General features: G+C 35.5%; 1 protein-coding gene across 1 annotated transcript; it reads left to right on the top strand.

Moving 5' to 3' along the window:
• Positions 1-94,539: 94,539 nt before the first annotated feature.
• Znf804a (zinc finger protein 804A) lies at positions 94,540-274,921 on the top strand. The gene is made up of 4 exons (XM_057755309.1): positions 94,540-95,330; positions 250,600-250,743; positions 268,727-268,857; positions 271,312-274,921. The coding sequence occupies exons 1-4, from the start codon at positions 95,220-95,222 to the stop codon at positions 274,508-274,510; spliced, it is 3,585 nt and encodes a 1,194-aa protein (XP_057611292.1). The 5' UTR covers positions 94,540-95,219; the 3' UTR covers positions 274,511-274,921.
• Positions 274,922-288,358: the final 13,437 nt, after the last annotated feature.

Genomic DNA, 288,358 nt, shown 5'->3' with positions numbered 1-288,358 from the left:
GGGATAGGCAGATGACAAGTCTAGTAAATGTCTTTTCATATTGGATTCTCGATTCCCAGAACTCATAAAATATGAGATAGGATTGATAGCCCACTTGTATTTAGAATGAAGAGACAAGAGATATTCTAAGAAAGATGGCAAGCTAGACAAGCAAATTTGGATTCATCTAAGAACCTCTATCTTAGTGAATAAGGTGGAGAGAAATGAAGGAAGACTCCTGACAAGAGTTTTCATATATATATATATCAAACAAACAAACACACACACACACACATACACACACCAAAAAGACACATATAAAAGATTGCTAAAAGAATTCAATTTTAGACCATTTACCTCAAGTTCATACCTATGATCTGTTGGGGCTTGGTCTTGGATTACCATCTGCAAGTGCAGGAAACAATCTGCATTTGATTTGAAAGTGAGTGCACTTGCTCTCTGGGGGCAAGATAAAAAGTAATAGCCTTCATATTACAGAAGCTCTGAAAGGCAGTGTCCAGCGGGGAGAAAAGTTGTAGAGCCAGGAGTTGGTGGGGGATGAATATGATCTAAACATGCCCTATGCTGTTTTCAACATGTTTACACTTTTTTATACTTTTAACATGTTTTAAAAATACTAGTAATTTTCTTTTGTTCTAAAAGGGACTAACAGCAAGAAATCTGTTGTTTATAAGATTCTCTCTGTTGTACCTTTTTAAGAAAAAGATACTTCTCTGGGTTTATAGAATTAGTAGCCTCCTGATTTTGTGTGGAGAATTTGATGTGTGTGACTTGGATAACAGGTTGGCTTAGGCATTGGATCTGGCTTTCAAATCTCAGAAGCGGGCAACTTGACTGACCAAGAGCTCCAGCTAAGGTGCGTTAGAAGTGATTAGCTTCCCGTAGTAGCCGAGGCAGCTCCCTAGAAAAGACTGACAGCAAAGGAAAATGGAGAATCCATCACAGGGTTGTTTCTTCTCACAAGTGTCTTGAATCAAAAATCCCAAATAACCCTCTTAATCCTCCCTTAAACTATCACATAATTCTAGCCATTAACCTATGAATACTACAAAAAGTCTTCATTTTCTTAAAGGATCTTTCTAAAACACGTAGCTGGAGGTGTCACTACTGAAACTTCCTCTTAGAACGTCAGATAATATATGTTTAATATAAATTGGCTAAATTAATGCCTCTCAAAAATAATATAGATCTTTATGTTAGCCGAATAAAGGTAAGTCTGAGCCCAGGATGATTAAACCACACATCTATGCTTAATATACACAGGGAGCACAATATAAACAACGCGTTAGGTACTTGTCGGTAGATCTGCTCTGTATCAGGAGCACATAGGTCACATCCTCATGAAGCAAACAAAATTAGATGCTTCAGAAAGATGTCAGAAAGCACGAGCCAAGCGTTTTAATTTTTAGATTGCATATTTTAATTTGCATAGAAACATCTGACCTGAATAAATCAATAAGTCCACCAGTTTTTACTGATTCAACACTCACAAAGTTCAGAGAAATGTCCTTGTTATGAAATCATGCTGACATGGCCACAAGCAATTAATTAGCCATAGATGATGTGAATTTTTAGTAGCGTGGCTAAATTTGATTCTACGTATTATAGTTCTAATGCCTTTGCAGGTCATACAACATTCCAATTTTCGAAGCTCAGACTTAGAAGATTACAGTATCGAAATCAGTGTGGGGATCTAGAAAATTCATAATATAGGAGGGTATGAAAAGCTAGACTCCCACAAGTCTGTCATGCTGGCTAGGAGCTGGAGGACTCTAGGATTCAGGAGGAACTCCTTCAAATTCAATTAATTGAAGGTTTTATTTTAATTAGTGATCTGAAAAACTTGTTGCAGGAAGGTAAAATTCAGTGTTTTTTTCTAAAATGAGAAATGTCTAAGGCAGTGTGTGGTCATTCATGGCCATTATATTAAGTAAATTGTCATAGGAAACAGAACATACTTATTAAGCAAATTATGTATATAGCAAAAGTTTATAATAGTATTTTTCTTTTTATCATGTATTTTACTACTTAGGACATTTTTAATTATAAATATGTTTGATCATTTTTTTTACTTCTCCCAACTTCTTCCAGATCCTCACACTCTGTATAATTACCCAACTCTGAGTTCTTTCTCAAAGAAACAAAAACCTAATATAGCCAAAACACTCCCCAAAACCAAGAAAACAAAATACCCCCCTCCCTACATAAAGAAACCAAACCAAAAGAACCCAGATTGTAACAGAACACAAGCACAGACACAAAATGTGGAGTCCATTGTATGTCATCTGCTCACTTGTGAGCTTGAGGCCTGACCTGGAGAGGTTAATATACCCAGTATTACTCTACTGGAGAAAACTGATTTTCTCTCTCCCAGCAGGTAAAAGTGACAGTTGTTAACCTTTACTCTAATGGTGGGGTTGTCATTCATTCATTCATTCATCCATCCATTCATTTGTTCATTCATTCAAAAATATAACAAAATAAATTACAATAAGATAAAACAAAAGCTATGTCATCAGAAGTCCTTTTATCCCCTCCCTCCCTCCCTCCCTTACAACTCACTCTTTTGGTTGCTTGAAGTGTATCTTTCAACTCCCTTCCTAGGTGGCCTCTGCCTTGCCACTCCTGCCATGATAGACTACAATCATCCACCGAAACTGTGAGCCGAAAGACACCTTCTTCCTTGTGTTGTTTATAGTTATGATGTTTTATTAGAGCAACAGGAAATAAAATAATAGAGCATTCATATTTGCATTTGTAGAGTTACATTTGTTATAAAATATTAATAACCTATACGCTATAAATGCCCCAATGCTAATAGCTTTTCTAAATTTAAAAATAAAATAGCAAATTTTATTTGAAAAATAGACATGTCATACAAATACAAAAAAATTCAAGGATCCCAGAAAATTACAGAGGTTTATGTATATCAATAACAAAAAGCTTAGAGTGTACATATTGGATATAATTTATGAAATAATTTAATTACTTACATAATAAAGATAATAATAAGAAAATATCACATCTAATCACACCTTAATGGATCATATTATGTCATATCTGCAGCTACTTAATGTTGAGATATTAAAACATTATAACTCAAAATTATGCTATGATGCATTTAAAATACACATGTAATTGTAATAGTCAAAATTGTTGAAACTAAGCATTGATTGGTATTTGTACTCTCATGTGTTCAAGATTATTTCTGCAAATTTGGTTGTAAGTTCCTTTTATGAAAGCAAAGATAGAGAAACACTTCGTTTTTATTATTGAGTAGGAGAAAAATATCATATCCTGAAAAATCTGATCCTCTATTTTAATGCTTAGAAAATTGTCAGGAAGTTGATTTTCCATTATTACGGCAGAGAAAAACACTAGTTAGCATCTATTCAGTTGGGCACTTTGGGAGAAATCATAGATAAATCTTTTTCTACTTACTATCAAAACAAGTTTCAGTGTATACAATTTTCTAAGACAATTCACAAATAAAATATAGAAAAAAACAAGCTTTATATGTTCTTCAAGCTGTCTGCAATAAACATGTAATTTTTGGCCATTGCCTTTGTTTTTTTTAAAGGTAAAATATTAAGGTTATTGAGGACTTCAAGTCATAGCATCATCTCCGCACGTATAGAATATCTAATAATGTGAGCATTTGTTTTGGAATTTCAACATTATATTAAATTTAGAAATCTAGCTAAAGCATGTTTACTGTTGGTTCACTAAAATATTTTTACGTGGTTTTGGCATTTTAAATTTCAAAATACAAAATAGAAGGCGTTTAATTTGTCACAACATCAGTTGGATGTCTTCAGGATTAGAACAGATATTTCCTCAAGTAAGGACACTAGGTAGGAGATTTTACCATGTAATATCAGGATGGTCAGATGGTGGATGACTTCCACAGCATCCTCTGTGGATTTCCTAGAGACCTGTAGAAATACTGTTGTGCTTAGCTTATTCCTGGGATTGGGATCTTTAATTTCAATGGAACCTCAAGAAGAATGACATAAAGTTCAGGTGAGCATAATATTTGAAGTTGAATGCTTACATAAATATAGATACACTGTGGAATGTAACTGTTTATATATACTAACAAAAGTATGCATATCCATGTGTGTAGGTATATTTATTAATTCTATTTTTGTGGTCTAATAGTTTTGGAATCAATGATATATACATATTTATTTCAAGTAGCTGTCCAACCTCACTTCCCCATAAGATCATTATCCCTTATAATCTCCACAAGTGTACTGTGATTACACACACACACACAGACACACACACACACACTTACATATATATGCATATATGCATACAGGCATATTCACCTGTGGAAACATCTATGGATTTCATAGGATGATATCAGAAAGCCTTCTCTAAATAGTTATCCATCATTGTTTATGAGACAGGGTTCATCCTGAATGTGTAGCATATTATTTCCGACAGGTAGACTGATGAATGGACATCCTCATATGCCTGTTTCCTTGCTCTAGTGCTTGAGTTCCAGGCACATGCTACCATACCACTGATGTTAAGTAGACTTATATTAGTTGAATCCTATGCCAGATCATGTTAGACATTAGCAGATTATATTATTCCAGGCTAGATTAATCATTTTAACGTTGTATTTAATGATTCATTGTGGGGTGTCTCTCCTCCTCATGGTCTGTTGGCCAACAGGCCGGGGAGCAGAGGTAGCATGCATGGCTTTGTCTGGCATGTGAGCACATGGAAAAAGCTTCCAGGAGATAGTTTCCGTGTTAGAGCTGAGCTTATTCCAGAGTGAGGGAAGAGATAAAGGATGGGGACCGTGGCTGGGGCGTCACCTAATTTGTAGTTGACGGCACAATCTTCTCATAAGGCTGGAACACAGTGTCTAGTTATCATCTGCGGCAGCACAGCCCCACCATATAGCTAGGGCACAACACCCTATTGACAGCAGGAAGAGAGCATTTGCATGGGACTGTGTCAAAGATCTCCACTAAGATAAGTCCCACATCTACACTCAGGCAGAGAGTAGAAAGCCCATGCTGAGGGGAAGGGAGTCTTCCATCTTGTGCTGAGCTCAGAGAGAACTGTCCAGACATGGTAGAGTACAACCTTTAACCAGTCGGGCCTCCCAAAAATTTCATAATTTAGTTCTCAGATGTTTTTCATTAAAGATATTTTCCACATAATATATTTTATTACACTTATTCATATTATGTGGGATTTTTACAAAAGTGGAAAAAACAATTCTGATATAATTTTTGCACTGTAATTATTTTGTAATTTGGAAATTTCATCAACTACATTTAAAATCAAAGGCTGGTGTATACTAAAATATTTAAGAAAATGTCACAAATGATAAATTATGATTCAATATTTTAAAAGTAGTGAAGAAAACCATAAAATCACTTAAATACAAAAACTAATAAAATGTAATTTAAAAAGTCACAGATAACTCATGAAACATTATTTCAGTACCAATTCCTTAACCCAAAATTTCTAAAATGCTTACTCTGCAGCAAATACAACCGTTGCTCCCATGGGAACCATGTCTTTAAATATAAAGAAAACATTTTTTCCTCTGTAGAAGCATTTTAATTTCCTGTAGTGCCCATTTATCAATTTTTAGAGCTTTTTCCTGTGCTATTGGGGATTTACTCAAAATGTGTTGTCAATTTCTATATCCTGAAGTGTTTCTCTCTTATCCTTTAGATGTTTATAGTTTTAAATAAAGTAACCTGATAGTTTTAATTGATTTTTTGTGAAGAGTGAAATGAACCTAGTCTCTTTTTCCAGGAAGATATCTGGTTTTGCTAGCACCACTTGTTTTAAAGGTTCCCTCCCCCATCCAGTGTATGTTTTTTGATGTGTCTGTATAGCTGTGCAAATTCATTCTTGGTCTTCTATTATGTTCCATTGATCTCCATGTCTGCCTTTGCACCAGTTTGATGGTATCTACATCCCTGTGGCTCTGAAGTATACTTTGAAGTCAGACAACATAATTCCTCTGGTTATGTTCTTCTTGATTAGAATTGTTTTGAATATCTGTGTTCTTTTGTGTTTCCATGTTAATGTTAGATTTTTTTGTTTTTCATTTCTATGAAGACTTTCATTGGAATAATGGTGATGTTTACATTGAACCTACAGACTGTTTTCTGTCATTTAGCCCTTGAAAAAGCTCCCTATAGACACATGTATTTGAATTCTTGGTGCCTACTGAATTGTTTGGGAAGTATTAGGAGTCATGGTTTTGTTAGAATAGATGTGTTACTAGGAATGAACTTTGAAGTTTCAAAATCCCATACCATTACCAGTTAGTTCTCTCTCTCTCTCTCTCTCTCTCTCTCTCTCTCTCTCTCTCTCTCTCTCTCCTTGTTTATGAATTGGCATGTAAGGTCTCAGCTACTGTTCTAGCACCAAGTTTGACTGCCCGTTGCCATGTTCTTATCCATGAGAGTTATGGTTTCTACCTGTTTGAAAGAGTAAGCCCCAATAAAATCTGTCTTATCATGGTTACCTTAGCCATAGTATATTTTCTTGCTTTGGCTTAGTGTATGGCTTCTGATTTTTGTGGTTCTTTCTAGAAATTCAACTTCTAAAACCAATTATACTTCTATTATCAGCAATTGTTAGCCTAGGAAGAGTCCACTGTCAGAGCAACTCTAGCACACAAACTTCTTTTCTATGTTATTTCCTATATGTGTCTGGAATGTTTAATGTGCCAATCACCAGCTTTCTGATCTGACCTTATATCAGATCCAACTCTGCACACGTCTCACAGCAGGAACTCTCTTGTTTCTTGAAACTGCTCAACTATTGATTTTTTTTTTCCTTTTTAATGTTTTATTGTTTACTAAGTCATCATGGATGCTACTATGCCCAATAGCTAATAGTTGGCTTTGTAAAAATTAGAGGGTTTGCATGACTACTTAGTATCAACCAGAATTTCTTGTCCATGCTGTTTTCATCTCTACATTTTACTTCATTTGTTGTTTTGGTCTAGTTGTAGTTTTTAATTAATTTATTTTTTAAAAAATTAACATTTTCCCATTGGAGGGAGTATACTCCCCCACTGAAATTGAATATTGATTATCAGTGTCTTTGAACTGTTCCTTCAAAACAAATCAAGACCAGCAATGCCTATACCTGTCACTGAAGGTAAGCCCTTATCACCTGGCATCATCCATCTGTCTGCTTAGGTGTGTAATATTCTCTTCATATACCTTTGTCCCTCTTTTGTAATTCTACTTGAAAACATAAAACAAAATGAAAGTTGGGTAGAAAATCCTATATTTCCATTCCCAGTCTTAACACTGGGAAGGCCAACTTAGATTCTACATAAATTAGGTTGTTACTTTAAAATTTGAACAAGAGTTTATTTTGAGGCATTATTGTAGCTTAAATCATTGCTATATTCTTAGTTGAACATCTGCATTAAGTTGTTTATAACCCACTTGCTCTTCTCATAATTTGATTGCAGTTGAATTAACAACTCTATTCAGGTCACACACCAGAAGTAAATAGTTTTATTTTGATTTAATCACACTTCTTAAATTGAGAAAGTGATTTAAGCTTCCTTTTCACATTGAATAAAAGTTACCCCTGTTGCTGGTTCCAATGTAAAGACTCCTTTTTCACACAGTTACGCACAATGAATTGTGTGGATTATATCGTTAGTAGGTTTGATAATGTTTGAGTTTATGACTTTGGGTTTATGACTTCATACATTGAGAGCATTTATTTTGATTAAAAATAGGTTTTAACAATATGTAATAGGAAAAGTAGATGTGGATATGTATAAGAATGAAACAAAAATTTTATCTCTCACACTTACAAATTTCAACTAAAAATGTCTCAAAAGCTTAACATAAGCTTGGGTATTCTAGAGGAAATATAGGAGGAGTACTTCAAGATATAAGCTTAGGTGATGGCTTTCTGAGTAAGAATCCGGTAGCTCTGACAATAATATAGAGCATCGACAAGTAGGGTTGCATTGAATTTTAAAGTTTCTGCATAGGAAAAACAAATACACACGAAGAGATAGCATACAGAATGGAGACCTTCTTTGCCAGCTGATCATCTGGCCCAGGATTATGATCTAGACTACATAAAGAGCTTAAAATTAAGTACACTAAATTAAAATTAAGCCAAAAGCAAGTAATCCAACAAGTAAATTGGCAAATTTTTTAATCAGTTTACAAAATAAGAAGTGCAGCTAGAAAATAACTACAAGAAAATAATAATCAAAATATCCAGCCAGTGAGGAAATGTAATAGAAAATACACTAAGATTTTTGCTTTGCTTCAGTAAAATGGCTTTAGCCAAAGAAAAACAAACAAATCACCAATTATAGTAAGCACAGGGCACAAAGTTGTTGTAACTAATCCAGACGCTTTGATTAACCATAAGCGAATACCTCAAAAAGTTCATTACTATGCTATGATTCAAATATAATATTTTACTATATACCTGAAGAAATGAAAGCCCACTTATAAAAACACTACATAGTCATGTTTGTTCTAGCACTGCTCACAGTAGACATGGTACACTTCACTGTCCAAGAGTGAATGAATGAAGGAAGGAAAGGTGCTATGTGTGCATGGAAGCTTTATTCCATCTTCAAGAATGAAGTTCTACGATTGTCTCTAGGCTTAGTGGGCATGTAATCCGACAAACTGCTGTTGAAGCTAATTTAGTAAGATAACCTTGCCCCTGTTTCTATTTGACTAAAGTGCTATAGGATATTCCCGTTTTAATCTTTTCAGCAGTATACATTGGTGGTATATTTAATAAATCTATTTATCTAATAAACAAAAATGGTTTCTTCATAACCATTAAAATTCCTTTCCAAACAATCTTCATTTTTATAGATCCCTTAATACACATTTACATATATTCAATTTGATATAGCTCATTAGTATATAACATACTCGTCTGATTACTTAGCTAAATTTTATATTGCAGGAAGTCATGATTTTATTGAGTGTAAATGACATTTGAGTTATAGCTTAGGAACACTGTAGACTCAGTATTGCAATTTAAATTACTTTCCATTCATGCAAATTGTCCCAGTTCTTCAAATAATGCTGTTTGGAGGTTTTCACAGAATGCTTTAAAACTACTCCAATATTTTAATATTTTCTCATTTACAATTAATGAGAACTCAACATCTCACATCTTTCAAACTCTCATCTAGCTATATTTCATTTGTAATCTATCTATCGATCATCCATCATCTATCATCCATTTATCTTTATATTTTTATATCAGCTATTTGCTATCTACCTATATATCATCTATCTATCTATCTATCTATCTATCTATCTATCTATCTATCTATCTATCTATCTATCTATCTATCTATCATCTATCATTAATCACATCTACCAAGTCTAAAACCTACAAGTACCAAGAAAAATTGTTACCCATTAATTCTTAGTATAATTCAAATTAAATTCATCCCAATTCAATTTTCTCTGATGAATTTCTATTTAATTAGATAAATGTAATAGACATATAATACATACCAGTATACAATGAAAATCATTGTTTTAAATAAACGCAGCTTTGCATTTTTATTTGACATTTTGATATAGGAAAAGAGGTTTTTTATTTTTTAGATTTATTTATTTATTATGAATACAGTGTTCTGCCTGCATGTAAGCCTGAATGCCAGAAGAGAGCATCAGAACTCATTATTGATGGTTATGAGCCACCATGTGGTTGCTGGGAATTGAACTCAGGACTTCTGGAAGAACAACCAGTGCTCTGAGCCATCTCTCCAGCCCCAGGGGAAGAGGTTTTAATTAACAGTCGCATGTTATTTTCAAAATTAAATAAATTAAATATTCAAACTTTTGATGTTACATTTGCTGTGATACCTTGAAGTAGTTTTAGTTATCATATTCCAAAGCAACATTGACTCACGTGACACTAGAGTTTTAGAAAGACTGTCATTATTCTACTTTCTATTGTGCCTATCCAGTCAAAACCGTACCAGAGACATCATTGGTTGAATTTTGAAATAAAGTTTGATTAAAAAAATTAATTCTACAAAAAAATATGTTTGTATATCCAACCATCTTATTTTAGAGCAATACTCTTGGAAAGTTGTTTATTCATTTTATTCAAAGCTTTTTTTTTTCTGTAGTTAGCATTCACCTCTTTTTGACAAGGGTTTTTCAGTCTTTATTTTAAAAGTAAATAAAATCTGAAGATAGCTATATGCATCAGAAAAGGTATCTGACAAAATATTTTATATAATGTGTTCATAAAGCTATTTTTTCTTCAGGAATGTTTGAAATGGAAATAATGTCATTAGTTTGATATAGATATGACTTTGAAAGATATATTGCAGAATCTAATATGGAATACACATATATAAAATTAACTAAGAGATGACTTAAGTTTGCTGAGATTAGGCCATCATATTTTCTGTGTATGGTAAAACTCAATATCAGGTAAAATAAGTTGCTGAAATAAGAAAAGAATCATCCATGTTTTTGACTGCTTGAGATTTATAATACACAGCCTCTAATATATTTCTATTCTTTCATTGTTAAATTAAATATATCATTACAAATAAATAAGCTGTCCAATTTTTAAAAGGTAAAACCAGAACATTATATAAATATTTAAATAAATTGTGGACTCTCTTTATATATTACCTCAACGTGGCAAACATAAATGCTTCCTAGGGTCAGTAAAACTGATATTTAATGTGAGGTAGTTTGCATTATTTTCATAAAGGATTCCTCTTTAGTATTTTGAAATATTAGTGTATATTTTGCATATGGTTTGTTCATTTTAATCTTAACTAATATATTTTTTCATAACTTATGATTTATTATTATTACTTTTTTGACATTTTATAGAAGCTACATGAACAGAATATAAGGCTCTTTTGTGTATATGTGATACTAAAGATCAAGCCATGCCTTATTGCATAGACTAGACAAGATATCTGGTGCTAATCGACATCTCAACCTATATTTATTCTTTCAAGAAATTAAAAATTATTATTTTTTGTGTGTATTCTGTTTGCTTATATATGTGCATAGGTTAGTTAAATGCTAAAAGGCATTAGACCTCATGGATCTACCATGTTAGCCACCATGTGGGTGTTGGGAATCAAATCCAGTCCTTTGTAAAAGAAGCTAGTATAAAAGGAGACTACTTTTTGGTTTCCTGGCTGCCCAGACCCAAATAATCACACAAAACCTATATTAATTATAACACTGTTTGATTAATTGCTCAAGTGTATTTCTAGATAGCTCTTATATCATAAATGTATCCATTTTGAATATTTTATATTTTCCCATGAGGATTGCGGTTTGTTACCTGTTATTTCTTGGACAACTGCATGGTGTCTCCCTGACTCTACCTTTTTTCCTCCTTTATCTCTGCTTGGATTTCCTGCCTTGCTATGCTCTTCTCTGCCGTAGTCTAAATCTGCTTCTTTAATAACAAATGATAATAAAATCATATTAACAGCAGACAGAGGGAAATCTTGTATCATTCCATGAGAGACTATGGATTCTAGGTTAAGAAAAATAAGGTTTGGTTGAGGAAGATCCTCTGAAAAATCTCCAATGGGAATGGATGATGGTCCAGATGATTCAATGTTTCAGAGTACCTTTGTTGTAGTTTCCTCTGAGTTCTACATCAAGAACAGCTTCAAAACTGTTGGCTGAGATGATCAAGTCACACAGAATACTTATTCAGGACTTAATCTTAAATTTTCTTTGGGTCCCCACAGGATTATCAGTGCCACCAATCAGCAGAAAATAGCCTAGAAAACTATTCCCATATTTCCAAAAATGGATTATAGTTGTTTGTCTTTGTTTAGAGTGTTGGTTACAAGTTGTTATAAATAATGGTTAGGAAAAAAAAAAGCTAGGCAAAGAGATTAGATTCAGAGTTCTTTCTTTGAAAAGAAAAAGGAGAACTGCTATGGGATAATGCTCTTATACCCTGTAAATATTTGTCAGTCATATTGGTTTAATAAAACACTGATCAGCCAGTAGTTAGGCAGTAAGTGTAGGCAGGACAACCAAACAGAGAGAATTCCAGAAAAAGGGAAGGCAGAGAGTCTGTTGCCAACCAGATGCAAAAGAAGCAAGGTAGAATGCCTCACTGAGAAAAGTTACCAAGCCATGTGACTAACATAAACAAGAATTATGGGTTAATTTAAGTGGTCATAGCTAGTTAATAATAAGCCTGAACTAATAGGGCAAGCACAGTATAATCAGTACAAGCTTCTGTGTGTTTTTGGTACTAAACAGCTATGGAATTAGAGCTGACGAGAGGCCAAGGACAATGGCACAGGGTTTTGATCCTACTTCATGTTCTGGCTTTGCGGAAGCCTAGACAGTTTGGATGTTCAACTTCCTAGACCTGGATGGAGGGGGGGAGGACCTTGGACTTTCCACAGGGCAGGGAACCCTGACTGCTCCTGGGACTGGAGAGGGAGGAGAAGAGGAGTGAGGGGAGGGGGAGAGGGGCGGGAGGAGGGGGAGGGAAAGGGGAGGCGGGGAGGAAGCAGAAATTTTTTTTTTCAATAAAAAAATAAAGTAAAAATAAATAAATTAATTAAAAAAAACTCAATCTACAAGCCAATATTCATAACCATTGCCTGCCCCATTATATTTAATCTAAAGGAAAGTCAAAACAATACTTTCTTTAATATTTACATTAATATATTAGATATGGATGCCTGTATATAATAAAATACAGTACTGAACTCTGATAAGCACAGGTCAGCTATTCATGGTCTCTTTAAGTATCCAAAATATTGATAAATTAAACATGTCTCTCAGAAAGTATTAATGTAGAACTTTAAAGTCTCACAAGAGATAATTTAAGCCTAACCTTGTGATAATGGTATTGTGTGTTTGTATTATGAAGGAAGGAGAATAATTATAGAGGGAATGATTCAAAGTTATCTATATTGTACATTATATATGGAATTATCACAAAGTGATATTTTTCCTGATAGACTTCCATAATGTTTTCCTAGAATCAAATGCATTTTTAAATTGAAAATTTCTATTTAATTTAATTTTAAAATTTCTTTTATTTAAATGTAGGGATATAATTTCTTTCTATACAGCCATGTCTCCTTCTAATATATGTTAAGGAGAAAGATTGCATTTAGGCCATTTATAAATAGTAAGAGTCAATCAACATGCTAAACATTCATATAGCAATTATTGCAAATTAACCACTTGGATCTTAATCATTTCTGTTTGTGCTTTTTTTTTCTCGTGTTGATTTCTGAGGTCTTTGAAGATGGTAACTTTATTATCCTTATAGGATGCCAACTTTTTGAGTCATCAACATTGATTAAAAATAAAGGGAATCACCTTGAGCTCCAGAAATGCAAATCAACTGGAAAAACACCAGCTGGCCTTAATCTTTCACCATTGCAGTTTTGTCTGCCTCCTGTCAGCGGGCTAGCAGGTGTGCTTTTTATAGAAACAGGACTTAGCAGATGTAGCTGCTGTTTTCTTCTCGTCAACAGTGAAATTCTCCTTCTCAGCCCCTCTGACACACACAGACTCCAATCGAACACAAATATGCATTCAGAAAACAGTAGGATGTTAGTGGAAATTTCTATCTATCTTTAGAGGTATTATGTTTAAAACCTATTCCTATGGTATGTCCTAAAATCATCTTTGAAGGCCAATGTAAAAAGAACTGATTTGATATTCTGAAATTATTTGACAACCTGAGATTTGATCCTTTTTGTTTAATTATCATGAGAAAATATTAAAGTAAGATGTAAACAAATAGCGATTAAAATAATATAGATGTTAATAGATATAAAGTCTACGGAAAGGTCAGAAGCATCACCCAGAGGTTATGTTCCTGTTTAAAGATACCCAGAAATTCATTCTGGTAAAATCTCAGAGTGTGCTGATTTTCCCTGGTTGTTCTCTTGTGCCCTGATTTCTAAGGCACATAATTTACTGTCTCCCTTTCTTTGTGACTTTGTTCCAAAAATGATGAAGAGGTAATATATGCCACCCAAAATAACTGCATCTGATAACAAGATTAAGACCATTTCCACACTGACTCACAGAGTCTTGACGTGCTAGATATCTCAGGTCTCTGAACGTATCCGCACCAAAGCCAAGGAAAATCGCATGAGCTCATGTGTTCTCACCTAAAACAAACCCTCTTTAGTTTAGTGTTTTTTTTTTTTTTTTCCTATGAAACCATTCGAAACTGAACATTGTATAAACAGGAAACGGCTTCTCTTTTCCTGTATGTTCTTCGAATTTGTTGTACCCAATACCTCTCTCTTTCCATGGTTCATACTTGTGTTAAGGAAGAGCTTCATTCGGAGAAAACCATCGCTGCCCACTTTCTTCTACTGCTACTAATCCATAGATCCTTCTTTTTTCTCAATAACAATGAACACGAACTGAAATTCTGACTGTGGATGCTTAAAATTTTTAATTTATAAGAAGATAGTGTTTCTTTGACAATGTGGATTTCTCATAAGCTATATGATTCATAGCTCCTCAGACAATCGTAAGTACTAATTCATTTATAGAAGCCCATACGTGTACCAGACACTGTTGTTAGTGTCAAGAAAACCACTGAGAATGTAGGCCAGCTGTTGTTGAGCTCGCCAGAGATGATGCATTAAATTTCTATTAATGTGTCTACTCACTCTATGAGAAAAGCCTGCTCATACTTCTTCAAGCCTATGAGTTAAGAGAAACTGGCATATCTGAGTCACATCTGTCCATATTAATAAACCAGTTTTATATAAAATAGAAGAAATTAAAAAGATAAAAACTATAATAGTAAACATCAGATTATTATAGATCATGGACTAAAAACTACCACAAATAAACATGCCACATATGAAAATATAATGTGTAGTATTTTCACTATATTTTAAATGTATTATAATCTAATTAATGTAATTATATTACGTTGTATATAAGGTATAATTTTGAAATATATCAAATGAGAAAATCCATTTAAAGGAGATGAATCTACTCATTATGCATTTAAAGTAAATTGATGTTTTCCATATGTCTTTGATCTTTCTGTATAAAAACATACAATTATTACTATACTCAGTCTTTATCAAAATTTTTCATCTTGGATTTATGTTCTTACAAGAAACAAATGATAAATGTTGTTCTGCTAGCTTTTAAAGTTCTCTTATAAAAATATATATTCATAGTTATCTGAAAATAATTCAAAATTACTCTACAATGTCACAGATAATGATAACAAATGAGTCTTTTTTAGCTCAATGGTTTATCAATTATTTTGCAATTTGTGTCTTTTTATGTCTCCATTTCGGTAATTGTAAAAGAATTGCTTTATATTCCAAGTGTAAGAAAGCCACAGTTTAGTTTCTCATTTTGTAATTATAATTTACTTCCATTTAATTCCAAAAAATATTGCAAGAAACATTTTGATTGTTTTGTTTGATTATATGTAAAGAATATTTAAAATGTGGGTAGTAAGTCTGGGTTGTGAAATAGAAACATCTTCAAATTTGCCAGATGTTGTCACACTTACTCTTACCACTGTCTGTCCCAAATTGCCTCCCACCGACATGCACAAGTAATTCTCCACAAACCCGCAACACTTGATTTTCTAGGACTTTGTAAACATTAGTTAATTACACGTTAATTGCTGAGAAGCCATCTCTCATTTTATTTTAATGGCATTTCTCTAATTTCCAGTGGTTATATAGTAGCTTTGGTTTATTGGACTTCAAATAACTTCTTGCATAAACTAACTGATAATATCATTGCCAAATTTCCTATTAGTATGTTTCTCCTTTACTATGTTGTAGAAGCCATGTGATACTCAAATACCAAATTTTTGAAAGGGGCATTGATGACAGGATTTTCTGTACAAGGTGTGGATGTTCAACACATGAGATCATTGTAGCTGTGAGTTATCCTTTCAAGAATGGTTTGTCACCACTTCATTATACATATGGGAGGACGTGTGAGGCCCATCATTGAGTGTGGTCAATAAGCAGTTAGTAAAGTCTCAGAGTAGAGTTATTATATTTCAACAGTTAAAAAAGAATACTAATGTTGTGTTAGTTTCTGTGATCTAGTATATATACCAAGAAGCAGCTACTAAATACAGTTTCCCCTGATTACAAAGCAGATGGTATGAATTCCCATTCCATTAATTTAGCAAACATGCTAAAAGCTAATAGAAAGCACCAGTAAGGTATTGACATGTGGATGAAAGAATACTTGATCTCAGTAAGTCAGAGTCTTAAAAAAAAAATTTGTAAAATTTCAATTCGGTTCTTGGTTTAACAACTTAAGAAAAGAAGACAGGCAAATTGTCTGAGTTCTCAGACCTTCAGTTCTTTAACCGAATGATAAGATCATAAAATCTGTTATGCAGTTCATGGCGGGTAGAGTAGATTATATGTAATCATTTAAGTCAAAGCTGTCACAAGAAAGAGAGGGCTGTGCAAGGAACAAGTTCAACAAGCAGCAACAGTGAGGATAAATGCAGTTTGTACATAATTCCTGGTAGTGAATATGTGCCAACAAAAAATATACACATGTGTATCATAGATACAGAGAGAGAGACAGACAGACAGAGACAGAGAGGGGGGAGAAAATGCCAACAACATTCACATGCTAAAAATTAATTTAAAATTAAGTGATTTAGTGTAGCTCATGGCTTTTTTTTTAAATGAAAGGTCTTCCACAAATTTATCTATAGAGAGACTAACTGAGAGCACACTCATTAGTTGCACTGTAGAGCAAGTTTGAAGCTTAGTCTTTAGATTGAGGTTTTCTTCACCTGGGATATATCTGCAGGAATTTGTTTTCAAGTGATTACTTGAAAATAATAAGGCGGTATATGAATAAGTAGCAAAACTAATTCACGTTAACCTTAAACTTTTACTCGGAAGGATCGGCTCAGTTTTCATAGTTACTGTATCTATACCCTGAGTTTCCACCCTTCACACAGGTTCCACTCAAAATACAATCTCCAGGAAAGACATAAAGATTTTAAACCTCCTCACTTTTCAAATTAAATTAGATATCCTTCATTCACATCTGAAACAGTGGAGTGCTGTTTAAATACAGCCCTTCTGAGTGAACGCTCAGTAAGTATTTGGCGTTCATCAAGCCCTATGACTGAAAAACTGTGATTTTCCTGTCTACAGTAGCAACGAACCAAAAACTATCACAGGCAGTATTTGACTCTCATTGCTGTATCTATCATGTTGCATTAATGGAGAGTATGTAGTCAATAAATTATGCTTATTTTCTGAATGAAAAGTGCTGGATATATCACCAGAACTATTTTTCATTTGTCAAAATGATGCAATGTGATTACTCTCCCAAATGACTATTTTTTTACTTAATATATTAACTTTTGTATACTACTAAATAGATGGACAAAAATTTAATCAATACTTTTACAATAGGGGTTGTATGAATTATTAAAATACTTTAATAATTTCTTTAACTCTACATGTCTGGGCACACTTATATATTGGCTATATAATTCATAGTATGCATTATGATATTAAAAATAAAAAAATTAAGTTTAATTATCTCTATATAACTATTTTTCTTATATTTTCGGTTGTAAGCCTAGCTGTTAATGGGTGAGCCAGCTATTCAACCCTTGCATAACTATTTCTCTATCTTAGAATCTTCAGGTAAAGGTTAATACAAAGTAGAGAAAACATTACATATTACATATACCAACTCTACAAGTGCTGGTACTTATAAATGCTACCCATTATATTATATATATATGTGTGTGCATTGTGTGTGTCTAAATGTATATAATCAGTTCTAGTTCTAGATAGAATACATATATTAATACTGAATTTTAATGTATTTAATACTTTGTAAACAAAGGATGTTGCTTTTTTAAAAAGAAAACATGTTTCTCAGCTAATTTCTCTGCTAGTGTCCATTTTGTGTTCTGAAGATGGCCATATAAAGCCAATACAATAGAAAAACCCTTTCTGGATTAAGTTGCATGACCTGTAACTTTAAGTTATTTTACTTTTTTATGCAAATAACTTAAAATAACAAAGTGAAAATAATTAAAGACTAGTATGTTATATAAATGCAGAATTATTTATAAATATGATATTTCTCAAATTTTCCATACTATTCAAATATAGTTCAATAATTTATTTTATCTTATTTTTTATTTTATGTTCCAATTTTTCTGTATTTTTCATAATTCTCTTCCCATTTTTTATTCTAGTGTGGCATATTATTCATATTTCACAGATGAGGACCTAATAGTTTTGATATAATTTTCTATAATTTTGTTAATATTATGATGTTTATGTATTACTTTAAAAAACATTGCACCATTTGTAAAAGTCGTATTGGTTTTGGGGATATAGAAGGAAATTCTTTTGTGGTTTTTCTTCTGCTGGATACAGTTTTATTTGCCAATTTGAGCTGACAGATTTCGCCTCACAATGATATTAGGATGCCGTGGCTACCTTTCAATTTCTCCTATTTCTCAGACACTGGACAGCAGTTGCACGTGGATCTTTCCACTCTTCAAAGTGGCATGCTGCCACCACCGTATATATTTTTTTCAATACCCCTCCAATGAGTTTTCAATGCTATTGTATACATTTTCAAGTACAAAGATATTTCTGTCTTAAACTATCATCTATATGCTAATGAATCTCTACTCTGTACCTTGCTCTCTCCTACCTACAATACATTTCTGAGCATAGCTATTCAGAGTCTATACCTTATCACTAACTCAAAATCTAACAAGATTGAAATTTAAAGCGGCATCAGTGTCTTTGATCCTGCTTCTTACCCTGTCATTCTTTGCCTAGAGTCAGTGTCTGCTCCAGCCTTTGTGTCTTCCTCCTGTTTATTCTGTTACACAGCCAATCTTGGTGAGTGGCTTTATTCACCTTGTCTCTCAAGTCAGACACTGGGAGGCAATCTCTGATCATTTCCTTTCTCATCCATATCTAATTCCGGATGCTTCTTCTCATTTCTACTTCCAAGTTCCCCCACGCCCTGTTGGCAAGCATTGGGAACCAAGATGTAAGTCTTAATTTTGCCTGACATTACTTCTGTAATCTTTTCAGTTCCCCTTTGAGCAGGGGTTTGAATTCTTTTCTATCCTTCCAATTCTGCAAGAACACATCTCTGGAATTCTAACTTGAGCAAGCACTTTCCTTGGCCTTGAAGTCATTTAATAAGTCCCTCAATATTGACACTGAATTATTTATTTTAGGCATTGTTACTGTGTGTCCTCTGCACACATATTTATTATAATTAAATCTGTAGATCTTGAAATTCTTCAACTACCCAAAATCTCTGATTTGGATTTTTTTTGTGCATAGTTGATGATACTGAAAATATCTGATTTAACCCCTCTCATTCATCCAGTCCATCCTAATAGTATCTGTAGAATTTTGAATATGAACAAAAAATAGTTCATTAGTGAATTGCTATGCTTGGAAAAATAGCAATCTAGATGAAAATTTTAGAAGAGACAGAATACAATACAAACAATTCATATTTTTGCTTACTGATATAAAAATTTGCCACATGATAAACTTTTCAGTCTAAGTTATCTTTTTATGATTTTAGTATCATTTTAGTGTTCACAATTTAAAACTGATATATCACTTTGTATTGTTATTTGGTGTTTCAATTAAATAAAATCTGTAACATACTGTTAATTAAGGAAATCAGAAAAAAATACTGTTTTTATTTATTGGAAAAAAAGATATATGTCTACTATTCTCTTGGAAAAGCAGTGGTCCTTATTGAATTGGTCCATTTTCAACTCTTTGATTATATTATATATACATGGATTAATGAGTTCTTCAAATTTTAGTTAAACCTGTATTTCCTTTCTTTTGGATGACACAATATATTCTGTTTTTAAAGATTATTTTCATTTTGTTGAATTAAAAACTCTGAATTTGATTCTCAATTATCAAAGCTTTTCTAACAAATAATGTGTGTCTTATAGTCAAAATAAGTCTCTGCCTCTGCAATGATTATGCAACTATGAAAATAATGTCTGTCCTCTCAATGTGCATTCACAGGTTATTTATATCAAACTCCTTAATGATAGGCTCACAGAAGAACCGGGTAGCTAGTGGACATTGTCAGTTCTTTGGGGACTTATTGTTTTTCCCATAAGAATTTAGGACTAATGGACTGAATCCAGCTAAAGAAGGGAAAAGAAGTTAGAATCGGAGGAATAGCGGGATTTCAACATCGTCTAAGTGGTAGAGAGTGTAAACCTTTATCTTAATACACATTATCTAATAGTGCCCTAGAATTAGATTCAATGAATTAGAATTAGACAGTGAATTCAATAGATTTTGTTTTGCTATTAAAAGTCTCTATAAATGTAATACTGCAATCTTACTGAAACTGTGGTAGCAATGCATTTTGCACAATAAACATTTTTCAGGTTAATTTAGTTGTTTTAGCAGCAACTTTAGGTTTATAGGTGTATTTATCAGAAAGCATTGAGAATGCTTACATTGATGGAAATTAGAGCAGTGACTGAGAGGGTGAGACAATGACTGACAATACACACTCTGTCTTTTGAAACGACAGGAAGATTTTAAAAGCTAGTTCTTCAATTCCGTGATTAAAGATTATTTAAGTGATGAGATGTTTTCTCTGCGAATTATTTCTTAATAAATCCAGGCCGTAGGGAAAGAATTAAAAACAGGCTCAGATTCACCATCAATAACTTCTACTGTTGCTTTGTGAGCTACACCTTGTGCTTGCACAGTGATGTCAACCTTTTACACAACATTTTACAACATCTACAGCTTACAAAACACGTTTTCATGCCATAGAACAGTATATACAGTTTTCAATATTCAATGAATATTAGTTCTAAAAATATGCCTAAATAGATATTTAAATCAGCTGTTAGCTTTTAATTGTTACATATTTTAGCCAAGTACATAATTTTGATCCATGTAGTTTTGGGACATATTGAATGAAGTCACTGGAATATTTTAATAAACATAGCTATTACAAAAAATGATAGGAATAATTTAAGGGCAAATTCTGAAATTTGTGAATGATTATATTTATTTATACTTCAGCAAATATCTTCAATTCAAAACTGTGTCTAACCTATATTTTATTTTTGTCAATTCAAAAATATACACATCTACAGCTTTATTATGCTTTGATGATAAATAAATGTCAAATCTCAAATGTAAATGCAAGTGACATCTTTTATTAGTTTGTTCTTTGTGTTTCCTGTATGTTTTATTTGGATAGTGTAATACTTGTCTCAAGAGAAGCAGTGCTATATGTGTTCTTTGTACACATTCTTAACTTTTGAGTCTCTAGAAGTTTTAAATCATTAATTGTGCAAGAATGTGATATTTAGCATTGCCCAAAGTATCCACATGTCAGTAAAGGTAGCATATATATATATATATATATTTAAATAAATTTAGAGCTGCGGTTAATAGTACTGTTGAAACACCTACAAATGTGCAAATTATTTTCAGCCAGATAAACTTTTGGTCTAAATGACTCATTTGATTACTGTACATAGAAACTTCACTGGGCCTGAGATTCACTAAACGGCTAGACAATGAACATACCTGTGAGGGACTGTCACGGTCAGATTCTGTGAAAGGGGGAGATCCAGCCTAATTATGTTAACACCGTTTGGTGGCAGTCCAGTTAAGAAGCTTCAGAAAAAAGGAGTTTGTTCTTAGCCTGTTTGTCTCCCCTCTTTGCGGAAGGTCAGCTAACCTGTTAATTAATTCTTATGAGAACCAGCTTCATTGGCCTTCCAACAGTGGCTGAAGAGCAGCAACTCTCCAAGAATCCTCTTCCATGCCTAAAATGCTACAGTGGTACTACTAAGATAGTCAGCCTCATGGATCAAACAGTAACCAAACTATCACCTTCTCTCATGTGATTTTTGCTGTTTTTGGACTATCTAGATAGTATCATGTAAGCCAATACAAAAAAAAAATCCCTTTATAATATGCATTCATTCCATTGGTGCCCTTCCTCTAGATAACCCTGATACAACATACAAAGAAGAATAACCAGCTGATTCTAGTGTATTTATGTTTGATTGCGTCATTACGTAGCAACTGTGGACAGTGTAATGGGGTTGACTAACCACGCATTCTGTGTAAATACCCGCAATGTGTTTCTACAGTTTATAATAGAGGAGCACATGTCTCCTCCACGACTACATCTGTATTCGAATCGGGTGCTTCAAATATATGTTTTCATCTCAACCACTAAGATAAGCTCTTTGGAATATAATTAGATGTGTCAATGAATATAATACTTATCTTTCAGTTCCAGAAATTCTTTCCAGTAGAAAATTAAAACTTTCTGCTCTTAGAAGCAAGTATGGTTTACATTTTATAAAGAAAATATAATTAACCAGCATACGTTCTTTTCTTTACCTTGATGCTGGCTTTTTGTATTCCCTGCTATATTTCATTTTTCCTATCACTCTACAATGTCTTTTCTACACATTTTATCTTTGCAATATCCAATTCTAATATTCCCAAATATTATTTTTAATATATTTGTTCCCATTTTCACAGTCATCTGTAAGCTATCATTTATAACTAAGGCCTTATCAATACAGACAATATTTTAACAATTGTATACATATTTTTATATATATTTTCTAAATCATTCATCTTCTTAAACTACCAAAACACTAAAAAAAGCAGCAGACATTTTTGCATTTAAGATGTAGAAAGTTTAGAAATTGCTTTATAACTCTATATTAGTTACAGTAACAAGTTGTGAAAGTTAATGCCTTTTCTTAGACTCATGAGAGAAATACGATGTTAAGACATATGACTCACAAATTCAAAATTAGATAGACAAGAAAATTAGGCTGTTGGCTATGTAGAGCAGAAGCAACATGAACTATGAAGTTATGGCAATACTTTTACTTGGGGATTCTGGTGAATTTATATAACCTGAGTAGAGGTCAGTGATTTAGAGTCTCTTTGACGGGATTTGCATCAGTCACTTCCACCAGGTAACTCCAGTTAGAATCTAATTTAATCTCCCTGTTAATTCTGGCATAGGGAGAATAATAGTGGTTAATGGATATATAACCACCAACCTCTTCAAAAACATACATTCCAGGAAAAATGGGTTTACCAGAGCAACACTATGATCCCTTGTTAGTGGTTCAGAAACAACCCTTTCCAATTCATCCTTCTCTCTTCTGTTACCTTTAGATGAGGTTGGTATTATCAACAGGCCCCAGCTTTTAAGAAAAATGCATTAAAATTTTGGTTACAAACAGATAGAGATGAGGGGAAAGGATGTATACAACAGAAGGCACTTATAAAGGCCACAGCTCCACAACACAGGCCTGCTGAAATATTACATTCATTCAGAAGATTCGAGTATACCCTGGCACCCTGTCTCTTTCCCACCTGAAAATCGGCCTCTAGTATTATAGCAAAGTAATGCATTAGAGACTACACTGTTACAATACACAGAGCAGTCCAAGGGAACCTATAGAGAAATACAAAGTCAAATGGAGGGAAAAACTGTAGACACAAAAGGAATTAAAATCTCTGGAAACTCTGTCTACAACAAACATCAAACTAAATAAAAATCAATATTGTCTCACTAAAATTCTACTTAACACAGTCTCTAATATTCAAAACACGATACCTCTCATCTACCAATAAAATTATGAAGCATTTCAAAAATTGTTTTAAAAAATAATATGCCAAAAAAACAAAACAAACACTGAACCAGATGGACTTTTTCATCTGGACTGTCAACTTCCCGATACTGACATGGAGACTATTATTGATTATGAAAGGTTTATCTATAGCTTAGGTTTGTCCCGCTAGCTCTTTTAACATAAATGAACCCATTTCTAGTCATCTACATGCTGCCACATGACTTGTTTCACCTCTCCTCCTGCATGTCTTGTTCTCCCTGCTTCCCGATTGAGATACCGCCTTTCTTCTTCATAGAGCTCTCTGTCCTCAGAAGTCCTGCCTCACCTTCCTCTCCTAGTTAATGCCTGTTCACCCCTTTATTAAAGCAGTTGCAGTACATATCTTTACACAATGTAGGGGAATATTCTACAATAAGGACCCAGAAATTCAACATTCAAGCTGGTGAAACCCAAAGACAAAGAAGAATCTTGAAATGAAAGTCAGAGCCTTGAATCCTATTTGGAGGAATGTTTTTCACATTGTTAAAATATGTTTTGTCATTTTTAAAAATGTACTTTCATGCATGTAAAATTCAAGTCACATGCTTGCATATTGGCTTTGACAAATTGTGCCTGAGTGAGCAGAATGTGAGACTCCAGATAACTGCTTAGTAGATCCACTTTTCTGGAGAGGAAATTATACTGGGAAATAGGTATGTATGGGATATTAGAATACTAACTAACAATCTTTTGTCAATCCAAGTCTGTTATGAACGATATACTAGAGTCATTTGAAAATTTTGTATCAAAAACTTTATTTATGCTTTAATACAGTTAGAGTATGGATAAAAGGACTGAAGTTTAAGTATCAGGCCTTTCCTGTCAACCTATTTTAATTCTTATAAAGATACTGGAATCTTATACATGACTATTCAGTAAAGCATCATTTCTGTATATCGGTTAAGTCAGTGATTGCAAGATATGTGTGTGCATATGTATGTTTATATGTATATATATATATATATATTTGTTTGTACACATGTACACATGTATTTGCAAATATGGTAATGTCTGCTCAGGGAATAAACACATCAAGGATAAATTCACCATATTGCCTTCTTTTCAAGGCTATTTCCAGATACATCCACCTGTGTTTAAGAACTTGGAAGATTGCTTTCTTTCTTATTCTTTAAAAAGTCAATAATCTTATAAACTATAACTTTTTACATTTACATTGACAAAGAATCAGATCTTCAAAATGACATTCAGAGCCAGGCTTCTTTTATCTCTCCTAGTCCACATGATATTTTATGCTTATTATTCACCGCATCCCAGAACCTCTATCTGCCTTTTACAGCCCCATCTTGCTGGTTTTATCTACTACTTAGGTTGGTAATAAGCTACTTTCATAAAAGACTTTGACTTCCATTACACCATTAAAATATTACGCAGATGTGGAAAATGTACTGTCTTCCTGTTTTGTTCACTTTATTTCAGATTTTATATTAAAATGCAACTTCTTAAATTAAAAAAAAAAGAAAATATTAATTAGAGTCTTGAAGTGCTGAAAGTATATTTTCCTTATAATAATAAAGTTTTCCAATGTGTATACAGTTTGAGAATATTTATAGATATCTATGTACAATAAAATAATTATCTATATATATATGTGAGGTAGTAAATCAAAACTGCATTGTTTTTTATTAAGCAAAATGTCTTAGTAGACAATAATTAAAATTTGTTACAAAGTTATTAATTTTAATAATTAAAATGGTTCAAAATCTCTGCCAGAACAATTTTACAACTTGCTGATCTAAAATATGTAGCATCTTCAGCAATAATCTGCAAGGTCTGCTGGGAAATGCAGAATACTTTGCAATACTCTGTGTTGCTCTGAAAATCCTCAGGATGCTCTTGACTAACACCACAAGGACAGGGTTCCAGCCTTCATATCTGGCAGCTGTAGATTTAGAGAAAATGAATACTCCCATGCAGAGTAATGCATATATTATGCATTTTATATAGTATATGCATATATATAACATACATGATATATGTATATATTATATTATGGTGTGTGTATTGTATGCAAGCACACACAACACACAGTAGTAGGTTTCCATATGTTTTAGTCTGCATATTTATGAGTGTACTCAATGACTCAGTGTCTGCAGGGACCATAAGGAAGATCATATCTGCTGTGGTGTTAAAGGGGGTCATAAGCAGTCATGTGGATGCTGGGAAATGAACCTGGGTCTCTCTAGGGGATTGAATCCAATGTCACTTCTATTCAAAATCTGTTTCTGCAATTTAATGCAAGCATTTTATTCAAAATTTCAGTAAAGTCATTTTAAAAAGAAGTCCAGTTAGAGCACATAGGAAATCTGCTGGAAATCTTGCCAGTCTGTAAAGGCCTTTTACTCATTAAGTTCCCCAAGGATAAAGTTTCAGCTGGATTAAAAAAAATACACTTATGTCATTGTGTGCTTTTCTATCTTTTCCTCTATTCCTCGATTAATTTACCTAAAGGGTGATTAGATATTGGTTTTCACTAATAATCTGTGAAGAAATGATTTAAAATATAAAAGTGAAGCCATTGCTGAACTGTATATATATTTCAATTGAATGGCATTCGTGTGATCAGCAAAGTAACAAGAGAAAAGCATTGTCCTCTTTAATTTTTCATAAATCGGCTCTCCATTTTTCCCCAAAGACATGCATCCTGATAGTCTCCTTACTTTTCAAATGCTAAGAGAGCAAAAACCATACACTCACTCCGGATTTCCTGGCATTGTGGAACTGAGACAATAAGAAAAAAGTAACTAATAACTAGTCTAAGTAGCTCAAGCAGTATATGGACAAACCAATAAAATACAATATGTCATGCCACCGTGAGGAACACAGGCCAGTTAGTACATGTTAAGAATAATTTATGATTTGTAAATAATCCAGAAAGATATCGTTGTACAAAGTAAAGTTTAAACTCTGATTCTCTATAATTTTCAAACTGCTAAATTATTTTCTGGAAGCCAAAACAGTGGTTTTGAAAATTATACTACACACAGTGGCCACATCTGACTCCTGGGAGCTGAGATTGGTAAGTATGGCATCATTGTTTGGCTAAGCAAACACAATACATAGAGACCATTTCTAAGAAATGAATAAGGAGAAAAATGCTTTAAGTTTTTAAAATTTATAATTAAAATGATTAGAAAAGCATGGTGGTTTGAATGAAAATGGCTCCTGTTGTTGGAGAAAGTGTGACACTGGGCAGGATTTAAGGTTTCAGAAGCTCACGCCAGGCCTAGCGGCTCACTCTCTCTTCCTGTTGCCTGTGCATCCATATGTAGAACTCTCAGCTCCTTCTCCAGCACCCTGTCTGCCTGAATGCTGCCTTGCTTCCTGCCATGATGATAGTGGAGTGAACCTCTGAAAGTTATGAAGTGAAACCTTGTAAGCCAACTCCAATTAAATTTTCACCTTCATAAGAGTTGGTGGGGTCATGGTGACTATTCACAGCAATAAAACCAACACTAAGACAACAAGGATGAAGAAAAGGACAAAATTCCAAGTATGATGAAAGAGACAGAATTTATCTTTACAGTAACATCCTTGGATTTCTTGCTACAGGAAAAATAAACTTTGAATAGTCTGGTATTTTTGAATTACTTTAAGCATTTAAAAAGTGAACCTAGTTATTTTGAGTACAGCAATATTTAAGTTATAATAAAAAGCACTGGTTTATTTAATATTGGTGTCACTAGGGATGTGATCTCTATCATATGCAAAGTCACCGAAGCATAGCATTGGTCTGTAACACAGCTAGAAATTTAGCTTCAGCATCAATTTAGATTACAAACATGTAGAATCTACGAAAACTCACTGTCAATTTCAGTTGTAGCTTTGAAAATAATTTGAAAAAATAAGCCTTGATTAATGATTTTTTAAAATTAAAGTAAAAAGAAGGTTCGAAGGGGCACTGCAGGAGGAAAGCATGTTCTACGTCTTTAGGACTCATACTCTAAGGAATAGAGAAGCTGTTTTTAAGTGAATACCTCTTGTATTTCTTGTATATATAACCTAATGACATAATAAATTTTAATGGAATTGGTTTAGAGAAATATTAAGTTTTTACATTTTTCCTTATCTATTACTTGGTATGACTTAGAGAAAACAGTTATGAATCTTAACAACATTGTTAAAAGAATTTTGCATGGAAAAACCATTAGCTAAACTATCTCTCCCTTGGTTGGAGAGGTGGCACAATGGTGAAGGGAACTTACTGCCCTTCCAGAGGACAGTTCAGCTCCCAGCACTGAATTCAGCTCCCAGCTCACATTTGTGTGTAATTACAGTTCCAGGGAATCCACCCTCAGCTGCCACACTCAAACACATGCTACCACACACAACACACACAAAAATGAAAGTAAATTAAGTGGAAAAATGTGAATCCACACTCAGGTTTGGCTTGTGAAAGGGCGCAGGGGCTCTGCTATTCACTGCCAAACTCTATGCTGTGATTGGTTCTGGGGTGGATAGATAAGTTATTGTCTAAAGTACCAACCAATGATCTCATCATGCCTCATCCTACACATGCTCTAACATTTCAAGTAAGTAGGTCACAAAACAAAACTGCAAGTCATGAATCTGAGAAAGAAACTATAATCAGTATGGACATGCATGGTTTATTAGGGAGATGGGAAGGGAGGTGAGCAATTGTGTAAATACCCTAATCAGATTGGTTGCCAAAAAATCTATAAAGAATAATGAAATAAAGAAAAAGTGGTCCTAAACTTTTAGACTCTGTGTGATGTCTTCCTAGAAAGTCTCAGAATGCTGTGTTTGCTGCATTTTTGCAGTAAAATTTAAAAACGCATACAGATTTTCATTATTGCTATTTGGCTGGCTTCTTAAATTTCTCTGTACTTTGTACTATGTTTTCTGACTCTGACCTTGAAAGGATTCAACCAGAAATTCCCTTTTTAAATTCCCATAGCCCATTCTATCCTCTGAGCATTCCATTGCCAACTCGTTTACAGTAGTAAATGACAATCTGTGTTATAGCCTGACCCTGGTGAGATGGCTCATCTGTTAAAGGCATTGGTCTTGCAAGCCTGGCAACTTGACTTTGACTTCAGAACTTGTATTGGAAGGAGATAACCCATTCCAAAAAGCCATCTTAATTTGGCATATGTGCTAAGAGAGGCACATGCCTGCTCTCACATGGGTGTAAACACACACATGTCACATAAACAATAATTGATAAAAACAAAAAAATATTATTTGAAATATTAATTTATTCAATTCTGATTTCTATGATCATTTATATTAATTATTATATAACAATTATTAATAATTAATTAGTTAACAACTGCAATAACTCTAAAATGACTGACAAAACCACCAACTCTGAAGCTTTACTTCTAATATCCAAAGTCTGGACTACTCAAAATTCATGTAGAAAGTAATTATTATTATTTTGAAACATATGTTTCAGTCTTAACTGATAATTTTCTTTAAAAATACATGCATTTTATTCATCTGCCCATATTTGTTAGATAATATATATTATGTCGCCGTTTCAGGACAATCAACATGTTAGTGGTCTCAAAAATGAAGAAATATTAATGTGCACAGGTTTTTCTCTTCTGGTCTTTTTCTTCCCTCTAAAAAGACATGTAAGCTCCTTTGACATTAATTAAGTTGTTAAATTTCTCAGAGGCATTTCTGTCAGAGCTGGTAATAATTTCACAGGTGCATAATTATATTAAGTTCACTCTCAATCTAGTGTCTACCAGGGACTGGTTCATTTCGGGAAAAATAAAAATCAAAAGGTGATAGCTCAAGTTTTATTTCCTGTTATTGAAAAATTACTCCTTAATCTTATCTACAGCTAGAGGAAAAATCTATCTGCTTAATTTTATTAGTAGATGATTTTCTGATACCCTACCACATCTATCACATCTAATAAGAAGATGGTCCCAGATAAACTTCAAGAAATTTCAGGTGCTTGATACCATGTATTAATTTAAGAAGTTGTAAAGAGAACATCCCTGCCCCAAGAAAAACCACAAAACATCCCAGATGCAGCCGAATCAAAAGCAATTTCTTGACCACTATGCCTGTAATAGGAGGAGCAAAATGAGCAAAATATTAGCAGCTAACCCATGTGGTTTTCCTGGGATTCTTTTTGGAAATAAAGTAACAAGGTTTAGAGAAGCTTACTCATAAAACACCATAGTTTATTTTTTTTTTCCTGGTGTTTAGATGACTGTTGGTGCAGTGAACAATACACAAAGACATTTTATGTATGGGAAAGGTCAAGGCATTCTTGTTTCTTTTGCAAATTCCTTACTTTTCTTACATTTTTAAAAACTGGTTTTATGCTAACTAGCAGTTTTAAGTAGTTTGTTCTTATGCAAAATGACTTACTGTGTAAAGCTAGAAAGGAAAAAGAAAGAGTTAAGAATGGAGCTGGGGAGATGTCTCAACCTTTAAGAGCATCTGTTGTTCTTGTAGAAAATCCTGGCGTTGGTTCCTGTCATCCATGATGGTTCACTACAGTAGATAACTCCAGTTCCGGGGGAACTGATACCGGTATTCTTCTGACCTACGCAAGCACCCAATTCAAATGTAAGGTATGTACACACAGGCAAGCAAAATATTCATACGTAGAAAAATAAAATAGATTGACACAAAAAACATTTAAAACAACCAAAAAAAAGTAAAGAGGACTAAAGAGATAAATTAACAGTTGTGAGCAATTGTTCTTCCAAAGGACAAGAGTTTGGACAGCTCCATGCCAAGCAGCTCACAACCCTTAGGTTTAAAACCCAAGACAAGGAACTGAAGTGCATACTTAATCAAAGCACACCTGTCTGCCAGGTTCTCCCAGCTTCCTTTAGTCCCTGTTGACAGGTATGGCTCACAGACTACCCTACCCTCAACTTTCCAGCTCAGGGGCTGGACTATGCTCCCCCGGAGGCTCTTCCCTATATGATTCAGACATCTTGGTTACAGGCCAGGCCCCTTTGCCCCCTTTCCTTTGGCTTCCTGACTGCTGTACCGGGTTCCCCTCTCTCCCCTCTCCCTCCCTCTTCACCCCTGTTTCCACATGGGCTAGCTCAGCCTAGTCATATCTACTCTGAACTATCCCAGAAGTCCCTGCCACTGACTACGATCTCCTTTTTATCTACAATAAACTTTGTCCTCAACCATACCTAGGGACAATCGTGTTTTTCCTTTCCTTTTTATTTCTTTTTCTTTTTTCGTTCATCCAGTGCCAAAACCTGGGAGTGGCTTAATGAGCTCACTCTCCAAGGAATTCAGCCTTTCTGAACCAAGCTGCTGATCGGACTAAGGTATTTGCTTCTGCTGGCTCACCCTACAGGACCCACATCACGTGGAAAGGTTTACCTCTTCTCTGTGATTTGTGACATTTCTCTCTGACAAGTCTCTCAATCAACCTTGGAAGACCCCAGATTAAAACTTTTGTTACCAGGACACTTACTCCTTCTGCTCACTTGTGGCTCTTAACTTCTTTCAGGAACTTCCTCACTTGCCCCTAGGAGTTGCTCCAGGGTCTGCGACCTTTTCCTTGTCTCCTTCACCTTGGAGATAGGTGCTCTAGCTATCCTTGTAGGCGCCTCAGTCTATAGTTTGCAAGCTGCATTGTCTCCCTATGGAAGCAGCCTGCTAAGTCCTACAGCTTCTCTATGCCCCTGAGGCTTCTGCACTGTTGGAACCCTCCTTCAGATGGAGTTCCTGCTTGTTCCTCCTTGTCCCTTATGACAATACTGTTCTCTCAGCTGCTTAACCCTTTCCACAGCAGAGTTCTTTCTCTTTGGGGGACCCTTCCTCTTTTTCTTCTTGGACTCAATTCCTTTCTCAGACTCGGAGATTTCCTTCAAGCCTTGCTGTCTTACTGAAAATGGCTTGGTCCCAGTATAGCTGATAGCCAAAGACGGCATCGTCTAAATTCTCACAGCTGGCAAGATGGTTAGTCACCTCTTAACAAAATTCTTTAATATGTTCAGAACTATTTTTGATGTCATTCCATGTGCTGATGTTTTTAATTACAAAACTATGCCTTAGCCCTCTGTATATATTTTCAAAGTTAAGCCTAAACAAGAAACTAGAAGCAAAAAATTTGCATATTCAGATAACTCTAATAACAACTGCCTTTAAGTCTATTGTCAGTACCAGGAGGCCTTGAATCCTTTTCTCATCTCTGTGGGCATCAATATGCCTGTGTGTCTGTGTTCGGACATCTGCGCGCGCGCACACACACACACACACACACACACACACATATATATATGCAGAGAGAGAAGTAAATAAATAATTAAATATTCTTTTTGTTAAAGTAAATGGAAGTCAAAACAAAGGGATAAGAATGCAAGAGGAAGAGGGAGAGGGAAATGGGAGGAGAGAATTCCCAGCACCTCAACTAAAAAATACATAGGCAATTTCTTGTTAATTAAATGGTAGAATTAATTGCACAAGAGGTGAAGAGGTTCTGGCCCCGGGAGCACACTATCAATGTGGTGTTGAATCTCAGGGAAGAAGGCTAAGTCCTGATGGGTGAACATCAGCCCACAACAGCTTCAGGAAACAGTCTTCTCATCGCAACCCTCCCATCTGGAGGCATTAGAGTGAACTCTTTAGTGTCACTAAAATTCACTTTGAGCCGGGCGAGCTGGAGAGATGGCTCAGAGGTTAAGAGCATTGCCTGTTCTTCCAAAGGTCCTGAGTTCAATTCCCAGCAACCACATGGTGGCTCACAACCATCTGTAATGAGGTCTGGTGCCCTCTTCTGGCCTTCAGACATACAGACAGAATATTGTGTACATAACAAATAAATAAATATTAAAAAAAATAAAATAAAATAAAATAAAATTCACTTTGTTGGGTCATGGTGCAGAAGCTTCGCAGCCTACCTATATCAAATAGCAAGTTTCAAAACTGTTTTAAAAATAGATTATATTGTGTCTGGGTATTTGTAACAATCAACATCAGTGCAATTGTTTACTATTTAGCTTACTATGTATCCTTTTGATCCAGATGCCATCATTTTCAAAGTTCACTGATTCTTTCTTCTAATGTTCTATTCTATTCAGTCTGTCTCAAAGTCTTATATCACAGATTCATTAGTATCTGCCCTTTCAGCCACAACAATTACTCCCCAGACCACCATACACATAGCATCTCATTTGTTTTACCTCACTTTCCTTTTCCTCAGTGAAATGAGCTTCAGGGACCTTCAAAGAACTCTTTCTCATTCAAAACCAGAGCACTTCCTGTCTTCCTTTCCTGCTAATCACTCCTGTTTACCCCCACAACAGCCCCATTCCTCATTCAGCTGCTGCATTCTTTATCCCTAGCTTTATCTGTCTTTAATAGAGAGTGACCATCTGTTCCATCTTCCCCATGACTTCAAAGTTCTCAAGAGAGGGACTGTATTATAAAAGCCATGCTGACCAGTGTATTTCTAGCTAGGTTTAAGAGACTGCTACTCTTAATATCTCGAGTATCAGATTCCTGTTGCCTATCTGTTTTCTTTAAGTTGTAGCTTTATCACTGTTTCCACTCCTAATAAGTCCACCATTCTTTCTTAATTACCTCTCCCATTGCCACCCACAGAATTTACTGCTCCTTATGTAACAACTCCAAAGTCCTGATTTTCCATCTTCTGTTTTCAGTACCTTTCTGTGGCGAAAATTCTGTAAATTATTTTAAACAAATCACTTTTAGAGTGTTAGTAGCAGCCTATCCATCAATCATGCTGATTTTGATCATTTAAAGATTCTGTTTATTCTTCTGAATTTAAGTATGTGGTAAGATGACACTGAGCCACATTGTATGGTACAGAAATAAAAAGAAAGAAATTTCAGGAAGCAAGACCGTCCCTTCACTTCATAGATGATAGAAGAGTTTGATCCAATCTAATCAAATAAGAAAGGAAGCAAAAAATTACCTAAAAGAAATGCCAGAGGAAAATGTTTATAGTATACATTTGTATGGTAGAGTACAAAGTACATATAAATACAGCCTTGGATTCCAACACTCAATTCCATAAGGATACAGTTTGTCTCTAATTGTTTTAATAACTGACAGATGTTCCAAAGTAAACAGCAGGAGAAAACAAAGGGAAACTCATTCATGAACTAAACAAAGAGTTTCAAGGTACTAGAGTCGCTGCCTTTACATGGGATGCAATCCCATGAGGAGTGATGCTGGCAATATCTTACAACAAAATTATGTTTAGTAATTATATTCTCAAAAAATTGAGTTTAGCTAATTAATATTCAAAGCTGAATGGAGTAAAATAAATAAGAACAATTGCTAGCTGCTTTAAGTATATTGCGTATTATTATTTACTGATTAATTAGCTGCCACCAGAGAAAACAAGGCTCAGAACACATTTCAGGCATCTTAGTGAATATTTTCATATGTTACTTTATGTGAGTAATTAATTTACTATTTCATTTACTTCTAATAATTATAAGTTATTTTGCTACCACGTTGGCTGATTTTCTGTCTGTTCTTAAGTTTTCTAATAATTCCCTAAAGACTAAAATCCTCATGTTTTGCTGTATTAAATTGTAGGTGGAAAGCTTTCAGTTCCTTAACAAACTGAAAACTGCCAGTGCATGTGCCTTGCAACCTTTCCTTCTTGATTGCCAATGCTTAAAAAATTTTAAATTTTAAAGCAAACTCATATGGTATTTTCTACCATGTATTAAGAAGATAAAACAAACAAAAAGTAAAAACCTAGTCTTGGCTAAGAAAAACCTCTGCTGTCTCAGAGGACCTGGATTTGGTACCAGAACCCATATCAGGTGACTCACAACCGTCTGTAACTCCCATTCCAAGGGCTCCAGTTCCCTCTTCTGATCTCTGATGCCACCAGAGAAACATATCACACACATATACAATGTTAGCAAGCAACTCATAAAATAAAATAAAATAAAATATAATTTTTGTAAATACAAATCATCAGATTTCTTTAAAAGTATATTACTCTGGAGAAACATCAGTGTCGTTAGGATCCAGTATATGTGGATAGAATGTTGGAAGAGAGAAAATCATGCCTCATCATTGGTAAAGAAAAAAAGCCTAAGGAAAGATGAGATGTGATTTAACATGATCTTAACATCTTTATTTTATAGTCTTACAACAGTTGTCTATAAATAATTAACAGTCACTGTCCCCTGTGCTCTCTCCTGCTTTGTCAGCAGAATCCTGGGTCTATCAGCTGAGATATCTTTCTCCTCTTTCATAGAGCTCAGTTATTTTTATTTTTTAATTTTATGGAAGCTTCTCTTTTTGAGTGCCCTTGGAAATTCTAATATCGCTTCAATTCAAGATGCACGTAATTTACGTTAGTTGCTCATTATCAGTAGGTTTATAAAAATCAACTAGGCTCTTTGCGACTCTTACTTTTGTTGAAGAAATAAGACCGCACACCCAACTTTGCTATCTGTCGCTTTGAGTAACAAACGGCACCTTAAGAGCAAAACAAGACTTTACATACCTCCTTTCCATTTTGCTACAATTATAGTTACTTAATATCAATTTTAGTGTTAGAGGAACTGCCTTTTAACTAAGTTTTCCTATACTGAGATATTTGCTAGATGTATTCATTATACAAATATACTTTCAAATCATTTTAAAAGCAGTTGGCCGAAAAGGTACTTTAAACCTTGTGCAATTAGTCTCATGGCACAATTATCATTATCAGAAAATCAGAGTGATAAAAGAATGAATAAATTTCAAACAGCTGATTACTCTGCAACTAACCAGATGATCATGAGGTTTTTTTCTTTCAGTTTGCTTAGACTGAGGATTATATTTATCAATTTATGTATGTGAAACCATTCTTGCACTTCAGAGATCAAACCCACTTAATTACTTCGCACGTGTTTTTTGTTTTGTTTTTGTTTGTTTGTTTATGTGTCTGTGTTCAGTCTGCAAGTATGTAAGTATTTTGCTGGAAGGCCTTGCCGGCTGATCAACAGTCACAGTCTATCATTGCAGGCAATGGTTTCCAACAGCTTGAGAACATGGAGATTTGCTCCCTCCCAGAGAAACTGTGGCTCTCTATCTGCCCTCATCTGAAGCATGTCCCTGGGATCTACCAGGGAGCTGACTCTCTCTGAGCCTTCTCTAAGCCAGATGCCTGATTTATCTTCAGCTTGACCCTTGGCACAGATTTCCTCAAGAAGCCTCCCCTGACAGACACATGATAAGTTACACTTGTGCTAGGAGTCTTCTGATAGGACCATACCACATAGTGCAAATTAGAGTTTGCCACTAGGCTCCCCAATCCTAAATATTCCTATGCTCTGGAAAAAAGTTGAGCTGATTCATAGAAATCTATCTCCTGGAGGGCTATCTCCATAGCTGACCATACAAGAATCTCTGCTTTTGCTTCTGTTCCTTTGCCTTCATGAAATGATGACTTTCGGAGCACAAAAACAAACAGAATACCACAGTATTTTACTGACAATATTTTACATTGCTCATAAGAGAAATTGGCCTCTAATTTTTTTTCTTGAGCTTTATGTGGTTTTGGTATTAGGGTAACTGTTGCCTCTTAAAAAAGAATTGGGCAGTTCCTTCTGTTGTTGTTTTTTGGAATAATTTGAAAATTATTGTCATTAATTCTTCCTTGAGTGTTTGGTAGAATTATGTATTAATACTATCTGGCCTAGGTCATTTTTTGAGTTTCAGTTACTGTTTCTTTTCCCAGGAGTTACAGGTCTGATTGCATTGATTATATGATCTTGATTTAACTTTGTCAGGTGGTATATATCATGAACATTTTCCATGTCTTTTAGATTTCATAGCTTAGTGGAGTACAGGATTTTGAAATATGTCTGTATGATTCTCTGGCTTTCCTCTGCTGTTATGAGCTCCTTTTTGTCTCTAATTTTGTTAATTTGTACCTTCTTTTTCTATTTTTTAGTTAATTTGGCTAAGGATTTGTTAGTCTTATTGATTTTCTCAGCGAAGAAACTATTTGCTTCATTGATTCTCAGTAACGTTTTGTTTGTTTGTTTGTTTTTATTTTGTAAATTTTAGCCCTGAGATTGGTTATTTCTTTCCATCTACTGCTTTGGAATATTATTTCTTCTTTTGTTTCTAGAACTTTGGTAAAATACAATTTCAGATTGCTAATTGTACTAAGGTGATGCAATTTTTATTCCCCTTAATCTGAAAAGGTTTCCCTGGTCCTAAGTTTTTTGAAGATGACATTTTAAGAAACTTAGTTAGTTCCTTATCTTCTACATCTTGCAGGTTATAATTGAATCATGTTTTCCTGTATGTTTTCTGATGTTCTGATATGCATATAAGTATATATATATATGTATATATATATAATTATTTTCTTACTGGATCATATAAATAGACACATGAGGAGTTGTCCTCTAATGCTAATTGTTAATTTGATCAGTGAATTAAGGCAGTATCATCCAGTGTTCTTTATCATAAACTTTTGGTTTTACAAATTTATTTAAGTATTTTGGTATAGTATTTGTTATTAATGTCTCTTTCTAAATTAAAACTATTATGAAAACCAGGTGATTCCAGTTGCACGATCGAGAAGGTCAAAGGTGCAATGGGATAATCTTACAATATCAGAAAGTATAGCAGACTCAAAAATTAATAAGGATATCTCAAAAGGTGCAGAAACCATTTAATGATGCTCTCACTGAGAAGACCTTGAGCAATCTGTGCATAAGTAAGGCTAGCCAAAAATTATAATACATTGACTAGAGTAAAAATCAGTGATACCATCCTAAAATTAAGATAATTGTTTTAATCAATCACTCTACCAAGACTGAGGAACAGCATGGGCACAGATATTTCACGAAGGCAGCCAAATCATGCAGAACTCATGTGCAGGGATACAAAAGAAGAATTCTCCATTCTTCATAATTTCCCCAGCCTTAATTCTTTCGTTAGATAGAGTTTTAATATGGGATGTTATTCCTGATGCAATTGATCACCAATGATATAAATTCAAAAGCTTACAGTCTAAACCAAAGTGTTGGAAATTAGATCCGATGGGAAATCATAGACTGATGTAGTTGGCTGTTTCTTGACGAGTCCGATCCTATAAGCCTACTAGAATTCAGCATCCCGATGTGTTGACCTAGTTGATCTAGTTGATCTTATAAGACTACTAGAATTCAGCATCCCCATGTGTTGATCTAGTTGATGATGCTCCACATGCATGCACAGAAATGGACAATGCATCCCCCACTCCAACCTTATGATAAGACGAAGGATATTAGCTCTAACTATAACAGGACCTAATTGTCTTACACTAGTTAGATTCCAGGGGCTTTTCTAATGATGGCTGTGCAGCATCGGTAAGTTTCTGAAATTCATTTTGTATAAAGTAAGAGATTTTGAACTCCTGCCATATATGTAGTCAATGATGTCAATCCTTTCTTTAGAGAGATAGGCTTGCCAACACTGCCCCTTTATCTTTAAAACAGCAGGGGTAAAGTCTTTGCTGACTTTAATAGTTTTTTTCTAGAAAATAGTCTTATTTTCATAATAATGGGCTAAGAATTTTTTAGTTCTAATGTACATTGGCATTCCTAAGTGGGATTCTTTACGCTGATATGGTATGGGATATTTTGTGGAGACTGTTAGTAGACGAGACTTTATTTTAATCTCATTTCTAAAATTATGATGGTTTCCAGAATCTACTATTACCCAGAAGTGAAACTGCAACCTAATATATTCAGAATACTGTGAGGTCATGAAATAATTTCATACCGCTGGTGACAAGTGATCAAGCAGCCAAACCTGGCCATCTGCCATTTATATGAAGAAATGTAGCAGAACAAAGCACTTTGCTCTGCACTGTTCCTCCTATTTGCCCTCCTGAAGTGACATGACTTATGTTAGTTGTATCAAATGCAGCACTGTGCTCCTGGCTCAGGAAGCAAGAAACTTCAGTTTCTTGAAAAGGACTCTCCCACCTTCCCACCCAACCCCTTTTTCTATGTAACTAATACATATCTCTTTTCAACTTCCTTTGAAAACTCTAATTTTTCATCCTTAAGAATCCTTCCCATAATCTTCCTGACCAGATAAAATTCCAATTGTAAATATGATTGTCTTTAATGGCTGCACCCATATGTTTGTCTTTGCTGTAGCTGAATATTGATTATATGATTCTTTAATGACTGTGACCTTGTTCCACTGCAGACCCCAACAAATTAGGTGTAGAGTTTTGCTGTTGTTTTGTCCTCTCCCCTCCACCTTCTCTTGTTTTCTAGCACTTGGGGTATGTTTTGGCATACAGTGTATTCTAATTAACGATCATCTGAGCAAAGCCTACCAGTGGGTGATAAATGAAGAGATAGCAATAAAAGCTGATATATCGTGCACAACCCGGAAGAGCAGTTAAGAAAATAAGTGAGGCGATGCCACTCATTTCTCCAATGATTACTATCATGGTCCTAAGATCTTTTAAGGAACCAAATAAATCACAAACACCTGAAAATCATTATTAAGAAATGGACCTTAAAAAGCTTTTAAAATTCACAAGGACACATCAAGTTTTTGCTTAGACTGTCACAGTCACATTTTCAAATTTGTTTGTTTCTATTACTTGCATAATTTTTCCTTTGGGGTTTATTTTAAACACTTTAGATGTTTCAGGTGTGGAAACACAAAGGCTTTTCTTTAAATAATTGTAATTAAAATGAATCCAACTCAAATCCAAGCCCATGGTCTTCTAATTCTCTATATATGTTTAAGTATCAGACATGTATCAGACAGGCATTAATCCTAAGTTTAACATAATTTGTTAAATGTATATTAGGATTGGAGTTTAAAATGGGGGCATGTTACTATATTTAAGTTAGTTTTATTCTCCTAATTTACCAGTGATAAAGATGGCTTTTTCTTTTGTTTCATTTCAAAATGGAAAACCAAAGTGCCTAAAACAGTTTAGATAATCAAGTCATATTTATAAAACCAAAAATGATTCATAAAATACCATTAAAGACACTCTGTAGTTTTAGGAGACTATGTTCTCTAAATTCAGTATCAAATGATCTTTTTGTGAAACATCAGGCTTGGGGGAGTGGTAAATAATGAATAAAAATTAATGCCTGCTAACTTAGTTTTGTTATCAATTTATTGACCATATGTAAACATAATATACCATATTCCTGAAATCTTTATATATTTTCTTTTCTCACCATGTAGTCCATAGATGTATCAAGCTTTTACAGTGAATGTGCTTACTAAATGTTTACATGAATAGCAATGTCAAACAAAAAAATAATGTTTGCCGATTGGGTACTCCAAGGAGAGACTCTTATCTATTGAAACAATCTTATATTTCACAAAGTAAGCAACATTTTCAACAGTGTTGGAGTTTATTTAGCTGTCTTCTAAGTGTTTTATTTTATTCTCATACTATTTCACCTCTAAGCCTTTATCCAAGAACCTTATTTTATGCTGGGCTGTGGTTAATATAGAGACTCACAACGGTTTAAACCGCAAAAAGCAATGACTTTGGGTCCTTGTCCCTACACGGATTATTTATATCACAACCTCTACTGTCAAGGCTCAGGGAACCATGTGAGGGAGATGAGAAAATACTATAAGAGACAGAGTTATGGGGAAGACTGCTTTGAAACAGTGTGTTCCACATATGACAGCCTTGGCAACATTGAAGGCACAGCAGCTATTAAGACTTGCTCTAGACTGCACAGATTCAAACCAGTCGGCATCACAGGATGGGTGGGAGAGGACTTCCTGGGCTCCCATCCCTAGCTGAGGAGATATTGACAGCTGATGAAGCCTGCTAAGGGAGGGGGAGTCAATTCTCACCAGGTGGATGGTCACTCACTGTTAAGTAGCTTATACTCCTTTAGAGGGCTGTGTACCCATAAATATGTGGACAATTTAAATGAACTCTATGGATTATAATAACAACACGAAAGAAGACAATGTGAGGTTGATTGGGGCACATAGTGGCGGGAGACCAAGAGGAGCTTGTGGGGGATGGATTTAATGTGATAAAAATACATCATATACGTGAACAAAAGTATTTAATATGAAATAAAAATATGAGATTCAACAAGTATTGTAACACTGATTTAACTCTAAATTGGCACTCAGAGAAAGCGTAAGATACACTGGAGTTTGTGGTTGTGTCAGGATATTAACCGATTTTAGCAAATGAACATAATAGTTAGGTATGAAAATACCTATGATTATGAAAATACTCCACCAAAGGAATAGTAAACACAGGACAAAGTCTTCAAAGTATCCAGCTGGCTTATATACCCAATATTTACGTGAAATAAGACTTTGCCAAATGGTAAGTCACTCATTTTGCATTTCCAAAATGATGTTTAGGATAAATTTCTCACCCTCCGATTGAAACCTGACCATTCTTTCCGGTCCATGTGCATTGAACTCATACATTCCACAGCTTTTCTCACCAGAAATCCTAGTGGCCAGATCCTTTCTCTATTTGAAGCCTTCTACTGTGTATTAAATTTGCACATCCATAATTTATTAACATCCTACATTTGTATAAATCTCTTCAGACTGCTGGCTGGCTTCACTGTATCTCTTTCTGTCAGAGTTATCTTATTGTAAGCATGGCAGAGAACTTTTTCCATGTTGCCATTTAAGAAATTAATACTTAGAGAAGATTATAAGACTGCCCAAGGTCAGGTATGTAGTAATGTGGGTACTCTCAGCCTGAAATTCATTTTTTCTTCTTCTTTCGAATTGAGGGATTTTGTCTGTTGTCACACACTGATTCTTATTAAATACTGTAAGGTCAAATACGCCCCATATCTTAATCTTTCAGAAATCTTCTTTATCCAAATAAGCATTCAGTTTTAATTTCATGATTCATTAGAATCTAGTACAATATATATTTTTAGAAAGTTAGGTCCTTATGTAGTTGATTAATTCATTCAATTTATATTAAAATGTCCATTATCTGCCAGATGACTCAAAGGGTTGGATAAACACATCCTTTGTTTGCAACCACAATCCAGGTATAGAAACAGTTACTGTGGCGGAGGATATATGATGTGCAAGCTAGCAAGCCGAGGAGAGTGCCTGACTAGCTGAGGACTAGGGAGGACTTCTCCAGAAACATTTGGGCATGGAGGCAGATGTGCAAGAGCATATGAGGACTTCATAAGAAGACTCCACTACTTTTGCAAGTCATGGGCCTTGGAGCTCCAAGAGCGAGAGTGCAATTTAATTTCTCTAAGTGAATTCAGAATGAGTGGAAAAGCAAGCCAGGAGGGAAAGCCTTCACTGACGGTAATGACCCACGTGCAGAGCTTTCCGTTAGACTGTAGGTATGTGCCAGGCTAAGCTGCAAGCCCGAAGACAGGAAGGCAAAACACAGGCAGATTGGGAACACCATGCCAATAGAGAAGTGGTCGAGATTTGAAGATATCTCAGATGTACCCTTCATGATCGATTAAACATCAATTTATATTTCACTCCATGGTTTTCTAAAGCATACACACTCACGCACAATTTTATAGCCTGTTTCAGTTTTGAAACTCCATGTCTCTTTTTCTAGAGTCCTCAGGGTTTCGTTGTCATGTTTTGTTTGTTTGTTTGTGGGGTGGTTGCCACGCAACGCTTCTCTGTGTAGCCCTGGCTGTCCTGGAACTCACTCTGTACACTAGGCAAGCTTCAAACTCACGGAGATCCACCTATCTCTGCTTCCCAGTCCTGGGATTAAAGGCGTGCATCAGCACTGCTCAGTCCTCAGTTGTTTCCAGTCTACACTTATTCGCGTGTGCATGCTCCAGATTTAGGACTGCCAGTTCTACTGTGAGTATGATAATCTTCTATCCTCATGGATGTTTGCTCAGTCCTGGACTAGCCAGAATCAGAAACTGGCATCAGCTACGATGGCCCACATCCTCTCCTTGGGATGGGTAACACTCATGATGGATCGTTTTACTCATAGTCATACCAAGTGCTGGAAGAATGTGGACCCTAAACCTTGAACTGAGAAAGGCATTCTGAGGTAAAAATTTAGGAATGAATCTAAATTTTTGGATGAGGTAGGGATGAAGAGTATAGTGTTATATATAAAAAACAGTGCTGGGCTGAAAGATGATCATGTGTCTTCTACTTGTGGAGTGCTTGGATGGGAATGTTTATTAGAAAGCTAAATGTTGAGAGATGCATCTTGCTGACATGACTTACATCTTAGGCCATGCTGAAATTTTAACAGAAATTCAGGACAATTTATTGGTTTTACTTTAATTTTTATTAGTGTTTTGTCTTTTTGACATGCATATCATATGGTATTTATCATAGGCATGTTTGCATTGCATGTGTGTGCTCATGGGGATGTATGTGTGTTCGTTGGGGGGACATCTAAGTGTCACGGTGTGGACATGTGAATATGAAATGGAGTGCTCTACTTGCTTTTAAGTCATTTCCTTCCACTTTGCTTGAGACAGGGTTTTATTATCATTGCTGTACATGCCTTGATCTTCAGTGGTTACCTGCGGGAGTGCAGAGCTTAAGCTACTGCACTCAGCCTGAAGTAGGTTCTGGGGATTAGAAATCTAGTAGTCATTCTTACCCAGCATTCACTCTCCTTATTGAGCCTTCTACATGCTTCATGGATATTTCTTTATGAAAGAGATGTCATATTAATGCCATAAACAAGGAGTACAGTTATGAATCTTGTTTTTAATGTTGATATTTCTCCTCTCTAGATTAACACAAAATATAGCTTTGTTTTTATATTTGTAAATTACTTGTGTAATTTGTAATTTGTAAATTACTGTGTTGAGATATTCATTGGATTTGGGGATAAAATTAGCTTCAAGTAGATATACATGATATACATTTATAATTTTTTTATTAAAATAATCTTGAAATTTTAGAATAGATGAAAACAGCACCTTGTGCTAAATCTTATAATTTACATACCATTTAAAAAGAAAATGTTCTTTCATTTCACATTTCTATATTTAAGAAACCCTGAAAGGATATTCTGAATATATTCTTCAGTTCTTGTTTTTTCAAACGACTTAGAGCAGAAATATGATCCTTAGACAGGAAAACCATTGGCCCTCCTCCCTTGTTCTGCTTTCTCTTCTTATGAAAATAAACGAAAACTGTCTTCATAATACGTATTCACAAATAAAATACATCAGTGTTTATCATTGTCTCTGTATTCTTTTCTTGAAAACTGTCTATAGAAAAGGATACATATAACTTGTTAATTTCAGTATCTTATTACATGCCAATATAATTAAGTTGGAAAATTGAGCAAGAGCTCAAAACTTGGCATTGTATGAAGAATAATATTTTCAAGTAAGGTAGAAGAGGAAATAATCCCGTTCTGCCCATGCAGTTTGGGGAGGGCTGCTTTAATATGATCTAGAAAGGGCCCACAGAAAATCTTGCTGTAGTCGAAATGCTGCAAGTATTCACTGTTTCCAAGCTCTTTGCATCTTATAAATCACTTGCCATGAGAAATGGTACCTTTAAAAATGGCAGTGGGTGTAATTGACTTTGTGACCTGTTACCTTCAATTTTAAATGACAAACTGTCTGCCGAAAACTGCGCTGTAACCATCTGTTGGAGAGGGGAGGTTCTCTATCAGAACTGCTCTAAATGCCACTTTAGTATTTTATTTGGCACTACCGTCACTTACTTTTATTTCGCAAAGAAACATGTTTTTGAAAGGAGGTTTCAAATTTCTCTATAATCTTACCATATTTATTTCTGTCACAGGTATTCAGGAAGTTATAACTCCAGGATTTCTGTTACTCGGTTGTTGCTAATGCTGCCTTGCATGAATGAGACATGTTCTAAAAGTGGGAAAATGTTAATCAGTAAAGATAGAGCAATCAGATTCCAGCGAAAGTGGCACCAACAATGTCAAATGAACAAAGTGCATTACTACTGGAGTAAAACAGAAATCTGCACTGGTTGCCCATGCTCTAATACCAGGAAAATGTCTAATAGAAAATGGCACTTAATGTAATTCTCTTCCCAAAGGACATACAAGAGACTTACTGTGGGCAGTCCTGAGGACCGACTTGGAAAGTGACCACTCTAATTTATAATTTATTCTTATAATTATTCTGTACTTCCTTGTGTATATTTTTATAGAACATGAAATTTTTACTTATGCTTGTATTTGTGCTTATGTCCTTATAAGTGCATCATAAACAGAACTTGAATTGATTAGCTTGCTATTCTACTGCAAACCATTGATAGGCAAAGCAGAAAATTGCAGAGTAGATCTGATTGTGATCATGTACTGCTGGACTGATGTTGCCCAACATCTCCATGAATATGACTGTAAATAGTGCTAGTGTATAGAAAGACTCAAGTTTAAGTTATGGTTCTCTTACCATCATGCAATAAACACCAAGGTAGAGATATCCCTAGTCAGCATCCATGCAGGAGAATATGCAAGCACACGCAAGCGAGAAAAGAGAAACGGATACAGCAAAGGGCAGCAAGCACAAAAACAACACCTGCCAGTCATTTTGCCATGTGTTTGTTCCTATGGTCATCCCTTCCCTTACTCTTCTTCTGAAGTAATCACTACAATATTTAATTTTGCTTCTATTTATTCAAGTAATTTTTGTGCTTTCAACTATATCCTATTTTTAACACATGCGTGTGTGTGTGTGAAGGACAGGTTTAATGGTCAACTCGCCGCAACATAGAATCACCTGATTGGAGAGTCTGCATGGGACCTTGGCTAGCTTGTGATTGAGTTGTGGGCATGCTTGTGAGAAACTTTTCTCTTCATTGGGTTAATCAGGGAATGAATGCCCAGCCTAACATGCGTAGGTACCATTTCCAGAGTTTGGGTCCTGGAGGGTCTAAGAGTATATAGAAAGAGATCTGAGTGCTATACACACATGCATTCATTTCTTTCTACTTTTGGATATGCTTTAAATTTATGCCACTTGGATTTCACCAAAATAATTGGCTATATTCTGGATATAAGCTGTAGAAAATGAACTGTAGAAATGTAGTTAAACTCTTTACTGATTTGCTTTTTGTCAGGCTGTTTTTTCGCTGCAATGGAAATAAAATTCCGACAGTGCGATAAGACTTTGCTTTTTCTTTGTGTATTTATTGATTAATGGGGAAATTCCTCTCAGACCTGTAGCTTGTCTTTGAAATTGTTTTTATCCATCAAAAGCATTCAACAGTTCAAGAAGACCACAGTTCATTTCTCTAGTCTCCTAATGATGGATATTTGCATATTTAGATATAATATAGTTGTTGCTATTTTAAACAACAAGATATGGCTATACATATTATAATCTTATATTGTAGACATGATTGGGTTTCTATTGAAAACATTCCCTCAAAAAATTGAAAAGATTGGTTATAGCAATTGTCAGTTTTACCACATAATTCTTAGCAATTTCCAAGTTGGTTTCAAGATACGTCTTCTAAAATTTTTTGTGCTAAAAATTGTTTTAACAAACATAAAAGTATCACTTTACTAGTAGAATATTGTCAGGAAATATTGTGCTACTAATTATGTGTATCAAAATTACTGTACTAAGAAATATTAAACATAAAAGAAACATGAATTGGAGGCAAATCAGTTCAAAGTAAGCAGCAAAACAACTAAAGAAACAACAAAAGAAAATCAAAGCAAAAAATACATAAAAAACTCAAAAGGAGAGAAAAGTCCTAGTGTGAACACTTGGACAGTAAAGGAATCAATCTCTGAGTTAGAAGACACATGTCTACCATTAATGACGCACAAATCCAAGTGTTCAAAAAACGGTATTAAGGCCCTCAGTTATAAGACATATCCCTACTGTTAATAACACATAAAACATTAAGTAAAACAATAATATAAAAGTATAGAATACATACACAAAGATATTGTTACTTAAAAAACAGGTTGCTACATGAAATTTAGACAAAACTAAACTGGGGGAAATTATAAGACATATACAGACATATGAGAATACAAAATATGAAATATTAATCTAAATGTGAAAATATATAAAGAATGGCAAATATACCAAGAAAACTGTGGAAAATAGAGAATGACATCACTTCTTATTGTTCTAGGTGTTGGTCAGTGAAGTTTCTTACTGCTGTGGGTAGTGATGAAAGAAGAGATGCAATAGTGTTCAGTATGTGGAAAACGAGCCATTATGTGTGCTGAGAAAGAGAGGAATCATGTTTGCCATCCCCAGTACCCTGATCAGGGCATGGAAAGCACCACGGGAAAAGGTGAGAAAAGAACGTGAGAGCTGTAAGTTAGGGAGAAGCGCTATGAAATGTTGTCCCCACACCGAACATGCCATTGTGACTGCATACATGAACTCCCAACAGCTGGGGTTAGCCGCAGCCGATCTACACAGAATCAAGTCAGTTAAAAACTCCAGCAGAGATTGGAGCAGGCTCCAGAGGTTCTATCCTTAGCTAACAATTTATTGGCTACTGATGGTTGCTCTGAGAAGGAGAATCAGTTAATCAATGAAGCATATTGATCATACTTCAGGGGATGACACCATGCCCAGGATATATGTGTACTACAAATTGGATTAAATAGATTATTTTTTTGTGGGGGAGAGAGAGGGAAAATGAATGGGGAGGTTTGTAAGGAGGTAGGGATGGATTGAAAAGACAAGAATAAGGGATGAACAGAAACAAACTATATTATATGAAATTCTTAATGAATTATTAAAACCTCAAATTGAAATTATATATACATATATAAAATACATACACATGTATATAATACATTAATATATAAATTATATACATGCTATATGAACAAACAGGTAAGTATATATAAAACATAGCACTATAGTCTTAGAATTCCCTTTACTCAACTTACCAGTTATCCCAGTTAATGATTTGTACTCATTAATAAGAGCTATTACTGACTATATATATAAAAATAGGACTTAACAGGATTCAGCAATTATTTTATGATTTTGGGGGATATATTCTTTTATAAGGGAATATTTATCCTTCTTTTTCTTGGTAGCACAATTTACATGGTTGTTATTAAATTATTCTTGTTGCAGTTCAGTAAGCATGAGAAATGTGAGCTTGGTACATAAACAGCTGACACGATCAAACTTGTTTCCTTATGAATTATAGCAAAGAAATAGAAATAATTAACTCATAACAAATACAACCAAAAACCACAGAGTTACTGTGCAATGGGGCTACAGCAAAAAATAACTGCTTTTTTTTTGTTTTGGATACTGAAAAAAAGACAAATAAGACAATAAATTTTCAAGCCTTTCTGCATAACAAAAACCTAAAAATTAAATTAGCATTATTTAACACCCAGGAAAATACTACTTAGAAGAGCAGCTGCATAGTGGTTGCTTGTTTTGAACAGGAGAAGAGATACTAATGAGAAGGCAGCACCATGTTAACGAGGTATAAAGAGATGAGGGACAAATGAAGAACTTTGATTTTTGCACTCAATTTATTCCCAATATCTATTTAGGATTCTTTGCAAGGTCTGCTACCCATTCTTTGCTACTTCTGCCATGCATAAGAATAAAATATATTGAAGTAAGTAATGTCCCTGAAATACTAGATCTCACATTCTGTAATTTTTGGATCCTTCAATGTATTCTATGTAACTATAAGTATGTTTATGTGGTTTTATTGTAAATAAAACACAGAATACAATTTAAAAATCTCAATCACATTGTGTAAGTCCATTCACGTTGTTCATAAGGAGATATCCAGACATTATTCATCTAGAAAATTACAAGCCTGTACTCATTGGTTTACTTTTCTAATTTGGCTTTTTCCCTTCACTCCTGGTACCTTTGATCCTGCCTTGACTGTTTGAATTCCACTTCACAGGTACTTTATATAATTATACTCTGTCACATCAGTCTTTTCTATGATTGGTCTGTTTTACTTAGTGCAATGTCATGTTTTATTTATGTAACAGGAAAAGTGTTTTTCTTCAATTTTAATAGTAATACTTATTCCTGTATGTACATATATACACTTATTTTCATGTGTGTGTGTGCGTGTGTGTAAGAGAGAGAGATCAATCTTGATCAGTCTTGTTTATCTCTTTGTTTTGCATCTTTTTTTCTGCTTATAATGAATCATTCTACTGTCAACATAAGTAAGGTCCTGAATGTCCAGGACCCTGTTCAGGAATTGTGATTCTATTGTAATGAGTAGATGTGTTGATTCAAAATGTAATACCACATTAATGAAATATACAATCTTCCATAGCAAGTGTTACATTAAAGTGTGTATTTTAAATTAATTTTTATTTTTCTCTTATCATGCATATTGTAAATTCATTTCTTAGCAATTTAAATAAATAGAAACTGAGCTCTTGGTGATTGCCCCAAGACATCACTCCTACTGTAGGGAATATAGCAAACCCCGGGTTTTGCAGGTCTTTTATACTTTGTATTGCACAGATTAATTAAAATGTGACAACCAGTAAAATTGCTTACCCAGTATCCCAAAATTTGACAGAGTAAATAAAATTGCACACACACACGCATACACACACAATAGTTATTCTTAATATAGCACATATATATTTAATATAGTATGTATACAGTTATAGTTAAATTTTAAATTAATTTAGGATTTAGTTGTCTATGCTGGGACTGGATAACATATGTGGAACTGATGATGTTGACTTTGAACTTTCAGACTGTCAACTTGGAACAATGAGTGGACACCATTACCATATGCAACAGACAAACAGCTTAATCCTCAGCGTCTCTCTAGTTTTTCTCTTGCTCCAAACACTATTGAATAACCATTTTCACTTTCATTCAAATTGATTTTCTCCCTTTTCATATATATATATATATATATATATATATATATATATATATATATATATATATTCCCAAATATAATCTGTATAATGTTACTTGTATGTAAAGTTTTACGGTCAGACCAGCAGACCAGTGGTATTTTTAAGGAAGACTAATTGTCCCAATTTCATCTTCCTTTGGTTGCGTGTAGTTTTGTGTAAAGTTGAGGATCCATGGTCTTTCCTGTTCCTTTTGTTTTGCCTTTGATTACCACTGTCCCACTCATGTTTAGTCAGTCGTGTTGGTGAGATTAATTGTGTATCTCCTAGGAGACACAAGACAAAATGTGCTTCAAAACTCTGAATTTGAAAATACTAACCAAAAAAAAAAAATGTATTATTGCATTTCTAAACCTGATTCCCTTGTGCAACATTTTCCTCAGTTCCAAAACAATCCACGTTACTGATAAGAAACGGATTGCCTGCCTCACTTTTTATTACATCCTCCAGAACTATTGATTTTAAAAGATGAAATTGTCTTGCAATAAACATTTCTGGAGCTAGATACCTGCCTTCGGGTGGTGCCCCGCACCGCAGCCGGGTCTGCGCTCTATGCGCTAGACCCCAGTTAGCGACCTTCAGGCAAGGGGCTGGAGGTTGAGAACACAGACACAGAGACAGACCTACACGCAGACCTTTAAACACTGGTACAAAAGCCCCAAGAATGCTCCCTTTATTGTGTACAGGGGCAGATTATATAGAGATAGCCACGCCCCAGCCAAACCCACCAGAAACCACTCTCCTGCCATCAGGAACTCCTGAAGTTAAGGTCTCCTGCTCAGAGCAGCTGTAGGCACTCAGATCAGGGGAAATGATGTTGTTTACAAGAAATTCAGGATCTGGGGTCTCACTGCTCCCAACAGGGTGGAGATACTGTTCATTGGTAGAATGCTTGTTTGTTGCTCAATGACCAAGAATTATCCCCACCAGTTAGTTCTCTCTCTCTCTCTCTCTCTCTCTCTCTCTCTCTCTCTCTCTCTCTCTCTCTCTCTCTCTCTCTCTCTCTCTCTCTCTCCCTCTCCCCTCTCCCCTCTCCCCTCTCCCTCTCCCTCCCCCTCCCCTCCCCCTCTCTCATTTCTACCCCTGTTTTCAACTGTTTAATAATGACTACATGACCACATGTCAAAATCTTTAATCCTTCCTGCATTGATTTTGTTGTCCCTCTAAGATCTAATTTTATTCTGCTTTATTTAGATCCAAATTACCATATATTATTATTTGCTGAAAATAAATCCTACCCTACGGTGTATTTTCAGAGTACTTGTAAAATTGTGTATTGACTGTGTTGAATGGGGATATCTCTGGCATACCTGTGCTTTTCTGCTTCATTTCTTTGCTACTCTTTGAGACGTTAGTAAGCATTGCTGCTGTCAATTAGTTATATGTTTGAAATCAAGATATGTGATAAATGTGTTCATTGTTTTGCTTATTCAGATAATTTTTTGTCCTGTGTGAATTTCGGATTTTTTCTTCATGCTTAAAAGAAATTTTTTGGGATAGTGATAGGGATCACACTGAACTGTAGATCATTGTAAGTGTTAGGGTCCTCCCAGCATCTAATCGCTCTTATTCGCGAACAAGGATATCTTTTCGGTCAAGTCTTTTATCTTAGAATTTCTGACCTTTTTGCCTAGAGATGTTATTGTAAATGTGAGATTGTGCTTTTCAAATTCCTTTATATCTTGTTTATGACAGAGGGTAGAAGTTTTGTATTTTATTTTCCACAAGCATATTGATTTACTTATTATTTCCAATATTTTATGGAATTTTGATTTTCACACTTTAAATTATGTAATTTGAAAATAGATATTTTTCTCTCATTCATTTCAGTTTAAATGCTTTTTTCTATTTTTATAAGAAATAGAGTGACATCTTTGCCTTATTCATGATCTCAAAGGGAATATTGTCTTTTATTTTCTGTAACTGATTGATTTGGTTGTGCTTTACTTGTGATTTTTATTGTTCATAGATAAACTGGTTCAAAGGTATAAGCAGTAGCTGCAGGACAGAGCTGACAGAGAAACCTCCATTTACGTATTCAGTAACAGTTCTTTAAGGAAAGATAAGATATAAACAACAAAATAACAATAATGAAAGTTTTTTAAAACAAAATTGCATAAAAGTGGTCATATGAGAGGGCTCGCAAAACAAACTGATGGGATTTCATTTGAGAAAATATTTGTTATACATTACACAGATTAATTCATGAAGGAATTCTGAGCTTAAAATACCAGATTCACTGCTTTGAGACCAGAATATTATGGTTATATTATCATATATAAGCATAAACTATTTTTTAATTATTTAATCATAAGTAGCTTTTTCTAATGGGTTAAGGCCATTTCCAATTGCAGCAATGGTTTTTAAAGCATTCATCTTTTTCAGATCACTTAAGTTATTTGAAGCACTGCATTGTTTGATTACTGCCTATTATTCTTAATATACCATAAACTCAATGCAAGTAGTGTTTATTAATGTTTGTTTGTGTGATTTTACCTTTGATTTTCAGGATTGTGCAGGAGTAGGAATTCATTAATACATGCCTAACGGACGGTGTTTTTTATGGAAAGAAGTTGCTCAGATTTTGCTTTAGTTTCTCAGGGCTCTGGGTACACAGATTTCCCATTGAAGAAGCAAAAAGAAAACATAGCTAAACTTGTTCTAATCCAAATTTCAGAAATGAAATGAGACAATGAATAGTACCTGGATGATGTTCAAAATTATCTTATTTAAACCAGGTATGGCAATGGTGCCTGCCTTTAATCTCTGCACTATGGAGGCAGAGACAAGTGGATTTCTGTGATTTCTAAGCCATCTGGGTCTATAGTGATTTCAGGTCAGCAAAAGATGCATAGTAACACCTTGCTTTAAAATAAAAATAAGAATAAAATAAAAACAACAATAAATAAGCAATGTAAAATATTTAATCTTTCTTAGACTCTTAGACATTAGGGAACACTTTCATGTTTTATGATTCCAACTTTTTAAATTATGCTTTCAATTTTCTAAAAAAATTATTTTTTCATTTTTTTCTAATGGAAATTCAGTCTAATGTTGCCGAGTTTTGGTAGAGGTAAGACTTCTCGAGTGACTTGGTTGCTTTGCTTTTCTGATCTTCATTTTGAACCCCAATAACTATCTGTCTCTGGGTTTTTATTAATCATGTTACAAATGGTGTCCAAATGTTTGTCAAGCATTTCCACATAAAGCCTGTGAACAGACAAGAACAGACACAAATGCAGCTTCTTGGTGACCTTCATTACTCTGGTAAGCTCTGTTTCTGGTAGCAATCAGAGGCACTACTCCTTTAAGAAAGGGTTCTGTCTCAGTGTTAGCAGGAAAAACTCCATGGAGGCTCTTTTCAGAGACTCTATTACCAAACACTTATGTGGTCTTGATGAGCAGCTAGCATCATGCTGCTTAGTGGTGGCGTGGACCTAGAAACTCCACAGAGTTGTAGCAATAAACGTGGCTCTTGCCAATACTTCTGCCATAGAAACTAGACTCTCAGGGAGTCACGGAAAGAGTGGAGTCAACCACCAAAGCTGCCACTTAGTCCTGACCATGCCACTTAGCCGACTAAAGATTCATGCGGTAGAAAAAAGAGAGAGATATACAGAAAATACAGATTCAAATTGAAAACACACATCAACATACACACAGCAATTCTAAATGATTTAGAGTGTGTTTAAAAATATACATAGGCTTGGGAAAGAAATGAAAAAGCATAGAGAAATGTAGTTAGAGGCTGCTCATTCATTTCCCAGCCACCCAAAATAATCACTCAGAAACTATATTAATTACAACACTGCTTATCCTATTAGCTTATGCATATTTCACTCTTACATCTTAAATCAACTCATCTTTAGTAATTTGTATGTCACCATGAGGTCATAGCCTACTGGCAAGGTTTCAGCTTCTATCTCCTCCTCTGGCTACATGGTGCCTCATTGACTCTGCCTTCTTTCTCCCACATTCAGTTTAGCTTTCCCACTTAGCTCTATTCTGGCATATCATAGGTCCAAGCAGTTTCTTTATTAACCAATGGCATTCACAGCATACAGAGGGGAATCCCACATCAGAGAAAGTCCTTAAAAGAAGAAATAGAGTAAGGAAAAATAGCCACTTAAAGATAAAAAATACAAAGAAAGTCTGGATACTTTATGTTACTGTGTTGTCTTTAAATTGTTTGACTATTGAGCAAGGAGCAACAACATCTAAAAGGTTCTTGATTATAAACACTGCTGGATTAATCCAATTTATATATTTTGAAAATGACTTGACTTAAAATTTAAGTCAAAAATATGCTACTTTGGAGAACAGGTTTTGCTTTTTATTACCCCCAAAAATGAGAGGCTGTGGATTCATTCTGGGTTAAGAAAAATATGGTTTGATCAAGCAAGATCCTCTGAAAAAAAAATTCCAGTGGGAATGGATGGCCCAGATGATCCCACATTTTACAGTGCCTCTGTTGGAATTTCCTCTGAGTTCTCCATCCAGAATAAACTCAAGACTGTTGGCTGAAATGATTTAGCCTCACAGAATATTCCAGTTAGGACTTGACCATAATCCTAAATTTTCTTTATGTTCTATAAGATTACCAGCACCCCCAATCAGCAGGAAGTAACCTAGAAAACCACGCCCACATTCCCAAAAAATGGATTATGGATGTTTGTCTTTATTTAGAATGTTGGCTACAAATTGTTATGGATAATGGTCAGGAAAAAAGCTAAACAAAGAAAATTAGATTCAGAGTTCTTGCTTTGAAAAGATAAAAAGGAAAAATTCGGTGGAATAATGCTCTTGCACTCTGTAAAGATTTGTCACTAGTTTAATAAAATTCTGATTGGCCAGTAGCCAGGTATTAAATATAGATGAGGTAACCACACTAGGAAAGGAAGAGGAAAGGCAGAGAGGCAGTCACCACCCAGACACAGTGGAAGCAAGATAAGAATGCCTCACTGAGACAAGGTAACAAGCCATGTGGTTAAACATAGATACGGTTTGCAGATTATTTTAAGTTTTAAGAACTATTTAATAATAAACCCAAGCTAATAGGTCAAACAGTTTATAATTAATAGAATCCTTTGTGTGTTTCTTTGGGACTGAATGGCTGTGGGAACAGGTGGGACCTTAACTTCCATTTACAGAGAGTTGATTATATTAGCATTTGTATTATTATACTACCTCTATATCCACTAATTTGAATTTATTTTTTACAGTTTTAAATTAAATTTTAAGGGACTTATTTTTTTTTACCAGGTTTTAAGTATGCTTTCTTTTCCCTGAAGGGGTTTTAAACACCTATATTCAAATGCAGTTGCCATATATCAAGGAACTGAAATGCCAGGAGGCACAGTCACACACTCTGAGTGTACAGTTGACAGTGGCTTTTTAATTTTGAAGCATTATTAATTAAGGGCAGGCTTTTCTAAATTCAAGATAATCTATCCAGAAAAAAAACTTGAAAGACAAAAGTAGCCTGACTTTTTGACATAATTATGAATAACACCTAAGTTCCTAAACTATCTTTCTATCATATATGATATTTACATTTGCTATTGCATTTCAATACTTATGACCCATTTTAGGAAGTCAAAGCAGCCTACAAAAGATTTTCATTTTGTGCTAGTGATGTCTCTTGGGGATGGTGTTTTACACAGCCCTTTTGGCCTAATGTCCTATAAAGCATGCATTTTAAAAATAAATTAGTTGTAATTGTAACTAAGCAATGCACATATATAATATATTCATGTACAAAGACAGTAATAATAAGAATTGAACAAGGAGGCCAGCAATACACATTCAAGAAAAGACAACATAATCTACAATCTCATAGCTTCTGGTCAAGAGAGATAGTTGTATATATAGAAGCATTAACTGGATCTTATCTCTCACTATGCACTCAATCAAATCCAAGTGGTTAAAGGACCTCCACATAAGCCTTTTGCCCCAATTCTAAAAGAGAAGAATGTGAAGAAAACCATTGTACTCATTGAAACAGGAAATAGCTTTCTGAAATTGACCCCAATATTGTACACATTGACATCAACCAGTCCCAACTGACATATCTGCAACACAACACTGCTTCACCTAAGATTCAGTAATCATAAAAGAAGATGGGTGGGAAGATGGTAACAGCCAAAGGAACTGGGAGTTTGTTGTGAGGTTTTTGTCTCCTACAAATGTCAGAAAAGTTATAGTCATGAATTCTTATCAATAAAGAATTACAAGCAAGTAAGGGATGCTGAGAGTTGGGCAAGTGTTGTTTCTTACAGAAGAGCCCCAGATTATTTGTCCAATACCAAGTAGTAAACCCTGAAATCATATACAAGTATTATTGAACGGAGAGGAGGATGGGAGGCCAGAGTACAGGTGGGAATATGGGGAGGTCTAACTATCACTAATGATATTTTGAAAGAAATCATACAGGAATTTACCACTGTAGAAAAGGAGCCTAAATAGCATTAGGCTATACTGGGCAGCGATGCCCCAGTAACACACAATGGGATAATTGTGTCACTCCAGAAACATGAAAAAAAAAAAAAACTTGAAAATGTGTTTAGAGAAAAGTTCTATTTCAGCAATCAAAAGTTATACTAGCAATACTGTAAATGTTACTTAGATAAAATGTATCTTATTATCTAATGGTTACAAAGTTTAAAACTGGTTTTGGTTTATTTGCCTTACAAGGACATGAGGGTTCTTGATTCCACTGATTCATAGAATTTTTGGAGAAGAAATATATGATTTTCTAATTCTAATATCATAGTGAAGATTATACAAGACTACAGTTTTACCAAAAACAAGTGACGAAGTAATAATGCTCTTTGTGTCCCAGGGAAATAAACTTTATTCAGACACTCTTGACCTGAAATCACTCTGGGAAACACAACGGCATTGAAGATCTACGCTTTACTTTCTAGTTTCACAATTACTGATGTTTTTATTATTCAAACATGGAATACATTCAACAAAACAACAGTTTGGGCAATTGGTTCATTATTTCAGATTCATTAAATTTCAATTCTATTTTAATATGTGCAAAGTTTGTTATCCTTTTGCAATTTTAAAATAAACTTGCCACACTGTCAGAGAGTCCATTTTCCCAGACACCATCACTCTTTTGGTTTATGGTTAATCAGAGCTAGGAAATAAATTAAATGAAACTATAGGATAGAAGCAATTCAATGTAAAAAGTCAAAAGTTTTATTTTTGTTTTCTTTTATAGTACAGTGAATTCAAATGGCCAACACTGTAATTAAATAGTACCCACACATTTTGAGAACAGTGTACAGAGAACTTTAGAAGTGCCGTAGTTATTTGTATTAATTTTCCATAGGAAAATTGTTCACAAATTATGAAAAGAGATCAGCACCAAATACCTATTAATTATAAAAGAATGACTATTTGTACATTTTTTGTAGCATTGTTAATCATATGCATTAAATTCCACATGATTTCTATGAGAATAAAAGCACATAATAATTTAAAGATTGGCTGTATTGTTCGAGAGTTACCACCATATACTAGAGTCTGGTTGAGGTAGCCATAAAAAAATTTAGTTTTTCTGGATTCTGGAGACTGTAAGTCTATGATCAGGGTCAGGACTGAATTGTGCAGACGCCTTCTTTTGTAGATAGCCATGTCATGTACAGTTCCTGCCAAGATGAAAACAGTTTATTCTTCAGGGAAGGTCATTAAAGCAGGAAGTAAACAACACAAAATTCCTTCATAGAGTCCTTGAAAAACACTAAACTCCTTACTCCCCAAGAGCATAAAGTCAGTAAATACTGCTGAAAGTCCGTCTCAGAGAAGTCAAGCTACAAAGAAGACTCTCAGACAAACCCAGCCATCTATAAGAAGCAGAGACCAGCTGAGTTGTTGGAAGATGCTCAGACCTCCTGGTCTACACACTTCAATCTGTTGGGGTGGCTGTAGGCTATGCCCTGAGCTGTAGATTTCTAGCTTTTGTGGTCTGTCATCTGTGCTGGGATGGGTTGATGATACAACTGTCTTTAGGTCATTTCTGCTCCTAAAATCCCTTACCCAAATTCCTGTATGTAATTCATCGGTTTAGAAAGTGAATATTTGTGAAGTCATTACCTGGGTTTGTCATGGCTCCCTTTTTGAACTGAGTAGGTGTATATTCTCTGCATCTCTCAGGAAAAGACTGTCATACAGCAGAATAACCTCTCATTCTTTTGTCATTTGACCTCCCTCTTTGTTCTGTATGGGAGAGATCCCTATGCCTTTTTTTTTTCTTTTTCTTTTTCTTCTTCTTCTTCTTCTTCTTCTTCTTCTTCTTCTTCTTCTTCTTCTTCTTCTTCTTCTTCTTCTTCTTCTTCTTCTTCTTCTTTCTTCTTCCTTCCTTCCTTCCCTACTTCTTCTATATATTTTATAAAAATCATCTCATTTGAAGTTAAAGCTCCGTTTCAAGGGACTGTACCCAGCTTGAGTGTGGTGATCACAGCTGTGGCAGGCCTTGCCCTTTCCCTCCAATCTTTCTGTCTTGCTAAAAAGTTAGATTCCATTCTTAAAGCTAGACACTAAGGTCTATTTCCTTATTTTGTCACTTTCTTCCCCAAAGGCCTGATACCAAGATACAGCTATCAATGTATTAAAATCCAGCAATCAAAAGCCCCTTTGGATCACCATTTCAACATGCCCAATTAAAATAAAATATTTTATTCTTAATCTGGGTTCGTCCTTTCCCTTTGCAAACTGCCATTTGACTATGTACCACGTCTGTATCCTCTCTATCTAGAGATGTCCTTTGTCCCTCCAGGACAAGCACCTTTGTCTAGTTTCCCTTGTTCCCTTCCCCTTTGCCCTTTTTTCTCTCTCTTCTCTACCACACCATCTTAGCCCATTCTAACACAGATATCTACTCTTTCTCTTCTCAAAAATTATACCTGCTTGACTTTGGGAGCTCAGCTCAGTGCTCTGCTATGGCTCTCTGCCTCTGCTTTCTTCAATTGCTGGGTGAAGGTTCTATGTCCATGTATGAAATTCTCAAAATGAAAATAAATTAAAATAAATGGAAAACAAGGTGATTCTCAGCCTGATGCAGGGTGTGCTGGATATTTTTATGAAAACTTGATACAAACTAAAGTTATCTGAAAGGAGGAAACTTCAACTGAGAAAATGCCTCTAAAAGATCTGGTTGTGGGGCATTTTTTTAAATTAGTGGTTGATGGAGGAGGGCCCTACCAATTATGGGTGGGGCCATCTCTGGGCTGGTGGTCCTGGGACATATGAGAAAGCAAACTGAACAAGCCTTAGGAAACAAGCCAGTAAGTAGTACTCCTCATGGCTTCTGTATCAGCTCCTGCCTCCAGGTTCCTACCTTGCCTGAGTTACTGCCGTTACTGATTTTGATGATGAACTGTTGTTATATACACCTGTGAGTGAAATAAACCCTTTCCTCCCCAACTTGCTTTTGGCCACACTCTTTCATCATAGCAGTAGTAACCTAAACTAAGGTACAGAGTATCTGCACTCTTTCTCAGCCTGTAAAAATGTTCACACTTTATGGTGACGGCCTGAATATTTTCTGTGTTTGGAACAGAAATAAAGAACATCAGCTCTAGCTGGGCGGTGGTGGCGCACGCCTTTAATCCCAGCACTTGGGAGGCAGAGGCAGGCGGATCTCTGTGAGTTCGAGACCAGCCTGGTCTACAGAGCTAGTTCCAGGACAGGCTCCAAAACCACAGAGAAACCCTGTCTCGAAAAAAACCAAAAAAAAAAGAAAAAAAAAAAAAGAACATCAGCTCTTAGTGATCTTATTTAACTTTGTACTGGGATACATAGTCAGAAATTTAGATTAATTTATTTTGGAACTGAATAATTTATTATATGATAACACTATCACTTTTCAGAACATTGTTAGAAATAGGCAAAAATCACTATACAACTAATATAGTGAGAAAATTAAGGTACAGAATGAGGCTTCCACTGTTCTGCATCACAAAGGACAAAATGCATACTGGCCTGTTTAAAATCCTCTTTACAAATCTAAAGGAAAACATATTTGGACTAAGCTCCAAAATCTATCTTGACCGTAGACAAAGTGCCTTAGATGGTCCACAATGATCCCAGCATTGTGCTTTTCATAGCCTTATGTAATCTCTAATCTCCTATTCAATAGCCGGTGGCAAAGATGAAGGGATGCTTCTTGCACGATTAGATTACAAAGCATAATGACTTCCCTCTTGCTTTCACAGTCGCACTCTTGATTTTTTTGGCTCAGGAGAAGGGCTGTGTTGAGAAAAACCACATGACAAGAAACAGTAAGGTTCTTATTAACGGGCAGAATATTATTTGATTCTTACCCTACAACTCTCGATAAATTGAATTCAGGCAAAGCCACAGATGTGAGCTTAGAAGTGAATCTGTTCAGGCATGTTTTGAGATGATTCCATCCTTAGGCAATGCCTTGATTTTAATATCGTACGAAACTGAAGCCGTGGTCCAACTAAGATATGTCTCAGTATTTGACCTGTTCTCAACCAAAGGCTGAGAATACATATGGCCCAGTTCTTTACATACAGACCCTGTTAGGACAGGCTGCCTCATATGCAGCCCTTGCTACCCTTGCACAGGGAGTGTGGGTGAAACCATTGTCATGAGGGGCTGGTTTGACAATCAAAGCTTCTCTAATTCAAGGAAAAAATGGCTATATCATGTGCAGAAGGCAGAGCGCCATATTACTAAAATAATTACAAGAAATTACAACCTAATCCTCTTTCTGTTCACTCTCGGTCATTCTTAGCCAAGAATAACTAAGCTCGTGATTCCTAACTGCATAAACAAATTATACCTCTTTTTATGCTTTTGTATTATGTATAAATTGATTATACATGCTCTATACTTATTTTCTGTCTAGCTTACTGCATTTAAAATTACATTTAGGAAATATTTCTGTAATGATTTATAATAAAGGTCATTTGTTATCATTGTTGGCTAGTTGTCTGTTGTGCACAAAAAACATAAATTGTTTATTGATTTTAATCTTAGTGGGACTTTGAGTAGTTTTGAGTGTAGTAAATGACTGCTCTTTTGTTTCCAGGCTGCCTAGACTAAATAATCACACAGAAACTTTATTAATTAATGAATATCTATATTAAAATTAATATTAGATATTCATTAATCAGCTATAGCAATTTACACTCTTTAAACTATCAGCTCAGGCTTCTTAGTAATTAACTCTTATATCTTAACCTAACCATTTCTATTAATCTGTGTTGCCATGAGGCTGTGACTTACTGGAAAAGTTCCAGGTTCTTTTCCTTCGGAAGCTACAGGGCTTGTCTTTGACTCCCCTACTCTCTTGATCTCTCTTCAAATTTCCACCTGGCTTTGCTTTGCTAAGTCATTGGCCAAAACAACTTCATTCATCAACCAATGGTAATAAAACATATTCACAGCACACAGAGGGGAATTGCACATCATTTGTGGATATTTTGTGTATGTGCTTCAAAATAGTGAGGATATAATTAAACATGTTTACTGATGAACAGTTATATGCATCCAATTTGGTGTCTTTCTCTGACAAGCATATTTTGGGGTATAGAATATTAATGTACATTTTATTTTTCTAGAGCTAGAATGTATACTCAGGTTCTTTGGAGATACAAAGGAAGTGTGTGTGTGTGTGTGTGTGTTTGTGTGTGTTTGTGTATGTGAATTTATTAGGTCAACATATATTAAAATAGTGCCAACAGCTGAATCATATTTGAGATGCTGAGAATCAGGTAATTGGTCCACAAGCTGGGTAGCTCAGCAGTCCAACCCAGTGCTGAAAACCTGGAAGCTTCTAGGAGAATGGCTGGGTCTTCCACCCCAATGGAAGACTGGAAACACTGGTTCAAATATCAGCAAAAAAATCAGATGTAGCACCAGTAAATCAGGTCCATGACGAGAGGCAAGGCAAAGGGAACAAAAGGCAAGCAATCTTCGTGCTGACCAACACCCTTTGGCTGGACTGTTGTTTGAAGTTGCTGCTCACAATCAGTCAAGTCTTCCACCATCAATAAATACAAACGGAGGTTTCCACTCAAGCGGTCCTTTCTAATTTGTGGCAGGTTGACTTTAAAAATGAACCACAACATATTCAAAATACTTAATGGTATAGAAAAGAACTATTTTCTTACAAACATTTACCACTTATTTAGTAAATATCTTAATAAGTTGGAAGACAACAGTTTAACTTCTTTCTTCTAAATATTCATGTGTCATACACCTGAGCAAATATAGTTTGGGCTATTCACTGTAGCCAGTGGCAAGATTTGTTCATGCAAAAACATGAGTATGATGCAAACAGTATACATAGATATTCTTCAAAAGCTGATGCAGAATGATTTGTGGCACATTGGAATCAATGACTATGATGCTAAAGACTCAACTGTTAATATAGTTCATATAAATGTCAAGAGAATAATGATGAAAAACTAACAGACTATTCTCATGAATCATATGCTGTGTGGCTCTATGAATTTGACAGTTTAGAAACAGCAGAATTTAGAAACAGAAAATAAGTTGTAGGTTTTAGAAATGAAAAATAAGTTAATGATTTTGAGTAAATGAGGGAGGACATAGAGGGGTAGACAAAATGTACCTGTGTATAAAAGAACAAAGGTGGTACCATGATGCTTAAGAGACCTTTCTATCTTGAGTCTACCTCAAAGCCATTGTCCTGGTTTGTCTAAAGCACTAAATAATGCTTCCATTGGAAAGCAGTTTGGTTTTCTGTATTATTATCCAACCTAAAATTTCAAAACACAAGCATCTAACCATAAAATAAACATGAGAGTCAGTGTTTGGCATGCTGACTAGTGGAGAGTAGTGTTCAACTTCCAAAAATGATTAGAACCAGATGCCAGTAAAGAGAAATTAATGTATGTAACTATCTGAACCATATTTTACCATTTCAAAAGTTTATATAAGGAGAGGATTCTTTAAAATGCATTTGTGTTAAGAAAGGAAGTGAGAGAACTCAGAAGCACAGCTATATTTTAAGTGACAAAGAAGAGCAATCTAAAAGCAAAAACTCATCTGTCTGGAAAATTCAATGAAATTTGCTAATTTAGAAGATACTTCTCCCAAAAGATTTACTCTTAGTTATTCTCCACCTTCCCTCTCCTCCCACTCCTTGAGGAAGCATATGCAGACTTAGGATCTTCCTGAAGATAAATATAGTTGACAGGGAGTTTGGGAAGTGCCAGTGAATTTTGGAATTTCAAACTTTCAAACTACTTTGACTGTTTAAGAATATTAAATAACTTTATATCTATTTTCCATTCACTTTTATTTATATTAGTATCAGGAGTTTTGTGAGCAAGAGCAAACAGGCAAAGAGAGCATGCTTCCTTCTTCCATTTTCCTTATATAGGCTTCCAAGAGAGGGGTTGGCCCAGATTGAAGGTAGATATTCCCAGCCAAAAGATCTGGATTAAAGGTGTATCTTCCCACTTCAGAAGATGGAGATTAAAAGAAGATTTTACCACTTCAAATGATTTAATTATAAAAAAAGTCATGCACCGAGTCACTTCCGTTTTAGTTAATTCCAGTTGTAATCAAGTTGACAACCAAGAATGCTTTCATGGTGCTCAATGTGTATTACAATTAATTATTGTCTGAACATATCTAGGAAAAACCTGTGTTTATTGACACTCTCTGGTTTATTTAGCTGTGATAAAACACCATGATCAAGTCAACTTATAGAAAAAGAGGAAAGAGTTTACTTGGAGTTTCCAGTTTCAGAGGGGAAAGAGTCAATCACTTGCCATCCAGGGAAGCTCAGCAGCCAAGCAGTAGACATGGTGGCAGTAACAGCTCACATCTTGACCCACAGTCAAGAAGCTGAGAGTGCACAGGAAATGGAGAATGGCTTTTGAATCCCCTCCCTCAAGTAACATGGTCTTTGAAATCCCAAAGTCTATTCTCAGCAAGGCTACGCTTCTTAAATCTATGCAAATAGTGTTACCAACTAGCAACCAGGCATTCTGCTATTGGAGAATATTGGGGATACCCCATTCAGACCTCCACAGTACCAAATTAGATGTTTACATTGTCTTCTCAACCTATTCTGCGTGTACTTAACCTCTCTCTCTCTCTCTCTCTCTCTCTCTCTCTCTCTCTCTCTCTCTCTCTCTCTCTCTCTCTCTCTCTCTTTCTCTCTGTCTTCTATCATGCCCAGTTTGTTCTTCCCATATATTCTTGAATGTGTTTTCTTCTAATAGAGCATGGTTTATTTTCATGGGCAACATTGTTAAAGAATACTGATACTTCCTCTCCTTGCATCCATCAGTTTTCAATATCTTCTTGGGCAGGGGAATTATTTCATATTAACCTCCACTATCCTTGCAGGGATGTGGTCTGACTTGAACTTGTATGGGCGGGCACGCACACACACACACACACACACACACAAATAAGAACCAAAATTAATGCTAATTTATCTGACTGTGAATTCAACATGCATATCCACACAGCTACTGGCAAAAATAAATAAAGCAATATGAAAGTATAACTAGAAAAGGAAGTAAAAAAAGACTATAGAAAACAAAATCCTGGAAATAAAACTCTCCAGATAAGTGATGTACCCAATCTATGAGTCATTCCAGAAAAAGAATTATTAACATCCTTAAATCTCTGCATATCCCTCAAGACAATTTGAACTGTTTATGTTCACTTCAAAATTAAAGTTAAGAATAGAGGTTATATATATGTTAGTATTTGATATTCTACACAAATAGGAGTCACCTGGGAAAATACCTTCAACTGGGGAAATGTCTCCATAAGATGGGCCAGCAGGCTTGCCTTTGGGCCTTTTCTTAATAAATGTTTGATTTGGGAGTGAGAACTCCTTGGTTGTAGAAGACAGCAAGCTGCTTAGGCCATTGAAAGTAAATCAGTAATCAGCGTTTCTCCCTGGTCTCTACTTCAGCGCCTGCCTCCAGGTTCCTGCTTCAGCTTTAGCCTTGATTTCCCTTAATAAACCTATGAGCCAAATGAACTCTTTCCTACCCAAATACCTTTGAGTCTTGTTTGTCAGAGTAACAGAAAACAAAATTAACAAATAAAATCATTGAAATTCAAACAATTCTTTGAGAAATTCTAAAAGTCATTTGGAAATGATTTATATTGGTTACAGAGAAAAGTTTTGTATTATTGGCTTGATGAATATTTAACCTGTTTCTCTGAGAGACTTTCATTACCATGTGCTATGGAATTGAACACTGGAGGAAGTTAAGCTGCTATGGCATCTAGAATGATCCTGTTCCTGCTCTTTCCTACAGAAAGGCTTCATCTTTGCACCTAGCTTTTTGGACCTTCTCTGGAGCCCTCATGAATGCAAACCACGGGGCCAGCAAGATTTTCATGAAGGAATCAGTAAGAGGATTTACATCTGCAGCAAAGCAAGGGCAGGCAGTCCTCAAAACTGGAATAGAAGATACATATGTGTGTATGTGTGTGTGTGCCCTTGCACGTGTGTGTGTACTAGAGAGCTTTAATTGCATAAGAAATATTTATCTAACATTTTCATTTTCAAATTTATAAAATGTTATCTTAAAGCCAGATAGTTTTAAAAGATATTTAGAGCATCAACCCAATTGGAAGCCTGCAGAAAAGGAAATACACAGTGGAACACCTACAAAAGTCTTCTTAGTATTCACGTCAGGGTGGGGCTCAGGCAGTTTGGAGTCAAAAAGAAGACAGGCAGATAGGAGGTATGACTTAAACATAGGATTAACTGTGGTTCGAAAGGATAAATCAAAGGTAATTGACTTAATAGTATCCCAGACTTTGCTCCCTCCCCAGACAAAATGGAACTAATTAGCTTATAAGAATTAGGCCTTATTCCTCAGATAAAGAACTAAATCAATGGGAGCAGGCCTATGCCTTTCAGGAAATAGCATTAGAGATTCCAATCAATTCTGAGGCACCCCTGCACTGACCTGAGATTGGAAGAGGACCACAGAGGAGAAGCATCCTGGAACACAAGAGGAAGCTGGAGTATCAACACAGACCTCTGTTCGCAACCTGATCTGTGCTTGCTATGTGCTGAAACCAAGACACAAATCAATAGCATAACATTACAACTGGTAGTTCATCATAAAGGCAGGCAGATTATGGATATTTCAAATGGGATTTTTTTCCATTCCTTTATTTATATTAGCATATATAAAGCTAATTATTAGAAAGATATAACTTATTACAAAATCTATATGTCTGTGTATATGTGTGTATGTATGTGTGTATTAACAGATATTTAAATAATTTAAAATATATCCATAGTATGTTAAATATAAAGTTGCAGTAATGGAAAGGAGACACATGTGAAGTTATGTGCAATGTAAACATGAGCAAGTGTGCTGGATATGAACATCTGTGTGGGAGACCAGAAAATTTTGCTAATTATTTTAGCCATTGTGCTTAAATCAATACCTAGAACATAATTTCTTTCCAGTCCTCTATCTCAAGGAAGGAATGAAAGGCTCTGTGTTGTACCACCCTCAATTCAGCCAAAATGCCTGAGCTCAGGAGAATATGTGATGCCCTTTGCCCAGAATACGGTTTGTGCCTTAATCACTATCTGCCTCTTCACTGCTATTCAAAAGAACTCTTCTTTGTTCTGTATAAACAGTATTCTCTAACAAAATGAGCTCTGTAATTGTAAAGATATTTCTTTTCAACTCAGTAGACCTAACAGAGTAAATTAACCAATCCCACATTCAATTTTCACAAGCTGTCAAGCTGTTAGTTTGCTGTTAAATTGTATATGTTAGTTAAATTCCAAGTTTTCCTTAAAATTTTCATATGGTAATCTCTTATAACCAACTGCCATCAAATTGCACATGCGTGGTATAAAGCAAAGTGCACTGAAATTGATTTTGTCTTTATCTTTCATCATGTTGTTTTCAAGATAAATGAATAATTCTGGTCAATCCATTAGAGTTGCTTTATGGGATAAAAATTTTAAATTATTTTCTCTACTAATGATCCCAAATAGCAAATCCCGGCTACAGCAATGTACTTTAAAATAGCTTATTTGGAGTAGAGTTCTAATTCTATTTAACATTTCATATTAGTCTACAAGCCAGGTCAAAATGACCTTGAAAACATTATTGGATAAAAGTATTATCAGACTTTTAGATGCTAAAAAATGCTTAAATTGACCATGCAGGTTTTAAGACATAAGATTAAGTTGTGTTGTTATAATAGCAACGACATAAGCAATAATGTTGCTTTTACGTTTTTTTATACTGATAAGTGGCTATGATTTTTTTTTTTTTTTTTTTTTTTTTTTTTTTTTTTTTTTTTTTTTTTTTTTGGTTTTTCGAGACAGGGTTTCTCTGTGGTTTTGGAGCCTATCCTGGAACTAGCTCTTGTAGACCAGGCTGGTCTCGAACTCACAGAGATCCGCCTGCCTCTGCCTCCCAAGTGCTGGGATTAAAGGCGTGCGCCACCACCGCCCGGCATGGCTATGATTTTAAGTTTATTTTAGTACTAATTATAGCTCTAGGAGGAATTTTTATGAATTCAATTTAAAACTTTATTTTGCCAGTCAAAAAAAGGTGCACATCATGATCTAATGGGAAGCCGGGATCAGGAAGGAGGACACACATCTTGTACAGTTTTATTGTGTGTGAGCAGTCATTGTGGAAGTTCTTGTGTGTCTGTATTAAGCTATAATTACAATAAAAAACAGTAGATTAACATATTTATGTGCATATTTAATTTGAATAGTTCTTTCTTGACATTAATGCATAGTAAAATGATCATGATAATAATTTTATAATCTTTTTTCAAAAGATATTTTATATATTCATAGCCCAAATGTAACAATTTAAATATTATCATTGTATCATTAGCTTAACTTAATATAGAAAATATTATTAAATATAATTAGATTAATTTGTAAGTGCCTTTATAGATCAATTTATTTAATAGGGATATAATAAAATTAAGAATTGCATATTGATATGAAAAGATTAATGAATAGAATTTTATTTTCGGCTTTCTCATATTCATTATTTTCGAACCCTTTCTAACTACTATTCTTATCTGATTATTTAATATTTTGTTCACTAATACATAGTTACACTTAATAACAATATATGACATAAATAAGAACCAAGTTGAATATACTTTCAGATTACATAAAACAAGTAATTTAAAAGTGAAAAATGCTGATTTCTTAAAGAAATAAACTTTGCCTTTGTGGCTTTGTATTTACTCATATAATCCAGCTCTTAGCTTTCATAAACTCTAAATGTATATGCATGTGTGAACGTCCATGTATAGAAACGAATGTGCGTGTAAGTGAGCATGTGTGTAAGGAATGTGCATGTATATGGGTGTCTCCAAGTGGTAATGAAGGTGTTTATGTGAGTGTCTGTGTGTAGCAACCAATGAGTGTGTATGAATGTCTTCATGTAAGATGTATGTGTGCGTATGTGAGTGCATATGTGTGGAAATGAGTGTGTGTGTGTCCTTGAAGGAGTGAATGTATGTGTCTGTCTAGTGGTGGCCACAAATTTGTGTGTGGGTGTCAGTGTATAGCAAGGCATATATGTATGTGAAAGTGTGTGAATGCCTCTTTGTGAGACGGAATGCAAGGATCTGCATAAGAATTTTACTTTGCTTTATTATGTTTTACACAACGTGCATGGGATACTTAAAGAAAACTATAGTCATTAGTAAGTGATCAGGAAAAACTTAGCAGAAATTGTTTTAAAATACTTAATATGCCTCATCAAGTGCACATAATTTTGTTAATTTCCCAACTTTAATAGGCACAAGTGAAATTTGCATCGTGCTGATAAAGTGGCTTCCTATATTAACTCACTCTGTTAAAAAAAATCCTTGCTGTTTGTATCAGCTATGACATATATTTTATATGATTGTTCATACATAATTCGAGTGCTGTTTCCTTTATTGATGCCTTTAAAACAAACCAGTTCTTGTGGTTAAGATATTTTACCAACTTGAAAGGAACTAGAATCACTGAGGAGATAAGCCTTTGGGCATCTTCGAGAGAAAGTTTCTTGATTAGATTGATTACCAGGGTAGGAATACTTACCACTGTTGCTGAGACTACTGGTTCACTAATGAATACATCCCCTGTCTTCCACTCTCATTGCTGTTGGAATGCTTACTTTAGAAGGATTACCACAGTATTCCCTTGGGGTAATTCTTGGACTGTGTGGAGAGGAGAAAGGGAGCCAGTTGAGCATAACCGTGCATTTCCGTTTCCTTCCTCACGATGCGATATAACCATCTCAAGCTTCTGTCCGCATGACTTCTACACTGTGTGGAGTACACTGACCTACACTTTTAATTCCAGCACTCTGGAGGCAGAGACAGTTGTGTCTGTGAGTTCCAGGCCAGCCTGGTCCACAGAATAAGTTTCGAGACAGCCAGGAATACAAGAGAAACTGGACTCAAAAGAGAAAAAAAGAAAGAAAGAAAGAAAGAAAGGAAGGAAGGAAGGAAGGAAGGAAGGAAGGAAGGAAGGAAGGAAGGAAGGAAGGAAGGAAGGAAAAAAAAGTCCAAAAGAAAAAACAAAACAAAACAACAATAATAAAAAAACCACCTTACTTCACAAAATTGGAACATCTAAAAGATGTGGCTAATAATCTTAATAGATACCATGCGCCAAAGTTAAATCAAGATTGGATAAACAATTCAAATAGATCTATAATCCATGAGGAAATAGGAGTTATTAAAAGTCTCCCAAGAAAAACAATCCCAGCAGCAATTTGATTTTAGCGCAGAACTCTACCAAACTTGCAAAGATCTCATATCAATATTCCTCAAATTATTCTACACAATAGAAACAGTAGGAATGTTGCCAAATTTATTCTATGAGGCTGCAGTCACCTTGTTACCCAAACCATGCAAAGATTCAACAAATAGGATTATAGGCCTTTTTCTCTTATGAACATTGATACAAAAATTCTCTATAAAATACTGGCAAACTGAATCTAAGAATGTATTGAGAAGCTCATCCTTTAAACCGTGAGTCAGCATCATCCGTTAAGAGGGCTTTCTCCAGGCACGTCATCTCATCAACTGTCATGAGCTAATGTGCTTTCTCCAGGCATGATATCTCAACAACAGTCATGAACTAATATGCCACTGAGATTGATAACTGGAGTCAGTGAGTGTTGAAACTTCCAGTTAGGTAACATCAGCATGAAGAAATGGTACACCAACAAAGAGCGCAGTGTTTGCAAGTCATTCCCTTGGTAGAGAAGTTTGCATTTCTTTGTCTTTAAAGTATTCTACTGTCTCACACTTTGCTTATTGGTCAGTACACAGTTTTACTCACAGATAGGAAGATTTCTAACAGAAACAAAACCTCTTAAACTCTGTATTATGTATAGGAATAAAGATAGAGGTTAATCAAAAGGCAGTTGTCATAAATTCCATAAAAATACAAATTCATCTTGAACTCTATGGGTATATGTACATATTCACACATGCATATTTACAAAATGGCAAATATTATAGTATATAACATATTAGCATATCTTGTATTGCAGCACTATTTTTGGCATATGTAAGCCTACTTCTACTTTCTGGAAGAGATTGTAGATAATTTCTGTCTCTACTTTATGAGTTCGTGTTATGGGGACTAAAACCAAGGACGGGCTCATGCTAAGCACACACTACACTGAGGAAATGCTCACTCTCCTACTTGCACTTTATTTTGAAGCAGAGTCTCCTTAAATTGTCCAGGCTCACCATGGCTTTAAATTCTCCCGCTGCACATTCTGAAACTGCTGCTTTGCAAGGCCAGAGCAACCAGAGCCAGATAATGCAATTTCATTCTTAAGACTGTGGTAGAATCCACCAACAAAATCATTAGGATATGCCTTTTGTTGATAGAAAGTTAAAATATTTAAATAAATACTGGCTGAGGCATGCTCTGTAAGACCTTTAGGAATGAGGAATTGGTCTATTTATTTAAATGATCAAAAATTAATTGCATGATATTAATGAATATAATTCAGTGTAAAACACTTATGTTTGTATCTGTCAGATTAAAATAATTTAACTCTGTTGAATAAAGTGAAGGACTTTAAAATGGACATGTATTCAATATTCACAAATTAGAAAAATAGATATTGGCTAGGCACTTGCTCTCAAGTATGGCATCCTGAATCTGATCCATGGAAGTTACATCATGCTCCAACTAAGCAACCAAATAATTAAATTTAATTAAAAACTAATAGAAACTGATGGGTCTGTCTGTTTTGAATCTCTCTCTCTCTCTCTCTCTCTCTCTCTCTCTCTCTCTCTCTCTCTCTCTCTCTCTCTGTGTGTGTGTGTGTGTGTGTGTGTGTGTATTTTCAAAGCAACTTAAGAAGGGTTATTTCTGGCTCATAGTCCATCATGGCAGGAAATTCTACAGTATAAACACTAGGAAGCTGGCACCAGAGCATCCACATTCGGAGAGATATCAGTGTTGATGATGTTTGCTGCTTCTTCACTCAGTCTGATGCTCCACCCTCAGTGGTACCATCCATAATTAGGGAGGTCATCCTACTTAGTTTACTCATTTCAGAATCTTCCTTACAAATACGCCCAGAAATGTGTTACCTTGCCTTTGCTAGATTATGCCAAGCATACAATGTTAGCCATCCCTATCAACACAAAAGAGAGAGAAATGTTCACATGTGTAGAGAGACATTTGATTTTTAACACAGGGGAAATAGGACCACAATGCTCAACCTCAGTTCAGTCTGAATGCCCACCACTATGACTGACGATCATTTTCACTTTCTAAATACCATTAGTGCAAAGATGATACTCTCCTTTCCTAAACCGTGCCATTTAGAGAAATTTTGTTTCTTTGCACCTGAAAAAGCATTCCTCAATATGAGGACAGAAGGCAGTATCTATCTTTCATATTTTTGGTTTCAAATACTTGTCCTCTTAGAATTCTGACATAGCTAATGCTTTAAATTTATTGAATAGAATATACACTAGAGATGAGTAACTTTCTATCATCAACCGTTATCCCCGGTCATCCATGCTTTTATTTAGTAATTGACCCTTGAGACTGAGGAGGTGGGGTGATTCAAGAGAGCAATAGTGAAATACATTTTGGTGGGAGCCTTGTTAGTGGGAACTAAGGACGTGTGAGTTACAACACAACCTCAAGACAGGTCTATGAGCTACTGAATGAAATCCCTTCCCCAACTCTTGAGGTCACTTTCAGTTCAAGACTGCTAAACATTAAAATGGTATAGTGTCATATCAGCATGAGAAGCAATGAGGGACTAGTAAGTTATATTCATCCTTCAGCATGGTGAGGGCATGAAAAGGTCACACTGTCCAAAGAGGTAAGGAGGTATGAAATCACACCACGGGATCTTTAGGGATTTTTGTGAATAGGGAGAGAGATAAGTAAAAAGCAATTTAAGGAGTCCATCAATAAAATAATGGAAATCCCTGAAGCTGTTTTATGGTCCTATGAAACTGAGAGCAAGCAGTAATTTTCCACTCCCATCATGAACATCTTTTCCCTAGCCAAGTCCCCCAGATCTCAGTTTAATTGAGTTTGTAGCATTTAAGCCAAAGGCTTCAAAGTAAATCTAGTTTTAAAAGAGAAAGTCATGCCCACTGTATAAGTGCAAACTCGGGTTTCAACCTTATCCCTGGCAATTACTATCAGAAAGTGAGTCTTTGAGTAAGAATTTAAGTCTGAAAAATTAACAATAATAATGCAGGAATACTACTATCTATCCTGCCCATCTTCCTGGCCCTAAAAATATGTTGGTAATCACTTTATAAATGGGAATTGGGTTCTAATGCTGTAAAAATATGTAAATTGTATTTAGCCGTAGTAACAAGTGTTTGGATGGATCACAGGGTGATATAGAAATACATTGTATGATTTCGCCTTAAAAAATTTTCAATCACATGAAATAACTCTGACATGGAAGAAATGTTATCGGACTTTTGTCTGAGAGCTTCACATCTAGTTGGTTGAATAGGTTGGGAGGGATAACATAACAATCTGATTAGCCAAGTAACTTGGGGGTGCACCAGGAACGTAACTTAGGTAATTGAATTAGCATAGGCAAGAACACTGAAGAAGAAGGAGAGGATGGCTTATTTAGAGCCAGTAAGTACTTGGTAGATACGGGAGAAATACAAATAAAATCATTTAAGGAAAATTTCACATTATTATTCATACAAAACAAGAAGTAACATTCAGAAATGAATAAATATTCGGCCATAAAAGGTTTAAGTTATGGATACATGATACAGTGTGGGTACATTTCTAAAACATTCTTGGAGAAAATTATATCATTCCATTTGCATAAATGATGCAGAAAAAATAAATCCATAGGGACAAAAAGAGATTGGTGAAGCTCAGGAGTTAGAGGAAGGGAAATGGGGAATGACTGCTTTGTAGCTATGGGGTTTTGTTCTGGTTGATTAGAATGCTTTGGAATCAGGCAACGATGGTGACACCTCACTGTGAGCCCACTAAACACTACTGACTTCTCACTTTAAAACAAATAACTATCTGCTTAGTGAAATTCACCTTAGTAAAGAGAGAACTAAGGAAAACACACAGACATTTTGCAATGAGGGCTCATGGACACCATGTATATATAGGACCCAAGCCTTCCCTTATTTCTTGCCAAAATGATTTGGAAGATGTTCTCATCAACTGGCATCTCATGCTCAGCTATTTCTAGCATTCTACTTGTGAAATAATCAATATCTCTATTAGTCATTCCAGCATTGTTCCTATTTCAACATCTATAAAAAATTCTTCATACTATTCAATAACTATGCATCCTTAAAAATACACACTAATACACATCAAGCAACACATGTGTCTCCTGCTGATTAGGTGAATCCAGTAAATCACGTCGCCACATTGTGCTGCTGATCATGCTTTCACAATGGCTCTTATAACCAGCATGCTGTTTGTCATCCATCTTCATCATGATATTACTATTTCCTTGTTCACATATCGACTGTCTGGCTTCTCCTCCCGCATTTCTTTCACTTACAGTGCATTGAAGCTAGATTAATTTTTAATAGCACTGTGCATTTTTTTCATATGAATAACTGCAAAATAGATTGACAGGCCTGGCAAAAGAACCCTAAGGCCTTTAGAGACATGGAATTTTATATTTTTTAATGCCCAACTCTGACCCATTGTATCTGTTTTGATGCTCATTTAAGAACTTGAGCTATTTGGGAACAGCATGCCTCTATCATGCACCTGCAAAGAAATGCATAAAAAGGTAAATCTATGTAAGGTCACTGCTCAGGTTTCTTTTAAATTTCTATATAGGAGACATTTCAAGAAATCTAAATAATAATTTTATTTATATCTCCTGGGTCACAATAAATGGAAAGGATCAACAGAATATACTCCTCCTATTAGACATTTAGTATCCTGAATAAAGTCGGTGTTTTGAGTGTAATTATAATTATAAAACGCCTGTCAGATAACAAGCCATCTCTTCCTTTTGCATATTAAATATTATGTAGGTGATAGTTTGAATAAATGTATTATACTTTCATTAGATATTTTAATTTATATACTATGCATTATTTATCCATAAAACATTCTAGTTTCCATATCAGTCATTGTAATTCCATTCATTAAACTACTCACTGTGCTTTTTCACCAGAGGAGCAAAGACGGGTTGTTACTGCTTCTCAAGGATTCCAGAGAGAGGTAAGGAAACACTCTTCCACCCAGTAACTGTGGTAGGAGCACAACAATGGAAGATAAAGACCACCATTGGTGAGAACATGCTGCAAATCTGTCTCATACAGAGAATGAATCCACTGAACATTAGTTGTACAGTTGATGTGATCACAAGTTAAATAAAAGCTAGTGATGCTTCTAGGTTAGAGAATGCACAAAGCAAACTCAACAGAGTGAGGGAGGAACTGCGAAAGCATTTAATCTAAAGTTCTCATCAAATTTACTGAGGGAAAGGGGATTGGACTACATTCAATAAAGGCCTTTCAGCCAAAGAAAGAGATTACATGTTGGCCAACTGGCAAGGAGTACTGTCAATCCATGCCTCATGCTTCATCATTAATTCAAGGGTGTTTTGTTTTGACACACACACATAAAATGATTCTCTTGCAGGACTCACCTTCCAAACAACTCCATCTTGGATAGATACATCATAAGTAATATGGTTTTCATGAGTCTTTAATAGATTCCACTAAATACCTTTTGTCATAGAAATATTTTATCATGAACTACATATACATATACCAATGTTGGTTCTTTCCTCATTATGTTTCATTTTCTCTTTGACATCTGCCTCTGATATTAAGCTCTGACTCTCCAAAGCCAGCAATGTGACTTTCTTGAGTTCATTCCCTACTACCCAGAAAAGCCTTGGCACAGATCAATGCTGAAAAACAGTTGCTCCATGAACAAATGAATGACTGTTGATCATATTTATTTATTTTACTCTAAATTCAGTTCTAAGAGTAATATTACATTATCGCACAATTTCTCTCAGACTACAATATCTAAGGAGAAAAATAACATGAAATTATATTTCTAAACCTTTAAATGTACTGTTCTGATTGAAGAACAGCACTGGGATAGTCTGATGAAATGGTTCTGACACTAATACTGAATCTCTTTAGCACTAATGAAAGCAAATTGCTTCTGTCTTAGAAGCAAAATTGTTAGGACTTTCTCCTGAAGATGTTTTCAGTTGCTAACAGCCACTCTATCTATTACCTCTCTTAGTTACAAAAATCTCTGTTCCCAGACATTCTGAGAAGGAGAGATTGTTCCTCTCTCTGCTTGCACTTGTGTGTCTGTGTGTGTAGTTAAGGCATAATCACTGAGAGTTGAGATAGTAACAAACAAAATGCTGTTATTTGTGGTTATGATCAATGCATTCACTTGAAACGAATTAAGGAGAATAAGTTGTGGCATAATTTCAATTTGCTACTTAAGCACCGAAGTCTAACTCTAAAGATGCTTCACCAGAGGGTGAAGGATGGATGTCTCTGCGAAAAGTGTGTTTTATTCCTATCATTTCTGTATCTTAGAGAACTTCTATTTCCTTTTTCTTCTTTTAGGATGTTCAAGTAACTCTCTTTCTCAATTTTTAAAGTTTCCTAAGTTCTTAGAATATATTTTTTTAATTTATACTATTAAGGTACCTAATTGTTGTGTTTCTCTCTGAGGCGTATTGTTGATTCAGAGGTTGAATACATATACATGGAAGTGTGAATATTTTTATACTATGTAGGCAAGCATGTATATGTGTGTATATGCATGTATTAGTGAGCATGTCACATTTTTACAGACATGAGAGAAAGGGGAACAAGAACAGGGATATGTTTATATTTTGGTATATCATATTCATGAAAGAATATTCCCATTTCCACTAAGAAAGATTATAATTCTATAATCCTCCATACATTAACTCTAAAACCTACATTATATGGCATTGTTTTCTGCAGTTCACTCATTGAGAATATACCAATCCAAGGAAGCCAGTGTCATATGGTCATTGGGAAGTATGGGGAACAATGCCCAGACCTGTGAAGGATCTCAGCGGACTAAATGCCAGCCTGTTGGCTATTGTAATGAATCTTCATTTAAAAGGAAAGCTCTTTTCTTAAATAAAAGCCTTTACCATTTTTTTTGCCAAAGGCAAGGTAAAACTGGAATTTAAACCAATAAAATCTGTCTCCAAATATAATGTTTTTCCTACTATGTATCTCAAGGCGATTATATTTTCTTAAGATTCTTCTTTAACAAACCATGATTTTAATGACCAAACAACCTCCAAGTTGGGGTGAGTCTAGCAGCATCTGACTCTGATGAGGGCAATGCAGGGAAGACTGAATAAGGGGGATAAATTTTAGCAATTATGGTAACTGGAAGAGAAATAATTTAGTTTGGAGTACATATAAATGTTTATACATCAGAATCTTTCCTTAATTAAGCATCAGCTCAACTATAGACTGTAACATTATTTTCCAAACAGAGACTGCCTGATGGACAAAATATAGACAATATAATTCATTAACTTTCAGTGATTAGAGTTAGGATAAAATATGTGTGTTGGGGTTGTAGAAATAAGCCTGATGTCAGAAGAATAGAGGAAAGAGCAGATAGAGGCTCCTAAACCCTGTTTGTCTCAGAACTCATCAGCTGTAAATGCACTGTTACACAAAAAACAATAGTGCGTATATACATACATACATGCATGCATAGATTCATACAAACATGCATAAAACACACACATACACACACATACACTTTTCCTTTTATAAATGTTTCCAATATGCTCCAGCTCTGCGGGGTCCCTTGCAGTAAAAGGTGCATTCAGAAGGAAATTGGCACTCAATACCTCTGGCTCACCAAGATGTAAGCCACAGTCATTTGTTTTGTTTTATTGTCGTCATCGTTGTTTTGTTCTAAGTCTAGCTTTTGGAAATGAGCTGTGTGCCTTAGTAGATGCTCAGCAACTGTTTCCTGGAGAAGTGAGTGACTCAGTTCTCAACATGAAAATGAGAAGTGAATTTTGGTGGTAGCCCAAATTAGGAAATTTTCAGTTCCCATTATGATGTCCTAAATACTAATATTAGAAAATATGTTATTCATAGTTGACAGTGGAAATGACAGGTAAGTGTTTATAGTTCATGTGAAGAACATATTAACCATTACAACTAAGGGGTATAAAACATCTCTCAGTGAAAAATTTATAAAGAATTTTGTTATTAAGTGAATATTTCAAGAATGAGACTTTATGAAAATCTGAGGCTAATAGTATATAACCTATCAGAAACTTTAAAAATTGTTTGCATTTTTAATGACAAAACATATAGGAAATTATAAATTGCATAAAGTCACTTGCATTGGCATGATGCGTCCTAATGTACAATGTAATAAATTTGTATAAATATAATAAATATATTGAAACTTAATAATTCAGAGAAATAAGCTTTATGAAAAAACTAGCTTATCTTATGCCATTTACAGTACAATTCGTTAGCATATAGTTTTAACAATCTAGAGCTGTAAACAATATTTGCTTGATCATTGCATATGTTTAAGAGGCGTGAGAGTTTAACCAAAAAATAGCCTAAGTCACAGAGAAGAATGCATACATGGAATAGTACCACGTTTATACCTTTACCTATTCTGAAAAATCAACACCACAACTTCAGATAATGTGAATATTTCTCCACTTACTGCATTCTAGATTCATAAAAAACTCATTCGAGAGCTCACTCTGTTGCTGTAACTAATGGCACGTTATTAAGGGTAAATGTCTCTGAGTACCTTCATAAGATACCGATTTTCAGTCCTTAATGCTATCCGGAACTGACACTTTATTGTTTCTCTAATGCAGGTTTTCAATAGTAAAGACAGTTTTCTTTCTTTTTTTTTCTTTTTCTGTTTTTTTTTCTATATGTTTGCTGTTTGTTTGTTTGTTTGTTTGTTTCAAGACAGAGCTGTCCTGTGTAGTTCTGACTGTCCTGAAAGTCACTCTGTAGTACAGGCTGGCAGTGAGTTTAGAGATTCCCCCTCTTCTGCCTCCTGAGTGCAGGAGAGATTAAGACATGTGCACCACTGCCCGGCCTTAAAAAGACATTCTAAGTTAGAAGATGTTTTCTAACTGTTTTATGACAATATTTTATTTTTTGTATTAAAGTTACCCCTGGCACTGGTTTTTATCACAAAGAAACAGTATTTCTTTTTGGTTAATCATGAATTGTTTTGGACAAGATAGCCATGTTTATACAGCCCTTGGTATCTCGTATGAATATTCTCCTTGTGGATGGCAGCATTATTAAATATTCTGTACCTCAGATTTGTAGCTTATTAAATTATAAGAGTGATTATCTGGAGACCATCATCTACCAGATGGGAAGGGTTTTATTTCGTGTGCTGTGGTCTTCATTTAAGGTTCGGATTAATCCATCATCTTTTATGGTCCAGACAGTCTGCCGTTCCTTTCTCAAGCAGCCACCATCTATTTGTGTCTCCATGACTTTGGAAAACTTTAGACAAGAGCAGGTGCCTTCGAAGAGTGTCCTCTTGTGCCAAACAAGGCCACAAGGAAGAGAAGTGTGGAAGGAAGAACTCAGAAAAAGTGTCACAGATACAGTATCCTCAGCCTCTCCCTCAGTGCTACCCTTGAACTAGCTAAGCTATTTACAAACAGCAGTGGGGGGTAGAAAAAAAGAAACCTTCATTCTTGAGGAAAAGCTCTGTCTCTGTTTGCTATCGCCTTTTCTGGGAGACCACGGGTGCATGGGCCGTGGCTACCACTAATTTCCTATTTAGCTCCTCATCATGTTTTGACTGGTTTTTTATATTAATTGTTCTTTTGTTATTTCTGTTATTTATTTAGAGTAAACTATTTGTATTATTGTTAGATCGTTTTATTTCTTTTTTTTCAATTAAAGTATAATTGCTTTATTTGTCACCCTTCCCTTTCCTCCCTGCAAGACTTAGTGCGCATTCCCTGCCTTGCACTCTCTAGCTTTTGTGGCTTCTTTTCTCTATTAGTTACCTCCCAGCAATACTCGTTTCTATCCACAGCTTCCTGTTCTATTCATTTTTCCTGCACCCAAACTAAATTTTATCTCAGAGAATCATGATCAGAACTTCAAAATGCATTTTAACCAATATTTGATGTTGTTGATATATGCCTATGCCACCAATAATACTTTAGATCTATAATTCCAACAAATAGACTCAAAGTAGAGACTTCTGTTCATGGATTCACTATGGCAAGATCTCATTATAAGAAAGAGTAATGGATTACATTGGGAGAAGAAGAATGGAGTACAATGTATTTATAACATAGTCCTCAACCAATATCATAGAGAGAAATGAGAATGAAAGATGACCATTTCTACCCAGAATATTATAAAATAACATTTCCTAGTTATGTTTTAAAAATAAGAGTTTATTAAAACTATATCATTTAACAAATTAATCGATAATGAATTCTTTGAATTATCTGATAACATGACAAATTATCTGACCTGACAGTGCTTTAACTAATTGTCTAAAAATATAAAACATGAAGAGATCCTGAGTTTTTTCTACATTATTATATGCTAGGTTATTGATCAGAAGGAAATGATATCCTTGTTAAGCAAAAGCATATTAATTTATCATCATTTGAGATATATAATCTTAATGATAAAATCAGTGAAACATTCTACTTTTTAATTCCATAAAATTCAACTTTGTATTCCATAAGAATTCATTATCAGTTAAGTATTTTATATATAGTATATATAAACATATATACACATATGTATATATATCAATTAGCTATTTTTCCTACTTCTATATATAACAACTTAATAGAACATTTTCTCTGGTTATTTTAACAAAAGCTTTCTATATTTAGTTTTATTAAAATTGACATTATGTCATTAATATTATTCTTTTTCCAAAAGTGAATAAATTTTAGCAATAGTTTAAAATTGGTAACGTAAGTCAAGAACACTTTGGGTTTTTAAAATCACATTCAGAATTATTTAATTTCCCCTCCATCTGATAATAATTTTGCATGTAAAAAATAACACAAAACTATGTCAATTTGAAATATCCACCCACATACCTTATGGAATTAAAATATTGTAGGGGCTTGAAATCATGAGTATGTTCTGTAAGCATGATCTCCAAAACCATATTTTTCTCAAAAAATTGTAATAATGACAGTTGTTAAACCAAATGATTTGATATTTTAGCATCAGGAACTTGGTCTTGATCAACTGTCCCTGGATCTTGCTTTATGTTGTTAGCTAGAACATTTGTATTTCAAGGACATAAAGTCTCACAATAGTAAAATATAGTAACTCAAAATTTTAGGATGGGAGGAGAACAGAAAGTCCATTAACATATTTTATCTTCCAGCCTTGCTTTGGGTATTTTTAAAGACTATTTAATTGTAGACTGAAGAGTTATATCAACCTCAGTTGTGCAGTGTTATAGAGATGCAATTTAGAATATAGGGTGCATCGGAGAGGTTAGCACAATTCTTGAAGGACTTGGCATAGTTCAAGTTAGACATAAAATAGGGTTTAGAATACATACAACTGACTGATACTAAAACCAAGAGAATATAAATATGGGGTTTTCTCTCACTCTTACCGTTCGTGAACCAAACTGTTTACTGCATGTGCTAGGGCCAGTTGGAGTAATTTTCACTGTAATTCTGCTGTTCAAAACTCCAGCGCTCACACACTCCCTTTACACTTCCTTTACAATGATGGACCAGAGAGTACTCATCTCATAAGCATGTCGCGTGGTTTTCTCATTAGGATAATTTCGATGCATAAAACAATATGATAAGAAATAGACCACAGAGAAGATTTCATTAACTGAAAATGAAATGCGTATGACGGAAACAGAAGTGCAAGGTAATCACATAAGCTCACGTGATGGTGCTGATGTCCTCATTACAGTGTGAATCACCACTTATTGCATTTACGTGGTGCCAGTGGAGAAGGACTGATCATTTAAAACATATTTGTTGCAGGGTTCATATATTTTGGAAATTTGTGATTTTAACATCGTTTTGGGAAATGTGCTTTCTCTTATGTGACATAAAATTTAATTGGTTAAATGGATTTTTAAAAGTATAAGTGTGCTAGTTTCTTTCTCAGTCAAAAACCATTTATTCTATTAATATTGAACATTCAGTTTCCTGTAGTTCTTTGTGTAGAGTTGAAGCCTCAAAGGCATTTCCCTGTCTGCTTTGACAGGTTCATTAGTGCCCACCTTATTCAGCTAACACTGCACAAAGAACCAGAGGCAACTAAGGAAAGCAGGGATTGAGAGAGTTCCTCCCCAGGAAAGAGAGCACCAATGGTTGTCTAATACCAAATGGTCAGTACTAAAAATATGGATAGAGGAGCATTACACAAAATGATTAAGTTATATTTGGAAATATTTGAGCTTATAAACATATATACAATAACAATTATTGAAAAAAGAGGCCATGACTATTAAGGACTGAAGGAATGGTGTATGGAGTGTTTGAAGGAATGAAAGGAAAGGTTCTCTCATGTTATAACTATATTATAATCTGAAAAAAATGAATATTTAGGAATTGTTTAAAAGGAAAGTGGAAATAATAAAATTTTGATATTTCATTGGTGGTTTATATTTCTCTAATATGAGACGTGTCAAATCCTTCATCCACATTAAAGAAATGAGCATGCTATTGGTAAATAAATTATGTAAGAATGGAAAAAGGAGAGAAAACAGTAGCACAAAATTCCATCCAAATAACTACTTTTAGAAAACTAGAAAACCACATATCTATGTTTGGTTTATTTATTAGCAGACACTGAGATGTGAGTTATGAGCTCCACAGCCTGTATTTGGAATAAACCTTGAGAGTATAATAAGTTTGTATGAAGGTCAATGGTGTCAAGTATTTGTAACTCTAATTATGTGATTTTTTTAATCTTTTAATAAATAGAAGTTGGTGTTTTCCTTTACACTTGGTCTACTTAAACCATTAACTAGACTTACATTTTGTTGTTGCTGCTGTTGTTTTTGTTTTCTGTTGGGGAGAGCTCTCCAGTGGAATGAACCACTTGAAAAGGCAAAAACTGAATAGGCCTATTAACATCCAAAATATGTCTTCATTTTTAATCCAGTATCTCTTTACTATTTTGACATATCAAAAGAAAACTCAAAGGTGTTCCCAGGATGCTTCAATTTCAATAAAAATATATCCTTAAAAAATAAAAGAATGCTGCAGCCTTGGTGGGGTATCAGCAAAGTCTAACATTTGTCTACAATTAAATTTGCTTTCACAAGTAATCATTAAACATGCTTGCAAATTTTAGTGACATATATATTAGACATAAAAAGGAATGTAGATATTCTTGTATAGTACACAAATCTGAGAGGCATTGCTAATAGGTAGTAAAGTAATTGAAGTCATGTTTTAAGTAAAGTACATAGGGTACGTGCTATAATTAAGTAGATATCATGTGTAGAGCTGTGATCCCAATGTCCTGCAGACGGACACAGAGATACAGAAAACACCCTGATGCAACACTAAGTGAACTTCTTGACGGAAGAAGACAAAGCAACTGGTTTGCTGATAATCACATGGGAACAAACTTTAAAAGAAGTATACTTATTATAATAGAAGTCATCAATGGGATTTTAAAATGCTTAGTGGAAAGCAGACAAGCAGAAAATAGAAAGCTAAACACAGAGCCAATTCAGCAAAGGTAGAACACAAAGATCCTCATGGTAGCATGGGAATGTTTTCAATTCATCAGAACCAAGTGGGATTTATTTTAGGAACGCAAAACCAATTAAATTTTTTCTTTTTATAAAAGTCATTTGCCAAGCTCTAATTATCCAGAATGAAAACTTAAATAAGAAAAACCATATGGTTATACCAAATGATTCAGAAAAGGCACTGAAAAAAATTTACCATCCATTCATGAAAAAGCAGTTGTGAGTAAGAAAGAACAGAATTATCACCAGCCCTATAAAAGATACCCCAAAGTACCATATAACAAGCTTGATTTCCCTAAGCTGAGTACAAAGCAAAAGATATTTACTCTTGCCATATTATTCAGTAATATGGTAGAGGTATTAAAAATACTCATAAGGTAGGAGAAAAAGCTTTAAACAATAAAATTGAAAATGAAAAATAGTACTGCAAAACAGGCAACATAAAAAACACAGTTGAATGTAAACAAACAAATCTTACAAAGCAAAACAACAAAGTCTAAAATACAGGAACTAAAGTTATGAATATGCATTCTCAGCAAAGTTATAAATATGCATTCTTAGTAAAGCTTAGCATTTGAGGTATTTATATAACATTACCTTGGACACCTTAGTCTAGTTTCTATACATTCCAAAAAGTATTACCTCTTATAAAATTAGATTCCCTTCGACTTAGTTTCCTAATTTGAAGATTTTTTCTTTTCTTAGAATTTTCATTGAAATGAAGTTCATATAATACTTACCTGGGGGTCTGGATCATTACCAGAACATTTTTGTAAAATACCATTTTTGCTACAAATATCAGTATTTTGTCTCTTTTATTGCTGAATAATCTGTGTACACATGGGGACAAATTCATATCACTTATTTATCAGCTGATTAGCATTTGGATAGTTTCAATTTGCAGTAAATAGAATTAAAGATTTTATTAATTAATTGATATATTTAGGTTTGAAACTACAATAGATACCTACTACAAAGCAGTGATTCTCAACCTGTGGGTTGTGACCTTTTAGGCCAACTGACCCTTTTGCAAGGATTGTCTGAGACCATAGGAAGAGAAGGATATTTACATTACAGTTCATAATAGTAAATTTACAGTTACGAAGTAGCAATTGAAATAATTTTATGTTTGGAGTTATGACAACATGAGGAACTGTATTAAGGGTCACAACATTAGGAAGTTTGAGAACCACTGATGTAGAATAGTATTGGAACTACTCAACTATATATCTCTTAATTTTTACCTATGTGCTTTTTCCTTCTTTTAAAAAATAACTAGTGACATAAATTAAAACATATACTTTCTCTATAACAAATACACCATAAGTACTAGCAGTCTGATAGATTAAAATAAAGATCTCAAAAATGAAAAAGAAGGGCAACATAGCTCAAAAACGCTCATATTTTCCAATTGTTTTATAGATACTTTTGTTTATACTCATTGACCTGTTCGCTCAAGGTTAGTCAGAGAACCCTCTTTCTACAGACTACAACAGACAGTGCAAATATCTCTAATTGGCCAAAATAATGGAAAAAGAGACTATAAACCCAGGCCTAAATGAGACACGTTCCCCTCACTCCTACCCCTAAGGTTCTGGCATGCTGGCAGAAAAGATTTAAGAGTCGAAAGATGGGAAAGACTAGTGAAATGATGTCTTCTGGATGCAAACGCATAATAGCTGTGGTTATGTGTACAGATCAACACAAGATCAAGATGGTCAAATTTCCAGCATGAATGGGAAGACGCTACAGCTTTCCCACCACTTAAAGAGAAGCTTTTGATAGTTGATAGCTGCTGAAGAATTGGGACACATTCTTTAATTAAGAGTGTTCTGGTGAGGAATTTCCAATAGATGGTTCCCCACCTCTCTACTATTGACAGCCTTGACTGGACTGGTGGGTTGTTTACAAACATTCAAAAGACATTGTTGGAAGAGGGACATGAATGTGGACATAACCATATTTCATAATGTACAGAAAAATATTGTAAAAAGTGTCAATGTAGTAATTAACTTCAGAAATAGCCAAATGTCATGAATGTAAATTATTAGCAACAGAAAGACACGATGTAGTAGTACAGGAATCTACTGTCCAAAAGATCAAAATCTAACATGGCTGCATCAGAATTTCAAAATACAAAGAACACAATTTGTTAACTGACATTAGAAATAGATAGATACATTTTGATACTGGGAAACATCCAAACATCTCATTCAGTAATTGATATATCAAAGAGAAAGAAAGCCAGTAGGAATGCGGCAGAAATAGGATGGCATTATCAATCAATTTGAATGAATTGACAACTCTGTTCACTCATGCAGTTGAAAACCCATGACAGTACAAGAGTCTGCACTAGAGTTTTATAATAGTTTTCTTCCTAATTATCAAATTTTTAAAACAATTAAATCTACAAAGCAATTCATCTGCATCTGTTTGTCCATTTTTTAATAATGATCTTTTGTTATTGCTGAACTATACTGCATGCATGTACCGGTTCCTTAATTTATTACTGAAGGGCAATATTAAATGTATGAATATACCAATTTTTATTAGATTACTCTGTTGACTAAGTTAGTGAAGTATGTAATGTATTTAAAATTAATGAGTTTTAAAATTTTTAAGAGTATGGAAAATTCACTTAACTAGACCATTTAAATCCCCAGTGATGGCAAGTAAATTATTTCTTAACTATATGGTAAATGATGTTCTGAATTCCACAGCAGCAATTAGGCTGTATATAAAAGACTCATCCATTAGAATGAAAGAATGTTATATAAAAGGTATTTTCTCATTTGACCTTTTAATGCAATATACTGCTTGATTCCTAATATTAAACTGTCATGTGTATCTAAATCATTAATAAATGACCTATTTTCTTGCATAAATTAAAATAATATTCTCTTGCCATCATGCATGAATGATGCTTAGCCTTCATAAGAAAATAATATGTAAAATAAATGATTTTTTCAAGAAAACAGTTTCTGTAGTTTCTGTAGCACTGAAAAATAAAATGAAGAAATTCTTCCCTTCATATTTTGTGAATTTACAAGAGTCGCAGTAGAGATTTAGGAATTTTTTTAATTTTAGAAATTCCAAAATGCCATCTTTTAGCTCTGCTTGAACATATTATATACACATAAGTCAGTCACACAGGTGCACGCGCGCACACACACACATATTTAAAAGTCACTAAGTTAGGCACGGTTAAATAAACATATTCACTAAATGTTCTACCTCAAAATTTTGTAATTAATCTCCAAAGCTCTTAAGATATTAAGTTGCATGAGATATTGCAGTTCTTTGGCAATTCTAAAAAAAAAAAATGATTCCTTTGATTTCTTAAGCTATTGATCTTTAAAATGGAACTTTCAAGATGATATGACTTCTAAAGTTCTGGATCTTAGTGCTGATTTTCTACTGACCATCTTATAGTATATATCTTCCTATGAAAATGTTTTATTGTTAAAAATTATACCTATTCTTCACCATCCAATGCATAACTCACGTTTGGTGCCAATTTAAATAAGCAATTTTCTTATGAAGTGTCATATAAAAGTAACAGGCAGCATCAAGTATATATTGATAAAATATCTCTAAAAACATTTTTCATTCTTAATAATGTAGAAAAGATACCACAGGAATTTTCCACTTCTTCCTGAGCGTCTTAGAATGTAAGCACATACCATGTTATTGGCTCACTCTAGAAGAAAACATAATTCTCTTTGGCTTGTTGGTTCAGGGTCTATCACAAAGAAAAGAATAGTAGAAAAACAGGTCCAGGATGATGAGACGGTTGATTGGGTAAAGCTGTCTATTGACATGCCCGGTAGCCTGAGTTCCATTCCCAGGACCCACATGGTAGAAAGAGATAACTGGCTTCTGCATGGGTAATGAAATATAAATACATTCTGAATTTTATGAGATGTACATTTAATAATAGCCAATGAAATCATGATTTTTCTTTTTAAATTTATAAATTCTTGACTGAATATTGTGTACTGGAAGATCATGTTTCAGCTATTATTTCCAATATGGTGACATGTGGAAGTGAGATTTTTGGGATATAATTAGGTCATGAATATCATCCCTATGTAAAGGGATTAGAGGGATCCTGAGAAATGACAGAAAACTGCTGATTACTTTGCTCTTTAAAGGCACAAAAATTAACATAGGTCAGTGACCCATAATGGGATCTCCCCAGACTGAAAGAGTAAGTACATTGATCCTTGGTTCATCAATCTTTATAACTAAGAGGAACAAGTTTCTGTCTAAGTCACTGAACTATTGCATTTTAATATAGTAATTTGAAATTATTATCTTATAAATCACTTTGATAAGTTAATAAACTATATACAGTTTTATTTTATATTCATTTGGTCTTAATTCAAAATGACTACATGTTTCAAGTCCTAGTCAAAATTCTTTTCTAATTCTTTATTATGATGATTCTTATTCAGGTTTTGGATGTTTGTTTTTTTCTCTGTGTACCCCTGGTTGTCAGGGAATCACTCTGTAAACCAGGCTAGCCTTGAACTCACAGAAATCTACCTGCCTCTGCCTCCTGAGTGCCAGTGCTGGAATTAAAGCCATGCACCACCACCTCCAGGCTTCTCTCTCTCTCTCTCTCTCTCTCTCTCTCTCTCTCTTTCCTCTCTCTCTCTCTCTCTCTCTCTCTCTCTCTCTCTCTCTCTCTCTCTTTCTTTTTTTTTGGTGGATTTTTGAGACAGGGTTTCTCTGAAGTTTTTGGAGCCTGTCCTGGAACTAGCTCTTGTAGACCAGGTTGGCCTCGAACTCACAGAGATCCGCCTGCCTCTGCCTCCCGAGTGCTGGGATTAAAGGCGTGCGCCACCACCGCCCAGCTAGGTTTCTATTTCTTACTTGGAAAAGTGGAAAATGAGGGGAGTTGGGTGTATATCCTACTAGGGACTTGTGTTCTCCTGATCTCTAGGCTTTTTCTCACATTTAACCATCTGTACTATCTATAGATAAGTAGGTTTCAAATGTTAGTAGAAGTAAGTCTTGGTAGTTCAGCCATTTTATGGTTTCATATCTGTAAATTTACTGCAATGTTTTGTTTATATTGTTGAGAGAATTTTTGGAATCACTAAAAGCATTCAAGATGACTTCAGGTCATCTCTTGAGTTTTGTTGAAACTACTGTCCAGATTTCCCAAGATTTTTGAAAACTACCTTCTTAGAAGCATCCCGATGTTTGAAGATTATCTCTATGTAAAGCCAGTCCTCCTCTTTATAGGAAAATACTGAGACACCACATGCTCTTGGTTTTAAAGCTCCTTTTGAAATCTCTTTTTCTTCTGTTGGGTCATTGTTCCTTGTATCAACTCTCTGCTGGGTATTCCTTTGTGACATCTCATTATGGCCTCTCACAGACGTAAATAGAATTGATACTGCCCATGGCTCCAAGGGAACTACTGATCCCGAGTCCATATTCTGTGTCCCTTCATTTTTTTTTTGGTTCTACTGATGTGTCAACAAATAATCCAAATAACATAAATTAATCTGAAGTTTAGCATTTTCATAAAATTAATTTATTTTCAACTTCCCAGTCTCAAAAATCATGTCATTATTCTCTCATTTGCTAGGGGCAAAATTCTTACTGTTTAGTTATTAATGTGCCCATTATATCATATCTAATCTGATGATTAGTGCCATAAATTTCAACTCTAAAAGCATTTACCCATACTCTTCCTACTCACTATCTCTACTTAAAGTCTTGATCAATTGCTGTATTATCAATGTTTATTGATATTATTTTATCTATCCTTTTTGGTCTTCAGCTAAGGTAAGTGTATTATCTCTTCTTAACTTTTTAAAATACTTTAACTGATTCCACTTATTCCCAGTCTAAATTTCTTCACATGTTATTTAGATGTAGGAATACATCAGAAAATACTTCAGTCCTTTTTCCTCCCATGAGCCTTCACCAAATTCCTCTTATCTTTACTTTTACCAAGCTGTGCATATGTACATTTATGCTTGTCTGCCTCATCTCTTCCTCTCCCTCCTTAGAATTTTCTTCCTCTCCTGATTCTGTCTTTAAGCCCATAGTCAAACCAGGAAATACAATCAATAATCTAAATAGCTCTTCACATATTTGTACCTGTTAAATATTTCACAAAAGTATATGTTTGTCTTCATTCATACACAAATGTAATTTATATTATATGCTTTGGTGCCCTTTGTGCTTACTCTTTCTATGTAATAAAACAGCTAGTAATCCTACCAAATCAATGGATAGAAAAACACTTTACAATTTTAAAATATTCTCAGAAGTTTTGGCTTACATAATGTGTTATATAACTATTTTCTTTTGATAGCCAGATTTCTATAACTATGAAGAACTGAACAATGCTGCATAAACTCTCCTTGTAAATATTCTTGCACAAATACTTGCCTTCTGTGTAGCAAGCTTCAGTAATGAGATAGCTGAGTCAAAATTTGTACGCAATTTTAATTTTGACACATATTGCTATATTGCTTTCAAAATGCTCTAAAACATAGAAGTGTAAAAATTGCTCCTTTCTTAACATAAAATAATATATCTTAATGTTATTCCTTTAGTGAAATAGTTATATAGCAGCCAATTCCATTAATTTCTTTGGCAATATGTTGGAAATATAGCTTTGGCTTGCAAATTAGCATATTCTGGCACTTATCCCAGGGTACTTAGAAGAATTGATGGAAAGAGGGAAAATGCTTTGGAATTATCAATATCTTTTAATGTGTTATAGAAAACAACCAGATATCATTCCTCTAAGAAATGTGTAAGAAGTTCTCTATAGTGTAAATAATTAATTCAAATCTTATGTTTGCACCAAAAAAGTAATTTTACACTTGCCCTTCACTCCCAAAATACATAAATATCCAAACCCACAACCTTAAGAATTTAACGAAGACGGGATTTAATTGTGTCAGGCATGGTCAGTATAAGCTTTGAAAAAGTTTGTTATCTGAGAATCACAGAAATTAAAGCTTGAAAATATGTAAGACAATATCTTATATATTCACATTATTTTAAAGATTATGCATTAAAAGTTAGGAGACTAAATCGCACATCATCTCTAGGGACTGATTTAGTTGGCAATGCATCTAAACAGTTTTACAGGATGTTCACAAGAACAGAGCCTACTGGAGCATGGCTTCTTGACCTCCCTAATTCTGATATAATTTGACTTGTAGCATCTCTAATTAATATGCATCCCATGATTAGTGACTCGGAGGAGTTGATTATTGGTGTGTTTTCCTTCACAGTGAAGACTTTTAAAATCACATGCTACAACTGTGTGGTATTGAATTTGAAAGCTTAGGTTTTGTGTTTCAGCACATAAAACTGAAATATGAAACCAGAAATATGGGTATGGAACCAATTAAAGGAATAATAATTTAACATTAACTTTCCAGAATATCATCAATCAATAAGTCATACAGTAGCATTATAGCCTGCAGATGAGATTCGTCCTGGTTATCTGATATAACATACTTCATAACTTGTGTATATCAGTGTTTCTCATATTTGAATAATTAGTATATTCTTTTAAAAGACTTCTTCACATAGAAATTTACTCATGGCATAATTTTACTTAAATGTGCTAACATCAAACTAATTATACAACCCCATATGCTTAAAGAACTTAAGTAAACACAAAACAAAAAGAAGGCAAATGAAAATACAACAGGCAAAATATCCCAATTTACAATCTTAATTTAATACAACAGATGATGTTGTCTTATTGAAATCCAACCCAATCTTAAACATGAATTTGTTTATGACTGTTTGTCAATACTGGTCTCAAAGTACTGGATGTTTATGGTTCCCGAGTGTGCTCAAAGGTGATGTCATCATTCCATATCTCCAACTGAAGTATACAGCATTTTCTTAGCCACATGCCACAATATAATTTAACTTTATCTTTGAACAAATAAATTTTGTATTTGTTGACTTATGAGATTCTTCCTTGTTTGCTCAAAATAATGAAAGCAATAATATTCCACTTCAATATAATTCCAAACATCAACATAAACCAAGAATACAAACACAGACAGCACTAAGTCACACGTTATTTAATTATATGGGTATACATTTCACCCAAAATATTCTAACACACGATCACTGAGCTCCTGACATACAAAGTTTGTTTGTGTGTTTTTCCAAGGATAACTAGCATAAATATAAACTCAGTTAACAGAATTCAGTTAAAGCTGAATGACTTGGGATCCAGAATTAAATCTAATTTGCGGATCATTTTGTTGAGATCTGTAAAGTTATCTATACATAGCCAACATATATATTGATTTCTTTGACAGTACATGGAGGCCGAAACAGGCGGCATCAGCTAACAGCAGGCAGACTGGATTCACTCACTTGAATCCAGGGAAGGAATCAGGGCCAAGGGGTCAGCCATTGGTCTCTTTACCTGCTATCTTGGTTTTATTTGTTCATATAACAGCATTTTCCTGACGTTGTGTATGAGCCAGGCGCCCTTGAAGCAATGTCCAGGGCAGAGTAGCAGCCTGATGTTTGGACCCGAGTCAAGCAAACCGTGATGCCAGCAAGGAAGGGGCTGTATGAGTGAGTGCAAGCGCAAAGAACACAGAGTCTTTTTGGTTTTTTTGTACTTGCTTTTTTTTGTTTTGTTTTGTTTTGAAATGCAATTTCTGAAGGGGAAAAATTGAACTAACGGGGGTCACCAGTAAATTATATATTTTTAAAAATGGAAATTTTATATTTAAAATTTTAATTACTTTTTTCCAGATAGAGTTTGCAATTGAGCACAAGGGATGTTAATTAATATACAAAATATTTTAAACAATTTATGAATAAGATATATTGATTCTGCATATTTATAATAGGAAGTTATATACTTAAGGCTTACCCCAGGAGTTGTAGGGAAAGCTTCATATTTTAAAAGCAAATGTGGCATAGCTCCGTAACCAACACAAGCCAAAAGAGTTACCCCAAGTCAGGATGTCAGGCTAGTTTTTAAGTAATAGAAATTGACACCATTACTTTAAATCATTGTTGTAAAACTGGTGCCTGTTCTCTAGATGACCAAAGCCTTATTTTCTACATTAAGTATTTAATAAAAAATAAATTAAAAAACCCATCATGCCTATTTGTTACTTATGTCAAAAGCCATGTTTTCACAATAATGTGTCTTTTTCCTGAATATTGAGATTGCTATAATGGTGAAGAGTCTGCTAGTTTCATTTCAATAACTCTTATGACTGTTAGCGGGAAATTTCTTCAAATTATAGGTATACAAACTTGGTGATCAAATTGAGTTAACTGTTGAATTTGATAAGGGTTTATTCATGTATAAAGAAACAATACATATATATTCATACACACATTTGACACTTTTTTATAACTGCTAGCATCCATCCTTCATGAACTGTAATAAATCTATGCTGTTCTCTATAACTTAAAAACAGGATTCCATGTGACCAGGGCCTCACTCCCTTACATCAAGGATGCAATTGGAAAAGGTGAACTCTTCTGATGGAAACATGATTCCTGCCAGGGAATGTGGAGGTTTTTCACTCAAGTGTGTCTGTCTGTGCGTAGGCATACCTTGAGAATTCATATAAAACCACAATTTCTCATCATAGAAATCTTTGGCTGCTTTAGCTGTTGAGATAACTTCCTAAAATTCAATCAAATGATGCAGGAAGTAGATTAACCTTGAGTTTTGGTCACTCTGCATTATCTGAAATTTTGTGTATAAATAAACTATAAACATTGACAGCACAACTATGTATTACTTATGATTATATATTTATGAGTGTGCATGGTATGTCCATGCATCTGTGTTAGCATGCTAAACACATGGCAGGCAAGTGTGAGTATATAGTGTACATATACACATTTCCCGTAGAAGCTCAGTATGACATTTGACACAGATGCTGTCTATTATTTATTTCATGAAACAATTCCGGCAAATATTTCTCATTTTCTAAATTAGACTGTGATGCAAAGATTTGAGAGTAACAACGGAAGTATTCTAAGTAAATAATATTTGCATACAAGCCTAGCTTGCATTATTTTGATTTATGCACTCAGAAAAAATAAATATACATGGCCCCATCTTATATGGTGTGTCTTCATTTTCCTGAGAAGTGTCCTTGCTCTGTCCTGAATAAGTTACCCTCTCTAACAACATTTTCTAAAACTTCAAATGCATGATTATGACTCTGCTATCCTCCCAAGTTTGCAGAGAATGTCTAAACGCCCTATTAGTAAACAAAATCATTTCTGTCATGAGGCAAGCAGGAGATGGATTTAATTTTTGAAAAAATTGAATATTTTCCTAATATGATTGTCTTCGTTCTATGTTCTGTATATTTTTGGATGGCCTCCTTCCTAGAGCACAGTTTTCTGAGTTTCCATTTCTCTTTCTCCCAAGACTTTCAGACTCCCCCAAGTGGATATCAGAGAAATTTAGTCTCTAAATAACAGACATTTCATAACAAGTTTTAATCAATCTGCATCAAGTATGTTCTAATTGAAGTGTGATACGTGGAAATAATTTTTTTGATAAATCTATCACTCCCCTGCTATAGCCTATAATTTATAATTTACTCACGTGACTACCACCTGTGTTATCATGACATCCCATTTTGTCTTCTTTGGAAAAGTGAAATCAAACTGTCAGATTCATTTAAGTACCATATCATGGCTTACGGGGGTCATTGCTACAGAAAACTCTGTGTATAGGAGACAAAAACTGGACCATATTTGTATAGTTGACCCACTGATACACCAGATAAACACAGCTATATCAGACTGCAGTTTATTCTGACATAGGGGCATCAGAATGTCTGGAATCTGCTTTAACCAATTAAGCCTTTCAAGGCAAAAGGAAAATAAAGCCTTCAGTAAATCCATTGAAGGCACCATCTCGCAGCCTCCCATGCCTGGTATCGATCTTCTTAAGTGCCGACTAATGAGTCCTATGGTAGTAGCAGATCTATGGTGTGCGCATCTGATGCGGTGCCCTCACTCCACCGCCTCTGAGGAGCTAAACTTACACAGAGAGAGGATCACCTGGGAGGGGTTGGGGGAGAAGCAGCCCTGGCTGATGACTGCCTTGACCCTTTAAAGTCTAGTCCCAATCTGTCTCCCCTAAAGGCAGCAGACCCGATTCCCTACTTTCCGTGACAAACGCAGTAGTTTGTGTGCCGGAGGTTTTCCTTTCAGGTCGCTTCTAGGGCGAAGGCTTCTGCTTTTGTTCAGCACCTCTCTTGCTCCGGAGCTTTTGGCAGCAGCTTCTCTTGCCGCAAAGCATCCTTTTTCCTCTCAGCTTTGGCAATTTAGGAAGAACTGATGCTCCCAGGGGAGGTGGATGAGGGGAGAGCGCCGGGAATGGGAACACATCCATCAGGAGTCCCTGCGTCTCCCTGCTCTCCACATCCACTCGCGTCGCCACAATTCCCCGCCCCCAAGCATATAGCACTTGTGATATGTGTAACTGGGGGCGTGGGGGTGCGGGGCATTCACCCTCCATACCAAAGATGCATCAAAGCGCAGACTCCCATAAAGCCAAACCCAGAGGCACCTGGCACCTGCCCCGATTCGCTGCAATTGGAAGCGGACGGCTTGGGTACTGAATTATTAATTTATTTATTTCCCTCGCGCCCCCGCCCTCATCCCAACCCGCAGAGCAGAAGCCACGGTCGCGTCGATTTCCCACCACCACCCCACCCCCCACCTCCGCCCGCACCTCGCAGGAGTCTCGCACTTGTAACTGGCCGTCGCCTCCCGGCCCCTGGCGGTCGCGACGCGCTCCCACTCGTGGCCAGGCTGGCGCGGCCGTGGGTCCCGGCGGCGGGGGAGGCAGGGGGGAGGTGGCGGGTGACAGATGTACTCCTCTGACAGCTCTCAGTATCAGCCCAGTGGCTCCCTGCCATTGGCTCAGTGCGATGGACCGGCAACGCCGCACACTATAATAACACTCATGCCTGCCAGCGGCAGCGACTGCAAGTGCGGGCGCCCAGCGCGGGGGATGCTGTGGCCGCTGCTACCACCGCGCGGGCGGCTCCCATTGCCCGGCTGCGCCCTACAGCGCGGGCTCTAACCGCTCCGGCTCGGTCCCGCCCGGCCCGGCCCCCTTCTCGGCCGCATCCTCCCGCGGGGCTCTACGTCCCCGCTCTGATCGCCAGGCGAACACTGCGCCGGAGCCCGGGCGAGCGCGGCCGGCATGCGGAGGCGGCGGGGCGCGCACCGCAGCCGGGCATAAGGAACCCGCGTGCCCGCCAACAGCGCACCGCCAGCCGCTCGTCCTGCCGCGATCCCCAGCCCGCCCTCCCGGCCCCGGCTGCGGCTGCGGGCGCGGGTGCGTGGAAGCGGCGGCTGCGGAGGAGAGGCGGCGGCTGCCCCATGGAGTGTTACTACATTGTCATCAGCTCCACGCATCTCAGCAACGGACACTTTCGCAACATCAAGGGAGTTTTCCGGGGCCCTCTCAGCAAGAACGGGAACAAAACTCTGGTAAAATCTCTCTCTGTGTGTCGGTCTCTCTTTCTGTGTCTCTGTGTCTTAACTGTCTCTCATCTAATAGGGCATATCTGAAGAAATGAGTTGACTGAGGAGCTTTCGCGATTCTGTTTGATTTGCAAAGCATTCATTTATTTCGTGTATTTATCTGATGGGCGTGGGATGAGACTCGGGTGTAGGAAAAGGAAGGAATCTGAGCAAAGCTCTGATTGAGGTTTTTTCCTCCGACACTTCATGAAGCTTTCTGTCCACCACACTCCACATGCTGAAGATTTATCAGTCCCTCCTTATTTCAATAGGACTCTCTAAAAATAGAAAAGAACCCTAACCCCAAGTGATCCCGTGGCACCTTTCATTTTAGGCAGCTGAAGGTGAACGATGGTGTGGGTGTCTATGGTGAAAGAGGGAGCCAGTGTGGCTGGTGGTTTAGGGCAAGGGGCTGGATTGAGTGAGGGTCTCAGAAAGAGTTCCTTTCTTGGCTCTTTGCTTTTGGCTGAAGGACGGACAGATAGGAAACTTCTCTTCTGAGAAGTTGTCTGTACTAAGCTAAACAGAAAGATCCCATCAATCCATGCTGTCGGCTTGTCACTCTGTAGAGTTTAGGGACATGGGTGGAAGGTGATCACTGTGTCACAGTTACAGCCAGTAAGAAACATCTTAAAAAACAAAATCCACACAGCTACTCTCACTGGATAGCACAGCTTGGCTTGCCCTTCGGCATCCAGTAGGAAAAGCACTCTTGATTGGTGGAAGATGTGCTGAGCATAGAGACAGTGCAGGGAATAGCTCCTACGTTCATTCCATCCAAACTGTATCGCCAAGAAGCCTCTTTATAGGACCAACTCTCAAGAGCAAGTGTGTCTGGAGAAGTCTGCACTTCTTCAAAGAAAGAGAACAGTAGCATGGGGTCTCTTTAGTATGCTTACTGCAGAGTTCAGCCAGTCAGATGGTAAAAGTGTATGACTTTGTGAAGTCTGTGCTCGCTGGCAAAATTTTCCCTAATTCTCCCAGTACTCGCTTATCTGAGAGCAAAGTAGTTCAAGGACACACTTATCTGAAAAGCAACAGTGTTTTTTTTTTTTTTTTTAAATCATTCTCTATATGTGTCTACATAAACCAAAAGAAATAAATTGCCTAAGAACTGTTTTTTGGTTTTTTTTTTTTTTTTTTTTTGAGGATGAAAAGTTCTCAATTGAAGTGTTCAGTGGATCAGACTCCCACAGGATGCGTTTGATTTGCCCTTTTCTTGGATATTGACTGCAAGCTTTTCGGTGATTTACACACAAGAACACGGGCTTAGTGTGATATCTTTGTTGTTCGGGATGCGTTTATTTGCTGTTTCTTTGCACAACAGAGCATACACCGCAGACTTCTTTAGTTGAGTATTGCGGGGTAGTCAAAGTCTTGAAGAATTACTGAAATGGTCTGGGATCGACTTAGAGAGTTTGGCGAACATTTTTAAAGAGAAAAACCATTTCTTCCACACATTTGGCTTTACTCGTTAAACCAAGTTTAATTTAAGGACAAGCAAAAGAGGGAGGATTTCCAAGGTGTAGATGCTAAGACACTCAAGAGTTCAGAGAAATGGGCAGTTATTTGAGAACCCTGCACTTGTTCCCGTGCTGTTCCTTGTACCTCTTCCACCTCCTTGGGCTTTCCAGTGGCTCCGTTAGCTGGTGATCACTTATTCGCTGTGCAATTGCAGCTTTTCATCACTCATGTTGACAAAGGGCAGGTGAAGAGCGGGTTTTGTCTGTGCAACCTCATGGTTAAAATGGGCACATTATAAACAGCCACCTAAATGAGATGAATAAATCAACATACATATAAGTGTTTGAAGCAACAAACAAGGAGATACATTCTGAAATAAAGTTCATAATGTTTCTCATAACTATAAGGTAGGGGTGAATCTTGGGATGATCATGACAACCCTGCCCCGTCTGTATTTGCTGGGTGTGAGCTTCATGCTGACATAAATGCAGGGTATGCTCACATTAGTTTTCAACTATTTAAAGCTATTTTTATAGAATATATGTGTATGTGTTCTAAATGCTTTGGGTGAGTTTTGCCATTAAAGGAATGAGACCTGTGCTTGTCTATAAAGCGAGTCTAGGTATTTCAATGATGGAATTATGTTAATTAATAAAGATTAGTTCATACTTATATAATGATATCATCTTGACAGCAACAAAAATTCTTTGAGCCCTACTATATGCCATTTTATTCAGATCAAAATAGATAATTTGACCTGAAGTTTAAAAAAGTACCCACTTTCATATGAAGCAGAGACATTAACTTAAAATGGAAATATACTATGTGACATAAAATTTCAAATTAATATTAATGCATATCATATGTTTTTTTACTTCTTTAGTTTTAAGTTGATAAGTTGTTTGTGTTAAGTATATTCAGTATTTTAAAATCTACATCCATATAGTAATAATCAAATCACAAATATTAAAACTCTTATATTTGAATTTCATGTAATAAATTTTTCCTCTAAGATAAAGGAATTTTAAAGATGTCCATGTAAACATCTGTTTTTTTTCTTTCCCAAGGAGATAAAACCTAAAGCCACAGAAAAACAATTTTTATTTTCCCCAAGAAATTGAGTTATTTTCTATTACTAGTTGGTTAATGAGTGTTTTGTTAATTTCTTTAAAGTTCAGATTAAATAAAAGCTATTTTATGACCTTACAATAATTCTGAAGATGAATTTGCTTTGTAGAGCTTTGGATATGGAATGCTATAAAAAATGAAAGTTACATCTGAACAACATGTCCCATTTGTTCAGATTTCAGTGCCATTGGCTCATAGCTTCTGTTAGGAATGAAAGACCACATTTATGTTAATAAATTAGATAGTCACTATGGGGAGAAGGGCAGTCAATAAATTAGCTTATTTTCTTAGTAAACCTGGAACTTCCTCTATCAAAAATGGCAGATGTTCTAAAGAACTAAAAGCTGGGTGAGAAGTTGTGGTTGTCTATGAATCTATTTATCTGTTCTCTAACATCTATCTATCTATCTATCTATCTATCTATCTATCATCTATCTACCTATCATCTATCTATTATCTATCTATCTACTATCTGTCTGTCTATCTATCATCTATCTATCTATCTATCTATCTATCTATCTATCTATCTATCTATCATCTATCTATTATCTATCTATCTACTATCTGTCTGTCTGTCTGTCTGTCTATCTATCATCTATCTATCTATCTATCTATCTATCTATCTATCTATCTATCTATCTATCTATCATCTATCTATTATCTATCTATCTACTATCTGTCTGTCTGTCTGTCTGTCTATCTATCATCTATCTATCTATCTATCATCTATCTATCATCTATCTATCTATCTATCTATCTATCTATCTATCTATCTATCTATCTATCACACTTTAGTTCCTGCATTTGGCATTCTTGAACTTATTCATGAACTTTTACAACTTAAGAATCTTAATGAACATGAAAAGCCTCCATTTTTGTCTTACAAAGAGTTAAGAAAATGCTTTACTTGTTATTCTGTCTGTTACAAACTGCATCATCATCTCTTGACAGCTTACTTTTATGGAACAAGAAAATAATCTTTTATTAGTGATGCTGTTATCTTTTATTATATTACTGTTGATAAAGCAGAGAACTTAATGTTCTTGAACAAACGTTATGATCTATATATTCTAGTTTAAATTTACATGAGCAACTACTGTTGGAATAAAAATTCTTTATTAATAGACTTTTGCATTTGGTCAACAGAAATTCTTTGACCTACTTTTACATTTTAAATGTTTTAATGTATATCTAAATATGTAATGTACATTTATATGAAATTTCAATGCAAAGTATGGGTTTCGACTTAGGAATCTTAGTACCATCATTAGTTTGCTATTACATTCTGTTAGTTGCTTAGAATATTTATGTCTCAACTAATGTTTTAATATTTCTGAATTAAAAAACTAAAAATGAGCCAATGACAGTGGGAGGTCATTGTTATGGAGAAGATTTTATGACATGTCTTAATTATAAAATTTATAAGGACCAGTGTGATAATATGTAAGAGAAAGTGTTGTGTCATGTTTAGTTGAAGCCATTCTACTTTACTTCTTCTCTTCAAGTACAGATAAATAGTGATTAATTAAAAATATGAATTTAGGTGTATTTTACTTATTATCCTCAAGCGGACAAACACCCCAATTTTCATCAATGCCTTAGTTCTATAGGATGACCAACATTTTCAATATAGGAAGTACCAGGTTCAGTAAGACTTAATTTATTGATTGATCTTCACCATAGTTGTTGTTCAGTTTATTCAGCTTCACGGAGAAGCTTCAGCAGCTCTGGACTTGTAGAAACACCAATGGCTCTGTGGTTCATGAGGCGAATATGGTATCTCTCCAACACTCCTGCCCATTTTGCTTCTGCTTTAAAACATCTTCCAATCTTCTTGACAAGTTTACAAGTTTCTTGTTACCCAGCATATTTTCCCCTGCGTTAATTTGACATGCAAAATTTTTGGTTATGTTTTCTATTTGTGTGTGTATATAGTAGAAATGATAAATTTTAGATTGACCTTGAGATACACCATGTGGCCTTTTGCCTTGTGATTTTAATATTACTTATTTTTCATACAATTCTCTTACCTTCCTGTGTCTCCTCAAAAAAAATATGATTTAAAAGTCCCTTTGACTCACTAAAACCAGTTTTGGGTACACCATAAGGCTATAAGACTAAAAAGATTGAATGTAGAGTTGTGATATTGAACAAATAGCACTGAGAGATTACTATCCCCAGGAAGCTTAGGGTGAGGTGAGAATCAGGTGATAGAGTAATATGTCCACAGACTCACCACCTTTATGAACATGCTCCTATATTCAATGATTACATTTTCTTCCAACAATCTTTTCAACTCATGCATGCGTTCAGTATTGCCGATTAGGTTTGGTCATACTTTTCTGAACTAATCGTGTCATTTACTTTTTGGTGTTATTTTAATAAAACCTCATAGCATGTACATCTTTAAATATATTATTTAAGTGAGAAATGTCACTTATAATTGAAAGTTTATTATTATGACTAAAAATGTATCCATCATTACAAAAGAGAAATGTTGTCATATATCTGATCATTAGTTAGTTTATAACCTTGTCTCTTCCTCTCAGATGTGAACCAATATTTTTTGTATTATTTATGTTGGCAATGGCAATTTTATTAAAAAATACAGGAGAACCTAATCCAGAAATTTCATCGAGTTTTATTTGGGGACATTTTTAAATTTTAGAATATTTGTTTTAGTGTATGTGTTTTAAAATATTTGGGTTTCAGTATTGATTGAAAATAAGATGTTTTCCAGCTTAACACTTCTACACTGTTTTTTGTTTCTTTTTGGTGAGACAAGAATTTCTCCATGTAGTCCTCATTGTCCAGGAACTCACTCTGTAGACCAGTATGACCTCAAAGTCAGAAATCTGCCTGCCCCAACCTCTCAGCTGCTGGGATTAAAGGCATGCACCACGACGCCAGGCAGCCTTATACACTGCTTTGTTACTGGTAGAGATTCTCCTTTTTAATATTACCTTCTCAAATAATGACAATATCTAATTGGGTCCATACTTAATTCAAAACTCAAAGTTTCCCACAAAGAGAAAAAAAAGCTCACTTTTCTGAATGCACCCTTCATTGGACCAACTCTTACAAAATTAATGGTCTTACTTACTTGTAGAACATTCATAATGTCCTCTGACTTCATTTGTTACCTTTTGCTTGAATTTGTTGACGGCATTGTCCAGATCAAATATGTTGGAACACTGTCATAATAAGAGGCTGTGAGAAATACAGGGTGAGACATTCTGCATTTTATCTGAGAATATAGCTCAGTTGTACATAACACCTTTACTATTCTTGAAGACTTGGACTCAATTTCCAACTTCAAAAATAAAGTAAAATAAAACAAAAATGGAACATTTTCATTTAGACGCAAAACTTTGGGCATTTCTTTACTGTTTCTAGTCTTTTCAAAATTAATTCTTGATGCAGTTTTAGTCTTTAAGTTATACTTAAATATAATATATACCTGACATACTAAGTTTAATAGGTGGAAGCAAGTTCATTAATAGTCTATGGATAGTATAAATTACACTTTAAAGTAATTCCGATTTGCTACAACATTGTGATAGTTGCTCTCAGTGACCTTAGGAAGGGAGCTGGTGCTATTGAAGGGGAACACTGTGGTCTGGGAGTTTGATGAATCACTTCAGAGAATATAACAATGATAATCTGTGGTGTACTGTAACTTAAATTTAGGAGGGGATTATGTGTTTCTGTCTATCACATTTTGTGTTGCCAGCCACAAGGAATATAATTAAAGTATAATTTTGCAAGAGGATTCTATCTTGAAATCATTTGATCTATTTCTTTCCTTTCTTAGGGAGCCTTGCATCCAAGAAAAGCTTACACTGGATAGTGCATTTCTTGTGGTGTTTGTAACTGGCAAAGTTTCATTAATTTTTATAAATGTTTTGTTTTATACTTTCTAGCACAATGTTAGGTAAAGTGGGAGTAATAAATAATTTAAACTCAGTCTTAGTTGTTAAAGTAAATGTTGTCCATTATTGGATGTACTATTCTGAACTCTTTAATAATGGCTTGGCAACACTGGAAGAAAGATACGTGCTTTCCTCAATGTAAATACCCTTCATACAGCAAATGTTTATGGTGGTGGAGCTGGGCTTCACTTACTAGCAGTCTTAGAATATGAGCTATATATAATTCAATGTACAGTGCTACTTATCAACCAAATGCTAACTGTATTGCAGCAATGGATTTTGTAGATGTAGCTAAAATCTAACCTACTAACCTCAAAGTCAGAAATCTGCCTACCCCAGATTTAAAAACACATTGACTTACCCTACAGAGCTGACCTCATGCAATCTGTTCATAGGCTTTCAGACCAACCACTGAGGTTTCTTATAAAAGAAGAAACTCTCCTTCATGATGGCTGCATTAGCTGCTGCCTATGTCCAGTCCACCAATTGCTTCCACATTTCCAACTGACCATTCGCTCCAATTACAGACCCATTTAAATCTTATGATCTATTAACACAGGCACTCCCTATACACCAAGCACTCTACTATTCCTAGGAATGAAATTATTTGAACCACTCTGATGCATAAAAGTGCAGCTCATAACAGATTTTCTTTCCAATAAGAAAACTAAATGGTGAAAACAAAGATGTTAGTTGGATCCAACAGGAAGTAAGTGTGTGCTAACTGCAGAGGTTTGATATAGAGCTTATTGTGACCCTTCCTGTTATTCATAAGCAGGTTTATGATAGCTATTTTAAATAGTGATATCTATATCTGTATCTTAACCCAATGTCTTAATATTATAACAAAACCATGTAACAATAATATAAAATATCGTCATTATTCTCTGTTGTAATCCAACAAATAGTTAATGACAGACACTTCTTGTCATAAAATATATAGGTTAACACTAAATGAAAGGTGTTTTAACAGACACCTTGGTAGGGTAAGTTTTTTTTTTTAACATGTTTTGAGTAGAATTGTTTAAAATAAAGGATTTCCATTTTCTAAAATGTTCTTCACGAAAGCTTAAATACTCAGGGTCATGTGCAGCTGTCAAATAATGCCCGGAACACAGTTGTATTGGAAGTGTGTTGGTTGGTCATGTTTCTGTTAACAGTGTAAGCTATGCAATGTGAGACCTGTGAACATTCATGAAGGAATCCTTGGATTTTTGCTGTGATTGGAGCTCATTTATGGTTAGCTTAGCAATTTTCATGTAGAAAGCAAATAAAACAGACTAGGAGAAAGCTGAAATTCATGATGTTTAGTGGATGAGGTTCTTGGGTAATAAAACAATGGCTTTGTTTTCATCCGTGATAAGATATGAGGAGTGATCTTGATTATCTAAATATACAGTGTATTCTTAGAACGAAAACCTTTAGTGTTAGCCTGACTTCTAGAACCAGCCAAGCTCCCAGGTAGCAGCAGTTTTAGAAACATCGGTTTTGAGTCTTTGAAAAAAGAAGGAGTGGATGGTCATAGAGGAACAGCCGAAAGACAGGTGATCAGAGTCCAGGTATCCAGACAAGGACCAGAGGACATTTGAGAAACGTGATTTCAGGTGGGCTCTTTTAGGAATTAGAGAGGCCGGGGATAGGTGGAAAGTATCACAGTGGAATGATATTTCCCCCACACTGTTACATTTGTAGAGGACTTTAGGAGATGAAAAGTTTACCTGCTGGGACCAAGCCAGGACACTGATGTCTTCCATTTAGACTTGTGTTGAAATAAACATCGAAGTTCCAATTGAGTGAAAAATTTGAACCCTTTGAGACTTATTGATGATAGACTTTAATAACGTAAAGGAAAACACAGACCAACAGTTTTAAGTCCTGTGAAAACATAGAGGATTATATTGGAAATCATGCTCTAGATACAGGCTGAAGACTAGGAAATGAGGGAGAACTAGGGAATTATGGGTTTATTTTTCTTCTTTTTGTTCCCATGTTTCTTTCTTTCAATATATATGTGTATAAATATACACACATATATATATATTTCATAATTAAAATGCAATCGTATCACCTTCTCCATTCCCTTTCCTCCCTCCAACTACTCCCATGTCTCCCAACTCCCTTCTTAAATTGATGGCTATTTTATTAATTTTTTTACTGATGGTCTTTTATCGATTATTATTGTTGTGTGTATGTTCATACACTTATGCACACACACACACACACACGGATACATAAATACAATCTGTTTAGTCTGTTACTGCTGTTTGTGTACAGTTGACATCAGGTCCCATGACTTAGTATTGGATGACTATCCAGGGAGTTGGTCTCTCAGACAGGCTGATTCTTGAACTCACTGTAGGTATTAGTTCCTGTATTTATTTGTCTAGAGGTGGAACCCATGAAATCTCCTGCATTAGTTTTTCTGTTAGATCCATTCAGTTGTTTATGTTTTCAGTACCAGGGATAACTTTATTCCTGCTGAGGGGTTCTTAAGTCCAATTAGAAAGCTTATGGCTGCCACTCTTTTACCTTTAGGTTTATTATGACACGGGAGTCATTGCTGTGGTTCAGTGGCATCACAGTTACCTTCTTCTCTACGTTGGGGGTTTGCACCGTATTTTCAGGTACTATGGAAACTATCCAGGAAGGAGGCTTTTATGTTATATCCAACTCAAGTAATTTTAGTCCTGTGTTTTAAGTGTGAGGTGTGATTTGCAAATGGCTTACTTTCAACCTCAGAGAGGCAACCAAAGGAAAGAGCAATAGCCTATATTGCTTTAAAGTCGGGGAGACCATCCTGACCAACAGCTTGATCAGAGGTTTCTCATGCCTGGCACTGTAGCTTTTGTTAGATGTCCATCGTGGAACACTGTCAGCCCAAGAGACATCACTTCCTTTAAGCTATACATATGTATGTATACACAGTTAGATAAAGTAAAATAACATAATTCCTTGAGACCTTATTAATAGCTTAGTTTTACTTGTCCATCTTTCCTCCTTCTTTGGTTTCTGTATTCACCTCCAGCTCTCTTGCCTGTGAGAGTTCCCCCTCACCCCTTTTTCCGTCCCCCCTTACTATTTCTTGAGGTGATGGTTATCACTGAATGTGTAGCTAGGGCTAAGCTTTGTCTTGATAACTACATAGAAGACAGTGTAGTTGGTGGAATGGTCCTGGATGTCTTCATGCTCTCCTTTTCTCTTCTTGTGAAGACAGCTATTGAATGGCTTCTTGTGAAGACAGCTATTGAATGGCTTCTTGTGAAGATAGCTATTGAATGGCTTCTTGGAGTCTGAGAACTTCTCTGAACCCTGCTGGAGTATTCTGAAAGCAATGCATCCCATTCCTACTACAAATATTGGCCTCCCAAACTTGTCTTCTTGGAGGCCAAATTATTACCAATGATATGTTCACTCATTTCCCATGTCAATTTAAGCTGCATTAGGGATTGATTATAGCCTGGGTAGCCTAAATATCAATTATTTGTTATCTGCAGGTCTGGAAGCTGTGGAGAATTCCCAGGTGAGAGTACTGAGTGTCATCATAAGTGCCAAGGGAGTCTCCCTTCATTATTTGTATGCTCACATAGGAGAAAGTGGAAGGCAACGTGAGCTTACCTAACTCTTAGGACAGCACGCACCTTGTCATGAGGGCTTCATGAGTGTAACCATTAACCCTAAACAGGTAAAACTTCCAATGCCACAGAAAATGTATTTGGGAGACATTCAGTTAATAACACCCATCCATATTGGGGTATCTGTGATTCTCAGGGAAAAAAATCTAAAAATTTGGAATTTCTCTATTGAGAATCTCTGGAAAATAATTGATACTGTGAGCTTGACCATGTACATTTAACAATCATAAGTGTGTTGGGATGGGGGGAATTAAGCATGAAACTTCTCATTGTTTTAAGAAAATGTGTCAGTTGACATAATAGAAAGTGCCACTGACCAGTCTTTGAGTCACTTCTCCACACCATCGCATGGCTGTTCAGATGTCAACACACTCATATTTGGTTGGCCTGAACATTTTTAAGTTTCACTCATTAATTTCTTGACACTCCTTACATCTACACATGTCACGATGCATAAAACATCTCCTCTTACATAAATTTTTGCCTAAATATTTTGGAGATAAAACCTGCAAGGAAACCTTCAGGTATTAGTCTTTTTTTATTTTAACTTATAAAGTTCATGGAATCACACCACGTTCCTTCTTAGGAAAGCTTGAGGTTTCTTTTGCTGTCTCTGATGGTTCAGAATGGAAAGTCTTCAATGTCTTCTGTTACTGTATTCCTGATGTTGAAAAATTAATATTTACACTAGGGGGCGACATAACATTTCCTCTTCACATTACAAACTCAGTAAATATTTCTAAATTAATAAATTTGTCCAACATAATTATTGCAGTTTTATTAGCTAAAAATCATTCTAAAATTTCATTGCAAAAAGACAAGAAAGGTGTTTATTTCATATTTCATTCCGGTGTTTCACTCCTTATTAATTTGTGACAATTCTTAGTCACATGTGTTAGATAATGAAATAATGATGAAATGTAGTGTATGACAAAAGCCTTAGAAAGGCTGTCAGTCTCGGCTTTGAAAGTGTCTGTTTGCCCTCTGAACTTAATGTTTGTAGGTTCTTCTTAGTACTTTCTATGTAGTAGCTTTATGATCTTAAGTGGCAATTTTATTTGAATTTCTTCACAATTTGTGGTCAAATCCAATTGAAATTTGCGTGGACTGCACAGCTAGTCAAAGAGTATTGTGATAACTGTCATTTGTTGAAAGAAAACAGTTAAAATATGAACAAATGCGTGAAATTATGAAATTCCTTCCTTTTGTCCTACCGTCTCCCTATAATTTTTATGGGAACCCATAGAATCAGAAGAAGTTTCTTCTATTTTTATTATTGTCTATTATGTATAGATAATGATGAGTTTTATTAATTTTATACATGATTTATGTCTTTATTCTTTGATTATCAAAAGTGGTATAGGAAAAATAATTGTGAGCAAATAATCAAGCTTTGTTAGCATTTACCAGATATCCCCCCTAAGAGCAGGAATTGACCTTTCTTGGAGGAAAGGGGATGCTTATGTATAATCACATTGATGTATTTCTACTGCCAGTCACTGTGCAATTATTGTTTCAATATAAAAAACACATTTTATAGACTATCACTTAGAGAAATGGCTATTATGGTGCCCATTGTCATTAAAACACCCAGGAGACTAGTTTGCAGGTAGGCTGATGGTAATAACCTCTAAGGAATGCACATTGCGCTGAACTGGTAAGCAGTGTTGAATACAATATTTTCAGACTACCTTATATGAGAGGACAAGTGTTGTAATTAATATTGACACATCAAAGAGATTGATCATCTTCGCTACAATGCCTACCGTAATATAATGACATAAGAAAATATGAGAATGTTGCTTACTTGTGATATATAATTACTAGTTAAAATACTCTATTAATAATTCAATCCTTATATGCTTTAAAAACTACTGATAATTTTTGATAATTTTTTAATCTCAGTGTCCTAAATAAAATATGAACAGTGTACATTCACATGCTCCAAGAAAGACAGACAGACACTCCAAGAAAAGTCACTTTCATCCTCCTTTTTTTTGTCCTTCCTCCTTTCGAGATGCTAATCCCTCTCTCTCTCATTCTTGCTCTCTCCTTACACCTATCCCATAATCATGGAAGTTATTGTCTGTTAATTTTTAAATTAGTATATTTTCCTCAAAAAGGCCATAGAATTCGAGAAACATTGGACAAGGCCACTGTTCAAAGCATTCATCTCTAAAAAGTAAAATGTAGGAACTTACTCCCCATCTAGCTACTTAATATATTTGCAAGGAAATCTCAGTGATCATAGGAAGCAAAGCAGCTGAGTGGTCATTGTCTGGAATTAAAATGAGTATGGCTGTGGCAGGAAGAAGGAAGAGGAAAACGATGATCAGAGGGAAAAGCAAATTTAAAGGAATGTCACGTAAATAATAGAATGATGGCATGCCAGGTTTACCCAGAACCGCCAGTCTCCGAAGTCCCCCAGTTTATGCTGTGGCCCTGCATGTTTGTTAATGCTGCTGTCCTTAAGCCTCACAATTAATCACTTTTGAATGTTAGCCTGCAGTTACCTGCTAATTATAGAAGCATCCAAAGTGACAGAAACTCATTTTCTATGCTGTTCAGCATTCTGCATTCTTCTGGGTTTCAGCAATGAAAGCATCTTGAGAGCATGTCTTCAACATTTTTGGTTATTTTGTCAGCAACCTGAAAACCTGCAGATAAAATGTTGAATATGTTACCTCTGTTGCTTCTTTCTGGCAAACTGAGTTTAGCCCCATTACACAGAAGGTATATTCAAAGACAGAAGAAATGGCACTATCACTTAAAAAAAATACTCTGAGGAAATTTCTGAAGGGCAGGGAGCAAAAGGGGGCCACAGAGGGTGTCTTCTCACCAACAAAAGTTATGCCAATTTGAGCTAGCCAGTGGTGGATTTTTGGCCAAGAAAAATATATTTTGTTTTTTTTTTTGTTTTTTTTTTTAAAAGCCTGATTCAATAAGGTGATATTAGAATCTGCCTCTTGTCTCATTCCTTTCAATATGTTTGTTTTATGTTTAATCTGATGAACTTTTGTTTTCTTTTTTAACTGAAAAATCTAACTGAAGATAGAATAAATACTCAAGTTAATACTTCCCACCACTTTCCTGGTTTGATGCATAGTTTTCACATTGGTTCACATATGTGTTTGATTCCTGTCTTTGTTTTCCTATAGTAAAAGAGAATATGGCTTTAGAAATACAGAGATTTTAGTTTGAATTGTAGCTGTATGGTCTGAATCCATTATTTGTTGTGGTTTCTGATTCCTTCTCTAGAACTAACAATAACTTCAAATGGTTTATATTCTGCATTAGAACCGTCTTTTAGTCATATTTAATAGTTTATATGTAAACATTACTGAAAGGTTTTATGATGAATGGAAAAGTTGAGATCTAGGATTGTTTTAAAACAAAAAAGACTTTAATATTCAGTATATCATGACTGTTAGTTTAAAGTATTTCTTTTATATTTTGAGATTATGATGTAATTTCATCATTTTCCCCTTTTCTTTCCTCTATCCAGACCCATATAACTGTCCATGATCTATGTATAATATTATATTATATAATTATATCTACCTATATAATTATATAATTATAACCTGTTCTGTCTGTATAATGTTATTTGTATATATGTTTTCAGGGCTGACCATCTGAGATTGGCTAACCAGTCTGTGTGTTCCTCCCTGGGGAACACTATTTCTCATTTCTCACGTTCTCAACATGTCTTGGTTGTTTGTAGGGTTTTGTTTTGTTTTTTGATAAAGGGCTTTTCTGTGTAGCTTTGGTGCCTGTCCTGGAACTCACTCTGTAGACCAGGATGACCTCAAACTCAAGGAGATCCACCTGCCTCTGCCTCTTAAGTGCTCATTTGGAAAAACCTGGACTTTCCCTTATTGATGCTAGCGTGTCTGTCGTTGTGAACGTTCAGCTCATGATTAGGCAGTCATATTGCTAGAGACATTATGGGTACAGTTTCTGACATAACCAGAAGACAGACTCCCTGTATTTTGGGTCTTGTAACGTTGCTACCCTTCTTCCACAAAGGTGCAGGAATCATGTTGTAAATGTACCCTTTGGTACTGAGCTGCACAGTTTTGCATTTCCACGAGTTGTAGTTTTCTGTGGTGGTGTCTGTTGCAAAGAGAAGTTTCCTGGATAAAGGATGAGGACGGCGCTTATCTCTGTGTTTAAAGTAAAATAAAACTGTAGTTTGGGATTATTCTGTTTTACTAAAGTGGCAGTTGACCTGCGTTTACAGAGAATAAAAATGTTATCTGAAAGAGTACTTGTTCTCCTGATTTCCCCAAACACATGAATATGCAGCTTTCACATATAATGAGAAACCAATTAGCATAGAATTGTATAGGGTTAAGGAAGCCCAAGAAAAGTTAGAACAGAAAATTAACCAGGAAAAAAGGGGGCATAGCCAGCCTGGAAAATGACACATAATTTATGTACATTTCTGATGCTCTGATCAAACCTAAATGGTCATCATTATCACCTGGATGTTTTGAAAATGTGTTCTCTACCTCCTGAAGGAGTTTTCCTACTTGGGGGTATAGTAGAGGAGTCTGATTTCATAAGAGCCTCCAGGTGACTCCTGCTTCCTGGGATAATATTCATCTGGCTCGGTTTCAATGGACTCTTTCCAGAAGTAGTTTGGATGTCAGGCGTTTTTATTTAGCATGAGAAATGAAGTCCTGCTCTGCCCATCATTTCGCCAGACAGCATCACAATGCACGCTCTACAGAAGCAGCAGAAATAAGGGTTTTTTGTCGCTTCAAGAAGAAGAAAAGCAGAAAAGTGTTTAGTTAGAATAAAGAACACATTTTAAACGTGACGGTCTAATGTTCACAAAAAGCACAGAAATGTGAGACTTCCCTTTCAAAGAAGGAAAAAGTTATTTGCAAGTGCAGCCTCCCCTGGAAAATTCAATTAACTTTGTCAGTTTCATTTCAAACACTTTTGAGTATCATAGTTCGTGTAGAAATTAGATATAGCATATTTGATATCATTTCATACATTAATGTGTAGTTATTGAGTTTAATATCAGTGGAATTATTCAGAGAAATAAACTGAGAAAAAAAAGCATCATGTCATTTCAAAGAAACAAGTATATGGAAGTGAATGGTTTCATGAATTATAATTCTAGGCATTTTTTATGAAAAGCATGCCAAAAGGTTAATCACTGAAAACATTATATTATAAACAAAATTAGGCAAAACAAATACATAGCAATTTTATTCTTGTAAATAGAACACTTTCTGTTATTCTCTAGATTCAAATTTCCCCATTGGTACTCACACTGGTGCATAAGGGACGCTATCCTTGTTCATTGTTGGGGGTTTGTTTATAATGTACCTACAGTTCCATTGGGATCAATTCTATGTTAAAAGTCCTATGATTGGTTCCTCTACTTACCCCTTGACTTTTACCTAAAACCCTATTTTATAACTTCTTTTTAAGTCCCAGGAATAATCCCATCATTTTTATCATATGGTAAGTACTTACCTTGTGCAATATTGACTGCTAATGACCAAATGACAATGTGACACGAACAATTTAATTTGTTCTTACAAAAATGTTATATAAATACAAAATTTAGATACTTTGGATTATATCATTTTTACTGTCTTTAATTACAGTTATCTTACGGATACTACAAAAAGTGCATAAGGGTACTTGAGGAAATGGTAACCATGACAAATGGATAGTCAGGTCCATTCTATTGGCTATAAGTGTGTCTTTTTGTTTGCCTGTTTGTGTGAAGCTGAGATCTGAACCTAAGGCTTTGAGTTCTCTTGACAAGCATTTTACCGCTGAAACACATCTCTACTACTGTCCTATCATTTATCATAGTGCAGAAGAATTGCATAACATAAATTTTCACACCTTGTGAATCATGGTTATCTAAAGTCATAGGGATTCAGAATCAGGGAACTTATACATACATAAAGTATCACTGTGAAATATGGTTTGGCTTGCAAATAATTTTTAAACTTTTTTATTTTGACTTTTAATTATACAACATAGCTCTATGTATATTTTTATATGGGTTCATTTTGCACAAACATGCACATGTGAGAACATGCGTATTGGGATCCTGGAAGTTGACGTCATGATATCTAGTCCTCTCTCAACCTTATTTAATCAAATTTTCATTGCATAATGTTTATGTGTGTTTGCCTTACTGTTTGTCTGTGCTCTGCCTCTACGCCTGCTGCCTGCAGAAGCCAAAACAGGGCGTCAAAACTCCTATGTAAGAGACCTGCTGTGGGGTACTAAATTGAACCCATGTTTTCTGGAAGAGTGGCCAGTGTTCTTGATCATTGAGCCAGCCCCATCTTATTTTTTATTTATTTATTTCTTGAAACAACATCTCTTGCTGAACCTGGAGCTTGCAGATTTACTGGCCAGCAGTCCCAGTTGTTCCCTTGTCTCTTCCTCTTTTAGGTCACAGAGAACATCTTTGTGTTTGGCTTACAGTGATGTGGGGCATCTGAACTTAGGTCCTCACGGTTAAAGAATAAGTGCTTTGTGGAATGAGTCATCTTCCCAATTCCTTTATTGATTTTCTGTTTTGAGTACTCCATTCTACAGACTTAATTAAAAATGAAAGTCCTGCACATTTATTTTATCAAGATAAGGTATCTCCGTACCTTTGGAGTCTGTCCTGGAACTAGCTCTTGTAGACCAGGCTGGCCTTGAACACTGTGTTCGATAGGCTTGCCTTTGCCTCCCTGGTGTGTGACTAAAGCCATGTGCCACTGCTGCCTGGCCCACTTGTTAGCACATCAAAAAAATATCCCTCAAACACATTTTCTTTTGCTTCATAGTACAATTAATTGGGAAGAAACTAATTAAGATTAAGCTAAATAACAAATAATATGCTTCATGTGCATTATATATTGTACCAAGATATAAAAAATACATTGTTCAGTAAAAGAAGATAAGACTTTAGTAAATGTTATAACTTAAAATATTTCCCAGTACTTGCAACCTACTTTGCAATTTTTCTTTCAGCATTTTTTATTCTCAGTGTTTCTAATCTTCTATTTACTAACTATTAAGAGTAATAAATGTTCATACACAAAAACAGATAAAGAATTACCTTCTTCACAGTGTTCATGGCTGCAAGTGCAGCATCAGTCTCTGGAATATATTATTGAATTTTTCTCTCAGAGGAACAAGATAACAGCATCTGCCCATTTTCTAATCATTGCCCTGTGCGTTGGTAGAGCTGCCTTTCATACCCAAGCAGTTCATAATGTACCAGTTATCAGTCAATCTTTCTCAGAAGATTATTTTCAGAGAGAACATGAGGATGGAGCAGACCTGAAGACAGTTAATACATTTTGGGTGAATACTGGTGCTTCCAAATTTATTTCTCTTAATTGCTAGCTGTGCTTTAGAAAAAAGAAGGAATGTGAGTAGCAGGGAGGAGAGCAGCACCCAGGAATATGGAGGGATTCTTCAGGAGGGCTTTTAAGCATCCCTTCCCATGAATTATAAAGAGCTTTCCTGGTGGTTCTATCTACAAGAATTTATTCCAAGACTAATTTGATCAAAATGAAAACTATGAATGTAGTTAGATACTTCTATTTTTCTTTAAAAATATTTCAATACTTTGTAAACCTTTTCAGATTATAACATGATTACAACATTTCCCTGTTTCTTTTCTTCCCTCAACGTCTCCCATATTCCCACGCACAGTTCAAATTCATGAACTCTTTTTATGAAAAGATTTAAGAGTCAGAGGTGGTGGATGATTCCAACGAAACAGCACTTTAAAGACACAGTGGGAAAGAAACACATATGAGCCCAGAGACTCTCTCACCAAGTGCGAGACAAAAGGGACATAACCCCAGCTGGGAGAATAGGAATGGGATCCCCAAGTCCCACACCTAACCAAAAGGCAACGTGGAACTGATACCTTCTGGAAATGTGGTATGTTTTGGTTTTGTTTTATTTTTCCCAAAGTTGTGTCACTGGGCGTCTTAGCCAGACTCCAGGGCAGGTCACAGACGCAGGAGTGCTGTACAGTACAGACTGCATATTTTTGTGTACTTTTTGTTTCCTTCGTGTAGTTTTTTTTTGTCTTGCTGTCTTTTTTAATTTTAGTTTTGTATTTCAAGCAAAATAGTTTTGATTTTTTGAGGAAGACAGAAATAACCCTATGTGGGGTAAGTAGGGCAGTTGAAGGCATTTGGGGACAGGATAGAATGGGTAAAATAAATTATATAAAAAATTATAAATTATAATAAAATTCCTGTGTTTAATTTAAAATGAATTAACTAGAGCGATCAGGTGATGGGATGCTTTTCTCTTCTCTGATGGTTGCTTGGTTGACAGGATAGATGCTCTTATATCTTTCTCCTCTGTGGCTTGTTGAAAGTTATACTCAAGGTCAGACAGCCCTCAGTGTAAGTGGATACAGAGGAAGGGAAAATTTAAATGGGAAACAAAAATAGCAAATGGAATAAGAGATACCATGAATATCCCGGAGACAGCCTCTAACTTGTGGTGGAATTATGGAGAAATGCAGGAATTGCTTCATTGATCTCATTTAACATAAACACAGATGACCTGGTGGTGTCATGCAAAAAGAAAAAGACATACTGGTCGCCAGTCTTCACTTGTGGGAAATCTGCAGCAAGAAGGGAGCTGCTTTGTGTTTCACAACTCAGGTTTGCATTTCCGTGCATTTTATAATTTTCAGTAAGCTGACTTTAGAAATATCAAATATGATTAACAGATGACAGGGAGATAAATGGATAACTAAGGAGTTGTAAGTTCTGGATGATAACTTGTACCTGTTTTGAAATTTCAGAAGGCTAAGAAAAAAAATAAGAATATGTGCAAAATATTTTAAAATTTTCATCATATGCCTTAACATGTTAGCTGAATATTTGTTCTATGGGATCATTTAGAAGAGCAAATTTCCTTATAAAATATTTTCCTAATTCCAACAAAACTGGCAGGCAATTTAAAAATATATTTATATTTAGGATAATAATTAGAAACACAGTAACTTTCATATAAAATCTTATAAACTTTATATTATTGTCAGCAACAAAATAAATCCCATTATCAGCATTTATATTACTATGTATGTGTGGGGTTTGTGTGTCAGTAGAATTTACTATAAAGTCTTTTCTTTTCAGGGTTGTGCTGTCAAAGAGATTCAATCAGGTATTAGTATTAGTTAAGAATAGAATAAGATGAATATCTTGTCACAGTCAAAGACAGTCATTTTTGAAGGCAGGCTGGCGAACTTGCTTTAGTGAAATCTTTGGTGTGTGGAGTAATGCAGGTATCTTCTCAGGTCCTTGTATTTGTGCAGTCGATGCTGCCAGGGTTCTATTTGAGAGTTGCTACCCTTTCTCTTGCCTTGTAAGTGGCAATCAACATCAGATATTCTGTCTGAGATCTGGGGACTATGTGAACCAGATTGGTCTAAACGTCAGATTTAGAGATCATTGGTACAGTGTAGTGCTACAACAGGCCAGACAGTAAATATGATATTAATAGATCTGATCTTTTATCCTATTTCTCAGTAAAATTCAGGAAATATCTGGATGCCCAAGGAGAACACAGAAACACTGAAAAGAATATAAGTGATTTGAAAGAAATGTGTTTTACGTTTGCTTTTGGATCTGATAGGATCATCACAGAACAGATAACTTTAAGCTAGTCTCTAAGACATTAATTTCAATAAAGTCGGAAAGCAAACTAAATGAGGGGAGAACCTATGATGGGGCAGAGAATTTAAAGAAAATCTTCTGTGAATGAAATGGCTGTGAGTTATTGCTTATGGAGTAAAATGAATAATGGCATTTGAAAAAGAGGTGCCCCTAGGACAAATCTTCAGTGCTGCACCCAGAATACAGGACCTTGAGCAATGTCCTGCCTGTCAACAGTGGCACAGGGCCCTGACCAGTGTCCTCCTCTATCAACAGAGGTGTAGGGCCCTGACCAGTGTCCTCTCTATCAACAGTGGCCCTGACCAGTGTCCTCTCTATCAACAGTGGCCCTGACCAGTGTCCTCTCTATCAACAGTGGCCCTGACCAGTGTCCTTTCTATCAACAGTGCACTATACATCTGAGCTTCAGTATTGCAACTGAGACGATGTCAATCCCGCACTTGTCATTTGCTAGGAACCGAAGTTTTGGGTATGGGAGACACAATTTCTTTACTCTGAAAAATTCATTATTTTAGACTGAGACAAGGAGGTGTGAAGGCATAAGTCACAAACAATCCCACAACAGTTTGGAATTATATTTAATAAAATGATTATTTGTTTAAAGGGGAAAAAAAAACCTAAAAGATCACCATCCCAGACAACAGCTTTCTGCATAATCAGGAAAGGAGTCAAGTAGTTGGAAGTGGAGCTGGAAGCAAGAGAGTGAGAACACATGGCTACTGCTGCTTTTTAAAGCAAACGATACCATGCCCAAATGGACTGGTATCTTAAAGGCTATTGGCTGAAAGAGCAGAAGGAGCTCCTGCAGCACCACCCCTTTTGTTTAAGTAAGATAGTTCTAAACCCAATACAAAGCAATATTCCAAGTATTTATTCTTTCTTTTAAAAATTTGATTAATTATTAAATTTCTTCTTAAATAAGTTCACACAAATAAATAATGATTAGTGTTATGTTACAAACGTGCCTATCCCAACTGTCAAATGCCCCTTACTCCTCTCAAATCCCTCATATACATAAACCTACTCAGTAGTGACTGCACCCTAAAAACAGTGACTCCCTCTCCCAGAATCTCTCAATATGTCCTTTCCCCTTCCTCACTGTCAAGAGGGCTGGCCTTGTGCTAATTAGTGCAAAAATCACAGTTGTTGTGAATCAGTGATTATAATTATATCAAGCCTAAAGAACTGCTTATTTTTATTATTGTTATGTCTATTATTCCTTCCCATAGGCCACTATTTTATTTGCCTATATTCTATACAGTCAATATCGTATTGACTAAAAAATGCAGTTTGGAATTCTGTATCTAATTTTTACAATGTATTTTTTTTCTGGATCAGCAGTAGATTGCTGAGGACACAGATTCGATTCCCAGCACCCACAGGGAAACTCACAAATGAGTGCAACTCCAGTTCTAGGGGATTTGCAGAGTGTTTATGACCAACACACACTGGGTAGCAAAGCAAATACAGACTTTAACATAAATACTAGAGTTTCAGATATCAGAAATTCTACTACACTTACAAGATATTCTTAATAATGATGCAACATTAATATCAAGCATACTTAAAACATGCATCTGCTTGCACACGCATGCATGCAGACATAAATCCCAGAGGCAACATGCTGTAATAGCTCTATTAAGATTATGAATGAACCTCATGTAGGATGGTGATATACGTGAGGCAGTCACAGACTGCATTTCCATTTCAGCCAAAATAACTACATTGTCTGACTTTAAAAGAAAACTTACACCGAGAGCTAAGTATGGAAAGTGGAACAACCAAACGGGCTGATAATTATCTGGACTGGCATAGGAGTCCTACAGCATATTTATTCAGGTAATCAAATGATGAACGGTCATCAAAGGATGTATCTCTTTTATAAGTGGCACATTAAAACAATATCAGGAAAACACATTTGTTACATTTCTCGCCCTGATAGACAAGGGCAATGAAAATAATCCTGTTGATCACTTTTCAGTTACCAATCAATCAAAGCTACATTACATACCATTTTATGCAGGTATTCTTTGTGGTAAGGTTGGCGTAAAAACAATAAGAATGGTTTCAGCTGGGTGGTGTCGGCGCAAGCCTTTAATCCCAGCACTCAGCAGGCAGAGTCAGGTGGAGCTCTGTGAGTTTGAAGACAGGCTGGCCTACAAGAGCTAGTTCCAGGACAGGCTTTGAGGAAAGCCTGTCTCGAAAAACCAAACCAAACGAACGAACAAATACGAACAAAAAACAAACAAAAGAATGGTTTCAGAACAATACGAACATGTTGAACATCAATGAATGGGGAGTGAAAGTGGCACATTTTTATGTGTTTTACCACAGTAAAACATCAACAATCAATATAAGAAACTTAGAGCCTAACAACTGTGTAGAAATGCCATTTTAATTGTGTGAAGTCCAGTATTGCCCGGACATACACCCATGTCTTCCTGTGTGTAAGGGATGGAATGAGCTCTGTATCTCATTTTGCTGAAAGCTCCAGCACAATTATACAGTGTGAAATCTTATCTGGGTTTATGTGCCAGTTCAGATCACTTACAATCTGGAGAAGACACGCATTTTCATGAAGTTTGAATCATTCATATTATAGGTTCCAGGTTGTAGCTAAAAAGCCGTATTCCATCTGGAGCATCCCAGGATATACAGATATATAGCCTGCATCTCTGAGGGGCCTTATAGACTTTTTTGTTTAGCTTGCACACTTCATTTAACTACTCATTTTGCTTATATGACATTTTTTTCAGTTTAAAAATAGACTTTGTATAGATTTGACATTTGAAATCATGAAACAGCTGATTAAATTAATAAATAACACTGTATTACAGAATAAAATTTGAAAATACACTTCTTCAGGGACCGGGGGTGGGTAGCAGCAAGCAGACGCCATCTGTGTAGTGAGTGTTTGGATTTTACTACGTGTAGCAGCAAGGGCTTGTTCTGTCTGAGATGGAAATGCCCTCTCACTATGTTTAATCTTCAAAACAAGCAGGATGCTTTCATTAAACCTAAATGGAACTCAAGAGGTTATTAAAACGACTCTATCTTTAATTCAAGAGTTCACAAGGTAGCTTCATGAATCAGCTTGAAAGTAGGAAGACAAAAATAACAGTAAATGTGTTTTCGCCTGTGATAAACAATTAAAGGAACAGAATATTTGAAAGGTACAGTGTCACAACACCCAGACTTCATAGAACTGAATGGAATATATGTGAATGAATGGAGAAGAGAGTTAAAGACACAATTTTGAGTCAAATGAGTTTCCATATTCTTTATAGTATATGGTTCAATGGAATGTATTGTTTTCCTTTGTTTCTATTTTTATTTTATCAAGTAGTGTCATTCTTCCTTCAGTTTATTTTGAGCAACATTATTAGTGCTCTAACACTTAAGTTTTCTCTTGAAATGAATTTTTATAAAATACTTAATTGAAAGTTTAATATTTAAAGGTTAGGCAGCTAAACATTAATAGAGCACCTAGGTTTAAGGGTGAGCATCTACAGTACTTGGAAGGCAGTGCTTCTGGTAAACTCCTAATCCCAGTTCTTTAGTTTTAGTTTGAGTTACACAATCACTAGTTATTTTTCTTTATAATTCTCTTGATAAAGCTTTTAAAGTAAGAATAGAAAGGACTGAGGGAAATTCTTTAATGAAATGTTTTAACTTGGAAAATATACAGTTCATCTTAATAGAATAAACTTGGAAAATAATTCTTTCCTTGGCCATCTAGCCATATAAACTTTATCAGAATAGATGACGAGCTGTGAGTGATAAGTCAATGGGATACTTTTAACATGCAGGATATGTGATCAAGAAGATGTGATACTTTGTTCACCATCTTCTCTCAATACTGTCCTACTCTGCTTGGTCTTCTCAGGTGAGAACGCCAGCACAGCCCATAGCTTCCTCATCAAATTATTACGATGCTATGTCTTAAATAAGGATACAACCTCGTAATTAGTAATGAGTGCACATTAGAAATTATTTTACAAAACCCAGCTCTAATACCAAAAGGTTACATTTCTTTCAAAATGGTTAGTTGTGAGTAACTTTTTATTGTTTTAAATAAGATGACTGTTAGTAGGATAGAGAAATCATGTGGGTTTGTGTATGAAGAGAAAAACAATGTGCCGTTCGTCTGCAACAACAGTGTACATCTTCAACACAGATAAAGATCTCCAAAGTCTAATGTTGGCCTAACCACACGGGTAACTGTGCAGTTTGATTCTGAAACATTGTATAGTTGAAGATGTTCCTTGGAGTTAGCAAGACAATCCGGAATGGTGCCAATATCTGAGAGGGCCAAGTAGGAAATTCATTAATTATACCTTGTTTACCATTTCATTGTCAACTCAGTCATTACGATGATCTCTCATGACTGTTCTCATTAGTAGAGAGAGTGAATCATAACACAGCTGAAATTATCTGATACATTAAAGTTCATATCTGTGCCTTTTTCAGAAAGAAATCCATTGACTCTTTGCCACCTGGAATGAAGCAAAGTTTACATTTAAAATAATTTATAGCTTTAATTAATTTTCTTTTAGAACTTCATTGCTATCGGAATTATTTTTCTCTGAGCACATTTTCATTGAAAACTTTTAGACTTGGGATCCATTTTTCTTTAGTAATTGTGTTGACAGACAACTGGAATTGCATTGCATTTCGGTGTGATTACACTCAGTAACTTCACCTTTCATGCATGTTATTAAGTATATTCGCCTAAACAACGTTGGTTCACATAGACACCTTACATGTTTAAAGAAAAGGGAAATAAGCTTTTTATATAATTGTTTTATGGAATTTTTGTTTCAGATAATGACATAATTACTAACTATGCATTAAATTTCTTATATGGCTAAAAGACAGTATGAATATATTTGCTCTAGGAAGCTCCCGAAGTTAATACCTCAGTTTAAGCACCCATATTTCCAGATCTACTTGCCATGGGATTCTGAATTCATTGAACTCATACAGCTAAAAGACCATCAGAGTTCTAGGAGAGTTTAAAGATAATTAGTGAGCAGAAATATAAGTAATTCGCTTAATAATTATCAAATATGGAACTTCTAAGGTTTATCATTCACAGTCTCTGGCAAAACACACAAAAACAAGGCAAATAAATGACCCCTTACCTTCCCTGAATATCTTAGACCTGGGTGAAACAGTCATATACAGCAGTGATTGCAAACCAATTCAATTACTTTTGCTATGAACGCTGAAAGTGAAGAACTGTAGGGCATTATACCTTACGCAAATCTACTATAATAGAAAGATTGTAAGTTTCTACTAAATGTAGAAACTTTTTGGATAGTAACAGAAGGATACCTAGGAGTTAAATCAAAGAAGAGAAAATGATGGTTGGACTGTGGGAGGGGTCAGACATAAGTGAAAGACACAAGTCAGAATAAAGCATGATTGACTTAAGAACTTGATGAAATGATATGTGACTTAAACAAATATAAAATGCTCCCTTCAATAGATCAAAAATCACACAGAAAAATTATAGATGACTATTTGAATTTTCACTAAAACATCTTTCAATTGAAACAATTCCTGAGCGGAACGTTTTTTATGTGCTTTTAAAAGAGGATCTGATGGCAGAGTGAAGGATAGAAGATAATCAATATTGGTCAGACCCCTCATCTATAGATAAATGAGGCCATTTTGTTTAGTACATGTTACTGGATGTCATTTATTGCTTTAATTCCTTCTTTCTATTTCATCGTCTCAATCTTAGCATTCATATGTAATGAGTATTTAAGTTTTCCCAGTTTATGGAAGGTTTTATACATGTCCTGATCTATTGACATCATCCACTTTTTCATTGTCCCATTCATATGGATTGTTCTTATTAGTTCCTTAATGTGGCCCTAGCCAAAGATTGTTTTATATATAAAGCTTCTGAATTTTTCCTGTATTCCTAAGAGAAAGTTTTTTTTTTTTCAGGGAGCAGTGCATGGGCCCCCAAACAGCTCCTTGAAATTATAGTATAAATCAAGCAATCTTATTTTCAAGCAAATTTATTAAAATCAAATTTTATAAGCTGAGTATCTAAGGAGAGTTTGCTGGGATATTGTGTTATATGATACAGCTTAATAATGAGCTAGAGACAACAATAAATGAAATGATTTCAAGATACAAAGGGCTGTAGAATGCGAAAATAATATAAAATAGTTGCATGAAAATACGCAACAAATACTTTAAAGTACAATTTCAGATATTTTCAGTGTTACATTGAAAGCTTATTGATAGTAGATCTTGTCTATTTTAGGCAAAATATAGCATTAAAAGAAGTTTAGCAGGGTTATTGTCTAATATATCTTTTGATAAAAGTGTGTTGAATAACTTTGAATTTTGGGGTTGTGTATAAAGTAACTGTAGTGAACATTCATATACTTGTGGACACAAGGCAAAGAATTCAAGAAGGCTTGCCCTGTGCTTGACTCTTCAACATCACTGAATACATATGATTCTCTGGGATTTCCTATCAATATTAATTACCCTTAAAAGACATACAAGCTGAAACAATGTCTAAAATAATGATATAATCTATATATTTCATCTGGAAATACAGCCTAAAAATTCAGCCAATACCTGGTTTGCAACAGTGCTTTGCTTGCAAAACCCCATTTATTTTTTTTCTCACCATTCAGTTATTACTAAAGTCAGTGGTACTTAACTCCCAGGTCCTGAGCACCAACAGTTCCTCTGAAACTAAGGTAATGTCTAGGTGCCTAATGTGTTACATTCCTATGTGACTTTTCTGCTTCCTGTATTTATGGTATTTTAGACCTAGATATGGTTCTCACTCTTAGGTTATTTTAATAGTGAGGTCTGAGGAGAGGTTATAGCCTGTCCATATTCTTTAGATGAACTCTAATAATCAAGGCATTTCTAGTACTGCGTAGCTTCATTTAATAGAAGGTAGTAACTCCAGGCTAAATTTTTCATTTGCTGTGTTCTTTTATAACAATAATAGCAAATACTGTTTTCTGATATCTTATTTACACATATAAAGACTGTGTCAGTATATAAATATGATTATAAACTTTATATGTTTTATAGTTTCAAACTTGCAAAGAAAAATTCATGAACTTGTCAGTGAGTTACACTTTTCTATTTAAATTTTAATTTATTTTAAAGAAACTATCTTTTCTCATTTTACATGCCAAATTCATTTCTCACTCCCGCCCCTCCTCCTGCTCCCTCTACCTTCGCCTCCTCCCACCCACTATCCCACTCCCATCCACTTCTCAGTAGGGTAAGTCTTCCCATGGGGAGTCAACAAAGTCTATCATATTGCTTTGAGGAAGGACCAAGACTCTCCCACTATATCTAGGCTGAGCAAGGTCTTCCTCCACAGAAAATGGGTTCCCAAAAGCCAGAACAAGCCAGTGGCCCACAGTCTGTCCCATCCATATAACTGTCACCCACATTCAGAAAGCCTAGTTTGATCCTATGCTGGTTCCCTCTCAGGCGGGAGTTGGAAGGCTTCCATTAGCTCAGGTAAACTGTTTTAGTGGGTGTCCCCATCATGACTTTGATCTTTCTGCTCATATTCTCAGTCAACTGGACTTTGGAAGCTTAGTTAAATGCTCCACATTAGTTCTATGTATCTGCTTCAGTCAGTTGCTGGATGCAGATTCTATGATGACATTTATGATAGTCAGCAATCTGACTACAGGACAAGACCAGTTCAGGAACCTTCTCCACAATTGCTTAGGGTCTTCTCTGGAGTCATCCTTGTGTATTCCTGAGAATTTCTCTAATTCTAGGTTTCTTGACAGTCCCATAATGATTTCCCTCAATCAAAATATCTATTTACTTGTTCTGCCTCTGTCTTCCCATCTCGGCCATCCTCACTCATCCTTTTTGTCCCTCCTCCTCCCCTTCCTCCTTCCCTTCTCCCCTCACCCCCATGCTCCCAATGTTCTCAAGAGATCTTGTCTATTTCCCCTCTCAGGGGGATTCTTGTATATTTCTCTTAGGCTTTTCCTTGTTACTTAGCTTCTCTGGGCTCATGGACTATAGGCTCCCTGTCCTTTGTTTTCCAGCTAGTATTCACCGGTGAGTACTCATGCTCATCTTGGGATGTCAAAATATCAAATAACCCAATTAAAAATGGGATACAGATCTATACAGAGGATTCTCAACAGAAGAATTTCAAATGGCTGAAAGACACTTCCATTTCATTTTTAAGTGGCATGACTCACAAAAGCAAAGTTGAGAGAAATTCTACCCATCTGACACATACAACAACAACCTGTCCATCCTGAGCCAGTCCTCATTGTGAGGTTCTGCTTCCAGTGAGAGTACTGGGCTCCACAACATCTGGAGATGAGGACCCGAGTGATGCTATTTTATTAAAATAAAATTGTTTTAACATTGGAAACTGAACACAAATAAACTCTTTAATTATAACACATAGAGTGTTCAAAAATTCATTTTGAATATACAGTGCATAACTGGTATCTACTAGTTTAAGAAAAGAATGAGATTAAAGTATTTCATTGTTTAATTGATTAGTACTTGAGAAAAACAAATACAAAATATTCTTATCTCTCTGGATAGGGAAAGCAATCTTTAAAACAGACGTGTTAGTAATCTGCATTTGCTCTTTTTGCCAATCAGGAAAAATATGTAACTAAATAAAAACAAATTCTTCTCCAAATAATCTTCCCCAAATTGTAACACAGGAGATTGGCTTTACCCGTTACTCCTGTGTTAATTCCTTCAATATTAGTTATGCCATGTAAAATGTTATGCTTACTTCATATTCATTATTAATAGTATTCTAATTAGCAATACTAAAATATTGACAACTTCTTTACCTAAGTTGAATTTGAATGTGTAATTAGGATTTATACTATCCCTGATGTTATGCTTTGGACTGTTTTTTAATTCTCCTTGATCAAGGAAATCAAGATAATACCAACTCAGATTAAATAAAATGAATACTTGCAGTTTATAATCTACACATATAACAGAGTTAATATCAGAGATTTATTCAATGTTTCCAGTTAAGAAAAAATATGTAAACAGTGTTCATTGCTTATCTGATATTCAATTTTGCTTACAAATTTCTCCTTTCCAATTCGTACACCACTGTTATCTGTGTGAGTTATGAGTCTAACTGGATATATTAATCACATGAAGGGTGAGCCCCTTTTCCAACACGAGATAATCAATACAAAATGAACTCAATGCTATCTTTAATATATGTTTTCTGACATATTGTTTTGTTTGAGCATTTTTCTCTCCTACCATTTTTTTTATTTTATGGTTTCCAATTTTGTGTTCGTGAGTTTTGTTTATTTGTTTGTTTTTTGTGTGTTTGTGTGTGTTTCACGACGGTGGGGGCATGGGGAGGTGGGGAATCTGGGAGGAGTTGTGAGAAGGGAAACCAGGATAAGAATATAATGTATAACAGTATTTTTAATAAAAACAGGAAATAAGAAAAGTAAAAATTTCTCAACCCTTCTGTAAAAATAACAATATTAAATAAATATGAGATATTATACTTGAATAATTTCTAATGTGGTTTTGTTAATGGGAACTTTCAGAACAAGTTTTTAGAAATATATAATAATACATTATTTTTTATAAACAAAAAGTACTCATTACTGATGTGTTTAAATCTCCATTCTTTTAACTTAGTCTGCAACAGGGTTTGGTCAAGCATTTCCACTGAGCTACAAATACTGTAGGTTTTTCTACTTCAATGGGAGTTCAGGCTCAGCTGCAAACTTCTGATTATCTTTCTCTCAGCTTTAATGACCACATTGGAAGATTTCATGAAATTTGGCATTTTTTTCTTTAGAGTTTAATATGAGACTCACAGGAAAATAAATGATATACAGAATAGCTAAGTTACTTGAAATTTATATCTTAAGCATTAGAATTTCCAAATTTCCTGAGGTAGAGATGGGAAAGAGGAAGTAAAATGTAATGCCCTGTCTGGTCAGTGTTGTGGTTTCCTAGTCAATTGCAGGAGACTTTTAGCATAACACTTACTGCAGATTCCATGGCAGCATGGAGATCTAGATGGGTGTTGGCTGAATTTGTAGGAAGATAACACTTGGTAGATTTAACACATGATTTGGTAGATATCCAAAAGAAGTTTCGCCTATTTCTATTGAACAAGAGCTGTGCTTACCAGAACTTTCGGAGACTGTGTTCCTTATGGCCAGTCACCTAGGGCATGTTGTTGATAACATGAGCCACAATTTGTTTGAATTGACAAACAGGAAGTGAAGCACTAATTCCAACAGGGAGTTTTAACCTATGTCAATTTCACACCATCTCTACCCTGTTATAACTCTTAACTCTGCTTTTATGTTGTAGGCAGAAAAACACGCTTACTCCTTATTCAGAATTGCACCAGAGAATTGAATGTCAACCACTGCATGCTGCCAACTACTCTACATTGCAAATATCTCACATTTCTTAAACATTTCATTTGGGCTTTTGTCTTAAAAATAGTTTTCAGCCGAAGCATTAAAGTTACTGAAATCCCAACTAGTGTGCTGCAAGCAGACTTCTTCCTTTTTTTACTTGCAGACTTCTGTAAACTGGGCAACCAGAAAAGAGTATACATTGAAATTTTGGAAATTTCATGGTCTTAAATTTTGGAAATCCAGGATATTAAATATAGAGAGTGAAAGCCAAAGCAATCCTGAACAACAAATCAATGCCAATGATAGTATCATGCCCAATCTGAAGAAGCAGTGCCACCAAAACCAAACCATAGATCAATGGAATGGGATAAGAAAATCAGATTTGACTGTGTTAAACCATAACCCATTCAAGTTTTTCAAATGTTGATTATTCTCTAGATTATAGTTGCTATGCTCCTTGTTTTGAGGAAAATAAATTCCTCTTATACCTTCTACAAAGTTACAGCATAAGTTACATATACATTCCCAAAAGTATTAAAAGAAAAAAGCAGGTGAAAATCTCTTCTGTTACCATTTTCATGATAACAAAATAAGTATCCATAGTTAAGCTGATGAGAGATCCTGATGTGAAGGGTCTCATTTGATTTATCCTAAAGCAACGTAGGAATTTACCTCCCTCACTGCTTGGATGGTTCCCCTTCAATGCTGCGGGATGGCCCAGCGATGTATTCAAATGGCTCTCCACTTCTCTAATGATTTGAAATCCTTTTACTGCAGCTGTGGATTTTGCCAAAAAAGTTCCCAGTGAATGTGTGTGCACACACACAAACACAAACATGTTCACATGCACACAGTCCCTCTAGATTGAAATCATTACCTATTTAAAATCTGAACTGGTAATTTCACATTATAATCTTTACAAAAGCTGTGCATGCACGAAGCCCAGAGATTTTACTGATGCTGGTATAGGAGAGTGCTTAAATTTCCTATCATTTTCTTCTGTAGAGATAATTGTAGCGTTATGCTCAGCAGATATATACTACTCTAGAAAATTACTTTTAAAGACCAACACTGCTGTATAATTCACTCACTTCTCTAATTCCATGTGTCTGTTATGCAAATAATTTATATACATCCAACAAAATAGTTGTTTTGTAATGTAAAGCAGTTATTTTTTAAAATCTGCAGTAACTACACATTGTTTTTCTCACACCCAGAAAGGATGTCCTCAAGAAGTTCAGCAATTAAGTCAATTCAGATGCTCCACTTCAAGTGTAAGGAGCTGCTGTAATATTATAAACCATCTCTTTAGAGCTTCTGTTTAGAAGCCCAAGCACTAGAGCAGACTAATTACTGTTGTTCAAGGTAATGTAATCACCCTGTATACAGACTCAGTATAGAATAACATAGTAAAATCAATGTCTTATGTAGATAAGGTATGTGTTATTAAAGAAAGCAAATAAAGCTTTCAATGGCTTTATTCTTTATGTTTCCATAGATCTGAATTATTTAATATTAAGTTTAGTTCAATAGGGATTAATTTAATATCTCATTCTTGACTTCTAAAATATTAAAACTGAGCTCAATTTTATATAATCCATTGTCTCTATTGAAATGCCTCGAGTAAAAGCCCAGAATTAGAAAATGGTTCATTTAATAACCTCAACGTCCTACACACACTTGAAATAGGTGGTAGTGATATTTTAAGGAAATATCGAGAAAGGTCATTATATTATATTTATGTGGGGATTTTGGAAGTTTGATTGTTTATTTGTCTGACTTAGTTTTATATGAAGCCAGGGGCTTGCTATATGTATAGTCCAAGCTGGGCCGTGAGTTTTTGATCCTTCCCTCTCAACTTCATACTTGTTAAGATTATAAATGTTAGGCTCTCTTCTTGGCCCAAGCAAAATGACTACTGCTCCATTACTTTGCCCGACAGGACAAGGAAAGCACAACAACAAAAAAAAGCCACTTTATGTCTTAAACCCCACTGCATTAAACCTAATGGTTCCCAGGTTGTAGTATTTTTATCATTATAATCCTGTTTACAATCCCAAAAGGAATCAATCCATTTCTTCATGGAAGAACCTATTTAAACTGTCTAAAATCATGAACTTGACAATTTAATTTTGTCATCTTTTCCTGCTTAAATTATTTTTGTTCCTATGTGCAACTGGCATGGGATAAATCAAAATTACAACTGTTCAAGGATTTCTAGGCAATAATCATCGGCTTAGAAGAAGATGCTGGGAATTAAGAGTTGTCTGTGGTCAGAACGTTATTGTTACAGCAGTTGAAGCTCTGAGCCATGGGCAGCCTCAGTTGGCCTCTCTAGGTCTGTGCTGTCAAGGGAAGGTATGTAGAAACAGCAACCCACCTACTGGACAAATCTGGATTTCTAACACTACATCCTAAATGAAATGGGATATTTCAAAAAAAATGATTGATTCGAGAATGAGTCAAGAAATCTGCAGATAGTTCTGCGATATTTCATTTTTGTGGCATTGTCTAGCAAATAGCAGTCTGCAAATAAAAACAAAGACACCTAGTGTGTTAATTCTACTTATCTTTCCTCATGGCATGTCTAGCATTGTATGTTTTGACCTTTCTGGAAATTATTTGTTCTTTTTTCATTGTTTTATTAAAGAATAAGATCTCTTGCATATAAAATAGGAAAGATTGCCACATCTTTGGGTATATGTATGATAAATATTTGTTTTGTCTATTGAGGATTTCAACTTTGTGGTAGATAAAAGCAGCTATTCAACCTCGGAGAAACAGAACAGGACCGGGAGAGAGGCCGGAGGCCGTGATTGTTTTAATTGCGGAACTCCTGGTCACTTTCGAAAGGAATGCTCACAGCTGATAATGAAGGGAAGGAGGAAACCTGGCTTGTGCCCTAAATGCAGAAGAGGAGCACATTGGGCTAAAGACTGTTTCTCTAAAACAGATATAGATGGGAAACCTCTGCCATGTACCATTAATCAACAGCAGGGAAACTGGCAGAGGGCCCTGCCCCAGAGCCCCAAAACCTCCAACAGAGGCCATGTCCAGTTCCTTCCGCAGAGAAATCATTTCGAATTGCAGACCTTGTCAGAGCCACACCAGGGAGCTCAGGATTGGACCTCTGTGCCTTTGCCAGAACAGTCTTAACTCCACAAATGGGAGTGCAAGCACTCCCTACAGGAGTATATGGGCCCTTACCACCGGGTACCATGGGACTTATATTAGGCAGAAGCAGTACCCTTTTAAAGGGGATCCAAATGCATCCTGGGATAGTAGATGCAGACTGTCAAGAGGAGATTAAAGTTAATGACATCAGTCCAACAGGAGGTGGTGGTAATTCCTCAAGGTGAGCGGACAGCACAATTAGTGTTGATTCCCAACAAGGTTACCAATAATAAATGAGCCCGTGGCAATCAAGAGTTTGGATCACCTGAAACAGCTGCTTTTTGGGTTGCACAGTTAAATAACGGCCCCAACTTAAAATAACTATAAAGGGAAAAGGCTTTGATGGCATATTAGATTCTGGGGCAGATGTATCAGTTTTGTCCTTAAAATATTGGCCAAATGCATGGCCCTTGGAAGAAGGCACTGTACAGCTGCAGGGAATAGGTCAAACAACTCCTCAAAAAAGGAGCAACAACATTCAGCTGAAGGCCAGGACTTCATTGGTCCCAACAGTGGCACTGTCTAGCAAATAGCAGTCTGCAAATAAAAACAAAGAGGACACCTAGTGTGTTAATTCTACTTATCTTTCCTCATGGCATGTCTAGCATTGTATGTTTTGACCCTTTCTTCTGGAAATTATTTGTTCTTTTGTTTCATTGTTTTATTATTTATTAAAGAATAAAATCTCTTACATATAAAATAGGAAAGACTGCTACATCTTTGTGTATAAGTATGATCAATATTTGTTTTGTCTATTGAGAAATTAAACTTTGTGGTAGAAAAAAGTATGTAGGCTGTGCTATAGTGTGTGTGTATGTAAGTGTGAATGTCATCTAATGCTTACGTGTTCCCTAATCACAATGAAAGCTGAATTCAAGAAGACTTTCACTGAACATAATTTCATTATTACTTCCAGATTTTTGTGTATTTTCTTCTCATTTCATGTTTTAAATCAAGATGATATTTCATTAGTCTACATACATTGTAGTTTATGTCAGAATTTGTCTGATGTTAGATATTATCTGGGTCTAAACAAACACATTAATATATTCAAATTACCTATGAAATATATTCTTAGGCATGTCTGTCAAGTGACTTTTTAATTAAGAAAAATCATACAGTGAGCCTGTACAAATGATGCAAATAGACTTTTAATGTGTAACCTGGCCCTTGATAGAAGCAAGAGACATGGCAATCGCAAGAAGTGTGAGGTTGTTGGAGGTGTAACAGAACACTGCTTAAAAAAAGCTATACATTTAAATAAAAGGAATATGCTCTAATGTGATGATAGAAATGGAAAAGCTAGCAAACATGAAAAATAGAACAGAATAGTAATTTGTTATCATTAATTTATGATATGTCATTTGAAATTATATATGCTCTATTTCTGTATGACTCAGAATACAGTGGATTTTTCATGCCAACTTCACTACGAAAACAAGAGTTATTCCTACCATGATGCTGCAATAACTGTATGCTGTTGGGCAATAGGAATTTTTCATATAATCTATAATCTTATGGAACTACTGTCATGTATGTAATTTTAATAGACCATGATAATCCTTATAATTTTATAATGTGTTCACTATTGTCTTAGAGTTAATTTTTACTCCCTTAACAACCATCTGGTTTATCTCTATTTTCTGCGTATTACTTTTCACACTAAATTGTGATGCTCAACATTAAAATGCTTCATTTCTAACATAAACTATTACTATTTGAATTCAGTGTCATCTTTAAATAACATGTAGACTATTTTAAATTAGTTCATTATGATGTAACTGTGGTTTTAACTGTTTTTGAAGCAAAATCAGTTTCCAGGCAGCAACTTGTTCAAATATATCTCCTTTTATTCACAATTACAGTGTATAAGTTTCAAAATTAAAATTTAGTTTTAGAAATAGGAGCAATTTTTCTGTAGGTGGTGCTTTTAGAGCTTGTGATAATTATGTAGTAAATGAACAGATGAGATGTGACTTATTTTCGCAAGTATTTTTCCAACTTTCAAATATATTTTAGGCAGAAGAAACTCAGAATTATACTAAAAATGCATAATGTTTATATCGACACCTTGATACTCTCTAGAGACAGACTTGTGAGCACATTTTTAGTAAAGTTTGAATGATTATATTTAGTTTTCCATACTTTCTGAAAATGTATATTCTGTTTAATATCTCTTTAACATTTTATGATTGTATTTTAAATTTAAAAATAGAAGAGTGTAGTGTCATCATGTGAAAGGAGGTAAGGATATGTTTCTAATATGCAAGTAATTCTCTTCAAGACAAAAATGGGAACAGTGCAGTAATTCAGAACGGATTTATGTTTTGTGCCCTTCTGCCCAGAATTAAAATGTTATAAAATACTCTTTGGGCATAGCATATCCTTTTCTCTATTTTGAGACGTTAGCATTTTGAATGCTTTTCAGAATTAACATGTTTCTCAATAATCAGACTTCGTAGTTAGAACTCATTCAATATAACCATATACAAGTTTTTAACAGTTATTTCTCTCATTTGCATTATTATGGCAGAATATTGTAAAGCAGAAATGAAAGAAATTTAGAAGTTTGATTCTCAATAAAATATTTAGCATCCTCTACTTCTGTATATTAATACATGTTATATTATTCTGGGCTCCGGTAAACTGGGGACAGTGTTTGCCTTTGCCCATAGCAGCAATGGTTAGGATGGCTCCTAGTCAATTTGCAATAAGAAGGACTTGCCCAACATCTCACAGAATTTGCCATAGCCTCTCTTGCTGTGTGATACCTATCGCCCTCCTTCCACTTATCAAATAGTCTCCGATTACTTTTACACAATAATATAGCGATTAAGAGATAATAGAGATTTTAACCCTATGATTTTTCCATTTACTTATTTATTTCAGCCAGTGGATCCATAGGCACAATTCCATTGATATGACTATTAAGCAGGTGAAAGAGTCAACCTGTAACTCCAGTTCATCCTCATTTAATGATGAACATATTCCACATATGAATCAAATTTATATCAAAGTTCTACTCATGATGCAGAAGTCAGAGACACATTTTCAAATGCTGTAAAACTGGAGCTGCTATTCTGAGACAGTGATTTTCTGAAGAAACAAAATATTTAATTGTGTGAGTTACTTTCCACACTGCTGTGGCAATCTACTTGACAGAAGCGACGGAAGCGAGAAACGATTTTCTTCAGATTATGATTACAGAGAGTATTTTGACCAAAGCAAGGAAGTCACGGAATGGTAGCTTGATATGTGGCATTAGGAGAATGAGGTAGTAATCTCTCATATTACAATAGACTCAGAAACAGAGACGACTACAAACAGTAATGGGTATTACTTCAAAGACCGCCCCTCTTTGCCTAACTTAGTTGGTGACACTCAAAACTTTCCCAAGATTATGAAGCATTCAGAATAGCTCCACAAACTGGGGACTGATCATTCAAGACACTGGCCAGTAAGAGATAGTTCAGATTCAAGGCAAAACAATAACATTTAATATGTTAATGTAAATAAATAATGTGTTGATTGAGATATATAGCCATCATTGGATTTGTGTCGTGTATTACAAAAGAGTATTAGACATCAACCCAACATTCATGCTCTATTTTCACGTTGGGGGGGGAACTAATGGATGTTACCGTGCTATGAAACTGACATATATTTTTATCTTCATCTCCTCAGCAGCATTTCTCATCCATTGGTCATATTGCTATAGGCCAAAACCTCACACACCCCTATTACTACTCTTCTTTGAAATTTCTTAATTCTAAGATCAACATAGAACAAGACTTAACACACGTTTTCAATTCTGCCATGAAGTGATCACTGGAAAATGTTTGGGTATGGATCATTTTAAAGTATGAATCTTATGTGTGGCTTAAGTGATCCTGAAAATCAGTATTTAGTCTTTCTGAATCAAGGTAAGGTCCTTTACAATAGATTAAGTTCAAGGTGCTCACAGAAAACCTCCTGTAATGCAAAACAGGCTTTAGGATACCTTGGGAAGGATAACTAACCAGATCCCCTATGCAGATTTCTAGTGCTGTGATTGAATGTGTGCACTTGAGCGGTCAAGATCACTAAGAGTGAAGTGCTTGAAGAGCTAAATCTTTATTAGCAAATATTTTTCTATGGTCTCCAAACAGTAAAACTTGTGAATATGCTCCTAGCACGCAGCAGTTCTATATAAACGATGGACCCTTTTCTAAAAGGAGATAGAACTAAATGGTGCTCTTTACTTATAGCCACTCTGAAAGCCTCTCAGGAAAACACTCAACCTACAATTCAACTGGAAAAGTTATAAACGAAGTTATTTGATTATTTGAAAATTACTTTTCTATCCAGTTCATTTTTTACATTTTTAGTCCATTTTTGCATTACATATTATCTTTTAAAATTATTTCTTTTGTAATTCCACCATTTCTTCTTCACGTTGCTCCCTCTAAACCTCCCATATACCCCTTCTTCCTCTTTTTCAAATTCATGTCCTTTACATTAATTGTTTTTACATACATCTATATTTATCTATGTCTATATCATATCTATATCTATGTTGATATCTGTATATCTAACTTGTTCAGTCTGTGTTACTGTTACGTGTATGTATATGTTTACATGGCTGACAATTTGCTATGGTGTAACCAGTTAGTGTGCTCATACCTTATGAAGAGTCTTTCTTCCCTTTCTCAGTATTACTTCGTTGCCTGTAGTTCTTTATATGATTGAGACCTCATGGACTCTCCCACCATCCATTTGGCATATCTTTTGTTGTCCTTGTTCAGCTCATGTTTAGGCATTCATTTAGGTGAAACTTTAAGAATGTAGCTTCTGGCATTACTAGAAGATAAAATCTAACAGATGACTCCTTAAACCTCTAGGTTCTACACCGTTCCTGCCCCATTTCCTACAATATCCCCTCAGTCTTATGTGTAGGAGTTGTGTTGGCTTTGCATCTATTGGGATTGGAATTCCCAACTATGCGTTTTGAAACTTTTGTGGATTTTGTAATGGTCTTTGTTGGAAAGAGAAGTTTGAAATAAAGAAGAGTGTAAAAGAACAGTAAGGGTGTCTTAAAAATTAATACAACCTTATACTCTTAAATACCTAAGTCTTATAATATTTGTAAGTCTGTGTATGTATATATGGTTCAGATAAAGTAGTAGAAACTACAGTATCAGCAATATGTAGCCTCTTTGAATTGTTGGTCAGTGTTGTCTAAGAGATGCCAAACACATTGCAGGATATTGCTATTATCTGTATTTTTTTCCTTCAGAGGCAGAAGGTAAATCCATATTACTGAAGACACCACACACTACACACAGACGACCAAGAGGCCTCTGAGCTAAAACTCATTTTAAAGCCTCCTCCCTATAGATTGACTTTCACACTACCAAAGGTTACCAGTCATGTTTCCTAAGGAGGGAGGCAATAAACAGTCCTACCAAGCTATAAAGTCTATGAATCACAACAATGGTCAGCATGGCATAGTAACCCTTAGTATATCTTTGTACATACATGCCTTTGTGGTAACCAAGAGCTCTAGAATTGGATTTAAGACCTTCTCACGAGGAAAACTATCCCTCGTACTGGAAATGATGGCAACCACTTAGGGTTAGTGAAGTCACAGATCTGGGAAGAGAAGCTACAACCACCACCTCATTAAAACAGAAAAATCCCTAAGTACATTTAAATATTTCCCCTTATACTCACAGAAAAACGTAGTCCCTCATCATCAAAAAAACTCATACATTAACATAATTGCAGAGACGTTTTTTAGAACATTAATGCTATAAAATTTAAAATTCTGGGTTTTATAAAATTTTCAAATGCTGATATTTAAGTGCATAGCAGAGCAAAAAAAAAAAAAAAGACACTTATGGTAAGGGCACTACCGTGATTGCTTCAGATATGTGAGAACACAAAAATCCAATGTAACCTAGCTTCCTAAGAGTGAGATGGAGCTCTCTCCCCAGCCTTACCAACACCTGTCTGTAGGCAACACTGGGCAGCAAATGCAACAACACTGTAGTTCGCTGTGTGCTTCTTTGAGATCTCCTCTGTGCATGTGTATATTAAGTCCCTCACTGAAAGCCAGCCATGTGAATTTTATTTTTATCTCTTTGTTCAGTACCTTCTGTGACTCACCACAAGTCTTATACTCCCCTCAAAAGCCTTCTTTAAACTTTGAAGATTCAAGAGATGACCTTCTTTAGGGTTATTAAAGTGTGCTTTGTAAAACTTGATGGTTGTTCCTTTTATATTTTGAGCAAACACTGTATACTTATATCTCATACTACACTGAATTTAATTGCCCTTTCTTAGTTTCCAGAGTTGAAAGTTTAATTTTCGAGACAGGTTCTACTCAGTAAGGAAGCTAGTCAAGAGTTTACTAGATAGAAATCATGGGTATCCTTGACCACACCTGGAGCTGGTGATATACATGTGAGTCACCATTCTGCGATGCTATTGGTTTTCATAGCATGAGTTTTGGTTCTTTGATTTTCTTGGTCTGCTAATGTTGACATTTTAAATGCTGGAATTTCTTTTCTTTTCTTTTCTTTTTTTTTCTCATTTTTTTTATTCTTTTTTAATTAAAATTTCCAACTGCTCCCCGTTTCCCATTTCCCTCCCCCTCCTCCCATCTTTTCTTTTTTTTAAAGATACCTTATAACTATTCTATTTGTGAAAAAAATGCACTTTAAATGAATAAGGATATAACATTTTTTTCTTTTATTGAAAATAGAATTTTTTCTCATATATTCTTATTAAAGTTTGCTCTCCCTCTATTCCTCCCAGTTCCTCCAAATCTGTCCTCCATTTCAGATACACTGGTGCCTGTCTCTCATTAGAAAACAAACAGGCTTCTAAGGTATATAAAAATATTTAAAGATGTAAGACATTTAAAATATAATAAGTGGTCTAAACAAGAAATATTTTTATTCATTTACATTTTGAATATTGAATTTGCCAGATAGTTTATCTTAAGGATACAAAGTTTAAATTATGGCATCTGAATATAATATAAGTTTAGTGTGGTTAATTTTGTAGATTTGAACTCAAATGTGTGTCAAAATAAAAATGTAATAACCAGATTCTGGAAAATAGGAATGTTTTAACTAAAAAGAAGAAATTACTTCATGTGTAATTTTGAAAATTTGTACTTGTGAATAACTTCTTTAGTTAAGAGTTTCCTTTTGTTTTAAAACTTAAGAAGTCATCGATCCAATGTCTTCATTAGTAAAATCTACATCATTTGCTGGGAGAGGTGGTGCAGGCTTTAATCCTAGCCCTTGGAAGCTATGGAGCGTTCAAGGCCAGACCGGTCTACAGAATGAGGGCCAGGACAGCCAGAGAGACACAGAAAAACCCTGTCTCACAAAAATATAAAAATTATAAATCAAACCAACCCCCCCCACCCCCAATGAAAACCTGCATCAGTTAAAAGAAAACAGCAAGCAATCACTCCATTTTTATTTTCAGAAAATCAAGACTGGAAGTTCTTTACTTGTTTTACTTAGCCATGCTATGTTGACACTAAGGCTTTAACAAAGCACCTCATGAATATTACAGACCAGTATCCCATTGTCACTAACAGTGTTAGTCAATTATACAAGTTGAATACATTAACAATTGAAAAAAAACAATGCTAATGAGTCAATGGGGATAGTATATGTTCATGAAAAGAGGGTCAATTTAACATACCATAGCCATTTAACATATCTTACTAAAATAGGACATGTGACCATCTCTATGGAGAAATAGAATGCTCCAATGTTTATCTATGATGTTGCACGAAAATACTAGAAATGGAGGAGCTGTTCATTATCATGAGAAAGGATAGAAATGAAAAATCCATGGTAAACTCCAAATTTAAATAAAATCTGCCTTACTTCTGACTAACTCTGCAATGTGGCAAAATCTTTAATTTTGAGATTTTTTTCATCTCATATATTATTTGGCAATATAAATCATTAAATAATGGATATCTGGAAAAGACATGAGTCTCAAGTTGTCATCCTAAGAATCAAATGTTTCATAAAAGTATAATCCCTAGAGACAGGAAAGCAATCACTGGTTGACTGGGACCATAGATAAACCCATCTAAAGTGAGAAATAAGAAATTACTAAGAGTGACAGAATTGTATCTTTATTGACGTGGTGATTAAAAGGTGTCCATGCTTGTCAAAACCCACAGATATGTGTGCTTAAAATGAATACATTTTGTCACAGTCAAATTATGCAAAATTACTTATATGAAAAGGAAAGCACATTGCTTTTAATACTTTGGGATTTACAAACGTGTAATCACTTAACTTAATAGCAACTTACACTTCAAAGTCACAACTATTTCTTAAGTACTGAGGATTGAATGGCTATAAAATTTCCCAGTATGTGTCTTAGCTTACACAGAATATTTGTACTGTTTTCTTCATTTTAATTGTAGAATCCAGATTAAATAAGAATTACTTTTTTCATCATGAATAAGCAATTTACAACAGGCTTTCTGCTGTTGTAGATTATTTAGGATTAGAAACAAAATATTCCCCTTTCAATGTAAAATAAATCTCCTGCCTAATAACTCTGCTAGGCCATTTCAGGTATAATCACAATTCTTTGATTCATTTTATAATCTGAGATGTTATTGCTAAACTCAATATCTGTCTTTTTAATACACATTCACCTGAATAAGGATGTCTTTCATTGAAATACTATAATAAAAACCTACAAATGGTATGTCTGTAGGCTAAACCGTCTGCTCATGTGACCTTATGTTTAGTTATCTAAGGCAACATTTTTATTGTTTTTCTTTATTGAAGTTTAAGTCATTAAATTTTTTAATTTCTTAACTTCATTTCGTACAGCGGAATAAGTATTGTTTTCTTTTATTAATTCTTAACCTTTCCCAGTTTCTTACAACATCTTGACCCTACATTCAAATTTCCCTTTCTTTCTGCTTTCATTTCAGCAGACACTGTCTTATTTTATTAAATACTAGACAGGCTAGTTTGAGTGTATTACCACTCTTTGTAACAAAGAAAAGTGCTGTGTATTTGCTTTTAAACATCTCTTTTTATTTTATATTTTTAGCTCAAAGTCTCCTTGAAATAAATTACATAACTTTAAACCACAGCCTTAGATTATAATAAACAAAATAAAGAAGTAAGATGGCATATTCCTTTAATTTCTATGCCTTTCTGTCCCTGCCACCCATTTTTTTTTTCAGGCATATGGCAATCAGTTGCTTACCAAGCCAAGATTTACAAGTTACTTTGGCACTACTCTTAATTAAATCCTCCTACTAACTTTCCCCAACTTATACCAACAATTTGGACCTAACAATGATGGAAGCTTCTGTGTGCTCAGGAAGGGAAGAGTATGAGGAACACACAGACACAAAGATATAGACAGACAGAAAGACAGACAAACAGGCAGGCAGGCACACACACATACACACACACACACCTGATTCTTTACTATAGTCTCAGTTCCTATTATATCATCATATTCTAACCAATGAAGACTCATTGCATCACAAAATCCAGATGTTTCACCATGATGGCAGATATCATTTCCTGTATGGTGGTGGGTTACACTTTTGTTTCAGACAACATGCACTAATGTGAAATTCTGCCAGGCAATATGGTGCCCTCTTTTCATCCGAGCACCCAGGATTCACAGGCAGGAAGCTGGTGAAGGGTTTGAGATCTGTTTGTGCTACATAGGAACCCAAGCCATCCAGATTACCAGGCAAGTTAGACTGTTTCAAAAAATTAATTAATATAAACATGTATATTTAATAATAAACAACTTAAGTAATAAATAGCACACATTTCTAAAATGCTAACCTTAAAAGAAAAAGCATAGATGTAAAAACCTGCACTATAAAATATAAGGTATCTTGTTGCCATTGAAGATTTAAAAAGAAAAATGTAAGGTGAATCCCTGACATTTATTTTCTTAAAGTATTGAATATTTGCTTTTAATATTTAAATTTGTTTCCTTTATTTAATAATGGTTATAGAGTCATAATTGAAAATATGGTGTTCTGTACTGTATAGACACAAGTCTACTTCTGTTTTCTTATTTGTTATTTAAACCAACTTGATAAAGCCATCTAAAATTTTTGAACCTGCAAATTCTTCATAGTAAATGAGAACAAATTATTTTCTTGTAGCTTTTTTCTCATGGGGATATGATGAAGAATATAAAATTTCTTCCTGGTGAATTTATACCTAAGCATAAATAGGAAATAAAGCCAACATAGAAAATACTAATGCACTGAATTATTTCAGCATTACATTGCATTTATAATAATTCAGGCAAAATGAATTTGCTTTATTCCACATTACAAATAATAAAATTGTATTGATGAATGTAATGTCTATTCCCATAGCAAATGGGGTAGAATACAGACACTCATTATAAGCAAAACCTGGCATTACACACATGATATCCTTATAACACAGAGTCTAAGGCAGAATATCTATAGCCTAATGTAAGTGGAGACTCCTCATTCATTCCCTGGCTGCCCAGATCTGAATAATCACACAGATACTATAGTAATTGCAACACTGTTTGGCCAATAGCTTAGGCATATTCCTAGCTAGCTATTACATTTTAATTTATCCCATTTCTATTAATCTATGTATCACCACAAGACTGTGGCCTATTGGTAAGGTTCTGACATCTGTCTTCATTGGCAGCTATGTATTGTCCCTTTGACTCTACCTACTTTCTATATCTCTGTTCAGATTTATGGCCTGGCTTTTTTCTGCTAAGCCATTGGCTGAAACAGCTTTATTCATCAACCAATAAAAGCAACACATAAATAGAATAATATTCCACATTAGCCTAAGGCCACTCTAGACAAAAATAAATTTTAAGAAAAAGAAAATAAAATTATCCATGAAATTTTATTTTTTTTCTAATGTTGATACTACACTTTGGGAAATTACTGTTGTTTAGAAAGCAAGGTTTTCCATAATTTTGATTGAACAGTTAGTATGTATAGATACAAATTTCATATGTCTACGTGTAACATTACTTGTGTAAAAATGCAGATAATTTTTAAGAAGCACAACTAAATAAATAAGTAAATTAAATTTAAAAAATGGATTTGAACAGTTGACCATATGTGGTCCCAAAATTTAATAGCATCCTTTCAAGGCTGGGCTTCAAAGGATAAAGTACTTGTTATACAATGTAAGTACCAAAATTCAAGCCTCCAGACACTGTAGAAAGCTAAGGGAAGGTCCACACATCTGTAATCCGGTATTTGTACAGGAAGGCGGCAAGTAGAGACAAATAAAGCCCAGGACACTCATGTGCTATCTAGACTGGTAGATGCAGCAGCAAACAAGAGATCCTGTCACAAACAAGGACTCACATGAGGATGCCTAACTGAGACTCTTCTCTGCCCTCCACAAATAAGCTGTGCATACCCATACACACTAATCCACACACAAGATAACCAAAAAAGGCTGTTGAATGGAAAAGGGATCTAGTAGCAAGATGAGTGAAGAGAAGACAGGTAGAACTGCTTCCATGACTAGAAAAATTCTTCTGAAAAACTGTGTGTCTGAGTATGTCTGTGTGTAGGTTTATGCACAAGCGAGTGGTATTTGAGGAGGCCAGCAGGCTTGCAGCCCCATGCAGCTGGAGTTAGAGGCAACTGGCAGCCTCCTGGCATGCATGCTGAGAATCAAACTTGAGTTCTCAGCAAGAGCTCTTAGCCACTGAACCCACTCTAGCCCCGTATTTCAAAATCTAGTTATCATATACCTTAAAAAATCCTTCAAGGATATAATACTAATTCAAATTTTTTAATTGGTGAGCACAGAATTTGGAAAATTTTGCCAGTTTTTCTAAGGAAATAATAATGAAATAGTTACGACTGATATTATTAATAAATTATAAGATTTTAGTCATTATCAGAAAAATTAAAATTTTGTGAAGGACACAAACCACAGGAAAACAACAGCAGCAAAACATGCCACACACATGACAATTGCATGGCAAAGTTCAATTTAATTGGAATTATTTAATAGCACACATGCTTTATAATAATATATAAATGAAAAAGCAAAATTGAATGTTCTGTTTGAAAAAAAATCAAATTAATAGTTAAAAACAGTTAAAAATTTGACTCATGTTTGTATATGAACTAATTGCAAAGTAAAATATAAGAGGCACAAAAATAATCCTGGTTATTTGTTAAATAATAAAACGTGCAAGTGGATGACAGCTTCAAGTTCTCCCTCTCTCTTTTTCAACCTGTGACTTCAATAAATCTCATGCTGATCTTCAATATTTGAGCCGTGGTGGTAAACCTGCTATGTAAGGGAAGGCAGGACAAATCCTTCCATTCCATGAAAGTCTGTCAGGTGAGTGGGAAATGGGAACGGGGCTGTTCAAAGAGCCTTTCAGCGACTTCTTAGCTCGCTTTCTTATAAGCTGCTGAAAAGGATAATATCGGCGAAAGGTGTTACACTGATGTGTATTTCCTTTTTTATTATTCAAGTCTCTGATGTTTAATATCGCACCACACTGGGGCAGCAGTCAGCAAGGCAAGTTGTCTGGAAAAGTCTATCGGACGTGCATGGCATTGAGCTTGGCTTAAAAGACTAAAAGTCAGATCACTTTTTCTTTCTTCACACATTTGGCTTCAAAGTCATCGTCTGAGTGGAATTTAAGTGTGAGAAGCCAGCAAATGCACACTGTTAGATCATCCACAAGAATTTGGTGTCAGGCCCACCTCTAACATCCTGTTACTGGCGTATACATATTTAGGTAATATAATTATATACACTTATATTTAAAGTTGACAAAAATATCACATAAATTTCTATATTAATATATGCTTTATTTCTATGTGTATTTGTACTAGGTATTTCATATATTTTTGCATAGTACTTTTCAAAGAAGATGACCCAAGGCACAACTATCAAATTAACCATATTTTATTGTGTCTTTTCTGTCAGTTTTAGTGTTTTATGTATAGTAGCTAGACTACTCAGAAAATGTTCAAATATACATTTCTTCAATATTGTTTTCAAAGAAGTAAAGAAGTTATTAAAGTTGTACAGAGTATAAGCACTAAAATGGTGAAATATTTGCCTCAAAGAATATACTTTTTCTAAGAATGCAAAAAGCAATGTAATCAGTTTATAATCTAGACACTACACTTGAGATTTTGTTTTGCAAAGGAGAATGTTAATTGCTAGTGCATATTCCTCCTTGGGTACACCCATTTATGCTTTATTAAAAAAGAAACTTTTCATGAGAAAGTAGTTGGAAAGTTACTGCTGTGTAATTTGTTGGAGGAGAATAGTATCTGGAGCACACAGCACGCCGTGGAAGAAGTCTCTGACATAGTTAAAGAGATGTGAATCTTTTTAGTTCTTAAAGTTATTGAAGTTTGAGATAAAATATTTTATAAAAATCTACTTTTATTATTTTAGTTATATGTATGTGCTCCTTAATGCAGTGTCTGTGGAGGTCTAAGCTGCTGCAGCCTCATGGAACTGGGCTTACAGATGGTTACGAGATTCCCAGTGTCCATTGGGCACCGAACTTAAGTCCCTCTGCAAGGAGAGTGCAGGCTTTTAATGTCTGAGCCATCACTGTAGGATGTGTGTAGACAACGGAGTTGGTAGTTACTTCATTCCACATACATTATAAGAAAAGATCATGAAAATAAAATCCACATTTTCTTTCATTTCAGCTGACTCAGTGCTTTCCAAACGCTCCTCCTCTTGCCATTGTTCAGTGCAGTTCTGTCTCCTACTTTTTCCTCATCATTATGACATCATGAAAATCATAAATGAAGTCATTTGTTTGAAGAAGAACAAAACACGGATGTTTTCTGTAAATAATTTAAAATAAATTTGAAACATTCATATTCACAATTTTATAAGCATTTAAGTGTACATATTTTACTTCAGGAACACAAAGCCATTTTCAGTGTTCACAAACATCATCTAAGTACCCAGTGAAAGCGATTTCCTTTGGCTTTGAGTCACATCTTAGGTATTATGCGATATAATTAATAAGATTATTACTTAAGAAACTGAATTTTATTGGATTATTTTCATTTACTTTTTTGACTTTAGATTTTTAGCCCATAGAGCAACTGTTATACCATTTTGAACTGCAAAAATATAATAGACACAACATAGACAAAATTTAATTACTCTTAGATGGTTCCTCTGGCACTTCATGAATTAACCCCAGTAGGATGCAAGAAATATTGCAATTCTATTTGCAGAGTAAGGCTTAACATTAGATTTACAGAATTGATGCCATAAAACTAGGAAGAGTTCCTTGAATTATTGTTATGTGTTTAAGGGGCCTGGGATCCGAAGAACTGTGAGCTGCCTGAGATACCAACTAATGTATCACAGGACACCTTCTAGTTCAGTGATGAGCTAAAAAAAAAAAAAAGGTGCCTGGGTTAGTATAGAAAGAGAAGTGTAAATGTAGGCCGGAATTGCTAAGTCTGACTGCATAGTAAATAGTCAACTCTGCTTAAATGTTTGAATGAAGATATAATACTCATAATACTGCATTTGATTTTGTCCCTCACAACCTTAATTTTTGTAAATTGAAACGCTTTCTTCTTTAGGTTACTTTCTCCTGTCGTGCAGAAAAGTCTTTCCATCCTGTGCAGAAAAGTCTTTCTGTCCCGTGCAGAAAAGTCTTTCTGTCCCGTGCAGAAAATTCTTTCCGTCCCTTGTGTTTTGTCTGTCTGTGTCCTACAGAGGATGTGTCCTGCTGCAGCAGCGCCTTCAGGATGTCTTAGGTCTCAAATTGTTTGCAAACTAACAGAACTGAGTTAAAGGGGTGAATATATATTCTAATTGTTTTATAATCAGCTCTATGATTTTAGATGAGTCCATCAATAGAACAACAAGAAACACTGATGTTAATAATTGAATACTTAATTTTAGGAGTCATTATAAAGCATTTTGTTATTGTCTATCCTGTCTCTAAGAGTCTCATATTTTCTCATCTGTGTGAATTTTGACACAGACAATCTTTATTAAATGGTCAGGATTTGCTTTGCCTTTAATTTGAGTGCAAACAAAGATTTTATTTCTTTTTTATTTTAAAGTAAAAATATCTTTATGACATTTCTCCCTTTCCTTTCCTCCCCCAAATTCTCTAGTTACCTCCCCACCCCTTGCTTATCTTGAAATGTATGGCCTTTTTCTCATTAATCGTTACTACATGCCTATGCTTCTGATATACCCTGCTCTGTCCATATAGTATTATTTCTATGTACATTTTCAGTGTTGACCTTTTGGTACTGAACAATGAATTGGTGTGCTCTTTTCTGGGGAAGACCACTTCCTCCACTCACAGTTCTCCTTCCTCAATTACCTATTTGTGTATAATTAAAGCCTGGTGGGTTTTTTTTTTTTCCCCATCCACTTGGAGTGTCTCTTCATGTCCTTCTTGTTCAAATAAAATTCGGGCAGTCATGATAGTGAGCCTTGATGGGTATAGCTTCTGACATTACTCAGAGTTACATTCAGAGCTAACTCCTGAGCCTATGCTTGCAGGACTGGTTTGCCCAGCTCCCCAGGCTTTGGCTCTACAACTGCATTTTGATTGGCTGTGGATAGTTTGGTCTCTGTTGCAATGGATAGCTTCTTGAGATGTGAAGACTAAACTTCCTGTGGGTATGTGTGCAATGTTGATACATATAGTAGGAGATTTTCTTGTTTAGTAAATTAATGGTTTTAGATTCTCCTCCAATAACCACGACTCACCAACACTGAATGGTTACCTAGATTTCCAGTACCAGGCATGGTTTCTCTTCCTTAAATAGGCCTTAATTCCAATTTGAGAGCAGGTGGTCACCCCCAAGGTATATACAATTTATCTCCTACTGGTTTTGACCAGGTTTATGGGACCGGGCAGGGTTCATTTCCTCTGAAAGCCTTGGGTTACTGTCGTCATACTTCTTTCCTGATCCTGGCTACCCATTTAACTCTTCTCGTTCCATTCGCCCACTTTCTTATCCACACCACCTGAGGTATTTATTTCTTCACTTGACCTCCTACTGCGCATGTTTTCTCAATGTTTTGTAACTTAAATAGATACTCCAATTTAAACATATTTATTAAAATACTCACAGCTAGCAATCATATATGAGAGAGCAGACACATTTGTTTATTTTCAGTGGTTACCTCACTCTGAATTATTTCCAGTTTCACCATTTTATCCATGAATAACATAATTTACTTTTTCCTTACAACACAATAAAACTACATTGTGTTTAGGTACCATGTTTTTCACAAGGATTGTGTAGTTTATTAGCTATAAATTATTCTATACATCCAAACAAAATAAAATTTAAGGTGCAATGCAATCACCCCATCAAAATGCCATCCCAATTATTCACAGGAATTATTCATTCAGGAAAAAAAGACTCAGTTTAGTGAACACAATCTTGAATAGTAAAACCACTGCCTGGTCTCCAGCGTTGACCTACTTTTTCCTCTTTGGTTGATGGAAATAAAGATAAAACAATGTCAATCCACTCTCATCTATAGTAAATGTGGTTAGTAACAAAATTGTTCCTATATGTATGTTCTAATTATCACACACACACACACACACACACACACACACACACACACATCTGTACAGCATTTATTCAATCATGGCAGAGCAACTAAAAGAAAGTTACTATATTCAAGTAAAAATACAGAGTTTTTTATAGAATGCAGGCACATGAGTATTTTCTTTATTAAGAAACAGTAATTCATATAAATGCAGTTCTTATATAATTATTCATTCTGTATGAACTTGTTTGGGGCCATTTAAAACCATGCAAAATCTCAAATTACATTCAACTTCTGCTTGACCATAATCTGTGTAAATATTAACCTTTAGTTTTCTTCTAAACTTTAGGATTATTTTTGGTGATGTAATCTCTCTGATTATGTGTATTATTTAAATATTATTCACAAAGAACAAGAATAAAGAGTAATTCTGATACTTCTTAATTTTTTCTCTCTACTCTTTTGCATATCTCCATGGTTAGCTTAAAATATAAACATGCCAGTCAACTGATAACTGCATAGACCCATAAATGTGTGACTCTCTTATGATGAAACATTTTACATCATGTTTACTATTTCCAAACATATCTCTGTTCCCGCTCAATAATTTCTTTACCAAATGTGGATTCGCATGCCAGGAAATTTGAAAATGTAAACAGATATTATTCTTAATAAACAAAAAGCAAGCACATTTAGGTGAAGAGGGCCATTTGTCTAAGCAGTTTACAACTGTAATAAATGGTTCTTCAAATAGTGGAATATTTCAGAAAGCTTTAAAAGTTACCGTGACACAGTTATTTGTTTTCTTAAAAATTTCTGAAAGTATATGCTACTTTGTCCCATGTCAGCAAACAATTTTATCGGGTATTAGAGAAGTAATTTCCACCACACTACAAAGTGACACAGAAGGTATCAGAGCTACAAAGTCAAACAGACCTAGACATATAAATATAGAATTTTTATTATTCCTATTTCAGATTATTAGCATGTCAGTTTGTGTAGTTTTTATATCAGAGTTCATTTCATTTCTCTGACAAACAAGCATTCACTCTAGATGCACCATTTCCGATGCTTTTCTAATTTCTTAGGAGGTAATTGTTTCAGGATGTTCTGTAGCCTTCAGAGAATGCTACCATTTGTGCTTATGAAATTTGGTTTATTTTATACTTATTTTTAATAATATTTTAACAGGATCAGAATGGTAACTTAAAATTTAGTTCAGCACCACATCTTGTAAGTTTTTGACCAGTTTCTGTCCGTGTTGGCATTCATGGATCCTGTTGTCAGTGTGATTCTATTTCACTGTAGGAGAATATTCCCTTTCTATTTGATAGCCTTACATTTTGTTTTTAGAATTATACATTTTGTCCATTCAAGGCACTCGGTTGTTGGTTTTATTTCCTCTGGCCATGACACCTTGTACATATTCTTGCTGATCTGTTCTGCTTTGCATGGGCTTTCCCCTGACATCTGGCTTGAATCCACACTGTGTCACACACCAGTGAGGACACCTGTGACAAGGGAGGGGGAAATCTTCAAATTAACCATGAAGTCATGAGTGGGAATGAAACTTTCGCAAGTGGTCCACCAGGCACACTTAGCACCTAGACTCGACGCCTCAAGCAAACCAAGAATAGTTATGTGCAGGTAAATGTGGTATACTTTTAAAATCTCTTCTTCTCACTTGGGCTTCACACCCTGTGCTCCCACCGAACAAAGAGCAGAAGGACAAAAAAGTGGTATAGGAAATGAAGTCACATCAGCAATGAATTAAAATAAGGCCAAAGAAAATTAAGAGTTCCTACAAGTGGACCGCTTGCTGATTAGCACCCTATGTGCTGCTGTTGCTGATTAGACTATTCTGTAGCTCCCAAAGAGTTGATCACTGAAAAGCTACCCATCACACCTATCACCTGTACCCAGAAACAAAGAGACCCTAACATTCATCACCATTCAGCTAGATAATTTTGTTATATTGTGAAATGTATTTGTTCTCACAATACGTGTATCTAAATAAAGAAAAGAAGATTATATGTGTTCATACAAATATAACAAACGCTAAAAAGATGCCATGAATTTGAAAGAGAGCAAAGAAGAGTATATTGAAAAGTAGAAAGGATTGAAAAAGAAGGAGGAAGGAAATAGTTTAAATATAATAAAGATAAAAATAATATTTTAAAAAAATTATTGCATTTACATCTTGAACTTTAGTACATATAGTATTATGTGAATGATGATGAAGTTTTTTCTCTAATAATCCTAAAGCCAGCTATAGTAACTTACTGTATGGGAAATTCCTACATGTTTACAAAGCTCATCACTGAAAAAATAAAAATAGGCATGAAAAATAAAAAACCTAAAATAATGATTTTTTTTAAAGAAAAAATTGAGAAAGATTAAAAAGGGCGAACGTTTTGTGGAGTGCAGCACACCAGTGAATCCAGCACTAGGAAGATGAGCAACAATATCTGGAATTCGAAGAGAGTTTGAGCTTTAAAATAGGCCTACTATCCCAAATGTATAAGCACAGCAGCGACGAACCTGAGGCAGGAGCACTGCCAGGAACTTTATTCCAACCCTGGCTCTACTGTGAATTACATCAGCATGGGTGACGAAGTAAATGTCTATATTTAAAAACATCAGACAGAAAAATAGGGGAGAGAAGGAAAAGGGTACAAGAAGAAGGGAAAAGAAAGGAAATGAGGGGAAAAGAGGAAAAGGAGAAAATTTGAAGAACGTGCTAATCTTTGTGTTTATTTCTCAACAGAAAAAGGAAATAAAAGGGGGAAGGAGGTATTTGTGTTTGATGCTGTTAGATTAATGAGTGCTTTGTAGTCAGTGCACACAGACCTGGATTTTAACTGTTGAGACTTTTCCTAAGATCCACACAGTTGTGTCTCCAGCTCCAGAAGCTCCATCACAAGTCAGTACACTGCTGTCCTCTGATTCATGAGAAAAACAGTTTCTCAGAGCCCATAAGACATGACAGTCTCCTATCTGCCAATGCACTGCGGTAGAATACCTGACAATCTCCTATCCACTAATGCACTATGGTATGGCGGATAGATATGAACACAGCTCATTTCCCACAGCATGGGAATAGTAGCCCCAATGAGCTGATAATTTGTTTCAGCATCACCTTGTGTGTCTCTTTCCTCATTACTGCTTCTTTTATTTTTTTAATTTTATTTTTTATTTTCTGTTTTTCGAGACAGGGTTTCTCTGTGGTTTTGGAGCCTGTCCTGGAACTAGCTCTTGTAGACCAGGCTGGTCTCGAACTCACAGAGATCCGCCTGCCTCTGCCTCCCAAATGCTGGGATTAAAGGCGTGCACCACCACCGCCCCGCTTACTGCTTCTTTTACAACTTTAAATGTGCCAGCAAGAATGACTCCACAGTGCAGAGGAAGTAAGTCACTGTGTTAGGCGAAAGGGGCTTTCTCTCGCTACCTCCAAAGAGACTGGAAAGAAAATAGTTTAAAAGCTTGTATTAAATTTTATTTTATTCTAATTCCATCAGTTTCCTGAAAATTCCTTGAGGCCATTCAGTCAGTTTTTACACCTGATTAATACTTTATTGTGTAAATGTACAGCATTTTCTCAATCCATTATTCAGTTTTGGGGCATCTAGGACCATCCTGAGTGAGGTACACCCAAACCCAGAAAGACAAACATTAGGTATGTACTGTCTCATACTCATGCATGGATAATAAGAGTAAAGTATAGGATAACCAACCTACAGTCCACAGTCCAGGGAGGCTAGATAGCAAGGAGGCCCAAAGATGAAAGCTTGGATTTCCCTGGGAAGGGGAAATATAAGAGATTCCCAGGGTAAATGGGAGGCAGGTGTAGGAAGTTGGGATGATGGGAACTTCAGGGAACTGGTTGAGCAATCAGGGTGCAGGAGGTAGATTTGTGGAGGGACAGGGACTGAGGTAAAGAGTAAGAAGAGATATCTTTATGAGGGTGCATTTCAGGGTTAAGGAGAAACTTGGTGCCAGAAAAACTCCTAGTAATTCGCAAGGAAGACCTCAGTTAAGATCTCTAGCAATAGTGGAGAGGGTGCCTGAACTGTCCATCTACTGTAATCATCTTGGTGACTATCCTAATCGTTATCATAGAACCTTTATCAAGTAACAAACAGAAGCAGATGCAGAGATCCACAGTGGAGCAATGGTGGAGCTCCGGAAGTTCTGTTGAAGAAATGGAGGAGGATTTGTACAAGCCAGTGAGATCAAAGTCATGATGGGGAAACACACAGAGGCAGGTGACCTGAGCTTGTGGGAGCTCACAGACTCTATACCAACAGCTAGGGAGCCTACATGGGACCAGCCTAGGCCCTCCGCATGAGTGTAACAATTGTATAGCTTGGTCTGTTTGTAAGGCTCCTAGCAGTGAGATTAGGACCTGTCTCTGGCACTTAGCTGGCTTTTTGGGAACCTGTTCTTTATGTTGGATTACCTCTCCTAGTCTTGATGCAGGGGGAGGAGCTTGGTCCTGGCTCAACTTGATGCGCCATTCTTTGTTCCTTCAAGCCCATGGGAGGCCTGACTCTTTTCTGAATGGAGATGGAGTAGGATTGGATGGGGAAAAGAGCAGATGTGAGGCAGGGGATGGAGCGGGACCCGTGTGGAAGACAGAAAGAGAGTAGGGAGGGAAAACTATAGTCAGTATGTAAAATAAATGTAAAAAATGTTAACTAACTGGGTTCAGTGGGTTGTATTTCTATAAGGGAATTGAAGTTACAAGAGGCATATTGGGGGAACTAGTGATTAGCTAGAGGGTGGCTATGACCAAAATATATTCTATATATGTATGTATGAACCCTTGCAAAGAATAAATAGAGAAATAATTAAGCAAAATATAATATTTGAATGTTTGTATATAAATCATTATTGGGTTAATTTTCACTAAGAGTTAGTCTCTGAATTTCATATAGCAATCCTATTAAATGGGTATGGGTATTTTTTCAGTCTTTGTCTTATAGTAAAAGAAACAGAGGCAAATACATGTTTAATACAATTTAATAGATACATGAGGAGTAAATAAAAGGAACTCAGTACCTTGTTTTCAGCAAGTAACATTTTTACCTCCATGAGTATTGTTTTTTTTTTCCTGTTCACTGGATGAAATTCTTTATTTACTAAACAAAGTACACAAGAATAAATAGTTTTATTTAACTGAGCAGTCAAAGATCCTAAAATACAACCTTTTCAGTCTATAATACCACAGGCATGTATGTTTTCAGGGCTTACCATTTGGTATCAGAATGCCAGTTGATGTATCCTCCCCTGGAAAAGGCTATTCCTCCCATTCTTAGTATTCCTAAATTGCCCTCAGTTCTTTGTGTTGGGGAGGGCTGGGGCCCCCTGATTTTCTCCCTTTCCTGGGCTTGCCTATTGTTATTGTCCTCATTCAGCTCAGGCTTAGACGGTCTTGTTGCTGAGACTTTATGATTGTAGCATGTGGAGTTCTAAAAGACACACATCAACACACATCTCACAACAAATGGCCTGTTTTTGTGTCTCTTCCTATAATTCCATCCTCTCTTCCACAGTGATCCTTGGGCCTTTGGAGCATGAGTTGTTTTGTAGATGTACCCATTGGGACCCAACTCCACTACTGTGCATTTAGAGTGGTTAATGATATTTGTAGTGATCTCTGTCTGTTGCAAAGAGAAGTTTCTTTGATGAGAGGTGAGGACTATATTTATCATGTAAAAACAAATATCTAGAGTGTATTTATGGATTATGATGGCTTAGTTAGGGGGTGATTGTAGGTTCTATTCCAAAATCTCTGACTTCACCAGTCTAGTGTAGTTGGTTGAGGTTTTATCTCCAGATGGAATCTCACGCTTGTTGAGCAGGTCTTAACTGTAATTAGGAATACGATTAAAGCATGCTAATGTTTAGCAGTCATCGAGTAAACATTATGTTATGGATAGATGCTAATTTGGAGAAACACACCAGCATCCACAGACTTATGTAGGACTAGAGGTTTAGAGTTCTTGTTAATTTTGTTGTTGTTTGAGAATTAAATCAAATGGTAGAATTAATTCCATAATCAGTTCTCTCCATCTTTCTGTCACTATATTCCCGTTCACTAAAAAGGGAACTGTAAGGAAGCAATGGTGTTATGACAGTGGAGGTTGGGCATGGATTATTCATCATGCAACTCTGTACTACTATAAGCAAATTAATTTCCAAACTTTAGAGAGTTAGTTTATACAGAAGCATTTTTCATGAGCTTTTCTCTGCATTGCTTATATTAATGTAGTTAAAATAAATATTCCTTTTAGTATTTGTTTTACAATACGTATCTTATTTTCAGTTTTTAAAATCATTCTGTGATGTTTTAGTCCCTTGTGTCTTCTAATCCTTGTGTTACTACATAAACATGCGGCACAATATTAGCTGTTATATTTTTGTTTGATATGTGTAGGAATTTCAAAATAAGTTTTTATGATTCGCAAATTTTCATATGTTCCACAGATTCCAGGCCAAGTAGTATTGTCCTATTTAACTTTCAGCCGCTGTTATTCATTAATAAAACACTTGGATGCTGAACACTTTTTTCCACCTGTGTATGCCTCACACTGAAAGTCAAATACAGCCACTAAAGGTCAATTTCATAATGAAACAATTTACTTTATTCCCAAATGACAACGCTCAGATGGATTTTTCATCAATTGCTCCACATGTTTTTGTCTCCGCCTCATCTTCATTGAATAAGAGATTGCTTAAACTGGTGAATGAGAATGTATACCCAAGCAGAGGCAGTTAGGAACTGAACGACTGTGAGTGATTGTGGAATTCTAGATTTGTGCATACAACCATCATGTGGAATTTTAGGAGACCAAACATGACTATTTTACTGGTGATGTTTGATAAAGATTAGAGACATATCATACATTTTTTCATAGAAAATTTCATATGGAAATTTTAAACTGATTTCATCTGCAGTATTGTCAAGATTCTCATCAGGTTTTCAACTGGCCATCTTCCATATTTCAGTAGGCCTCCTTCCTCATTGTACCTTGCTCTGAATAACGTCCTGTACTCACGAATTCCTGTGTGGCATGTGTGAGTATTTTTTCCTTGTAACCTTTTATTGACTGCCAGGAATGTCTATTAGCCTGATCTTCTCTTCCTTATTTAGTTAACTGTTCCTTTAAAACATAAGTCTGGCCAGATGTAACTATAAGCAAGCAGATGGCTCTTCACTGATCATTACCGAGAGAGAAGTGGCGTTCTCTGAAGCTGTGGCTCTGCCACCGTCATAGCCCCAAACTAATGGACAGCCTTACGGACCTGACAAGGGCCCATTTAGTTCATTCAGATAGTCAAAATGTGCACAGATGTTAGCATTTAATGTAAAAGTGCTTGAGCTAATGTATTTGCCAGCAGTGGGGATAAATTAATAATAGAATATTGTAGAAAAGTAAGTATATATGAAAGAAGAGATGAATTTATGCATAGCCACCCAATTAGTACACTTTGAACATTTTCAAATTACAAAATGTATTTAGTTATCGACTTATTGATATTAACATCTGACTTTGCTGTCTTTATTTACTGCATAGATCCAGAAAGCTACTGGATAAATATATTCTGGAATCCTCCATGGAATGTTTTATATTTTCATACAAAGGAATGTTACTTCTCATTTTACCAGAAACTTTCAATTGTCAAGACAAATTTGTTTTTTATTTATTTATCATTTAGTATCATTATCAAAGAGTGATTGGGTTAAGTAAGGTTAGTAAGAGAGAAATGGAGAATCTTGATAATCCCCACTGGTTTGAATCTCTGAGGGACTAAAATATGACCTATAATTTAAAAGAATTTATGCAGGCTAAATTTCATGCATACTTTAAAAAAGTATTTCTTTTACATTTTTGGATTATAATATAATAGCATCATTTTCATATCCTTTTCCTTTTTCCATACCCTGCAATATACCTCCCCTTGCTCTTTTTCAGGCTCATTTCCTTTTTAAAATAATTTCCTTTTTAAAATAAAATATATATATATATATGCTACTTGTGTGTATGGTTCCCTGTCTTCCTTAAATGAAAAATTGTAAAATTTAGAAGATTGAGGATGTTGATGTCTGTGAGCAGAAAGAAGAGGAAAAATACTATTTAATGATGAGAGCTGCATTGGAATAATAGAAAAGTTTGGGAGATACATAGCTGTGATGGGCTTAAAACACTAAACTTAATTTATGCCACTAAATTGTATGTTCAAAATGGTTTAAATGGTAATGTATATTATATATAATATAATTATAGATCAAGAATTTACAATATACAAAAGACAAGCATATCAAACAAATACATTTATGAATTTATAATATATGAATATAATTTATAAATATATAATAAATACATAATTCTAGGCTAAAACATAAACAATAAATACATATGTGAAAAATATTGGGTGCAATGGTGGAAAAAATCATGTGCCCTTGTCACTGTTTTCTTTTCTGAGAATGCTAGGCAGGATTTGCAGGCAATATTTATGTTCCAATGGAAAAGTACTTACGCTTTCCAAAGTGCAGTAATGTGTTCTAATACCTAGCATATGTTACTATATTTTGAAGAATAAGCTTAAAAACTACTGAAATTATATCACTGTCATTTCTTTTTATATGCTTATAAAACTATAACCATCCTCAATGTGAAACTTAGGATTCTTTAGTATTTACGTATTTTAAATATTTCGCCCAATTTTATGCCTTGGATTTTCCTCAATGTATTTGCTTTAAAATACTTCTTAACAGTGTTTCTCTAGCATAATGGATTTATTTTCATGTCAAAAACTCATTTTCTGGATAAAATACCATGAATATACAACAAAATAATCTTGCATCTCAGTTTTCAAGCTCATGGCACTGCTAAAGCCCTTTTTAATGAATATGAAGAATGCTAAGACTCTGATTAAGCCCACAAGTGTAGGAAAGTGTGATGAATAATAGTGTATAATGTTCAACTTCTGATTTATGTAGAGAGAAGATGTGCACTTGGTCCCTGGCAACCTCTAAATCTACAGTCATAGACATATGGCATTAGTAAACACAGTACATTATATAAAGACATAACTAGATAGCCATTATCACATCTACATATTTGTATATATATATGAATTACCATATATGAGTATATATATACATATATTTATATGTGGGTAAATTAGTAGATACATGACCCCTAATGCTTATGATTCCTAATGCTTCTGACACACTGTCAACTATTCTTTATGTGAATTGCTTCATATTGTTGACTCTTCTGGTAGTCTGACTGTCCTATGTGACCCTATCTTTTGCAGCTAAGTTAATAGTGATATCTGCCTTGATTCATGTACTTCTCACCAAAGGTTTCTCACAGAACTTGCATTTGAGATTATTTGCTTTCCAATTACTTTAAACTAAATTTCCTCATTGTAAAAGAAAGGTAAACTGATGTCAGCAATTTTTGTTCATGTTTTATATTTTGTCTGAAATAATTATTTAACCAATAGAAGACATTAACCTATGAATTCTAAATTCACCTATTTAATATGGAGAATAATGACAGCTTCAATTGCATAAAGAATTCAATTAGAAGGTAAAATAGTGCAAGTGTTGTATTTTAAATTTTGAGAGAGCGTCATTGTGTAGTCCAGGCTGGCTTTGTGTTTTCGGTCTTTCTTCCCCAGCCTCCTAAGTGCCAGAATAACTGCTTAGTGCCACCATATATGAAAATACAAAAGTAATTTGCTGTGACAATATTTTCAATATGATAAGTTTCTTCAATAAGGACAAATGAAAATCAGCTTTTAGAAGTTGTTAAGAATCTCATTGCCGGGTGGTGGTGGCGCACGCCTTTAATCCCAGCACTCGGGAGGCAGAGGCAGGCAGATCTCTGTGAGTTCGAGACCAGCCTGGTCTACAAGGGCTAGTTCCAGGACAGGCTCCAAAAAACCACAGAGAAATCCTGTCTCGAAAAACCAAAAAAAAAAAAAAGAAAAAAAAAAAGAAAAAGAATCTCGTTGAGTTAGGAGATGGCATCACAGTAACACATGCCAGAGGAGACGTTAGCTAATAAATAGTCAAGAATTACAGAGGCAGGCCCTGTGCGAGTCTGTAAACAGATACTCAGCTACTTTATAGCATAGGGCAGAGGATGACATTCCATGATTTGTATCCAAAGTCACACCTAAAGGTACTTACATGCTTGATTCTTCCAAATACATTTCTAAATGGTGCGTCTTATATACATGGTGATTCCGTATTTGTATTAGTTAATTGCTTTTATTTGGCTAGGGAGAGAAGTAACTCCTAGTGATAGACTTATTCTACTTATGTAATTATGCCAGTTCCAAATTATTTTTGTGTGTCATTAAACAAGTGTTCCACAGCATAAACAAATGTAACACATCTTAAAATAATATTCTATAACGTATATGCTCTACTGTGTTAACTGTCTATATTACATGGCAAATCTGTCTCTATGTGGTAAATTCTGTGATGTGTCACCCAGATCCCCTTTTAGGCACAAATTGCTTATCAGAGAACTGAACATGCTCTTAGAAGAAAGTTGTTAGCTTACTTAGAAGATAAGTCACCCACGATCACAAAAGAATAGTATCTAGACAAAGAAATAGGTGATTTAATATGTTGTATATTGGAATATGGGTATGATTAAATGTATTCAGTATAGTGTCTGTGAGTACAAAGCCCTTCGTTCTTCATTGATCTTGATTAGACTTTGCGCCTCACACTTCAGTGTGGGAGGCAATTCAGAAAGTATACAGATGTAAGTGGGTTCTGAGAACCATGTTAGTTTCTGTTTCTTCTGCCAGATACCAGGTATCCTATTTGCTCTTTGAAGGAATCTTAGAATGCAAAGGCTGAAAAATATCATGAAACTTAAGGAAAATAAACAAACAAAAATATCCCAAGTAGTCACTTGATAGCATGGCTCTCCCTTCCTGAGAATTACGTGTGGAGTGAAAGTTCTTTCACTTCTATAGAAAAATTACCAAATAAAGCAATGTCAACCCAGCCACTTGAAACCATCTTTTTAAATCTTTAGCTAGAGAAATAAAAAACCTTCTAAATAATAATATTAGTTGAATAAGTTTAAAATTATCAAAAGTAATATCTACAAGGAGGCTTGAAATTAAATTAATTCATTATACATATGCTAATACGGTACTTACCTAAGAAAAACTAAATAAAAATCTATAATAAAACATATGTAATAAAACATACATATCTACCATGCATATGTGATTGGCAAGTGAAAGACTACTATGCTTTTACTGAATTCCTAGATTCTAGATTTGACTTTCAAAACACTACATACTTTGCAACTATCTCATACTCTATCATTCAATTTTACAGTTTAATATACACTCATAATTTATATTGTAAATATAATTTAAATATTAAAATAGTTATAGATCTTGCATGTTAGTCAAATATAAATTTCTACATGCATTGTACTAAATTTATTCAATTTCAAGCTGTCTATGGTTATACTTGAATACTTTGATAAACATGCTTTTTTGTGTGGTGCTGAGCATTAAAAGTAAAATCTAATGTATTCTTTTTTTTAATATTTATTTATTTATTATACAATATTCTATCTGTGTGTATGCCTGCAGGCCAGAAGAGGGCACCAGACCCTATTACAGATGGTTGTGAGCCACCATGTGGTTGCTGGGAATTGAACTCAGGACCTCTGGAAGAGCAGGCAATGCTCTTAACCTCTGAGCCATCTCTCCAGCCCCCTAATGTATTCTTTTTTGAACTTTCTTTTCATTTATTCTTTCACATCACACTTCCAACTCTACTATCATGCCCAGGTGAGGCACAGGGCCTGCTCTCCTGAGTATTGTGGCTGGGAAGGGGTTTGGTAAAGTCCTCTACCTGCTGCAGATGTGAAGGGGTGAAGGAAGAAGGTCATCTTTCCATTACCCACACTACCGCATGGCAGACCAGAGGGCCACAACCTCCCCTCACATTTTTATGCCCGCAGAGTCAGGTCCCCTAAGCTGCTGTGAACAGGGTCAGCTCTATTGTACTTCTGAGGTGAGGGGTAGGACGCTCTGTCCTGAGTGATTCAGCCAGTGAGAGGTAGTGCTAACTCTGCACAGTCATATCCTCTCTTCCTTCGTCAGGGTCAAGGACCAAGTCATGGCTCTTGGCAGCAACCCAAACTAGAAATCTGGCCCTGGATGTCAATAGGACGACTGCATCATCCTATTCCTTACCTTTCTCGCCTCTCAAAATCTCTCTCATGCTTCTCTCCCTCTCTCTCTCAATAGCCATCCTGTCCTCGTTCCTGTTGAGTCCTGCTTCTGTCAGCCACAGGGCATAACAGGGAGCTGCTGCGGTGTCAGGTCTTATATATTCTAGCAAGCTCTACAATTTGATCAATATTGTCAGTTTTCTTTTGATTTTTAAGTAGAATATAAATATGTCTAGCCTGGTCTTGACTTATGGTCATCATCATATACTTGAGATTACAGACCTGGACTTCTTGATTCAACCGGTAAACTCTTCTTTAGCAACTACAAATATTAATAGCTTGCTGCATTAATAAATAAAATTTACAACTACTGTTTTAGTAAACCACTTTAACCTAGAGAAGAAATTCTCCAATGGGAATTCCATATGTCATTGCAAATTATTATTGAAATAATTGATAAATTATGCCACAGAAACACTTAGTACTTCCCAAGATAGCCAGTCACTAAATAAATACACTTCTAATGAATGTCACTATTTTGACACAACTGAAATCACCTCACTCCCCACCCCCTGCCTCATTTCCTACAACTTAAGTCACTTCCCCCCTCCTGCCTCATTTCCTATTCTGCTAGAATATATCAGTCAGCCATGGTGTTAGCGCCAAAATTCTACATCTAGTCTAACAGAAAGAGCAGCTTCTGGCATACACATCTAATTTTACACTGAATGGTTTTGAAAAGCATCCCTCATAAGTATCATGTACTAATTATTTTTATAGTTGTATATGTTAAAACATATCAAAAAGTGGCTACATAAATTATGGGAAATGTATTATGCATTTTAATTTTTTTTTTATTTTGACAATTTCATACAGAATTCCCATCTTTACATTTCTTGTCCCATTCAATTTTTCCTGTAATCCCATTCTCTGGATCCATCTCAAATTCATGGTCTTTTCTATAATTATTATTTTAATAACACAGATATGCAACCTGTTGCTATGTTTTCTATATGAGTATGTTTTCAGGGTTAATCACTTTATATTGGATAACCAATAAAGGGGCCCATCTTTGGGAATGACTGAATCTTTTCTCTGCAGCCTTTAATTTTCAGTAACAAGGTCTTCATCTAGGAGTAGTAGCTTCTGTGAATTTCCTTGTAGAGGCATTTTAATTCTATTTGTTTTTTTGTTTTGGTTTTTTTTTGTTTGTTTGTTTGTTTTGTTTTTCAAGACATGGTTTCTTTGTGTTGCTATGGATACTGTTTTGGAACTAGCTCTTGTAGACCAGGCTGGCCTCAAACTCACAGAGATCCTTCTGCCTCTGCTTGCTGAGTGCTGAGATTAAAGCTGTGTGCCAGCACCACCTGGGTTCAATTGCATTTTAATAAACAAGGCCTGCCTGGGGATGGGGAGAGTAAAGCAGCCAAACTGATCAGTCTTATCCAGGCAGTAATAACACACATATTTAATCCCAATAGACACACTAGTTGCAATAGAAACCAGGCACTGCATGTGATTAATTCCAGTGGTGCACACCTTTAATCCCAGTCCTATAGAGGATTATATTATAAAACAACTCTCAAACACAGTCTAAGTGAAAGTCAGTGGATTAATTATGGGCTAAGAAAAATAAGGTTTGATCAAGGTAGACACCCTGAAAAACCTCTGATAGGAGCAGATGAGTCATATTATCCAACATTTTAAGCACCTCTGAAGCTTTTTCTGAGTTCTATATACAGAACAGTTCAAAGACTTCTGACTGAGATGATCCAGTCACACAGAATGCTCAACTAAGAACTTGAGCATAATACTAAATTTTCTTTTGGTTCCCATATGATTATCAGAGCCCCCAGTCAGCAAAAAGTAGCCTAGAAAACAATGCCCACATTCTCAAATAATGGATTATGGATGTTTGTCTTTATTTAGTGTTTTGGCTACATGTTGTTATGGATAATGGTCAGGAGAAAAGATAAACAAAGGAAATATGATTCAAAGTTTTTTATTGGAAAAGAAAAAAGGGGGGATATAGATATGATAAGATGAAAAGAGTATATTATTGAATCTTCTTTTAAAAAGAAACTATTAGTTTTAAGTGTTTTACATTGGATTGGGCTTTTGTATATTGTATACAAATTTTGTATATTGATACAAATTTGAGACTAGTTTTATTAAAATACATAGTGGTACATACATTTCTAATCTTGTTCAAGCTATTGTACATCTAGAGATCATTTAATAATGTAATGCACATCTCTCATCATTGAAAATTATTATTACCCACTGTTTAGGATAATAAAGAAATGTAGGTTAGTAGTCAATCACCCAGTATAATTGAACTTGTAGTTACATTAGGTATGTTTACAAAGTCAAACTAAGATATATTTTAGATAGACAGTTATCTTCAAACATTTCAAAACAAGGCTGGACAACCTTTCAGAATGTCCTGCTTCACAGAAAGATCCACCAGATATGCTAGGCCTGAAGACTGCTTGGATCCCCAAGATAGTAGAAGATTAGATAGTTGTTATAGTCTCTCTTGTTTATGAGACTCAGCAAAGAAATTCACTAAAGAAATGTAAAGTATATAAAGTTGAGAGATATCAAAAGATAGTTTTGGATGGTAATGCAAGTTATGATAGAAAGTAAATTAGGTGCCAGACTTTGGACTCATCAAGATAGGATAAATATGGAGTATTTTCTTTGAATTTGCAAATGGACTAGCATTGTTGATGTATTTGTTGCCTTATATATTGTATATCGTTATTGTACTTATTGTATATAGTTTTCTTACATTAGTTATTATCTTTTTTATTTTAGACAAAAAAGTGGAAATGCAGTGGCATTTCAATTGTATTTTAATAAATAAAGCTTTCTTGGGGATTGACAGAGAAAAACAGCCACACTAGTCAGCCTTACAGCCAGGCAGTGGTAACCACATCTAATCCCAGCAGCCACACTAGTCAGCCTTACAGCCAGGCAGTGGTAACCACATCTGTAATCCCAGCAGCCACACTAGCTGCAATAGAAACCTGGTGGTGCATGCCTTTAATCCCAGAACGAGAGAGGATAATAAAACGGGAGGGAACAGCTCCCAGACACAGTTTTATTCTGAGATTCTTAGAGGCAAGATTGCCATTTTGGACTGAGGTCAAGATAGGAGCCAGTGGCTGGCTGTGTTACTTTTCTGACCTTCAGGTTGAACCCAAATTTCTCTCTCTGAGTTTTTATTAATTGTGCTTCATTTCTCCATATACTTTATTACGTCAGCTGTTGCTGTTATTATTCAGGATTCGTCTTGGTAGTTATATGGTTCAGATTTCATGGGCACGGTTTCCTGTGATACTTAGAGGGCAAAAGCTCACAGCAGAAGTATTTGTGTTCGGCTCTTAAGGTGGCTCTGCCCTTTCTTCTACAATGTCCCCTGAATCCCAGGAGTAGGGATTGTTTGGTAAAGGTAGTATTCAGGGTTGGACACTCCATCATCACTTGTTCTCAGCAGTTTATGAGTTTTGAATTTCTGCAGTGGTTTCCATTTTTTGTGGTCTAAAAAGCAAGAAAGTAAGTTAAGTTGATTTATTTAGTGAGACCAATAGCATCTTCAAAATAAATATATTTGCTAAGAATCACTTTTTAAAGATACATTTAATGTGATACTTTCTCCACCTATACGACATATTTATGGAAGACATTGTTAATACTGTTTATTTGTTTATTGTATGAGGGGAATGTGAAAAATGTGTGTGTTGCAACATTCATGGGGACGCAGAGAACAACTTGTAGAAATTGGTTATTTTCTTTCCACCATTTGAGCTTTGTAGGGCTTTGTCAAGTCTTCAGGCTTGGTGACAAGCACTTGTATCTCCTGAGTCCTCTCTCTGATCCTGTGGAAGCTCTTTTTATATGGATGGGATAGTGATGAATTTTCTGAGTGTAATTTTAGCAAGGTTACATTAGAGCCTTTGTTGAAATCCACAGATACATTTTAAAGGACAATAAAACAGACACTCATTCTGATTTTTAGCTGTTTTGTTTAGTACAAAACTCAAAGTCTCATTGTGTCTCCTTTTTAAGAATCATTTTTTGTTAATAATAAACTTAAATAAAACACCTAGTCTTAAACAGGAGTTATTTGTTCTTGATAATTGCTATAAAATGTAAAATATTGTATAAAATTATTTGTTGAAATTTAGGACACAAAATTAGTTATGTTTACATTTAAGTACTGTTTTCTTAATCATACAAATTGGCTTAAGATAAATAAAAGTATCTTAAAGTACATAAAACTATACAACAAATACATCTATGTTAATGATAGATATATTAATTAAAAACAAATTATTCTAATATAAATTTGATATAAACACAATATAAAAGCAGATTTTTTATCGGAGTATACAAGTTGAATAGCATTAATTTTATATCAATAATTTAAAAATGTGAGTTTTAGGATGAGTTAGATACTTTATTATGTATTACATTCATGTATATTTTTAAAAATGTCTTTTTTATTGCCTATCACTTTGACAATTGCGTTTTGCCCAGTGATATGCATGCGCTCAGAAGTTATTGTTGGAGGAACTAGTACAGGATGGGATGTGGGCAAATATTCCACAGTTTCCAGCAGAGAAGCCATGATGTGTAGTCATTAGGCAACCTGCTTTTACAGCAATTTAGTTTCCAAAGTTGTAGAAGTTGTAGAGGTACCTTGAGCTATATCTGATTTATAGCTTCATGCTCATCTAAGTCTGTTTATGTACCAAAAATGCATGAAATATTTTAGGAGCCAAAATCAGATTAAGAACTATTGCAAACATATAATTTTATAACCAGTAGTGTGTGTGCGTGTGTGCGTGTGGTGTGAGCGTATGTGTGCTCTTGTGTATCACTTTAAACTTAGATCATAGCTGTCTATACCAGCACCAATTTACCCACCGATTAAGCACTTAGATTTTGTTAGGAAATCCTGTCTTCTGTAATGGTGTGACTATGTCTGCCCTGAGGACTAGTATCATGTGTAGAATTCATTACAGTCTTTCTTGAAATCCCAAGGGACTTTATTCACAGATGTAGATTTACTGCCAGCCTCCTCCAACTGTCTACTTGGCCTTCCCTGTAAGCACAGAGATGAGACATCATCCAGTGCAAATAATTCTAAGAAATGCATTAAAAATAATAAGCATCACTGCTTGTCAGCAGGGCTAGAGGTTTATAGCTCCTGACACTTATGCTGGTTTTGTAGCAGCCCCTGTGATTTATGTGCAAATCCTCTGTCCTTCAAATGTCTCAAAGTCTGAGTTTGCTCAGCTTCAAAGAAAGCCAAAGAAGACTTGCACCAAAAATCTGCCTATTTTATTGATTTCCCCATAAGTGTATTTAATTATTCATTAAGGGGTCCATTAAACAATCTCCTCTATCTTTAACCAATTAACCTCACATTAAAGATTTACCAATATCATTCCAATAATTAATGTTATTGAATGGCATCTGGACACCAAGTGAGAAGATTCTATTACTATAATAGAAAGACATATAATGTATTGCCTCAGACATATAATGGCAAGTATATACAGCTAGTACATTATAAAGAAGAAATGACTAATTTGCTGATTGATTGGTCCTTTTAAAATATATGTTTTTAAAGCTATTAAATATCAATAAATGAAATTATTATAGATATTTTCTTAATATGAAAATATATAATTTAAAACCGGATATGGTAAAGTCTGTGCATTAATTATTATCATAGAAGGTTAAGATGAAGTACAATCACATTTCACCATGATATATAGTAAGTTATTTCCTATAATCTGCCAAACATGATTTTAAAAGTGCAGGGATTTTAAGTCCTTTTATTATTAATGAAAGATCTAAAACTGTATTGTCAAGAATGAACACTCTCAAGAGTATGAAATGATTTGTCAAAAGTCACTTGGTTAGAAAGTACAAGATATTTACAGCTCATATTATTTGCTCATGAATCCAGGCTTATTTTTAAGGGTGTTCTATTTTATATTCTCACATCATAGTTTAATCTAGTTGCTGTTGTTTCACTCATGTGGTGTCTTCTCTGAAGTCTAATTTCAGAACAAAAAATCTACATGCAGGATGCGTCGTTACTTTTGGTGTCTGTTGCTTCTATTTCTAGAAGAAAAAGTCAGATTTAATTGCTTAATGTTGACTTTCACAGAGTTTATTCTTCAAACTGTCATATATATTGAAGTTAAGTGTACTTAAATAACAGTTTGCACGCATGCCAACACATGTATTCTCCTTTTCAATTTGGCTTTTATTTTAACATGAAAGTGTGACTAAGTTTCTTCATTGATAAATTATTTTGATACTTCTTTAAGTTCATGGATTTCTAACTTAGGCATATACACATCTTGGACTCGTAAGTCTCATGACTCACTTCATTTTACAAAGAAAACAAAACATGAAGCTGGGAGGAGAAACCGGGGTAGAGATAGACAAGAAACAGGAGGGGGAAATTGAAGGAAACATTGTACGCAGGCATGAAACCCTCTTTTTAAAAATATTCTTTTTTTTCTTTTCTTTTTTTTTGTTTATTTTTTTTTTAGTTGTTGAAAAAAATTTCCGCCTCTTCCCCGTTTCCCATTTCCCTCCCCTCCCCTCCCCCAACTCCCTTCCCCCTCTCCCCACTCCTCACCCCCTCCCCCCACTCCATTCTCCCTCCCTCTTGAGACTGAAGAGCAGACCAGATTCCCTGCCCTGCGGGAAGTCCAAGGTCCTCCCACTTCTATCTATGTCCAGGAAGGTGAGCATACAAACAGGCTAGGCTCCCACAAAGCCAGTTTATGCATCAGGATCGAAACCTAGTGCCATTGTCCTTGGCTTCTCATCAGCCTTCATTGTCAGCCATATTCAGAGAATCCGGTTTCATCCCATGCTTATTCAGTCCCAGTCCAGCGGGCCTTGGTGAGGTCCCAATAGATTAGGACTAGGGACTGTCACAGTGGGTGGGTGCACCCCTCGTGGTCCTGACTTCCTTCCTCATGTTCTCCCTCCTTCTGCTCCTCATTTGGACCTTAGGAGCTCAGTCCAGTGCTCCAATGTGGGTCTCTGTCTCTATCTCTATCCATCGCCAGATGAAGGTTCTAAGGTGATATGCAAGATATTCATCAGTATGGCTATAAGATAGGGTCATTTGTGAAAGGGTTTCTCTGTGCAGCCCTGGTTGTTCTAGCATTCAATCTGTAGCTGTTTTTGAATTCAGAAAGCCACCTACCTCTGTCTCCCTCTCAAGTGCTGGGATTAAAGGCAAGCCTCACCATTGCCTGGCTGAATTTCTTAAGGGAAAGGAAAGCATAAATCATAAAAGTAAATTGTACTAATGCTCAACAAGATTAAACTCATGAATGAAATAACTATTGAAATTCCTTTTTATTCTTCTTCTTATTGAATGGATGTTTTTAATACAAGATTCTAGCTACTGTCACCCCCCCACTCCTCTGAGATGCTTCCCACCTTCCCTCCCACAAAATTCACCCCTTTTTAGTTCCTCCTTAGGAAACAAACAGGCATCTACATAATGGTATGAGATAAGATAAAAACAAAGAATCAAACAAAAGAAAAATATCAAAGAAAAAGCATGAGAAACACAAGTAGACAGAGAGGCAAACATGTTCATACGCACACGGATCTATCTCCTAAAAGCACAAAACTAGAAGCAGTAACACACAAACAAAATACAATGCCATTCTTACTGAAATAATGTTTTTATCATTCAAGTTAATCAGTAAGGATGAAATAAGCAATATTCCTTTATTCCTAATTATGTAAATAACAACACCAGAAAATTGAGATTTTGAGCCTACCCTGGGGTAAATAGCAGGGTTAATGTTAAACTGCTTAATTTAGTGACAACATGTCTTAAAGTGAAAGATTAAATAAATAGATACGTAAATAAATAAATAGAGAAGGGATATGTTTAGTAGTAGAGTTTGCCAGGACAGGTACTGGGTTCAATCCACAGTGTCCCCACTATGAATCAACAAAACTGTTTTGTCAAATAGTTTAATAAACCATTCATGTATATATATATATATATATATATATATATATATATATGTGTGTGTGTGTGTGTGTGTGTGTGTATATTTACATTAAAAATATTTAGGAAAATGAGAAAATAATCATACTCTATTAATCATGCCAAGATTGTTGTTCTTTTTATTTTGTCTTTTTGCACATTTTTACATAATTTTGCACAATTTTACATAATGGTGATCAAATAGCATATAGAATAAAGCATGCTGATTAAACCATTTGTTCACTTGATTATAAATAAATATTTGTCTACCACACGTAATTTTGAAAATTTAAAAACATTGTAATAATAAATGATCATCTAGAATCTTTTTTTTTTTTTTTTTTTTTTTTGGTTTTTCGAGACAGGGTTTCTCTGTGGTTTTGGAGCCTGTCCTAGAACTAGCTCTTGTAGACCAGGCTGGTCTCGAACTCACAGAGATCCGCCTGCCTCTGCCTCCCAAGTGCTGGGATTAAAGGCGTGCGCCACCACTGCCCGGCGATCATCTAGAATCTTAAAAGCTAGATAGAATTAGTGATACTTTTATATTTTAAATTATTATTCAATGCTTCAACATAATAATTGCTTTAATCAATACATTATAATTTTTATAAATTATTACATTTCACAGTGAAAAAACTAAATATTACGATAATTGCTGCATATGTGAATGGGAGACTGCATTTTCAATGAATTCTATCAAGAGTCCAAACAGTTTAGAAATTTAAACTATTATCACTACTGCAAGATATATAATTAGTTTTACTTCATAGTGAATTAAGAGGTCATTAACTAATCAAGAAACTCTATGAGATTTGTAAAAGGAATAATTAAGTTCAAGAACACCCTTTTCTTTAACAGGAAGTTTGAAAAATAAAAGAGGCTGAGTCACTGAGTTCCCTGTTTTTGTTTCTGGACTTCAGCTTCTGTGTGATATCATTACAAAATCTAAATGGATCACAGCGTTTGAGACCTTATTTGATGAAGTGGCAGCCACCCCTCATACTGGACACTAGAAACGTCTGAGTAGTGTGTTACTTTCACATTGTTATTTAATCACTAAATACATTCCTATGTACTGAGAAAGAATAAAAAAATATTGCATAAAAATTGTACATTAAATTATTCACACAAGATTGCTTGTAAATGGGTTAATGAGTAATATTAGGTCAAAGAAGAAGTCATTCATCAATATCTATCAATTCAAAGACATCACAGTTATCAAACTAAGTGTTAAGTTGGTCTTCTAAAACTAGATAATGTGAGAAATTATCACATGAAAAAGTTACATATTCCGAAATTATGGAAACATTTATGCTGTATCATAATATTTTAAAAGTTGGTTGCCGTCTGACTGTGCTCAGTGAGGCACATATTTTGTCGGGAGATACTGGAGTCTGATGGTGAGATTCACTGACCAGCTCTGTTCATGACTCACAGCCCAGCCTTGCATTTTAAACTTTTAAACGGCATTTTTAAAATTAAAATGTTTTCACCATTTTAAATAAATGACATAAAAATTTGCTTCATTATGGAGCTTTTCCATTACATTCATGTGAAATGGAATGGATTTTTTCAAGTCAATTCATGAGCTTATTTATTCAAACTTGAGTTTAGGACACTAGTCTTACATAAGAACTTTTCTTACTAATCACACTGTGTCGGTATTGTGTACACTTTGGTTTTCAATGTAGGGAGGTCACTCCCTATTCAACTGTTATTAACTATTAATAATTTTCTTCAATGCAGTTAAGGAAAAATATCAACCTTGACAATGTCCCCCACAAAACTACAATAATTCACCACTATCAGAGGTAGTAAGACAGACAAAATGTGATGCTGACATCTGGATAAATCTGTGTAGCTTTTAACAGAGGTCTCCACTCGGGGAGAAAGAGGATCCCTGAATTAAAGTATTAAAAATAGATTGGAAGGGGTTTGAGAAGTAATAAGGATAAGATATTCAAATATAGATTTTAAGTAGAGAGGTTAAGAGATAGAGAAGTGATTGAGAACTGGGAGACACCTGGGTGCTTAGGCTAAGAGTCACAGTTGACTTTCTTTGCAAAGTATACATAGGACTTTGATGGATTTTGAAGCTTTATCTTCAAGGGGTTATTGAGAAACAGATAGAATCAAAAAGTGGGTTTTGAGGAGGCAGCTTGCAAGATTATAGTTAGTAAGGTAATTTGTAGATGATGGGGATCCAGGAAGTTAATATGTCACCACTGCTTAAAAAGTCAGTTGAGTAGTTTCTGATATTCCCAGAAAGTAACTGGAAATAAGAACTCCCCAGTTCCTACCGAAGGTACTGTACACTCAGGCCTCAAGCTGTGTTCATTGCTATAGTAACATAAAACATCTACATATAAAATGAGTATGTTCTTTATGTTGGCAACTCACCATCTCAGCACATGCTAATTTTCCTAGAATATTTGTTTCTAAGGAGAAGTTTTGATCAGCTTCCAGGACGAAAGAGTGATTCCATTCCTTCTCAGTTTGCTCACAATTCCATGTCTTTGTATCTCATCTCTCCATCTCTGCAGTACTATCTCTTAACTTATATAATCGCTCATCAGCCTAAAACTCAACATCTTTTTCACCAAAATGTTATTTCCTTCAGCAAACTTGGTACCTTAATGTGTTTTGTTACTGAAGACATAGAAAGAGCCTTAGTCATATACTTTATATATCGTGCAGGGAATTTCACATAGCAAATGACAAGGAACCTCTTTCACATTGTATCAGCAGACATGGACGTCTGTTACATATGCTAGAGCGCTTGTACTGATACCATTATACTTTGTTTATTGCTGTTGTTGTTTAACTTAAAATTTCAAGGAAATCAGTGTATACTTGATGAGTCAGAGAATGTTCTCTTTTCAGTTCTGGTGCTGAAAGTTTACTATCTTTAGGAGTAGAAATGGAAGTTTTGGTATCACATCCAGATAAAATAATTGTGTAAGAAAGGCATTTTCTCATGACTTTCTCAAGGAAGACAATAGCATTCTGTAAAGGTAAACCGAATGCCTTGTTAGGTAGCAGTTTGTCTCCTGCACATTATTGTATCAATCAGCAGTACTGGAGACAAATGAGCTGGTGTAGCCACATTACCTTGTGGGACTGCGTATCCACTGACATTCATGCAGAGCACATAGTTAGATGTGCGGTATACTAGAATGGAAACCTGGTTAAAATTGGAATTACGTGAATAAAGAGACAGTGGAAATAGATAGTGGTGAGCTGGCATACACTACGCAATGTGAACAACATATGGCCACATTTATAATTGGCAATTGTGAATGATAAAAAGACAGAGAAAGAGAAACTAATTTCCATCTGAATGGAGTTTCTAAATACCATTCTAGGCATTTTTACCTTCTCTTATTATTCAAACCTTTGTTAAAATCAGATTTAACATAGCAGAATGGATTTAAATTGTTAGTATTCTGAATGTAGTCAATGAGTTAAATATTTAGACATCATTACATTTAATCATGTATTGATTAAAGTGAAAATTAAATGTTGAATCCAGGTAACCAAATGGCATCAGGATATTTGGCATAGAAGAGAACGCAAGCTCTTGCCAAAATGCATAGCTTCGCTGTCAATGTGGAAAGCAGTCCCGAGCCTATTCTGGCATTTACAGTAGTTATTCCAACATGGAGCACCATGTCACACCAAGTGGGATGATAAAATATCAAAAATGTAGTCACAAAAATAAAGCTGATGTCATATTCATCATTCAAGAAGATTCTATTCCATGAAATAATGACAACTTCTAAGATATATTTTAAAAGTCATGAATATCGATAGACATCATTTATTTAATTCTTACTGTGTAGTTGGGGAATTGCTATAGTGATCATTACAGTTTTATAGGGGAGAAATCCAAAGTCATGGAAAACATGATAAGTGCCCAAAGTCATGCTGATGATATTGGGGGGTACTGGTAATTCCCACAAGCAACTGTACTAGAAGAGACTTATCACTAAATACAAAGTTACTTTGAGCCTAATGTCCTTGCAAAAAGGAACTATTGTTTTCATATAAAGAACTATATTTATTGACTAGGAACAAAAGAAGTTTATGTGCTCCTTATTTACTGTCATTATTCAGGAAGTTATGGGCACAGCCATATAAAACTTTTTAGTATATAATCAGTGATACTATTTTCACTTTTGTAGCACATCTTGTGCTCATTTATATAGATAGATGAAAACCAAACAAAGAAGCCTTAAAATTTCTAAGCACAAAATGAAATGACTCAGCAAACAACTGGGAAAGGTCCAGGGATCACTGGCAAGACAGAAGCGATGAAGAGAATGTTATTTTCCAGTCTTACGTTCTCATAACTACATTTCTTTTCAGGACAATTACTGCTTGAACTTTTACAAATAACCAATGTGCAGTGGCGAGACTGTCATGTTCCATGACAGTAACACTTAAATAGAATAGAAGCAGGAAATGAAACACTTCTCATAGGTATAATTTCAGTGACTAGCTGTAAGTTCATTAGCTGGACAATATAGAAAGATGGTGAAAACTTGGACTTTTTTGTCTTCTAATTATATTTTACTCAATTCATGTTGCTTTGTACAATTGTTAAGAGGAAAAAATATCTTCTGATTTTACTAACAAGAAATTAATTTCTTTGTCTCACCAGAGCATATGCCAGAAAGATTTTCTCTGAAGGAAAACTTGAAATGTAGAAAAAGGTTCATGCCACTGAACTTCTAGAATGATCAAATGGGCATTCACTGTTTGATTTTCTTAATAATGTGGTCCATTTTCCCTCTTAACTTCACTTTATAAAAATATAAAGGCAAATAAAATGTTCTAAACACAAAGAAGAGTTTCCCTGGGAAAATACTGTTAGAGTAGAATTACGAACCATGAGCAAACAGCTGCAATTAGAATTCCAAGGCCACTCCACCTTCTAGAGTTTCTGCTCCTAGCATTGATATTAAGACCGTCTATGTGTGTAAAGGATGATGCTTGCTATTTATTTGAAAAGCACTATAGTATCAAAAGAAGGTCTTCAGAATTTATATTCCATAAATCTGGAATGATCATTGACCCTTGTGCAAATGTCCTGACATTTCTGTGGTAAGAACTATAAGGAAACAAACTGGTGTACAATAACAATAAAGTCAGTGCTTACCTTGATGAAGAATCTCACTTTTTATGCTGCTGACACGAATTTGAAATCCACACACCTTGAAATATGCTTTAATTGTTGCCAGAAACTGCATAGTTGATTCATGGCAACCTTCCTCAGTAGGCCTTGTCAAATCTTGATTTACAGAGACTATAAAAGAGACAATAAAAATGGAAATAAAAATTGAAATCTATCTTAAAATATAAGTTTATACATAATGTTATAATATACAGAATTACTTCATAAGAACAAAAAAGCAATATCACCAGGCTCAGTATTATGCAGGGGCGGAACAGCTCAAGGGTGCAGACTGTCCCTGTCACCCACCGGGGCTCTTGCTCATTCTCTTTTCTCTCCATGTTTCTCATATGTATATACATGTAGTTTTCCACATAATTTCAGTTAAAGCTCCATAATTAAAACTTGCATTGAATTTAAATAGTGTGACATTAGAAATATATGAATATGAAAAGCTACTGTATTTTAATGCTGTAATACTATTTCTTACACATCTCTCTCTAACATTATTAAAAAGGTCATCAGATGTATGGTGTTTAATAAGGGCTCCTAAATTTGAATTAGCAACTTCGGAAAAGGACTAGAAATAGGTCACATTAAGCTTTTCAGGTAGAAGTTCACAGGAGGCGACAGAATTTGTTTCAAGAAGTAGTATTGGAAAAATTCATGATTTAAAACAGTATTTTTAACAACTGCTAAATATAACATGTAGTTTTGCTTCAGTTATTCATATTTATGAGAATGGTGGCATAAATTCAGGAAAATTAAAAGCATATTACATAAAAATTCCATTTACTAATTGTTATAATTTACACGGGACAGATTAGGTAATTTTTATTAGTAAATTCAATACCTTATATGTAAGGCAGTTATTACGTAAGTAAGGGCCAGTCCTTCCCTTTAACTAATTACTGTTCTGTCTGAAAGTATAGACTGGTAATGATGCACTGTAGCTTGCTCATTTTTGTAACTTGATGAGTGTGGAAGAGTAGGAGGGCTTCTTAAACCCACGTGACGGGCAGGAAACGCTTGAGTGTTAGCTCCTCAGTCATATTCTAACGGTGCTTCAATAAGGCATGTGGCGAAGACAAACGGAGACAACTCGGGGGGAGCCGGCAGTTACTCAGTGGCAAAGGATTATTATGAAATGCTAAGGCTGTTGGCCTTCATCTCGTGTGTCGTTGGTGCTGGAGAAGGCCCTTGTGATGTTCTCCCGTTTGGCTGAGGAGCTCACCCAGAGCAGAGCACGGAGAAGCACGGATATTAGGGAGCACCCAGACACTGGATGGAATCCAGACTCCAAGTGCAACACAAGCAGAAGTCCCAAGCAGCCGTCCTTCACTGTCCTTTGATTCAGGGAAGAAAATTCACCACGACTTCCTGCCACTGAGGTCTATGCTTAAAGTAAAAAGTGACACCTTTAAAAATCCTTTAATGTTCCATTTAATGTTACAGTGCCCACTTTAGTAGACGAGAAGTGGCTGAGGTGCTGAAGTTTGAGATTCTACAAGTCATTCGTCTTAATGCATTAAGCACGTTGGGCGTTCCATGAAGTACCGCTCCGTGTATCACTTGAAGCACTGAAAAGAGTTTGAACAGTGCTACTAAACAACTCATAGTCTTCAGAACCTTTCCACACAACAAACATATCCCTCATTCAAGTGGCGTGATGTAATATCAACTATTGGGAGGCTTAGGTGGTGGGATCACTAGTATGAGACCAGGCTGGGCTACAAAGTAAATTACAAGTCACCCTAAACTACGCACTGAACCCTTGTTTTAAATAAATATCAAAAACCTTTAGGAATGTAGGTCTTTCCATTGAAGACGAAGGAATGAAATCATAGAAGCTAACACTAGTAGGGAAAGTCACGTGTGTTTTCTTATTTTGTTTCATCATGCTGCCAGCTCAGGGTAACTGGGGTGGATCTGAGAGTGAAAAATAAAAGAACATAAAATTCATTTATGGATAGAAATGCTAAATTCAAGATAATATATTTAATATAAAATGAATATAATATGAAATCTGTAATAATGTTACCTGAAAATGAATTTCTTTAATCTCACTAAATGAGGTAACAAACATAACGACTTAAAAAAAAAAAAAAACAACACACCTGGATTTTAAAAATCACAAAAATACATATCAACTTCTCATGTAAAAAAAGAATGTTGTAAAGTATGAATCTTTAAATTAAAACTTAAAGTGACTTGATGGTTTTGACAACTGCTAAAATAGGGTCATGGCTGACAGCAAGCCTATGAAACTTACTTGAGAAGAAATTTCCATCAGAAAGCAAGAATGCTTCTAAACTGAATTTAAAGAAAACTTGTTTTGAACAGAGAGAAAATGAGTCCCTAAAGTCTTGGTGCATCTTTAAATGAAAATACAAAGAGAGGCATAGAGAAAGAAAGAGCGTTTAAAAGTGGATCCGTACTGAGTGTCTTGCAAATGTGTTCAAACTGATAGTTTAGGTTAATGTGAAAGAGGGGTGAGGAATTTATTTCAAAATACAGAGACCATAGGTTTTGAAGTCCTTTGAACTTAGGAGCTAAGGAAATTGAATTTTTTAATAAGATTTTTTTGAAGAATGAAGAGTATAAGAATATTAGAGCCTACTTTCCCAAGAAGTCAGAAGTTGGGATACACTTTCATTCTACTGTTTCCTTAGCCAATGATGCTAAAGCCACAGAAGTAAGGTAAATTGTGGGGTTGAGGCTGGTCATAGGGGAGATCCTGTATTGAGCAAGTTCCTTCTAAGGGTGACGATGTGATTTTTGACAGAATGCCCTGAAGTCCTCTTGAGCCAGGTCAGTTCTCTTCTTATGAAGAGAATCACAAAGCGAGAATAACAGAGCTAATGTTCAAGTTGCACCAGCAAAACAATTGGTTGAGCATTCGTTCACTTGGGTATTCTAAAGCCGTATGTACTGCCAAACTGTAAAATGGGCAATATTCATATATATGTATAGAAAAAAAAAGAGCTGACTGATTTTTAGGTCTGCTGTCTTGATATTATCTCAGATTTGTGGAGGTTTGGAAAACACCCATCAGGAGCGAGATACAGTAGTAAAACATTTGAACACATGCCAGTATTTCTGTGCTTCACCAAGGAGGCATGAGTTCTGATACTCCTCATCCAATATGCTAATAATGGAACCCAAAAGCATGAAGTAATATCTAGGAACATACAGAATTATCATTTGCAGTACACCTCAGAGCCCACCAGTATTCATTGTGGGCACAGAACATGAAGCCCTTTTCAAATGAAAGAGTGGATAAGCTAGATACACACACACACACACACACACACACACAGGAGGTGAAGAAAGAGCTAGAGGGGGGGATACAATTAACCTTTTCTAACTTGGAATTTTGGACAATTCAAAAGAATACACTTCTGTTAATAAGCCTGAGAGGCTTCTAAAATAACTGTTGGATTGACCAGGGTAGTTCCTATTTTCCTTTGAAGCCAGTCTGTAAAAACCAGAAGAGGCTGCAGTTTCTTAAATGCACAGATAACAACACTAATCAGAAGAAAGAAAAAAAAAACTACAAATAGCTTCAAAGAAGGGTACGAATTATCTGAAAAGTAGAGGAAATTATTTGTTCTAAAGAAATATGAACTGTGGATGAGAGGACACAGTAGGAAAACATAACATAATAAGGAAGATGGTGTAAGGAGGACAGCCCAGTTAGTGAAATGGACAGACACAGACCAACTCCGGTTTCTACGGTGTTCTTACACTAAGTCCAATGAAAATTAAAGCACAAGCTATTAAACTGTATGGAATGTAGGAAAACTAGTGTTAGAGTTTACATGGGTAAATGTCTACAATGAAGAGAGGAATACTAAGACCTAGCTCTATTCTATAAAAAAATAAAGCTAATAAAAGAAACCAAATGACAGAAATTATGATAGGTAAAAAGATAATAAATATCAAGGTACATGCATACAAAGAAGGCAATATAAAAAAATAAAACAATCAGTAATGTTGAAGGGGAGATTTTTAAATCTTAAAAAAAATTGAAATTCATCTTAAGATGATAGACTGTAAGCTGACTTTATATGAACCAGTGAGGAAATTCAAACCAAGCAAAAGTTGACTCTATTTGAAGAAGAAAGAGGCAGGGATAAATACCTTCACAAAGTCTGTAATAGAATACCTGCAAAGTGCAGAGAAAACGATGGTGATTTAGGGTGGAAAAGCCAAGCTGAACAGAGATTTGGCTGCTTGGCTGTCTGACAGAGAAAGGGAAAAGAAGAAAAACTGTCGAATGATTCATACAATACACATACCTGAAAAGTGATGTATGATAGGCTCTTGGAGACATGGATATGGCTGTTCATGAGTGCCTATGTTTACTTATATCTGTAAATAATATGTTCTTGTACATATCTGTCCAAATTTGACTCAGAGTTTTGCTTCTCTTTGTTCTGGCTATGAGAAGAATAACTCAGGGCAGTGAGCACAAAGGAATTCCTAAGGTCCAGAGTTTGCTCTCTAGCATTGCTGGGCCCAGAAGGATGAACTATGTGTCTTTTCACAAGGTAACCATAGATCTTCGAAACGTAGCTGCAATATATTATGTCATAGATGTTTCAGTAAATTCCTTATTAGGCTTTTTTAAAGAAACAATGGAAATAGATTGGATTTGGATGAATAAGAAAAAAAAAGATTGTCTTGCTGACTGTTCACTGAATCTGCTTCACATAGCTCCTGGCACTTAACAGATATTGAAAAAAATTGCATGCTTAATGAACAAACACATTCCAGCAGATGCTCACATATAATTTCATGTCAGCAGGACTAATGCATAAAAGGGTAGCAATTTTGTGAAGAAGCCCATCAAAATCTATGATTCTGATCAGATGTGCAGCATTTATATCGTGAACTATGCTGAATTTAAATCACTTCCCTGGGAAAAAAATCATAAGGCAATATATGTAATTTTAATTTTAATGGAAAACAGCATATCTACTGGGCACGGTGGTGAAGTATGACTCTATAATAGCAAAATCTTTAACTGAGAAATAAAAATATACCTTATCAATATATATCAAATATACCTTATCATTATCAATATATTATTATTAATAGTCTTCCATGATGTTGCTTGAAAGAATGCTTCTACATGTCCATAATGATACCTCAGATGTTATTGATAATTTTGTGTAGCTCAAATATTAACAAGACTTTTTATCAATGTGAATCTGAATTATTCTATGATATGTAAATGACTAATATTATCTGCATGAGAATTTATGACTTATGGGCCAATAAAGTCATTTAAAAATATAACTAACAAAAATGAGAAGTAAACTCAAAATTCTGAAATAGTTAAATGTTGCACAAGGAGGGTGGCCCTCTGTTTATCCCAGCCACCAGGCTAGCTTACACCCGATATAACCACACAGAAATTGTGTTAATTAAATCACTGCCTGGCCCATTATCTCTAGCCTCTTATTGGCCAACTCTCATATCTTTATTTAGCTCATTTCTATTAATCTGTATATCACCATGAGGTCGTGGCTTATCGGGAAAGATTCAGACTGTCTGACTCTGGTGGCTTCATGGAGGTTCTCTAACTCTGCTTCCTTCCTCCCAGAATTCAGTTCTGTCTTCTCTGCCTACCTAAGTTCTGCCCTATCAGGCCAAGCAGTTTCTTTATTCATTAACCAATGAAAGCTAAACACAAACAGAAGAAACTCCTATACCATTTCCCCTTTTCTGTTTAAACGAAAAGGAAGGCTTTAGCTTTGACATAGTAAAATTACATATAACAAGACAGTTATCAAGCAAGAATTACAGCTACAATATTTATATCTTTTTATCTTTTTATCATAACAAAAGAAAACTATAACTATCTACCCATTTTAACTCTATCAAAGACTTCAGATGTAATATTACCTATGTAAACTTGAAGTGTATTATAAACAAGTTCCAAAACTCTAGAATTGACAGAGACATCTCACTACCTGGACAGTCACCCAAAGTTCTTCTGTACTGTTGGGGCATTTATCTTTAGCCTACAGGCCCATAGTATCCAGCAGACTTTTTCATGAAGCAGGAAATTTTAAAGACATTTCAGTCCCTTTTATTTTCTGTGTCCTGCAGAATTTCTCTCAGATTCTTTCATGAAACAGGAACCTCAAACTTTAGGCAAGTTTAGAAGTCATATCTCTGTGGGTTTTTTATGTCTAGTTCATGCATCAGTCCAGGCAAGAGCAGTGTCTTGCTCAAATGGTTAACCAACTCCATAAGTGTCCTCTTTGATGCCCATCTTTCTCTTGAAGTAGATTAGTGCTGCCAGGAGCAGACGTGTCTCATTGGCATGAAAAGCCCTAAGTTATTAAAATATTTTAAATGCCATATTCTGTAGTCTTTGAAAGATATGAAGAATGCCTATCTAACTGAAATATCTCTCTATATATCTAGAAAATCTAACTAACATGACTACAAGCTTAACTATTATCAATGATTATCCATTAACAGCAGTTGAGACGCTGTGGATTGCTTCTAGACCAATATGGTATAATAGAACATGCCCTCCTGAAAGGTTGCCTAAACGCCCTCAAAAAATTAACTCAACTGCTAAATGAGATAAACCTAGCATACAGGATACACCACAAAAAAACTGATTAACAGCATCCCCATACAGCACAAAACAGTTTGAAAAAAAAAAAAACCTACACCCATATTCCCAAATATTGTTTATATATGTTGTTTTACATTTAAAGTGGGATATGATGTAGATATGAATAACTTGCATTGGTATGTTTTTCTTGAATAAGCACTTTTGGTTTTGTTCATGTTTTAAACTTTTCTTTTTTTTTTTCATACATTGCCTCCTGATCTGTTTTGTTTTCCCCCTCCCTCCACACCTCCTGCTCCCTTTGCTAACCTCAACACTCTTCAGAATCCACTCCTCTTCCTTCACCCTTCATAAAAGAAAAGGGAGAGAGAGAGAGAGAGAGAGAGAGAGAGAGAGAGAGAGAGAGAGAGAGAAGCAGGCCTCCCTGGGACATCCACCAAACAAGACCTAACAAGATAGATACAGTAAGACTGGGTACAAACTGGTTAAGGATATTATATCATGTTTCCTCTTTGTTTACTAAAACAGTCTGTTCTGTTTACGGAACTGATACATTTGGGAAGAAAAGGCCTGTGTGATAGAGATTTTTAAGTACTGAATAGATTGCATTGTTAAGCAATATTTGCATCAATTACACTGTTCTTGGTAGAAGAAAATTTTCTCCAAATGGAAAACATAATTTGTTCAATATTATCCTAAACTGATTTGCACAGTGTATACATTTTTAAAGTTGCAGGAAATAAATTAAAGCAGGTATATTTGAATTTGAATTTCATCATAATTTGCATAAGTCATAGATGTTATTTTGGAACATAATATGACTATATCTATTGACACTAACCATATTTCATGAATGTCAGTCTCATTACTTTATAGATGTGCCTTTCAACAATTAAATATTAGCATTTCAGTTAGAAATCATAAGAACATAAATCTTTAATGAATCTATTTAAGCAATATATTTACTTGAAATGTGTCTTGCTTACTGCATTGAGTCCACAAATTGCTTGGCAAAATGCACATTTTAATCACTGTAATAGCAGCAACTGCTTTCCATGCAGTTAAGTGGCATTACTGTATAATTCATAGGGAAAATTTAATGATTAGTGTTAGTGCCTGCAGTGATTCCAAAAATACCTTGGTCTCTGAAGTGACCTGCAATTATCTAGATATTTGAGGACTTCTTCAGTGAATAAAGTATATATTTAATTTCATTGTGATACTGTTTATGGTAGGCAGAGAGACAGTAGATGAAAGATGTAAACAGATAGGTAGGTTTTTAGACAGATAGATGATTCGGTTTTTAAATCTTGTTGAGAAGTTTTGGAATTTTAGTTTATCTATGATTTGACAACCAGCCAACAGCATAATTTGCTGAATGGCATTAAAAATGAATGGAAGTCCTCAAAAATGATAACCAGGGAAAGTCAACAGATGTGAAGAGTTTTAAGTTATCCATTATATTTTTTTGCTTATTCCATTTCCTTTTAATTTTCTTCTTCCTCAAAAACTTCAACACTTATACATTCACTAAAATTTGCTAGACTGTGCACTAGAAAATATTCATTATATTTTTGCAACTGCTAAGGAAAATAAATAGGAGTAACACAAAATGACTGACTCGTAGAATTTTTTAATAAGAAAGTTCTGCATTCTGATTATGACTTTGTCAAATAAAAAAGCAGTAAGCTTATCCCTAAATTGACTAGTAACTTATGATATAAATATAAAGATAGCATGACTATAATTTTTGTATGATTAAGGATGTTGGAACTCAAGCAGTGATAGCACTGAACACTGTTTACTTATCTTCTCCCTCCCCACATTTCCCCTCTTCCATTGTGCCCTCCATACGCAGGTCTTTGTTTTTTAAACCACTGAGTCCATTTACTGCTGTTAATATGTACACGGATTTAGGAAAACTACTTGTACATGGATCCTGGGCTCAAGTCCTGTATCCATGAAAAGTAAAGCAAACAAGCAAAACTGAATAGCATTTTCAATCACTTATTTGAAGTTATTTCTCTGGAAATGTGTAAGAAGTTCACAGGGCATATCGGTATAATATTTCCCCATTGCTCTCATTGTCCTTAACCATTCTGGTACATTCTACAAAAAAAAGTGGTGAAGGAAATAGTGTGTAGCTTAAAGCCATTTTAAATATAGGTCATTGTTCAAAGATCATAAGGAGCTGGAATGTGGACCTTTGACAAAAATAAATGTTCCCAATATGATTTGTTATCACTCTCCCTCTAATCTGTAACAACAAATGATTTTCAATTTCTAAAAATAGTTTCTTCAAGAGTGTTTATATAAATAAGATCATGCAGCAAGTGACCTTTTAAATGTTTCTTTCAGAACAGTTTTAAACAACGCAGAGTGTTAATTTTTGTACGTTCTCTTAAGATTTACACATGTCTAATGTACTAAAATCTGGTAATTATGTGCACATGAAATTAATAAAATAGTTACTGCCTGTTATGATTTGTGAATTCCCCACACACCATGATTTTTAAAGTAATTTTATATCATAAATGGTTTGCCATCTTTAACCTTTTTAAAATTTATTGATATGATAGAATGGAAGACAGAGTCCAAAAGTCATGCATCCTAAATGGAAATTCTGCATTGTAGATAAACTTATGTAAACTTTTTTATTGAATCTATTCAAAATGAATTTAAAATATATAAGTTAAATATAGTTCTAAAATGTGCTATTATAGAGGTACGCAAGATTATTCCCTGGGTAGGATCTTCAATGTTAGGAAATTACATACCTGGTAACAATTTTGGATTATAAGACCATAAGCTCTTGATTCCATTTAAGTTTTAAACGTATTTGCATAGCACATATTAAAATAACATCTGGCATTAGTGTAAAAATGTCAGTACAGAATAATAGTAAAAGTTACTAGCTGAGTGTTCTAGCATTGTGAATCATGAGGGATTATCTGGAACCAGAAAACAGTTTCCTTGGAGATATAACCAAAGTAATTCATGTCTCTATCCAAAATAACACAAAAAAGCATAACATTTATTTTGCATTTTCTTAAAGGGAATTTTCCTCAGCACATATGTTAGCATTTCACTGAGGGTCCTATTAAAGTTGCCCTGGCATTTCTGTTTATCTGAATAGAGTTTCACTACCTCACACATTTGGAACATCATAAAATACCATACTAACTTTCCTAGCAGAGTTTGTATGATTCAGGTAATATATTTTTCAATAAGCTAACAGTACATTCAATATGACAGAATTGGTTCAGTAGTAATATTTATCAAAGCAATTGAAGTCAAAGGTGTTAATATATTTCTAGACATACTAGTCACTAAATATTGTTTGCCTCTTTCTTCAAGAATAAAATTGAGTCCTAGGCCATCCTCTAGTGTGGGAGGTCCTTCTGGCTATGTGTTGATTTTATTGGTTAATGAATAATGGACTGCCATGGGCCTGTGCAGGGAATAGAGGCAGGTGGAGAAAGCTAGGCTGTTCGCAGGGAGAAAGGAGGCAGGGTCAAAGAGATACCGTGGAGCTGCCAGAGACAGACTTGCCAAAACTTTAGCCAGTAAGCTACTGCTATGTGGCAATACACAAATTAATAGAAATAGGTTAAATTAATATGCAAGATTAGCCAATACGAAGCTAGAGCAAATAAGCCAAGCAGTGTTTTAAATAATAGAGTATCTCTGTGATTATTTTGGTACTGGGCAGCAGGACGAACAAGCGGCCCTCTCTCCAACAATCCCTCTTTGAATTTCTATCATGTCTCATCATTTTTGTACTAACTCATTCTAATTTACCCCATGTGCTCCGATATTTTTATATGTATTTTAATAAGCTACTTCTTATCTTCTATCAGTCAAATTCTATATGTACTATGATAATGACCCATGTAATTATCTTAGTGTCGATTGAAATATTTTTCAACACCATTGTTTCAATTCCTTCAGAACAAAATACACAATTTTGGTAGTGAACTTTTAGTGGAAATTTCACTTATGAAACTTTATTAAAGACTGATATCTATAATCCAGTACCATCGCAGGAGCTTTCATTGTGTGACCATCTTCATGTCTGACTTATCATCAGAATTTTATATCCAGCATTTCAAATGAGACTAGGACCTTACAGGTGAATTTCAAATCAAACTTAGGAAATAAATTAGAGGGGAAAATTCAGTTTGTAATTTGAAAACATCAACTGTGAACTGAGACTATTTAAAAGGACATAAGAAACTAACTACAGTCTCGTGTCCTCAGAGAAGGTGGCGCTTGTTAACCTTCACAGTAAACAAATGTGAAAATGAACCAATTTGGTAAAGCCTGTGAAGAATCCTCCAATCAAATGTGTGTTTGCTAAAGACCAACAAAATTAGGAAGCCACTTAAATGCACTAATCTGTACCGAAAAGCAAGACATTATGCATAAAAGCATCAAACTTTAAAAAATTAAAAATATTTTGGACAATTAATAACATCAGCGTCTGAGTATTAATAAAAATAGACTAGGGAGACAAAAAAATAAATCTGAGTGCCTTACTTTGACCTGTGCACAACTTTTATCATAAATACTATCTATTAAACAATACATAGCAATTAATGTACATTTATTGCTTTTAGGCCTTATCAAGTTTCCAGCAAGAGTTAAGCAAGGTGTATGTTATTTCCATATTTAAACCCTTGATTTGGAAAAACACAGTAGAGAAGATGATAGACATTTGCATGTCCAGATTCCTCTTGGCAGATAAATATTTATTGTAAGATGGAAATGTGATCGTTCTTTGTAGAATCTGAGTAATGTGTGTAATTTGGGCTTCTCATTGTCCATTTGTGACAATAAGAAATGATTCTGTTCCATAATAAAAGCAGGAATTATTCATCAATACAATTTCAAAAAATAGTTATTTATATACATTAATTAATAATAATTAATATACTACCAGTGTGTTCCCCATATTCTTCCTGTTAAAAGTAAAACTTTTATCCCATCTTTCTTTATTCTCTGTGCCATATTATCAAGCTGTAAGGCAGATAGAAAACTTTGTCACTTGCTACAGGAGAAATGAAAGTGGAGGCATTACACAAAACTAAATAGAACAGAAACAAAAGAACAAATATTGCATGATTTTATTAAATGTGAAGACTGAAGAAGCTGGACTGCTGTAACCAAAGACAGGATGTTGGCTACCAGGCGCTGATTAGGGAAATGGGATGGGAGAAGGGGATGATATGTGATCAGGTACAAAATTGTTATTTACTCATAAATAAATTCTAGAGATTTTAAAACATGGTGACAGATCAGGTAGCGTATGAGGCATAAGGGTATCTAAGAGAGTAGATTTTGCCGGGTGGTGGTGGCGCACGCCTTTAATCCCAGCACTCGAGAGGCAGAGGCAGGCGGATCTCTGTGAGTTCGAGACCAGCCTGGTCTACAAGAGCTAGTTCCAGGACAGGCTCCAAAACCACAGAGAAACCCTGTCTCAAAAAACCAAAAAATAAATAAATAAATAAATAAATAAGAGAGTAGATTTTGAATGTTCCCCCTACAAAATATGGTAACTCTATGAGGTAAGGCAGCTTTAATTACCTTGATTTAGCCATTCCACATCTATTAATATATATTTCATGTTGTACCACATAAATTATATACATGTTCATTTGTCACTGAAATAAATTTTTAAACCAAGTATTTCTTTATGGAATTGAAGGGCCGATTTATGATTGACTCCCCCAGGGTTTCCTCCTGAGCATATTCTTGATTATTGATGATGAAATCAATTTATTCTACATTGTTTTGTTAGTTCTTTGAGAACTTTGTCCAATGTGTTTTTATGTCATGTGATATGTACAAATGTCACAGGTCATGTGTATGCCATGTGCAAACGTTCTACTGCGTCTAAAACACCTTTTTCTTATAGCCATCCAATGCCAATGGTTCTCACACTCTTTCCATCTCCCAATCTACAATAATCACTGAGAAATAGGGGAAGGTGGGCTGTGATACAGACGTTCTATTTGGAGGCTGAGCATTCCACAGCCTCTTATTTTCTGCATTTTGGCCTAGTGTGGGTGTCTGCGTTAATTACCATCTACTTCAAATAGAAACTTCTCTGGTGAGGATTGAGAGATTCATGAACCTATGGTAGCTCTTGGAGTTTTGGAGTTCAAAGCTGGGAGAGGTTGTCCAATTGCCTTTCTTCTCTGGTAGCTCTGACCACAATGAAAGCTAGCTAATAGAGGTGATGAGCTGGTGTGGGAAGTCCTTCTGTATATGTGTTGCTTTTATTGTTTAATAAACAAGCTGCTTTTGGGTCAATGGCTTAACAGAATATAACCAGGCTGAAAGAGATATATAAATAGAGAGAGTAGGCAAAGTCAGTGAGATGTCATATAGCTGCCTGTGGAGGAGAAAGATGCGAGGAGCCATTTTGGTAGGCCATGAGCCTTGTGGTAAAATATAAAATAATAGAAAAGTTTTTTTTTTTAATGATATAAGGGTAAGCCAGAAATGCCCTTAAGCTACTGTCCAAATAATATTGCAATTAATATAGTTTCTGTGTGATTATTTTGGGAGCCTGGCAGCTGGGAACAAGCAAGCGACCTCTGCCAACAACGAGCACTATGAAAGCTAGTTACTAGAGATGAAGTTTCCAGATCATTATCAGCTTGATATCACAATGTCCTGTGACTGGAATATATAGTATCTGAACAAGATTATCACCGTCAAGTCATGGAAGCTAATCGAGAATACTGTTAATACCTTTTAATGTTTAAGGACCTATAAACTTATTGGTCAATGAGTTACAAAGAGATTACACACTCCTGACAAGGAACTTTTTATTTTCTTCCTTGTGATGGTCAGGAGTGGTTTTGTTGCCTAATCTGGGCTAATTTCATTGTGAGTAATTTTATATATGTGAGTGTAAATATATAATTCACTTCCTATTGACTGTTGGTCAAAATATAGACCTCAACTCCATCTCTGCAACCATGTCTGCCCGTGTGCCACTCGCCATGATGATAATGGACTAAACATTTTATCTGTAAGCCAGACAATGAAATATTCCCCTTTTAGGAGCTGCCATTGTCTTGATGTCATGATGCCTCTTCACAGTGATGGAAATCCTAAGACAATGAGTTAGAATTTTATGAGCATTCTACCCAAAACTTCCTATCATTGGCAAATGGATACTTTGACTTCATTTTGGTTTTTTCATTAAATTTTGATGCACTTTCCTTTTTCCTTTTATAAAATGTTCCGGGAGGGAAGTCTGAGAGTATAATAGAAGTGGTGAAAGTGTGAGTCTAATCTTGCTGCAGACCTAGAGATCAATAAATGCTAACTGTTGGCTCGTGGGAGATGTCCTTTTTTATGCTGAGGCAATTTCCTTATTTGCTTAATTTGCTGTGTCTGTATCAGGTAAGGATGTGGATTTCATTACGTTCACCTCCACATTAATTGAAGGAATGATCCTGTTACTTGTCTTTCCGTTCACTAGCATGGTTTGTTTCTCATTTGTGTTTATGAAGCTATCTTTGTATCACTTGATCATGGTGAATAATCATTTTAATATTTGATTGAATTACCTTTCTAGTATTTTGTTGAAAAGTTGCAGCTTTTCTTGTTATGTGTGTTCTTATCTTATATCTGCTGTATATTATGCTTTCTTTTCTGAATAATTATCAGCAATTTCCTTTGTAAATGGTTATCTATCAGGTACAATATACTAGATCACGGTGGTTTTGCTCTTGCATCTTTGTCTTTTGGTGTAGTGAAAAATCCCAAGTAGCTCTCTGCTGGTCTATGAAGGTCCTGTTGAGAGGCAGGCTACCAATCAACTTTGTGTGACCCTAGGTATTATTGGTTTATTTTCTCCTGACTCAGTTAAATTAACTCTGGTGCCTTTAGACCTTATGCACCTGAGTGCTTGGAAAGTTTCTGTTATTTCTAGAATAACTTTCTCTCCTTTGGCATGCTCAAGTCCCTCTTGACCCTTATAACCTGAGTATGTGCTGTCTCTGTACTCTCCTGAAATTCACCTAAGCTGCTCCCCTCTTCTGTGGCCTTTCCTTTTTCCCTCTTCTCCCTGGATGCTTTTCAGGGACTGAATATTTTTTCTCATTTGATCAATCCTGCTGTTGATGCCATAGATAATGCTTGATTTCCCTGACTATATTTTTCAGTGCAAATGTTTGATTTTCTTTTTAAGATGGTTTGTGTATCCTTCTTAAGTTTAAAACTAGAATATATATGTATTTTTCATTTTTTCCCTAAGCTATTTACGCTTCTTTAAAACAGGTATATTGTAAGTCTGAGAATGCTCCCCCTCCTGAAAACCACCCGGTCTCTCTCTTGCACCTGGACTGCACTCTTGTTTAGGTCGTTGTTCCCCTAACTCCTTTGAGGCTTTTTAACTAGCATGCGATGTCATATGCGCTGCAAAGAATTAGGTGTTGATGTAAGTCTTTCTAATCCATTTTCATTTATGTTTATGTCTCCAGAAATAATTGCCAGGCTGTTTATTCCTGGAGTCTATAATTGCACTACTGTAACACCACATGCCATACAGCCTGGTTCTCCAGCAGTCCGCTGTGGATTCAGTGTTTCAGTAATGAGCGCTCAGTCAAGCTTTGGTTTGTTACAAATGCTATTTAAGTGTCATATTAAAAAGAAGAAGAAGAAGAGCTAAGGATTGTCATCTTATAGTCTGCTTTTACAGTTTCTTGCCTGTGATCAGATCCTTTAATTCTCTCCCCTACTCTAGACAGTCTCTGCAAATAGACCCACACTGTCAGTGTTATGTTTGTTGCTCTCAGAACAAATTCCCTGCTTTCTCTTAGTCAGGTTCAGTATAATTGGATTTATATTGAGGTCTTTGATCCACATGAACTTGAGTTTTGTACATGTTGATATATATGATCCTAGTTAAATCTTCTACATGTTGACATCAAGTTATGCCAGCCCCATTTATTGATGATGCTTTCTTTTTTCCATTGTAAGATTTTGGCTTCTTTGTCAAAAATCTGGTTTTTCAGAGTTATCGTCAACAGGATGAACCTTTTGGTGCTATTTTCTTATTCAAACCATTACAGATGGCATTGATGAAAATATTTATTTTTCTTCATCTTGATGCACATAACTTATACAATTATTATTAAAGTTTAAATTTGGTATCACAAATTTAACACATCAAATACGGAAAATTTCTTTTATCCCTAGTGTTCGATTTTACAGACATAAATACTGCTAAATCTGTTATATGGATATTCTGAAATGACGTTTTTAGTTTATAACATAATAAATTATATCAGCAGCTGTTTTGTAGAACTTTATACATATTGTTTTAAGTATACTTTGTGTGATGAGCATTAGTAACACTTTAAACAAGAAAAGCTAAATATATACTACGATTATTATTAAAATTTTTTGAAATTTTATTGGTTACCAGCCTTCATAAAAATCAAGGAGTAATAAATAATCACTCCATGACTTGGACTTTTGAACGGATGAAGTTCTGTGTATCCAGCCTCAACAAACTGTCCTAAATCAGTATTTGGGTTGGAACTAATTATTTTTGAATAGAAGTAAATTTAATCTTTCAAAGAAAAGAAAATGTCGTCTCCTCCCTCAAAAATAGTATTAGCAGTAGAAGCAATGAATGTATTTATATTACAATCTCAAAAAATGGAAATAAATTTATAGTATACGACAAAAAGAAACAATAAGTATGAGAAAGATCCTGTGTGAATTAGAACATTACTGCTGTTTTCACCCAGTACTCTTGATCAGGAGACTTTAGCCCATTTTGCTCCATCTTCTTGTTTTACTTTTTTTTTTCCTTTTTGAAATTTCACTTTTATCTGAGTATGTCTGAATTGGTGTCAAATCTTACTTTTGAAAGATACCTGAAAGTTATCATCAAACTGACAACTACTATTTATTCTAAAGCACCACAGTAATTGTTAAATGGTTTGTACAGGCAAACACTGAAAAACCACATTCCTAGATCAGTATATAGAGAAATTTTGAAGTAGTCCTTTTGGGTTTTTTATTTGTTTGTTTTTGTTTTTGTTTTGGATACAGGGTTTCTCTGTATAACTCTGGCTGTCCTGGAACTCACTCTGTAGACAGACTGGCCTTAAACTCATAAAGATTCACTTGCCCCTGCCTTCCTGAGTGTTGTGCACCATTACTGGCAGGTGAAACAACTCTTTTTTAATGGAGTATTGTGCATAAAAGAAGAAATTAAGCACATTTTAATTATATGTTTGTTTTACAATAATCGCTTGGAGAGATTAATTACTGAGAGAAATAATAAAGAAAATAATTATTAATTAAAATTCAATAAATATTCACATTATCAAAACACTATTTGTTATTTTCAGTTTGTAGGAACAACAATAATACTTAACAAGTTAATAGAATGTTGACATTCTTAACGTCTTTCTAACATTTGATTGCAATAATAAAAAAGAGAACGACAATCCAATGAATCTCTTGTGGTGTTGAATAATACCAGTGCTTTTGATTTTACTTTACTTATTGTAGTTATTTGCAATATGAAGAAAATTATGAAGATCTGTGATAATTTAATAATATTGCGTTTGATATTTCATTGCATTAAGTATGTATACAATTATTTACAAGCTCATGAAAAAAGTTTTACTCACCAAATATAAACAACAGATTGCTCTGTTCTGTAGTTACATGATTATTTGAAATGCATGAATAAGAAAAATATGTGTTATTAATTCTTCCCATCTGTTGTGTGATTATTACACAAAATAATTCAATGCCTATCTCCATGTAAGTATGGAAAATACATGCTTGCAATAGCTCTCCCTGTGCACAACTTCTCTAAGTCCCTACACACTTGGCTACTTTGCTTTTTGTATCATATGTGTTTTAGGTTTTCACTTTTGTTATTTTTTTTTTTTTTTTTTTTTTTTTTTTTTTTGGTTTTTTGAGACAGGGTTTCTCTGTGGTTTTGGAGCCTGTCCTGGAACTAGCTCTTGTAGACCAGGCTGGTCTCGAACTCACAGAGATCCGCCTGCCTCTGCCTCCCGAGTGCTGGGATTAAAGGCGTGCGCCACCACCGCCCGGCTAGGTTTTCACTTTTGATAGTGACTCATCTCTTCCAACTATAACAGAAAAAATTAAAACCTGAAAACATTATTCTCTGTCCAATTATCCAAGATGCTTTGCTAGTTTTTAAAAAGATTTATTTCAGATAATCAAGTAAAGGCTCTAATTAGTCTAAATAGAATAAGATATTATTTTCTTAGATATTTCACTTTTATTTATATTGCATTTTAGCCAGTTACTGTTTATGATTTGGGCAATAGATCCTGATGCTAATTTAACACCTGTCTGTAGTAGATACTGGAAAGTTCTCTCCAAGAGTCATCCCTAAGCCCCATTCTGTCCTAAAAAGAAGGAAATCGCACATCTGCCGTGAGTAAGATTTCATTCCAAGGTAAGGCTCATGTGCATTCTGCTAGAGATTTCAAATATGATAAATACAAGCATTTTCTAGAAAAACAAGGCTGATTTGGCAGATTGCTTTCAGCAATGGGGTGGGGTGTTACACTTTGATAGTGTTTATATAATCCACAGGATGAGCACTCGTCCAAAAACTGTGCTCTCATTTTCTGATGACTGAAATATGTGATTTCAACTGAGATTTTTCAAAAAACTATATTTGTGTTTCATCCCCACGGAAAATCTAAAAACTATCTTCTTATCAAAGTTTTTTTTTCTGTGATTAAATAAGACATCAGGATAATATTCTTTTGAAATATAATTCCGCAGCCAGGTGGGGGTAGTGCACACCTTTAATTCAAGTACTTAGGAGGCAGAGTCCAGTGTATCTCTGTGAGTTCAACGTCAACCTGGTCTACGAACTGAGTTCCAGGACAGCAGGACTGTTACACAGAGAAATCCTGTCTCAAAAAATTAAGAAGAAGAAAAAAAAAAGAAATATAATTTCTCTCAGAAACAAAATTGGGTCAGATTTTTATTTGTTTATTAAAATAAGAGTGAACAATACTATCAAGAAATACTTGAAAATTTAGTTTATGAGTTAAAAATTCAGTAATTATATTGTATCTTACTTGATCACTTATCAATAATTTTAATTGCATACAGAATCAGGCAAGATAATTATGCTGATAAAGGATTTGCAGCTAGAGATATCTGAACATTAGTTTTTCTTTGATCCTATGCTTTGACACCTAATGGTAATTATTTAGTTATTTCTATGATGTAAAATAAATTTAATAATGATCTTTAATTTAGAACTATATTTCAAAAATAAAATTATTAATGGTTTTAATTCATAAAATTTAAGATTACAAAGTTCATACAAAGGGAATTTTGATATTTTTAATGTTAGAGAAACTTCTTCAATTCCACTTTCATTTTCTAAAAGAAAAAGATATCGATATCTTAATACTATAACTTCAGACTCAAAATTCAATATTCGACCCAAATCTACCTTCAGTTTCAATAATAGACAAGAAGAACCAGACACAGGAACCTAAGCCTACAGAGCTCACAGTCACAGTTCATATTATGAAAGGATGCATGATAAAGTCGGCAAGAGAAATAACACATGGGGCTCAGTCCAAGCTACATATGCACGAAGTTCCCCATTATTCACTTTTAGTGCAACCAAAGTTCTACGTCTTTAGACAACGCACAACACTGAGGGAACACTGGTAAACAGGATGACTCTTCTGGGCTTTGGTGCCGGGTCTGTTAGAGCTGCATCCTTAAATCATGGTTGAGTGAATGTGTGGGTCGGGGCGGGGGTGGGGAGGGAGAGTAAAAGATAGAAAAAGGGAGTTCTGAAGTATAATGGTACAATGTTGCTTGTGGGAGTGGAGGCTAGACTCAATCTTAGTTGTCTTTCTTGGATAACCTTTTACCTTGGTTTTTTTGAGACAGCATTTCTCAGTGGGAAATGGGGCTAGTCAGTAAGGTTAGGCTGGCTTGCAAGCAGGCTCTAGAATCCGCTTGTCTCAGCTGATAGCTGATCCAGCACTGTGATTACATGTGTGTACTATAGAATTCAGCTTTTGGTGGGTGTGCTGGAGTTCAACCTCAGATTACCCACTGAGCCATCACCCCAGGACTGGTTGATTATTCTGATGACTACCCTTGTTTTCCAGCCCCTCTAGAGTAGAGATGCTTCCATGTGGTTAACATGTACTCCTGAGTAAATATATCATTAGAGTATCCAGCACGTTGCCCAACAAAACAAAAGCTCATTTCATCAGGCAGGACATTAAAATGCTAATGGGTTATATTGTGGAAATATGGGCAGAAGTAGTATTTCTATTTGGCTATGAACAAAAAAGCTAAAATATTGAAGATTAAAATATAAATATCAGTATATCATTGTAAAAGCTAAAAAGCACAGGCAAATTTTTCCTTTGCATTTTTTAAATAGTTCATATTGTATAGTTTTTCATAACTGTCTATTGACATAAAGTGCTCATTTTTAGAAGCAAAATATTAACCATACATTTATAGTTTTATTTGGATGTACTACTAATTAGAAGTTCATTGATCATTTGAATATCTAGTGACATTCTTCAATGACATTCTTCAATTATAGAAAAGAATGAGGCTTTCATTTTAACTTACACATAATAAACTTATTAGGATTGTGACTCACATATTCGATCTAATCTTTAGCCTTTAATCTAAATTGAATTTTAGGTATTGATTTATACCAATGAGTTACACATATGCTATTTTAGAAACCGCTCTGTTAGCAAAAATGCTAAGTGCTAATTTACATATCATTTTGAAAGAAATAACCTTTCCTTTTAATTGTTTAGTTTCAGATATGGTTCCTAACTACACAGATGAGCAGTTTTGCACATTCATTTCAATCATCTTGATAATAAGCGTAAAGAGATAAAAGCTACCCTATTTCTTAGTCTGTATTGTTCAACCTCTACAAGTGTTTCAATTACCATAATTCTGAAAAAAGTTTTATGTCTTAAAATTCTAAGGTAATATATTCTCTTTTTTGTATTCAATTTCATTTTCTGTATTCAGACGAAGGTATCTGACAGCTGCCTTTGAATGTGTTTTGTAGGTATTTGAAAGGAGAAAAGTATAGGGTAGAAACTAAAAAAAAAAAAGAACAAATTTGCTTCTGACAGCCTATCATGTGATAAGAAAGAAGATATTTTGTGTATAATATGGTACTTTGATAAAAATAACGTGGAGCTGCAGAGCCTCTTTATTATGAAACTTTACATTTTAAAAATCACATGGAATTCAACACTCTGTGCACATGTTTACCAGCTTCTTGTAAAAAAAAAAAAGTGTATTGATAGCACACTAACATTAGGATTCTGGAAGTTAAAATTGCACAGAAGCTCCATCTTCTCAGACACGAGTGTGTAGTCGGATTGTATCTCAAATACGAGTCGTGCTGTAACCAAATAACAAATACCGTCCCATGTTTAGAAGGATTAATGTTTTCTTTGGGGTTGCATATTGACCCCGTTTTCTTTCATGGATGCTATGATGAACATGGTTTTTTGGAGCTCCTATATATAGTTGAGAAAATTTTTGGCTGCTTTAATGGACGTTTTTATTTATTTTTTAACCTTTCATTGTCTGTCACATGGTCTTAACAATGTCTAGGCAGTAGGATATATCTGATGCCTTTCATTCTGATCTCTGAAAAACTACATTGTTTTCCATTCATTACCCCACAGCTTTCTCAGCTGTACTACTGTTTATCTAATTGTTCAAATTCCAACTCTCTAAATTATTAATCATTCTTCCGAATCAACTAACAATTGAAACAGCAGGTTATGCCATCGGTATAAATAGAACTTCAGAGTTCAATTTGCTCTGTTGGTTTCTCGCATGGAAGTTGTCCTTGCAACATTGCTACACATTTGTGAGAGAACTATCTCATTAAACCATGGCGGCTTAAAAATTATTGTTATAGCTTAGATTCTTTCTATTCCAAGCATTTTCTAGTGCCAGTTACAGCCATGCTCATGTACTCATTCTAAATTTCCTTGAAGTGCAATAGTACTGAAAATAGATCAGATTTGAAAAGTGTGGACATATTATAATAGAAGCAAACTTTAAATCTAAAATAAAATTGTAAGATGAGAATCAAATCCATTATCTTATAGTTGTTGTGTCTAAATGTACAAATTTTAAAAAAATACTGTTCCCCACTATGTTTAAATTGTATGTATACAATACTGAATATGAAGTTGAGAGAAATCAGAGGCTGCCAAATTTCAATTATTGATGGCATATTGTATGCTTGCCTTTATTTAGTTATATTTTATTACATATTAAGTAATCTTTTATTTGGAGGATCTATACAGGCCTCTGTTCAGTCCAAATAGAGCATGATAACAGACCAATGTAGGAACTAGAACAAGTGTGATGGGTAACCCAGTGCATTTATTTCCCTTATTTTTGGGTCTCTCCAAAGTATTCGCATTTGCACGAAGTGCTCTGACGTCAAATGTGTGAACCTCATAGAATCTTGCTCACGGAATCTCTTCATCCTTCACATATGCTCCTTCATCTTTCACTATGACTTGCAGCTGAATGAAGGCTGGTGTGAGTAATGTCTGGTATTCCAGGTGAAGGTCCTAGGACTCTTTGCTTACTTTTCATAGTATGGAATGCTCGCAACTCTACTACTATATCATTATCACTGTATTGCCTTGCTTAGTTCTTTGTTTGACTATTTAACCAAGGTACATATACTCTAAGGGGGTGATGAGAAGACCACAACAGCCTTGTGGAAAAGTCAACTGTAACGTGCAGGTTTTTTATAACTTGAGTAGAATAAATCAGTAAATTTATTTAAAAAATAGATAACAAAAAAAAAATAGATAACAATGTCTTGAGGAAAATTAAGTGTAACTATTCTAAGTAAACGTACTTTATAAAAGTTTAAAATAAAGAGAATTACAAAGCATAAGAAGTTAGTTGACTGCATAGAGAAACTTCTATGTAATGCATGGTCATTATAGTAATGAAATCTACATACAAGTTACAAAAACATACATTAATATATTGCCACAAATAAAATTTAAAGTGTATTTCTTTAATGTCATGGGAATAATTGCTTGGTGTCAACCCTACGCCTTCTAATCTTCAGCCATAAGTTATAACGGGATAACATATAGACCATGACAAAGGGGTCAAGCCATTACAATTATTTTGTGTAAGTGTAATTACAAATGAAAATGTGAGCATAGAATTGACTGTAGTCTGCGTGAATGCCTCTTAACATGTTCCTATATTGCAATTTTAATTTATAACCTAACGGCTGTAGGAGATGGGGTCTCTGGAAGATGATAAGTTTAGAGGGCAGAATGAAATTGGTGCCCATATAAGAGATGTCTTGGTGACGCCCTTGAACTCTCCTTTACTCAAAATTACAGTGAAAAGTCATCACTGGGTACAAATCTGCTGTATCTTATCCTTTGACTGTTAGAAATAAGTTTATTTTGTCGATTAAATGTGTTGTTCATGATTTTGTTATAGTAACCTTTATTTATTGATATAATAAATTGTAAAAACATGGTTTCTTCAAAAACAATAATACAAGCACTGATTAATAATTGTGTATAAAAATGAACTAAATAAAAGAAAAATCAAGTTGACATATTTTTGACAACTTTCTCTCTACTTCCAAAAAGTCCACATAAATATGCATATTTTATAATAAATTTAATTATAATTTTAAGTATATGTGCCCTTTGGCCACATAACCATTTGGGATGATGAAAATAAAAGTGTTAATATGCCAGGCAATGTAATGAGAAAAATCTGAATTGTAATATTGTCCCTGGTATTTAAATGTTATGGGTCATAGGCAAATCTCTTTGAAGGAAAAAAATCTTCTGTTTTACATTAAGTTCTTAATCAAACTTATTACTTATTCCAACGTTTGTGACAAAGAAGTGCTTATTATTCTGTATTTTTTACATCAGCAAAATACAAAGCCGTATATATGATGCCCAAAATTCACTGGAAAAAGTATCTATTTCTATTATATTGCTGTTAAATGAAGACCAATGAATCCAAGAATCTGGACTACATTAAAAAATTAATAGTCATTGTAGTGTGAATTCAATTTCGTTCTAAAAATAAAAACCCCTAGTCAGATATTAGGGGTGAAAGCTGAAAGTTCAGAGAAGCAGAGTAGCAGCCACTAGTTCTTACCTGTATGAAACTCTCAGACTGAATGGGGTACCCTGTCTCTATCAAGTCCTCAGGCTGAATGCCTTGAGTGCCTATGTCCTCCCGTCTTATACTCTTCTCTTTGTCCACCCTGTCATTTCCTGTCTCCACCTCTTTTGTGTTAAAATTAAAGGTGTAGTGATTACAAAGTATTGGGATTAAGGATATGAGCCACCAGCTCCTGGCTGTGTTTCTCATTGAACTGAACCAATCTATTGTAGCCCAGGGTGGCCTTGAACTTAGAGACACAGCTGCCTCTGCCTCCTGAGTTCTGGGATTAAATGTCTGTGTGACCACAGCCTGCCCTCTATGACTAACTGGTGGCTAGCTCCACACTCTGATCCGCAGGCAAGCCTTATTTGTTATAGCACAAAAACATATCACCAAAAACCATAACCTGAACCACATAGCTGAGACTATCTCCTGATGCAACTTCATGGTTCATGAGTTTTGTTGTACTAATTAATGGGTTCAGAATTGAAGAATTATTAGAAGATTCACAACATTTTCAGAAACAACTATTCACTTGTTTTAACATTCCTATTATGTTAATGTTCTGTGGGCATGCTTCTTTAAGAAAATGATTATCACTCTGCCTCAGGACCCCTTATTTGGCTATTCGTGTGAAATATCAAGAAAAATGTCTAAAGTCCTATTTATGTGAAAAAGTCCTTCAACCAAATGTACAAAGAAAATATAAACTCATGCATATTTAATTTCCTTCTCTCCTCTAGGCAGAAGCAAATATCCCACTTTTAGAATCCTTAATTTACATAGTACAGATATTATTAAGAATCAGAAAACAATGATTGCTTGGGATACAACTTCTCATGATCAAGAAACACGTCTTTGCAATAATGTGTCCTTATGTCTTAGCATTATGGCTGAGTAGGAGAGATAATAGGATGCATTTATCAGAAGAATAAATTATTTTGAAGATGACAATCAGTTTATCACCATACAAAACATAAAATGATTTATGAGCTAATCAAAATATAGATGTTAGGATTTTATGTTTTCAATGAAAGCGATTTGAGAATTATTAAAATGAAAATTTTATTTCTATATTTTTGTTAATCAGCTTTTTCCACACCAAAAAAGAATAGTGAATCAAAAGAAGATATATGATGACCTAATTTTAGAAGGCTTCAGTTCATTTTAATTAAATAGTGTATTATGTTGTATTGTATCATACATACCATACCGTACCATACCATACCATACCATACCGTACCATTATATTATATTATGTTATATTATATTATATTATATTATATTATATTATATTATATTATATTTTGTCCTTGCTTTACTCAAGGACCATCTGAGAAATTCTAATTTCACCTAACCTCTGCATTTTAGGTTTGGTTTAGGATTACACAGGGCTAATGTGTGCTTTCATAACAGCTGTGAGCTTAAATGGGAGCTGCCTTGATTTGTCCAGAAGACAATTGCCTTGTAGTCATCCACTTTAGCCTCACCCTTTTTGCAACCATCTCCTGCAATCTCCCCAGAGCCATGGGAGGAGAGTGTGTGATATAGATGTCTCATTTAAGACTGGGCACTCTATCACCTCTTAGTCTATGTACCTTGCCCAGGTATGTGTGCTTCTGTATTAATCACAACCTACTGTAGATAAAAGGTTCTATGTTGAGAGTTGAGCGGTACCTTCATATAGGAGTAAAGGGAGTTCGTTAAAACTGTGTTCTTTTAGCAGAATAAGAGTTGTGGGTTTTCCCTTGTGGCTGTAGCATACCTACCCATATGTTCTTAATCTAATAATGATGTCAGTTGTAGAATTCATCTTGCAGAGCAAGAAAGTGATATTTGTGCTACTTTTGCATCATCGGCCATGTCTTGCCTAGCTGATCATTATTGTAGCTAGCAGGATTCATAACTGTGCAAGGCTGATAATTAATTTCTCCTCTGGTAGCATGCACAACAGCTCCCAACTCGTGAAAGCTAGCAAGTAAAAATACATATTCAACTAGAAATTTATTAGCCCATAGTATCTATCAGAGGCCTGTTATATATCATGTTATAACATGTTATATACGTGTTAACTCATAGACTTGCAGAAATTTGGTCTATGAGCCAAGTAATTGGTGTCTTCAAAAAGATGGTCTAACCATCACGTTCTAGAAGATAATCAATAGAACTGGAAATAGGCTATAACATTTCCTGTTTGGGAACTTATTAGCCAAAACTTCAAAGTGAGTAACCCATTCTTGGTGTTTATGGCTTTTATTTGTTAACCCATAGTGTCTATTAGGGGCCTATCACCGTGTTAAATACATGCTAACTCGTGTGTGTGTGTGTTTATGTGTGTGTGTGTGTGCATGTGTGAGTCTTTGTATATTCTTTTAGGAATTACTACAGTAGGGATTACCTCAGTAGTAATTTTGAATATAATTTTGAAAGGCCTTCAGTGTTTATTTCTCCTGATACTCCCTCTTTGACCTTTTCCTATTCTCCCTCACCTCCTCTTTGTCCTTGTTGTTTAATTATTCGCCGCTTAACCCTTTAGAAAACTCTTTATTCTCTTTCCCCTCTCCTGAGCACCCCACTGTTCTGATTCCTTACTAATTTCCTGACCTGTATTGATATTTCAAATGAAACATACATATTGTATGCTTCAAAGATAACATACACAAGGGAAAGAAAACATGTAATATTTATTTGTCTTTCTGGGTTTGAGTTTCCTCCCTCAAAACAATTGTTTCCAACTCCAGGCATTTGCATGTACATTTCATGATCTTACTCTTCCTAACAGCTTAATCATATTCCACTTGTAAATATATCTCAGTTCTGAGGAACATCTGAGCTATTTATTTTTTCTGGATAGAGCACTGGTGAACTTGGATCTGAGCAGGTATCCCTATAGTAGGGTATAGAATCTTTAGGAGTATAACCAAGAGTTGTGGGGATTAACTTGAATGTGAGCAGGTACCCTTATAATAGGATATAGATAGAATCTTCGAGGAGCATGCTCAAGAGTTGTAGAGCTGGATAATGAGATGCACCCTATCTTTATAGCATGTGTAAAAGCTTTCACACTAATTTCCATAATGGCTACAAGGTTCACTACACAAATGAATGTTTCCATTTTTCCAAACCTACACTAGCATTTGTATTTATTTATTTTTTATGTATCTGACAGACGGAAGATGAAATCTCAAAGTAGTTTTAATTTTCATTTATCTCATAGCTAGGGATGTTGAATTTTTCAAAAAAGTTTTTAGTTGGTCAGTGGTGGCACAAGCCTTTAATCCCAACACTCGAGAGGCAGAGGCAGGTGGATCTTTTTGAGTTTGAGGTCAGCCTGGTCTACAAGAGCTAGTTCCAGGGTAGGCTCTAAAGCTACAGGGAAACCTAGTCTTGAAAAACCAAAAAATAAAAGAAAACCAAACAAAGTTTTGAAAGTTTTTAAGCCATTTGTATTTCATCTTTTTGGAACTCTCTGTTTAGTTCTATGCCCCTGTTTAATTGTGATATTTGTTTTCTTGGTATTTAGATTTTTTAGTTATTTGTATATTTTATATCCTAACCCTCTGTCACATATGTAACTGGTAAACATGTTTCCCATTCTGTAAGCTGCCTGTTTACTAGAATGACGGTGCCCTATGTAATCCTAATTGTAGAGACATTAAGATTGACAATTGGCAAGTGTGACCTCATGAAACTGAAATCTCTTATCCTGTTTGAAAATTATTATCACTTTCTATATCAAATGTCATTACTTTAAGAAATTTCTTATTTTTTAGACTTGCATGAGAAGTAATGACAATTGGAATTTTTAGAAGATATTATTTGGAGATTTTTCAGGCATTGTGACACGAAATACCATTTTTTATTATTGTCCTATTTTTCACAGAATTTTACATAATTGCACAGAGATAAATAATAAGCTACTTTTCTCCTGAGAGTGGTGACACACACATGCAGTCACATTCTTGAGAGGCTTGCACAGCAGAATTACAAGTTAGAGACCAAGAAGAAATATCTAATAATTTCTGAGCCAGCTTGGGAAGCATATCCAGAACCTGATTCCAAGTGGGGGGAGAGGGAGGGAAATGGGAGGATGGGAGGAGGTGGAAATTTTAAATAAATAAACAAGAAAAAGCAAGCAAATAACAAAAATAATAAATACTTCAATTCTAATTGTTCTTAAATTTGTTACAAAGAAATAAAATATCATTTTATTTTATTTATCAGAATAAAATATCCTGATAAATTATATAGAATTAATTTAAAAATTGTTCATTTTTTCAATGGAAAGTTTACAGCTGTGCACGTACGGAATAATTGATGTTTATTTCAAAGGTTAATTGGGCATAACGTGGGGGTTTTCAGGTGCGCTATATATAGCCTTCTAATATCACCTGATAGAAAATCATCGGAGAGTCTGCATCCTCTCCTCATTCAGCAGAGACCCAGTCAGGGATGACGGTAGCAGGCTACATATGTAGACAAAAGGTGACTGAGCTAAAGGATCCCTAAAACAAGAAGCTGAGAATAGCTGGCTTCTCTTTTGTTTTCAGGGTTTTTTGTTGTTGTTGTTGTTATTTCCAAATTATAACATTTTTATTTCTGGATTTCAAAACCCGAGGACCTGCCAATGTATAAGACCTTTCTCTTCTACCCAAACTCCAGTGTCCTTATCTGTTAGTATGCTAACTTACTGCCAAGCACCAGGCGTGAGATTAGGTTTTAACTACTACTGAAAAGAAAAATTGCATAGAATTGACTCTTTTCTTTGTTATACTACTCAAACTATATTTCAGTTTGTGTTAATAATCAGTTGAATTCATAGGTTTTAGAAAGTCCAATAATGTCTTCTATTAGGTTTACGGCATCAGAACATTTTCTTGAGGTATGCTGAAAGTCAAAAGATAAAGCCAGCTTTTGATTTCTATAGAAATCTTTGACGCACATAAAAGTGGTGTGAAGCCATTATGCATACAAGCGGGCATAGTTGAGAGACTTCAGTGCATCGAGTTTGCATCTTTAAAAATTTAGTAATGCTTTAGGGAAAAAAATGCCTTTCCCCAGCTTTGTTATCTGTGTCTTTGAATTTCAGGATACATTTGTAAATCAAATTGTGTTCAGTCAGATATTGCTAAAACCAGAAGCTTGAAGGTTTAAGGGCGATTGCTTAGCACAGGGACAGGCTGGTTTGATGTAGCGAAGGTGATTCAAATCCCATTCGAAGCTTTCAGGGCAATAATGGAAATATGATTTTATAGAATAACAGTCTGGTCTGGTGCATACATTTTAAAAATTGTGGGAAAATCAATCTTGCAATTATTTTTTGACTCATTGCTACTCACAATACAAGAACTTTAAGGGCAAACAGGAGATATAAAACACTACTAAACAAAATAAACACAAGTTTTTGATGCCCAGATATCACAAAGATAGACAATTAAATTTGGATAATATGTCATTAATCTCCACAATGAAAGACATATACATATACACATACATATACATAGGATTCATACTAATGACTGTCTGAGATTGCTCAAGTGTGTTAATGGAAAATTTATTAGTGACCACTGAGGTAAGACTTGGAAGTGATGAATAAGTCTGATTGGTATTGCTGACTCTTGATGATTTTAGGTTCCGGATGAGATTTAGATTCTGAAAGAATGAGAGGAAGTGCTTCATCGCACCTTCTGCCAGAAGCTGTAGCCTCAACCTTCCAAACAGGACTAATGCAGGGGCAGGTCTCTCTCAAACCTCTTATGTGTAACTTCGAGGCTGGATGGAGAAAGGATGATTTCCTTTTATATTCATTTATGTTTTTCTATTTTACCACACTGTACCTTCGTCATTCTTCTCGTGCCAGTAAACCCAGTTCACAGCCCGTCTTGGTACAGATCTTCCTGATTTGTGTAGCACTGTTGAAATGGAATGTTGTCTATTGATAGCTTCACTGATTCCATGATTTTTGTTTATCACCTATACTCAGTTCAAGCCCCCCCTTTTCACTGCCATTACTGTTTCCAATTATGACATCTTAAGACTAACATTCGTTCTAAGTAACATGGTTGTTTTATTGTAACAATAACATTGTCAAGAAGTCTAAAGAGTATGATTTTCAGAACAAGGTATTTATTTCTTCACTTACTTTTGTCTACCTACATAATGCCTTCTGTATTTAAAAGACGAGACTGGTATTTCAAGTTTGTTAGCAAGACTTCTTTTTATGAATTTCTTGAGAATCTAACAGAAACCTCAAAAAGAAAAAAACCACGCATTTAAGAGTGTAAGCACATTAAATAAGATATTAATATTGTCAAATAGAGATAATTTTAAAAAAAGAAAGATTAAGATACAACTGAAAAGCAAACAAAAAAAGTGTTCCTGGTAGAATATCCCTGGATGTTTCTCTCAAAGAAAGGCATGCAAGGTGGGTGGGGTTGTGGGCACTCTGTCTGAGGCAAAGTGTCTCCTCTTGTGAGAGACCCTGGTGGTGAGGAAGGAATGCTTACATCTGCCCAATAACTCACTCGTTGGCACCGAAACAAATTTAATAACCAAGCACTGTGAGCAATGGCTCTCAAGCTGCTTGGAAAACATTCAGTTCAAAGATTTATCAGCATTCATCTGGAAAAACATTTAAGCTGGGTGACATGGGAAAGTGACAAGCTATTGTCACCAAATGGTATTAGACATAAATTTGTGGGGGGAAAGTTCATATATTATGGTAATTGAATAGTGAAACAAAGAGGCATTTGAGAATAAAGGAGGCTAATGGGATCTGATGCATTAAGAAATAAAAACTTTCAAAGAAAGGCGTGGGTATGTTAAGCTTTACACAAAAAAGAAATAGGATTACTGGTCACAGAACTGAATAAATTAAAAACAAACAAAATAAGTCTAGGAGATGAACTGAGGCTTCCCAAGTGTCTTTGTATGAGACTATCAACATATTGTCTGAAGAGAATGAACGCCTCAGAGAACATTCTCTGTTAGGGATGTGTGAGGGGCTGAGAACGCTAAGATAAAAGAACAACATGGAGACTGAGTAGTTATCTCAGTATTTGAAAGGCTACTAAGTAAAATGAAATGGGCTTTAAAAAAAAGATACAAAGAATTGAAGAGGAATTTAAATAATATAAATTCACCTCAAATTTCATGCAGAAATCAGGATTCTTATTTATAAGCAATACAACTGATCCTATTTAAAAGCAATGGAGATAATGGAACATAGGCAGTCAGTAAGAAAATTGCAATAAGGAATGGGCTCAGAGCACAAGAAGGAATGGATTAGGACTGAACAGCATGAAGCAGCCCGGCGGTGCCTACATCCCTCTTTCAGGCCAGACAGCGAAGCAGCTGCAACTGTGATCCTTGGTCCTGCTTGCAGTTTCACAAGAGGTTCTGGGAATTTGAAAGGCCAGACTGAAGTCAGAGACCTGTGGGTGGTGCTATCTAACTGCCCAACTTAACACAAAGCATACGCTCGTCTTTCAGCAATGTACAGTACTAAGGGTTTCTTTCACATTTGTCTTGAAATATAGTTCTACAAATGTTCCCTTAAGCTTGGCTTGGTGACTCATGTCTGTAATCCCAGCATTCTGGGTGCCTGGGGTAGTGAGATGGGAAAATTGCCAGAGGCTCAGAACTAGTCTGTATTCCATAGAAATTTGTAGGCTACTCTGAACTCCAATGAGACAGCTGCTTCTCTATATGAAGTCAAATTAACTCATCAGAAAAGAAAAGTTGTTCTTACGAGAAAGTGATCTCTTTTGCCTTGATCTAGATTCGCTGCTATAGCAAAGCATTAGCCAATGACTTCATGAATATGTTATTAATGAAGTCAACCAATTACCTATACTATGTTTATCTTAAATAATAGATGAAAATGTTGAGAATGGCTGTTTTCAAATCACATCAAATACCCAGATACAAGACACGATCTCATACAGTAACATCAAGACTTTTTAAATAATCTCATCCAATTTGGAAATTGAAATTATTTTCAACCACAAATAATATAAACTCAAAACACATACCCACATTTAAAGCAAAATGTAATTTAGGTGATGTGGGATTCCCCTATGTATGCTGTGAATACGATTGGTAAATTAATAAAGAAAACTGCCTTGGCCTGTTGATAGGGCACAACTTAGGTAGGTAGGGGAAATGGAACTAAATGCGGGGAGTAAGAAGGCAGAGTCAGAGAGAGACGCCATGGAGTTGCTGAAGATAGATGTGCTAAAACTTTGCTGGTAGGCCACAGTCTCATGGTGATGCACAGATTAATGGAGATGGGTTAAATCAATATAAGTGTTAGCCAATAAGAAGGTTGTTGAGAACAGTGAAACTCCAGATCCTGAATTTCTTGTAATCCCCTGATCTGAGTGCCTACAGCTGCTGTGAGCACGAGACCTTCAGGAGTTCCTGATGGCAGGAGAGTGGTTTCTGGTGGGTTTGGCTGGGGCGTGGCTATCTCTATATAATCTGCCCCTGAACACAATAAAGGGGGCATTCTTGGGGAATTCAAGGATGACACGTGTCGCTGTCTGTCTGTCTGTGTGTGTTTGTGTATTTTAACCTCCAGCCCCCTTGCTCGAAGATCGCGAACTGGGTGCCAGCGCACAGAGCGCAGACACGGGGGCGCGGTGCGTGGCAGAAGGTAGAGCTAATGGGCCAAGCAGTGTTTTAATTAATAAAGTTTCTGCATGGGTATTTTGGGTCTGAGCAGCTGGGAACCAACAAGCAGCCTCAGCCAACATTTACGAGCCTGAACTTTCTGAGGTTTGAGTTTCGTGTAACTCTTTTAAATTTCTATGGAAGGAGTCCGGATGTTTGGGGTCCTTTGAAACAGAAAAGGTTATGCTTCATCATTTAGCCCTAAGGAAATGTTACATCTGCGATATACCGCTTTACACATGTCACACCATAACATATGTGAAAATCACTTTAAATGCTTTGCGTACTCTGTATCTCACGTCACATCTTCTGTTTTACTCTTTTTCAGTCTTAACATTTATCTCAGCACTCATGGTTGCAATCCACATTCTTATGAATTTTCGGTTTTCTTATGAGCATTCAGTTTTCACCTGAAAAATCTATGAAAATTCTAGTTCTGAGTACACTAGAATGTAGCTTTTACAAATATAATTAGAAGAAGGTCGTATTATAGGATTTACCTAAATGTCAGTGTGTATCATCTCAAACAAGAGAAAGGACCATGTATCTAAATTGGTCACACTTGTTGGTCCAGTAATATAATGAGGGATGGCAATTTTTTCTAAGATAATGACATTTTAGTTCAAGAGATGTAAAAGTATTAAGAACCTATTCCTTTCTTTTTATTCTTTTTCGTCTTCTCTCAGTCTTGAATATAGTTTCCACTCCTTCCCTCTTCCCTAAGTCCCTCCCCCTACACCCCAGATCCGCTCCTCTTCTGTTTCTTCTCAATAAAGAGCAGGCCTCCCAGGAATATCAAGGTAAAGGGTCCCAAGAGCAGGCAAAAGAGTCAGAGACATCCCCCACTTCCACTGTTAGAAGTCCCACAAGAACACCAAGCTACCCGACCATAACACCTATGCAGAGGACCTAGGTGAGACCCAGACAGTTCAGTCTCTGTGAGGCTCTGTGAGCCCTGCTTTAGTAATTCTGTGAGCTCTCTTGTGATGTTCTGGACTGCTCTGACTCCTATAATCTTTTCTCCTCATCTTCTATGGGATTTTCCTAGTTTTGCCTAATGTTTGGGGTTTCTGGATGGGCTCCCATCAGTTGCTGGTTGGGTAAGGCCTGAATAATAAAAATATATGAAATAAACAGAATATCATTATGACTCATTCATTTTTCTCTTTCTTTCTTTCTTTCTTTCTTTCTTTCTTTCTTTCTTTCTTTCTTTCTTTCTTTCTTTCTTTCCAGTTGATTTTGTTCTATACAACGTCTCTGGTCTATACAGGCAGTGTCAGTTGTGTGCTGCCTCTTGTGGCATGGGCCTCTATTTGGACCAGTCATTCATTGGCCAGTTCCACAAGTCCTGATCCACCATTATCCCAGAACATCTTGCATTAAGGACGAATTGTAGGACTTAGGTATTGTAGGATGTGCCAGTCCTACCATTGACTCAGACTCCTCATCCTCCATTACTAGGGGCCTTTCTAAGGTTACACTTGTAGATCCCTGGAAGCTTTCATTCCATTAGCTTTCCACATCTCCCCAGGATGCCCTGGAATTTTAGTTGTTGCTTCCAGGACTATCTCTCTGTCTTTCCATCCTCTCTCTCCTCTTCCACCCCCTATCTGATCCTTTCTGTTTCCATCCACTCCTGTCCCCTAGTTCACTCACAAAATCTGTTCTGTTTTCCCTTCCCAGGGAGATATATGTGTACCCACCTTAAATCCACATGTTAATAAGCTTTTCAGGGTCTATGGATTAGAACGTGGTTATCCTTTAAGTAACAGCTAATATACACTTGTAAGGGAGCAAATACCATGTTTGTCTTTAAAGTATCTTCATTTGAAGATGATTGATTGTATACATAAAAAATGCCAAAAACTCTACCAGGGAATACCCACAGTTTATGAACACCTTCAGCAAAGTGGATTTATATAAGATTAACTCAAAAAGAAAATTCGTAGCCTTCCCGTATACAAAGGACAAATGGAATGAGGCTAAAATTAAAGGTGTCTTGGGGTAACTAACCTCTCAAATGAAAAAATTGTATGATAAAACTGCAATACATTAAATAAAGAAAAAGAAACTGAAGACGGTATCAAAAGGTGGAAGGGTATCCCATCCTCATGGGTCAGTGGGATTAATATAGTAAAAATTAAATATGACCATCCTATCAAAACCAATCTAAACATTCAATATAATACTCATAAAAATACCAACATCATACTTCACAATCTTGAAAGAACAATTTACAGCTTCATATAGAAGGTCATAGACTTTGAAGCATACCTTCTTAAGTTAAAGATCATTTCAATGACATCAAAATGAAATACTATCTCAACTGGTAAAGTACTTTCTTTGAAAATCTGAGAATCTGAGTCCTACCTCCAAAATTCATAGAAAAATGGTAGTCACATGGTTTGATGATAATTCCAGGCCACAGGGGAACCATAGGACTCACTAATCAGCCAAGCCCAATTGTTGAACTTCAGGGAAGTGAAATCCTGCTCAAAGGGGATGTACTGCATTTCTGAAATGACACCCAAAGGGATTCTTTTCCTCTACACACCTTTCTTCCTATACACAAACATGTATATATTTATACAGACACTGGATACATGCATAAATAAAAATGATTCTGAAAAGAAAATAATAGATTGTATATTTCAAGTTTTAATTTGTTATATTTTTATTACTTTTTCCTATAATATATTTTGATGATATTTGTTCTCATCTCCCAACTCTTTGTATATCTTAAAATGATTTTATATATTTCAGTATCTTTATTACCCCCCTTTAATCATGTACACAAAAGCACAATCAGAAAATTATCAGCAGAAATAACAAAGTGAAGAATACCTTGTCATTTGTTGGATGTAGCACGTTTCAATTTCTGATTCAGATCGTGATTTTGTCCAAAAACTTTACAGCACCTATGTTTGCTTTCCGCTCAGACGTATTGTCCTCCACGCATTTCCTGTACCTAAGCCAGTGCTCCTTCCAATTTCTAAGGTCTAACCACACATTTTCTAAATGATTTCTCTTTGCAAGGCCCTCGTCTGTTCCTTTGAAGAAAGAACACTTTGGTTCAAAATATGAGTCAGCATTGTAGGACATCAGTTCTGGCATCAGACTGTGAGAACCTGTGCACTCTGTTCTACAGGATCTAGACACCAGCAGTGTCTAGGAACACATTTATGCATGATTTCTCAAAAAGGAAATGTGGTAGCTCAGGTTAAAAAAATATGCTCTATTTCTGGAATTCAGATGAATTAACTGAAAATGTAGCATAAGTATAACAGATGTCTCAGTGTGATAAAATACTGGTGGTTAGTAGAAGTTAGCAGTCAGAGAGAGAGAGAGAGAGAGAGAGGGAGGGAGAGAGATTGAGTCTTTTTAGTCGTTTTGCTTTTATTTTATTTCTGTTTCTTAACATTATTATTTTTGATGAGAGATGAGAGCAAAAGAAGTCAATAAAACCAAAAGAGCAGACCCTCCAGAGGATGAAATAGTAGATTAGAAATGCATAGTTCCCTATCATGGCATATCCTTGCATTGATATTAACACGGCTTTCTAATTAAAGTTATCAAACAGGATATCATTCATAATCTTTAAGAACTTGTTTTATGAAACCAGGCTTAAGGGTCAAAGAGGATCCGTGAATCTGGTCAGTTTCAGGTACTTCCTGAAGCTATTTTGATTTGTTTGCTTCTTGTAGGAGCTTCCCTGAAGAATTGAATGTATACCTCCACTTAGAACATTCTGTTCTTTACCTTCCTGTAAACATTGTTGTTTCACTTATATTTTAAATCCTATTCCTTAGGTTTTCCTCCAAAATAGAAGATCTGGGATGAAACTGATCTACAACAAAGGATAACAAAAATGACTGTGAAAATAGTGATATTGGGCCTCAAGGCCCCAACAATCAGTTAAAACTTCTTGGATCCAAATTATGTAGACAGAGAAATTTTAAATGCACTAGAAATGAAAGTGTCATATATTCTTCACGGTGGGACTAAAACCCCAGGGACAAAGAATACTCAGTGATCTACTGATGCGTACAGTGTCACCGAATATGAACATGTGCTGTGTCACACAGTTTTGGTGGACAGGTTCAGGAGTTCAATCCTGATCTGTTGCTTCATCGATCATGAGCACAGCTGGCGAGCATCATCACATCAGCAGTGCTGAGTTTTCATCTGACAAAAGAACTAGGTCAGACAGAGGTCATGGCCAAGATCTGTCAAATCAGAGCAGTTCAGAACTTATAGTTAGTACTGGGACTGAGGCCCTGGGTACACACAGCCAGCCTGCAGGTCTTCAGTGTGCAGATTTCTCCACAGCTGAGCAGTGGGCATCTTCTTCTTTGCCAAGAGATAAGTGAAAAGTACTACGAAGACAGTCATATAACACAGCAAAAAGACAGAGGAATATCTTATGTTTACCATACAGGGAAACCTAGGAAGACTCATATCTTATCACCTTTATTTTTAGGTTTAAGAAAGCTAAATGTCCTTTTTAAATGTGTTGATGATACTCAATGGTGCCAATGTGTACAAAAGCAATGGAAGAATATCTTAGAAACTGAATTTTTGGATTTTGCTATTTTCCATTTCTTTATATCAATATAAATATAAGGTATTTTTATTTCAAGATATGTTTTTCTTTATCTTTTAGCATCTTCTTGACATGTAAATCCAATAATATTCAGATATATACATTCTTCAACAGAATTAATTTTCGAACATAATCATTGTTCACTTGTAGTAACCCCCCCTTCTCTGCCATTTAGCCCTTGACAAACACACACCTATCTCTAAAGATTTGTCTATTGTGAAAATGTTAGCATAACTTAAATTATATAATAGGTTGTATCTTGTGAATTTCTTCCTTCACTAGACATATTTCCAAAGCTTATGCCTCATGTAGAATGAATTGATATATCTAACCTTCTTCAGCTGAGTGATAGCATTTAGACTTATAGTCTGTTTATCGACTTCCCAGTGTGTGTTGTTTCTAGTGTGTACTGTTCCAGTGTGGAACAGTATTTACAAACGAGTGCACAAACCTTAGTGCAGATGAGTTCTCAGTCTTTGGTTTATGAAAAGCAGAACCGGTGGGCTGTGTGGTTGCTATGGTTATACTTTTGAGGAAATGACAAGTTTCTATTGGGAATAATTGTCCCATTTCACACTCCATTCAGTAGTGAGTGAGCACTCTGATTTCTCCATAAATTTCCAGTATATATCATCCTCTTCATCATTTTTTTTTTATATCCATGTAAGATGTATGTAAAGTACTGTCCCACGAGAATCTTCAGTTGGGTCACTCAGGGAGCTAATTCTTGTTGTGGGAATCCATTCAGCCAATAGCCTCTTGGATATCCGCACATTAGGGCGTGGTCTGAGGTACTAGATGCACAGACAAGAAGCATGCTTGTCTCTTTTTTTCCCCTTTTCCTTGTTTGGTGGTCAGAGTTCAGTTCTCAGTTACCAGCGCCCACAGAGCAGAGGAAAGCAGAGGCTTTCTTATTGTGAGTCTTCCCCTAATAAACACTCGAGATCCTTTATTACTAGCTCTAGCGGACCTCCTTAATTACGCTACAAATATGTTGACACACCTACATGATTTGACTACATTTATGTAGAGCTGTAATTTGTGAGTTTATCATAAAATGTCATTAGTGTTGTATTGTGCATGAAGACAGGGTTGGAAAACAACTGCTCTATAGAATAATACTAAACGAACTTTCAGTGGTTCCTTGGATATTCCTACCTCATGAGGTCTCTCTGTAACTGATAACCATCCTCTCCCTGCTGTGTGGGTTCGTTAATGTACATGGATGTTGTGGTGATTAACTGTCACTGTTCTCTCTTTCAGTTGAAATTTTACTAAATCCACAAAGAGAGTAGGAGAGAAAGAATAAGATACAAATAGTAATGAGACCGGAAAACCAAGTAAGTGATGATAGATTTAACCATTTAGCGAGGAATAGGGAAAGAGATGAATAGCAAAAGCAGGAAACAAACACTTCAGAATGCAATGTGTTTCATGAACTGACGCACTTAAAAAAATGTGACTTTGTGTCTAGCGCCAAGGGAAGGGTATTCTTTTTTAATGATCATAGAAGAAAATCAAAAAGGAACCTCTTAAACTTTTCTTTGTTTTAGTGGTTTGGCAAGAGGCAGTGAAAACGGCCCTTTTCATTCTTCTCAAGATCTTTGAATTAGGTGATTTTTCTCCATTTGTAGCGGAACTTGCTCTTTCCGGTCTGAAACCTTTCCAAAGCCAAGGTCCACCTCTGCGGTTTGTGAAGGTCACGCCTGTTGCATGATACTGATTTTTCATCTCTGAAAAGCACTTGGAGGATTTCGTACTTTCCAGCTGTGATTGAAAGCAGTGATTCTGGGTAAATGTCTCTATTCTAAAGAACATAGTTTGCCTTATTTGACGAAGAGGTATTGAAGGATGTGATCTGCAACCATGGAAATAGAAGAATAAAATCATAAGAAGAAGGAAGAGCCTGGAGCTGCCTGTGTTTGGGAGGTCTCTGATAATCATGATGTCCTGAAGCACAAGATGCTACTGACAATCAATGACCTCACAGCAGGAAGGAAAAGAGTCATAAGAGTGATTGCTCCTTCTTTGTTTCTTTATAAAAACCAAGTTTTACATATATATATATATATATATATATATATGTATATATATATTCTTTTGAAAATAAATTAGATAAATGCAAAATTAAAATCTCTGGCTCTATCTTACCTGGCTGACTTATAGTTTGTGAAGTTATCATTTTAGAGGTAGTAGTTGGAATTTTTACTTTATTTTATTTTCCTCATTGATTATAAATAATCTCATCCATATGCAATTATGGTAAAATTTAAAATGCATGATTTTCTTAATATTCTTTTAAAAGTATCTTTGTAGTTTTGTTAATTGTATATATGTAATAGTTCTTGAAACACCTGCTTTGCACAGCTCATTAAAAATTAAAATCTTTAGGAATTTTACATGATTTTGATTATCTGAAGGAAGGCACTTTTTTTATGAAGTTTGGAATCCATAATAAGAAATCTCCATAAGAACTATAGAATGTATTGGTTCCAAACTTTTAGAAATAGAGCCCAGTACAGGGAAAATAATTCTGGAGGAAAGCCATAGCTTGGAGAAAGAGCACATGGTCTACTCTACACGGATATTTGCCGACTATAAAGTTGCAGAAAGGAAGCTGATATTTCTGGGTCCTACGCTTCTAATTTAGAGTAAAAATGGCCTTCAATTTGAATGTCCAATTATTACGAACTTCTGAGCAGTTTTTCGTGATGCTTGAACAAGCACTTTTCTTCTTCAAAATTATGAAAAACAGTTTTAATAAGAAATGTTTCTTTTATCTCTTTTTAGAAACCTTCTTTTGCAATATTTTTACAGCATAATTTTCAACAAAAGCTTAGTTCCTGGTACCTAAAAGGGCTTAGTAGAAATCTGTGTTGTGAAATAAATTCACACTAAGTATCTATACTAATATTAACACGAAAAAATATGAGTGGAGAAATTGAATTGTCATATGTGAGGGTAAACTCGATGGTTGACTGGCTGTTAGTGTTTTATGATTTAGTCACAAATGGCAAAAGTTCTAAGGCTCAAGTTTCCAAGAGAATTTCCTGAAAATATTATTACACTTCATCACAGTTATTGATGGTGTTTACGAAAGTGACAAGACGAAGATCATTCATTTTCCGGCAAATACTGATTAATCACCTCTGCATTGTGCACTTTCCTAGATGTCACTGGAAATGAAGTGGAGGGAGAAGATCGATTGAGCTGATAATCTTAGGGAGCTCACTTTTCCTCTGAAAAGAAAACAGTTTACAAACAAGCAAATAAATGCATGCATAAAAGAGGAAACATACAGGAATATACTTGATATTTTGCACTAAACAGAGCCTTGTAAAATGTGCTCTATGGACTTAAAGGATTCTGGGAAGTTCCTCTTTTTTTGAGAAACAAATATGAAATCTGGCAGTATACAAACAAAGAATGTCAAGAAAAACTGTAGAAATTCATCTTAGACTGGGACTTGGCCAGGGAAAATGGATATGGGATACAGTTTGAAAGCTTTGTTCTTGGTTTTCTTCTATTAAAAAGCTCATGGCATGTATGTATATAGATATATACATATGCACACACCAACAATCAGGAAAAAAGTCCACAAATTTGAAGGAGAAGGGTGAGGGGTATATGGCAGGGTTTGTGGGTAGGAAAAGGAAGGAAGAAATGCTGAATTTAAAACATAATATCAATAATAATTCTCGCTTCTTGTTGAGTGACCATGAAACATAAAGCCAGAATTTTTTAAATCACTTTTATACAAACGAAAAAGTGTGGTGGCACACACCTTTAATCCCAGTACTTGAGAGGAAGAGGCAGACAGATCTCGGAATTTTAGACTGGCATTGTCTAAAAAGCCAGTCGCAGGACAGCCAGAGAAACCTTATTTCACACACACACACACACACACAAAAAAAAAAAAAAAAAAAAAAAAAAAACAGACAAACAAAATATATCTATTTCAAAAATCTCAATGGAAAATCCATGACTTCAGAGTGTTAGGAGTGGGTATTCATGACTTCAGAGTGTTAGGAGTGGGTACTCATGACTTCAGAGTGTTAGGAGTGGGTAGTCATCCCTTTGCCAGAATAATTATTCATCTTTTGAAAAAAGCAGAGTTGGATGAAATACTTTCTCATGTCATAAAAGAATAGAAGTAACTTGAAAATTAGTGAGGAAATTTTAATTACTTCAATTGTTTTCATATATTTATTGAAGGTCCAATTTTAGTGAACTTGTATCTTAACCTGAATATTTCTCAGCAAGAAATAGTAATCTTAAGGCTGTGTAATTTTACTAGTGGAGAACATTATGAAATTATGCTGAATGCCTAGCAGGAGAGATCCAACTTTCTCACACATCCAACTACTTGCAATATGGTCCACAGAAGAAGCTAATCCTTGACATGTGCATTTCCTACTGAGTTTATATTGTAATAAGTGATGATAAGTCTCAGCTGCAGTCAGGAATAACCAGAGCTTCTTTCATTGTGGCTTGGATGTAGGGAAGAACAGAGAATTTTCTTGACCTAATGATGATTCCAGCTCATTGGTAGAAAGTGTTGAGTCCCTGTTCTTGGTCTTTGCAATTTTTTATTCATTCCTCGAGTAATCCTTATTGTAGAAAGACACCTAATAGTTCTTTTTTGACCCAAACTGTGATAATTACATCCTTCCTTCACCATTCATAGAATAACCAACAGGAACCGTTGCGTATCATCTAAGAAATCACGGATATCTATGGTAATTTATTAGGAAAGATTATTGCCCTTTAATGACACAGTTTGTATAATGGATGTGTCTGTGGAAGAAGCTGCTCACAATGTATCTTCTTAACATCCTTGATTTTCTCTATATCCCACACCAGGTCTCCTATACCCAATCTCCGAATAATTACTAAATTCATTTCTTCTCATATTCAAAGGTGACAACCTGCTTTAAAAAGTAACAACAGCAACAAAACATGAAAAGAGACTTGTACAACCATTAAGAATAAAATAAATAAAATAAAATAAATTAAATAAGGCCAATATTTTAACTTGTTCCTTCTTAATCAAAAGTTTTGCCTATATTTAAATATTCTATTAGTTTTTATTTGTTAAATAATTTTGCAAAATATGTTTATTTGTGTGGTTTATCCTATAGATATTCCTTTATACATTTTATCTTTTTATTTTTCCTTCCAACATGAATTTTTATGCTTAAATAAACCACATGTCAACTTTTGGTCAATACGCAACTAGATAGAGTTATTTTAAAAAAAGGAAAACTAATTGAGAAAATGTCTCCATAAGACTGGTCTTTAGGCATGTCTGGGGACGACTGTCTTCATTAATGATTGATGTGGGAGGCCGCAGTCTAATGTGGGCAGTGCTACAATTAGATTAGTGTTCCTACGGTGTAAAAATTAGTAGCAAAAGCCGGGCGGTGGTGGCGCACGCCTTTAATCCCAGCACTCGGGAGGCAGAGGCAGGCGGATCTCTGTGAGTTCGAGGCCAGCCTGGTCTAAAAGAGCTAGTTCCAGGACAGGAACCAAAAAGCTACGGAGAAACCCTGTCTCGAGAAATCAAAATAAAATAAAATAAAATTAATAGCAAAATGAGCAAGGCAGAAGGTCCAAGCTAGTTACTGACATCCATCCACTGTTTCTGCCTCAATTCACGCTTCCAGGTTCCTGCCTTGAGTTTTTGCCCTGATGTCGCTCAGCATTGGAGTGGGACCTGACAGTGGTAGCTGAAATAAAGCTGTTCTTCCAAGTTGCTTTGTATCATGGTCTTAATCACAACAATAGACACAGTAGCGAACACAGGAATTCCCACCAGGACAGCGGTGCTGCTGTGACAAGCTTGAGCATATGTTTCAGGGAGGATTGAACTTGGTGGTAGGAAAGGTGTTGAGTGCTCAGAGCTCCGTGGGTTGTGCTGCGGGAACTTGGAAGATAAAAGTGTTGAAAGCAATGCAAGTAATGGAGGCCTGATTTCTGAAGTTTTAGGATGAAGACTCGTCCACGGACATTTGCATGATATTTTGTATTAAGAATATATGGTTCTGATCAACTGGGATTATAAAAAACCACCATCGGTGAGGCAAAGATCCTCTTGGAGGTATTTATTCAGGGTTAGCAACCTGAAGCTATGGTTGGTCCAGAGCCACCAGAGTTTGTACCTCGAACTGGCAGATAAACTTTAGTCATGTATAAGAGAATTCTAGGAGGTACTCGGAGGTATTGATTCTGAAAGAATGAGGGGGCCAGGGAGAGCAGCTAATACTAGGTAGTGTGAGAGACTAGGAGAGGCCATTGCCTTAGTTGGAATAGAAGACTCAGGGTTGAAGGGATCATGGAGTGAGTTTGAGGTTAGTATCATGAGGTAGGGACAGAGTCCCTGACAAGAGCTAAGGAGATGCTATTGATGAGGGTTCATTACAATTGCATTGGAGACTTCAGCATTTATGGAAACACCAGTATCATGACAAGGAAGGACAGTAGTAGCTATGGAATAGAGCTTGCCTGAGCTTCCCTACCTGTGCAGCAGATGTCAGGCCAGAGTGGTGGAGCTGCTCTAGCCCTTAGGAACCCAGAGATCAGATCCCAAAGTCTTACACTAAGATTTACACTGCTTGACTTGTGCTTTGCTTTGGTTTTAATGTAAATGTGTCCTAACTCTTTATTCTCGGAATAAGAAAATTAACTTAGTCTTGATTTTACAGGAACCATTGAATATTTCAGGAATATTTTGAGCACTTAAATTGACTGCATACAGACTGTTGTAATATTTGATTTTTTTAAAGAATATAGACCACTTAAAGTTATTTAGGCTATATATTGTGATATAGATATTGATTTGTGATCTTGGTGATAAGGAATAGGGGAGAATGTGCTGTGTGTCATGTTGACACGGGTCAGTTTTCCTGATTGTTTTGGGTGCACGTTTTGTCAACTAAAGAAGAGGGAATCACTGGATTTCTATTTATTGTTTCTATTCGCACCTATAACTTTCTGGACAAACAATGTTTAATCACAGATTGGTGAAATTGAGTCAAATAAAAGTGAATAAAAATGGGAAAGTCAGAGGTTTAGGTTTATGGTAATCAAGGCAACTCTGGGGCAAGGTGTGTGATGCAGGAGCTGCCTGTGGTGACTGAACTGGGACCAAAGACAACGTTTGTTGGTTTGATTAGTTTGTCTGCTCTGTGTTAGAGAAATGATGCCTTCCTTGCCTTATTCCATAGCCAGAGTCCTAGCTCTACTGTCCTCTGCGAAGGTCACAAGTGTTCACAGTGCATTTGGTGGTCAGGGAGCACAGAGTAGGCAACTGAGCATCTGAGAAAGTCGTGAGTAGGCAGCTCTGTTCCTCCCCCATCAGCTGTTGTGGGTGCAGCCCCTGTGCTCCCTTTGTTCATGTTTCTCTCTAGGAGAGAGACACGAACCCAATTCTGAAATAAAACGCTGGTATCTGCTCAGACACACAGCACTAGTTCTATAGCTTTTCGTTAATCATTTTTAGAGGGCGGTCTAGGTGGGTTCTAGCCTTTGCTTTCCCTGACTGGAGCTGTGCTAGTACGGCCTTGGGAGGTACCCATGCTCCCAGATGAAGCAGTCCATCGCTTCCCTGAACTTGCAAATGGATGCAAAAACTATAGACTAGAAGAAAGTTTCAAAGTTACCCCAATTTTCTCTTTCTTTGGGAACATATTTTGTTTTACTGTAAATTTTTCTCTCTTGAGGCAAATATTGTCACCAAATTTTCTGTGAAAATAAAGAAGTGAAGTTTGTTTTCAGTTTTTAGCTAGCCATATGTAACAAATATCTGTTTCAATATGATCTGTCCGATTTTACATTGTAGGAGCAAAAATGTATAGCTTCAGAAAACAGGTGATTACAGACGTTCTTCCACAGTGAAAATACTTGAATTAGACATTAATGTAGGCCTTACTAAAATTTTTATTTTTACAAAAATCAAGTCATTGGAGAGAAAGGTTTTTATGACATATTGATTACCCTGATCTCCTTGCCTAACTTTAGTATCATTGCTTTATATTTGTATTTTGCACACACACACACACACACACACATACTCGGAAAATGAATCTGCATGTGAATATTTTTATTCTATCTGACTTAATAGAACTTTGAGACAATATATTTACTGGGTAGCTAATTTAAGTTTCCAGCTCAGTGACTAAAGACTCTCAAGCTAGGTTATGTGACCATTTATTTTCCTTATCTTCTACTTAACTACTTATTTATTTAGATCAACAAATGTAATTATTGACCGGTCACATAATATAAATATTTGAAATGTGAATATGCATAAATTAATAGCAATTTATTTTTAAAAATTGAAAGAGAATTCTGAGCCTGAGTACTCTCTGATTATTTTAAGTGTTCTTAGGAGCAATTAATATAATGAAGTACTAATGAAATCCAATAACATATTTAAATGACCTCAAGTCCCTGGATGGTAATCATTTTCTAACTGTTATAACCACATTTTCACTCACAGCATTTGTTCCCACGATATTGCCATGGAAATATAATTAAAATTAATCAACACCACTCAAGTGTGAGTGCTGATACACAAGAACTGCCCAGGAATGCCGTCTTTCATGGACTCGGAGCATCGGAAAATCTACATTTTCCTTCAGCTGTAAATAAGTACAGCAAATAGGCTGGTTTGAGGTGGTACCACTTTAACCCATCACCATTCCTGATTAGAGAAGTCCAAAACCAACGTGGTTTTAGATCCATGATGCTGAAGACTCCAGAAGCAGGCATTTCCTTGCCCTCTTCACCTTATGAAAATACCAAATGTTCATCTGTCTTAGAAGTGTCTGTTCTTGCCAACTGATGGTTGCACAGGTTTTAATCCCACTCAGGAGGCAGAGGCAGGTGGATCTCTGTGAGTTTGAGGCTAGCCTCATCTACAAGAGCTAGTTTCAGCACGGGCTTCAAAGCTATGGAGAAACCTTCTCTCTCTCTCTCTCTCTCTCTCTCTCTCTCTCTCTCTCTCTCTCTCTCTCACACACACACACACACACACACACACGAAGTATGTTCTTGTATGGCTTTCTGTTCTGTAGTTGTCACTTTATTTTTCTAATAAAAACACATGTATAGTGCACAGGGTGTAAGCCACTTATGCATAGATATAACTGAAATGATCACTTTTATGCTCCAACACTCTCTGAAGTTGGTCTCAGAATGATTTGGAATGAGGACTGTTCAACCTAAAATATGCCCCCTGAAGCTATTAGGAGATAGTTTATTCTGTATTTCAGTATGAGTGGTCATAGTCTAGCTTGAGAATGTGAATTCAGATTGTCTTAAGTACCATGATCCAATGTGGAAATGGTTTCCTGAATTTTTTATAGCTTGACAAGAAAAGAAAGTATTAAGTAAGACATTTTTTTCAAATACATCTGAGGAGAGTATAAGGTAGGTGGATCTCAGCTAAACAGGGGAATCTCTCTTATAGGTTTCTTCTGCTCTTTGATGACATTGTGATTGGGTAGATTGGTAGAAGCTAATGTTCTTCTAAGTTGCTGCATTTCAAAAGTTTATCTGCTTAGTCACATGACTGCTAGCTCAGACACGTGGGAGAACAATGAGTTGCTATGAAGGAACCTAAAGCCTGCCCAGGAAAATTTGGCTCTGGACCAGAAACTGAAATCTCCATGCAGAGGGTGTCATACAGGAGAACACTTTGTATTGGTTTGATGGTGACAACTAAGGAATCATCTAGATCAGAAATGATGAGCAAGATTTTTTTTTCCAAGCGGGATAAAGTTTTTAGTGTAATAATAAAACCAATAGCGTTACGAATATTACTAAATGCCACATTCCATCTTCACAATTATATACTTAAGCCAATTGTTTTTTTCAGAGCTATTAAGACTGCACAGTCTCCTGACCCATCAAACAACTAAGTTCTACCATATTGTTAACAGTAATTTTTTGAAAGAAGACATTTAAGTAATTTTTAGGATGATTTGGACCTAAAATTGAAATCAATATTAAAATTACTATATTTTTATCTTAATATAACATCTGTTTTATTTTTTATTTTTCATGAAATGTTATCGAACTAGTAAATGTTATGAAACAAATGATACGCTGATGAGTTTTATTCTCAATAACAAGGGCATTGAGGTGTGGATAAGCTCATCACAAATACTATCTATGATCTTTCTAAGTAATTCACATTCACTTAGCATGCATTTTACCTGGAACAATTTTACCTGGGTATATGAAATGTCCATATCCGATATAACTCATAACTAGAGAAAACATGTAATGCTCGCTCTGATCGCGCTGCTGTTCTTGTAGTGTAACAATGGCATGCTAGGAAACAAAACTGCAGGATGCAGCACTCAGGTGTCGGCTTGTCTCATGCTCCGTTTAAGGTAGTTATTAAAACCATTATGCCATCAACTTGTGAAGCTTAGATGCCCCAAATATAGCAACCTGGCTTAATTGCTCGCCATTTTATTTTGAGTGAAAGGAAGGAGGGGAGAAAGGGTAGATGAAACTGTGTGTTTGAAAGATTTGCACAAAGGACCTTTTTCAAAGAGCAAAATGAAATGAACAACACAATTCTCAGCATGAAGAATTGATGAGTGGAGATTCTTTCATTGAACTTAGATTTCTTATTTTCCAAAACATTATGGGGGGAAAACATCTGTCTAATAAAAAGAAAAGCTTGACAAAGAGCAAAGCGGGAAGGAAAGAACACTATAAGAAAGTTTCAAGAAGCCCAACTTGACAGTTGAAAATAATGCTACTTTTTGAAATTAAAGAGAACAAGCTTCACAGTCTTTATTTGTTTCAATCTGTTTGAATGATGAGACGATGAGCAGAGTTGTCACTGTGGAGTATAACCTGTGTTGTTTATAATTAAGTTTTCAATATAACAATGTAGCCTTGAAAAAGCATTATTAAACAAATCTATTTTCTAGCTACTCCTTTGGCCTTGAATATCTATATAAAGATCAATAGTACTTAATGAGAAAGAGCAGAAAATGACATGGGTTCAGAATTAGATCTGAAATCCAAGTATCGATGTGGGTTCTCAAATTTGCACACATAGTAAAAGAAAGGTAGTATATTAACTTTAGCAACATTTTGTAAAAATAAATGAAACTGGTATGTTATTAAAATGAAAATATAAATAAAGATACTAACATAATACTCACTGACAATATAAAATGATCACTTAAGAAATATATATACATAATTTATTGTTTGAGAATTTTATGCATGCATATAAAGTAATTTGATCAAATCCTCCACCATTTTCTCTCATTCATTTTCCCACACACATCTTTTCCTACCCAACATCATGTGGTCTTTGTTAAATCCCCGAGTCAAGTGATGCTTGTATGTGCATGATGTCAGACTGAGCTTCTCAGGGGTTGCATCGCTGAAGAAAACCCACTTTCTGTTCCATGCCATCAATTTCCAGCAACTTCACGTGTTACTTTCCCATCCACGTGTAAAGTTTGGTTGTCCTGGAACTAGCTCTTGTAAATCAAGCTGGCTTCCAACTCATGGAGATCCACCTGCCTCTGCCTCCTGGTGCTGGGGTTAAGGGCATGCGTCACCACCGCCTGTGATTTTGCAGATCTTGTGCATGTAAACCACAGCCACTATCAGTTCATACGCACAGCAGCTCCCCTATTTCTGGAAAGTACTCTTTCCCTGGCATGACCCATTAATCCTGACTCCGTCTCTGTAGCTTTTCCATTTGTCGGTTATTGGATTAATTGCCATATACTGAGAAAAGTTTACCAGAAAAGATTGAGAGATTCATTAATCAATGGGTATGAAGATAGTAACATAAGGGGCTGAGTTCATTACTGTATTTATTTAACAGAATGATGGCAGTAGTTTATCCCTGAAAAGCTGTTACACTGTCCGATATGAGCTTGGGGTCCAGTTAAGGGTTCCAGAAAAGGGATTGATCTTGTAAACCCAGATCTAATAAGAAAGTTGTTGGGAAGTCTCATAAATTAATGCTAGTATAAATTGCTTGGCCAATAGTTATTATAGTTCAGACGACTGACACCTACATGAGATGATTGATTGCTTTCATCCTTCGGGGTCACATGAGTAGGACTTTGCACACAGCAGGAATTAGGCTTCCAAACTGCTACCAGCGTGGTTTCTCCATATCATGCTACTCAAATGTGTGGTGTTTTCAACAATATGATGTCACCATAAAGTTTTGGGGTGTATCCAAGACAATGTTAATAAACTGATATGTTTGGAGGAGTCTCAAATTATGGAAAAAAATCAGTATGTGTGAATATATAGTAAAGGTATAAAATATACCATCCGTTCTTTACATTTTATATCTACTAGATATCATAACCTAATACAAATTCAATTTATATTTTATACTTTGGAATAACATAAACAATTTTTTGATCTTTACTGAGAGAACTAAACTTAATCTTTAACTGACATTATTTGACTTTTGTAATTTGGTTACCTTGGGGATTACAATACTTAGTGCCTAGTTTGTATCAGAGATGATGCTAAATATTTATTTGCCTAAAAAATCTAATAATTTATTCTTTTGTATGCTGTTTGTATAAAATAACTGTTTATTGTGATAATTTTATTCACAAAAAATGACATAGCTTAATTATATTTACACTGATTTTCACTTTCATTTTAAAGGAACATACCATCAGGCAGAATTGTGAATTCTATATATTAGTAATACAGTACAAATTTTATTTTAACAATAAGATTTAGAACATGTACTTGGGAAATTTTATATTTTTATTTTAAACTGTTACTTTTTAAAAATCATTTTCACAGGTTTTATTTTAATTACATTTTAAAATACTCTTTTTTTTTGCAAAAAAAACCAATGTTATAGCCAAGAGGTACTTAATAGTTTAAATTTGAAGAATTACATAGTAGACAGATAGAAACGTAAGAAGTAAACAGTGAGGACTGCTTTAGAGCAAGCTTCAAAATTCACATCTGGCTGCCATAAAACATTTCACCATGTGCAATGCAATAGTGTTCCTTAATGTTAAACAGATTATGTCACAAATTACATGTCTCTAGTTTGTATTTACATAAGCACATTTCAGCACATGATATCATCGTAGACAGTGTTCTTTCTCTATGAGAAACGAAAAAAAAACATTATCACAAAAAATTTTTTAGCTGAAATATCACTATCCTTCTAATAACTAAGAAAAGACAGTTCTAAGTGTTCTTCAAACACTAAGGCGACTCTACTCATGCAGTAGTTTTGATTGTGCCAGGAAGTCACTTGTAGATAATGCAATAGTACCTTTACAAGACATGCTCACACTTAATATACATGCTATATGAGTCATAGAAATATAATTCAATAACTTAGTGTTAGTTTATAATATAAGTTTAAAGCTCTATAGTAATTAGCAATTTGTTCATATGATTATGTGAATAATCCCTTATGTGTATTTTTATATAAAGTGCATGAATATTGACTCTTTAAAAAAGTCTCATAGACTGTATTTTATAAGAGAAATATATAATATAAACACTAAAAACTCTAATCCCTCATCAAATATAAACATTCTGGTATACTATAACTCTTCTATTACATGCCCAATGAGTTGAAAGATCAAAATGAATTAAGGTCTTTCATTCTCAATAAATTTATGATTGAGGGCCTATTTTAACTTAACATATAATTGTTTCTTTTTGCTGTAGATCAAGCATGCAAAAATTATTGTAACGAGACCATATCTAACCTGCCAACTAATTTGATAAAGATTTATTGAAACATAGTTATCCCCCAATTAGTCTTTGTATTTATGTGCTTGTCTTTTAAAAATTTTCAATAGTTCTAATTTAAGATGTTAAAGAACACATGATCTGAAAATTCCAATTTTTAAAAATCTTTGGAGAGATTTTTATAGTCCCTGCTACATTTGACTTTTATATCTGGTAATAATAATTGTTTAATATTAGTTATCAGTTATTAAAAATAAATTATATATCTATAACTGTTTCTTCTACTAAGGTATGTGATTTCCTACATGATCATACACTCATGAAAACACACAAGAAAGCACATAGTCTGCAGTTTTTATATTTAGCAATCTATCTGAAAGTCATAGTTGAATATTATCATTATTTCTCTATAAAATTGAAAACACTCTATTGCCTTAACATCAAGCAGTTACAGTGAAATGCATCTATGTATTTCTATGCCAAATATCACTGAAATTTTTACTACATCCCAAATATCACTTGCACTTGTTCATAGTTCATTTTCCCATGTAACACGAGTAGATCTGACTAAAAATTTACTACTCGAGGTAAATTTCTCAGTGATGGGCACTGAAGTGTCACAGATTTGCAATAAAAAGTCTGGGTATACACTGTCAGATGTTTATCTCTGGGGGTATCAGAAAACGCAAGTGGCTATTTATGTTAATTTAAAGGAAGGATGTCGTCAAGCCCACAGATAAGGTCTGAGACATCAAAAATATAAAGAAGGAAAAGACAATTGCCCAAGCTCTCCTGTATACCAAAGAACTATTCTTCATTCCTTTATATATCTGTAGCTGCAAAGGAACCAATGTTCTAAATTGTTCACAGTTAAAATAAGTCAGTTAATTAAATGTATTGGTTAACTAAAACTCTAGATAATAATGATTTATGGTCTTTTTTATTTGAGCTGACAATTCTATGCTATTATAAGTTTTAATATGTATTTCTAAATACTAATAAATAACAGCTTCTTTTCCTTCCTGTTTGGCCAATTATAATTAATTCAACATTATTAATGAATTATTGATAATAAGCATCAATTCTTCATAGATTTTTGAGCCCCACTTAACAATAAAAATTTAGCAAAATATTATGAAGACCCTCGCTTGGTGTTTTTGTGAGACCCCTAACAACGCAAACTCCTCCTATTGGTTTAACTTGTCCAGCTTCAATACGAGGGCTCCCCCAGCCTGCCATTTTGTTTTTTTACTGTGTCTTGTTTTGTCCTGTTTGGCTGTCATCTCTTGGAGGTCTGCTCTTTTCTGGAGAGAAGTGGATCTGAGGGATATAGAAGATGTAGAGGAGCTAGGAGACGTGGGGCGGGGGGACTGTGGTCAGGATGTACTGCAGTAGAGAAGACTCTATTTTCAAAAAAGAAGAATATGCTTCTAGGTTTGATAGATTGATTAAATATAGAACTAACAGCATAAAAGGCGATTATTCCTTTAAAAGAGATCGAAATCTTGGATCACCTCATTACTAACTCTGTATGGTTTAAGTCATACAGAGCCCAACAAACCCTTTAATAAAGTAGACATACGTTGGAGATTACCAACAGCTTTCTAATTGGACTTAAGACCTACTGCAGAAGATGGAAACAATGTCTAGTGCTGGAAAGCTAGCTAACCTCCTATACACACAAATGTAGTCTTTACCCTTTACCGATGAAACTTTTCTTTGCAATAGATGGGAGAACACTATAGAAAACCACAGCCAACGACAATGCAGAGTAGTGGAGCCCAGTCCCAATTGAAACATCTACAAAACGCTCCCACACCTAAAGTACAGGAACATTGCAGGAAAGAGGGTGAGAAGAGCCAGAGGCTCGAGGAGTTTGCTGTGAGATGGTGTTTCCAGAAGCTACATACATAGGGTCTCAACACCATGACTGTCCAAATGTGAGTCACACGAGATCGATACTAATGGACGAGCCAAAGTGGATGGGGAAAAGCCCATGAGACTTCAACCCTAACACAAGGAAGTATAGGCTACGGAGGAAAGCTGGGAAAGGGAGAGATGATCTTCCATAGAGAAGAGTACACCAATAGATTGCCTAATGCTTAATGGTCAGTTCTGGAAAATGTATACGAGTAACATTGTAGGGAGTATCTTAGGGTTTCTATTACTATGTAGAGACACCATGACCACAGCAACGCTTATAAGAAAAACATTTAACTGAGGTGGCTCACTTACAGTTTCACAGGTTCCGTCCATTATCATCATGACAGGGAGCATGCAGCATGCAGGCAGACATGATGATACAGGAATAGCTGAGAACCATGTATTTTGCAAACAACAGGAAGTCAACTAAGTCACTGGCTGGTGTTCTGAACATTAAAAAACCTCAAATCACTTTCTCAATGTGACATACTTCCATCCAGAAAACCACACCCACCCCAGCGAAGCCACAACTCTTAATACTTGCTGCCCTATAAGATTATGGTAGTCAGTTACATTCAAACTTCCACATGGAGTGATCAAGGTATACTTAGAAATATACATGTGAATGAGTTTGTGTGTGTGTGTGTATATATATACAAACATATGCATGCATTAATTAATGAAAGAAGAGCAGAAATTTGAAGGAGAATGAGGTTTTATATGGGCAACTTTGGAGGAACAAAAAGGAAGGAAAATATAATTAAATTTCAATCTCAAAAATAAGCCAAAAGAAAAGCACAACAGACATAGAAAACTGTAAGTGGCACACTCTGAAGGCATGTGCTATTTCCAGTGGTCATTTAGGACAAGACTTTTTATTGATTGTCACGAAGAACTAAATATAGATGACTTGACTCCTCAAGCTTGGGTCTATTTCTAGGAGGAATTAATATTCATTAGCAGGTAGTGGCAGTGCCAGTCAATCACAGAAACATGCTCATTTTTCTAACTTGAGCTCTTCAGTCGTGCATGGCCCCAGGTAAAATCTCTATGATATCTGGATAACTAGCTCTCAGGTGAAGTAAGTTAAATAGAAATTCAGAGTCATGAGGAAGATTTCAAGAACAAAAGACTTCCTTTGCACCTTATTTCCCTTGTCCAGTCATCGTTCCATCTCTGATGAAGGTTCTTCAACAAATGTATATTATTTTTGTTTCTCTTCTGCTAGCTCTATCTTACACACACACACTGTGAAATTGATGTCTGAGGTCACTGAGATCCAAGGAAGACAATGGCCCTGGAAAGTATGGTGTGGTGAACAGCATCTTTAAAGGTACAAAAGCCCTCACAGAATCCCAAGATACATCAAGCACCATGCTCCACCTGTGGAGGCAGACAGGAAGAACAAGATAAAACAAACAAAACAAAAAACAACACAAAACTTTTTTGATAGAAAAATACCTAAGTCATGAAAATTTGAAATGACTATGTTCTTTAAGAGTGCTGAAGCAATTGCACTTGAATCTACTGTTGTGAGGAAATGCAGTTTCTCTTGCTCAGAAAAATATGTACAGCATTGGTGTCTGTTATTTGTAGGATTAATAATACAAAACTGAAAAATAAACCCAATAACCGATGACATGTGGAAAACAAGGCACCAGTATTTAAGGAAAGCAATTCTATCTCCTCAATAATATAGAATGATAATTGCCTAAATAAATGCTTTAGTATCTTTTACTGTGAGGTGAATACTGGCATAGAATGTCTATATATATGAAAGTTAACAATAAGTAAAATAATCTAAAAAGTCCCATAATTGTTGAATCTTGCTATTTTACAATTTCCATTTTAACCAGAACATTCTTGAGTCTCAAATTATTTAGTATTGTATTTTCAAATGCAGAGTAAGAGATGAGTACTGTGGTTATATATTTGGTTAATATGAAGAAATAATGCATTTTAATATAAAGATAATTAAGGTGAGAAATGTGTGTTCCTCATTTCTAAAGGATGAGATAAAAATACTTGAGCTAAATACTGAAAATCTGAGAGAACTTAAGTGGAAAACAGGACGTTCCAAGTTGGATTATTTGAGAATCTGAGTAACTTGTGGACAATTTTGCCAACATTGAATTTTATCTAATTGTTTGTATATTTGTTTAGATTAGAAAAATAAAAAGCAGAAGGAACTGATGGGCTTGTCAAGGATGTGTTGAAATATCTTCCATTGTGATAATAGTAAAATTTAGTAAGAGTAGAAGTGTCTACTTTCACCTCAACATCCATTCCTCCATTCTTCATTTCATTCCAACTTTTGTCAATTTTTTGGTTTTGTTCATTTTTAAGTAAAATTTGGTTGGTACAGCTATCCTTCTTCTGGAGGCTCTCTCCGGAATTCTCAGTGATGGCACAGGATGAACGTTAATGTTCAGTAGATACTTCCTTCTCCTCCTCAATGAGTTTCCTTTCCCTTTGTTCCTGTTTTGACTCCATCACTAAACTCTTCTCAGTCCTTTCTGCTAACAAACCTTCAGAATAGCCATTAAGTCCTTGACCTCTATATTGGTAAAAGTCTTAGTGTATACACTAACTTAAGCATGTTTTACAACCTGGTAATTATTATTCAAGCTAAAAAAGGAAGGTATTGGTGGTTGTTGTGTTTGCTGCTCATTTCCTAGAAATAAAACCATACAGGGTGCACAGACATTTCCTGAAAACGTATGTATTGAGTCAACTCTGTCTTCCATGAGGGTAGAAAATTGCTGTCTTAATCAGTGTTCTCTCACTGTGAAGAGACACTATGACCATGGCAACTCTTACAAAGGAAAGATTTAACTGGGGTTTGCTTAACGTTTCAAAGGTTTTAGGCCATTATAATCATGGCAGGGAGCATGGCCGCATGCAAGCAGGCATGGTATTAAAGAAGTAGTTGAAAGTTCTACATCTGGATTCAGAAGTCAGAAGAAGAGAAAGATACTGGGCCTGGCATGGGCTTTAGACACCTCAAAGCCCACCCAATTGGAGACACTTCTTCCAACTTCCAAGGGCCACACTTCCTGATCCTTTTAAAATAGAACCACTCCTTATCAACTAAGCATTCAAATATGTAAGCCTATGGGGGGCATTCTCATTCAAACCAACACTCTCACTAATCGTTAAAGTCTACAAATAGACCTAAAGTTTCTCTAATTTCAGTGTTGGTGATAATCTCATTCATATCAAGAAATGGCTGTTAATTTGATGGATGATGACTGGAAGAGCAGCTGAAATACGTTATGTAGAAATACAAGCCGCTGTGTTGCTGAAAAGATTACTAGCTTAAGAAATTAATTGTGGGACCAGGGAATATTGTGACTCTATATTGCTGTATTGCACGCATCACGCTAGTGCCAGGATTTAAATATCCATTTTCTCCTTGGCTAGGCGAAGGCTGGACACTGCAATTCTGTCTTGTCAGGAGCTGTGTTTTCCCAGTCCCCAACACTTTCCAATGAAACCTCGCCTCGGAGTTTGCTGCTCTGCTCCATAAACACGTCATTTAGCACTAATTGTCTTCACATTACGGGAAATGAGAAAGTTGTCATGGAGAGGTCACCCGGGAGAATTTATTCAGCACGGAGCGGCGTTCCTGGCCTTTCCTCGAGCGCTGCCTGTGACAGGATGACCTGTCTGCAGTGAGGAAGCTGTAGAGAGCTGAGTAGATTGTTCTGACCTATTTAAAACCCACTTCAATTCCTGGCTCCTTTTAGGAACATGAAGACTTAATTTGACATATGTAAATAAGGTCCCTTTCACCTGCATAGCTGCTCTTGCATATCCTTTGGGTTCATAAATATGCTTTTGAGCACGGCCTTTGTTTGGGTAAAATTTTACCTACAAGAAAAAATCTGGTCTATCAAGACCCTGACATTTTCAAAGTCCTGTAGCCCCTGTCCACAGCATACCGTTGTGTTCAAGAAGAGACAGTAAGTGCGCCCAACCCTGAGCTCTACCTTGAAACTCATGCAATCATTTCAGAGCATTAAAATAATGCCCATAAGAGATGATTACCAATCTAAAACACTGAAACCTTGTAGTAGTATGTTAGCATGGATCATTTGTGTTTTTCATCAGTGTATATAATTTTTAAAATGTAATAATACTTAAATTCTTCATGCCATGTAACAGTCAATGACTTCTAGGGAATGACTCACTGAGACACGATCTCATGGATGAGGAAATGGGACCCGAATGCCTGAAAAAATGTCACAGGCTTTTGGATTCGGTTTCTTATTTTGTATTTGGGTCACCATAGCATGTTAGTTATAGCCTCCTGTCAGTTTCCCTGTTCTGATTCATAGAAACACCAAATGTCTTCAATGTCTAAATGTCATTTTAAGATATATATGTACAGCGCATAAGCTGTTTTTCCCGATAATAAGTGGATTGTGAGCAGAGTCAGGAACACAGCCCTGTTCACCACCCTGTTTCACTCATTGTTGATTCTAGGTGCCTGCAGGAGCAGAGGACTCTGGAGAGACATAAGGGAAGCATAACTTTAGGCACAATGTAGTATCTTAAGCTAAGGACATAACAATTGTTCCAAGATGGATACAGCAAGCCACAAGGAACTCAGGATGGCTAACTCTCCCAGTGACTGTTTGGTAGTCTCTTTTAACCCTGAACTGCCCTTTAATGTGAGACACTGGCTCACACTCTACCTTGATCCGTGTATCTGGAATATAATTTTACCTTAGGGAGACAGCAGTATCATTTGGCACTTTATTAGAGAACTTCACTTGGAAGGTTGTGGAAGAGTTTCCATTTCAAATTATGCCTGGAAATATCTCCTTAGAAGGCATTTGCATTCTCACTCACTCAATGACCCGTATTTTTATAAACAACACTTCTAATTATTTCTTGACATTTTATCCTTAAAATTAATGAGTGACCCCAATACATTCATCCATATCTCTGTCAATGAAACCATACTCAAATTTCAAAAATTCTTCAAAATATTGCTGTTTCCTACTCGATTTTGTTTTGACTCCTCCATGCTTTTTCTCGTGGCTATTTTTGTTGCTGCATTTTTCGTTATTTTTTCCTCCATTCCCCTTTCCCTTTCGCTTTCTCCAGTAACACTCGGACTCTCAGAATGATTTGATGTACTGACTTATTTGGAATTCCGGACAGCTATAGGGATGGAACTCAGAGCAGGAATTGTAAATGGTGTTTGTGTTAATTAAGGATCTTGGCATTTACCTTAAATATTTGTGTAATTATAAAAGTTTAGCAGAACACTGAGTAATTACAAGTTTCAGGTAAGAAAGGTCAATGTCAACACTGAGCAATATATGCATATAGTTATTGTTTTTATATTCATACTGTTCACAAATGCACACACACACACACACACACACAATTAAAACAGCAGAGCTGGAGACATGGCCATTGCCAAGAATTTGTAAAGGAAGAATCTGCGTGGTGAGATGCGAGAATTTGCATGGAGATATGCAAGAATCTGAATGGAGAGGGTGCAAGAATCTGCATGGAGAGGTGCAAGAATCTGCATGAAGTGGTGCAAGAATCTGCGTGGAGAGATGCAAGAATCTGCATGGTGAGGTGCAAGAATCTGCATGGAGAGATGCAAGAATCTGCATGGAGAGATGCAAGAGTCTGCATGGAGAGATGCAAGAATCTGCATGGAGAGATGCACGAGTCTGCATGGAGAGGTGCAAGAATCTGAATGGAGAGGTGCAAGAATCTGCATTGAGAGATGCAAGAAACAGTGAATTAATAAAACTAAAGTCAGCCTGGGAATATTACCATTTCCAATGTAACCTCCTGACACAGTTTGTTATTTTCACTTTACAACGATTTGTTGACAATCCAGTGCAACACTAGATTAATTTTGTTATTTGTATAATATATAATCATAATATTAAATATTAATATTCAAATTCATTTACTTATAGTTGTGACAATAAACTTGCTTATTTAATAGATGCTTTGAAATCTTTAAAAGCTACTCATTGTGAAGAGTCTATGATAAAACAAGTTTTAAAATATAAATTAATTAGGTAACTGGAATTAAATATGTGATCTATTAGTTAGGTCACAATCTTTGGCTTCAAAGCAGTGAAACTTCCTTATCTATAAAATCAGGGCATCTCTTTAATACAGTACTGGCTCAGCTTTGTGGCCAGGATTAATATTGGAGGTCATTGCTTGAGTATTTTCCTAAACATTTTAATCACTGGAGACAAATTTCTTTCACTGTGAGGTGATAAGATCCGACTCTGCATTAGGAAGCTGTCAAAGGATGAGTCATCCTGGAAGTTCAAGAGCACTGGACTGAATTTCAAAAGAAAAGTGTTGGTACACAATTGAGCGCACTTCAACCCACACTTTAATATCAATATTTCATGGTGAGTCATCTTCCATCCACTCCTAAAGAGCTGAATTGGTTCTCGAAAACTCCGAGAAGATTTCTCTGAGAATAAAACATTTCACCATATGATAGAATCCAGCTTGGGTGGGGAAATGGCTGTAATGTTTCTACCAAATATACCTGCAAAAACTACCACAACACAATAAAATTTAAGATCTGTTTAACTATAACCTCAATTTGTAGAAATCAGCTAGAGGAAAAAGAAACTAAAATATAACCAGGGTGCTACAGTAATACACAGTAACCATGTTCCTCCTAAAATACAGTGCCGGTAAGCTTTACTATATTTAATAAGTTTCTGAAAGCTTCCTTTAGAATATATACATGGCTTTAAAAACAGAGAAAGAAAAGCAAGAGTGTTTCTTTAAAGTAATAATATAAATGGTTTTTATGCCACCTGGATGCACAATGCAGATCATGAATAACTAATCTGTGTTCAAATTTAATAGTGAGCCCACCTCATTTTCTCTTTTGAAAATTAATGTACTTGTTTCATTTCCCTTTAACTAGGATGTATTTGAGTATGTGTGTGTGTGTGGTGTTTTTATTTTAGAATGGATACAATCTGGTCATATAATTATTGTTTCTGAATGGAACTAATTGTTAGTCTATCTGCTGGTTTCCATCAAATGTCCTCTATTATATAAATGTACTTACATTATATACATACACACATATACACATGGTACACATGCACACAACATTAGTTAGGTTTAATTTTCTAGTCATACTACATTTCAGGACATTGCTAAGAGCTATCTAAAGCAAGCAGGGGCTCAGACATAGGCCCTAAGACATCAAAATCTGTACAATGACAGGTGATTCCTGGTTTAAAACACATGTTCTAAGTCTCCAGTTGTTTCCATAATCACATCTGAAGGAAAGGGCATTTTTGATATATGAAGTTAGCCTCACTAGAGACTAAAAAATAAGAATAAGAAGAAAGGCACAGTGCCGGGCGGTGGTGGCGCACGCCTTTAATCCAGCACTCGGGAGGCAGAAGCAGGTGGATCTCTGTGAGTTCGAGACCAGCCTGGTCTACAAGAGCTAGTTCCAGGACAGGCTCCAAAACCACAGAGAAACCCTGTCTCTCAAAAAAAAAAAAAAAAAAAAAAAAAAAAAAAAAAAAAAAAGAAGAAAGGCACACACTTAGGAGATATGGGAAACTCACAATTTTTGGGAACTGTTTTATTGTAAAATTTCCAGATCATGCTGCATACCCAAATGGAAGTATTTTTGTGCCCATCATGAGTTCTAATCCTCTTCTTGAATGCAGTATACTTGACTGGACAGAAACTCCATTTTATTCTCTCCATCTCTCCAATAAGAAAAAGCATACGCAGGTTCAAGGACACTAAGCCCACTAAGGATTGCTATATCCAGGTGACTCTGGTACTGCCTCCCTCTCTTCTTCGATGTTCTATCATTCATCAAACTTGTGCTGGCTCTTTCCAATTAACGGATTGATTTCTTCTTTCCTTTTATTTGCATTATAGTAAAGTATCCATTCCTTCTGTCCAAGAGAAACTATCGATGGGCCTATCATCATTCCTTGATTCTTTGGACAGTGGGTGGCCCTGGTCATCCAAAGAGCTTCCTCTGCGCAATTATAAACACAGCAGGACTTTGCTTTGCTTAAAGGGATGTGGACTTAACTGGGCTCTTTAAGATTCAATTCTCATTTTAAGTTTTCACAGAACAAAAGGCCAGTAGGAAAACTAAAATTAGAAAAGAGTTCACTGAAATGTTGACATTTCCCTCAGAAGGAATTTTTTTTGAAATGCTTGTTTTAAATGAGTACTTGAATCAGAAAAAGACAAAAAATTCAAAAAGCAAAATCAAAAGCTTCTGTGATATATATCACAAAAAAAAACTAATGAAGACAAATATGTAGATTCATTAATTTAAGCTCCCCTTTGTAGTTGTTATTCCCCGATATCATCTTTTTGAAAGGTATATATCAACAAATTAGTCATAACACTCAGAATTTGTGGTATATTATTATTTATTTATGCAAAATGTCACACTCACATTTTATATTATTCATGATTGATTGTAGTTGCTTATAACTTTAAGTAGTTAAAATGTTTAATAATTTTTAAAATGTGTCATAAGATTGTACAGTGTGATATTTTCAGATATTGAAAATTAAATTTGTACAAGTGGTAGAGTAGCCGAGTTCCGTCTGTTTTATACCATTCTGTGATTCTATGTATCTACCTGATGCCTTCCTCTGCCACAGATTGTTGATGGGATCCATTCATATTTATTCACCATTTCCTCAAGGACACACACACTTAAAAGCCTCTTATTTCATGCTGTCACTAACAACCCCCAATTGTGTAAAACTTACAAAAGGATTCATCTGATATATTATCTCAGCAGTAGAATTCCTGAATTCTAAGGCTTTGAATCGTTATTTTAGCCAAACCTTTTGAGGCTAAGTTTCCTGTGTTGCTACCTTAGGATATAAGCTCCCAACAGTCTCTAAGAGATTCGTCCTCCATATTTTATAGCATTAGATTTACTCAATTTTTGTTCTTTCTGGAGGTATTATTCTTCTGTTGCTTTATATTGCATTATATGGATTCTTTGCTGTGATTTAATTATTATCCTTTATTGCCATTTATTTGCTACTCCCAACATTAGTGGCTTACTATCGATACAGTTCTTTACGTAATCAAGAACTATGGATTAGTACGTTAGAAAAGAGGTTTTAAAACAACAAAACTTATTGCTGAACTAGCTACATGTGATGGTAGAATCATTGAAAAGTAGTTACTATAACCTCTGACTGATTATATATAAATATTATCATTTGAATAGTGGACTAATATCCATGTAGCTGCATTAACAGTGACTATGGGAGTTTGCCTGCAGCTCTAAATAGTCATATTATGTTGTATTTACATTTTTCTAGTTTATAATTTGTTAGTTTGAGAACATTTTCTTTCAAAAGAAATGCTTCATTCTGAACTTATTTTGAAAATTTTATAAAAATGTCTTGGAAGCCTAGAGTGGCTTTTTCTATGGATTTTTGTTTAATGAAACAAGTACCCAGTTTTACATCGGATGTATTTTGGCTTTCATCACCTCAGTAAATGCTGCCTGCCAGGCACCTATGAAAATTCTAAAATGTATATCATTACTAATGTAAATAGGGAATATATTATAGTCAGATACTTTTAAATCACATGAAATCATGGTTTCTATAGAAGTTTACTCACAGTTATAAATTCTAATGGCTTTTGCCTGAATCAATTGTGAATGTGATGTTTACAAAGTGGTATTTTCCCAATTCTATAATTCTCTATTTAAACTTTTATGTTAAACTACTAAATACTGTTTTCATATATTATATCTATTTACTTATATGTTTATATTAAAACATATCTATCTATTATTTTATCTAATGCTATATTTCAAGTATCATTGTTTATTTAAAGCTAAATGTGTCTGCAGTTTGACCAGTGGGAGACCCATAAAGCAGGCTTCTATTTGTTTCTGAAATGTGCTACCATTTTGCAAATATTTTCTTACTTTATATCAAACCATGGAATTTTAAACACATTTTTGACTTTATATCTTTAGTCCCACAATCAGCCATGCATCCAAGGTGCCCTGGAGGTTGACATAGGAACACAAACCTCCAAACAGGAAAGGGTTTTTTTGACGTTTGTTTGTTTTGCTTTGTTTTGGATTGAATACTATTTTTCTACTTCATTTCAGGGGGGGAAATATTCTAAATATTTGCATTCATCCCTTGCAGTGCTCTTGCTGTTTCTCCTTATGGTCTCGTGGTTTCTCAAAGACTTTATTCAGATATATTCCATTTTGATCCCATTGCTAACAGCTTAAAGTTCAATGAAGTATCTGCAGTATGTGTTATTGATTTGAGCTGTCTTAGTTCTTTGGAAAATCATCTGCCGAACTGAAGTGGGGACTGATGGGGTGCTCCTAGCTCTAAAGTCATCTCTGCCTTTGTTTTTTTTTTAGGAAAAACAAACAATCTTTATTCATTCCACACACTACTCCTAGTTTCCACTCCCTCCCCTCCACTCATTCCCTCCACCTTCCTCCCCACCCCCCATCCACTCCTCAGAGAGGGCAAGACACATTGCTTTGGGGAAAGTACAAGACTCTGCCCACTATATCCAGGCTGAGCAAGGATCTATTTAAAGAGAATGAGCTCCCAAAAAGTCAGTACAAGCAATAGGGATAAATCCTGGCACAACTGCCAGTGGCCCCTCAGTCTCTCACCCACATTCAGAGGGTCTATTTTGGTCCCATGAGAGTTTCCTCCCTGTTCGGCTGGAGTTGGTGAGCTCCCATTGCCTCATGTAAACTGTTTCAGTGGGTGTCCTCATCCTGGTCTTTATCTCCCTGCTCATATTCTCACACCTCCCACACCTCAACTGGACCTTGAGAGCTCAGCCTAACAACTTAACAGCACACCTGAAAGCTCTAGAACAAAAAAAAGGCAGACTCACCCAAGAGGAACAGACAAATCAAACTGAAGGCTGAAATCAATAAAATAGAAACAAAGAAAACAATACAAAGAACCAATGAAACAAAGAGCTGGTTCTTTGAGAAAATCAACAAAACAGATAAACCTTTAGCCAAACTAATCAAAAGGTAGAGAGAGAATATCCAAATTAACAAAATCAGAAATGAAAAAGGGGACATATCAACAGACACCAAGGAAATTCAGAGAATCACTAGGTCATACTACAAAAACCTGTAATCTACATAACTGGAAAATGTAAAAGGAATTGACAATTTTCTGGATAGGTACCTCTACCAAAATTAAATCAAGACCATGTAAACCATTTAAATACACCTATAACCAGTATGGAAATAGAAGCAGTCATCAAAAGCCTCCCCCCCGCCCCCCAAAAAAAGCCCAGGGCAAGATGGTTTCAGTGCAGAATTCTACCAGAATGTCAAAGAAGAGCTAATACCTATACTCTTCAAAGTGTTCCACATAATAGAACAGAAGGAACATGGCCAAACTCTTTCTATAAGACTACAGTTACTCTGATACCGAAACCACAGAAAGATTCAATCAAGAAAGAGAATTACAGATCAATCTCACTTACGAACAGAGATGCAAAAATACTCAATAAAAAACTGGCAAACCGAATCCAAGAATATTGCCTTTGTAACAAGATAGTCTGACAATTTAGGATCTATAAAGAAAGATATTTTTACTATTTACCTTCTCTGCTCTGCAGCAATTTTCTCTCTATTGCTATTGAGTTGGTACCAGGACTTGCTGACTCTCAGTAAATGGTAAGGTTTTCCTGGTTTGTGTTTGTTGCTTTCAAAGTGAGTATTGAGGAGGGAGTCCTCTCTGAGACTCTCGCAGCTGGGATTTCTATCTTTACAACTTGCTGTAGAGTCATGAAGTCCGTATTTCTGAGATGCAAGAGACATATTCTTGGAAAAGCCAGTAATTGTACTTTAATTATTCCTTGGTTTACTTTCATTTTTGTCTGCATTTCTTATTGCCTTTGAAGGGTTTAAGTGGAAAAAAGTTTGAAATTGCATCTGGCATTTCTGTTAAACTGGAAGACTGTCTCCAGAAATAGATGGCTCGCGGAAACCCTGTGGAACCAACACTCCACCAGGTCATGGATGGGAGAGGTGCTGGGGTGCGCCAACCCTTTGCCCTGGATGTGTGCCTGGGTGACAAGCAAGTTGGTGGGTCAGGGCTGCTGGAACCAATCCCCTCTGGTGAGGGAGGGAGACAGCTCTCCCAGGCCCATGCTGAGAGGTAGAGAAGTTCTGGTGTCCCTAGGTCAGGAGAGAAGTAAGCTGTGAGGGAAAGATGCAGGAACATTAACAAAATTCCTGTCCTTACTGCCCACTGTCTAGGTGACATAGGAAGATAGGTTCATCTACGGACACGAAGGGTCCTTCTCAACCTCTGGCACCTTCATCTGGGGCTTGCCAATTTTTGCACTATAATTTTCCTTTCTTTAACAGTTATCCAGCTGAAGCATTTCATTACAGCAGCCCACATTAACTGAACCAGCTGCTTTCACTTTAAGTTGAAAAATATGTGCTTATGTATTTTATCTTCATGGATGCACATATACTGTGAGAGCTTGAGGCCAGAAAATGACACCAAATACAATGGAAATGAAGTCACCAGGTTGAGGATGTAGTCTCTTTTGGTCTTATTTCTATCTTGAAAAATACAAGAGTTGAAACTTTTATTTTGTTAAATGAACTACCTGTTATGTGATGTTTGTTAATCTGGAAGATACTCTGAACTTCTATATGGGCTATAAATAATGCTTTTTATTAAGAATGGCAATTTCAAAAGTTTTAAGTGCATTATTAACTAAATAAAAAGCTTTATTTCAGTCAATTTTGCACAGAAGCACAGGAAAATCTATAAACTGGAGTTTTATTGTCTCATACCAGTCATAAAAACTGGCTCCATCCATAGGTCAATATAATATTAGGAATCTTCTCAGGATATATTATCAACTTGGCAGGCAGGCTTAGCTATGAGTTCTTTCAACTTAATTTCATCTAAAGAGATGGCTTATGGTTATCCACTAGCAAGTCAGCTCATTTAAATATTAATTTGGAAATGATGAATATAAATTGTTTGAAAATGGAAAAATACCTTGAAATTCTCAAACTATCATAGTGTAAAAGTATTTAATAACATTACTTAATTATATTAAACAGATTAGATTAGTAAGATATTATTCAGTATTATAAATTCTTGACACAGAACACTAGCTATAACTCTTCATTTTTTTAGGTACTCTTTCTCCTTCAATCCAGCTAAAGTTATTCTGAGCTATGATCTTTGTTGAAAGACAGGTCAATCTATTCTTGGGTCTTCCGTTCTGTGAAACAGCTCTGAGTCAGCATTGAGTTATGCTATTGAAAAAGAAATAGACTTTTCAGCTGTGTGCTAATATTTGAAGCGAGGAATACAGTTTAATTTAAAATAATATTTGTGAATCTGAGAATGTTCTACTTTACACAGAACTCCAAATTTTTATTTAAGTTTTCTGTAATATAAATTCAATCATTTTTGTCTTTAACAATGGCATTTTACCTTGATGCAATGAAACAGTCTACAACTATAGGAATGAGGGTACACATTCACTCACTGGCATGTAGAAATGTAAAGTATATGTATAGACAGATATAGATATAATAGATATATAGATATAAATATAATCCTTAGCACATTATTTCTAGAGCAATATTTTTGAATCAAAGTTTTACTGCTTAAATTGCTTAGAGTTTGGCCTTTTAAAGTATGACTTATTCAGTGCATGCATATCTCAAAAGTTTGATTGCTTGTTATCACCAAAATTATAACATTGATCATTAATACTATCAACATTAAGGAAAGCAATTTTCGTGTGCCCAATATATGTCCTTCTAATCATGTCAATGGAGGCTGCCTTATCCTCTGGGTTGCTTCCACTTAAATTTTCTTTTTTGTGAGAATGTTATTTTATTTTTATATGTGTTTTTAATTGCTTGTATTTTAATTAAATTAAAATATAATTACATAACTACCCCTGTCCAATGCCTCCCTCCAACCCCTTCCATGACCCACATATTATCAATTCTTAGATTCACTCCTTTCTCTTTGTTATAGTTACATATATGTTTGAACACACACATAAAACTGACTGGATCTATTCAGTACTGCTTGTATGTATCTAATTTTAGTGTTGATTACTTGATCTAAATAATCAATAAAATAATCCTGTGAATGACTAATATGACTAATCTCTCTCACTCTCTCAAAAGTCAGTCCTTAGTTGTCTACAGTTCTCTGCTTAGGAGAAGGGTCTCATGATATTTTCTCCATCTACAAATGCCCTATATGTATTCCTTACATTATCCAAAGAAATGTGAGCTACTTCGGCATTAGGAAAAGGAGTCATTACTGGCTTTGTGTTATGCTCGGGTTTTGTAGGAATAGCGAGGAGAAGCAGGGTGGTAGGAGATACTTTCATCAATGTGGCCCATCTTTGCTGAGAAAGTAATATTTCTAACAGAATTACAGTGCCACAATACACTTTCCTATTACGTATTGATTAGATTTTAATTATCGCGAAATTTTATGAATGTCTTCTATTTTTACACATTTACATTTTCTAGTCACCCTGCTTTATATTGTCGAATATCCATGAGCACATTTTAAACAACTTTTAATAGCTGGGAATCCACATTGTTGTTTTATATATTAGTCTTAACTGTATCTTCAATGCGCCATCTGAATCAGCTCATAAAAATCAATGCAGCACTCACAATGCCATCTTTTAAATGCCCTGTCTGACCAGTTAGGGTACATTTAAATTATGCCATAATTAAATGTATTATAATAATATATTTTAACTTTAATTAAATTTAACATTTTAACAAAAGGAGCTTTTTATAAAAATTTTTACTTACTTTTAAAATGTGAATGAGTATTTGTTCCTTGATCTTGTTTTATATATCTACTTAGTGGCCTAAGGCATGTAAATCTCATATTACCTGTTAGGTAACTTAGATATAGGAAGGATTCAGTGAGTAGCTCAACTTGTGCCGGCTAATGCCAGACTCTACCATTTGGGAAAGTTTCTGTTCTCATTCTGCTCCTGTTTTCATCTTACACAGAAGGAACTGGCTATAAACCTCCCAAGCTCCCTCTTGTCCGGCAGAGTCTGAGCGAGGTGCCCATTACAGCAGTCAGTGAAGGCTAATGTCCTCAACTTCTTCCTTTGTTTGGTCCACTCAAACTCTAGTTGGAAGTTTTGTTTAACAAGTTAAAAGTGATTTTTCTAAAATAAGAAAAAATTCCTTTTTTATGAATATCTGAAACATATGATTATTTTCAAATGGTGTTCTCCCGCTGCGCTAACAGTGTATCAGACTCACAGACTATCATCCCATCTGGAATTGAAGACAAAGTAGAATTAGCCACAGGGACAGGGCCTGCTGGCACTAATGGGGAGGACAGCAGGCCTCCGTATATTGTTCCTCCTATTATGGAAGCTGCGACTGCATGGTAATCTGTGTAAGGCATTTGGGGGCCCAATGATGGACACCTACAGGGTGGCACTTATGTTTTGAGAAAATATTTCAGGGAAGGAATAAAGTTAAAAGGTTTGAGAACTATTATTTTGCCTTATGTTTTTCACAGCAAGGTAATTTTCCTTTCTGGTCATGAAGTGCAGCCGTGAGGAAATGTATGAGTCTGTGACTCAGAGTGATATTACCCTTAATGAAATTTGTTGTTTTATTTTTTGGATCTAACTTTATTATGTATTTGATGTTTACATTGGGTACTTCATGGCTCAGAGATGTAGTTCAGTAATAGAGCTCTCTCTCTCTCTCTCTTTCTCTCTCTCTCTCTCTCTCTCTCTCTCTCTCTCTCTCTCTCTCACACACACACACACACTTTTATCTATCTTCCATTTTCGTGCAACCACATTTTTCTACTTTCTAGTGTAGACATAATTTTCTTTTCTTTTCTTTTCTTTTCAGTTTCACCCAGCACATACAACATAGGATTTATTTATTTATCTTTCCCCATCCCTTGTAAACGTTTCAGGTCAAATTCTAAACAACCCAAGGAGATGCCCTTTGTCTGTGTGGGGATTCTGCAGCGGCTTCCAGTGCGTTCCTTAATGAGCCAGGCACCCGAGCACTGGATAAACATTATTCACGCCTGCCTCCACACACCTCTGCCTGCATTTGAACCAAATTAATGGGTATCTATTCAATTAAAAAATGATCTTACCCCTTTCCCCTATGCATTATATTCACTATTTTCTGAATTTCTAAATTTCCATTCCCCCATCCAAAGCACTATCAGGATTCAGATTCTGCAACCAATCCCCAAGTACTGAGGATATCATTTTGACCTTCAGTAGTCCTTACTCAACAGAGCCATTGGCATTTCAGACTCTCGGAGCAAGATGCTTCACTGTTTTTTAAGAATGAAAATGTTGTCTCGGAATGAATATCACATGCTTCATGATATCTTTATTTTAAAAAATTGTATTAATTGTAATAATGGCATTAATAGTTTTATTTTTGCATATGAAAAGTGATACTTCTTGACATTTAGTTTTTCAGATACTATGCTTAAATACATTATACTTTTAACATTTTTGAAATCATGATTTTTAGCATATAAAACAGTGCAAATAAATGAAAAATTTGTATGAGTTAGACACATGAACTATACATAAGTTCTAGAAAATTGACTTTAATTACAAAAAAATTCAACCTCAAAGAATGATTTGAGGGTGAGCCCCAGATCATATTCACTACTGTCTTGTATTTTTTTTCCTTTTTTCTTCTTCTCTCATGAAGACAGTTTCCTGAACACAGCTTCCCCCCTTCACTCCCCTCACCTCCTCTCTTTCCCAGATCCACTCCTCCTCCATTCCCCTTCCAAAAAATAAAATAAAATAGCAGTTTCCAAGGATATCGACTGAACACAGCCTAACAAATTACAATAAGACTAGACCCAAATCCTCATATCTAGCCTGGCACTGCAACCCAGTAGGAGGAAAGGGGTCCTGAGAGCAGGCAAAAAAGTCGGAGAATCCCTCATTGCCACTGTTCGGAGTCCCACAGGAACACCACGCTAGGCAGCCGTAACCTCTATGTAGAGGACACGGTTCACACTTATACAGGCTCTATGAGTGACCTTCGAGGAGCCCTTTTTAGTTGATTTTGTGTTTTCATAGTGCCCTCCCTTGACCCCTCTGGTTTCCAAAATCCTTCGACCTTCTCTTATGCAGGGCTCTGCTGGTTTATTTAGTGTCTGCCTATGGATCTCTACATCAGCCTTTCTGATGACAACTGGACTAGACACCAATTATAAGTATAGGAAAATATTGTTATGAATTACGTTATGAAAAAAATGTTTGTTTGTTTAAAGTCATATTTGCTTCTTCCTGGGTCTCTGGGCTATCCAATCTCTGGTTTCTATCCATCCAGACAGTGTCAGGCATGGAATCCCTCTCTCGTGGTGTGAGCCTCGAGTTGGACCAGTCATTGGTTTACCAATCCCACAATTTCTGGTCAGTTTTACCCCAGCACATCTCACATGCAGGACACAGTGTAGAGCAAAGATTTGGGGGCCGGGTTGATGTCCTAGTCCCACTGCTCTTGCCTGGCTATAGAGAATGGCCAGTTCAGGATCCATAAGCCTATTACTACGAATCTTCTAAGGGGTTGTAGATTCCACGGAGTTTCCACTGCACTAAATTTTCACATCACCTCCCAAATGTTCCCTAAGTCTCATCATCTATAATATTTTAGTCTTTTTACATTAGATGCTCAGAGTACCTAGTTGATCCACTCTGGTGGATTATCATTACCCATAATCTGATTACTAATCACCCATCATTTTCAATAAATGACTTGTCCCTTCATGACCCCAAACTGACCTCCTCTGAATCTTTTCAGTCACAACCCCAGGTCCTTCTGCCTCTTAGGTCCTTCCAGCATATCTCAATCATCTTTCCAGATCCATACCCTTAGAACATCATCTACAACATTAGTTTCTTTGAAATCTGTGTCGTTTCTTCCTGTCTTTCTGTCTAGACAGTGGAGAAGAAGGGAAACTTTCTTCCTTCTCGATCACTTTCTTTATCACTCTAAATTGAGTTTATTGTTTCCTTTGTAGCTCTTAACTTTCAATATTTCTGGATACCATCTGACCTCTCACTATCTGCTATTTATTGTGACCATTGCTTGCAGGCCATGTATCTCACTTCTTTCTGATGCTGTCATTCATATTCTTGGAGATGAAGAGAGTGCTAGCATTCACTACTCTACCACTGCGAAATTGTTCCTTTCAGTACTCTGAATATTCTGCTGCACTCCTTTGGTTGGCATGGTTTCTAATTAGAGTTATTATTTTCTTTTCCAAAACTTGCATGCATATTTTAATCTTTTTTCCTAATACTTGAATATGACCTACTTACACACTTGCTGTTATGGTATTAATATTTATACGGGTTTTTTTTGCCTGAACTTCTTGGATATATAGTTTTGTTAAAGGTTATTAATCCAGGGAAAATTATCAGCCATTATTTGTTCATGCATTTTCTTCTACTTCATTTCTTCTGTCTTCCCCTTTTTGTGCTACCCACAGCTTCTGGTCTACTCTTCTGCTCAGTTTGTTCCTGCTTTTCCTTCTTTTCCTTCAGTGTTTATAGATTATATATAAATTTATATAATAATAGATATTTATCATAAGCTTAGGCACTATCTGTGTACTAACAGCATTTTTATTCCAATCTATTTTCTTCCTTACTTGATTTCCAACATCCTTATTAGTGTATTCCCCGTATCCTTATGAGGTACCTACCTCTTCCTTTTGAAATTAATGTATACATTTGTTAAGATTTCCTCCATGATAATACTAAAATGTTTATGGTATTTATATCCTGTTATCATGTAAAATTTGCTGCATTGGACTCATTATTTCTAATACTTTTAGCAAAATCTTCTTAAAACCTTGGCAGGTTTCAAAGATTAGGAACGGAGGTGAATGGACCACTAATATCAGTACTTCTGATCACTCAACAATTTAATGAGCTGTGTTTAGAATTATCTGAAGCAAATTAATATGCTCATGGCTCGTTGGTTTGGGATCCTTTTGAATATTTTACTCCCCCATTTTTTCTTCTTTGGAATCCTCAACAACTGCATCTAAAATTGACTACCATTACACACAGGAGTTCAGTTGTTGGAAGGCAAGTTTGGAAGAAACAGAAGCATTCTATATTTTAGTTAATATTAAATGCTATTTTTCTTTGTCTGAGCCTCATATTTATTTATTAAATAATTCATTCAGCTTTTTCCTCCTGCATGATATCTTTGTTTCTTTCTTTCCCAGATACCTAGCCAAAACTTTAATTGTGAATTTCCAAATCTGTTTTAAAGCTCTGACCCCTATTGTGGATATTGTCTTCTCCACGTAGGTAGATAGGAAAGATGAAAGGCACAGATCTGAAAAGATTTCTATTCCTGATTGGAAAAAAGTGTTTGATTGAGTGATGAAAAATTTTGTTTACCATGAGAGAAGACCTTTATTATGGGTAGGAAATAAAGAAGGCAATCTTCCCTCCATCTCCCATGGTTATAAACTTTCTGATGATAAATATTTTATGAGGATGTAGTACGAGTTATGAAAGAAAAGTCATGGGATCGAGGAGTATGTAAATATTAAGAGCTTCTGTCTCACAAATAATATATCACCATCAGATTTTGTTTGTTTGTTCATCTGTTGTTTTGGAAAATTAACATTGGAAATTCCCAATTTGACTCTATGAGTTTCTGATTAAAGTAAATACATCAGTTTCTTCAGCTCTCTGAATATCTTTTTCTTCCCAGAATTTAAAGTGATTTACTCATATATCAGGGCCTTGCCCAATCATCGTCAGACAGGCTTCCTCCAGCAGCTGATGGGAACAAATGTAGAAACTCTCAGCCAAACATTAGGTGAAGCTCGGGGAACCTTACAGAAGAGGGGAGGTAATGTAGGAGACAGAGTGTTTGAGGACACCAGGAGAACACAGCTCACAGAATCAACTAAGCAGGCCTCATTTGGCTGCCGGAGACTGAAGTAGCAATCAAGGAGACTGTGTGGGTCTTCCCCAGGTCCTCTGCATACACGCTGTGGTTGTTTAGTTTAAGGTTTTTGTGGATCATCCTAACATTGTTAGTGGGGAAGTCTCTGAGTCTTTCACCTGCTCTTGGGACCCTTTCCCTTTAACCAGGTTGTCTAGTCCAGCCCTGATGTGAAGGTGTGTGCCTAGTCTTATTGTAACTCGTTAAGACACTTTCAGTTGGTATCATTAGGAGGCCTGCTCTTTTGTGAAGGTGAATGGAGGGGAAGAGTCTGGAGGAGAGAGGAGCTGAGTGGAAGGCTGGAGGAGGGGAAAGAAGGAACACTGTGGTCCAGATGAACTGTATGAGAGAAGAATAAAGAAAAAGGAAAATTGTATTTCAGCCTGTGATATCTGTTCTCTTGTCATTCTAAGAGGGGAAATGTGTGTTGTGGCTAGATAATGGCTCTCAAGCTCCCCAAAAGTCAGAGCCAAAGATGGAGTTATTGTCAGTATTTCCATGGGGGTTCAGTGTTTCTTGAGATCCGGAATAAACTGCGTTAACTCACATGGCTAAAATAAGCCACTTAGCCCCATTGTCTCAGCTTCTATTTCCAGAGAAACTGAAGCTAAGATCACAAGTGAAACAATTTACTGAGAAATGATAGTATCTCCTCCTAGACTGCGCTACAGCTGGGAAAGTCACAAATAAGCATTAGATCGTTACATGCCTTTTCTGTAACTCTAAGAGAAAATGACTAATGCTTGTAAATTTAAGAGATTTCTAAAGTGAAACAATCACACTCAATTACTATCACTCATATGCTATAGTTGGGCTCTTTGAGATCTATTTATATAGAATTTTTCCTTTCTGAAATCTATGAATGATTTCGTGTATATATGAGCTTGAATTATAACACAACTCCAAGAGCATTACACTTAAAAATCTGATATGTTTCTTCCTATTTCCCTTAAAATTGAGATACATCTATCCTTACCACAGAAAGACTAAAGATTGACATTAATATCAGTGAATTCCTAAAGTAATCTTTCCAAGCACAAAAGAAAGCTGTCCTATGTCTTCTGGCACTTAGCTGGGTTGTAATAATTCTAGGTTTAAAGCAGAGTATTTAAATGATAAATGATGTATAAAACGGATCTCATTGATGAAGCATATATCCATGTATAAGGCTATATAAGGCTGTATTTTTAAAGAGAATTCCAGAAACGTCATTATCCTCTCATGTGAAAAATTATGAAGAAAGAAAATATGATCTTCATCCAATACTTGAAATTAGATGAGTAACCATAAGAAAGTAGCACTCGTTATTAGCTAAGGTAAAGATCTCATGATGGCCGGAGAGTTGGTTCGCTGTTTGCAAGCGTTTGTTGCTCTTGCAGAAGACACAAGTTTGATCCCTAGGACTTGAGTGGCAGTTCATATCCATTGTAACTTCCATCTCAGGGAGTCCTATGCCACCCTCTCTGACTTCCACAGGTACCAGGCATGCAAAACTTATATACCAATAACATAATAAGATGAAAAAAATCTAAAGAAAAGAAAATCTTTCATACTCTCATTCATGCTTTCTGCAGAGGAACTTTTAGAAAATAACTTTACTTGCTTTGCTTCTTGGAAACTTGAGTGAATGAGTATTGGTGTTTACTGCTTTCTGTGGAGTCATAATCTAGACAGAGATTTGCTTAAATACATGATACTCAATATGAAACTGTTTCAGTGAGCGGTCTTTGCACTACCTGTAAGAAAGGCATAGATAATATCACGTTGTGTGCTATCTTTAAAATTAAACTTTTTATTTTTTAAAACAAACTTCCTTGGGATATTCTGTTCAGAGCATCTGTGACTTTTGTTAAAAACTTGGCATCTGACACAGTCCTGAATTGTCTCTTCTATGTTCCTCAAAGTGTCTTGTGATACATGGTTTTCTCTTTTAGACGATAGAATCTGGACTTTGAGATCACCCTAGCATTTATGGGTGACAAAAATGGTCCTCTTTTATTTATAAATGGCTGTTTCTTTGCAATACCAGGAAACTCTTTGAGTCAGATAAGGACTAAATCAGAGCTACTTGGATATGTTTCTGCTATAACACTTCCTACATAAAATCTATGGCATTTCTCTCACAAAAATTCAACCTCCAACTCTTTGGATACAAACTATGTGTCATAAAATTTCATTTAATTATGAAAATAGTTGTCTGAGTCAGTTTCTGACTCTACAAGGTAAGCCTCAATCTGCAAAACCACACTCATTTGAAGTGATCTCTATTTTTAGCAATCCGTTTAAATTTATGATTTTCCAGGACCTCTCCACAGGTTTGGTAACTTCCTAGAAAGGTTCGAAGAAACCAAGCAAATAGTTTGTTGCTCTTTCTGGTTTACTATAAAGATGTGATTTATAGTAAATCACAGGCAGGGCAGAGGAAATGGTGAGGAACTTTCATTCCTTGTAGGTATAGTGTCTCCACTACTCCCAATTGTGTCCTTCCATCCAGAAGTGCTTGGAACTTCACAAAGTAAAGAGTCTTAGTTTTGAAGGCATTACTAGCTGCATCCATCGTTGATAATGGGTTTTGTCTTTACCTACTCAGCCATGCAGGGATTTGGAAATGTGGTTGTAAGTTACACAATGGATCATTCCTTGGAATTTTCACATAGCAACTAAAGAGTTATGGATCATGTTAGTATAACTCAAATTCCTTTATTTTTGGGGTCAGTGGCTCAAAGGTGATATTTGCGGAAGGGGGTTGTGTGAGGCATTATTCCTGCTTGGATTTTTCAGATTTCTTTCTTTGTCTTTTGTTGTTGTTGTTGTTTTGTTTTGTTTTTGTTTTCAAGACAGGGTTTCTTTGTAGCTTTGGAACCTGTCCTGGAACTCACTCTTGTAGACCAGGCTGTCCTTGAATGCACAGAGATCCGCCTGCCTCTGCCTCTCAAGTGCTGGGATTAAAGGCATGGTCCACTAGCATCTGGCAAGATTTCTTTTTGCCTTCTACTACTATCTACATATTTAAATAAATGGAAATTTATCTTGTTTTTCTGATTGACTTGCACGGGGAATCTTTTGCCAGTTCAATCATTTTTATGTTACACTATGAAATTTTCTTCTGGAGTTCCCCAGCAAGCAAGTTTGGCATATGTGAAACACAAATACAAAGCAAAAACTTGAAATCAGCCTGAAAGCTGGGTTTGAGGAGACCTAGCGAGCATCATGGTTGGCTGTGAACCTGATGCTTAAGGGCAGACACACCTCTTTGATAGGCATCATCTCTAAGGCCGAGTTCACATGTGCTTCCTAGGTTATGTCTTTGACTCTGAAACTATGGATACAAGTTCGACTTTTAGGTTTCTGGACATGACCTAAAACCTAGGTTTGTTCACAGAATCTTGCTGGGCATATACTCATGTATAAGTGGAACCCAAGTCAACCAGACATGCCTAGTTCACTGGAATAGACACATAGTCTGTCTAGAATGAAGCTACAGAAATTGGATTATAGGACATAGCTGTATGGATAGATAGACAGGCAGACAGACAGTCTGTGGATTTAGCTTAGACCTTCCAAGGAAGGTCAAGAGCCTAGTTTGTAACAATACAACTGGAAGTATGGTGGCCCAGTCCATGGGCAATAGTTTAGTCAGGTGATCTGAACCTTGATAATTCCGATTTCTAATTACGCTGTTTGTGGTTAGTATTAAACATGAATCTAAACTTTGATAAACATTTGCCCACATTTTATAAATGTGATAAAATTTTATAACATTTGTCCAAATTGGTGTTTCTGTGAGCTGCGGTGTGGGTGCTAGGAGTTGAGTCTGTCTCCTGGAAGAGCAGCTAATGCTCTTAACTGCTGAGCCATGTCTCCAGCCCGCACACTGATATTTCTGCAGGGCATTCTGAAACAGCACCGCTTTCCTTTTACAAATGCTTCCAATTTGAAAATTTGCTAATATCTCTTGTTTACTGATTCAGTTTGTGCTATACTCTGAACACCTTGTTTATTGATTCAGTTTGTGCTCTGTTAAAAGGTGTAGAATACAGCAGTAACAGAAAACAAACAAACAAACAGCAACAACAGCAAAACAAAAACCAACCTCTGCTCTCAGGTTGCTCACATCCACACGGTAATGTTAATTGAAAATGCCCAGTTATAACACCTTAATTTAAAAACGTGTGTATTAATTGGTACTATATACTGTGATGAAGCTGACCTAAAAAGCATCATTTTAGAGAAGATATGTTCTGTCTCTAAGGTGGACTTAAAGCTATTTACTTTATATGCATGATGAACAGTTTATTCTTAGGCCATGGAAGGACCACTGACTTCTCTATTTGGATTTACTGATCTCGAATATGTGCTATGTCACTGTTAATGTGGTGAAGACTGAAACATTCTTTTTCTTGCTGTGCTGAGGTTCAACTCATGGCTTGTGCATGCTAGGCAGGTGCTCTACAACTGAAATAAATCCTTGGTGCTGAAAATTTCTTAACTTTATGATTGCATTTCATGACCTTCATATTGCCCTCTTAAAAGATTCAACCTTCCCTATTTTATTCGAATATAAAACATGATGGGTTTAAATCTCTGAGACTTTTGTGGCTTTGCTCTTCACTTTCTGCCATCATGCCCAGTAGACATTTCAAAATTGGTGTTCATGGTTAAATATAAAATAACTATCCAGTCAAAGGTGGAGTTGTTTTGGTTTGAGTAGATATGAGGTGCTGTTTTCTTTTCCCGTTGTTCAGTTGTATTCCTTATCATCTTTTGTGGGAAGCTGTGCTGAACATATGTTAATAATCTTCATACATGAGTCAACGCTTGCTTCAATGTCATCCAAAAGGAAGATCAGAGGAGCCAGGGAGCAAGCAAGTAAATTATGACCAATAGTCTTTACATACATCTGGATATGTATTTAAAAATGCCTGATTAATAACAATGATCTTACTTTTTTTTTAGTCAATATCTCTAACAGAACCTAAAGCTATTAATATATTAGGTTCACTTGGCTGGGAAAAATCTTCAAGGATCTACCTTTATCTACCCAGCCAGTTCTAGGGTTATAGACAGGCTTATAATTATCTGTTTACAAATCCAGTGTGCTAGAGTGGCATATGAGAAATGAATTTCAACTTTAAAGAAATATATATGTTTGTATGGTGGAAAAATAATGCATCCTGTGATGAATACACACGAGTTGGTCTTTCTTGGATTATGTGCCTGTGTGTATATGCATGTGAGTTTGCGTGTGTGAGTGCGATTATGTGTGTGTAAGAATAACATGAAAGGGAATTAGGTGGCATGGGGAAATTAGAGAGGAGAAGAGTGGTGGAAATTATAAAAATACAGTACCTTTGTACAGAATTCTGGAAAGATTAAGTTAAAAATAAATAAAATCAGCAGTGTTTCAACAAGTAAGATGCACTTGTGTCCGGCAGTAGCAACAATATTTAAGGTCTCAAAGCTATAGCCAAATCCTTAGTAGTTCATGGTTCGTAATCAAAGCTCATAGAACTCCGCCTCCTATGTCCACCAGGACAGCTCTCCCACCTGCCTCAGGCATTGATAGGATTTGGCAGCATGGTCAGGGAAGAGTTGCCCCACCTTCAACAATGTGTAGGACAGGTAGGAGAGCTCATCCTGTGGGTATAAGAGTGGTAGAGCCAACCAGTTAACTCAGGCGTGAGTGAACCAGCTCTGAAGTTGTAAGCATGGGAGAATTGTCACATCTCTCATCTGGTGGGCCAACCTTACAACTGCACAGGCCCAGATCCAGGGTTATGACATGGCTCAGCCCAATATCCACTTTATCTATGATCTCTTGCAGCAGGTGAAGGAACCTAACCCTCATACCCCAAGCTGCAGGATCTCCATAACACAGGGCAACAACAGAATATCCAAGAGGAGGCTTAGTGATGGCCCAGAATCTATAGTGTAGTAGAAACCAGAGGCCTCGAACCAGACAAATGACTCTTTACAATGAACAAGTGCAAGTGAAGATATGGACAAAGGGAATTATGGTATAACTCACTGTGTCACACTGCAGCTTCCTGACAAGATTTTTAATTTTTTTCTCTTAAAGTTTGTTTGTGGTGGGAGGGCTGCAGGGGTGGAGCGCAGATATGAAGGGAAGTGGAAATGAATGGGATCAGAATGAATGATGTAAAAGACACATAGAATAAGTAAATAAATAAGCTCATACACTTGATTCTGTTCTTAATCCTCTGAAAGGTAGAGTTGTAAACCAATCTTTATTCTCAGTTAGTGTCATGAATATGTTGTGCTGCTAAGTGTCCTCCTTTCCTTCCTCCCTGCTTCCTTCCCTCCTTCTCTCCCTCCCTCTGTCAGTTCCTTCCTTCCTTTTCTTCGTCCTTCCTTCATTCATTTCATTTTTTTATTTTACCTGAAGAACTTAAACAATTTACATAAAAGCAACTTATTATCCAAAGATTCAAGTTTATTTAATTAAAAAAATGATCGTGGAGTCAATTACAATGATCAAACTAATGTAGTTTAGATAAACAATAAGAGCCTGTATTCTATGTAGCAGTACGGAGCTCTTCCACACACACTTCAGATGCTTACTATAGAGGATTCTGCGTTTGCTGAGGACCAGAGACCTACAGCGGAATCACAGTTGCTGTCGGACTCTCATTTCTAACGTCGGCACAGAGTGGAGTGTGCCCAGTTAATGCTGCTTTCTATGTGACTTATTTGCTTGTTTGTGTTTCTGCTGGTTTTTTCAATATATTGGCTTCATCTGTGAATATTTTTCTTTTTTTAACTCATATTTTTTCTAAGTTTGTTTGTCAATATTTCCTCATTTGTCCTTTGTCCTATTTCTAGCTTTAATCACTGTACTAAAGTAGATAACCATTAAAGCAATGTTAACTCAAGAGAGAGTGAATTGTGTGAAGCCTTGAAATTTTGTCTTCCAGGACTATGCTGAGAAGGAGAACACTATTGCCAAGGCTCTGGAGGATCTCAAGGCAAATTTCTACTGTGAGCTCTGTGACAAGCAGTATTATAAGCACCAGGAGTTTGACAATCACATTAATTCGTATGATCACGCTCACAAGCAGGTAAGAAAGAGAAGTAAAAAAATGAGCATTTTTTAAGCTTTGATAGTAGACCGACTTGTTAATACTATATTAAAATTTTATTTTATTTTCATCCAATTTATAGTTTCTAATATGTACTCCTGTGACGATAAACCTTGTTTAAAAGACCAAAAGCAATATTTGAAACAAATGTCTACTATTGAAAAAGGTCATTGGTGAATGTCTTTCACTGTCCACATTTGTTTTGAAAACAATATTCTACAGTCAATCACCTGCTAAATGTCCTCAAATGTATAGCAATTAAATTTTTCAACAATACAACACTACTATATGTATATATATATGTATACATATACACTATATACTTGTATATAAGTAAAATTTTATGTATGCAGCCTTGTATTCTTTAGCAATGAGTTACATGTGTGGGGAAATACCATCTTGATCAGTTTTTATAATGGCATAAGTTTCCTTACCATGTGCTTACACCATGACGTCAGCAGGTGGTATAGTCTAAAAGGCCTCTCTTCATCCCATGTTCCATCTACACCTGACAGAGTCATTATAGGACTCATGACTGTGTTCTTTACAAGTATTTTAGATTTAAACTACCTTGAAAATCATGGAAAAAATGATCAAGCATGTGCATGATGTGCATGATATAACATAGTTTATTTTATTGGTGTTTTCATACTAATAGCAGTTATAAATTCAATATTTTTTAAAATATTTCCTGCATTTACATATTATTAATTTTTTTTAAATTTTACATATTAGCCCCTGTTCCCCATCCCCCATCCACTCTTCAGAGGAGGTAAGACTTCCCTGGGGAGTCTACAAAGTCAGGTATACCAAGTTGAGGCAGGACCAAGCCCCTCCCCCACATCAAGGCTGAACAAAGTATCCCACCATAGGTATTGGGCTCCAAAATGCAAGTTCATTCACCCAGGATATGTCCTGGTCCCACTACCTGGGACCCCCAACTAATCAAGCCATGTAGTAGTCACCCACATTCAAAGGGCTTACTTAGTTCAGTCCCATGCAGCATCCCCAGCTGTCAGTCCAGAGTTCCTAAGCTCCCACTGGCTCAGGTCAACTGTCTCTGTGGTTTCCCAAGCTCAGCCAGGTGCTTGTCTGTGGATTTAAAATAGAGACTAAGAAATGAAGTTAACACTGACTTTATTTTCTAATGTGCCTGCTATTTACCATGAAAACTTTTTTTTGTTGATTATCTAATGATGGGATATAAAGATAAGCACAAATTTGTAAATATTTTATTTGTTAAACATCACCCACAAACAATGTTCTAAATTAGTTTTGGCAAATACAAAAGGACTGTGTTTGAACGGATGAATTCACACTAACTTTGCATTAATATTGAGTTAAAATAACATGAATTATCTAGTACAAAAACAAAGACTAATGGGAAATTATCTCATTAAGTGTTTATAAGACAATTTAAAGAATTGTATTTTACTGTCACTGGTCCAGTCTTTCATATGGACTGGATTATGTTTAAAGAACTGTGGTAAGAAGAAAGTCAGCCTTCAATTACCCACATCATCAGAGACCAGCTTTGACAAAAGTGCCACTTACTAAGGTAGGGGCATGGGAACTCGAAAATGAAGACATGAGTAAAAATAATAAAACAGAAAACACAGAACAGTACCAGGGGGAGTTCCAGTGAATACTTAAAATGCCTGCATTTAATTTTCTATATACTTTTATACCCGAATACAACAGAAGGAAGAAGACAAAGGACAACTTAAACAATACTTTGAGTTATCAAGTCATTAATCCATAAGAAAAGCATTCTTTTCTTTAGAAGGTGCACCCTCCCTAGACCAAGTGTCCTGAAGGCAGCTACTCCCAAGGTCAACTTTCTATTTCAAAAGAAGGAGCAAAAGGATGCTTAAATATCCCAACCACTGGTCTGGGTGGAGTGCATCTACATATGTGAGTTATCTTAATGTCCAAAACACAAAGCAACCATACACAAGGTTAGAATGTGTACCACACTTGTTGTCAACAACTTTGAACAACCTTAAACTCTCTGACCTTCAGACAAGGTATAAATAAGATCACAGTTTGGGGCCTCAACACCACCTGACTAATTAATGCTTAAGATTCTGTCCTTGACTTATTTCTTCTCCTAGTGTGTAGCCTTTGATGATTCCTAGACACCTAACATTGTAAAACATGTTGGATGTCTCATTTTACAAGTAACTAGTTATTCTAAATTCATGGGTATGTATTATTTAAGACTACTTACTATCTTTCTGTATTTTGACAATAAATGTCAAATTGTCCATAAATGCAAATTCACTTCAGTAAGCCTAAGGAATTTTTGAATTCCCTGTCCTCAGTGAATTTAGTGAACTAGTTACTCCTTTTTAAAAATTAGAGATATCACATACTAAAAATATAACAACAACAACAAAAACTGAGGTAGGACTGTCAGGATCATCAGGTTTCTACAACTAAAGCATCTTTGTGGCATTTAGATGTCTGCCTTAACCTAAAACATGTATCATTTTTACTAAAGAATGAAGCACACAATATAAATATCAAAAATTATAATATAAAATGCAAAAACAAAATTTAAAATGTATACTATTCTCTAGTCACTTTGAATAATGCTGTTTTCCTATTTTAATAGAAAATATTTTTTCACACAAGACATATACGCACGCATACACATGCATGCATGTAAACAAACACATTCTATCCAAATAAGCGAAAAGAAATAAGACTGTGTCTGGCTTGTTATTTGAAGACAAAGAGGTATCCACTTGACCATAATAAATCCTATTAAGCATTAGAAGCGGATGAATCATCAAATGCCATTAAATAGCATAGTTATGGTTCATTAGTTCAGCATAATAATTAATCATTCTCTTGATGAGCAAAATCTTAGGAAACAATGCAGTAGCTGGAAAGATTTAAATCTATATTATCACACTATTCCTTTCTAGAAGACAGTGGCGTACCAATGACAATAAACAGTGTTTATCATCTCTCAGGGAAGATAACACAACCGTTGATAATTTAAGTGACATCAAGAAAGGCACAGATTGAAGGTGGATAATTTATTGATTTTGTTTTTTCTTCTAAAACCTTGAATAAGAATATTTCTAATAAGCATAAAATATCTACTGTCTAGCAATATTCTGACCTAAATATTGAAAATATAGATCTTCATCAATGATTAAGTCTATTCAAGAACTAAGAAAGTTAACTTGCAAAATCAAATCAAACACACATACACATGCACACACAGACACAAATTAAATGTAATGAGCTATTGGCTAGTAGAGAACATGAAACAGCTATTGGAATAGGTTAGAGAACATGAAATAGCTATTGGAAGAGGTTTTCTGATCTGTTTGGATGAGTTTTCTGTCTCTGTGACATTCCTAGGTCATTCTTAAATCCAGATAATGAAGATAGTCATAATCTCGTCCCAAAGCTGTGGTGTTCTTTAATCATTCTTGTCCCTTCTCCTTGAGTGCTTCCAGATAGCCTAAGGATGAGCACCTTCTGATCACTTTAACTTGTTATTCTTCATCCAATTGCAGTTTTAATTTCATTTAGTATATTTTTCACTTCACAAATTTGTGCAGTTTTAAAAATTGTGTCCATTACTTGGCGTTTGTCTATTAAAATTCTAATTATTTCTATGTAGTTTTCCATATCATCAAATTGCTTTAGAAATCACTATTTTAAATATGTTTGGAAATTATTCTATACCAGTTGCTGTCTATCTGTCTGCTGTTACAGCATCTTTTGCTTTTGATTTGATCATTATTTCTTGAAAGGTCTTTCTTCAGGGTAGGGTGTGAAGTCATCTCAACACTGAAATATTTGGTGTTAATTCCACTCTTTACAATCTAGTTTTCTTTGTGCCTGCCCCTCCCCAAACTCTAAACAGCAGTTTATTGTCTTTTAGTTTAAGTAGCTTCTTATTTTGATGCAAAATGGTTCCATAAATCAAAATTTTCTACAACCTTTCTATTGATCGGTTGTTGTATGTTCGTTCATTCTAGAAGGCAATAGAAGGTCAAAAGGGTCACTAGCACACACCTGAATTTTAGGAATATCAGGGAGTGTCTAGTAAGAGCAGTCTGCTTCCACAGTCTACTTCCTGTGGTATGGTTGGACTGTGTTCCTCAGTTAGCTGCTGGTCTGTGGTCAGCTGTGGGAACTCCTTCAACCAATAGCCTTTAAGATACTGACTGACTCTTGGCGTGGCCACATGTGCTAGGTATACAAATGCAGAAACATATGTAGCCCCTATTCCCCGCTCATGTAGAGGACTGCTAATCTATGAGACTACCCATAAATAAATAAACCTTTATTATACTCTATTCAGAGCTAGTGTGGGACTACTTTATTGTAATCGAGAACAGACTGGCACCCAATGTGGAACTGAACCCACGACCCTGAGATTAAGAGTCTCGTGCTCTGCTGACTGAACAGTATAAGATTTGTTTCCTGTTTACAATGGAAAGATAAACCATGGGAAAACCTGGCCCAGACTGCTACGTCATCCCTGTAGCCTGTACAGTCTGTCACTTCCTGGACCTAGGGTTCCTGGAGTCTGTCACAACACAGGCCCATAATGATAAAGGAGGCATAATTGTGATAAGAGTCAAGGAACTGCAAAATTCTGATGGGATGCAGATGTTTTTCTCCACCTGGCCCAAACACTGTCCTAGAAGCTTTGTCTTTATTTGTCTGTGATAGGGAAACAGCAGTTACTAATACCTGCCTGATATTAGTTTTCAGCAAATAGCACTGAGTGACAAGACAATGTCCTGTACTTAGTACCCTCTTTTCCTAACAAGTGCAGTCTTGCTCCACACTGCCCAGACGTAGGATACCTTTCGTCAAGAACTTTCTTTGATCAATATGACTATGCTAGACTTTTCTATCCTCGAGTCTTGCAGACACAAGAACCCAAACAGCATCAGAGACATGGTGGCACACTGCAGCTGGTAGCTGGTGGGATACAGGTTAAGACTGCCTCATCAGAGTTAATTCTTTGTCTGGCGGAAGAATTAGTCAGTAGGATTCATTTGTAACCAAAGGTCTGCAATTAGTTGTGCTACCTAAGACCAAGCAAGGGACAGTTGGTGCAGACAGTACTTCTGAAGATAAGGCTGATAAAGATCTAGTTAGACTAAGTCTGACACAAAGAATCTTTCACAGTGTTGGGAGTGTGGGCATGCTCCAGACCTATACAAAACTGGCAGTGATCCAGCTTGAATCTGTTCAAAGCATGCAGGTCTCTGTCTAACGCCTTTAGAGTCACAGAGGACTCTATTTGAAAAGTCCTGGCTTCCAGCCTGTTTGGGGGTCTGACTATTTTTGGTTTTTCACAGATGATCTAAGGTAAAACCATATGCTGTTCCTCGTACCTGTGTCTTGGTGGATGCAGTCTTGTGTTCCTCTCTGCTGACTGAGGTTGCGGGAGGAGTGGTAGGAGAATTCCTTACTAAGACTGGAGAATATCACTTGGCAGAGAGAAGCACGAAGACACGCAGGATTCCAACACAGAGAAAATCTAGCTTTGTGCCGGAAAATGGCAGATTGATTACAAAACATTATTTTGAGGTGCTTTTCTACAATAGCTACTATTTCTTGTTAGTTTTGTTTTTATTGTGAGACATTTTCTCTCTACATAGGCTGTCCTACAACTCAATACATATACCATGTTGAGTTTGAATTCTATAAGTTCACCTGTCTACCCCAGGCACATGCCAACACTAGGCTAATAGCTATTATTTTTACAACATAAGATATAGCTTGATATAATAAAGCTGAGAGTTCTTTGAAGGATTTGTATATATCTCAGTGATCTGTCTCTCTCAATATGTACCCATAATCCTGGTTTAATTGTTGTGCGCCCTCACAACAGATAACATGATTATAATATTTATTGATCAAAACGAAAGCTTAAAATAATTTTTAAGAAGATGAGAGTTTAAAGGCAATATCCTGGTAACCTTTATCATTCTTATTAGTTATGTATTGACTCAAATATATATATATATATAAGAATATAAAATTTTGAAAAAAACATGCAATATTAGTATATCTATGTGTACCCATGAGAAAAATACAGCACCCATGTGTACATGAAACAAATGCATTTGAAAAGCTTAGTCATGTGTGTACCTCGCTGTGATTGTCAGCAGTTGCTAGTAGGAATGGGTCTTCCCATCTTGGTCCTCCTAGGGTTTTATTAGACTCTCTACATGCATATGGTACAGATGACTGGATTTCATTGAGGTATGAAAATAAATTTTATGAATTCAAAGGTATCAAGTATAGTACATAATTAGTAATTGTCAATGTATATTATATTTCATTTCACATTTTAAGTGACTTTCATATAAAACACGAATAGAACAGTTTCTAATAGTGCATTATCCTTCTAAATTTTAGTCTCTCGTTTAAAAATAAAGAAAAGATCAAAGATTCAGCATCAGGGTAAAAGAAAAAAAATTTCCTCTGAGCAATCTCACCTATTCATCTGCTGTTCAAGTCAAGTCCCACTGAGTCTGTCCACTCACCTGGCTGCCTGTCGGCAATTCGGAGCTATTTTCCCTGTTAGAATCTGTCAGGCCGATGCAATGGAGAGTCAGAACAGGGAATGATTACTTTTCTGCTCTATCCCTCAAACATCTTGATTTTTTGTTTTAGTGGCCACAGTGTAGCTGAAATACCTCCCAAAAGGCAGCAAAGTGACCTTCACCTCAGCAAGTAAAGCTCAGTGTCTTGCAGCTTGCCATTTTGATCTTCCCCAGAGGAAGTTGAGGTCAGGCCAGGTTACGGGGATGCATTATTCCTGCAGAGAATTCTATGACTATGAAAATGGAAGAGTTTTATTTAGAAATTTGAGCATTTCTTTAAAATTTAAACTGATGTTCAGTAACACTTGAGAAATAAATTACTTCTTAATATCTCTGTATAGATAGGTAAAGAAAATTAATGGTATATTAGAAATAACATATATGTATGATAAAACCATTTTTAATGTTTTTTTGTGTCTACTATGGTATTCTGGCTAATATCATGCTTTTGTTTTTTGAATGTTATATTATACTTTATTTTTGATATTATAATTTACCTACAGCCTTTCTCTTTTTTCTTCCCTCCAAATACTTTTCTATACACATGCATATATATACATATATGTGTAAACATACACATATGTGTGTGTGTGCTCCTAAATAGAGCCTACTAGCTCCATATAATGTCATTTGCACATACATCATTTTGATAAATGTTCGAATATGCATCTGGTGTCTTTAGAGGTCAGATGCTGTCAGAGCCCCTGAATATGAACTCTAAAGGAGTCATAGATTCTTACCTGCCATGTGCATGCTAGGATGTGAACCAAGATCTTCTGCAAGACCAATGAGTGCTCTTGACCGCCAAGCCATCTCTCTAGCCCCAAATCTCTATATTTCTTATCTAAAACCACTTGTGAACCACAGACAACTAAACTGCAAGTTTTATCTTAAGCTAAAATACTGTTTTAGACAATTTTTTCTTGGTCTTTGAGACAGGGTTTCTCTGTCTAACAGCCCTGACTGTCCTGGAACTAGCTCTTGTAGACCAGGCTGGCCTGCATCCCTCAGAGATCTACCTCTCTCTGCCTCCCGAGTGCTGGGATTAAGGGTTTGCGCCACCACCACCCAACAATGGAGACCGTCTTTATGAACTTCCCTACACTTGCTTCTTAGCTGAGTGGTATTTTAAATGATAAATGCCTCTACAGGCTCATATGTTTGAACAATTGTCCTGTAGTTCATGGAACTGTTTGAGTGGGATTATAAGGTGTGGCCATGGGGTGAGCTGTGATGTTTCAAAAGCCCAAACCATCCCAAGTGTTCTCTCTCTTTCCTTCTTTTGTCAGATGGAAGCTCTCAGCTACTGCTTCAGCACCGCATGTGCCCGATGGCTCCTTGCTCTTTACCGAGATGCTCGTGGGCTAATCCTCTAGAACCATAAGCCCCGAATGAATGGTTTACTTTACAAGTTGATTTGGTCATGGCGTTTTGGCACAACAATAGAGAAGAAATTAAGAGTAACTGTTCCCTTTTTCCTTATTTATCATGAATTTATGATTGAGGATGAGTTCAATCAGTCAGTGTTAAGGAAAAGGAAAAACGTGTCCAGAAGAAAGGCTTGTGTTTTCTAAGTATAAATCAGCGCACATTTTAAGAAAAGATTACAAGAGAACAATATACTTATTTGTACCAGGTGTGTGTGTGTGTGTGTGTGTGTGTGTGTGAACATCAACTAAGCCCTGACACCCAACAGCAATGTTCCATTATTTTGGATCTATTAATCTGCAGTAACATTTTTTCCTATAGTTTAAATAATTTATTCTCTTTATCTCTTGCAGTGTGTATGTTTGTGTGTGTGTGTGTATGTATGTGATATAAACATGAACACTGTTATTTCTGTGGCACAGTGTGCTTGTTTAGCACAAAGGACAACTTTTAGAAATCAGTTATTTCCTTCCACTTTTTATTGTTTTGGGCATTTTTCATACTTCAGATAACTGGCCCATAGTGTCCAGATGATTTGGGGTACTGTCCCAGGAGTTGAAGAAAGGCTTTTATTGGGGCAAGGAAATATACTGATATAGCAGACACATAAAGATAATACTTTCCACAAAGCAAAGAGTTGGCTCTGGGGACCAGAACTCCCAGAGATGATTCTTCTGCCTCTGTTTCTTACAGAACTGGAGTGCCGGGCTGACAGATCTGTAGCATTCTATCTGTACTTTTTAATGAGGATCTTGCACATCAACCCCATGTCTTTATTTTTTATTTATTTATTTATTTATTTATTTATTTATTTATTTATTTATTTATTTTTTTATTTTTTGGTTTTTCGAGACAGGGTTTCTCTGTGGTTTTGGAGCCTGTCCTGGAACTAGCTCTTGTAGACCAGGCTGGTCTCGAACTCACAGAGATTTGCCTGCCTCTGCCTCCCGAGTGCTGGGATTAAGGCATGCGCCACCACCGCCCTGCCAACCCTGTGTCTTTAGACTAGTGTTGCAAGCATTTTCATTCTCTTAGCCATTTCAGTAGCTCTTCAAAGCGTTTCACCAACTTTACTGGTGATATCTAAGGAATTGCATGACTTGCCTTTTTGTTTTACTTTTATTATACTTTACTAATCATCATAAGTCAACAAACATGTGTCTTAAGAAATATCTACTTTGGGAAGTAGTTTGTGCATTTTTTTACTCGCTTTTCGTACTTAGAGTTATTTATGCTGCTTGTTCTGAGGAAATTAAAAAACTTTCTAGGAACTATCATTAATAAAATCCAAATTATTCAGAAGAAAATTGATTCTGAATAAAATAAATTTGTAAGTGTAATATTATCATAGTATGTTTTTGGTATCAATAAATTTTCAACTATCAGAATTTTAGTTGTTAATTCTTTCCAGATATAATTTTCTTGTTATTTCAAAAAGACGAGCTCAGAATATAACAATACTTGGGACATCTATAGAAATGAACATTTCTGTATTAATATTTTTCTAATTGATAAACACGGTTTACAATAAAGAAAAGTTGATTGTAGCTTAGTTTTAGAATAACCTGAGGAAGCTGGACAGTCGTGGCCCATATCTTTAGTCCAAGCATTGGGGAGTAAGAGGCAGACTAATCTGTGAGGTAGAGGCCAGCCTGGTCTACAGAGAGTGTTTGGTCTAAGACAGCCATTGCTACACAGAGAAACCATTTCAAAGCAAACAAGTCAACAAATAATAAACTGAGAAATTAACAGCACAAACACAGACACACACACACACACACACACGTGTCTAGGCCCGTATATGATTTCTCTGTTTTGAGGTTTTCCAGATGCCTAGGATACTAAGGAAAGTTTAGATCTGCAGAAAGGTGGCTGATTTTCTTACTTCTAATGATACATGCATCCTACTATGATGTGGAAGATATAGAAAAACAAACAAACAAACAGAAAAAGAATCCTTCTGGATCCCAAACCATCTTTCAAAAGTTGTTCAATGGTAATAAAGACCGAAGCATTGAAAATGGACAGATTACACTACCTGATATATCTTCTCCAGGCCAACAAGGAAAAAAGGGGAAAGAGAAATGAAAAAGAGAAAACTAATGCAGTAGAGAGGTATTGGAAGACCATGGAGAAATTAGGGGCCTTGAAAAGAATTCTTTGGGGTTACTTTTCCATATGCTGATTTGGAACACAGTCAATTCCAAACTAAATTCTCAGTATATTGGATTTAAGCAGCAACTTCTGTTATTAGACAAACCTAGGGTTTTTTATTTAAATATTCCATCAATTCTGTCTAGAAGTTTCTCTTTACCCTCTTATGTGGTTTAAAAAGAAGAAAATTTGAAACTTGAAACTTGTGATCTCCAAGGGTAAGCAGAAATGCAAATAAATTTGCAGGCTCAGTGATCAGGATGGAGGGCAAAACTTGACTCAGAGATGTCAATCAGATTTGCGATAACTAATATGAAGCAGCATTTGAGTCTCCTAAAATGGGCTCCTGAGTCCTACATTAAGGGAGAAAAAATATGTAAAGTAAATGTGAACTTTGGCTTCAAAATCATTTGTACTTGAGGTTAGAAACTTGGTACTGTCTAAAAAACTGTGAGCATCTTAGCTTGCGAAGAGCGTGCATGTGTCCTTACCAGCAACCAAGATCGCTAGAGACTGGAGTAAGGAAATAAATAGGATTTTAAAAATGTTTAGCAGTTATCTCAAAAGTACCATTAGTAAATCATCCATATGTGAGTTTGAACATGATTTCTTATGTTTTTCTGGTGAAGTTAATACAGGTCAATGAGGTGACAATTTATGTAGAAAATAAAGACATGAGATGTATTTTTATACCTACAGCTTAACAAATAGTGTTATTTTTTACTCCACAATTATTTTGATGAGTGTTTTACTACTAATTAAACAGGTATTTTCCTCTTTGTTTTCCACACAATTGCAGTGAGTAGATTTCTGGAAGTTTCTAAACTGTGTCAAATATTTGCTGAGTACAGAGAGTCTACGTTACATTTAGTAAAACTTAGTTAGTAAGATATGATAAACTTACTTATTTTTAAATGAACCTATATTTACTCCCGAGGTGGACATTGCCACTTAGTAACCACTAGTCAATACCCTGGTGCGAGGGACCTGGTCCCTGAAACTGTGACCATGGGAAAGCTGTCCTCAATTCTCATCTGACAGATCAACACCACATCTGCCCAAGCCCAGATCTAGCGTTATGACTTGGCCTGTCCTAACATCCACCCCATCTATTTTCTGCTAGAGCACGTGAAGGGACTAACCCTCAGACCCAAAGCAGCGTGATCTCCACAACACAGGGTGGCATTGGGATATCCAGGAAGACTCCTAGTCAAGGCCTAGCATCGAACAAAGTTTAATCCTTTCTGTTGAATATTAAAAGGTCTTGTAAACATCTGGGATGATGTACTTATTATAATTATGTAGGATGAACATACAACTCTTATTTTGTTTTTGTTAAAAAAATCTCACTCTTGAGATTAAGTTTAAATTTCAGGTTCTCTTCTTAGTCAACTAAAAATACTAGCAAGAAAATAAATAATCCAATATTGTTTAATTGATAATTAAAGTAAAATTAATATTTACAATATGAAGACAAATACATCATGTATATTTTCGCACTAATTCTACATATATATTATACATATATTATATATACCTTCTTCATAATACTGTGCAATATTAGTATGGTCTTTTTTTAAAAAAGTCACTACAGTCCAAGAATATAAAACATATTTTAATCCTTAACATTGTTAGTAATAGATGCCTAATATACATTTATAATGTTGAGCCATAACTCAATCATTCTTCATTTTCTGCTCATTCAAGTGGCTTGTGTCTTTTGCAAATAATCATGCCCATGTCCCTTACAATCAAGTTTCTATTGCTCTCACTTCTACTACTTAAGATCTTATCCAGATTTTTGTTAGCAAATTTTCAAAGCCTCCTATTGTAAGAGGAAGTTAATCACAGCCATCCTGTGCCAATTCAATTTGATAAGCATTCATAAGCACTTACAATGCAGGAGACGCTTCTGATCCAGCACTTAAGGAAATGAACTCAAGAGTGGAAAAATCAGTTTTAGACAGAACACACACTGATTGCCAAGAGTTTTATATTAGAATTAAAATGAGGTTTTTATCCACAAAGAGAACCTTGAGTTAATAGAATCTGAAGAATGAGAGGCCTTGGGGAAAGATATTGTTCAGATCTGATATGCCAGTAAGAGATTAGATGCTTTTAAAGCTGCCAGGAGAAAAGTCCAAGTGATACACATTCATGATAGTAATGGGAAACGAAATCTGAAAAAAAAAAAATGAAAAAGACTTCCACAGTATCACTTAGCATAATATCATTGATTAAATAATGACTAGAAGGAAATTACACCTCGAAGTCTGATAACATCAACTAGAATACCATCTCTGAAAAAAATGTATTTGCTAACATTCTAATAGATCACGCTGCACTGCACGGTGTATTTCAAGAATGCTAAATTGATTTAGGAAGTGGAAATGCTGGTTCTTTGATGCTATTACTTCTCTTTGAGGCTATTACTTCTCTATAAGTAAGAAAGCATACTTAGATTTTTAAAAGCCACTGAAACAGTTTCTGATGGAAACAGCTCTCCTAAATTCAAAGCGAGGTTTAAACTTTTGGAAAAAGTAACGGTGAAATATGAAATTATTTGCTGATGTATTGAAGGAAACAAGTAATGGATTTCCTTACAAAATGGAAAACACTTGAAGTTGCTTTTACTAATGTTCTAAATGGATATTTTATTTCATACTGACTAGTTCTATCCTAAAGGATATCACAGGAAGCATTTCATAGAAGATAATGCTGGAGGAAACTTCAAATATCATTAGAGAAGAGATAGATCTGAAAAGAGCTACCCAAGGACACATCCAGAAAACAGAAATATATTTCATTCAACTACAAATAATAAACCTCAAATATGACTTTGTTTTTTCAAATTAAATAATGAGTTCAAGACTTTTACTGTTCTTGAATTATGAAATTTGAGGCTGCAAAATTTAAATTTCTTATGTTCTTATTTTAGCAGCAAATCTTTGCCAGAACCTAACAACTGAAAATACTATTGGCCTCCCTGATAAAAATTACACTTTAACACCAGTAGGGACATAGGATCAATGTTAAAGTAGAGGAAAAGAAATTTTCTCCTTCAAAGATTAAGAAAGAAAATTAAAATTTTATAACTGGGCTTTTCTTTTCCCAATCAAAATGAACAACAGGATTTGCCATTGTCCCATCCTTTGCATGGACTGAGAGACTTGGCCCAGATTGGAAATTTTGAAGGAACAAATAAAAGACAAACACACAGAGACATAGAGACAGAAAATCTGGGGATGGGATGGGTTTGACTCTCTGCTGGAGGTAGCACAGTATCACATATTTATTATATACAGTTGAACAGAGAGATTCATCTATACAAATGGACAAGAAGGAGAGTTATTACATATAAACAAGGAGGCAAAGGTGTACAGGAGAATCAAGGAGGCAAATTTAGTTAAACTCAGTAAAAATCAGTCTTTGTAGGGAACCAGTCTTTAGACTGAGAACATTCAGTGGGAGAGAGCAATGATGACCATTTTCTACAACCACTATGAACACCAGCACATGAACCAGAAGGGAAGATTTTACCACTTCCCTCTGAACATGGACTTGGCTTATGGTGTGGGATGGGGGAGGAAAACCTTGCAATTTTTTAATGGGTCTGAGGCTTGAGCTCTTGACATGGTCATGCCCATGAAAGACAGTGCACACTCACTCATGATTTCAGATATACATGGCTTCTTCTGCTTCTCACACAGTCTTTAATATTTAATTCCCTGGAAAGTTTCACAACCATCATCAATCACCTGAAACCTTTCACCAGTTCTAAAAAAGCTGTCATCTTATAAGGCAATTTCTGAAAAGGTTCTAGAAGGTACTAGAGGCTTACAATAATGTTTCTCCCTTGAAAATATATAAGCTTTTGTTCTAGTACTATAACTATCGTTAGAAGAACATGACTTATATCAATTAATTTGCAGAACTCCTTTTTTTTTTTTTTTTTTTTTTTTGATTTTCGAGTCAGGGTTTCTCTGTAGCTTTTGGTTCCTGTCCTGGAACTAGCTCTTGTAGACCAGGCTGGCCTCGAACTCACAGAGATCCGCCTGCCTCTGCCTCCCGAGTGCTGGGATTAAAGGCGTGCGCCACCACCGCCCGGCTGCAGAACTCTTAAAGAGATTTCCCCAGCCATGTTTCCAAGTGAAAACAATTTGAAGAAACAGCAGGTATACTAACATCTAAAAAGCATCTTAAGGTGCTGAATTTGTACTGAAACAAACATATTAAAATAAAAGTACCTTCCCTAATCACTGAATTTGAAATAGTTCTTTCTCGTTCCATATCCCTAGAACCCTTTGTTTCAGCCAATCAAGTCACATTTCAGTACTTCTTCATGTGATATAAATAACATTTTATATGCCACAACATCTTTCCCTCTTGACCACAATAAAAATATGAAAGGGAAAAGGCAGTTTTCCATTGTCACAAATATTTTTTTATAGATTTTTATTGAGCTCTACATTTTCTTTGCTCCCCTCCTCGCTCTCCCCTTCCCCATTCAGTCCTCTCCCAAGGTCCCCATGCTCCCAATTTACTCAACTCAGGAGATCTTGTCTTCTTCTACTTCCCATGTAGATTAGATCTATGTAAGTCTCTCTTAGTGCCCTCATTGTTGTCTAAGTTCTGTGGGATTGTGGTTTGTAGGCTGTCACAGGTATTTAGAATGTGTCCAGAATAACACTTGCAAAATAGAGTATCCCTAGAAAAATTTAAATGAATATATGCATGGCAGGCTCTTCAGTTAGGCCTGCAAGTTGGTACTGAATAACAATACCAGGAAAATTGAGAGTTACATCATAGGATATTCAGGTTCTAAGAAAATCCGCTTTCTCCCCCATTGTGTTTTGATTTGTAATGGTCCTGGAAAAGCCTATCTAATTTGCTTAGCTTCATTCCTCACTTCCAGAACTACGTGAAAAACAAAACTTTGTGAATATAAGTATTTATGCTAAGAATCAATAAAGTGATATTTCCTTAGTGAATTTTAGGGAGAAATACCAGATGTAAATGGAGAAATACTGAAGTTTCATATGGTCATGAAAATGATTCAACTTTCCTATTAAACATTATAAAAGAGCATTACTGACTGTCAAATTTAAAATCTTAAAAAACTGCTACTCAACAATGGACAAAGTACAAACTTACATATGGGTTTGGAAGGGTGTAAACGTGATGTAAAGCTCTGTGTAGCTGTCTGGAAAAAATATCAAAAGCTTATAAAAAGGAGGACTTGATCAATTTGACTCCAGCATTTAGACATTCATGAAATTATCTGGCGATGGACATGTCTCTAAAGCATGAATAAAATATGCATTAAAGTTTTGTTTGTAATTTTTTTAATGTTGTTAGTAAAAAGTATAAGCAAACTTTTAATTTTACATAATTTAAAATTTCTTCTTCTTGGTGATAACCGACCCACCCCCTCTGTCACTGGAGGAATTGTTCTTTTATCTTTTTAATGAAATTTAAACTTAGTAATTCAACCAAACCTTTTTCATGATGTGTATACTATTAATTATAGATGCATACGTGTGTTATGTGTATTTAGTATAATAGTTTGCTATGTATATAAAAATTATCTTTTAACTAAAGATTTTATTTAAATTAATAAAAATATCTCTTACTTACTATTTAAGTATATATTTCACTTCTAAGACCTAGAAATGATCAATAATAATACTAAAATTGAGCAATATATTGTCATTAGCCTGTTATATTTCTATTTTATACCAGAAACAAGGTAACAAACACATCTTATAATTTATAGCTACCTTTGTCAGTCATATGGAAACTATGATATCAGATCTTCTGTGACTAAGTTGTACAGTTGAACATTCACTACAAAATTCAACTAAAATCTAAATTTAATACTTCTAGAACTCCTTCTGTTCCTAGGAATCCACAAGGATGACCCCAGCTAAGACCCTAAAATATAGCGGAGAGGGTGCCCAGACTGACCTTGCCCTATACTCAGATTGATGAATATCTTAAATGTCACCATACAACCTTCATCCAAGAACTTATGGAAACAGAGGCAGAGACCCTTCGTGGAGCACTGGGCTGAGATCCCAAAGTCCAATTGAAGAGTGGCAGAAATAAGAATATGAGCAAAGAAGTCAACCCAATGATGGGTTCACCAACTGAAACAGTTTACCTGAGATAATGGGAGCTCATCAACTCCAGCTGGACTGGGAAGGAACCAGCATAGGTCCAAACTAGGCTCTTTGAATGTGGGTGACAGTTGCATGGCTGGGGCAGACTGTGGGGCCACTGGCAGCTGCATCAGGATTTATCTCTATTATGTGTACTGGCTTTTGGGGAACCTATTGTCTTTGGATGGATGCTTTGCTCAGTCAAGATATAGTAGGAAAGTCCTTGGCCCTTCCCCAAAGCAATGTGCCTTACCCTCTCTGAGGATTGGATGGGGGTGGATGTGGGGAGAAGGTGGATGGAATGGGAGGAGGGGAGGGGTGGGAACTGATATTGGTATGTAAAATGAAAAAAGATAGATTGATTAGTTTTTTAAAAACAGAAAACAAATTATCAAAAAGAGCTCCTTCTGAAGAAATAGATTATTGCTAATAAGAAAACTGAAAAATGCCTGTTATTTAAATAATATCAAAGAATATAACACAGAGAAAAATGATTGATAAGATTATATAAATGTGTAAACCTAACTATAAAGCTCAATAAAACTATCAGAAATCTCTCGGATCTGATTCTATATGAATCCCCTAGGTAGTTGATGTTACTTACTGATGCTGTATAAATTAAATTAAAAGTGAATTCTGTGAAAAATATCAGCTTGAAAGAGTGAATTTTTTGAGATATAAAAATATGTATATATAATTCTTGATTAAAATAATATAAATAATTGCCCTCAACTTTCATAAATACTCATTGAGTAGGCCTTTTTAAATATAAGGCTACAGTGACTATGCATACAGTATTTGTTGAATTTCACTCAACATCATAAAAATAGAGCAACATCATTCTGAGTTCTTTAATCCTACTCTTAAAATCACGATTTTAACACATCACAAGCTATTGAGAAAAATGCTATTTTACCATTTTATAACTATAGATTATCTCCGGAAGAAACTAGAATTACAATACCCCTTTGCTTTCTGTTCCATCCCTATACTCCTGCAAACATTTACTGTTTGTCTTTAAGTGTTTTTGCGTTTTTACTGGCCTTCAAATTAGAAAATAATCATTTTTACTACAGATTTAAAAAATGCTCAACATAAGAATTTCTGAAAAAATGTGGAATTTTCTCTTGATTTGGGCAAAGTGCCTGATATTTGAGAGAATGGCTATTTAAAATATCACATCAATAGAAATCATTTGCCTTAGGCTTTATGGCATTAAGTCCTAGTACAGACCACTTTCAATTAAAATAAGTTTTATTTTATTTTATAACCAAAATCCATAAATGCATTGAATTTGTTTGAAGCTTGGGGGTTTAAAAAAAGTCTCTAATGCATTATCTCAATTAAGCAAAGATACTTAGAAGATCACAATCAATAAGAACAGAAGGAAGGTTGCAATTTCAATATAACTAAAGCTCAGATGCAACTTCTACTGTAATATAATTACATGGTTGGGCATTTTTACAAGCCAAAATGGAAGAAAATATTTTTGGTAGAAACAGGTTTTGCATTGATGGTGTTTTCCTTTAATGAAGTCAATGCATTGAAAAATCCCTGCAACGACATAACTTTAAAGTTGCTCTAGACTTAGATGCTATTAATTATTTTCATATGTTTTAATAGAGGCTCAAAGAACTGAAACAGAGAGAATTTGCTCGAAATGTAGCATCTAAATCCAGGAAGGATGGAAGAAAACAGGAAAAGGCACTCCAACGTCTTCACAAGCTGGCTGAGCTAAGAAAGGAAACTGTGTGGTGAGTCTATAAGAAAATGTTAACTTTCCTTAAAATACACCTAAAACATAGCTGCAGGAGTTAGAAACGAAGGGCAAGAATCTATTTATTTCAGTCCACAGAAAAAGGCGTACATGTTTGTGTGGCCTTCTGCAGAAGTAAAGAGCAATTTGAATTTCATTTAAACACCTATTTAATGCACATTTCACTAAACCCACAAATGACTGTAATCTCAGCTTTAAGAGTAAATTTTACATCAGTAGAGGCTTGTATCTAAGCCATCTTAATTGAAAGCTGTCCCATTTCTTTGTGAAATTCAAACCATTTGACTGAGGATAAGAGCACACTACTATCTTCCGATTCTTAGCAAAAAGAGTTTTTGAGGAGATCTTATTTTGTTTTTTAAATGATAATTTGGAGGCCATTTCTTCGAAATTACTTTTAAATTTGAGAAAGCGAGGTCAGGAAGATACTGCACACTTCAAAAGCAGCTCAAAATTAGTTTCCCTGTGAATAAACTATAGCTGGACTGTTAGAAGTTCACAGCTCTTAAACTTTGACCTGCTTCTCAGAGTGAGCAGCTGTTAGATGTGAACAGAGTCATAATTCAGACCTCACCAGCCCAGTCAGGGCAATTCTATTAAAAGAAGATCACTTATAACGTGCCCTTGTTTCTCTCAACAAATGAAGTCTCTCTTGTTACTGTCTATAACAAAGATTCCATGCTAAATTAATTTCTTATGGAATATTGCTATGGAATATTTTGACTAATAAGCCATTTTAGAAATTCCAAATTTAAAATTTAGAACAGTGTGAGCATTTTTTAAAATCCTTTGTGGAATTGTTTGAACAGAGAGCTGTTCAACTATAGCAATGAAATCTGTTTACTGTTGTGGCACCAGATGCCTAGTTGCTGCCAATCAAGGCTGTATAGAATCATGGAACCTAACTACTATATAATGCAGTAATCTAGGAATAGAACTTTCCACATAGCTTCGATATGTTAAGAAAACTGTATTTATAAGTTATAAATAATGTTCATATTACTTATCTTAATTAAAACTTTCAGTAGACAATATCTCTCATTTTATACACACACGAACAAACACAACCCAATTAGTTTTATGTAAAAGAAAATGGCAATGTTATTTAGAAGCAAGCCAGGCAGGCAGACAAACGCTGTGTTAAAGATTTTAAAAATCAGGTATGATATTTGGCCGTTTGAAATTCCTTAAAAACAAAGCTTAGAATGGAATGGAATTTCTCTTAAGATAACTAGCACTATAAAAGTAAGGTTTTGGGAATTCCTCTATTATATACAGGCTGAGTCATTTTTTTATATTGAAATTCATTATATACTTCCAAATATAAATGGGATATAATTCATATTTTAGATGAACAGTACTCTATCCTATGGGAATACATATTATAAAATAACTTTCAATTTCAAATTAATTTTAATTTTTTGACCTTAGCAATTCCAAAAGACCCATAGCTCTTTCCTAGATAACTTAACTGACAGCGAAGTGTTGGGCAAAAGAAGACTTGATGAAATCTGGCTGAAATGAATCATTGAACCAAAATCCCAGCCTTTCAAAAATATTTATTAAGATTTTATTAAAATCTTTATTAAGGTGGCATTTGTTGGTTTGTTTGTTTGTTTTTGTCTGTTTCTTTGGTATTTGTTTGATAGGATTCATGTTGAAAATTATTGCCATTTAAAAATAATTTTACTGTAGAGGCTTTTATAATGCTCTATTAAGTGGCTATTTGGGTAGAAAAATTGATTGGGAAGCAATAATCTATAAGCAAAAGAATGCCATGCATATTGTTTACAGCTGTAGAGAGTATCCTAGACAATAACTCCAGGTTACCCCAACAATGACCAGCCACAAAATCATACTGAGTCACTGGCAAAGGTAACTGTACCCTATGAAATAACTATAAAACATATTTAAATCACAGTCATAAATTCATAACAGATGCTAAATTTGAAAACAAATGAGCCATCAATAGTCAGATGTGAATGAAGGAGAAACTGAGGATGACCATACTCATTGTTGAACTGTCTGCTACGGAAAGACTCAGATCCAAGACATTCATTGCCTTCATTTGTGCACCCTATACTGTCCCCACCATGATCCAGTAAACACTTCTTATCCAGTGGGTGCACAAACTATCTTGGCTAGACCAAGCAGAGCAGGAAAAGAAACCAAAGCCAGGGTCTGGGAAGAGGACTTTTAGATATTGTGAGGTACAGGGTTTTGATGTGGACAGGCAGAACTTTAAAGGACTTGGCATGGAGAAAGCAATCAGAATACACTATCTACATGTATAACAGTATCAAACTAAAAAGATTAATCAATAAGATAAAAAAGATTTTCAAAAAAAGTGTAATTATATATCTAAGAAATGAGTCATTGAATGGTTTTCTCCTAAGTTCTCCTATTGACGTACACCCTTCCTGTTTTGCAGTGCTCCGGGAAGTGGTCCCATGTTCAAGTCAACAACTGTTACAGTGAGAGAAAATCTCCATGAAGTTTCCCAAAGACAGGCTGTAGATTCCACTAATAACCAGCAAGAACTAACTCCTAGTGAAGAGAAGGGGAAAGATGTCACTACAGCTTCTGCAGAAATGGAAAGTGCCGGGAACTGCACAGCCAACAATGGCCAGCTTGGGGATCAAGCGCAGGGCATTCACAGACATAGAGTTGGTTTTTCCTTTGCATTTCCAAAGAAAACCTCTGTGAAGCTGGAGTCTTCAGCTGCTGCCTTCTCTGAATGCAGTGATGAGTCCTCTGTGGAGAAAGAATCTGGCAGGAAAACTAGATTTGTCCCCAGCACTGGTCACATGCAAATATCATCACCAACATGTGAGCTTCTCGGTTTTGAAGAGAAAGCTAATTCTTTTCACCCACCAGAGGCCATGTGCACTGACCAAACAACTCCTCAAGTTGAAGAGATGAAAGAAGTCTTTAACGAAAAAAATGCACCGTTGACTTCCTTGTGCCAACTTCAACTCCCTGTACGTTCTGATGCAGATACCTGTCAAAATTCAGCACCATTTGAAGATCAAAGATCAATGGTACATGTTATTGTTAATGAAGATGTAATTGTGAGTCAAAACAAGCCTGACTTCACAGAGAAAAATCCCACCGTGCCTAATGGCTGTACACCAGCACAAACTACCACAGAGGAAAACACTGAGATTAGTGATGTGTCCAAAATGGAAACTGGAAATAAAATTGATCATGAACCATTGGTACCTTCAGATGCTGCAGAGAAAAACACAAGGTTACAAAAAGGACCAGATTTATGGAAAAGACAATGTGACCCATTTGTACCTGTACTTAACAAACTTGGATCTACAGTCCTTCAGTGGCCATCAGAAATGCTTATTTATACAACTACAGAGCCATCAATATCTTATAGCTGTAATCCACTCTGTTTTGACTTCAAGTCCACTAAATTAAATAACAATCAACACAAAAATAAGCTGACCTTAAATGACCTTAATTTTCAACAGAAGGAGGACTTTAGCAAGAGACCAGATGCTGATTGCAATGATGTACCAATTGCAGGTGTCACAAATAGTGAACTTAGCAGTAATAAAAATGATCACACTAAAGTTGCTGCTCTTCAGGCTGCCCACATTCTGTCTAATAGTTATGATTCAGAACAAAACGAGAATGTGGATCAGAAACATAAAGATATTTCCTGTATAAACAGAAAAGCAAACAAATACAATTTTACTAGAAATCAAATTAGACGAGATACTCTAAATGAGAAACACAACAAAATCAGGTTGAAGGAGACTCACGAACACTGGTTCCATAAAAGCAGAAGGAAGAAGAAAAGGAGAAAGTTGTGTCACCATCACCATGAGGAGACAACCAAAGAACCTGAAGTTCCCTGCAAAGTGGAAATGGACAGCCAGTGCACTGATGAGTCTAGGAAGGGTTCACAGGAACCAGTTCCTGATAGCCAGCAAGGGATTCCAGAGCAACAGGCAGACTTACATCAGCCACCTGATGAAAGAGCCAAAGCAGAACCTATAAATGTAAGCGAAAATGGAGAAATGAATACAACATGGAACCATGAATCCAACAACGATGTTGTCAGTTCTCAAAACCATGAAGGAAGAAACACAATAGTTGTAAATGGACAAGCAAATCCACCAATGATACATTCTGGGAAACAAAATCTGACATATTCCAGAACTTTCTGTTGTTGGAAAGCCAGGACGTCCAACTGTCAAGGGGATGACAGGGACTTAGTTCTTCAAAGCGATGTAAAAGGCCCCAGTCTGAATCAGCCTGTTAAAAGAGGTTACAATTCTCTCATGAACGAAGCAGAAAGATTTCATCGGAAACGCAGACAACACTCATGTTCTTATTCGTCTGATGAAAACCATCAGAATCGTTTAGCAGAAGAGTATTTGGGGCCACCAAGTGCTTCAGTCACTCCCTGTCAGCCGAAGAAGAAACGAAGGAGAAAAAGAAGTCGATTCCACATTGGAGGCAGAACTGTGAAAGTCAAAGGCAACTCAGATTATTCCATGAAGAGAAGTACTTCTTTGAGTCCCTCGGATGGCTTAGTAAAGGAAGACAAAAATGGCAAAATAAAACCACAAGAAAACATAAGTCTCGAGAAGAGCTCAGAACAAACAGAACACAAAGTGATGCTACATCCTTACAGCCCACTGCCTTCTGAAACCAGTGGCAAAATTGAGCATCCAGCCACGGAGACTACTCCATCCGACTTATCACAGGCTCCCAATGATCTCCCAACATCTGTGCTTGTGGCTAGGGCCGATTCAAATGACTCAAGTGACAGTACCTTGCTTGAACCCAATCAAAGAAGCCAGACTACAAACAGCAATGAAAAGCAAATTCCTTTCAAGGTGCCTAATACCGAAAGGAACTTTAGAAACTCACAGACTAAATCATATATTTGCCGTTATGAACTGGCCGAGACCATTCCACCGGGAAAGATGAATGAGACACCGACCGAGTGGCTCTGTTACAATTCTGGAATCCTTAGCACGCAGCCACCATTACAGTTCAAGGAAGCCCATGTCAGTGGCCACGCCTTTGTAACGACAGAGCAAATCTTGGCCCCATTAGCTTTACCAGAGCAAGCATTGTTGATTCCAATAGAAAACCATGACAAGTTAAAACATCTACCATGTGAGGTCTACCAGCACATTATTCAGCCAAACATGCTAGCCAACAAGGTCAAATTTACCTTTCCACCTACTCCCCTCCCCCCTCCCGGCACTCCGGTACCGCCTTTGCCTTTACAGCGGCCCTTCTGTTCTACCTCTGTTACTACCATCCACCACACTGTTTTACAGCACCATGCTGCAGCCGCTGCAGCTGCCGCCGCAGCCGCAGCTGCAGGAACCTTCAAAGTGCTTCAGCCACATCAACAGTTTCTCCCAGAAGTCCCAGCTCTCACCAGAGCATCTATACCTCAGATCTCGGTAGGCACTGTAGGACCTAGGCTTTGTCCCAGCAGCCAGCCAGCTCTGGTTGCCCCTCCTCAGATGCCAATCATCCCGGCGTCAGTTCTTCACCCCAGCCACTTGGCGTTTCCACCATTACCCCATGCTCTTTTCCCTTCGCTGCTTTCACCCCATCCAACTGTCATTCCTCTGCAGCCCCTCTTCTAGTCACCACCACAAAGAAAAGAGAATATTTACATATATATATGAGTAGGTATCTATCTACGTGCATAATTGGCTATTTAACTGACATGGCCAAAGTTGGCCTTATTGATTTCAAATCATTTACTGTAAGTGTAATGATGCTAATAAATTAATAAAGTTGCTGATATATAATATTATTAAAGCACTGAATAGTTTGAGAATCAATACAATATATGCTGTATATTAAAATGATGTCTTAAAAGTATGCATAATGTACATAAAATATATTTATAGTACTGTAATTTATGTTGTAAAGTATGCTCCTTGTTTTTCTAATCTTTGTGTATTTGCACCTATTTGACGTTTAGACAAAGCTGATGACCCTATTTGTTTTGTATCATGTTCCTTGAATCTGTAAATTCAGTGAAATATATCTCTTGCAATAAATTTTTGTTAATTATTTAAGTAAAACAAACTTTGGTGTTTAGGTTGTCTTTGCTGATTTACTAGTGTTGGCAATAGATTATGTTACATTCATGATTTTCTTCTGTCTCTTGGTATTACAGAATCACCAAGACCCAAGTATCTTCAGAGTTTTTCCAGATTTAAAAGTTGTCATCAATCACAGCAAATACAATTGATAGTATATTTGTTTGAGTCTCCATTTCTTATAACATAGCTTATATTGAGAATTTATTGCATTTCGTAGCCAAGAATTTAGACAAAAGTCATGGAACTTTATATTTAATCAATATTAGAAAGGGTAATAATATATATTCATGAGAAATGTATACTATTCCCCCATAGTCATACTAAAACAGAAATGTCAACTAATATAAGTATATCATAAAACTTTTGAATATTAAAATTCTTAGTTATTATATTCATTTTTCAAGTCCTATAGGAAATATATATGAAAATATTAATGTGAATTAAGAAATAATTTCAACTTTAGTAAACGACAACTTGAGATGAACTGCAAAAGCACGGCCTGCGTCTTGATATACTCTTGAGAATCCAGACGTGAGAAAAAATAAAAATCAACAGCTGTCACTTCAGTAATTCCGTCTATGTGCTCAAGTTTGTAAACATCTTTCCAAGTCAGGTAGAAATAGCTCTAGACATTTCCTGACTTTCAAGATTCTGCTCTATGTGTAATTAGCTCAGTATTGTAGTTTATCAAACTGTTGATGGATAATAAAGAATGCAAATGGAAACCTTGGAAGAGCACAATTTCCCCAAGTAAGTTTCCTAGTTGTGTCTGCTACAATTAATGGCATCTTATAAGAGTCTTCATGCCAGTCAGCACAGGTTAACTTCATGCCAGTCAGCACAGGTTAACTTCATGCCAGTCAGCATAGGTTAACTTCATCAGACGCAAAGGTTAAAGAGTCTTGTCATATCAGAGACGACAATAGACTTCAACATTCATGTGATCCTGTTCTGAGAAAGTATGTATGTGAACTAAATCGCCCTACAAGGCAGAATATAAGGCATCCACCATACCATAAAAATCAATATAAAGTCTTGTTTTAAATAAGAGCCAGGGGAGAAAGTTAGAACAATTATTTTCATTATTATTTACTATAATAGTAGTTTATTTGAATGTTCTCCTGAAAAAGAATTCTTGTGATGGATTAAATGTGTCAGTTTATGATTGACAAATAAGAAGGTGAACATAGGATGCAAGTACTTTTATTTCAAGTACTTTAGGATATTATGTTCCCAAAATGGGAACTAAAATTGGAACACAGGGTTTTTCCCCAAGCAAAATATTTAAATATATCTTTGAAGACAAAATAGATGAAGGTATCTACTGGAAAGTGCTGGCCCAGATAGGTTTTCTCATATCAGAAGAAGATTGTTGCTTATTCTGTCTCAAACCCAAACTGACTGTCTGACTCAACAATGTGCAGCTTTATTCCCATCGTCCTATGACTCTCATCCAGCTTGTCCATTTTTATCTCTTGTTTATCTCTTGCAATTTCTTATTCCCAGTGCTTCTCCTTGCAACTGGTTTCATGCACAAATGTGTGATTCCTTTTCTTTCTCCACATTATCACTTCTGTTTTCATTTCCAAATGATGCAGCTCTCTTACTATTTAATTTATTGTTGCTAAAGCATGTTGTTAGCTAGACTTACTTGGCTTTTAAATTACAATAACCATATAATTCGTTGCTGTCACATGGCAGGAATTTCTGGAATGTTCTTATGTAAGATGAATGGAAATTGAACTTGGTTGTTAAATTGTTAGATTGTCATGGATACAGATGGTTGAACAAGAGATGAGCTGCAGTTAAGTGCTATCAAAGTCATTCTGATTATAGATTCATATCTATATTTAATACTGTCCTGATATTGTTTACGTCATCTTCTCACCCATAATGTGCTAGAGGTATGAATTTATAAAGAGACACTTGTTCATCTATCCTGATAACACTCACTCTTCAATCAAGTGACCCAGGTCAACTGGCTGAAGAGGAAAATGAAGAGTGGAAAATCAAACAAAAGTCAAGAAAGTGTCTCCAGCGGTGTGGCCATCAGACTACTAAAGTTTAAATTCCCCTAATAGAGAAGTTCTCAAGTCATTAGGGCAGCCATTCCTGCCCTGCAGCATCGGGTATTTCCTTGTGTTTTGTGTAAGCATTACATTCTAAAGCTGATATTCTACTACTTTCCAGACATGCCTTCCCGTGAATCCCATCTACTGTGGAAAATTTAAGTGATTTAACAGCTCTTCCCATCATCTTCAGTCTGTTAGTTATAGATATCACTATGGTATATGTGGCAATCATGATGAATAACTTAGAATACAGAGTGAAACAGGAACATGAAATGCAATCATACTCAGCTAACAAAAGTTTTCACAAGGACAGGGAGATGATGTCATACCTACAATCCCATGATGAACAAGGGTGAGAACTGGGTTTATGTCCGTGGATTCAGGCGAAACATCCAGCATGATGGCCTCTACTTCTGTTATCATACTGATGTTGAGGGGTAAAGAGTTGAGGATCCTTGAGTCTCAGACAGCAAGAATAGAAAAATCTGTGAGTTCCACACTCAGTGAGACATTCCTGATGTCTCAAAGGGATAAGGAGGAGAGTGACAGAACATGCTCTCAGGAAGACTACTCTTGCCTTTAACTATGTATGTCTGGTGTAGATACTCACATACATGCAGAAATACCACATATACTACAGTATACATACTCATAACACGAAAAATAGCAAAATAAAATAAAACTGGTTTCACGTTGGTTAATAGGAGGCATAAGAAACAAACACTCTTAATTTCATATACTATATACATGATATAAACAAGCTTTTTCTCCAAATTCCTTTATTTGTGGAACACTTACATTGAATTACCCACAGTACATCTCAACTTGGCTGATAAAAATTTTTGAGGACAAAACACAAACCAATCATCTTACTTTATAAGTGCCATGCGAACCTTCTTTTTGGTTTTATATTTATAAGCTCTGTGAGTAGCAAGATACTAAACCACATTTCTAAAGTAAACACTAAAGTTTTTTTTTTATGGATGTTTATTCTCATCTTAGTCTTGGTGGTCAATAAGTCAACTCTGTTTTACAGTTAGGTCTCCATTCTTCAAAATATCCACCTTGGATATATCATCTTTAGGTGTAGCTTCTCGTGCAACACTTTATTGATTGATTGATTGATTGATTGATTGATTGATTGATTTTCGAGACAGAGTTTCTCCATCGCTTTTTTTGGTTCCTGTCCTGGAACTAGCTCTTCTAGACCAGGCTGGCCTCGAACTCACAGAGATCCGCCTGCCTCTGCCTCCCGATTGCTGGAATTAAAGGCGTGCGCCACCACCGCCTGACTCGTGTGACACTTTAAAAACACAATCATACCATTATAGGCTTCATTTTAAACTTATTTTGGATTTGATTATTTTCTATATAAACATAAAAATCCTTTCTAGTCATATGAACAGAATATCTCTGGTGAAGTACCTGCCAGCACCCATCTATCATTGCACTGCTCAAGGTCTTCTACCCTAGTTGACACAGCTACAGACTTCTTTTAGTGTATTTGAGCATGGCAGTCAGACTTCAACATTTTTGTTTCTACATGTACACTTGACTAAGCAGGTAGTAAGTCAATATTCAATGAGATTGAAATTTTGGTTGAGAAATTCCCATTCAGGTTACTTCTGCCTCCCCCCCAAAAAAATCCAACTTTCTAGTTCTATTTTCATGCAGCATGAAACACAACATTATATTTATAAATAATTCTTTGTGTTGCAGACAATGGATTGTTTACCCAATCATCTAAAACACAATTTCTCTGTGACAGTGCAGTCTATTATACACATGAGTACATAAAATCAATGATGAGTAAATCCTGCATGAATATAATCTCTTAATTCTATATAGAATGTATCTGTACTGCTGTACATCTTCATTTTGTACTGCTGTACATCTTAATTCTATATAGAATGTATCTGTATGCTGTACACTTCATTCTGAGCTTCTAAATCATCTGTAGTTAAAATATAATTTTCAGAATAAATGGTTTTCATGAAGAATGCATTTTTAGTGAAATTATATATAAAATAAAAGTAGCACTCCAAAAGTGAAAAATCAGTCTTGAATTAAATCTTTACTCCTTCCCCAGAAGCCCAGCCTCCTTGAACTTCTGCAGTTCCACATCTATTTCCCTCCCTTCCTAGGAGTGCCAATCAACTAATCTACTGCCTTTGAAATTTCTGATAGATTTTGTAGCTGCATATGTTCGTGATGCAGAAGTTTTATTGCTGAAGAAATGAATAAAGTACAAATGTTATTCATGTTATTAAAAATCTGTGTTGTGTATAAGGACAGCACATGTGCAAATCTATTGTCACATACAAAGTTAGCTATTGCATTATTAATTGTTTGGATAGATAAGTTATACTGCCTATGCCTTTCATTAACTGCCTTTTGTTCTCCTTTCGCATTCTTTCTTGTATGATTTTCCTTTTCCTTCTAAGATTTGCTTAGCTAAACCACAATCTCTTGTGTGTTCTTGGAAAGAAAGTTTCCTTCAAGAAGGTCTCTGGTTAGCTCAATACCTTTGTTCACATATATAACTAGATAAAGGCGTAGGATGTGCGATCATTGTAAGGAAAGCCCCCGAAGACCTGCTTTAAAGGCAGAAATAGCGATTGATGCATTGTCTGCAAATGACTAGAATCTATCCACCACCTACGAATCTTAGGAACTGTGCATACCTCTCTACAGCGAGAACTGGTTGAACTCATACAGTGACCTGTCTCTTAACTCAAAAGCATCATTTCTCGCTATATTCATAAGCTTTTCAACCTTTAGCAATATAAGCTTTCAAATCCTGACTGAGCCGTGCTGCTGACAAAACATAGGTGTTAATCTAAGTCTTCCATAATCTTTTGCACTCTTAATCTCTAACTTTTAAATAATCTAATAATTTTATTATATCTTCATGTCTTTAATTAATTAAGCAATGTGGCTAGGATTATGGGCTGTGGCTTTGATAGCTGGATCCAGCCCATTCCTTAGCTTTCTGAGAGTCTGGCAGAAGTCCTAGCCAGAACCATGCTTATTGCTACAATTCTATGGTGTTCCAAGGTTTCTGCCACCACCAATAAGCATGCTGTTGGCTATTCATAAACACCATTTAAGAGTTTTGTGGCAGGGCCTCTTAAAAGAACTGCAAGGCTTTGCAGCTAAAGCAGAGTCAGGAAGTCTCTCTTAAATGAGAGCACTTGCCTCTAGCAAACAGAGTCCACCCAAGAAAGTGTTACTATCAATAAGCCACGCTTAACTCATTCTTTTGTAACTAGAATAACTTCCCAAGCTCTCTCAGGTTTCATGTGGATGCCTTTGTCCACGTTGACACCACTCTTAATCTCAGGGTCAGGGGTTCAAGTTCCACGTTGAGCACCATTCCTTGGTCCATTTGACTATTCTAATAGCTACAACTTAGTGTTCTGCCTAAACTTGCTATATGCTTGCTTTAAGTCTCCTGTTTGTTCTTATGAAATCTTACCTCTGTATATGAAGTAATTACATCACTTCTAAATGTTATTGACCCACATTCTGTGAAATCTCCTTTTAAACATATTTTCTTCAAATTTTGGGTTTGAACTTTCAAGGATTATTACATCTTTAATATAAGGAGAGTTCTCAAGAAAATTCTGCATTCATGTAGTCTTATTTTTTCTTCATATTAAATCTCTACATATTTTTAAGCAAGAAAGATTCAAATTAATGCTCTGAGATTTAACTAATCTTATTTTATTCAACTTATCTTTTATTCCAACAGGTTTACAAGTGGCTATTACTTTGACTTAAGTGAGTTGGCAGGAAATCAATTTCATATTATAATGATAAGCCTAAAACAGATTATAGGTTTCATTTAATGTCTTCTCATTCTGAGAACAGCTGAAACAGAAAAGGCTAGAAACATTAGCATGAATTACAAACAGAAAGACATACTCATATAGATCCATATATATATATGTATATATACATATATATTTAAATTCTGCAGTCTAAATATTCAGAACATGAAGTTGCCCAACCCACACCATTTGCTAGGTAATGTGAAGGATGTTAGAGTATTTAAAATATATTTTAGATATTATCAATCATAATAATAAACCTCTCAGTATCCAATAATTTTAATGTGTTTACCAGTCTATTGTGCCAATATGTAATGTTATTTTCACTGTTGCTTACTTCAGTTGTTAAACTAATATTTATTTGTAAATTTTAAAAGTTAGGGTATTTTTCCAATTTTATTTTATGTAATGTCCATATAATTTTGCTTTAGTATATCAGCAAAGAGTAGACTATCTTCAAATACATTTACTTATGGATTTGCGTATCTACAGTTGGAGTTAACAAGTGAAGCTCATTTCAGTTTTACTTTCAATGTGTTAGCATTTTCTATGCTTATTACTGCTGCCTATCTATTTTACTTGAATGAGCACTTATTAATAGCGATGATGTTTTTAAAACTAAATAAGAATATAGGAACGTAAAACCAAAACACAGCAGGAAAATAATCCACAAGGTTATTTCTACAAGAAAATTTAAGACCGAACTTATTTACATTACATGATGTCAGAGCTTAAAGGCAAAAAGTAGATTGTTTGATGTAAGTTGTTTGTGGAAGCTACTCTGCAAAACTGAATTAATTCCTGCTGTCTTTGCTTGTCGTTCTGTTTGCTAGTCACCGCGAGCGCTTCTCGCATATCTTCCTCAGAAGGCCGTGGTCACTCTTCACAGTGCTTGAAATAGGCCACATCGTTCCAAGGCAACACTGCCATATCCTGCAAGGAGAAAATTGTCTAACTTGCCCGTTAAAGCACTAGGCCATTATGACATAAAACATTACCATGGGAGTACGATGGTTAAAACCAAGCACCGGGCCTCTTCTTTAATAATACATTCAGCTACTGTAACACAGTAATGTTTCTAAGCTTACCCTGGTTCACTTTCCCTCAAGGGCGTGGCAGTTCTACCAAGGCAGCACTAAGTTGTTTCCCTGTTTTAAGAGATAGCAATTTTAGCCTGGCGGTAGTGGCACACGCCTTTAATTCTAGCACTCGGGAAGCAGAGGCAGATGGATCTCTGTGAGTTCGAGGCCAGCCTGGTCTAAAAGAGGTTACAAAGTCACAGAGAAACCCTGTCTCGAAAAACCAAAAAAAAAAAAAAAAAAAAAAAGATAGAGAGCAATTTCTAGTACTGCTTCAGGACGTAATATACTCATTCCAAAGGAAGCAGCGAACTTGAATTCTGCTTCTTTGGAATTACAAAACATTGTTCACTTTACAGGAACAGAACAATGTCCTCAAATCCATTATTGTATGAAAGAGATTTTAAAATCTCTAACCCCTTAAAAATATCTTCTCATTCTGCATCAGCTATATTCTTTTGGATCATCAAAATAAAAAGGCAAATAAATTTTCTGAAGAAAGCACCATGAAAATTAATCTTACAAAATAGAATAAATATCAGGCTAGGGTCATTTGCCCAGAGCTTCCATTTCAAAGGTCATTTCTAATTGTATGCATCATTAAGGTGTGTGGACTTTGTTTCTGGTTAATTTTGATATGTGATGATTTTATTTATTTGCAATTTTTATAGTAAAGCCTATTAAAAATAAAAATAAAATAGAAAGGCCATAATTAAAAATTTCTGTTAAGAGGCAAGAATGAAAGAAATTGGCTATATGGACTATAAAATATAGCTTTAAATTTTAGTAATAATATCCAAATAAAGCTGTTATCTTTGAAGCATATTATATGCATATATGATAGCATTAGTAAGTATAAAGTTATGTATATTAATTTGATGAGCTACTAAAGTCTCTTACAAACTAAGAGGTTCAAGTAAGTTTAGTTCCCTCTGTACTAAGAACCTATAAAGTAGGTTCATGCTGTTCACAGATGTTACTCAGTTAGTGTGATTTCATTAGACAATAATATTTTACTTAAAGTATTTTTGAACTTTTATTTTAATATCATCAATTTTTCATTTGAATTTGCAGTTGACTGAGAAAATAACATTTCATACAAAAATGTGGATAAGACTAATACTTTAAGATATAAAAATGGTTGTGGACATAAAGAGATCCAAAAGCATTATTTCAATAATGTTGGAAATAGACACAAAGAAAAAAGTTTGTTTTATTTTCCTCATATTTTAACCTTCCATAAAAACACTTTATAATTCACAATGAATATTAATTTCAATGCATTTAGTATATTTTATTTAATATGATATAAGGATAGAATATTCTGATCTTATATTCCTCATATATCAGTTGACAGGAACTGATGACTACAGAGACAGGATATTCACAGAGCTAAACAAGCCAGTTAGGGACCTTCTTTGAAGCTTGCTTCTCAAATATTCAAGCTGGGATCATAATAATCCCTACCCAACAGCCCTGTTGCAGTGATGTGTCAGTTTTTACACCCTTCAAGCAAGCAGCATCACGAGGTTAATAATCGGTTTCCAGACCTGGCTTCAGTAGTTAACCAGAATGAGAATTAGAGACAGAAATGTGAGCAAATTATTTATTTAGAAAATAGTCACAGAGTAAAAAAGAACGAATCACTGTCTCAGAGGGGCTGCCATGAAACCTCTTTACCCTCTGCAAATGAAGAAAACTTGGTGACAGAATCACAAGGAACATTATTTGAAGGAACATGTGAAGTAGACCAAGACTTTAGAAATAAAATCCCAATGGACTAGTGATTAAGAACTCACTGGGAGGTCAGAAATAATGTTTGCTGACTTTATTTCCTGTGCTTCTTTTCTGGACTATGGTTTGCAGCATTTTTATATTCGAGTAGGTCTTATTAAATTTTCTTCTCCCTATCTTGAAAAGTTTCCAAGAATAACTATACTTTAGAAGGAGATTTAAAGAGAGCATCTTCATATGGTGGAAAATGAGCAGGAACACCCTTCATGGAGGACTCCCATTTGTGTATGCTCTATAGACAAGATACTGCATTTTTTATTGTTGTTTTGAATTCTTTTACGCCATGTAAATAACGAACAACCTTGGCTGAGACTGATAGTTTCTCCTTCAGGTCAGACTAGACAAGTATACTGTTCATCATGAAAAACCAAATAGTTCACATGTTAAAGTCAGTGCTTGTTTTCTCTAAAATAAATGGACAGTGTTCAGATCTGCCTCGGCATTTTATGTTATCTAGTCAAAATCAAAGTTAGAGAAATTGAACAAAAATGATGATGTAATTGTAACACTCACTGTCCTTCACCACTGACATTCAAGAATCCATACAAGTGTAATAGGCTAACTTGCTAATTTTCAAGTAGAGTAGGCACACTCATGGTTCACCCATTTTTGTGGGTGTGAATTTCTTCGTGTCACTTATTTTTATTTTTTACTTAGTCTTTTCCTCCACCGGGTCTCATTGTTTTCCATGATAAATGTCAAAGAAATGTATTTCTGTCTTAGAATACATTTCCAAAATGCAACACCAATATGAGGAAAACAGATGTGATGGGTATAGAATTTTATTAAATATTATGCAAAGGTTCAGAAATTTTGGAGGTCATGGTTCTAATGATTGGATACAAAGGTGAGGATGTGTATGTACTGTGGACAACCACAGGTTCAAACTTTCAACAGACAATTAAGCACAGACAGATGGACACACATAGACGGTGTCTTGTGAGAAAGGATGCTGTGAATACCTAACACTTAAAGTAAATTTTAATTCTTACAAGTGAGTAATGAAGATTAGGTTTTCAAAAATTCTTTATAGGTCACTAATTGCCAACTAACATATTTCCCTTACTCCTTTTGTATAATTCTCATGTAGAAAAAAAAAACACACACATACAAACACAACACACAAGCAACTATAATTGGTGAATGTTCACATTCTATTTGTAATAGCTAAGTGAATGAAGTTTTACTTTTATGTAACTATGGTTTTAGAAATTTAGCTCATTATAAGCAGGAAACTGAATTAAATTTCTACTGATTAAGTATACTCTATATTTCAGTGAGTGTCAGATTTCAAATCAGATCTCTACCTATTATCTGAATGGCTTTGTTCTATAACATTCAACAAAATTTTAAGTCTTTGAATAATTATTACTTAAAATAATTATTTCATTTTTTAGAAAGAGAACATGTATTTATAATAGAATATGCTATATAATTAAAGCTATATCCTGATATTCTTTGCTTAAAAAGAGTATGATTTTAAATGATTGAAAGGCCACTAATTTTTACATAATAGCAAAAAGTGATTTGTTGTGTTGATTTTTGTAATCTACAAATTATATGTCTGTAATTTAACAAGTATTTGATTTATGGGAAATATATATGCATATATATGTGAGTGCTGAGAATTTGGCAGTGTCCTTTGCAAGAACAGTGTGCACTCTTAAATGTGGAACTTCCTCTCCAGGCCTCTCTTAATTGCTAAACTACTGAGACATATCTCTAGTCTCTTTTTCTTTACTATTTAACAGTTTCTTAAGTTTTTTAAACTCTGTATTTCTCTTTTACTTTCCATTTAAATTTAAATTTTTCATTTATTTATTATTTTTTGTTTGTTTGTTTTTGCTTTTTAACACAGGGTTTGTCTATGTAGCCTTGGCTGTCCTGGAACTAGTTCTGTACTCGTAGAGAGCCAACTTCCTCTGCCCCCTGAGTACTGGGATTAAAGATCTTTGCCAAGCCACCACTGCCTGGCCATTTACATATACTTGATTGATGATGAATAAATAGAAATGATTTCAAAACATTCAAGTTTCTACAATTTTAATTTTTAACCTTTAATACTTTTACTCATTGATTCATTTATAATTATTTGATTTGTTCCAGGTTCTGGCTATACCAAATAATACTGCTCTAAATATAGTTGAGCGTATGTCCTTATGGTATGAATGAGCTTCCTTTAGTTATATACCCAAAAGTGGTATTGCTGGTCTTTGAAGTAGATTGTTTCCTATTTTTCTGAAAAAAAAAAAATTGCCATACTGATTTTCAAAACAGCTGTACAAGTTTGAACTCTCACCAGCAACGGAGGAGTGTTACCCTTATTCAACATTCTCTCCAGCATAAGTTGTCATCAGTGTTTTGTTTTGTTTTTGTTTTTTTTTTTTCCTGGCACTTGTATATTTTATTAAGAGTAAGAATGAATACTGAACGCCAAGGAGAATTTAAGAATGATTTTTTTTAGTTCTATTTAACTCTTTTAATTACTTAAAAAAGTACCAATCCAAATTTCCATTCCCTCCCCTCTTCCTAGTCCCCTCCCTCTCCCTCCCACCCCACCCCTCCAACCCTAAGGGAGTGCCATGCACCCTACCCTGTGGAAAGTCCAAGATCCTCGCTACTGCACCTAGATTGAGCAAGGTTAATCCCAGCACTTGGGAGGCAGAGGCAGGCGGATCTCTGTGAGTTCGAGACCAGCCTGGTCTACAAGAACTAGTTCCAGGACAGGCTCCAAAACCACAGAGAAACCCTGTCTCGAAAAACCAAAAAGTAAACAAACAAACAAAGAGAACAGGATCCCATGAAGCCGGTACATGCAGTAGAGACACCTCCCAGTGTCACTATCAGTGGCCCCTCAGTCTGACCCAGCTGTCAACCCCTTCAGGAGGGGCTTGGTTGTTTCCATGCTCGTTCTCTCCCAGTCCAGTTCAAGTTGGTGAGCTACCATTAGCCCAAGCAAACTGTCTCAGTGGATGACCCCCTCATGGTCTTGAATTCCTTGCTCATACTCTCACTCCCTCCACTCTTCAACTGGATCTTTGGAGCTCAGTCCAGTGCTCTAATGTGGCGAATGGACGGAACTAGAAAACATCCTGAGTGAGGTATCCCAGACCCCAAAAAACAAATATGGTATGTACTCACTCATAAGTGGATATGAGGCTGTGTTTTAAGACCATTTGATCATTCTTAGATCATGATTTCTTAAAAGTCAAATTCTACCTCTAAAGGATTGACATGTTCTAACTATAGTTGAATGCCAACCTCTCTACTTTTCTCCTGTTTCTGATATATGCTTCATTAGAAAGGGACTTAGCACTAACGTTATAGATCTCAGTTGTATTTTCCTTTCTTTTTTGGTCATAAAAGTGGTGATAATTGAATTTAAGTTGTTCCTCACCTTCTTTTATGTGTGCATCTTCTCAAGTGCCCCATTACTGAGTAACCACTTAATGCTGGAGGATGGGGATTCCTGACACTAGGAACACCTCATTAGCATGCACAGCTGGAGCCTGCAATAGAAGGCACCACAGGGACTAATTACCTGAACAGATTTAAATAGCAAATGCCTACTGGAATCTTTCTTCCCCCAGAAAGCAGAGCTCCCTTAACCCATGTACAAAGGTTCTTGTATTTCTAAGACTATTATTTATTTGAAATTTAAAATTTAAATCCCCACTTTAACATGGCTGTTGGACAAACTCCATCCAGACCACTTGCCTCACGCACTTTTATCCCGTGGTATTAGGAGCTTAACCTAGCTGGTGTGTTTGATGTGACAGATCTCTGGGATGTGTGTCAGTGTAGACCTCAGAAGAGTACATGCATCTCTTCAGCACTGCTGTTGTGAGGCCCAGGGAGTCTATTTGAATGTATTTAATCGGGAGATAATTAAACATTTGTCAGCCATGTTTGATCAGGGTCCCTGAGCTCTAAGGGAGCTATGAATTCCACAAATTTATAGGTAAACCTTTTCAAACTGGTTCAGACAGTGAGTGCGTGTGCATATTTTTCAAAAGGAGCTAATCCACTTGCCTTAACCCATTCAATCCATCCTATAAAGAAGTACTGTTATGAGGAAATTCTTCCCTCCGTGATTCCTATTTTTTAATGCAGAAAATTAGGTAAGTTGTCAAAACCGTTTTAATGTGACAGACAGCCCCAAGGGACAGGGGATTGCTTAGCAGAGAAGAAGGCAGAGAGGTTAGCAGTCACATAGGGTAGCACTCATGAATGCAAGCAAACGTGGCACTGGAGGAAAGTTTAGCCACTTGTGACAAAATGAAAGAATGTCATGCTCACTCCTTCAAGTTTGGCATTTCCGTCTGGGAGCATATTTTCATAGTTAAGATGTTAACCCTTGATTTATTGTATTATCTCCTAGTAATGGCAGAAACATGGCTTTTTTGTTTGATTTTCTAATCTGGCGTAATTAAGCCGTAAAGAAAGCTGTTCACAGTCTTTTTCTAAGGTTGAGACATTTAAGATTGGGCCCATCCACTTGGCATTTTCCCAGTTTTTCTCCTCCTAAGCTCCCACAGCATTAAAATACGCTCCAGTAAGTCATGACCTGTCTAGGTACCACAGAGCCAAACCATCACCTCA

This window comes from Chionomys nivalis, chromosome 22, assembly GCF_950005125.1.
Source record: "Chionomys nivalis chromosome 22, mChiNiv1.1, whole genome shotgun sequence".
Taxonomy (NCBI): Eukaryota; Metazoa; Chordata; class Mammalia; order Rodentia; family Cricetidae; genus Chionomys; species Chionomys nivalis.
Note: the sequence above shows the minus strand (reverse complement) of the source record. Positions and strands in the feature narration are given on the sequence as shown.

What these genes read in the sequence shown, in the direction of transcription:
- Znf804a (XM_057755309.1), top strand. Translation starts at nt 95,220, where the DNA reads ATGGAGTGTTACTACATTGTCATCAGCTCCACGCATCTCAGCAACGGA. An exon ending in ATGATCACGCTCACAAGCAG is followed by an intron (nt 250,744 to 268,726) that starts GTAAGAAAGAGA and finishes ATGTTTTAATAG; the next exon opens with AGGCTCAAAGAACTGAAACA. An exon ending in CTAAGAAAGGAAACTGTGTG is followed by an intron (nt 268,858 to 271,311) that starts GTGAGTCTATAA and finishes CCTGTTTTGCAG; the next exon opens with TGCTCCGGGAAGTGGTCCCA.